The 251,219-nt window shown below is 48.1% G+C and overlaps 10 protein-coding genes and 2 long non-coding RNA genes across 22 annotated transcripts; 6 read left to right on the top strand and 6 right to left on the bottom strand.

Annotated features, from left to right (window-relative positions):
- Nucleotides 1–9,708: 9,708 nt before the first annotated feature.
- GSTK1 (glutathione S-transferase kappa 1) lies at nt 9,709–14,706 on the bottom strand. The gene is made up of 8 exons (XM_037514940.2): nt 14,599–14,706; nt 14,043–14,124; nt 13,721–13,849; nt 13,351–13,451; nt 13,145–13,180; nt 10,918–11,034; nt 10,503–10,596; nt 9,709–10,230 (listed from the first exon to the last, which is right to left on the bottom strand). The coding sequence occupies exons 1-8, from the start codon at nt 14,668–14,670 to the stop codon at nt 10,181–10,183; spliced, it is 681 nt and encodes a 226-aa protein (XP_037370837.1). The 5' UTR covers nt 14,671–14,706; the 3' UTR covers nt 9,709–10,180.
- Nucleotides 14,707–35,568: 20,862 nt separating this feature from the next.
- On the bottom strand, nt 35,569–36,567 carry LOC119248014 (taste receptor type 2 member 40-like). The gene has a single exon (XM_037514919.1). The coding sequence runs from the start codon at nt 36,565–36,567 to the stop codon at nt 35,569–35,571; it is 999 nt and encodes a 332-aa protein (XP_037370816.1).
- An 18,405-nt stretch (nt 36,568–54,972) lies between these two features.
- On the bottom strand, nt 54,973–55,932 carry LOC119251217 (taste receptor type 2 member 39-like). The gene has a single exon (XM_037518628.1). The coding sequence runs from the start codon at nt 55,930–55,932 to the stop codon at nt 54,973–54,975; it is 960 nt and encodes a 319-aa protein (XP_037374525.1).
- A 15,884-nt stretch (nt 55,933–71,816) lies between these two features.
- Nucleotides 71,817–78,196, bottom strand: PIP (prolactin induced protein). Its single transcript, XM_054691925.1, has 4 exons — nt 78,066–78,196; nt 76,126–76,231; nt 72,292–72,406; nt 71,817–72,040 (listed from the first exon to the last, which is right to left on the bottom strand). Exons 1-4 carry the CDS (start codon nt 78,158–78,160, stop codon nt 71,916–71,918), a joined length of 441 nt encoding a protein of 146 aa, XP_054547900.1. The 5' UTR covers nt 78,161–78,196; the 3' UTR covers nt 71,817–71,915.
- A 9,445-nt stretch (nt 78,197–87,641) lies between these two features.
- LOC129145368 (uncharacterized) lies at nt 87,642–151,314 on the top strand. The gene is made up of 3 exons (XR_008550894.1): nt 87,642–87,926; nt 147,811–147,953; nt 148,685–151,314. It is a non-coding gene; the product is annotated as an uncharacterized LOC129145368 (long non-coding RNA).
- LOC119248022 (olfactory receptor 9A2) lies at nt 110,225–111,145 on the top strand. Its single transcript, XM_037514928.2, is given in 5 exon segments — nt 110,225–110,518; nt 110,521–110,771; nt 110,773–110,984; nt 110,987–111,099; nt 111,101–111,145. Coding segments are annotated over 5 exon segments (915 nt in total).
- Nucleotides 151,315–154,761: 3,447 nt separating the features above from the next.
- Nucleotides 154,762–172,213, top strand: KEL (Kell metallo-endopeptidase (Kell blood group)). Its single transcript, XM_037518621.2, has 18 exons — nt 154,762–154,785; nt 155,038–155,185; nt 155,403–155,579; nt 156,946–157,070; nt 157,352–157,498; nt 160,029–160,091; nt 160,185–160,373; nt 160,582–160,730; nt 161,749–161,878; nt 167,763–167,873; nt 168,901–168,999; nt 169,227–169,304; nt 169,717–169,814; nt 169,940–170,050; nt 170,174–170,241; nt 170,454–170,623; nt 170,936–171,031; nt 171,831–172,213. The coding sequence occupies exons 1-18, from the start codon at nt 154,762–154,764 to the stop codon at nt 171,990–171,992; spliced, it is 2,145 nt and encodes a 714-aa protein (XP_037374518.1). The 3' UTR covers nt 171,993–172,213.
- Nucleotides 172,214–172,275: 62 nt separating this feature from the next.
- Nucleotides 172,276–174,180, bottom strand: LLCFC1 (LLLL and CFNLAS motif containing 1). Its single transcript, XM_054692743.1, has 2 exons — nt 173,928–174,180; nt 172,276–173,339 (listed from the first exon to the last, which is right to left on the bottom strand). The coding sequence occupies exons 1-2, from the start codon at nt 174,067–174,069 to the stop codon at nt 172,666–172,668; spliced, it is 816 nt and encodes a 271-aa protein (XP_054548718.1). The 5' UTR covers nt 174,070–174,180; the 3' UTR covers nt 172,276–172,665.
- A 3,249-nt stretch (nt 174,181–177,429) lies between these two features.
- TRPV5 (transient receptor potential cation channel subfamily V member 5) lies at nt 177,430–202,079 on the top strand. 3 transcript variants are annotated; one of them, XM_054692741.1, is made up of 16 exons: nt 177,430–177,696; nt 177,863–178,090; nt 180,089–180,186; nt 180,323–180,445; nt 180,862–180,999; nt 181,232–181,330; nt 181,455–181,630; nt 182,030–182,176; nt 183,955–184,167; nt 193,410–193,496; nt 193,582–193,658; nt 193,899–194,064; nt 194,227–194,293; nt 196,369–196,637; nt 200,171–200,277; nt 201,018–202,079. In XM_054692741.1, the coding sequence occupies exons 2-16, from the start codon at nt 177,963–177,965 to the stop codon at nt 201,316–201,318; spliced, it is 2,196 nt and encodes a 731-aa protein (XP_054548716.1). In that variant the 5' UTR covers nt 177,430–177,696; nt 177,863–177,962; the 3' UTR covers nt 201,319–202,079. The 3 variants fall into 3 exon arrangements, with proteins under 3 accessions (XP_054548716.1, XP_037370802.1, XP_054548717.1); XM_037514905.1 differs by having other exon boundaries at nt 177,836–178,090; XM_054692742.1 differs by lacking the exons at nt 200,171–200,277; nt 201,018–202,079 and adding an exon at nt 199,517–199,617 and having other exon boundaries at nt 177,836–178,090.
- Nucleotides 202,080–216,813: 14,734 nt separating this feature from the next.
- LOC119248002 (transient receptor potential cation channel subfamily V member 6) lies at nt 216,814–229,653 on the top strand. The gene is made up of 15 exons (XM_037514892.1): nt 216,814–217,019; nt 223,583–223,680; nt 223,764–223,886; nt 224,208–224,345; nt 224,581–224,679; nt 224,804–224,979; nt 225,367–225,513; nt 225,595–225,807; nt 226,086–226,172; nt 226,267–226,343; nt 226,595–226,760; nt 227,365–227,431; nt 227,767–228,035; nt 229,015–229,121; nt 229,374–229,653. The coding sequence occupies exons 1-15, from the start codon at nt 216,892–216,894 to the stop codon at nt 229,651–229,653; spliced, it is 2,175 nt and encodes a 724-aa protein (XP_037370789.1). The 5' UTR covers nt 216,814–216,891.
- On the bottom strand, nt 229,153–244,001 carry EPHB6 (EPH receptor B6). Of its 8 annotated transcripts, none has more exons than XM_037514821.2 (19): nt 243,902–244,001; nt 238,535–238,621; nt 237,130–237,198; nt 236,655–236,853; nt 236,395–236,459; nt 235,450–236,203; nt 234,612–234,767; nt 233,967–234,317; nt 233,715–233,839; nt 233,397–233,559; nt 233,109–233,223; nt 232,822–232,874; nt 232,551–232,670; nt 232,148–232,395; nt 231,771–231,944; nt 231,281–231,430; nt 230,800–230,993; nt 230,523–230,678; nt 229,153–230,416 (listed from the first exon to the last, which is right to left on the bottom strand). In XM_037514821.2, the coding sequence occupies exons 4-19, from the start codon at nt 236,752–236,754 to the stop codon at nt 230,308–230,310; spliced, it is 3,033 nt and encodes a 1,010-aa protein (XP_037370718.1). In that variant the 5' UTR covers nt 236,755–236,853; nt 237,130–237,198; nt 238,535–238,621; nt 243,902–244,001; the 3' UTR covers nt 229,153–230,307. The 8 variants fall into 8 exon arrangements, with proteins under 8 accessions (XP_037370718.1, XP_037370777.1, XP_037370747.1 ...); XM_037514880.2 differs by having other exon boundaries at nt 233,715–233,827; XM_037514850.2 differs by having other exon boundaries at nt 238,535–238,615.
- Nucleotides 244,002–244,535: 534 nt separating this feature from the next.
- On the top strand, nt 244,536–250,034 carry LOC119254803 (uncharacterized). Of its 2 annotated transcripts, XR_005127391.2 has the most exons (4): nt 244,536–244,644; nt 246,072–246,196; nt 247,853–248,036; nt 249,148–250,034. It is a non-coding gene; the product is annotated as an uncharacterized LOC119254803 (long non-coding RNA). The 2 variants fall into 2 exon arrangements; XR_005127374.2 differs by lacking the exon at nt 244,536–244,644 and having other exon boundaries at nt 245,277–246,196.
- The last annotated feature ends 1,185 nt before the right edge of the window (nt 250,035–251,219 follow it).

Here is a 251,219-nt window from a genome sequence, read left to right as displayed (position 1 = left end):
GGCAGGCAAGGCTCAGCTCTGTTCCTTTGGTGATACTGTTATAGAGCAACCCCGATATTAAACGGGTTCCTGGCTGTGGGTCCTCACCCGCGCGCTTTAAAGGGACTTATGAATACTCTACTACAGACACACGCAAAAGGGTTAATAAAAGGTTTATTTACAAGAGAAAAAGAAATAAGGAAAATGTACAACTCAGGGAGAAAATAGGGAAATAAAGTCTTTAATGCGTCCTACCCGATCCGACGACCTGGAAACCCAAAGTCACTCTCAGAGCTGGCCGGACGCTGCGAGCTGGCCGAGAGCCAAAAATGGGGGACCCTCCAAAGCCCACATGTCTGCCTTTTATATCCACCTGGCTGCTGAACCCCACCCTCAGGTCCCAGCCACCTTCCCTTGGGTGGTGATGGGATTGGGAGTTCCCAGTGTCTTTGGCTTTGGCCTGGGGTGGGGGTGGAGTCCACAAAGCCTGTATGGGATTTGCTTTGGGGCCGCCTTTTCCCCCTAACACTGGGGTGGGGGTGGAGTCCACAAAGCCTGTATGGAATTAGCTTTGGGACAGCCTTTTTCCCCTAACAATACCAGTGAGCAAGCCCAGGGAGTAGCAGAGAGTGGGGCACCGTTCAGATCCCTGGCACAGTCATGGGGCAGAGCTAAGGCTGCTTGGGCAGAGGATCTATATGGGGCGTGTGTGTGAGAGAGAGAGAGGGAGGAGGCAAGTGTGTCTGGAGGGGTCTGTGTGTGATGTGGAGGAATGGCCTGATGATGCTCTGGGACATGGGGATGGTGGAGGGAGCAGAACTGGCTGTTACTTTGTTTCCACCCTTTCCTTACTATTCAGCTCCTCTGGGGAAAGTCCAGCTGGGATCTGAAGGAATCCTAAGCACATTTGACTTATGCATGGAAGGAAATGGGCCAAGATGGTGGGCGGTTACGCTGAATAAGAGGGCTTTGTCTGGAGCCAGTGCAGGAGGGAGATGTCAGGTGAGAGACTGCCCACTGTGTCAAGGGGCAGCAGTCGGGGTGGGGGGTCGGGGGGACCGGTAGCTCAAGACACTTGGAAGTCAGAGGAAGACACCAGCTTGTAGAGATCAGAACTGGGTCTAGACAGAGAGGCTGGACCACTGGCTGCGCTCTTTAATATATTCCGTATTTTAATCACTTTAAGTAGATTTGCTAAAATTTCCATTTGTTAAACAATATAAACTGTTACAAAGATTTAAAAGCTGAAGGAAAATCATCACAGTCACATCCTAACCTACACATTTTCCAGTTTGTCCACACAAACCCAGAATATACTCTGGTTGAGATCAGAACATAGTCACCATTTTGTATCACTTAAGAAATTGTGAAGTTATGTCATGTGTTCTTTACTGCTTGCCACAACTTTCATTGTCATAATTTCTAACAGCCACGTAGTATTTTATTGAATGGCTATACCGTAATTTGATTAACATACCTTTATGTTATATTACTCAATAATGTGGAGTTTATATTATTCAATGCATTTTCTGGTCATCAAGCGGTTGCTAGAGGAGAGCGTATTAGGGAGTTACTGCTAATGATTTCTTTTTGAGGTGATGAAAATGTTTTAAAGTTGTGTAAAGGTGTTTGCACAACTCTGTGAATGTCCTTTAAAAAACATTGGATTGTAAATAGAAGGGCGATTTAGAACCTTATAAAACTTTTGAAAAATAATGGTACTGTTATAGGGCAGCCCCGATATTGAACGGGCTGCCTGGCTGTGGGTCCTCACCCAAGCGCTTACAAGGGACTTATGAATACTCCACTACAGGCACACAGAAAATGTTAATGAAAGGTTTATTTACAAGGGAAAAGGAAATAAGGAAAATGTACAACTCAGGGAGAAAATAGGGAAATAAAGTCTTTAATGCGTCCTACCCGATCCGACGACCTGGAAACCCAAAGTCACTCTCTGAGCTGGCCGGAAGCTGCGAGCTGGCGGAGAGCCAAAATGGGGGACCCCCCCCCCAAAGCCCACGTGTCTGCCTTTATACCAACCTGGCTGCTTAACCCCACCCTCAGGTCCCAGCCACCTTCCCTTGGGTGGGGATAGGATGTGGAGTTCCCCATGTCTTTGGCTTTGGCCTGGGGTGGGGGTGGCGTCCACAAAGCCTGTATGGGATTAGCTTTAGGACACCCTTTTCCCCCTAACACTACAATGAAGACCTTATGCATATTCTTTCCTTCTTTCTTGCTTATTTCCTCCACTTGAGTTCCAAGAGATGTCATGATTGAGACAAGCAACGGAAAAGTTTGTTTTTGCCCAGAATATATTTGGCCAAACCGCTTCCCTAAGGTTTTCTTTTTCTTTTTGTCTTCAAAGGCTTAGTTAGTATCCTTAGCAAAGGAGGAATGCTCCAGTTAATTCACTCGTCACGTGAAGGTACTTTCTACTTGCCTCTGCCAGGCCACCTTGCTAGAGGTTTCCCCTGTTGCACCTCCTTTGGGGAGGATGTTGGGGAAGTGGTTGACAGACACCCTGTAAGGTTACTGGATCTCTGCCTGCTTTCCGTTTCCCCAATTTTGTGTTTCTGAATCTGGATCGGCTTTATATTTGTAACTGACATGTGTGGAATGTTTTATGTGTCCTGCTCATTGTGCTTAATGTTCACACAAATTAAGTAGCTTAAAATATGATGTAATAAGAGGTAGTTACTGTTATTCTGTCCATTTCATAGATGAGGTCAGAAACATTTCATAGATGAGGTCAGAAACTTGAAAATGTGGAGCTAGTCAAGGGCGGGGTCAGGATTTGCACCCACAGTCCCAGTTCCGAACCCTGGCTCTTAACTACTATGTCATCCCAGGGTAAACACTCTTTTTGGCTGCCCTAATAATGATAATTTATGAAGACAACTGTGACATTCTGAGATCATCACCACTGTGGTCTTCCCTGGGGGACTGGTTACATGCCGTTTGACCCATACTTCGAAGTCTCAGAAAAAGGTTGATCTCTAGCAAAGGCAGCAGCAGCAGATGTCAGAGACAAAACAAGGTTGGCAAGATTGGGAAATTAAGATCATCCGCTCTGTATCAGGATGCTTATCTTTTACGAGCTAGTTGGGACTGAGTCTCAGAGGCGATGATGTTGAACTCAAATCCGGCTGCCCATCACTCATGAGTCAGACGTGAGACATGGTGCTCGAGTTGGGAGAAAGAAGGTTTATCCAGAGACTAGTGCCTTATAGAGGCGGCCAGATTCCTATCCAGGACGCCATTGCTCACATTAAGAAAAGAAGAGAAGTTGTGTATGCTTGGGCAGCGGGCTTGAGAACAAGGGAGTTCAATTTTATTGGCTGGAAGCAGGTCAGGGGCAGAGAGATGTGAACCCATGAGGCTCTTTGGCCAGTCATGGGGCACCTCATGCAGGAAGAAAGCAGAGACTCTCCTCAGATCACTGGTGTTTGGAGTCGTTGTTTGGGCACCCCTCTTCTGGGTTCTGAGCTCCCAGCTGCTCTAGAGCTCAGCTTGGGGTTGCTGTTAATCTCCACACTTGCTGTGCCACTGAAAGCAGGCCTCAGGAAAAGTGGAGATGGGTGCCTTTTCTTATGTGCTCTTCGGGTCTGAAAGCAATTTAACCCTTTAGACTCAGCCTCAGTACCATGTTTCACTGCATAACTACCAGCCCACTGTGCAGGTGACTCCTCAAGGATGGTGTTGGTGATTTGTGTGTGTGTGTGTGTGTGTGTGTGTGTGTGAACAGTTTGGTTCACATCCACAATCTCATTTGATCTTGGTATCAATCATATGGGTTAAGTCCTGTGATTATTTTCTAACAGAGGAAGAAAGCAGCCAGAGAAAGCCTGTGATTTGTTTATTAGACTCAACCTCAGAATGTTGACCTTTGAACTCAGTTGACAGTGTTTTCCTGGGTGTTAATAGTTTTCCCAAATGAGTAGGGAAGGTGAAAGAAATGATTTTGCATGAACTAGGTCAGCAACATTGGTGTTTCTGAGATGGAAATGCTTGCAGAGCATGATCTCCCTTCAGTAGGTAGTGATAAGTGTGTGAGGTCACCCTCCTCAACTACTTTTCATGTACAGAAGCTCACTAGGAATGAACAGAGTGAGTGATGGCGTTCAGGCCAACCCTCTAGCTCAAATAATTCAGCACTAAGCCACAAAAAGCCACTCTGGAATTTGAGAAATGGAGTGTGGTTGTTGACTTGTGACAAAACCAGCATTGTGTTGTTAGAAATGTCTACAGAGGATGGGAACAGGTCACACATGAATGTGTCCCTAAATATGGGAAAACGGGGAGGTAGTGTGGTCACACACGTATTTTTTAGAGGTGGCCAGACCAGGTTTCAAATATCAGTTCGTTCACTTACTCACTGTGTGACCCTGGGTAATTATTTAACCTTTCTGAACTTCAGAATTTAAAACTAAATTTACTTGTCACCACTTCCCCACTCTGCTCCTCCAGCTTGGTTGTGACCCGGGAGCTTCAGCCAAAGCCAAAACAGAGGTCAGATGGGGTGAGCACAGTCCTGGTGTGGGGACTTGATTTCATGATGGAGCATGTGCTTGTGACTTACATCATACATGCCCTGCATAGACAGATAGCCTCTAAGTGAATACTACCCAGGAAATATTTCCTGGAATACTACCCAGGAAATGCAACATCTCTGTCTCCAGGAGTTTTTGTTGAAGAGATTTAATGAGATAGGAGATTTTCTGGATTTTCAGCAATACAAAAATATAATGATTAAGGAAGGTATCTGAGAAAGTATCATGTGGCTATTAACAATTTTTTAGAAGAAAAAATAAGGGATATATATGACTCAAAGTAATTGTTAGAGTTAATGAAAAGTATAATTTATATTCATGGTATAAAATTCAATAGCCAATAGAATTATAGTAAAAAGTATGTCGCTTTAGACTTTAACACTTCAGTCTCTCAATCCTCTTTCTTAGAAACAACCAGCTCCCCAACTTTTTCTGGGTATCCTCCAGAGAGATCATGAATAAGCAAATGTAGGACAATCAAGTTCCTTTTCTTCATACATGTGGGATCTGACATACGTTGTTTTATATTTTGCTTTTTCTACTTAACCACACGTGGAATGTTTCTTATACATATAGGTGAGCATGGAAGCACCATCTTGTCATGAATTCTTGGAAACATGAAGAAAAAAATTTTACAGCCAACACATGTACACATTGCCTAATTCAGAACCAGTATTTCACTGTACTTGGCTTTATTATGTGTCGTTGATCAATCCATCCCTTTACTAATCCATCAGTATCTTTTATTTTCTTATTTTTTCTGTAGAGGACTCCTTCCTTTCATGCCAATAAAACAGTAACTCCCCATTTGCACACTTAACTACTTAAGTATGCATGAAAATGACTCGTTAAATATTTGTTTACAGTTAACTTTTTTTCTTTTGAAGTAAACTTTGCACACAATAAGATGCACACAATAAAATGAGTTTTGATGAAGACAGGTATTTGTGTTAGTAAAGTGCCAGTTAAGATATAGAACATTATTATCACCCAGAAAGTTCCCTCAGGCCCCATCCCAGTTAGCTCCATAGGCAATTGTTGGTGTGATTTCTTTGTTCTTTTCTTTTTTTAAGATTTATTTTATTTATGCATCCAAGAACTATTTATGCATCCAAGAACTGGGGTCCAGAGATGGAGGGGGGAGGGTGAGAGGATTCACCAGAGCGAGCAGAAAAGGCAGATTGACTGAAATACACTGCTGAGGGGAGCAGTGGGTGAGACGGAAGGTCTGCTGTGGGTTAGCTCCCTGGACAGGGATCGAACTCATGCCACAGTGGCTGTTGATAGCTTCATTGTTCTGAGACTTAATCCCTTGCACCACCAGGGAGGCCCTGTTTGTGTGATTTCTTTCCATCCTTTTATATTCTTTTTAAAAAATGGTTTCATTTTATGGAACAACCACTATTTTATTTTTCTTTTCCACTGATGACCATTTAGATGCTTTACAGGATTTTGCACTTAATATATTTGTGTGTGTGTGTTTTATCCACATGGATACTTCAGAAAGTCCTTTGGGTGAAGTTTTTGATCGATGGGGCTACAGTGTTCTTATAGAGAGTGGTAGACATTCCCACTCCCATTCCCATAGCAGGTGCGCCTAATTCCTCACTCCCTGACTCAGTGGATAGTTATTCTTCACTTGCTGTGTGGGGCACTCTTAGGTGTGTACATAGTAGACCCCATGGGAATCTCACTCATTAGTTAGAAAACTGACAAAAGAAATCAACAGATAATTCATTGAAGTGGATATGTGGGTGGCAAATAAGCACACAAAGAGATGTTCAACATCATTAGCCCGTAGGGAGATGCAAGTTAAAATCACAGTGAGATAACACTATATACTTATCAGAAAGGCTGAACTAAAAAATAGTGATAATACCAAATGCTTGTGAATACGTGGAGAAACTGGATCACTCAGGCATTGCTGGAAGGAAGATCAAATGGCATGATCACTCTGGAAAAGAATAAAGTAGTTTCCTGTTGGCACAATGTGTTAAGTCTCAGCACTATGAAACTATCAACAGCCACTGCAGCACGAGTTCGATCCCTGGCCAGGGAGCAAACCCACATGGCGCACAAACCCACAAACCTCTCCTGTCTTGCCCGCTGCTCCCCTCAGCAGTGTGTTTCAGTCAATCTGCCTGTTCTGCTCCCCTCTCTATCTCTGGTGAATCCACTCACCCCCTCCTTCCCACACCTATGGTCTAGACCCCAGCTCTTATGTGCATAAATAAATGAAATCTTTTTTAAAAAAGAATAAAGTAGTTTCTTAAAAACTAAATATGCATTTATATGACACAACAATTGTATTCCTGGGTATTTATCCCAGAGTATCAAAAACATATGCTAACAAAAACCTGTACGTCAATGTACATGGCACTTACTGCATTTACTTGTAATAACCCCAAACTGGAAACAACTTAAATGTCCTCAAACAGGATCAGATAAACCATGGCACATCCATAACGTGGAATGCTACTCAGGAATAAAAAGCATCTTGGGTAGATCTCAGGGAATTAGGCTGTGAAAACCAGCAAATCTAATTCCGTTTGTACAATGCTCTTGAAATGGCCTTTGGTGTGGCTGGGCATCATCCAGTCAGCTGAGGGCCTGAATAGAACAAAAGGGTAGAGAAAGGGTGAATTTGCTTTTTCTGCTTGAACTGAGACGTCCACATTCTCCACCCTCAAACAGGAACTCCTGATCCTCAGGACTTTGCACTTGGACTGGATCTACAGCACTGGCTCTCCAGGGACTCCAGCTTGCAGGGGGCAGAACATGGCACGCCTCAGCCTCCATAATCATGTGAGCCAATCCCTTGTGATACATTACCTTCTTTATGTGTATAAGGATACTTATACACTAGATTGTGTGTAATCTAGATTATGTGTGTAAGGATTAATCTAGAAATTTTCTTGTCCCTCTGGAGAAGTTTAAACTCTATTGGATTAGGAATATAGAATATTAGAGTCTTTGAAGGAAGACTGGGAAAATCTGAGAAATACACCTGTATTGTAAGAGATTATCCCACATTAGCCAGGGTGAGATTTAGGATTGAGTTCAATAACTGATACATTTAGAAAACAATGGAAAAGAAGCACAATTATATCCAAATGTGAATCTACAAATTCTTATTACATATATGTGTGTGTATTTGTTTATCAGAATAAATGATCATTTAGAAAATACACAAAAAATGAAGTGGATACATTTTGATGTCTTTTGTTCCAGGATTAATATATTAATGTCCTCTGTGATGTAATATATTTTTATACATCAAGATATCACGCTATCATTTCATTTCTCCCAATCAATATTATTTGCTAAGAATTTTCAATGTTCTTTAAAATGTTTCACAAATGCAATTTTTGATGACAATGAAATATTACATCTTAGATACGGCATAACGTATTCAAGCATCCTTCTACTGTTATTTTTTTTCTTTTTTTGCTGTCACAAATACTGCTGGGATAAGCATCTATCCATAAAACTGTATGTCCACTCACTAGGCTTTCAGCAAACATGGGAACTTGGATATATAGCTTGAATATATATAACTTCAGTGTATGAAACATCACATTTTGTTTTAATTTGCCCTCATGTTTCTTGAGACTGGACATTGCCTCCATATTTTGATTTTATATTTGCTGTACTTGTCATGAAATCTTCTTTGAGGAAGGAGTGGTTCTTTGGAGATGTACTTTTGGCTTTCTTCACAGGTAGTCAAGATAGAAGAGATCGTGGACAGGTGCGGGGTTTGAAATCCTGGGGTTTGCCAGAATAATGAAAAGGGGAGAGAGGCGGAAGACAGAAAGTGATGGGGTATAAAAAGGGGCAAATGGGCTGCGTTGAAGAAGCCAGAAGGAAGGGGCAAAAGGAAGATGGCACTTAGTCCTAAAGCTCCTTGTGCTGTCATAGGTGCTATTCCTGCTTCCGAACAAGGGTCCAAGTGTGGTTTCAGCTTCTGAATAGAGTATTCTCAAAGAAGTCCAAGAGCGATATTGTGGTTTATAAGAAAAATATGTATTTGATCATGCAGTGACTAAAATGTATTTTTTGTATATATTTGGCCTTCACTCAGTGCCTTGCTCACAGCTCCCCAACGCCTTGGAATTTCCTAAGCGTTAAGAGTGATCCAGGTGTCTTTCATATGTAACTACCTGGTATTTGGAGGGTCTCTGGTTGGGGGTGGGCTGCCTGGAGACTCAGCCATGTGGTTAGAGTGGAAGGGGAGAGGGCTAGAGACTGAGTTGCTGATGCCAATGAGTTCATCAGTCATGCTTAAGTAATGAAACCTCTGTAAAAATCCAAGAAGAGGTTGGGGTTCAGAGAATTTCTGGGTTGGCAAACGTGGAGATTTGGGGAGAATGGTCACCCCCTAAAGAGGGCATGGAAGTTCCATGTGCTTTCCCCCTCCCTTGCCCCATGCATTTCTTCCACCTGGCTGTTCTGAGTTCTAGCTTTTTGTAATAAATCAGTCACCTAGTGAGTAAATGAGTTTCCTGAGTTTTGTGAGCTGCTCTAGTGAATTAATAAACCTGAGGAGGGGGGTCACGGGAACCTCTGGTTTGGGCTTGCCACTGACACCTGAAGCCTAAAATGAGGCGTCCGAGACACCCAGTCTGGAGCCGGCTGGTCAGAAGCACAGGTAGCAGCCTGGGTTGGTGAGTGGCTTCCCAAGTGGAGGTGGTTCTGGGAGACGGAGTCCTTAACCTGTGGACTCTGATGTAGATTGTGTCAGAACTGATTGTGTCTTAGACACCCTCATGGTGCCCAAGAGCTGCTTGTGGGTGTGGGAAAACCTCCACACACACTCACCTGAAATTGGGTCCAGGAACCCTTTCAACACAGTATTCTGGTGCACTCTTTTGATAGAGCAGGGGCTTGGATTAATAAGTGGGGGATTGGGAAAGCCACAGGTCTGTGTGGGAGGGGACGGGGCTTATACAGGCCTGGGAGCAAGGCCTCTGGGTTTCGTCCAGCTTTGCACTGTGCGAGAGGGGAGGAGCTGCTGTCCCAGACCTGGCCAGTGGACTGCTCTCCCTGGACGCGTGCCCTGGCACAGAGAGTCAGTGCCGCTGAACCATCTGGGGGCAAACTCCGTCAGGCTCTGCTGCCCTCCAGCCTTCACTCCAGCGACCTTTAGTCCCTGCCTGTACCAGCAACAGGGCTGGTCAGAAGACGGTAAGGGCCAAACTTGTCAGTGGCAAATTCCATCCAGCCCAGTTTTCTGTCCCTGACAGAGAATTTCTGTAGAAGAGAAAAAGGAACTGCTCTCTGCTCCTTCCATGAGAGCTGCTGAGGTGGATAGGGGCTGGAGGACAGGGAGAGTGGGTCTTCTCAAGTACTCAGAGTGGACAGGATGTGACTCAGGAACAAGAACACAAACATCAGGGAAGACCCAGACCCGAGGGTTCATGCCCGAGGGCATAAACATTTATTGTGGGGAAGCATGTGTGAGGCATGTGTGAGGCCCAGAAGGTAGAGCAGCCTGAGTCACTGTCCATGATGTGCCCACAGCCTCCTCCCGGCATCCCCAGGAATAAAGGGGAACCTGTCAGATAGGGAAACTGGGGTTCCAGTGTCCCACCATGGAGGAGGGGGAAGCTGATGGTCTGCTTGCTTATTCCAGTAGTTTCTTCCTCTGGGTATCAAAGTCTGGCACTCGGGGCTGGAGGCACAGGGCCCAGCCACTTCTCTCCTGTGTGGAGAAAATCACTCATCAGAGGCTGGCCACAAGCCTCAGAGGCTTTCCAGGGGGCACTCTGCTTGTTTTCACGGTTAGAAGGCTACTTCTGTCATGTGGGGTGAAGGTGGCCCCATCCCCTTCAACCTCCAGCACCACTGTGCCCGTACTAGGCTTAGTTGTTAGAATGCCTAGAACATTCTTGGATCTGAATCTGTCCATATGGTCAACTGACACTATGGGGTTGGGCTGGGGTGAAGGGTCTTCAAGATGAACCTGCAGCTTACCCAGCATGTGTGCCAGTAGCTCCATCCTGTCACAGCCAAACAGCATGTGGGTTTGGCCATCCAGCTCGACCACAGTGATGGGCAGCCCAAAGGCCTGGAGGAAGCAGTCGGGTGTGGTGGGGTGGGGGTGGGAGGGGATGGAGAGGGGTGTGATCAGTCAGGTTGGGGTTGGAGGCTGCAGTGCAGCAATTCTGGTCTGAGGTCACAGAAGCAACGCAGCCAGAGTGTTCTGAGATGCTGTCTTTTCTCTCACCATCTTTCCCTCCCTCCCTTCCTTTCCGGGGGGTGCAGGGAAGGAGGGAGAGGATATGGGTTGTCCTGGAGAGCCAGGACTCATGTTGGGGACAGCTTTTGGACAGGCGCCTGGGGACCTGGCAGAGATTCATGCTGTCTTCACCACTGGAGCTGGGCTCACCCCGTATTTGCAGGCTGCGTCGGTGGTCTCCTTGAGCTGGTTTTTCACCTGTGGAGTTGAGATCTTTTCCAGAAGTCCTCGGGCTTGTTCCGTAGACATGCCAGCCTTCTGTGCTGCCTGAGGGCGTGTGGGATGTGGAAAGGACAACTGTATGCATTATGTGTTCATGTGTGCGCTTGGGGGCAGCGGGCGGGGCTCAGGAGCTACTCTGGTCTTTATTTTATTCCTCCAAATTTTTACTGGCAACGGCCTTTACCCACCCACCAGCAGAGGTCTCTCCTTGCCCTGAGGGTCAATGTTTTCTTTCAAAATCTTGACATTGGTGGAAAGAGCAAGTGGTACAGTCATAATTACTGAAGTTAAAGCCAGAGGGCATCTTAGAGGCGGCTGCCCCACCTTTTCATTACCAGCCAGGTGTTAGAGGGCTACTTAGGAGCAGAGTCGGTGCTAGAATTTGTGTTCCCTGACAAGTCACTGGCTGCTGCCTTCCTGCTTCTTAGAATTCCTGAATAGCTCATACATTTTATTTATTTATTTATTTATACAAGAGCTTGGTACAGGTCAGAGGTGTGGGGGGTGAGAGGATTCACCAGAGAAAGGGCGGGGAACAGAACAGGCAGACTGACTGAAATACACTGCTGAGGGGAGCAGCGGGTGAGACAGGAGGTCTGCTGCGCCATGTGGGCATCTCCCTGGCCAGGAATCGAACTCGTGCTGCAGTGGCTGCGGAGAGCTTTACAGGTTGTGTCTTAACCCTTGTGTCACCAAGGAGGCCCAAATAGCTCATACTTTTTTAAATCCAGGGCTGAATCCCATAGAATTTCCTGGGGACTCTGAGCAGGTTAAAGGGCTGCAGCCACCTGCCTGGTTTCTAGAGAATGATTAAAGCTTCAGCGTGGACTTTCTGGAAGAGTGTGGGATCCCAGGTTCTCAATTTCGGCTGCTCATTTGAATCTTCTGAAATCTTTAAAACACCCCTAATGCACAGGCCAGCCCTTAAACATTTATGGGGAAACTTTAGGAGGTGGCGCCCAGGTGCACCAGGGGATTCCAATACAGGTCCCCGGTTGACAACCACTGCTGCCTGAACTCGGCCTGGAGCTGGAGACACCACGCCATGCAGCACATTCTGCTGAGACTGGATCTTTGCCTTGACTAAATGAGGTGACATGTTTGACATGTGGGTGGTTAAGTAAGCAAAGATAGCCCTGCTGAATGGAACACTCTATAGAAACTAAGAATTGGGCCTTCCCGGTGGCGCAGCGGTTGAGCGCTGGGCTGCGAAGCTGCCCGCAGCCTCTGCAGTGCCGGTTCAATCCCCAGCCGCCGGTGAGGGTCCCACGTGGGGCGCAGACCTCTCCTGCCACCTGCTGCTCCCCTCAGCAGCACATTTTGTCCTTCTGCCTGCTCTGCTCCCCGCTCTGGCTCTGGTGAGTTCTCTCACCCTCCCTTGCTTCTGAGTGTACCCAGTGCTTGTATAAATAAATAAATAAATAAATAAATAAATAAATAAATAAATCTTAAAAAATAAAAAAGCTAAGAATTCTTTCTGAAAGTTTAAAAATTGCATGGAAAATGCTTATTAAATATTAAGTAACAAGGTAAGCGGATGTGTATACTTTGCAGGAAAACACTGGAGGTCACACCGGCCATTCTTTGTATAGCTGACATCTGTGGCTTGCCATTTTATATCTTGAACATATCTCCACAATCTTTTGTAAACCGCACAGCAAATATTGGTTTGAATTTCCTGATTTAATCCTGAGAAAAATGTGTTTTTGTACTGATAACTGTGCTGGGCACACATTTCACTGTTTTGAACTATTTTCATTTGTTCTCATGCAGGCTTCTCGAGAATTCTGGCTTGAGTCAATGATCTCTTTTTGTCTTTTTATCTCCTGCTTCCTGCATACATGCATGGGGGAGGTTTGTGTTGGGATCTTCCAGGCCAAGAATTACCTTACCTATCTCGCCCCCGCCCCCCAATCTGGGGGTGCTAACACTGTTAACACTGAGTTTTTCATCAAGTAACTTCTGCCACGGAGAATTCTGCACTTCTTTCAACTGTGAACTTTTTTGAATTCTCTAAGTTCTACACTTATAGTAATTCCCCTCCCAAATCACTGTGACCTCTTCTCCCTAATAAGAAAACTATGTCCTCTTGGCCCCCAAATACAACTGTTCCCAGACGCCTTCTGAGTGGAGTGGGGAAGAGCAGGACACTCACGGCCAGGATGCTCTGGGGCTCCGTGATGTCTTCATCCTGGGGAGAAGAGAGCTGTCAGCAGGGAAGGGGGCGGGTGACGGGGGGGGGGGGGGCAGGACGACAGAGGGTCTGTGGACTGTAGGGGTGGCAGGGCCAGGACTCTGGAGACAGGACTAGGGGACGGTCACCAAGTCATCCAGCATCCCTCCAGCGAGCCCTGCACTCACCCGTGACCAGACTCGCATCCAGAGTTCTCGGGACACTTTCTCCAGCATCTCTGGCTGCTCCAGGTTCACAGCAGTGAGGAAGCGCATGGCTGACAAGCTTCCTAGGAGTGCAGCACGCAGGAGGGCTCCTTGCATGAGTCCCCATGGAGGACAGCTCTGCTCTGCCTCTGGGGTCCCCCAGCTCCTCCCAAGCTCCCAACCCTTTCTCGTTGCCCATTTACCCTGCTCTTCCTCCCCCCGTGTCCCGCTGCCTCTGCTTGGTTTAAGCCAAGTTCACCCACAGCTTGTTCTACTTTCTGTCACCACCGGAGCTCCTTCTCAGACCCTACAATCTCCACCTGATGCCCTATCTGTATCTCACTCTCTTCACCTTTGTGAAGAATCACAGCGAAGAAATCCTTCGGCACCTGGAGGGGAACTTGCATTTGCTTGGCCAGTCGAGTGATATCATTTAGCAAGTATTTGCCTTTGCGTGGAAGCATGGCTGGGGGCTGGTTTCCTGCAAAGGGAAAGTCGGAGTCCCTGCTGAGTGACCATTAGGGTCCCCGCTGGAGGACCCCTGACCTGAGTATCGGGCAGACAGCAGATTACTTGCTGCGGGTGCCCGTGTAGAGTCCCCATCCAGGGCAGCTCCCAGAGGCCTTAGAGATCCGCTTTCCCTCAACTCCCTGCCTCTGACTTGCGCCTCATACCACTGTCCCTCATGATCCCTGCAATGAGGCTGGGGCGCAGCTGCAGGTTGACATTCCAGATGTTCTTATAGCGGCACAGGATCTACAGGAGCAGAGGAGCACAGAACCAGCATGTGAGATGGAAAAGGCGAGGAGGCAGGCAGAGGGCGGGCTGTTTCTGGCAGCGGGTCAGCCCGAGGCGCCACGCAGGGGGTCATGCTGGCTACACACAAAGCCGTTCGGTTTGGAATGGCCAAACTCTCCGCGGCTAGAGCTCCGCCCCAGGACCTTGCCTCTGCAGACAGCGTCCCTCCAGTCCTGTGCTCCACCCCCCAAAACTGACAGGACAGGGCGCAGGGGTGCCCAGCACAGCGCTGCTGTAGGACACAAGGGCCGGGCCTGGAGCCAGCGACCGCGTCCCGTTTGGAAACGCAAAGTGACCTTCAGCCCCGGCTCTCCAGCGGCTCGTCCCAAGCCCGCGGGGCAGCGCCAGGAATGGCACCGGCCCCTCGCCCTGCCCGGCCTTTCCGTCTGCCCTCGCCTCGCGCGCCCGGCCCCGGCGGCCCCCCGCCGTCACCTCGAAGCCCAGCCAGGAGTAGGGGGACAGCACGTCGTAGAAGAGCTCCAGGCGCCGCGGCAGGGACCCCATGTTGCCGCGCGGCGGGGCTCCGGAAGAGCGGCGGCGCGCGCTTCCTTTTTCTAGGTCGCCTGGACCCCGCCCCGGTTCCCGGCGGCCCCGGAGGCCCGCCCCCGCCGCGTCGCCTCCCGCCTCCCGCGAGCGGGCCCGGGCCGGCAGCCGGGGCGCCGAGGGCCGCGCGCACCCCCAGCCCCCCGCGGGCCTGCTCTCGGCCGGCGAGCGCGCGGCCCGGGCTCTCCCTGCAGCTCCAGCCGGCCGTGCGCGGTCGCGCGCCCTCCCCGAGTCCCAGCTTCCCGGGCGCGTAAAAATGGGGGCGCGTGTGATAACCCCGGCCTCGAATGCACTTGGGCGGGGCGGTTCGTTCTGCTGCTCGGCAGCCGCTGGGACTTCCCGGGAGAGGGACGGAGTGGGAAGTTCCCAAAGTCCACATTCTCTGTGTTTGCAGAGCAGGGCGCATGCCGGGGGCTATTTGACAAAACACTTTTGGTCAGGCGCGACGGGGACTCACTGCTGCGTAATGGTAGGGTAGGCCTAATGAGAAAAGGGCTGCCCCGCTTGTGTTTGGCGTTGTGGCCTGTTATGTTAGGATGATAATATACCACAAAGAAAAATAACTTTTAAAAAGCCCCTTTTAGTCTTATTAAAACTATTTTTTTGCTATTACTAACTTACGGTTTGAAAAACACAAGACACTAAAGGTTCCCATTTTTTTTCATCTTTACTCATTGTAAAAACAACCCCAGGGCGTCAGAATACAAAGCCACTATGTCAACCTTCAGGTAGAATAGAACATACAAAATGGAATCAGAAACCATGTTATTCTCACCTGCAAACGGAAGTAATTGCATGACCTCGGAACAGATACGCTTTATTTCCCCGAGTGGTGTTAATTTTAAAGTATCCAAGTGCCAATTAGTCCAGTAATAGAAGATTTTATTTTAAACGTAGATCATCACTTAATTTTATCCTTTCTATTTGGAAACAACTTTAATTTACAGGAGAATTGTCGAGATAGTGTGTGTTTCTGGGAGCTCCCGATGTGAACAGTGTGCATGGCTGTGGGACAATGATCAAAACTAGGAACTCAACGTGGAACATTACTATTAATTAAACTGCAGACTTCATTTGGGTTTCACCAGTTTTCCATTCATACCCATTTTCTCTTCTGCGATCCAGTTCAGGATACCGCAGAGCTTTTAGCTGTGAATGTCTCTTAATAGTGAAAGTTTCTCGTCTTCTGTGTATTACATGATTTTGACATTTTTGAAAAGTGTCAACGACGTATTTTGTAGGATGTGCTTAAATTTAGGTGTCTCTGATGTTTTCTCATGACTAAGCTAGAGCAATAGATTTTGGGAAGAATACCAGAGGCGAAGAGCCCTTCCCCATTGTGTGCGGGGCTGCCACCTATCAACATGACTTAACCACCTGTGATGTGGAGAACCTGTTAGGGGGAAAGGATGTCCTGAGATAATCTCATACAGGCTTTGTGGACTCCACCCCCACTCCAGACTAAAGCCATCAGGACATTGGGAAAGACAAATCCCATCACCACCAAGGGGAGGGTGGCTGGGACCTGAGGGTGGAGTTGGGCAGCCAGGTTGGATATAAAAACCAAACACGTGGGCCTTGCTCGCTCTCTTGCTCGCGATCGCTCGCCTCCTGGCTTCACCGCTCCTGGCTGGCGGCCAACTCTGAGAGCGCCATTTTGGGATTCCTGATCGGCGGATCGGGTAGGACGCATTTAAAACTTTGTCTCCCACTTTTCTCCCAGAGCTGTACATTTCCTCATTTCCCTTTCCGTTGTAAATAAACCTTTTATTAACCTTTCACGTGTGCCTGCAGTAAAGCATTGATAAGTCCTTTTAAGCGCGCGGGTGAAGACCCACAGTCAGGCACCCCGTTTTGTATCGGGGTTGCTCTACAACAGTTTGGCGCCCCACGTTGGGCGCCAAATCTGTTATAGGACAGGGAGAGGGGCAGCCCAAGCCCCGCAAACCTGCCTATTCTAAATGGGTTCTGCCATCCGCCGCATCAACACAAAACATATGACACTTTAATGGGAAGGAACTTTAATAAAAACTAGAAAACAATACAGGTAAGGCAAAGAGTCTAGTTTCTAAATGAAGCACCCAAAGTTACCCATCCCCTCGTGGGTAAAACTCCATCCATATGGGGTCGGCCCAGAGCAAGGCCCCAAAGCCTGCCACAAGTCTAAAACATCTTCCAGTGGGGACCCACAGAAAAGGGTCACAAACAACCGGACAAGCCCGGAAGGAAAAGAGCAAAATCAACATCAAGATAAAAGCTGCCATTGTCACCTCCCCACGGGTCTCACCCACATCTGTGTCACCTAGTCCACGACCAAAAGACAAGCGCAGTTTCTTCACGTGTCTCTAGGCTCCATGCGCCTCCTCCAGGTCTCCTGGCTCCATCCTGCTCCTTCCTTCCTCAGTCTCTTCTGTTTCTCCTCTTCCTGCTCAGCTCCACCCTTCCTTGGGTGGGGCAGGGAACCTGGAACCTCTTTCCTGGGGACCACCCTGTTACAATCCCCCCTTTTAATTTTTATTCCACCATATCTATGGTGGCACAGATCTCAGGGTGTAGTCTTAGGAGACAGTCTTTTTTCAGGGTTCCAATGTGTGTAAGAGAAGCAACAATTAGCAGCATTGTCCATGAATGTCCAGTATGACAGTTTCATTACTTAAAAATAGTCCATTATCCAAGCCAAAAGAAAAAAAGTTGGAGCATTGGCTAAAACAAGATAGCAAATATATCAAAATCACAGGGAAAAAATGTTAAAATGGTTTAACTTATGCAAAAACGAATTCTCTCAACCTTGATCCCAAACTTTAACAGCATAGCAAAAATTTGCAAATTAAATTTACTTTTAAACCATTTTTCCTATTTTTGCATAAAATCACAGGGCAGAAAATAACTAACAGCAATTTTTAGCTGGCTTTGTTGAAATACTCCACACAGGATCAGAGCGAACCGGTGGCATCCAGTCGATGTAGGCTTCAGGTATAAAGTTGGTCTCATCAGACTCCACCTGGGCTTTCCTCTTCTCGAGGGTACCAGGGCATTTTCGTTGGCCGGGTTGTCCAGTCCTGCCAATGGAAGCAAGCTTCCTCACCTTCTTTGGAGGTCTCTGGAACCCTACAAACAAGGTAAACAGGTTCTCCTTTTCTTGGTTCAGCTCTTTTTCAACTTACCGGAAGAATTCCATACAAAGCCACACAATCAAACTCACGTCCAATTTTTTTGTTAAAACAGGCAAAATCCCTATGTAAGTTATGCAAAAACAGACTCTAAGATAAGTAGCAAAATTACTACCACTATTTGTATGCTGTGTTGGTATCAAGGGGAGAGAAAATGTGACAAGTTAGCTTTGCTGGAAAATAATTGCAACCTTTCTGCAGATCCTGGTTACTCAAAACAAAACAAAACAAAACTTTGTGGATTCAGGACAAAATGCATAAAAAAAATTACCAGTATTATGTCAAAGAAAACTTGTAAATGTCAGGTGTATTTCCAGGTCTATTTAGTCCTTTGTAGGAAAGTTTTTTTACTCTCAACAGTTCCATCAATAGGAATCTGTTGAGATCTTTTTTCCCTATATTTCCAGAAACAATTTCTGTAGATGTGAAACAATTGAATTATACAATATTACAAGGTGACAATCACCATTGACAATTTACATACATACCAGATACCGAGAGGTTTTTTTTTTTGTTTTTTTTTTTTACACATTTAGAAAACTACTGTTAACATTTTGTACATACCAAAGTTTTACCATTTTCCCAAGTGACAATGCTTCCCTTCCAGTTTTACTTCATTAGGTAAAAGCCAAATAGAACAAATTCGTGTAATGCCTTCCCAGGAGGAAAGGGAGAAACTTCGTGGAGTGTCTCAGGAGCTCTACTGAGGTTCCACAAAATTTCCTTGCATCAGTCAAATGACAGGCTACAAATTTGTACTTGAATTTAGACTTCTGGAAGCTTTGCCATAAATATCAGAAAATTAACAGAAACAACAATATTCAATGTCTATGAAGGCACCGGCTTATTAAGTAGCACAATGTTGACAATCAAACCATAACCTTTTGTTTTTCTCATAACTGGAGACTCTTTTTTTTTTTTTAATGTCTATGGGCACCATGTATACCAATATGTCAATCACTGGAGGTCAAGACAGTTAGACACAAGGACATACAGACATACAACATATAGACAAAGACAGTTTTTTTTTTTAGTTATTTTCATCTGAGACTGTATCCCAGAATCCATATGTTTGATCTTCATCACCATGGAAATGGTGGCAAAAAGTGAAAGGGGGGAATTGTTAGGGGGAAAGGATGTCCTGAGATAATCTCATACAGGCTTTGTGGACTCCACCCCCACTCCAGACTAAAGCCATCAGGACATTGGGAAAGACAAATCCCATCACCACCAAGGGGAGGGTGGCTGGGACCTGAGGGTGGAGTTGGGCAGCCAGGTTGGATATAAAAACCAAACACGTGGGCCTTGCTCGCTCTCTTGCTCGCGATCGCTCGCCTCCTGGCTTCACCGCTCCTGGCTGGCGGCCAACTCTGAGAGCGCCATTTTGGGATTCCTGATCGGCGGATCGGGTAGGACGCATTTAAAACTTTGTCTCCCACTTTTCTCCCAGAGCTGTACATTTCCTCATTTCCCTTTCCGTTGTAAATAAACCTTTTATTAACCTTTCACGTGTGCCTGCAGTAAAGCATTGATAAGTCCTTTTAAGCGCGCGGGTGAAGACCCACAGTCAGGCACCCCGTTTTGTATCGGGGTTGCTCTACAACAAACCTATTTCCCCCCCTCCACAATCTGTTCTTTGACCAGTTGGGGGTGGAGTGGGATAGATTAAATCTCCCTCTTGGAGGGAAGAACATCAAAGAATTTGTGGACATGAGTTAAAAATCACCAGGGTGATTAACGCATATTTAAGGGGACATATTTGAGGTGATGCCTCCTCACACTGTCATCTATCAGTGGCTCTTACTGACAGCAATTTCGATTGTATGGTTTCTTCGAGTGGCTGCTTCTACAGTTCTGAAAATCTTGTCTTACTTCTTTATTCAATCATTTATATCAGTGTGGACTCACAGATATTTATTTTGGGAATCATAAATGGTAAAGCATTGATCTGAGTCTACATCCTCTGCATGCTATTGTTATTATTTTTCTGTTATATCCCCTCTTGTGGATAATGTAGAGTGGGAACGACAAACACGCACATGTTCATGATTCATCTACACATACTTATCTTCATGTTGCTGACAGGATTGCCTAGGTACTGATTCAAGTTTTTGGAGCAAGAAATAGGGGCATAAGTCAACCATTTAAAGATGCAAAAGTAGGGCCTCCCCTGGTGGTGCAGGCAGTTGAGCGCAGCACTGTGAAGCTGTCCTCAGCCTCTGCAGTGCCTGTTCGATCCCCACTAGCCTCGGAGCAACCCACATGGCACGGCAGACCTCTCCTGTCTCGCCCACTGCTCCCCCTCAGCAGTGTATTATGTCAGTCTGCCTCTTCTGTTCCCCGCTCTGTCTCTGGTGAATCCTCTCACCCTCCTGCGCATCTGGCCTGTACCCCAGTTCTTGTATAAATAAAATAAATCTTTTTTTTTTTTTTTAAAAAAAAAGCTAAAGTAGCCTATAGAGGAACTAAGCATGTTGTAATTATCAGACATTGGCGGAGGGAGAGAGGGGTGTTTATGGAAACCAAATTCTCACCTTTCATAGGCCAGTCAATGATGCTATCTATATTCAAAACATCATAAAATCAATTTAACCATGTAATTTGTACTTAATTAATATTTGAAACTGGAAATGCTTTAAGTAAGTTGCCTTTTCAGTACAAGGATCTTTAATCGATGGTATTGGGAAAACAAGGAAGGTTTACACAAAATATGGGTGAATCCCTACCTCACACTGTATACAAGGAATGTCTCCAGATGGACCAAATATTTAAACACTAAAGGAACGAATAAATTATCTGAAGAATTTATGGAAAAATTTGTATTTAATCTGGGAGTAGAGATAACTTTGCTAAGTATAATACTAAATGCAGAAACCTTGAAAGAAAAATTGATACAATTACATAACATTTAAAAAAATCATTTGGAAAAATTCATACCCCAAAAAATAACTGAAAAAAACACTGGGTTCATTTCACAGTCAAAAAGCTAATTATCCTGGGCCTCCCCGGTGGCGCAGCGGTTGAGCGCTGGGTTGCGAAGCTGCCCACAGCCTCTGCAGCGCTGGTTCAATCCCCGGCTGCTCCCCGGCCACGGGAGGAGGGTCCCACATGGTGCGCAGACCTCTCCTGCCGCCCGCTGCTCCCCTCAGCAGTGTACTTCGGTCCTACTGCCTGCTCTGCTCCCCGCTCTGGCTCTGGTGAATTCTCTCACCCCCTCACGCTTCTGACTGTACCCAGTGCTTGTATAAATAAATAAATAAAAATAAATAAATCTTAAAAAAAAAAAAAAAAAGCTAATTATCCTAATGCAGAAAGAGCTAAAAAAATCAATAAGATAAAAGAACATAAAGCCAATGGGAAAATGCGCAAGTGATAGGAACAGAACACTCACAGAAATGGATACATGGATTGCTCTCAAACATAAAAAACCTGCTTGTACATATTTATGAAAATCCTGAGTTAAAATAACACTACAGTATGTTTCCATTGACCACATTGGCAAAAATCAAACAGCTTGATGACTCAGGGTGTTGGCAGGGATTCTTGGGAGTCCTTGTCTTGTGTAACTGGTGGGAGTGTTAGCTGCTATAACCTTTGAGGAGGGCGGTTTAGCAATATCTTTCTGGTTTACAAATGCGAATACTCTTTGACCTAGAGAGCCCGTTTTTAAGAGTGTACACTAAACATGCTCGCCTCCTCGCAGTGTGATGTGCCATGAGGGTATTAAAATATGGTGTGTAATAGCAGAAGATTGGAAACCGCCCATATGTTCATGGAGGCTGGACTAGCTCTGTACACCAACATTTGTTTTCAACTATAGGAAAAATTGGGAAGCACTTTGCATATTTTTAGATGATAGCCTGTATGTTTGTAAGTGAAACAAGGTGTATAATACAGGCTGTCTTTTAAGGGAGAAATCCTCTCAAAGTGTACTGGTTATAAACATTTATGCTTGTTAACATTGCTGGATGGAGAGATGAAAAACTGACAAAAAAAATTGGTGGCTTTTGGGGAAGAAGCTCTGTGACGGGGGATAGAGTAGAAGGAAGAGCTTGTGTTGTGCATGACATTTAATCCTTTTTGATTTTTTGACTCATGTGAGTATATTATCTGCCCAGAAAGATAGACAGGAAGGAAGGCTGGAGGGAGAAGGGAAGAAGAAAAGAGGAAGGAAGAAGGAAGTTGCCTCTGGGAACTGGTATTGGCAGAAGGGGGAGGAAATTGCAAGGAGACTATGATTTATTACCATTTGTATATTTTACTTTGACTTAAGGAAAATGTCAATTATGAAGGCCACGTAGCAGCATGTGTGACACAGTTATACGATATAATATTTGCCAAGATACCGCTGAGTGTTCCTATCACCGGTTCTCACCGCCTGACATTTTCCAAAGGATTTATCAAGGGTCACGTGGAATTCTGTGCATTCGCTTCTGCACTTCAGAGACCAGGCCAAGATGCCAGACGGTGATGTTGACATTATTACGGTTCTGATCTTGGATATGCTGTGTTATATTAAAAGAGATAAACCTCGGTAAACTGGGGGTACTTTCAGATATGATCAAGAACAAGTTTGGTGGGTGACAACATCCCAGCTGACAACAGTGAATGGGGGCTGCCACTGTACCTTATAAAATATGCATGCACGGAACAAAAACAAAAGATGGACAAAATGAAAATAGCTGTATTAAGAATTATGCACTTATTTCCACAGAGTCTCCTTGAGGCTTTTTCCCTCTTTTTATACAACAGGTGTGATGAGGTGTAACTGACGTACAATATGTTGCACATGTTTGAAGAGTTCACTTTAGTGACTTTTGTCAAGTGCATGCCCCTTGGAAACCACAGTCAAGACAGTAAATGTATCCATCATTCCCAGACATTCCTTGGTGGCTCTCAGCACCCGCCACTTCTCCCTCCTTTGCACCCCTAAGCAACCACCCATCTGCTCTCTGTCACTAGAGATTAGTTTGCAGATTTTACATGTGTTTAAAGCCTTCCTGCTCCAGAGCAATTGTCTCCCACTGTGACCGCTGGGTACAGACTCTTGGAGGTGGAGAGCAGGGGCCTTGTTCCAGATTGATTCAAGGAGACACCTATGGGATGGGAAGGCCCAGAAGGGGAGGGGCAGGGAGAGGTTGACCTCAGCCACCCCACAAGGAGTTGAGGCTTGGAGGGCCTTCAGAATAGCCCTGAGTGAGGGTGAGGGGCACTCTTAAGCCAGGATGTGGAGGTGACTCCATCAGCCTCTGACTGGCTGCTGGCAGTGCCCCATGGCCTGAGGGTCCTGTCTGTGGGGGAATCTGTGCAGGGCATCACAGTGGCCTGTTTAGGGTAAATGATTTTCATTAGGATTAGGCTGCCTGATGATGAGCATGTGCATTTGTTACATTGTTATAGTTGTGTTGTTTACTTCTGTGGGCCATGACTCTAGCACTGAGATACTCACCTAGAGAAGCAGGGGCAGAAGAGAGGTAGGAGAAAGAAGGGGAGAAAAAATGCTGGAGAACCCCAGAGTGAGGACTTGCTGGGGGCTTAGAGGCCTGCAGGCCCCCTGGCACCCCTGCCTGCCATGTTGCTGCACTACATGTAAAAGCTCAGTAAAAGCCTGAGAAAGCCACGGGGGGCTCCAGGACTCTCCTTTACCCATCTGCTGGATCATAGAACCAGCTATGTGCCTTCCTGCCCCTACAATTGGCATAAGTCAGCAAGATGGATTCAGTGCAGAGGGGTGTGGAGCCCTCTGAAGACCTCAGGAGGGCCTGAGGAGTAGCAGACTGTGTTTGCCTGTTACAATGCTGGACATGCCATGACAGCACAGGAGGTGACCAGAGGCCAGGAGCTGCAGGAAGAGCTAGAGATGCTGCAGGAGCACAGGAGGTGGACAAGGTCGGGGAGCTGAGGGACGAGGGAGATAGCCCGTGAGGACCAGCCCATGACATCTGAGGCAGCAGAATCGTCGGGGAAGAAAGGACCATGATTCAGAGCTTGCCCAGTGCTGGCACAAGGAACAACGAATGAACTTGGACTGACACTCCTGCCATAAGGTGGAGGAACGTTGGCAGGGTAATGTTAAGTTTTGGGGACCCTGGGGGAGGATGGTATTGTTTGTACCAGGAGATGATAATCTCGGGGTGGCCAGTGGGCCTCAGTGTTTAAAAGCAGCCTGTATATTGCCCAGAAATCCTAGGGCCACAGCCCAGAGAGGCAAAGGCCAGAGTAGAGGAAGGGGCAGGCATGAGAAGAGCCCAAGAGGCTGAGGGAGGAAGCCCTCGCCAAGTTCTCTGCAGCCAGGCAGAGGAAAAGCCAACTTAGAAAGGCAAAAACTGGTGCTGAGATTGGGAAGCCCTGAGCAGCTGTTAAGCAGCCTAAGTGTGCTACAGAAGGCCAGTGAGTCTCTTAAAGTCACTCGTGGGTGATGTCCTGCTCATTGTTTAGTGAGGGTGAGTTGCTGAGGAACCCGTACTTGGGGGATGGGTGGGGAACGTGGCTTGTGGTGGTGTTAGGGGGAAAGGACGTCTTGAGCAAACTTCGTACAGGCTTTGTGGATGCCACCCCCACTTCATCAAGACACTGGGAACTACAAATCCCATGATCCCCAAAGTTGCAAGGACCTAAGGGCGGAGTTAAGCAGCCATTTTCTCCTGTTTGTGAATATAACCAGCCATGTTAGTGGGGTAACACTCACTTGGCTCATGCTCTTGGCCACGTGACTGGTAGGTTTTTGCCAGCTTGGCGGGTCATTGGGATTCCAGGTCAGCGGAATGGGTAGGACGCATTTACGAACTTATCTCCCCCTTATTCTCCCTGAGTTACTCGTTTCCCATTTCCCCTTCCCTTGCAAATAAGCCTTTTATCAACCGTTTGTGTGTGTCTGCAGTTTAGCATTAAGTCCCCTTTAAGCGCGCTGGTGAGGACCCACAGTCAGGCAACCCGTTTTATATTGGGGTTGCTCTGTAGCAGCAAAGCCCACAGCCAAAGAGGGGACCCAAGAGAAGCCACATGTGGAGCTTGTATCCACGGATCCCTGACCCATGCGCTTGTGCAATGAGTTGGCCTGAGTGCGGGGGTCTGCGTGTCGCATTGGTGGCTAAGAAAGCCGAGTCTTGGCGTGACCACAGACAGAAACACTAAGATTGGGTGATTACCCCCTAAGTACAGAATTGCCAATCCAAGAGTGAGTGCATCCTGGGGGTGGATGAGGGGTGTGGCTTGTGGCAAGACTACAGTCAGAGAAGGCCAGGAAGCCTGACAGCTCCTGGTGTGTGACGGCAGATGCCTGAGTAGTTCCCCTCTCGGATGAGCAGTGCCTTTGGTAGCAGAAGCAGTGGATCATCTGCTGATGCCAGTAATTGTTTTTTGCCACTAGGTTGGTGCCCTGCCTGGTCTTACTTGTGTTCTGTTGTATTGTGTCATTGCTGTTTTCTTTTGTGGGCCATGGCTGCAGTGTATATATTTGTTAAGGGAAAATTGTATATAACTTACATGTCAACTGTCTAGCAGAAAACCCCGAGGGGAGTGGATTGTAGGGTAAATGATTTTCAGGCTTTTCTGCTCTCCCACCATTAGGATTGCCCTGCCTGATGGTGGGCACCTGCATTTGTTGCATTATTGTAGGTGTGTTGTTTACTTCTGTGGGCCATGACTGCAGCATTGAGATATCCGCTAAGAGAAGCAGAGGCAGAAGAGAAGTAGGAGAAAGAAGGGGAGAAAGAATGCCAGAGAAGCCCAGAGTGAGGACTTGCCAGAGGCTTGGAGGCCGGCCCCCTGACACCCCTGCCTGCTGTGTACCTGGTTGCTGCACTACATGTAAAAGCTCAATAAAAGCCTGAGAAAGCCACCGAGGGCTCCAGGACTCTACCTGTCTGCAGGATCATAGAAACCTGCTGTGTGCCCATCCTGCCACTACACCCTGATAGAACAATTCTGATACTTCTCCCATCCTGGAGAGCTCTTTGAAAGCATATCAGCAGAGAAACAAAGTTCAAACTGTGGAAAAGGGAGAGATAATGAAATGTTTGTAGATACTTGCTTTGATTTTGAGAAGACCAGCAATCCTTCAATTCACGTCTAAAATGTGATTCATTTCTTCATTCATTCATTCCTTCCCTCCACAAGAGCAGGATTTCTCAGCCTCAGTTATGACTTACTGTCAGGATAATCCTTGTGCAGGCCCTTCTGCTCTCTGTATACTATCCCAATGGTCTCCACCCCCCAGCCAGGGGCACCTCCCACCCCGCTGTGACAATAGAGCTTTCTGTGAAGTGAAAGACAACAGATGCAAAGGACTACATTGTATGATTTCATTCAGATGAAATTCCAGAAAGGACAGCAAGTGGCTCCATGGTTTCTCCTGGCCTTGGGCTGGGGTGGGAGTGACTGGGAACAGGCTGGAGGGAGCTGTTGGTGGTGATGGAATGGCTGGCAGTCTCCTGGGGCTGCTGCTGGTGCAGACACCCCCTCCTACCCACCCACACACTAGTGTTCATCCAGTGCCCCGCCTCCCGTTCTCAGTGTTTGAGGACACAAAGTGAAAAATTGGTTGGTGATTCAATTGTGTGTGTGTGTGTGTGTGTGTGTTGGTGTGGCAATGAGCAAGAGTTGGGAAAAGCTTAAAGAGAAAGTGGCTCTCCAGGAGGCCGGTAGGGTAGGGTAGAGACAGTGGGGGGATTTGCCTCCCACAAGGAGCAGAGAGGTAGAGGGGGGAGTGCCACCTTCTTGGGTCTTTAGCTGGAAGGCTTAAAGAGTGCAAAGGCAAGAGTCCAGACAGGAGGGGTGGCAGGTAGAGGCCAGCCCCTGTGACAGGTGCCAAAGTCTCAACTTGAATGATTTTTCAAAGTTACTCATTTAAAATCAGTTAGTGTGATGTTTGAAAACCTTTTTACTGAAGAGGAAAGATCCCATTGCTTAAGTTCTCAGATGTGCCTCCTGTGATGAAGAAAAACATACAAGAACTGTTAGTAATTTACTCCCGTGATGGATCACACAGTATTTGTTCTTGTTCTTATGAAATAAACACAGAGCTCACTACCCTTGGGGGCTCTTCTAAGGTGCTTAATGCATATTAACTCATCCAGTCACCATAACCATCCCTTCAGTGCCATTTTACTCCAGCAGCTCTATTGAGGTATAATTTTCGCCTCCTAAAATCCCCTCAGCGAAGTGCACCAGCCAGTGATTTTTATTAAGGCCACAGCCCAGCCTAAGGACACTTCCTTCACCCCAACAAGTTCCCTGGGGGCTGGTCTACCATTGTCCTGGGAAGCTGCTGATCTGCTATCTCTATAGATTTGCATTTTCTGGAACTTTCCTACAGATGGCATCACTTACTGGTGGTTTGACTCCTTTCACTGACTGTGATGTTTTGGGGGCTCACCCATGCTGTCAGCAGTTTCTACTTCTGGGGCTGAGTGCCACTCCGCTGCTTGGCTGCACCACAGTTAGTGATGGCGTTTGAATGCTTCCTTTGTTGCCCATGGAGAACCATGCAGTGTGACTACCTGCGACGGAGTCTTGGTGGGGGCATCTGCTTTCCTTCTCTTGGGCAGACACCGGGGGGTGGGGTGGGGTGGGTGGGCATTCCTGGATCCAATGGTAAGTTTCTATTTCACTTTCAAAAGACTAATGAACTGTTCTTCATGGTGGCGGTTCAGGTGGGTTATGTTATCACCATGGACCTTGTTTTACTGCCAGGGAAACTTGCTCATGCTTACAAAGGCCCCGGTGATGCATGGTGAGAATTTCTGCACATGATCTGGAGCTGGCTTTTCAGCTGAACACTGCTCTGGGCCACTTCCTGGCTTGCAGATTGTTTCAAAGAACGAGCCTGACTGCTTTCCCTTCCCTGTGTTTCTGTCAGGAGAGCTGTAGTGCTGTTGCTCAGCCCCCTGCCCATGGAATGGTGCTTGAAGGGACTCCCGCCAGGCCCCTTCAACTTTACTCCCAAGATCATCCTCTGAGCAATGACCAGGCTGCTCCAGTATTTTTATTTCTGTGTTCCTTCATGAGCAAAATGAACAAAATGCTTTCTACCAAGTATTTTGCAACTAGGGTTTGTAAACTTGGCCAATGACCCAGTCCCCTTTCTTGGAACCAGAACCACCTTCTTAGGGCAAAATAACATTGTAGCTGCTGCTTCAGCCCCTGGTGGGTTTCTCTTTCCAGCAGCAACTGGTAGCCCCCTGACTCTGAGGCACTGGGTTCAGTCCTCCAAAGGCCCTTCTGCTTCTCGTTGGTCGCACCTTCCTCAGGAGTTTAAAGCCAGCCCAGACTTTTCTCCCTCTGCTTCCAAGATTTCCTCTCACTGCCTCCACCCCTGCTTTGCAGACTTACAAAGAGGCAGACCATATGCGCTAAACAAAGCAGTGAGGACACATTCTCAGGTCTTTAAGTTAACTTAATTGACAATATGCACTTTAGGGGGTTTTGAGATACGTTCCTCCTTGAGAGAGGCTTATCATAGTTCAGGTACTGGTGAGGGGTGCTCTTGGGGTGTCTGGTGGTGTCTATCCACTTTAGAGCTCTTGAGGATTATTTAATAAGCCATCGCCCACCCTTTGTTCAGTTATTCTGTATTTTTTCCTGTCAATTTAATTAGTTTACCTTCCAGACTTCAGTCTTTTACTTATTTTTATTTCCCTTTGTCTAATGTAAGAAGAAGGGCCCCAACTTTATCTTTCTCCAAATGAGGAGTCCCATTTCTAGTACAATTTAATAAATAAATAAAAGATAAAGCACCCACTTACATATCGTTCACTCTTACTGTATCTTAAGTTCCCACGGATGAAAGAAACTATTTTTCTGCTCATTTTCTTGTTTTGTTGTTTAACTACATGGGACTTGGTAGTCACATGCCTTCATAACGCAGGGAGATTAGTTGTTCAAGGACCTTTATTCTGTGTAAGTTTTAGAGTAAGTTGTTGGGTTCATCAAAAATAATCATTTTCCTCTTGAAAAGATCTAGTAGATTTGTTGATAGTTTCCTTGCTGCTCCGTGGCCATTATTTACCGTACTATCCTTACCCTCCTGCTCCCCCACAGAGTTTTAAATATATGGTAGCTAGAAAAATATGATGAAACTGAAATCTTAATGAACTGATTATGATCTTTCAGTGAAATGATGTGATGAAAGGGGCCCCTCTTGAAGTCAACCTCTTTTTTTTTTTTTACAAGAGAATCATAGATTTTTTTTTTTTTCTTTAAAGATCTATCTATTCATTTATACAAGCACTGGGCACAGTCAGAAGCGCGGGAGGGTGAGAGGATTCACCAGAGCCAGAGCGGGGAGCAGAGCAGGCAGAAGGACCGAAGTACACTGCTGAGGGGAGCAGCGGGCGGCAGGAGAGGTCTGTGCGCCATGGGGACCCTCCTCCGGTGGCCGGGGAGCAGCCGGGGATCGAACTGGTGCTGCAGAGGCTGCGGGCAGCTTCGCAATCCAGCACTCAACCACTGTCACCTTCTTTTGAGCCAGAGGAGAGATGAAGAGAGAGGAGACCAGGGAGCTCACCCTTCCACAGCAGGGACATCTGTGGCTTCGTATTTAGTTCTTCTAATTCCGAAGACTGGCAGTTCTTGAATGCTATTAGGTCTGCATGGAGGGTACAATAAGGATCAATAACTGGGTTCTTAACAAAATTTCAAGGGACTATCTGGAGCTTAAAGCAAAAGATGAGGGAGGGAGGAAATGCGGTCCCTTCACCAGCCCTCTGAGGGGTGAGCAGCACCTACCTCTGCAGAAAAGTTTGTGTGCAGAAAGGGGGAGGTGCCATCTTGTGGCCGCAAACCCAAACAACACCATTTTGCCCTTCAGTCCTAGGATGACTAGAAACACTTCCTAGTGCTTACAGCATATGCGGAGCGCTTGGATGAATTTCACACATTATGATAATGACCTCCTGAGACAGGTATTTACTGCCCCTGTTTTAAAGAAGAGGGAATTGGGGCTCAGAGGAGTTAGCAATTTGCCCAAAGTCACAGAGCTCATACTGTGTTGAACTCTAGATTGTGTGCTCTTGCATCATGATGTTCAAACTATTGTTGTGATTTTGTCTGGAAGATTGAGAGGGTGGCGTGCCTCTGCCCCCAGGCTCCTGTTAGTGACATCAGGTTGGTGGTTTGAATTCCATCCTGGGGTAGTCACCCAGTAGGAGCCAGAAAATTCCATCCAAGTGTTTCGTCCTTCCTTCCTTCCTTCCTTCCTTCCTTCCTTCCTTCCTTCCTTCCTTCCTTCCTTCCTTCCTTCCTTCCTTTCATTCATTCATTCTTTTTTTTTTTTTCCCCCAGAACACCTCTTTGCCAACATAACCTAGGGTGAGAAAAAATTCAGAGACCCAAGGGAGGACAGCATTCTTCTGGGAAACCTGAAAAGGTACTTGGAAAGTATTGAAACTTAATTTTTGAGAAAATATAGGATAATGAGATCTTAAGACTTTTCAAATTTTATTTTAGTTTTTATTTGAACAGAAACAGGTAGCTTATGATTAGTGTGAAACTCCTTACAGTGAAGATTTATGGAGGCCTAATATGAAACTGCTCAATCGCTTTATGCTGAAGGAAATCAAAACAGTGCAGTGTCCCCACTGCACAGCACATTCAGGTGCCAGAGACACGAGCCACGGCCAAGCAAGCAGAGCCCTATTTAGAGGAACTTCAGCTAAATAGAGCAGCGCCTGCTGAATATTTGCAGAAATGGGCAAAGTGGAGCTGGAAGAGCTAAAACGCAGAGAAAAAACACACGAATGCCAGCATGAAGGGGGTTGAATCATAGATGAGAATGAGCAGGGCAAGAAGTTGTCTCAGCTTTTAAAATGCTTTTGCATGTGCACGTGCACACACACGCACACACACACACATGCACACTCCCAATTGGGAGAAGACCTTCGTTTTCATTACCAATATTCAGAAAACAGGAGCTCAGAGGAATATTACTATTTTAAGCATTACCATTAACATACGTCTTAAGCTCACTCTCACACAAGGCAGAACAACTCTTCGTCAAAAACAAACATAAAACAAACACATAGCTCACTTAATGTACTTCCAGGGCTAGAGTCTCCCCCTGCTTGCTCATCTTGTCACCCTCATGCGTTGATTGACGGACCGATGCCACCTGCCATCTGCTCTGCCATCCTGTGCCTGAGGTCTGGGGCCACGGGTTTCGAGGACGGATGAGTTAGAGGCCTCCATGGTGATGATAGATGTTTTCCTTTTGTCAAAGGCTGTGTCAGGGAGCGTGCAGAGCAGACCCCCAGATTCTATTGGGTCTGCGGCTTGGATTTTGGGATTTATCCTCCAAGGTTTTCCGCGCAATGCCCATGTGCTCAGACACCTCAGCTAGGTCCCACAGAGTGACACCGCCTCTCCTTTCCTGCAGCTCTCCCACTTTATGGTTGACCTTACCCACGCCCCATGACTCTCGCCACCCACTCCCAGAGCACCTGGCCCCTAGGACCTGCTGATGCGGAGAGTGGAATCTGGGCGAGGCCTATGCTCAGGCAGGGAATGGGGGTGGGGTGGGGAGTGGAGGAGTGGAGGTAGGAGTTAAATCACGGTCCCTCTTACCTGTAATCCCAGCAAAGGGTACTTCTCTCGTAGGCTCCCCCAGACAGATACACCCTTGTTCCTTGGGGGCCTGGCCATGGCTGTAAGGATAGGTCAGTGGATGGCTGCAGGGCCTCACATAGACATGGCCTCCAGGTGCCTGGAAGTGTTTTCCCAGGCATTTTTTCTGGGCCTTTGAATCCAAAGGCAGGCATGCTGTCCTCGCGGATGACTATTGATGGGTAGAATGTGAATGTTGGTCCTCTCCCAAGGGCGATGACAGAGGAAGCCACACAGGGATCCCCTGGGGTCTCCAGACTTCCAGAGTCACTCGCCACCTCTCCTTGCTGAGCATTTCCACCGCTCAGCCCCAGCTGCTCTCAGGGCCTCCGGCCATCATTCATCACCCTACATCTGGTTTGAATAAACCGAGGACTTACTTGCAGTCCCGGAGGACTCTAGGCAAGAGATGCAAACAGCAGTTTTCCCTAGGGCAGTGGCATGTAATGGAAGCCTTTCTTTTTTGCATCCTTGGGCCCTGTGGGATCTAAGGATGTTCCATGGAACATTTCTTCTCTCGGCCCCCATCTTTTCTAACTGGCCCAGTGAGACAGAGAGGAGTCTGTCCCAAGTTTCCCTCTCGCGCTGCAGAAGGACAGCAAGAGCAGGATATACAGTATTTTTTGGAGGAGGGGTGACTTGTAGTTGTGAACATTTGAGTTTCGTGGTACATTCCTGACCTCCTAGTAAATGGCGCCCACATTGCTATTAGTACATTGTTCTGCCCCAGCCTTCGAGTGCATCTTGAAGTGGGGGGCTGTGTTGGGTGGATCTGTGTGTTCGATGCATAGTCTATATGCTCAGTGTGTGTTTGTTGAATGAATAATTACACTCATCTTTGTGTGGCGATTTGTAGTTTGAGGAGTTCTTACTCATTGTCATGGAGTGAATGGCTTTGGGGGTGGTATCCTCAAATCCATTTTGGTAGGCACATTTCCATCCCATGGCTGCCAAGGTAGGTATTGTGATTATTCCCACTTTGCAGACACAGAAACTGAGGTTCGGAGAGATATGATAACATGCGGCGTGTCACACACCAGTGAGGAGCAGAGCGGATCCAGGCTAACTGGGACTGCCTGGCGGGGGGGGGGGGGCATGGCCCACGAAGCCTGGAGTGGGGGAAAGTGGGGGTGGTGGCCTGAGGGGCCAGTGAGGATTTATCCATTGATCTTCCACCTGGGACCCTCTCACTGCTGCTGCCTCACCCAAATGCAGAGATTGTGGATTCCTTAATTTTCTCTTTGGACTGTCTTCAAAACCCACTTTTCTCCTGACAGAATGGAGAGGCTCCGTGGACACGTTAGTAAAACAGTCAGGGAAACTGAGAGTCAAGAAAACACATTGTAAACGATCTTTTTCTCCCCATGAGACTGGCGATTGGCTGACCCCACAGGGTGCACCACTGCACCCTGAACTATGCAGGGTCCCACCCAGAAATGTTCCTCTGCAGAGTTCTTGGGAGCCTTGCTCTGTGGCTTGGGTAATGCCCAAGCCCAGGCAGGAGCTGCGAGTGGGGAGCTTCTCCAAAATGAGACCAGCTGAGTCCGCCTCCAGCTCACCCCACCTTCACGCCTCCCTGCCCTCGGCTGGCTGCTCAGCTGCGGCTGTGTCTGTGCCACCCTCAGCCCACACCTGTTGTGCTGCCTGCGGCTGCTTTCTGCCCAGGCCTGCCCTTCCTGGGTCAGCCCCAGGCTCCATCCGTCTTCCTTTGCCATAGGGCTGCCTCTCCCCAGAGGACATTCCCTCCACTCTCCCTCTCCAGTGGGGCATCTTCATCCCCTCTGCCATAGCCAGAGGAGGGGTCCAGGGAGCTCTCCCAGGCCCCCAACATGGAGGAAGGCTCCTCAGCCTCTTCATCCTCCCTTCTCATCCCACAAATAAGTGTGAGTAAGAAATTCCCTTCTCCTCTAAGGATTCGCTTTGCAGAAGGGGGAACAGGAATCTGTGTCAGGCCCCTGCCCTCCCCCATCTCTTCTGCCAGGATTGCTTCTGATTTTTCTGCCCCTCCCACCCCAGCTTAAGACTGACTCTTGGAAAAGACCTTAGAGTTTCTTTTCCTTAGGATGCCTGGGAGAAAAAAGAGAATTCCTGCCTAGCAAGCTCAAGGAAAGCAGGGACCGCAGTGGAATCTAGCAGCCACCCAGGGGGTGGGGAGGGGGAGATTGTGTTGTACGGTGGGACCCTCTGGTGCCCCTCAAATCCCAGCCCTGAAACGCACCCTGGCTGCTTGCCTGCTCAGTCATCTCTGAGGACTGGACTAGGCCCGAACACCCCCTGCCTGTCCCTGGCTTTCTAGATTGGAGTCCTGTGGTGACCCCCTCCCCTTAGCTGCTCCACTTGGGGGGGGGCATGGGCCAGGGGGGTTGTCCAGAGTGACGTTGTGGGAAAGGAACCTTGGCTCTCCCAGGGGACAGGGCAGGCATGTTGAGTTTGCAGCATGGACTCCTTAGTACCTTAATACAGGAAAACCCCGGTTCTTTACTTTCTAGTTCCAAGGCAGCTGCCTAAAGCCAACCAGTTCAAAGACAGGGTGTTCTGGAAGCTTACATGGTTTTGCAGGAAGAAAAAGGAAGGAAAGAGGGAGCGGGTAGGAGGAGAGAGGGGCAGGCTGGGAAACTCCAGCCCGTTGAAGGCGGGCAGGAGATAGCACAGGGGAGGATGTGGTCGTCCTGTAAGCTCTTTACCTTGCTGCCCCTTTCGGTTCTTGGCAACAGGGACGCATGCTTTCCTCACAGTCAGCACGGACAGGGGGCCGCCTCGGCTGCCCCGGCGCTCGCATTGCTGACGGGGTCTTCACACCACTTTCCTGTCTGCCTTTGTCACCATCTGAGTCCTCGTAGCATATGCACGTGTGGTTTGGAAAAAGCGTGTTTCTCTAATCTTTAGGAATTAGGATAAAACCTCAAAATCTAAGTTGTCATATTTTATCAACCTTAAATAGTCCTATAAATAAATACCCCCCGGGGAAAACTGTTAAAATGCTGTGATATCACAAATAATGTCCTTCCTAGGTAAGTCAGTCCCAAGCTATTGCAACTATAAAGGGATGTAGGGGAGAGAGAGGCAGAGAGAGGGGGGAGGCGGGAGATGGGGGAGAGAGAGGGGTAGCCTTTCTGCCCTCAGCCCATCTCTTGTAGGTGCTCTTCTGTCCCTTCTGCTGCCTGGACTGTGCAGTTGTGGGTTGGGAGGTGCCTTTGTAGGGTGGTTCTATCCTCCCCCCCCCCCCAGGCTGATTGATCTGTGAGAACTGATGGGCGCTCCTGGCAAGGGGCCCCGAGCCAACCTTCCAAGGGGTGGCGGAGACTGGGGGAGGAGGAGGTGCAGGGAGCTGGAGGGCAGGGTGTGGGTGACAGATCAAGAAGTGCTCACACATCCATTGCAGTTGCCCATTAGCTGCTGCTTCTAAGAATCCCGAGTTATTTTCACTTTCTTATATTCATTTTCCTGGTCCCTTATTTAAGTTTTCTAGATTCCTGCTATGAGTGAGACCATCCGGTATTTTTCTTTTTCTTTTTGGCTTATTTCGCTGAGCATGATCCCTTCCAGCGCCATCCATGTTGCTGCAAATTGCATGTGTTTATCTGTTTTGAATGCTGAGTAATATTCCATGGTGGATATGTACCACATCTTCTTGATCCAGTCATCTACTTTTGGGCATTTGGGTTGTTTCCAAAGCTTAGCTATTGTAAACAGTGCTGCTATAAACATAGGGGTGCAGGTGCTCTTTGGAATTGATGTTTCTGTGTCCTTTGGGTAAATACCTAGGAGTGGAATTGCTGGATCATATGGAATCAAAATCAACAAAAAACTATGAACCAGAGACACATTTTGGGGGGTGGGGGGCGGGAGGGGAAGGATTGGGGTCAGAATGGGGCGTTTGCAATTGTATGGGGGAATATAAAAATAAAATTTAAGATTAAAAAAAAAAAAAAAAAGAATCCCGAGTTAAACATTTAATTTCAGTTTGACAGGGAGCCGGTTACTTGGGGAAGAGGGCTGGCGCAGGACGAGGGGAGGAGAGAATGGTGAGGAGCGAAATCTGGGCCAGGACAAACACAGCCGGCAGGAGCTGGCATCCCGGGGCGGGAGGTCACAGGGGCTGCCCTTTCAGCTGGAGATGAAGCTGGTGCCGAAGCTGCTTCCAGGCCCTCCGCAGCCCAGGGTTGCTCAGGATCAGCAGCACTGAGTGGCCAGCGGGGTAGGCAGCCACGACCACTTTGCACAAGGCGCTCCAGGGGCCGTTGGCGCCGAAGATGTTGGACATGGACAGAAAGAGCGCCGCGGCGTGGAGAATGTAGAGCGCGAGAAAGGAGCTGAGGGCCTTGATGGCCCCCACGTGGGCCTCTGCGCTGGGGTCCCCGGAGCCCGTGGCGCGGCTCTGCATGCGGAGTGCATGTCGCCTGAGGGAGGCGATCAGCAGGGCGGCCGAGAGGATGAACATGGCCAGAGGCACGGAGACCCCCAGGAGGAGCTGGAGGACCAGGTTGGCCACGTTGGTGTCAGAGAAGTACACGTGGGCCTCAGAGAGGTCGGGCTGCTCAGTGGTGTTGCTGCTCCCGGCGGGGATGGGAGTGGAAGTGTTGACGTACACGTAGAAGGTGTCGCTAGCGAAGGTGAAGCTGCAGCCCAGGGAGACGAGCAGGGACAGCCCCAGGAACCAGGGCATCAGCGCCCCGATTTTCCGCCTCATCACGGAGAACCAGGGTTGGGTGAAGTTGGCGATTCTCACACAGTAGAAGACGTTGAGCCAGGCGGCCAGCCAGAGGTTGAAGAAGTTCAGGAACATGAGAACGACCTTGAAGAGCACGTACACGGCGTTCCTGCTGTAAGTGACCCGGAGGAGGAGGCTGTAAACACTCTCCAGCATCATCCAGATCTGCAGCACGAGCCTGGAGCAGCTCAGCAGGAGCAGAATGTGGTCGCCGACCGGGGGGCGTTTGCCGCTTGCCCACTGGGCCCCGAGGAGGGCCGTGATGAGGCCGTTCCCCAGGACGCCGGTGATGCACTCGAGGCCGGACACCGTCAGGGTGAGGACGATCTCAGCCGTGGACGTGTCTTCATCCGTGGCCTCCGTGTGTGTCGTCGCCATGTCCTCTGGCCCGACGTTCAGGCTTCCAGGCCCGCGGCGGCGCCCGCCCTGCAGTCCTCTCGCCTGCAGCCAGTGCTGCGGTCATGCCCCCCCACCCCCCATTTCATGATTATTTCCAATTTTTCTTCATTTGCTTGTCATGAAATGCAAGTTACAGGCTCGGCATGCAAACCACGAGAGGATCCGGTTGCTTGTTGTCTCCATTTGTCAAAAAGACCCATTTGTCTTGGGCTCTCAGGAGCTCGTTGGAAAGAATTTGAGACTGGTTCCTGCCCAGCACCTTCCCTCCCCGGCTTGTTTACCCACCGGGCCAGAGTCCACGCTAGGAATGCAGTGTCCCCACGACCCTGGCCTTGTCTCACATCTTTGTCTTCTGCTAAATGACCTGTAAAGGTGCGGACAGCTTCTTTGACCGGCCTCCCTGGTTTCCTCATCGTCTCCCTAGTTTGGAGAGAGGCTTTTATTCCAGTGGTTGGCCCGTGTGTGAGTAAGAAATTCCTGTCAGCTCCCCTGTGAGCACCTGTGGCTGAGAGTGGAGTTGGTTCCAGAAGGGCCAGCTGTTATAATGTCGTCAGAGAGTACACAGAAAAGCCCCAGCGGGATGCCATTTGGGTTAATTAGAGACAAAGCTGACGCCGCCACGGACCCAGTTTTTGCTGTGTCCCGTCACCGGCCTTAGTTTGCTAATATCTACGTGTCCGGTCAAGCTCAGAATCAGCTAGACAGCCTGAGACGGCGCGAGAGTGGTTTCAACAGGTGTTGACATTGGGAAATGTGATGAAACTTGAAGTTTAATTTCCTGCTTCTTCACCCTGACTGTGAAACCCAAGGAAGCCAGGCATTTAAAAAATACATGCGGGCGCCTGGGACTCACTCCTGACCTAGTCCATCACAGTCCCAGACAGGGCGCAGCGTGCTGCGTTTTTTGAAAAGCTAAAAGGTCGTCTTGCTGGTAACCCAGATCGGACCAGCGGGCCTGGAGCCTGTCCTGGCCCGCACTCGTGTTTTATCTTGCTGCTCTGTCCGCTGTCGGACAGAGCAATCCAACCAGGGCTTCTGTGTTTTTTTTTTTTTTTTTAAATTGGCTGACCTTTAAATTTAGCAGATTTCATACATATAACCCCCCCAAATCTGTCTTCTCTTGGAAAATTGGAAGATTTGGCAAAATCAGGTGTGCATGGTGAACTGGCTGAAGGGGAATTGCAGCTGCCCCTTAGCAAGGCATGTATGTACCCCGCCTTTTTTTTGTTACAGCACCCACCCATTCCCAGCCTCTCTGACCCCAGGCCTCTGCCAGTTACCATTGGGTGGTATACTTGTGAATTATGTTTCTACTATGAGTGGAGGCATGCTAAAAATCATTTTCCTACCCCAAATTCATTTTATTTCCAATAGGGGAGTCAGGGATTTATTTTTATTATAAAATTGTTTTGCATTAAATCATGTTTATATAAAAACAGCACCAAAGCAATACATTGCAAAATTAAGGAAGCCGTGTTAAGAGAAATGAAATTCATGTCAACACAAAGACTTGTACAAGAATGTTCATAGCATTTTTATTCATAATAGAAATGGGAAACATGATTTGATGAGAAATTCTTTGTCATCTCTAAGAGTCGTTCACTTATGTCCCTTGTGCTAACAGGGGAGACTCGAATCTGTCAGCGGCTTTCATGGAGTCTGGACAGCAAACTCCCCTTCTTGTCTTGTCCCGAGTTAGGTGAGTTTGTAACCAACTGTTGATCCTCTGTTCTGGTGTCATCTTCTGTCCACTTTCCTCTGCCTTGAATGGAGAGCAGAAGGGCCTGGCAGGCCTGCAGCCCACCTACAGCCCACCGACAGCCTCTGAGCCTGGGGAAGGGGTCAGGGGTGGGGGTGGGCGTGAGGACGGCTGCTGAAGTCTGTAGACTGGCTGCAGTGTCACAGCTGCCAACTCTGGGCCCCTCCTAGCACCATGTTTGTAGGGATGTGGGGCCGGTTTTCTTATGTTATGGTGCTTTCTCATTTGGGGAGCTGGAATGGAGGCACCTTTACTTTAGGGAAGCTCTTATGGGGGACCCAAGCACCAAAGGGTTCACATTCTTGGCTATGAGGTCCAAAGCTTTGGTCCAGTTATAGGAAAGAACAGACTTGGACAAGTGTATGATGAGGGGACCCATTTTTCTTTCACTTCTTTTCTAATTGTGGAGGAATGGCAGCAGCAGCCGGGGAGGCTACAGAAGGGGAGCATCTGGGAGCCCGGTCCTACCTCTCGCTCACCACTCCTGGCTGTGTGGGCGTGTCAGAGGCAGAGAGGGGGCTGCAGGATTGCTCCTGAGTCTCCCACTGCCTGGGGCCTCCCTAGGGCCTGTGGAGGCCCCCCCAACAGCACCAGAGAACTCACTCCTGGCTCTGCAGACTCTTCCCTCTTGTTCTACACTCCCCCTACGCTCCCCACTCCCCGTCCTCAGGGGCCTCACTCTTGCACAGCCCACTGACATGTGGCAGAGCCACTAAGCCCTCCCTGGGTCTACGAAAAGGTCTGGTGTCCCGAGGGCTCCAGCGGTCATATCAAGGGGGATTTTCGAGCTTGGGTTCCGATGCAGCCAATGCATGGAGAGAAGGCCACAGAGGAGACTCCCTTCCCCGCCAGTTTCTCTCTCATCTCCAAGGAACATAAATGCCTCCTCAGGGAGAAGAGGAAGGAGAAATCTTGAGAAAATCTTGTCTGACAGTGTCTAAGCCTGGTGTGGTTAAACTTAAAAAACACCAGTACCCCCATGCCTATGTCCCACCCTCTAAGATTCTGAATATTCGGTCAGTAAAAAGCTAAGCTTAGGCATCCCCAAAGCTGTCTATTGAAATTCAGCTACGGAGCAGGGGAGGGCTGCAGACCGCTGCTCCTTAGGGCGCCTATATGGCATTGAGTGGACACCAGGAGCCACTCAGGCAGCGGGAACCAGGCCACATCCTTGTGGAAGCAACAGGGTGACTTCCTGGAGACTAAGTGACACATTCTCCCATCACATCGAGGGAGAGCAGATCCAGAGGGTCAGCTCTAGAAAGTGACTGTAGTCTCTTATAAAACTGAGTTTTTTGGCTTGTGAAACTTAGTATCCACAGTACAATACTAGAAAAACAAGGTCTTTTTTCCTATCTGAAAAGTAGGAAGAAGAAAATTGATCCAAAGGGTGAAATGTTCCACTTTGTAAACGGAAGACCATTTTCCCAAGTGCTTATTTGGCAAAACACACCACGAGAGAAAGCAGTTTAGATAGCGTTATGCAACAAAGCTGTGTGAGAACCGGACCAGGGCTGCAGGGAGGTGTGTGATCAAAACCTACTGAGCTGCAGAGCGGATGGAAAGGTCAAGAAGGTTTGTTTTGGTTGTTCTAAAGCGAGTAGTTGTGTATTTAGGTGAAAAATCTGCCCAGGACATGGAATTCTTCACAGATAGCAAGTTGTAAAAGAGCCTCTAATGAATGCAGCGGAAATTGTGTGTCCTGAAAAGAGAGAGACACGTGCAAATGTTAAGTGCAACCAGAAACACTCTGCTCAATGCACTGTAAATACAGCAAGGAAGTGGAAGGATAATGTGTGTGAAGAAAGTTTTAAATGTGGTGACATTTGCGATCGCAGCTGATGAGGGTCCATATTTAGTAATCTTGGACGTAATAATTAGCTCTATTTATTCGGTGTGGGTTTGAGCATTTTTATCTGATTGAAAATATTGGACAATGTGCCCACAACAGGCACACACCAGGAAGTAATTAAGAAATTCATCTTAGTGAGAGAGGCAGCTTCCCAACAACTTAATGTGGCCCCATTCCTGGGAGAGATGGGGCTAATATCGGACTTGCAGTAAAACTTCAGCTCCACATGGCAAGTTAGGTAAGGACACGTCTACCCACACACTAGGATTATTCAGTGGGAACTGCTTTCTGCTAGAAGATAAAAATGGAACTTGTCTTGGACGCGGAGCCAGCCACCTGTAAGCTGGGTCCCCTCCTGGGGCCAGGGCCACACGTTCTGCGTGGTTTGGTGAATCGGACACGTGAACCAGCAATGTGCTCGGCGCACACAGTTGGGAGGCTTGGTCATGGCCCAAGGCGAAGGAGAATTGTTGAATTCATTCACATCCTCTGAGGGAAGAAAATCTGTTTATGCTAAGCAGCAAAGATTGTTCTCATTAACTGGCCTTTGGGTTGAGAAGCACTTTGGACATTACCCCACAAAGGCAGCTGTGAAAACATCATGGAGAACAGGTGGTTCTGGCCTCCTGCTCTTGTCGGAGCTGGAATTAGTGTCTGGAGGTGTTAACTGGTGGCCTGAAGCGGCCAGGGAAATTGTGATACACCGAAAACTGACTACCCAGGGTGGCTTCTGGCTTTTAGATGCTGTGAAGAGACGCTCCCCCGCTTCAGAGGGCCTTTGTTAATTCTACCTAGAGTGTAAAAGATGATCCACAGCGTGACCTGTGAAGGAAAGCTTGGGACTGTGACTCTGCAGCGCCAGACTCCTGCAGACATCCCAGCGGTTGTGCAAAGATTTTCTGAAATCCTTGAGAATACCTGTTTTTAGACTTTTCATTAAAGCGAAACTAATATCATTCCTAGCACTAGCGAAGGCTGAATTCAGCTTTCACATGGAACTAGATACAAGATTTAACAATGAAGAGTCGGTGTGAGAGGAAAAGCTGCAGATTTCTGGTTCCAAAACAAAAGTTAACAGATTGTAAAAGAAAATGCTAAAAGGAAAGTGTTCTCTATTTTGTATGTTTTGTTTAAAACAATTTTAAATTTAAATACAGTCGTCAATATCACACACATATGTATTGTGCCGACAATCACAGTTCAGAAAAATTAAGTTTGGTTATTTTTCCTGGCACTTGTTTGTTTTTCTTACCTTGGATATGTTCACCCAGAGATGCTTATGTCCCTAAGGTTTGCAGAGAACCTCTTCAACGCCTGTCCCCGGGGCAATGAATTACGCCCGAGCTCTGAAGCGTGGCTAGCACTTTCCACCGCAAGGTGGCGCGTCTGCGTTCTTGGAAAACGGAGCCACTCCTGACTTGGTCCACAAGTGGGCGGACGTGCTCTTTCTAACCAGGCTCAAGGAAAACCTTTTCTATTTCAGGCAGTTGGCTGAGAGTCTCACCTGTGCACTTGTAGGGAAAGCTCTGAAACCTTATCCTCACAGTCAAGGTTATTTCAGACACTTCCCATAAGAAAGCTCTTTTTATCAGCAGACTTGTTAATATTAATTCTTGGAAGATAAATTGCTAGTAAAAAATTGCGTTCCTTAAATAAACCAACTGTAGCTACCCACACAGCCTGTTTCTGAAGACTAGACAACTTCAGAATACCAGGATACCCGTGCTGCACGTGGCCTGAGACCTGGTGGGGGTGAGTGAACTCAGGCGCAGGAAGTGAAGGGAATGTCACCTGTGGGGGTGGCATCATCATTAGACTATCAAGTAATGCATCACTGATGATTCCTTTATCCTGGCCTTTGGGTTTCTATTCAAGTTCACTGCGAATGTTCTCTTTACCAACAGGTACTTACTTGACTAATTAGGCTCTTCTCGTCCCACACAGGAAACTGCCATGAGATCTGGCATAGATATTGTTCAATGATCTTTTGTTTTTTTGGAGCAATAATAAATTAAATATTTGCTGCACTGAGGAGGGATAAAGGTACACAATGGCCTTTGTTTCTAAACGAAACTGAAGTCTTATATATTCATTCCTCCAGCAAATATTTATCAAGTGCCTGTTATGTCCCCGGCCTTGGAGATAACTAGTAAACAAGACAAGTTCTTATCTTCATGAAACTTAGTTTAGTTTCTGTTGGGGTGGGGAGGGAGTTTGGGGAGAGCAGATAATATATTCAACACATACATTTCAGATGATGATAACTGCCACCAAATGTATAGATTTTCAACAAGGGTGCCAAGACTATTCAATGGGGGGAGAGTAGTCTTTTCGAAAGTAGTGGCATAACTGAATATGCAAAAAAATAAAGTTAGATTTCTATCTCGAACCATATACAAAAATTAACTCAAAATATCAAAGACTTAAATGTAAGAGCTAAAACTGTTGAATTCTTAGAAGAAAATGTGCATAAATCTTTATGATCTTGAATTATGCAATGGTTTCCTAAATATGACAAAGTACAAGCAATGAAATAAAAATAGAAAAATTGGACTTCATCAAAATTAGATGAGTTCTGTGCATCAAAGTACACTATCAAGAAAGTGACTCTCACGCACATTAAGGGAGAAAATGTTTGTGAATCATACATCTGGTAGGGAGTGCCCAAACTGCAATGCTGGGTGCAGGGGAGGAGGGTCATGCTTCTCCCCCCGCCCCACCTCCTCATTCCTTGACACATGCTGGAGATGCCGATAAGGTTCAGGTTTTCCCCAGATGACCCTTTGAGGCCGAAGAGTTCTTTTCTTGCCTTGCATGAGGGTTTACAACTTTGGCCCTGCTGACATTCTGGGTAATTCTTTGTAGGAGCCTGTTCCAGTCATTGTCACTAGCTGCCCTTGGCGTCCCTCTAGTTGTGAAGATCTAAAATGTCTCTAGACATTTCCAAATGCCCCACCAGGGGGCAAAAGTTGCCCTAAGTTGAAGAGCACAGCTTTGGAGAAAGGTGCCATGTCAGGCCCCCGCTCTGTGCTCTGGATGCCCACACTGTGTCCCCTTGGCCATCACACAGGGCTCCGAGGCTCACCTCGGGGTGTTCACAGGTCTGTTCCTGTTGGCAGCTCCTGGGGGAAGCCTTCCTTTGCCTTTCCACGACAGGGCACAGCCCTCATTCCTTGGCTTGATGCTCCCGGCTAGCAATGGGTCACTCTGACCTCTGCTTCTGTCTCATCTCCCCTTCATCTCCCATTCTGTGACCCTCTTTTATCTAATGAAGGGTCACACATTGTGAGGGGCTTTTTAACTCCTTCATACAGCCCCTCCCTCCTTATAAAGACCCTTGCGAGGACGCTGAGCCCACCCTGATGATCCAGGATTATTCTGACAGTGCTAAGCTTCATCACATCCGCTAGGTCCCCTTCACCATGGAGGGCCGAGTGCTCAGGTCTCAGAGGTGAGGATGGGGTGTCTCTGGGGAGGGTGCTGTTCTGCTCACCCCAGTCTGTACTGGTATGTGACACCAGAAGGCACTGAGTAGCCAGTTGGCACTCCCTTTAGGGAGGGGATACCATGTGCTTTTCCGACTCCTCTCTGGACAAGGAGCTGCTGTCCTCCTGGAGAGAGGAGAGGCCATTAGGTGGGAGATAAGGGATTTATTTTTTGATGGAAAATGGTGCTGTCTTTACTTCTGATGCATGTGGACACTCAGACCTACCTGGAGGGTGGCTCGTGGCCAGGGAGCACTCTTAGATGGTGCAACGGAGGCCGTAGTGGAGAGACGGTCATTCCCTGTGGTCCGGGCTAGGATCCAGCTCATTGACAAGCCTGGTACAAGGTGATTGTTGGGGACAGCTTCAAAATCCCATTGATTCACCCCACAAACCGCAAAGGCCCTCTTCCCAGGCAGGGAGGGGAGAGTGCATTGAGTCTGTCTCCCTGTGCCGGAGGGCTGGAGTAGCCCACGGCTTCCCTGTCTTCCCAGGAACACTGGATGATATTTTTCTTACTGAGAAATTTGGAGGGAAAGAGGTAGAAGAAAGAGAGAAGAGGAAATAGTGGGGAAGGGTGGAAAGATCTGATGATATTCACAAGGGAAGAACCAGCAGCAATGTTTGGAATCCTTGCTGGCAGGAAGAGCTGGGGCATATGGCCTCGTGGGGAGACAGGACAGCGCCTGTCTCTGCGGCTCTGAATTAAACTTTAAAATGCTTCCCAATGTGTAAATGTCTGGCCTGCAGAAACCCTGCGGTGGTAACCAGAAAACTTTCGGGCTTCCTGAGGACACCAAGTAGCGATCTGCAGCTGATTCTCTGCTTGCAATGGGGGAACCTGCTGCCTTCATGCCCGGGCCTCAGAGCACTCACAAGGACGAAAGCTGCTGGTGGCAGGCAGTTGGCTAGAAGTAAAATTACCTGTGGTATTTTATTACATGATAAATTTGTGTGTCATTGGGCCATTTTAAGCATTCAAAAATGGTAAGTGTATTCTATGAACAGCTCTTCCACAAGGAGAAAGACAGGATTTGGGGTGAGGGAAAAAATTGGGGGGAAGCAGATTGTGGAGCACCAAAAATGGCTGTGTTCTGTGCAGGAACCAAGATGTTGGTGTGAGTGGGTGGAGTGGGGTAGTCCAGATAAAATGCAAGGGGTAATGAGAATAAAAATAAAACAGGTATCTGGTGCCATCTACATCAGCCTGGGGCCTGGGGCACACACCCAACAGAAAAAGGCCCCAATTCTCAACAGAGCCCCAAGGTCAGAGAGAAGAAGCAGGCTCCAGAAGGGTCTAGGAGAGGGGCTTGTTTGGCAGTATCCACCCTTTTCTCCCTCGGATACAGCAGAATCTTTGCGCCCTCTGTGCTGCAGATACTGGAAGTGGGGTGCCGTCTGTATGCTTGCTTTTGGGGAAGCATGATGTCTTCAGCCCAAAATCAGACCCAGAATTGTCCGGCAAAGAAAAAGTCTGATTTTTTTCTTTTTCTGCAGGTGGATGGGCAGAAGCATCCAGTGGAAGTGGGATTCTGTCTCTCCTTATATTTCTAGCTGTCTGCCTGGGAAAGGTACCTTTTACTTCTACATTGCTTATAATTTTTTTTTAAGATTATTTATTTACACAAGCACTGGGTACAGTCAGAAGCGCAGGAGGGTGAGAGAATCCACCAGAACCAGAGCGGGGAACAGAACAGGCAGACTGACGAAATACACTGCTGAGGGAAGCAGCGGGCGCGGCAGGAGAGGACTGTCGCACCATGTGGGACCCTCGCCGGCGGCCGGGGATCGAACTGGCGCCGCAGAGGCTGCTGGCAGCTTCGCAGCCCCGTGCTCAACCCCTGTGCCACCGGGGGAGGCCCGTTTGCTTATAAATTTTAAAGTCTTCTTTTCTAAATGATGGAGATTGAGCCTGACTACATGTTGGGGAGTCACTAAGTAATTTGTTGACGGAAGGAACGAGGGAGGGAAGGAGAAAATGTAAGATGGAGGGAGGAGGAAGGAAGGAGGCAGGAGAAGGTGGGAAGGAGGGAAGGAGGGAAGCGGTAGGGCACCTTCCTTCTGTGGGCTCCAGCACCTGGATTTGCGTGGAGAAGCGTCAGGGGAGATTACAAGGAGCTCAGCTCTGCAAAGGGAACTCTGAGCCTTTGAGTTGTGACCCAGAAAGTCTGGAGGGTCCTTTGGTGCCAGACCTTCAAGGTTTGTGGAGCCGGGGATGAAGCGTCCTCATTCTGTGAGGAGGGTAAGAATGTCACCTGGAAGAGCGAATGCTCACCGGGGAGCTCTTGGATCTGGTAACCCAGATTCTCTCCAAGAGCTGCCAGCTGCCTTTTCTGCTGCATCAACACAGTAAAATCCCCTCAGCCCCCCCTCGCCCTCTTATGACATCTGTTTGGCATTATTAGATTTGTGCTCTGCAGTTGTTTTGTTTTTTGGGGGGGCATCTCCATTCTGGGATCCCCAGAAGGGATAGCTGCTGCTCCCATGTCCTAATTGCATTTTGTGCTCTTCTGTGACTTTCAAATTGTCTGTTCCAAGGTGGTTGGAACTTGGGAGTATAAATTGGAGATTATAAATGGAAACAATTGAGTTTGAGAACGCTTAAATGCGCATGGTTTCTGTTTGCCTTGCTTTGCCCGCCATACTGTCCATATTCCACCCCAAGGCTGTGACACCCAGGTCAAGACAGCAGTATGCCCCTGCCTTTCTGAAGAGCAAGTCATAGCCTGGGTGTCCCTAAAGGGGAGATGCCACCTGCTCTATTGGGGAGGGGTCCAAGTTGACAGGAGTGTTGGAAAAATGTGGAAATAAAGGTGTATGCCTTTCTTCTCCTTTCCCTTCTCCTCATGCATCTTGAGAGAGTTTTTTGTTTAGCAGAAAAGGAGAATTCTAGGGGAGATGGGAGCAATGGAATGTTCTATGAATAGGGTGTGGGACTCACTGAGTCCCCATCCACCGCCCCCCCCCACTACCCTGCCCTCCATCTGGTCTCAGGTGGCCTGTGTGGTTAGCTCTGGTCAGCGGGTGGTGAGCCCAAGGGGATTGTGACACCTCCTGAGGTTCCCTGTGTTCTTTCTCCTGCCAAGGGGTCCCCTGGGGACTTCCTGGAGATGGTGCTTCATTGGCTCTCAGCAGTGAGGATCCCTGAGATTAGAATCTTAAGGGAACCAGATATTTAATCTTTAAATTGATATTTTATGGTATCATATAATATGATGAGATTTTTAGTGAGTCAGATAAGGGCTTGTGGGGAGGGAACTGCCTCATTCAGATGCATAGATAGAAGTGATTTCAGGAAAATCTGTTTCCTAGGCAAGAAAAAGCGGACTTGGTTCTGCTCCCACAATTGGCTCTTCTGTCACTGCGGGTGGCGCTCACCCAAGGCCCCCGGGAACTGCGACTTTAAGCAAAACCAAAGAATGAAACTGGGTCCTTGGGTGACGTGATCTTGTTCAGCGTTGACTGGGGGTTTCTTTTTTCTCATCAATATTATAACGAAATGCCGCTGTTGAACAAATGGTGCTATTCAAGGGCCTGCCGTATGTGGATGTGTGTTCTGTGAAATCGCTTCTTTCCTGTTCCAGGCCTGAAAACGTGTCACGGTGGTGATGACATTATTTAAATAGATGCAATGACTTAAAGTATTGGAAGGTGTCTTTGGGTGGGGTGGGACCTTGCTAACCGAAAGGGAAGGGAATGCTCCATTAAATTCAAGATCACCTGCGGGGCAGCCAGGTGGGGACCCTGCCACCTGCCTGTGGCTTTGACGGTGCCCTGGACTCAGTAGTCCCAGTTTCCAGAGCAGTGTCCTTTCTATTCCTCCTTCCAAATCCATCTCCAAGGCGCTTCAGTCTGTGCCAGGGTTCTGGTTTGAATGAGCCACTGACTGATTTGCAGCCCCTGGGATTCGGACAGCAGATGCAAATGCAGTGTTCCCCAGCCAGTGCCCATGGCAGCGGGATCATTTTCAGATTTGCATTCCCAAGGCCTGCAGGTTCTCAGGAAGCCACATCTTAGTGGCCTTCTGCTGGGGTTATTTTTAAACTCAGCTACAAAAGCCAGTCCATAATAGTTCTTAAAACTGAAGAACTTTCGCTGGCAAGGCAGAAGATCTTTAGACACAGTCACTGGCTTAGCAAAAATCTGGGATCAAAAAGGAGAAAAGGGGAGGGACTCCGGGGATAGAGAGGGCTTGGGGATCAGGAGTGAGATGTGGGACAGACACAGATTTGTAAGCCCTGGACTTGTATGGGGAGAGGAGGCTTGAGAAATGAGTTGGAGGCCTTTGCTCAGAGAGATCCTGGGAGGAGACGAAAGAGGGGTTCCCAGACCTGCCCAGGCCTCCGTGTTCTGCAGCTCTCTCTCACAGTCCACTCCCTGTTTCTGACACTAGCAGTGACTGCTGAGCAACTCTGTTTCAGTCACTTCCCAGCCTTCTCTCTCCCCGGGCCTGGGCCTTGCCTGGGGATTTTACTCAAAATCCTAGTATAAGATTTCAAATCAGTTTACATGCGCATGTATCCACCTGGAGTGTATTTCCAAATCCCAGGTGAGCTCCCATATCAAGTAGGGATGAATTAAAAAATTTGCAAACTGAGTGTTTGAAAAAGCAGCTTATATTTTAAAAGTACTTACACCATCCCCTGTCTCCACCCTGTCCTGCTGAGGAGGTGGGGGGGGGGGTGAAAACAATTGCGAGCCCACTTACTCATTTTGAGTTCACTCATCCCTCTCAACATTTTCTGGCCTGCTTTGAGTCTGCACCTGGTTAAAGGTGGGAGGGGCAGGGAGGGGTGGGGGCAGAGGGGAGAGGGGGTGATTTGGACAGGTCTGCAGACAGGTGTGCAGTCCTACCCTGACTTCCTCATCGGCAGGAGTACTGTTGTGACCTCCTTTCCCCTGTGATCCCCACGGTCAATCTGGCACCTTTCACCTCCCCTCCCCTCTGCCCCCCCAACCTAGGCTGCTCCTGCCCTTCCCCCTTCCTGGATTGATTCCCTGGTTCCTGGTGTTTGCAGCTCCCCCTTTGTGTTCAGTGGGGTGGGGAAATTCCTTGTGCAGAACCCCCTCATTCCCTCTGCAGGCCAATGTCTTGTGATGCACACCTGGTCTTCCCCAGAAGTCACCACTATGTCTTCCTAGCTGCTTGGCAGGCAAGTTAGGTGCAATGTGGGTGGCATAAGTTCTGTCCTTTGAAAAAATCCCCCATGTGATGGTGAAGGACTTGTAGGGAGCCAGCTGAGTGCTCTCATGCTGAGAGCCCCCACAGAGATGGTTTCCTTTATTTTAAAATATTCCGATCATTTAACTTGTTGATGCAAACCTCTCATGTCCAGCCCACTAATCAGCTTTAGTCAATTCAAGTTTTCTGAAACCTCTCTATGCAACCAGTAAGAAAAAGGAATGGGCAGCTACCATGGTTTTATCAATTTGAGGAATGATGAGCTTTCCCCAGGAGTCACAAAATGGAATTAGCAGTCAGTTAGCAAATGAGAGAAACTGACGCTAAACAAAAACCAGACTTCAGCAATGGTATAATAGTCCAGTTCAAAAGTTTCCTTAAGAAAGTCAGTTTGGGGGATTTTTATGATCCCAAATTAAGAGTTGGTCAATAGGAGATTGTCCATGTTTAAGTATTATGGGTACCAAAGATTAAACTTTTGAAATGGACCCTCCAGGGCCCTGGATAAAGAGTTCTTGGCTTTGTATAGAGAATGTGAGACAAAAGCAAAGGCATCACTAAAACTCAGTCTTCTGTGATCATTTCAACCTTCCCCCACAGCAGCACCTCCGAACCGTGGCAACCCCGTAATGACAGTTCTTTTCCGGAGACTTTGAACCCATTTCCAAGGAAGAACTAAGGCTTCTAAGAACTAGTACAAGTGTTTGCACATAGATAAAACTTTCTTTTTTTGTTTTATAGTTTTTTTTTTTAAGATTTATTTTATACAAGAACCCGGGTACAGGCCAGATGTGCGGGAGGGTGAGAGGATTCACCAGAGACAGAGCAGGAAACAGAACAGGCAGACTGACGAAATACACTGCTGAGGGGAGTAGAGGGCGCCACAGGAGAGGTCTGCCGTGCCGTGTGGGGTTCTCGCTGGCTGGCCGGGCCGGTATTGAACCAGTGCTGCAGAGGATGCAGACAGCTTCACAGTGCGGTGTTCAACTACCTGCGCCACCAGGGAGGCCCAGATTAAACTCTTTCTTATGACATTTTTGGCTCAGGTTGGAAAGCCGGTTATGAGAAGCCAATCCTGATGAATAGGACCATCCCATTACAAAACAACTAGCTCCCAGTCAGCCTTCCATTCAGGAGAATGTCCTACTGAGAAGCCATATTTTCTTAGCAAACTAGATTTTCCTTTTCCTTCGTGAATTAATAATCAGGGCTCATCAGAAATAGGAGCAAACTCCACAGTCGGAAAGAGAAAGACTAAGATAAACGCTCAGAATAAATGACCCTGAAGAAGGAAAGATCAAAGAACATTTAAAAAACTTAAACTTGTATCCTCAGAGAAGGCAAAGGTATTGTACCTATCAGATAAAAAAAGGATATTAAACTAAATAAAAAAAAGGTTTTAGGTATTAAAAATATAATTTAAAATTATATTCAATTAATATATAATTTCAGTAAAAATAAGATGAAGTTAAGGTGAGTTCTCTGAATGCAGAGCAAGAATCAATGATGAAAATGATAACTGAGATCACAGATACAATTGTTTAATCCAGGAGGTCTAAAAAATAGGAGGTCTAAAAATAGGACTGTGAGCAATTTCATAGAGTGACATTGGAGAAAATGGAGAGGATGGAAGGACTTAAAAATTGAAGAAAATTTTTCAAACCTGCTGAAAGACATGGTCTTTTGATGGCTAGGTCCTAAATTGGCTTTATATAGTTTTCCCAGGTGAAGCACTTGCTATTTGTTGCCTGAGCCAGAATTGCTCTCCCCTCTTCCTCACTGAAATTACTCTGATTTTGTTTAGAGTGAAAGTGTGAGCAATTAAAGATGAAAAGCAATTTCTTCTCTGGATCTCCCAGCAGGGATATCCATTTCCACAGCTTCACCTGGCATGTAGAGAGGGTGCCTCTGTGGGTGGCAGCCGTCCTGTGACCATGAACCAGAGGTTCAGCAAGGCCATGAGGAGAGTAAGGGAGGAAGTTAGGGAGATCCTACATCCTTAACCACTTCCTGGAGCATAGTCTCCAGGGTCAATATCATGTTACATTGAAAAAAAAGTAGATGTCATGTGTTCACTGTAGTCAGATTTCTGTTGCATGCACATGTAGTACCAGCCTCATAATTTACAAAGGATAAAAAGAAGCCCCTAAAAACTTCTAGCAAAAGAATATACAAAACCCCTCAGAGTAAAAAAGCACAGGTTGTTTTCAGACTTCCAAATAGTAGGCATAAATAAATCATGCTAAAATATAATGAAATTAGTTAAAAATGCTTAAGAGAAATGAGCTAGGCCTAGAATTGTGTACTCAAGCAAACTACTGATTGGGAGTAAGGGCAAAATAAAATACCTTCTCACGGTCACTTCTCTGAGGCAGGGATTTAGGATGTGCTCCAGTAAACACAGGAGGATGTAATAAAAGAAATGCCAAAATGTGGGCTCTAGGAAATAGTTGAGAGTTACAACTCATATATTCAGTGAGGGAATTCCCAGTAATGACAAATGTAAGTGAGGGTTAGGAGCCCAGTGTCAAGAAGAGAAGGTAAAGGACTTTGAGAAAGTTACGTCCAGAGCAAAGAAAAGTAACAGGAATACCACTTTCTTGTCTACTAAATCCTCATGCTTCTTGATGTTCTATTAGGCTTCATTGCTTATTCATCGCCCAGTACCACACTATTTTCAACATGGTGGCTTCATAACATGTTTATTTTTTGGGGTTAATTTTTTCCACATTCGTTTTTTTTGTTATCAGACTGTTTCTGGCTATGTTTGAGCTATTTATTTATTTATTTATTTATTTATTTAAAGGAGGCACGTATTTTATTTATTTATTTATTTGTTTGTTTGTTTGTTTATACATGCACTGGGTACAGTCAGAAGTGCGGGAGGGTGAGAGAATTCACCAGAGCCAGAGTGGGGACCAGAGCAGGCAGAAGGACCGAAGTACACTGCTTAGGGGAGCAGCGGGCGGCAAGAGAGGTCTGCGTGCCATGTGGGACCCTCCTCCGGTGGCCGGGGAGCAGCCAGGGATTGAACCGGTGCCGCAGAGGCCGTGGGGAGCTTCGCAACCCAGCGCTCAACCGCTGTGCCACTGGGGAGGCCCTGTTTGATTTATTTTTCTAAATAATATTTATGATCAGTTTGTTTAGAAAAATTTGGCATTTGTGTGAAAGTCATACTAAATGTTAGTTCATCTAATGACATTAACTCTTTCTACTTATTTAAATCTCCTGCTATTTAACTCTCACAAGAGAGTGATATGTTGGCTAATTAAGTCCTCTGGAGCATTTGAAGTAGTCTTCATATAGAAGACTTGTTTTTTATTAACGTTATTGCTAATCTTTTACTTTTTAAGATTTATTATTTATTCATACAAGAACTGGGGTACAGGCCAGAGTGTGGGGGGATGGGGTGAGAGGATTCACCAGAGACAGAGTGAGGAGCAGAACAGGCAGATTGAGTGAAATACACTGCTGAGGGGAGCAGCGGGCAAGTCAGGAGAGGTCTGCTGCGCCATGTGGGTAGCTCCCTGGCCGTCCGGGTATTGAGCTCGTGCTGCAGAGGCTGCAGATAGCTTCATAGGTTGCGTCTTAACTCCTTGCACTACTAGGGAGGCCCTATGGCTAATCTTTTGTCTTTTTTTGCTCTTAAGGATTTTTCTCCTTCCATATCCTTACATATTTAATGGATTGTGTTTTCCTTCTGATTTTCTTAGTTGTTTGTAATTATCCTTCCAAATTCCAAATTCTTGGGATTATAAATTTTAAAATTACTTGTTTTTTAAATCTTACTTACTTGCATAGACTTTTCCTTTCTGGCTAAGTTGGTCAAGTACCACAACTTGTTTATCCTGTGCTTCCCCACTATACTATGAAAGGAGCCCAGTTTATTTTGCTTAGTACTGTACACTGGCCACCTATAAAAATGCCTGTCATGTAGTTGATGTCCAGCCAATACTTGTCAAGTCAACTAATGAACAATCCTCTAGTTATATACATCACATAAAAGAAATGAAGGATTAACTGATTAATTGGTGTGTGTTGGGAGGGGGTGGGGGGAGAAAAAACAGGCCCATAGTTGGATCCCAGAATTGTACTTTGGAAAACATTATAGTACTATTTAATATTAATAAGTTGGAGAAAATTGAAGGAAATATGTGTTTTGAGAGAACAATTAAGAACCTAAGCTTTGAATGTGCTTCTTTATAGATGCCTCTCACATATGGATTTCAATATGGCTTTCATATGCTACAGAAATTTTATAAATTAATTAAAAATTTTTACAATCATCTTCTAAGTGTTGACATTCAAGGTTCACCAGATACTTTCCACTTTTGTCCTCTGCCGAATGATCTCAAAGCAAATCTCAGACATAATGTCACTTCATTTGTAAATACTTAAAGCAATTTTAAGCATGTGGGTATGATTAATCTGTAACTCAAACTGAACATGAAGGGAAGTGTAGAGAATTGACAGAGGAATAGAGAATATAGAAATGCCAGTGGGTTGGAAGCCCATGGCATTTCCATGGCAGCCTTTGAGCAAATAAAATGGAAAATAAGATGTAGTGACAAGAGAGTGAGATGTTTAATTCATGATTTTGAGGGTTTGCATTTTTTATAAAAACAGTGAGAGACTCAGTTGGCTAATTAAGTCCTTTTCCTCAAACCTTTCCTACTTACCTAATTCTCTTTGTAATAAAAAAATCAGTATAAACCTTTAAAAAATTTGAAATTCATGCATACATGTTCTAAGTTGTTCAAATAATGCAGGAAGAAATAAGATGAAGTGCAAATGTTTTATTTATCCCCAGACACCCAATGCTACTACTCAGAAGTCCTCTGCTAATCATTTTTGACACATCCTTCAAGAAACTTTATATACACATTTATATACACCAGAAACATGTACATTTCATTTAAAAATGAATCATAAAATATCTCCTTGCTTTTGAATTTAACAATACATTAGACGTCTTTCATTAAAGGACACATGTATCTGTCTCACTTTAAGAAATGTTTATACAATATTTAATTATGGATATACAAGTCCTTTCATTAATGAATAATGCTACAAAGAAGATCTTTGTGTGTGTGTGTGTGTGTATATATATATATACACCATATCTTATATATAGGAAAATTTCTTAAACAGTAATTTTTCAGGTTGAAAAGTGTTTTCCTTTTTTTAAAGATTTATTTATTTATTTATTTATTTATTTATTTATTTATTTATTTATTTATACAAGCACTGGGTACAGTCAGAAGTGCGGGAGGGTGAGAGAATTCACCAGAGCCAGAGCGGGGAACAGAACAGGCAGACTGGAGAAGCACACTACTGAGGGAGCAGTGGGCACGGCAGGAGAGGTCTGTGTGCCTTGTGGGACCCTCGCTGGCGGTCGGGCATCGAACCAGCACTGCAGAGGCTGTGGGCAGCTTCTCAGCCCAGCGCTCAACCACTGTGCCACCAGGGGAGGCCCAGGTTGAAGAGTGTTTTATGAAGTGTTAATTTTGTTAAATGTTTCCAGATTATTCAGGTTATGTCTTTGGAGGATAGAGAAAAAATGTATTTCTAGCTATTGCTCAGAAAGCTTCCTGAATAATCTGAATCACTTTAAAAGGCATGTATATGTGTATGGGGATGAGAGAAGTTGCCAGGAGCTCAAGTTTCAGAGCATTCATCTATTTCAGTGGCTTTTATCAACTCTCATTGCAATTTCACATCACCATAATTTTATTTTAAAAGTAGTCTAAGTTACAGCATCAGAAATTCTGACATAATTGATTTATGGTAGAACTAAGACATTGGTATTTTAACAATCTCCCCTAGAGATTTGAATGTGTAGCCAGTGTCTAGAATCCCTGCTTTATGTAGGACAAAGGGAGGTACAAATAGAAGGCTCACATAAAGAATATGTCAAAAATCATTAAGATTATGTCCAAGAAGTAAAAGAGAGAAATGAAAATCACCTCTTATATAAAAACACATCAGGTGAAAAGATCAGATCAGGCTTGGGAAGGAAAAGAGAAAGGAAAGAAAGGCTTAGGTGAGGAAAAGGCAGAGATGGTTAGGCTAAGTACTTGATACTTTTGGATTTTGGTGGCAGAGTCTACTCTTTTAGGTAAAAACGTAGTTGGTGCTGAAACTGGGTCCAGGCTCTTCTCAGGCCAGGGTTGTCCACAATCAGTAGCACTGAGTGGCCAGCAGGGTAGGCAGCCATGATGATTTTGCACAGAGTATTCCAGGAACTGTTGGCATCAAAGATGTTAGACATATGAAGAAATAGAGCAACTGCATTGAAAATGTAGAGAACTAGAAAGTAGCTGGTAGCTTTGATGGCCCCCAGGTGAGCTTCCATATTGGGATCCCTAGAGCCAGAGGCATTGCTCTTCATATGCAGGGTATGTCTCTTCAGAGAGATGATCATCAGAATGGCTGCAAGGATGAACATGATCAGAGGAACAAAGATCCCCAGGTTATAGAGAAGAAGCAGGCTGACCACATCCGTCTCAGTGAAGTATTTTCTCTTAGTGGAGTTGGAGGAGGGGATAGAAAAAGAAGTGTTACAATGTACAATGTAAATGTCATTGGAGAAGAGCGCACTGTAACCCAAGGAAGTAAATACTGATATCCAAAGAAGCCAGGGCATCAACCCCGAAATCCTCCACTTCAGCTTAAGGAAAAGGGGATAGGAGAAATCAGTAATCTTCACAAAGTAGAAGAAACTGAGCCAGGCAGCAAACCAGAGGCTACAATAATTTAAGAACACGAGACTTACTTTGAATATATTATATACCACATCGACATTATAAAAGTGTGGAGATACTGAGCTAAAGGTAATTTCTAGCATCATGAAACTTTGAAGAACCATTCTGGATACACTTAGGAAGAACAGGATCCTGCCACTTGTGGAAACTGCCTTATTCTGAATCCATTCAGCTGCATGGATAGCCATGATGAACCCATTTGCAATGATACCAATGATGCACTCAGTGCCTATAACTGTTAAAATCAAGATGGTGTGAAATGGTGATAATCCATTCTCTGGGGGATTGCAGGTTTCAGTCATCCTGAGTTGTTTCTCCTCTTGGTGTCTGGAGGATATTTGATGAGCAGATCCTTGAGAATCCCACTATTAATGTCACAGGAGGAAGTAGTTGATGCATCATTTCCAAATTCACTACATTTGTTTATCTCAGAATTCTTAGCTCTAATATAAATCTGGAGATGCAAATGACGGAAGGATTTGGTTCCTAATCCACCCCCATGTCCCTATGGACGTGTTGGTATTAGTTCAGTCATGGGATCTAGGGAAGAACTTAGGTAGATTCTGTTTTGTAAATCACTAACATGTTATCAAGAACTGTGTTCTTTACTGACTCCATTTATTCAATCTTGCTCACTAAGTCACCACCTAACTTAGTTTGACTTGCCTTTGAACTCAGGGAACTGGTTAAAAAATAATAATATGAAAAATATAGATGTAGTTCTTATTCTGTGGAGGCACATATCTATATGTCTATAGCTATAATTGATGTAGAAATAAATCATCAGCCTCACAACAACCTTGTGAAGAATATACTTTATCATCTCATTTTATAGATGATAAAACTGAAGTTAAATAACTTGTCCACAGTCATACAAATAGACCTGGCATTCAACGAACTCACTTGATTACAGAGTGAGTTCTTTCCCACTATGTCATACTGCCCATACTTGTGGATCCTTTTGTGCAGGCCAAAGACTAATTACAGGGTTGACTTGTCTGTAACATTTCCCTCCCTGATAGATTTTTATAATGTCTTCATCATTTAAAGAAGAATAATAAAGCAAGAACATTAGTTTTCAAAAGATAGATCTTCTTGGCAAAACAAATTATCTGAGAAATGATAAATTTTTAAAGTTATGTATTATACAAGATGTTTCTGTATCCTCTTTGAGAATCCTTGGTATACCAATGTCCTTAATCCATACTACTGCTTGGATTTAAAGAAATTTGTAACAGTTGACTGAGCTGATTTAGTGTAGAAGTGTACCCTTAGCTGACAGTAGATACTTGTGGAGGAGCTGAGGTGTTCCAGGTGGGCCAGGTCCCTAGTGAAGAGGACAGAGTGCAAAACAGTGCTCCACCTCTCCATCTCCCACTCCCTTAGGACTTGAGCTAATGCTGTAAAGCAAGACAGCACAATCCCACAGACAGCAGAGACATGGGCCCGGAAATCCAGGGAAGAGGACTTTCAGCACTACAAACACAAGCCACTGTTGCACACCACTTGCACCAATGACTGGATCCATCCAGGAATTTCCACCACCCACTAACTCAGCAGCTGCAGACCAGTTTTCCATGACATACAGCACCACCTTCTGGAAAAGTTGAAGTACTGAACCCTTATACACTTGAAAAAATAACCACCTAGAAAGCTACAAAATGGGAAGATGGAAAAATACAACGCATGGAACCTTGACTCTTTAAGGAAACGTTTCCTCACAGAGAGAGGACAAATCTCCAAGCTCCTCCCACAAAGATGTGGAAGATCTTTTCTTTCCATTAGATACAAAGTTCAAAATTGCCATGGTAAGAAAATCAAAGAAATGGAAGAAAATACAGAAAAACATATGAATATCCTGAGAGATAAAATCAATAAATGGAAGCTAGAATTGAAGTTTTAAATAAGGAAATAATGGGGGTGCAGGATGTAAAAAGAAAGAAGATATTAAAGAGATGCCATAGAAAGCCATGGAAGTAGAATAGACCAAATGGAAGATTAGATTAGTGACCTCAAAGATGGCAGTGAACAAAGAATCCCGGTGGAAGAAGAAAGAGAAATACAAAGAGTAGATGAGGAAACATGTTTGAGAATTACCCAACTCCAGGAGGAAAGGCAATATAAGAATAATAGGTATTCTAGAAAGGGGAAGAGACATGGAAGGGAACAGTGAACACTAGAAAAAAAAAAAAGATGAAAAATTCCCAAACCTGGAGAAGGAATTAAATATACAAGCCCATGATACCACCTGGTCACCTAAATGTAATGAAACCTATGCCAAGACATAGAGGTGAAACTTCAAGAGTTCAAGACAAAGAAAGAATATTGAAGTTGCCGTCAGACTTACACCAAACTTCTCTGAGGAAACAGTATGAGCAAATGATGTCTTGAAAATACTTAAAGATAAAAGCTGCTAGCTGAGAATTCTATATCCTGCAAGACTCCCTTAAGCTACAAGGGGGCAATAAAGGCCTTCTCAGACAAAGAGAAACTGAAGGAGTTTGCCAATACTCTACCTCCCCAACAGGAAATGTTGAAAGGAACTTATCTCTAAATTGAATAGTATCCACTTAAAAATTAAACGAGAAAGTAGAGCCAGAAAACAAAGGACAACATGGCAGTAGCAGGACCCTTATCATTAATCATTGTAAATGTAATTGGATTGAACTCACCCATCTAAAAGCACAGAGTAACTGGTAGGATTAGAAAATAAAAAACTAACTTTCTGTTGTCTCCAGGAAATACATCTGAACTCCAAAGAGAAACGTAGGCTCAGAGTAAAGGTTTGGAACAATCCTCTAAGCAAATGGGACCCAAAGAAAGGCAGGGACAGTCACACTTATTTCAAATAAAATAGACTTCCAGGTGAAAAAGGTAACAAGACACAGGGATGAACACTATATTATGATTAAAGAACAATACAACAGGTTGACATAACACTCATCAAATGAAAGAGTCGTAACACTCACCAAATGAAAGAGCATCCAAATACATAAGGCAATTATTATGGAATTTGAAAACAGACATTGGCAGCAACAAAATAGTGGTTGGGCTCATGGACACCTCAATTTCACCAATGAGAAGGTCAACCAGATAGAAAAACAACAACAACATGGAAACCATACCTTTAAACAAAGAATTAGACCACAGGTGCTTACTCAATATTTTAAGTCATTACACCCTCCAAAAATTGAATATACATTCTTCTCAAGTACACATGGGACATTCTCCAGGATAGATCCCATATTGTCACAAAAAAGCATCAGTAAATTCATCAATATTGAAAGTGTCTTCTTTCAAGTGTCTTCTCTCATCACGAAAGTATTACACTAAAAATCAACCACAAAAGAAAGCAAGAAAAATCTCTACTATGTGGAGGCTGAATAACATACTACCGAGTGACTATTGGGTTAGTGTGGAAATTAAGGAAGAAATTAAAAAATACCTGGAGGAAAATGAAAGGGAGGACATAACCTAACAGAACCTATGGCACACAGCAAAAGTAGTACCAATAGGGAATTATATAGCACATCAAGAAATAAGATCCACATCAAGAAACAAGCTCCATATCAAGATCCACATCAAGAAACAAGAAAAAACTTGAGTAAATAGCCTTATCTCACCTCAAGGAACTAGAAATGGAAGAACAAACAAAACCAAAAGCCAGTATAAGAAAGGAAATAGTAAAAATTAGAGCAGAAATAAAGGAAATAGAAATAGAAATTAAAAAGTTCCAAAGATTAATGAAACCAAAGCTGGTTATTTAAAAAACGAAACAGGCAAACCTCTAGCTAGGCTCACAAAGCAAAAAAAGGGGAAGAAAACTCAAATAGGAACAGAAATGAGAGTAGTATCTCAACAGTTATCTCAGAAATTTAGGGGATCATAAGATGTTACAATGAACATTTGTGTGCTAAAAGTTGAATAACCTAGAAGAGAGGGGAGAGTTCTTAGAAATATGTAACTTTCTGAGGTGGAATCAGGAAGAAATAGAAAATCTGAATAGACAAATCACAAGCAAGGAAATTGAAACAGCAACAAAATCTTCCAAAAACAAATGTCTAGGTCCAGATGGTTTCACTAGGCAGTTCTATCAAACCTTCACCAATAAGTTAATGCCTATCCTCAAATTTTTCCAAAAAATTGAGAGAGGGGATACTTCCAAACACATTTTATCCTGATGCCAAAAACAAAGACAGCACACAAAAAAGTTATAGACCATTTCCCTAATGAACATAAATGCAAACATCCTAAATGAAATCTAAGCCAACTTAATTCAACTATGCATTAAAAAAGGATAATACACCATAATCAAGTGGGATTTATTCCAGGAATGTGCAGATAGTCCAACATTCAGAAATCCATCAAAAGGATAAAAATCAAATGACAATATCAGTAAATGCTAAGAAAGTCCCCAATAAAATTCAACATCTATTTCTGGTAAAAGTAAACTCAAGAATGGGGGGAATGGAAGAAACTTTGGTGTAGTAAAGGCCATAGATGACAAACCTACAGCTAACATCATTATCAATGGTGAAAAACTGAAAGCTTTTCCATTAAGATCTAGTACAAGACAAGGATGTTCACTTTTACCACTGCTACTCAACATAGTTTTGGAAATCTTAGCTAGAGCAATTAGAAAACAGAATGGTATAAAATGAATACAGAAGGGGAAAGAAGGAGTAAAACTATCACTATTTGCAGATGAAATAATAATATACATAGAAAACCCTAAATATTCCACAAAAAATTAATTGAAACAGCAAAGTGGCATGTTACAGAATCAATTTACAAAACCAGCTGCATTTTTATATGCAAAGAAATCAAGAAAACAATCTTATTAAAAAAATTAAATGCCTTGGAGTAAACTTAACAAAGAAAGTGAAGGACCTATGCAATGAAAACTATAAGGCTTTGTTAAAAGAAAAAAGAAAGAAGTAGAAAGATATTTCCTGCTTATGGAGTGAAGTACTTAACATTGTTAAAATGGTCATGTTATCCAAAGCAATATGCAGATTCAATGAAATCCCGATCAAAGTTTCAATGGCATTCTTCAAACAAATAGAGCAAACATTACTAAAATTCATATGGAACCACAAAGACATCAGACAGCCAAAGAAATCCTGATTAAAAAGGGAAGTGTGGCGGTATCACATTGCTAGATTTCAAACTATACTGCAAAGATATAATAATCAAAATAGTGTGGTACTGGAACTAAAAACAGACATATGGACCAATGGACTAGTATTGAGAGCCCATAAATAAACCCACATTTATATGGAGAGTTAATCTACAATGAAGGAGCAAAGAGTATACATTGGAGAAAGCAAAATCTCTTCAATAAATGGTATTGGGAAAAGCAGACAGTCATGCAAAAAATGAAACTACACCACTCTCTTGCACTATACACAAGAAATAACTCAAAAACAGATTAAAGACTTGGGTATACGACTTGAAACCATAAAAAACACAGAAAAGTATAGGCATAACATTCCATGACATAGGCTTTAATGATGACTTTATAGATTTGTCTCAAACAGCAAAAGAAACAAAAACAAATATAAACAGTTGGTACTATTTCAAACTAAAAAGGTTTCTGCACAATGAAAGAAACTATCAGTAAAACAAAGACACCTACTGAATAGGAGGAAATATTTGCACAATACACAGCTGATATCCAAGATCTACAAAGAACTTATATAACTCAAGAAAAAGAAAACAAATAACCCAATTAAAAAAAATTGGGCAGAAGAGCTAACTAGGCACTTCTCCAAAGAAGACATGCAGATGACAAACAGGCACATGGAAAAATTCTCATAATCACTTGTATTCAGGGAAATGTAGATCAAAACCACAATGAGATACCATCTCACACTATGTGAATTACCCATGTCAGAAAGCCAGAATTAACTAGTATTGGTGAGGATGTTGAAAAAAGAAATTCTATTACATTGCTGGTATGAATGTAGACTAGGGAATGTAGACTGCCCCAGCCCCTGTGGAAAACAGTGTGGAGATTTATTAAAATATTTATTATAGTTATACCATGTGATCCAGTAATTCTATTCCTAAGTATCTTCCTGAAGAATGCAAAAACACTAATTTGAAGGGATATATATGCACTCCTATGTTCATTGTAGCATTATTTACAATAGCCAAGATATGGAAAACACATAATTGCCCAAGGACAGATGAGTAGATTAGGAAAATGTGGTATATATACAAAGTGAAATACTACTCATTCATAAAAAAGGTAAACTCTTGCCATTTGTATCATTATGGATGGAGCTGGATGGTATTATGCTAAGCAAATTAAGTCAGAGAAGAAAGATAAATACTGGTGTCACGTACAGGTGGAGTGTAGAGAAACAAAATAAAGTGTCACATAAAACCAACTCAATAACAAACCTTAGAAATTTGACTGACTGCAGACTTGAGGCTACTAGAGCGAAAGGGTGCATAATGAACTGTGGTGGAGGACTGTAGGTTTCTTGGTGCTGTGTGTGATATGGTCATGCACACTGAAGGGTGTGGTCTTGTACCTCTAAATCATATACAGAGTTGTAAACCAGGCTCTCCTCCCAATTAAAAAAATATATATATTAATAATTGCACATACACATATACATATGCATACTTGTTTCATTATTAACAAAACACTAGGAATATAAGTTGAAGGAAAAGTTGTCTCATTCCTTTAAAAGATAGGCTAACCAACATTAGGGTAAATATTCCACATGCCCAATCTGTCTTGGTAATTTAAAACCAAAAGAGATTCCCTTTTATCTTAGGGAAGTTGTTTCTGATTTTAAAATACAAGCATAGGACACACAATGATAAGTGGAATTCTCAATTTGGAGCAAATTAACTTTTATGAATGCACATGACTCTAAGATAGTGTTAGGCAAACATGGTAACTATTACAGTATGGAATCTGGGTAACTCTAAATAATGTTAATAAAGTAATTCTAATAATGAGAAGGTTCATGGTGAGATGTCTGAAAATCTTCATAACACTTGGTTCTCCTCATACGTAAGGCTTCTTTTAAGTAAGGCAAAACATGAAGTTTTTCTGTCCCAGGGACAGTTAAAAATTTTACCATTTCATCTTTATTCTCTATTCTTGAACTCCAATTATTTCCCTTGAACGCAGTGTAATAAACACGTGCTACTTTGCTTGTTTCCAACCACTATTGGTTGTAGCGTTTATTTTTCTTGTCATTGGCGCTTCCCCACTTCTGCTGACCCAGACTTCCAAGTGAGTGAGGAGAGATGGGACAAGGCCCTTTAGAGTCTAGTACCTGCTGGATCCTCTACATTCCTCTTTGTGTTTGATGCCTAGCCTCTTTGTTTCGCTCATCACCATATCCCATTCTCAACTCCTAGGATGGTACCTGACCTCTAGGTGGCAGTACAAGTACACTTGCTGATTAATGAATGACCATCTCAATGGCCCTCAATAAGGCATGAGAAGTGGCATGCCACCACCCCATAAATCCTGGAATTTTGCAGCTCTGATGCTCAAATCAAGTGAGGTTGAATGAGAACAACGGTTGTTTGCAGGAAACATCTGTGAGAGAGTGGGAGACAGAGGACAGAGGCAGGGGGTACATGACTGGATGATCTTACCAGAGGCTGGGCTTCACAGTGTTGGGAGCTGCAGAGAAGCAGTGGGCAGAAGCTGGGCCCATGGGCATCACCAAAGGCACTTCACAAGAGGCTTTGCTTGTCACAGCTAATGACAAAGTTGTTCCTACTATGGATGAAAGGGTATTGTTGATAGGAATTCCAAGGGGAAGTCTGAAGAATTGTCAAGTTGCTGAAATTGTTTTCTATCAAGATATGGCCAGAGAAGCAGGGACTTAAAACAAGAGAAAAGCTCAGGATTGAGGTGGCCTTGGAGAGAAAATGGAAGTGGGAAGGGCAGAGAGAGCAGGGGGACTCAAGGAGTGGAGAAAGCATCGGTGTGTCACTGCCAATATAAAAATCCTCTTTGAACTCACACCTGAGGGCCCTGTGTGTCCCAAGAGCACACAAAGGATGAAGTAACTGGAGGCCAATGGAAGAAGTCATATGCTTGGTTAACTAATGAGGGCAGGGAGAGCTGCTTTTCCCTCAACACAGATTGAGAGGTAGGGTGACTAGGACCCATGGATTTGCCCACCTAACATCCAAGTGGGACAATCATGGAAGAGTTAAGGATGCTTGTGGGGAAGTAAAGTCTAAGAGTGGGTGAGTTGGGACTGTTGAGATTGCTACTCTTACCTCTTACGGACTTCTAGAGAACTGGAGTGCTGGAGCTAAATAGGACCTTGAGAGAAAGACGAGGACCAAGTGAGAGCAAGATCAGGGGAGGTTGTTTTTAGCTATTTCTTTGTATTTTGCACAGTATCCATCTTTCTTTTCTCTATAATGCACTCTGAATTATAATTATAATCTGTTTTCAGTTTCACTAATTCTTTCCTTAACTGCATCCAAGTTGCTATTAAATCTGTGCATTGGGTTCTTAATTTCAGTGGTAATTTTCATTTACAGAATTTCTCTTTGATTCTTTTATAGGATAACGATTTTGACATAAATTCAAGGAACAGGTAAGTTTATTTTATTTTTAAATATGCTTTTATTTTATATATATTTTTACATCCGTCTTCATTTTTGTACAATGTATGCTTTCTCATCTTGGTTATAGTCACTGTGAAATTCCTACCACTAATTCACCGTGTACCATCACCATAGTCCCTTGTGCTCTTCCCACCCCTGTTTTGATCCTGCTCTCTTCTCCCTCCTGCATAATGTCTCTGGTTTATAGTTGCTTGTTGATTTTGATTTTCACTTTATTATAATTTCTTATTTTTCCCTGATCCCTTATTTGGATCCTCTGCATTCCAAGGAGCAGATAAGTTTAAAAATGACTTAATTCCTTCATCTTATAATCAACAGATAGTAAAAGTAATTATTTCTCACACATCCTTCCAGAAGTTTCCTATTTATTTCTCTAGTTCTTGACCCATTTATACTGGAACAAAAGTCATCAATAGCCATCTCTTCATATGAACCTGTTCTTATTCTATTAATTTTTATTCATTAATTCAATATTTCTGGATCCCTCCCCACCAGTTTTGTTCTCTTGGGTGAATGAAAAATTTCTTTCTCATAACAGTCTTCATATTTAAATTTTTATTTTCTTTTTCCTCTTATTTTGACATTGATCTTTGTTAATGCTAAGTCAGTAAGATGATTTTTTCCTCCAAGATTTTCTTTATCTAAATACTATTTCATGTTATCCCCAGTAAATGTAAATACATTTTATCAGAGGAGCAACTTTGTAGACCCCATTTCTCCCTTAGGACAGTTGTATCTTCTTGTATCCACTCAATAAATTTCTCCTAAAGTGGAAAGTCTCTGATTGGGAGATATGTGAAATAAGTAACCAGTGATTATCAGTTCTGCAGCAGAACTATAATGCTTAGAAAATTCAACGATGTTCCCACTGGTATCCACCTGCACATCTTTATTAACACAATTAAATAAAAACATTTATTGGGCATCCATTATGTTGTTGGGACATTTTAAGACATTGAATTTTATTCTAAAATGGTGAAGACCTATTGACCTGACAACCTAGGAAAGTAAATTACATTTTTTATTTTAGTAAAATGGAAGATACTTCAGTTTCTCCTTTGGCTTTCTTTTTAAGAGACAGACATAATATTTCATTTGGGACAAGGAAAAGCCAAAGTGCTAAAAATTTTTGAAGTTGTTTACATATTAAGGAACTGGTTGGAGGTAAAGTCAGTTACGCAAAACAATTTGGGAATTACCCAGGAAAATCCAAAGTTCTGCTGTGCTAGGAAATTTCACTCTGAAAGAAAAATCAGACTCATGGATTATCTCAATATAGATATCTTAAAAAAGACAAAGTTTCTAATAATTAGAACAAAAATAGAGTTTTCTATACAATGACTAAGACTAAGGACAAAGAGAGGTCTATGATAGCTCATGTAAATGTGCTAATCATCCCTTCACAGCTGGGGAAACAGTTGCTTCCAGGGTTATTTGCTTTGCTTGGGAACAGAAACTATAGAGACTGATAAACAGTAATAGGTAAACTGTCAAAACAATGGTAAGGATGTGGAACAACAGTACCTCAATAATACATAAATTAAAAAAAATAAACAAACAAAAAAAAAACAATACAGGGAATTCTTTGGAACAAGTCATATGGTCTGACTTTATACTCTTCTCTATCTGTCCATATGCAGTAGGCTGAATAATGCCCAGACCCTAGTCTTAAGAACATTACATGGAAAAAGGAACTTTGCAGATGTAATTAAGATTATGAAGCTGGAGTAGGGAGATGATTCAGGATTATCAGGACAGGTCAATTTTTTTAAATTATATTGTTATTTTTTTAAATTTTTATTTTATATAATTTTTATATCATTTTTCATTTTTGCACAATGTATGCATTTTCATCTTGGTTATAGTCCCCGTACAATTCCCCACCCCCCTTATTGTGACCCTGAACCCTCCTCCCCACCCTGTAGTGTGTCCCTGGTTCATAGTTGCTTGTTGATTTTGATTTTTACTTTATTATAATTAGTCTTTTCATAGTCCCTTATTTAGTTTTTCTAAATTCCTGCTATGAGTGAGACCATCCGGTATTTTTTTCTTTCTTTCTGGCTTATTTTGCTGAGCATGAGCCCTTCCAGCTCCATCCATGTTGCTGCAAATTGAATGAGTTTATCTTTTTTGATTGCTGAGTAATATTCCATTGTGCATATGGACCATGTCTTCTTGATTCAGTCATCTATTTTTGGGCATTTGGGTTATTTCCATAGCTTAGCTATTATAAATAGTGCTGCTATAAACAAAGGGGTGCAGGTGCCCAGGACAGGTCCAATTTTATCTCACGAGTCATTAAAAAGTGGAGAACCTTTTCTGGTTGTGGGGGAGGGAGAGAAAGTAAGGGAGAGACATGAGAAGGGTTCAAGTTCTAGTTCTCATATTTGTGGTTTGAAGGTATAGAGGGGCTGCATGAATTCTGCCAACAATGTTAATCAATGAGGAAATGGATCCTACCCTGGTTTCTTTAGGAAGGAACACAGTCCTTCTAATAACTTTATTTTAATCCAGTGAGATGTTTGTTACTTTTTAACCCACAAAATTAAGATAATAAGTGCTTTGGTGGTGGGCATACTATGATAACTTACATTTATAGAGGTATGAACCTGCACCCTTAAAACATTCAATGTTGTAAATGAATGTTACCTCAATAAACATCAAAAAAAATCCTAACATTGAATTCTTTTGAGCCATTGTGTTTGTGAGAATTTGTTTTGGTAACTTCATTGAACTATTCAGGCTGACATATAGATGTGCTCTAGACATGGAGTCACCTGAGCCGCGTTTCTGCTTTCAAGAGCATGCAATATGTAGCCTTACTTAGTGAGGATACTGAGTGCAGAATTAATTAATCCAGTTGATTAATGACATACAATCACAAATGTTTACAGCCTGGGCAATAAGACTGATGAGATGGCTCCATCTCTAAGTTTATATATAATTAAGTAAAATAACCCATAACTGAGCCAGAAACTTGTCATGGTTTCCATCAGTATTTGATTCAAGTAGTTGTAATACATCGGTTTACTTGAAGAGGTCAACCACAAAATTGCTTTTCCAATGACTGGTCTTACAGTCATTTAAAGACTCAATGAGAATCACCCAAGGATAATCATATAGGGCACAAATCAATTATATGTGTTGCTTTTCATAATCTACCCAATGCGTAAACCAAAGGAAGCCATGTTATGATAACTCCACTTCAATCCAAGAATTTCTCATTTGCTCTGGGTTCAAGATTCAGTCACTTCTTTGTTGTACCTCTTTCCATCCATCTTTTTTAGTGAGTAGTCAGGGCAAGATTGGTGTCTAGCCCAGGCTTATTTTCTGCTGGCGTTGCTTGTACTTGGCTTATTTCTTCTTGTTAGTAAGTGGGTCAGTACTCATTTTGATTCTGCTTGTCCTCACACATTGTCACAGTCACTGAAATCAAAATCAGTGGCTTTGACCAAATTCATGCTACTGTAACTCAACAATGATTCCAGTAGGTGTCACAGCTTGCCTCTATGATGCTGAGGCCTGGATGCCTATAGCAGTGTACTCAGCACGCACACGTATATAATTCAGAAGGATATGAGAGGTGATATGTGGAAGGGCCACTCTTGACCATTCCTTGGGCAAAAAAGCCAATGGATAAATGACTTTTTTCATCCTTTTGAGACATATTTCATCAGGCACCTCAGAAATTCTTTCCCAACTGATCAACTAGTTTCCTAAATAGTAGCCAGCTTGGTACTATTTGCTTGCTCAATTTTTTTCCATCTTTTCTTTTTCATCCTTCGAGTTCCTCACCCTTTTGACATCACATTGCAAAATAAGCTTCCTGTTTATTTGCCTGTGTCTCAGTTACTGCTTTTCTGGCACCCAAGCTGAGATGGCTTCTCTCCTGTGGCATCCACTTATCTGACATGACCCTACCTTCTTTTCCAAGTATGCAGGACCTTGCTGTCTGGTTTCCTCATCAGAGCTCTTAGAGGAACTTGGAGATTCTTGGTCTGCCTTGCTGTACTACACTTAAAGTAGTATTTCCTTATTCCTTCCACCCATTTAGACATCCTTCTTAGCCATTAGTACTCTTACCATATGCATGACATTGTGCAATTTTTTCTATCCAGAGAATAGCCCTGACAAAGGATACAAAGTTTCCCTCTGTCATGAAGGAAGATCAGGCAAGTGTCTTGTGATGGTTAATTTTATGTGTCAAATTTGATGGGGCTGTGGGATGCCCAAGTAACTGGTAAAATATCATTTCTGCATATGTCTTTGAGGGTGTCTGAAGAAGAGGTTAACATTTGAATGAGTAGACTGAGTAAAGAAGATGCCCTTCACCACTGCCAGTGGGCATCATTCAATCCCTTGAAGACCTGAGTAGAACAAAAAGGTGGAAGTGGGGTGAATCCCTCTTTGCTTGAGCTGAGATGTCCATTGTCTCCTGCCCTTGGACATTAGCACTCTTGGTTTGAGGGGATTTTTGATTATAGGATGGGACTTACACCATTGGTTTCCAATTCTCAGTCTTCAGGATTCAGGCTGAACTTTACTGATTGTTTTCCTGGTTCCCCAGCATGCAGGTGGCATATTGTGGGGTTTCTCAGCCTCCATATGCATGTGAGCCAATTTCCATAATAAGTCTCCTGTCCCTAATAGACTTCCAGGGAAGGTAAAAGGATGTTTCTACTAAGTATTAAGTGTAACATGCACCAATAAAATCAAGGGTGTGCTGAACAGATTAAGCAGCAATCTTAACTGTTATCGGTGAAGCAGTTAGCTAATTTCAACTGACTTTTCTCAAAGAGAGCAATCTATCATTCTTTCAGTGTATCAAGATAGTAGTGGTCATGTGATGGCAGTTGTAGGAGTTTGTGCATTGCATTATGATGAGGGCTGGCAGAAGACTTTGCTCTCTAAGGCTCTAGGTTTTTCTGACCATCAGCTCTGTTTGAGATAGTGGAAACATTTAATACCTGTACTGTCTAGTGTAGTCACTGACCACCAATGGCCATGGAGCCCTGGAAATAAGGCTAGACCAACTTAGGTGTGTTGTGAGTGTAAACTTCCCAGTGGATTTCAAAAACTTAGTATGGAAAAAAGAATGTAAGATAGCTCAGAAATGATTTTTTTATTAATGACATCTTGAAATAATGCTTATACATAATAGGCTAAATACAATAAATCATTGAATGAATTTCACCACTTGTTGCTTTTTTAAAACATGTGACTATCAGAAAAAATTTAAATTACATATGTAGCTTAAAATATATTTCTTTCTATATTTTTACTGGACAGAGCTACTCTAGACAATTAAGACTTCGTTGCATTGGTAGACAAAGGTACCACAAGAGGTAAAGGTTTTCACAGAACTAGTGCAGGAGGTAAATAAAATAAAGAATTTTGGAAATGCTGTTTGCAGAAGGTTTGAGGAGGCCCACTTAAGGCAGGAGGGGAGTGTGTGTGTGTCTGTGTGTATGTAGAAGTCAGCCTATGTGGTTGGTTCAAATCCTAGCTCTGCTAAATTACTGTCTTTTGCAAATTACTTTCTTTATCTCATCTCAATTTTCTCTTAAATGAAGATAAGAATAGTATTTACTTGCTTGTTGTCTAGCTCCCATAAACAATATAAATTTCAGAAGATCAGGATAAAAATTCCTGATTCACTTCTGTAAAGCCAAGTGCACTCAATAAATATTTATTGAATAAATAAATAATGAGTGTTTTTTTTAATACTTTATTTAAAGGGTTTCCAGTTTTATTGAGATAAGATTGACATGTAGCACATGCTTTTAATATTTTATTTTTATCATTTATTTATTTATTTATTCATTTGTGGGACCCTCCCCGGCGGCCGGGGAATGAACCGGCGCTGCAGAGGCTGCAGGCAGCCTCGCAGCCCAGCGCTCAACCGCTGCGCCACCAGGGGAGGCCCGTTTTTAATATTTTAATATGTTGATTTGATAAACTTATATATTGCAAAATGACTATCACCATAGGTTAAACTAATACCTCCATCACGTCACATACTACTTGTTTTATGTGGTCAGAATAATTAAGGTCTCTCTTAGCATACTTCAAGAATATAGTACAGTATTATTAAATGTAGTAACTATACTGTACATTAGATTTCCAGAGCCTTGTCATCTTCTAACAAGAAGTTTGTACCCTTATACCAGCATCTCTCCAGTCCCTCACCAACAAAGCACTGGTAACCATCACTCTGCTCTCTGCTTCTGAGTTCAGTCTTTTTAGATTCCACATATAAGCAATGTCCTACAGTATTTTTTTTTTTTTTGCTTTATTTCACTTAGCACAATTCCATCTTGTCCCAATAGCAGAAGTATCTTCTTTTTCATGACTGAATAATATTCCACTTATATCATATATGTTACTGAACATGAAAGTAAAACTATTCAGAACATTGCTGAATCAATCCAGACAATCAATGCTAGTAAACTCTAATGAACATATGAAGTGATCTCTTTCAGTGATCATGTTTCCCTGTCCTGGATTCTGGTGCCACGTAGAATCATTGGTCTAGGAGATATGGTCTTGCCCTCTTACCTAGACACATTGACTTTGCTCCTGTCCCCTCACCATGCTCTTCTCTAGCCTTTCTGACTTTGCCTTAATCCTACCCAGTATCAACGTGCCCACCTGCCCTACCTGTGCCACCCTTCATGCTTTGGGCTCTTGGTGCCTGCTGTTCTATCTGCTAGAAGCCCCCTGCCCTCTTGGTGCCCAGGATCCTAGCCAGATCTCCGTCTCTAAGAAAGCCCCAGTTCCTCTCTGGCAGAACCCCTCCAGGCCCGTTCTACTCATTAACCTAGTGTATCTCTGTGCAGCCTGATGTCCCCACATATTACTTAGTCTGTCATTTTTCCCAGTTGAAAATAAACCACAGAATACAAGGGAAAACTGGTGCTCCAAAGAGGACCAGCTTTGCTTCTGCCTCTGCTATATGCAGGGCAACTTCCATCTCCCGTGTCTGAGGGAGGGCCTGGTGGGGCAGTGGTATGTGGGAGAGTCAAGGAGTCAGGAGTCTTGGGTGCCTGTCCTGGTTGTGCCCCTCATTGACTTTGAATTTTAGAGCCCCTCCTCCCAAGAATGACCCCTCTCTTCTCTGTCTCTTTATCTTTCCCTCTTCATACCAATGGGCAGTGAGGACCCACGAACTCTCTTCAGTAAAGGGTCTTTGAAAGACCAAAGCTGGGTTTCCCTGGTGGCACAGCAGTTGAGCGCTGGGTTGCGAAGCTGCCCGCAGCCTCTGCAGCGCCCGTTCAATCCCCGGCCACCGGGCGAGGGTCCCACATGGCGCACAGACCTCTCCTGCTGTCAGCTGCTCCCCTCAGCAATGTGCTTCGGTCCTTTTGCCTGCTCTGCTCTCCGCTCTGGCTCTGGTAAATCCTCTCACCCTCCCGCACTTCTGACTGTACCCAGTGCTTGTATAAATAAATAAATAAATCTTTAAAAAAAAAGAAGACCAAAGCTATAGAAATTCTGGGTACTCTGGGGGTTTTCTGGGATAGATTTTTGTGGGAAGATACAACAGTACACAGAGAAGCTTATGAGAAGTTTATTTTATAGACCACGGCAGATCCTCCCACCAAGTTCCCTTGGAGGAAGGCACCTGGGAGAGAGATCAGAGAGACGAGGGCTTCCGCTCAGGTCAGTATACCGCTATCCTGCGATAGGTGACGAAACGGTTTGCAGTAATTGGACTCACTGCCCTATCGTAGGGGCAAATATCTGTATCCTTAACAATATCAACCACAAATGCTATCGTCATAGTGTCTGAAAGAGACAAGAACAAAGATCATTCCTGATAACACTCTAACCCCCAGTGTCTTATCTCGTCTATTAGTGTCAGGCATCTCTTGCTGGGATTCAGTTTCCTGAAATATTTTACAAAAGTATCTCCCTTGTTCTGGGCCTTCAGCTCTTCCCTTCTGCCCCAACTTCTGCTCTAGACCCAGAGCCACCGTTCTCGTGTGGTTTTCCCTCCATCGTGTGAAGTTCTTCCTTTGCAAGGCTCTGATACTTACTGTTGGTCCGAAGGTCCCAGAAGAAGGTTCTTGGATAATCATTACAGAGACAGGCAGTGTATTTATAGCTCAAAGGACCATCCAGTGTAACAGAACTTGCAAGGTAGGCTTTAATCTGGGGAGAAAGAACGAACCCAGTGTTAGTTTGAGGACGGGAAGAGAGAGAAAGACAAAGAGGGAGGAGGGATGTTCTTCGTAGACAAAGAGGGGCCAGGCGTGGGCCAGAGCCATGGCCGGGGGTCAGGGGGGCTTTCCTTTGGGAGCATCATTTCAGGAGTTGAAGTCCACTCGGCTTTCCTCAACTCTAATTTCTACTTCAGTCGTGTGGGCCTTGGGCCCGGGAGGGAAGAGCTGGGTGAATCCACAGGGCCCGGAGAACTCATCCTGGCACAGCTATTCACCTGGGGAGCAGGCTTGCCTAGTTACCTGGCCGGGCCTTCAGGCACTGGCCTGCAAGCACAGCCTGGCTGACTGGGTGCAGAAGGCAGAGCCAGGTCTGCCTGCCAGCTCGGTGACTGAAGCCTGGCCGGGCTCCCCCTTAACTCCCTGACCTTTGGTGTTAAAGTGATATCTGTCACTTTCTTCCCTTGTGAGATGAAAATACCTGCCCCATACTCTTGACTGTTAGATAAGCAAAAGAAATCTTGGAAGTACGTTTCCTTTTTCCTTCTTTCAGGAGAGAGTGCTTTCTAATAAAAATCCCAGTTCTGTGTAAGATTCAGTGGAGTTGGAAAGCTGTTGTCTAGTTCATGTGCAGCACAGGGGTTTCATCCTGGGGTTCACAGGCCCAGAGGGATTTGTGGGTAGAGTTCAGTGAGTGTGTGAACTCAGATGGGAAGAAAGTGCTTCTTTATCTCACTGACCTCCCCCAATCAAGCATCCCCGGTGCCAGGAATATGTCAGTGACCCACAGTGGCCTTGGCCATGTATGTGGCTTTCATCACAGGGAGAAACAGATATGTTCCTGCCACATGACAGATGTGGCTAGGTATTTCCTGCTGTCATTGCCACCTTGAATGCAGGGGAGCTATCGGAATGGCGGCCTGGTCATGGCTGGGGCTGTTTGCCCAGGTGACTGGCAACTGCACCCACTGACCCCTCAGACCCGGCAATGAATTCAAATGTTCACACCATTGGAATCTCACTCAGAGGACTTTGGAGTCCTGGCATTTCTGCAGAAAAGCCTACCCTTGCCTTATTGACCTTTATATCTGGAACAGTATGTCTTTGTGAGTTAGGATTTTCAAGAATTGTATCTTCAAAGCAAGAAATCAAAACCCAGGACATGTCCAGTTGTACATGTGATTTGTTGGTAAGGCCAGTACACAATTTAAGGTACCTATTTAAGTCATGCACCATCATCCATCACATATAATAAATGTTTATAAATGTTAAAGAATAACATTTAACTTATCTATATTTTAAACATACTGCCCTTGGCTAGTATGTGGATAAAGAAACATTACTATATCACAAATAAGTCTTAAATAATTTTATCACTGTTTTCAATATGGTGGTTTTCCTATGTCATTTAATACATTTTATTTATACATTTAAAATTATCATCTGATAAGCATTGCATAGACTTTATGAGACCAGCATTAATCATTGTAATTTACTTTAAGTTTTCTTCCACCTCAAAGGACTATATGCTCTGTATATTCAAATACATGATTGAGAGTATAATCTATCCTATTTAAATTTTATAGTCATCTATCCTATTTAAATTTCATATCATAATTGATAGAAAATGAGGATTAGGTGGTAGCAATTTCTCACATAAAAACAAATTCTACTTTCCTAAAATTTTAAAAATATAAAGGTGCTCTACAGTTTATATCCTTTTTTTTTAGGAACTAGCTACAAATAAAAACTGGTGGGCCAGAACCTAACAAAATTTCCTGGAATAGATTATTTCTGATTATTAATGTCAAGGTTTTTATGGACTTCCTGTCCTTTACTTATACTCAGGTAGGTTTTAAGAAGGACACTTTATTATATTATACTAACATTGACCTTTAAACAGAATCTTATTCATCACAGTAGCACAGAATTATCACATGTCATTTGGTGAAGAAACTAATTTTTCACTGCCTATCATTTTCTGAGGGAACAAAATAGACTTTTGTTACCTATTACCACCAGACTGCCATTATCACAAAACTTTTAAGTACACATTCTTACTCCGTTTCTTACCTGTGACTATAATAAACAATATACAGCATTAAACATTTATGACGCTGCCTACCTCTCACCTCAAATTAATATCCAGGGTTCATATTCTTGGACATTCTTAGGAAGTGATATATAGTATTGTACTTTTATCATTTTTTACTTTAATTTTTTGTGAATGGAAGGAAAGAAGATGTCCAAGTTGCTTTATTAAACAAAACTAAATCTGTACATAACGCCCAGCAAGCCCCAAATCTAAATTTCCCCGGGGACTCTGACACTTAGAAATTGTGACAAAGTAGCTGTGCTATTCTTTGCTCAGTGATCAGAAAACTTTCTCTTACCTGTGTGGGGCCATTTTTAGAATATATTTTAATGGATTGGAGTCTACCTGCTCCCAATTTTGGTTTCAATTTAAGCATTCTAGCACTAGTTCTTCCATTTAGTTGGGACGCACACCACTAGGTGACCTTCCTGAAGGAGGTGGAGGCGCACCTGTCCTAGCCCTGGGACACAGGTAGTTTACAAAAGGCAGGTGCACTCCTCTGACCTGTGAGAGGCCCCTTGGTGAGCTGGTGCAGGACATGCTTTTCCTGGGCAAGGGTCTCTCTGTGTGTTGCACCCACATAGGACCCTTTCGTTCCTGGCCTGCAGCAGTCAGACAAGAGGGATCACGTTATCCATTCTCATCTCTTGTTACTCAAAGTGTGGTCCTTGGAACCCCAGCTGGGGCATGGCCTGGGAGACTTAGGAATACAAGAGCTCTGGTCTCTCCCCAGAAATGCAGAAACTGCATTTTAACAAGATTTCAAGGAGTATCGCTGCATATTACTACTTGAGAACCTCTTCTCGAGTCCAAAAATTGGACCTTCCTTCTTACCTCAACCTGTGGAATGGGGTTGCAGTTTTCCCTTCTGAAAGCCCCTCCCCCCCCTCCCAGCTCACACAGTCATGCCCAGGACCCTGAAGCAGCTCTTATCAAGGCTTACCTGGCTCTGATACTTTCTTTCTCTCCTCTCCGTCTTTCTTTTGTTAAAGATTTTTAATTTTTATTTATTTATTTTTTTTGGCGGACCCTCGCCGGTGGCCGGGGAACGAACCGGTGCTGCAGAGGCTGCAGGCAGCCTCGCAGCCCAGTGCTCAACCGCTGCGCCACCAGGGGAGGCCCTAAAATTTATTTTTGTGTAGAAGAACTGGGGTGTAGGCAGTGAGAGGACTCACCAGAGACAGAGTGGGGAGCAGAACAGGCAGGTCTACTGAAACACTGCTGAGGGGAGCAGCGGGGAGACAGGAGAGGTCCGCTGCACCATATGTGGGTCAGCTCCCTGGCTGGGCATCCAACTGAGGCCGTCGTGGTGCAGTGCTGAGACTTAACCCGTTGGCCACTAGGGAGGCCTCCTCCTCTCCCTCTTAGTTATGTTGTTCCCACCTCTCCTTCTTTCTCCTAGTCTTCCTAGAGGTCTCTAGATCAGGTTTTCTTCATCTCTAAAGTGAGAAGAGTAGTTGGCTCCGAGCTCCCATGATTATCACTGAGACTCGAGTGGCATAACATGTATGAGAATGTTGATTCGCAATGATTAATGATGCTGTGCAATATTAAAGAGAGACTAATCTAATTGAATTTATAATTTAGGAGTCAGATTAGTTTAGGCATTTACTTACCACCATACATTCTCTCATATCTGTGTTCACCTTAAGAATCACCTCAGTTAGTTCATCTGCCCGTACGCTGCTGGGCATGGTCACGTTCATTCCTATTATCGTTGCACTGGTTTGGGGGAAGAGAGAAACATATCAGAGGTCAAAGATCAATCCACAAGACATGGGGCCTAATGTGCAAGGCAGAATGCGCAGGGGAGGTACAGGGACAGTGAAATGATGGGTGTTGGACTGATTTCTGAGCATCCGAATCTCCTGGGGACTCTAGATTTGGGGTTGATTGAGTACAGATTTTTAGTTTTGTTTAATAAAGCAATTTGGACACTGAAAGTTGTGCCTCTTTCCTTCCATTAACAAAAAATAAAGTAAAAAAGGACAAAAATACAATGCCATATATTATTTCCTAATAAGATCCTGCAGGTTCTGCTGACTATCCATTGACTGAGAAGACTCAAGTCCTCGTGAATAGAAAACTCCATATCAACAGGATCACGTGAAAGCACAACCTCTCAGAGCATTGGGGGAGTTTGGATGACCATTCTTGGAGCGCCTCCTTTGTTTCCTGGTGGGGTCTAGGAATCTGTATTTATTTAACTCTATAAGAGATTTGAACATATAACCTAACCGTATTTGGGAATCCTACATCCAGGCCACATGTCATCCTCAACAGGAAAAAGGAAATGGAGGCAGAGAGAATAGTCTGATGTTCTTCTGTCAGTGAGGGCTGGGTTCAGAACCACCAGAGTTACTCTTTCTTTCCCTGAAGCTCCTGGCTAGGCGCCTATGGGGTTGGTGGGACAGGAGTGCTTCCAGGCCTGTAGTGCTTCTTCACAGTCCCATATTCCTAGGGAAAAGCACGTCAGATCTCAGAGAGATTCCATTTCCCCATCCACTTGCTCCAGTGCTCAGTAGCCAGGAGAGGGGTGTGAGGATTTCAGTGTCTTCCTAGCCCTCCCTTTTGTGAGTGGATTTAGGATTGTTAGGATGAACAGCTTAGCTGGAGTGGCTACTCCCCCATTTTGCAAGGGGTATCCTAGGGTGAAGGACTTTTGGTGCCAAAACCAAGAATTCCTGGGCAAACTGGGGGGTGCTGAGCCTAGCTAGCATAGCTTATTTTAACCACTTGCTGTCCCTTATGGCTATGTGGAGTGACTTTTGTCTCTGAACCCGTCCCACTTAGGGTTTCGGAGGCTCCCTGCCTCCATTAGACTAACCTGTTAAAATCCTGAATGGTGTCCTTCAGGACAGGACATAGAGAGTACCACTGTAATCCTGCCAGAAACCCCGCATTCCAAACCCTGTTTCCTGGGAAGACCTCTTAGAAGTGCTCAGTGTTTCTGCATCTCCCCCGAAGCTTCATTTTTCTATTTCCTTTTACGTGACCCAACATGTACGCTGAATATGTTGACTTCCAAACCCATGCTCCTGTGTCCTGGTACGGGAGGGGTTAGTGGTGGGGATGAATGGTTTCCTCCAATCATCTCTGGGCTTCAGAATAGGAAGGATGTCTAAGGGACTGGGCTTACTCAACTTCTAATCATGGGGCCGAGGATCAATGGGCTCTGTTCCTTCAGAGAGTCCCGGCAAAGTTGCCCAAAGCTATTGCTGGAACTCACGGACCTGCTAAACTCTCAGCGGGTGAGGTGAGCACTTTCGGACCAAGAACAGGATGTGGATCAGAGCCACAGAGCAGAGCTACTTGTCAATTACAGTTCTCATGTGCAACCGGGAGCCTTATTTCCACGGGCAGACTAGAAGCACTCTGTGGAAATGCGAGGGGAATGCATGGGGCCTCCTGGGAGCAGTGGAACTTTGGCTGGGTCTTTCCTGAGACTAAAGCTCTGGGAAGGTGGAGAGTTTTTCAGAATGGCATATGTAGATTTCTAGGCTAGGTCAGGAGCACTCCCTGCAAAGTTTTCTGTGAGGAGACAGGGATGACTCACGTGTCTGTCTGAGCATTGTTGAGCCCAAGCTGCAGGCAGAAAACCAGGAGCAGGACGGCCCAGCTGGCCCTGAACTGGTGCTGGAGAGAGAACATTCTGAAAGAGACGGTGTGACGTCCTAAAGCAGTGAATCCCGGGTGCCCAGCTTACTTCTTATATGCCGAGTGAGGAAGTGGGTGAGCTGCCAAGCAGATCCATGCAGTCAATCACCCAGTTTAACCTTCCCACTTATGATCTTTCCTCATTGGGATGAAGTTTGTTTTCCTATGGAAAAAGTCAACATTTGGCTAGAGTGTCAGAGTCTGGGAGAGGAGTTGGATAATCCTTCCTCATTTTCTCAGTATCAGAGAAAATGCCCAGGACCTCAAGAGATGCCCTTACCCTTCCCTAACTTATAGAAATGGTTTCTTTTGCAGCCCACTGTATGCTTGTCTTTCCTGCTGTGTATAACTCTAGCTTCAGTCACTGCTCCCCTAGTCTTGTGAGAACCATCTTAGCAGGAGGTTTCAGACCACAGGTTTAAGACACATTTTCTTGATCCCTTATAATAAGTTCAAGAGAAGGGATTGAGGGCCTCCCCAGTGGCAGAGGGGTTTGAGCGCCGTACTGTGAGGCTGTCCGCAGCTTCTGCAGTGTGGGTTTGATCCCTGGCCAGCCAGGGAGAAACCCACATGGCGAGGCAGACCTCTCCTATCTCGCCCGCTGCTCCCCTCAACAGTGTCTTCAGTCCATCTGCCTGTTCTGCTCCTGCTCTGTCTCTGGTGGATTCTCTCACACTTCTGTGCCTCTGACTGTACCCCAATTCTTGTATAAATAAAGAAATCTTAAAAATTAAAAAAGGCTCTATTGCAAAATAGTTTATATTAAAAAAAGAGGAGGAATTGATCAGAAAATTTCTAGGGGTCGAGGGTGATGGGATCGTTTGAGGGGAGACCACCAGACCTGCAAGGGGAGAGCTGGGCATGGGCTGCTGTGGACGATGGAGAACTGAGGCCACAGCACTAGGAGACATGAAGACACTTGTGATTGTTGAGTTCTTAATTTCAAGGGTAACAGTTATGTTCTGCTGATGCCTAAGATCCCAAGCACCCCCAGATTCCCCAATGCCAGGCAATGTTTCAATTCTAGGCAACTCCTGTAAATAGCTGGCATTCCTAAACCAGATTTTTTTTTGGCATCAAAGACTATGTTTATTTCACTATTGACAAGACCACTTTCTTAGACTTGTGCAGCCTAAGGTGTGAGACAGACCTACAGGGAGAAGGATTCCCTCCAATGAATGGAACCCCAACTACACCCAGGAGATCATTATGGCCTGGAATCCCTCCATGGGATGAGAGGGAGAGAAACTCATTCTTGCTGATACTGGCGTTATGATCCTTCTCTTTCCTCAATTCAATCTATTCCTTAATCTGCGACATCTGACATTCTGGACTTGGTCCGTGTCCTTTGCACGGCAGGTTGCATCCCAGGAAATGTGAAAGAGTCAGAATTCTGAGAGTTATCCATGTATATTTCTTTTTTTAAAAGATTTATATATTGGGCCTCCCCGGTGGCGCAGCGGTTGAGCGCTGGGTTGTGAAGCTGCCCGCAGACTCTGCGGCGCCGGTTCGATCCCCGGCTGCTCCCCAGCCACTGGAGGAGGGTCCCACATGGCGCGCAGACCTCTCCTGCCGCCTGCTGCTCCCCTCAGCAGTGTACTTCGGTCCTTCTGCCTGCTCTGCTCCCCGCTCTGGCTCTGGTGAATTCTCTCACCCTCCCGTGCTTCTGACTGTACCCAGTGCTTGTATAAATAAATAAATAAATAAATAAATAAATATTAAAAAAAAAAAGAAAAATAGAAGATTTAAAAAAAAAATAAAAGATTTATATATTTATACATACAAGAACTGGGTACAGGCCAGAAGTGGGGGGGGGTGAGAGGATTCACCTGAGAGAGTGGGGAACAGAACAGGCAGACTGACTGAAATACACTGCTGAGGGGAGCAGTGGGCAAGTCAGGAGAGGTCCGCTGTGTCATGTGGGTAGCTCCCTGGCCGGGGATCGAATTCCTGCTACAGTGGCTGCAGATAGCTTCACAGGTTGCATCTTAACCCCTTGCGCCTCCAGGGAGGCCCCTATTCATGTATATTTCTATAAGTGGATTCAGAGTTAATGTCCAAATGTAAGCTTCAGATCTTCTAATGTGCCTTACTAAATCGCGCTGCCTTGCCTGTTCTGCTCCTGTACATCCCTCTTCGTTCTTTTAAACTTGACATCAATCTTGTCATTATTTACTTATAATTTCACCCGTTATTGTGATCACACGCTACCCTCTATTTTCCTTATATGTGCTCAAGACCAATGCTTCATTCCACTTTGCCCTGGCCACAGTGGCCCTCCTTTTTAAACATTCTCCCACTTTGTCATTTTCTTTACACCTGTTCTTACGCTTACTTGTTAATGATTTCCACCAGCAGCGCATGCTCACTGACATTAATAAAGAAGTAAGACAAAAGAATCTAGGAAAATGAAGAACTTTTTTTCTGGGGTTAAAGACAGCCCTGACTCTGAGGAATATTCCTCTCTAGCATATTCCCAACAAAGCAGAGCTCCAAAAGGGTCAGATGTGGCCTAGAGATTTCCATGGAGCTGTACCAGTGAGAACCTTCCGTGGACATGACAAATCTCATGCAGGTCATGACTAGTATGGTGATTAGTTTTTCTTATCAACTTTGCTAAACCATGTACCTGGTTTTTGGTTCAACACCTCTCTAGATGTCACCATGAGAGTATTTTTTATAAAATGAGATTAACATTTAAATCAATAGTTGTTGAGTGAAGCAGATTATGTCTTAAAATGTAGGGCAGCCTAATCTAATCTCTTGAAGGCATTAAGAGAAAGGACTCAGGTCCCCAAGGAAGAGGAAATTCTGCCCCTATACCACCTTCTGACCGGGTATCCAGTGTGCTGGCCTGCCCTGTGGATTCCAGACTTGCCAACCTACATAATTACAGTAATAAAATCAATCTCTGTCATATATCCGTGTGTGTGTGTGTGTGTGTGTGTGTGTATTATGCATGTTTGTCTATATCCTCTATTAGTTCTGTTTTCTTTTGAGAACTCTAATGCCCCCCAATACTACTGGTGTTTAGGAAGAGACAATAACCCTTGATCAGGTTAGAACTCGTATTGGTTAAAAGCATCTTGGAAAGTTTGAAGTGACCCAGGTACCAGCTCATGATAAAGCTGGCATTTCAGATGGGAAAGCAGGCAGGGAGATGCCAGGCCATGGTACTGGGTTCTCAGTGCCACTGAGGATGTTTCAGTGTCTCTTCATAGGTGGAGAAGTTCTAGGATAGAAGACAGATTATTGTAGACTGAACATAATTTTGAATGCATACGTTTTATTTAACCAATCCCTTATTTAAATGTTTAGTTTCTTACAATTTTAACTCTTTGGAAGAATATCGTAATAGGATCCTAACTCAAGTGTGAACATTGTGAGGGCAGATTTTTAAATCAACAGAGTCTCAGTGACTGGAACAGTACCTGGGATGAAGACATAAATGGTAGACGGGTGAAAGAATAAATCAGTCAATATTCCTGGACTCAGTAAGTAAAAAGTTCCAGCTCTACTGTTTGTTCCAAAATGATACCCCCTTTAGTGGCATGTGATCATCCAGTTTCCCCACATTCTAACCAACGCTGAATTACTAAAAACAAGTGACAGCTTCTTCCAGTTACATTTTGTTGTGTTGCTTTTATGCCATGAGTTGTGTTCTGACTTCTCTTATTTGTTTGACGACTGTGTCTGCCCTGCAGAGCCTCCTCGTGGTCTCCTTCACCTCTATATGCTGGAGACCCTTATTCACCAAGGTCATCCATCCTAATGTCCTCTATATGGTAATGCTATCCTCTGGCCAGTTGCTGAGAGGGTGACATACTGCTGTTGTGTCTTGAGTTGATTCTCTGAGTCTTAGCTGAAAAGTTTTCTGGGGGGGCTTTGAAGTTTGTGTGTGTGTGTGTGTGTGTGTGTGTGTGTGCCCGCACACATGTATGAGGATGGAGTGGGCACAACATTTCCAATGACAGAGTGTTGTTTCACATGTTTGGACCCAACACTTACAGGAGACTTACTCACTGACTTCCTACTGCGCCATCTTCCTCAGCGTTTCTCTACACCAGAGGAGGAGAAAAGTGAGAAGAAATGGAGGCCAAAGAGGGGGTGACAAGTGCCAACATGAAAGAGCAGGAAAACCTTAAGTTCCCACCTTCCATGTCAGCCCTGCCAGAAAAATGGGGCCTTCCTTTAACTTTGTTCAAGGGGCCAGCTGTGGTTGGTCCCTTATTTATTTCTTCCCCCACCCCCATCTCCCAACTTCCTTTCTCAAATTCAGCTCTTCCCAGGTGTCTGAGGTCAGCACCTGGAGTGGAGTTTAATTCTGCAGATGGTAGTGAAGAGCCGTGTGTCCTCTGACATGTCTCTGATGCCTTTGCCCACCCCCAACAACGAAGTGGCCCGACAATAGAAGCAGAAATAGCGTTCTCTAGTTCCAGATCCCCCTGCTTTGGAATACCTCCCCTTTCATAGATTTAGCAGGAAGCTTTTACTTCTATGGGTTTTTTCCTTCTTTTTTTAAAGATTTATTTTATTTATACAAGAACCAGGGTACAGGCCAGATGCATGGGAGGGTGAGAGGATTCACCAGAGACAGAGTGGAGAACAGAACAGGCAGATCAATGAAATACACTGCTGAAGGGAGCAGCGGGTGAGGCAGGAGAGGTCTGCTCACCATGTGGGTTGCTCCACGGCCGGCGGGGATCGAACCAGCGCTGTAGAGGCTGTGGACAGCTTCACAGTGCTGTGCTCAACCGCCTCCGCCACCAGGGAGGCCCTAATGGGGCCTTCCAGTTCCAGAAACATAATGTCCTCCACTGTGGAAGTCTTTCCCTGGGGGCTGCATGGTTCCTGATGAGTTCCGTGTGTAGGGAGCAAAGGGAAGTAGGGAGGGGGTTGTGGTTTGAGAGACGGAGCTGGGGTTGTTGTACGGGGTGGGGGCGACTTTGGCTCATCTAGAAACTGAGTATCTAGGATTGGGGCATGGGATCAGTTCTGACTCAATTTGCATACCAGACAGAGCAGGGTATCTCAGCGATAGTTAGCTTCATGTACTCTGGAATTGGGAACAAGCTCCTTTTACAGTGGGTGGAAGCCCCCAGTGGTTTTGAATGGGGAGCCTGTGGGAGATTGGAGAGCTGAGCCTGTCTGAATTTGGAGCCGGGGAGACATCACCCAGAGAAAATACTGCTGCTGAAGAGGGATGGGGAAGAAAGGGAACATTCTAGGCCAGAGGATCATCTGAACACACACACACACACACACACACACATCTATATACACACCTACACACATGCAGAGTCAGACACACAACCACACTGTACAATACACATAAAAGCATACACTACACACACACACAGATGCATAGTCACACCTACAGCTACACAATATAGTTACATCTACACACAAAGACACACAGCTATACCCCGTACAGTCACACGTGCAGCTACACACGCAGCGACATACACATCTATAGACGTACAGTCTCACACACAGAGTCACACACACATCCACACAGGGAGCTGAGGCATTCTGTGGGGCCAGGAAGGTTCCTTTCCTCAGGAATTGGCCTATAACTAGGTCTCTGTATGCCAGAACTCACTAAGAGACAGGGATTTTTAGACCTATATTGCCAGGTACTTTACCTAAGATGGAACGGGTGCTTACTGGCCAGATTGAGTCAGGGTCTAGGCCTCCCTAATTGCAAAAGTTATCTTCTCGTGACAGTTATCTTGCCCTCACGACTTAAAATCACAGTTGAACCCTTGTAGCAGCCCTCATGACTTAAAATCACAGTTGAACCCTTGTAGCTGCCCTCTGCTCTAGATTCCATGACGAATACCTACCCTGGCAGCTCGGCTAAGCACAGGAGGATGTGCAAACACTGCCTGTGGGACTTCTGCAGGGACGAAGAGGAGGAAGAAGTGGTTTGTGTGTCCCTTTAGGCCAATTGGCTGGGGTTTCCCAAACACCCTGTTAACCTTTCAAGTTGTCCTTTTGGCAAATTCTGCTTCTATAGGAAACGCCAACAGGATCTGCACAGTGGCATGTGGCATGCACGTGTCCCCGGGACAGGAGGCAGGCTGTTCTTCCTGGTGTATAGACCAACTGAACAGTGTCCTTGTGTCAGAGGTCGCTTTAACCCACTGGTTTCTGCCTGCTTGCCTTCTCAGCCACGTCACTCATGGGTGACTGTGTGGCTGCTGAGTTTCTGTCTGCCAGCCTGGCAGTGCCCTGGCCCAAGCCCCCTGCCCTCCTGCTCCAGCCCTGTCCTCCGCTTTGTGGTATCTACAGGGATGGGCCCCGGGACAAGTCCCTGGTTAGGTCCAGCGGCTCTAGTTCTACTAGTGAATAAAGATCCCCCTGGTGAACTCAGAGCTGTCCGCCCGAGTGACCCCAGCAGAACCCACCTTCCCCATGCATGCCTGCTTCCCAGCCCTGGGCACATTTTGAGAGAATTTAGAGAATAGTGGCTATGAGATCTCTGACGTATCTGCCTACTTCCTTCATTCCACCCCATTGTAGGTGTCCAAACCACCCTGGTTTGCCCAGAACTTCCTCAAGGTTAGCACTAAAAGTCTTATGTGCTGGGAAAGGCCTCAGTTCTGGGCCAACCAGCACGGTCGATGTCCTCTTAATCCCCCTCTTGTTCAGCTTCTAGCTCATGATGACTTTCAGCTTCTAGATCACCTCCAGGGGCTTCAAGTGGCAGGGAATGCAGTGTTGTCGGGGGCCTACTATAGTCCCCCACTTAGAATTGCGCTCTTCCTTGGGGATACAACTTTTAAATCTCTCTTAGAATCTTCACTATTATGGGCTTTCAGCTCAAGAGGGCAAAATGGGCCCACTTGTTTGCTTTCCTCCGCGCTATGAAATAAATGGATAGAACAGAAAATAAGCAAAACTATCACAACAAAAAGAGAGGGGCTACTTTATTATAAGTCTCCTCCTCCCTTCTCTTCTTTTTTTACCCAACCCACATGAAAATGACAAAACAAAGACTTAAAAATATTTTCATCGACGTAACATTGGTTGATACGTTTCAAGTATAAGCATTATTATTTGACTTCTTTATGTATTACTTTCTGATCACCACCCAAAGTCTTGTGTCCATCCTTCTTACAATTGATTCTTTACCTAATTTACTGCCCCCCCCCCCACTTTCCTGCTGGCAACCACCATTTTGTTCCTATTATCTATCTAAGAGCTGGTCTCTGTTTTGATAAGGACTTTTAAAGGCTATTACTTATGAACCTCTTCTCTGTCTACTTCTTTCTGCTCAGATAATCTGCTGCTGCTGAGATAGCTTGATCTCCAGCTCTGATTTCATCCCTGAGATCCTGTCCTTTCCTCAAATTGGATTGGATATTTGCACTTAAATATCCTTATGGTGTATTTAAAACATTCTACACAAATCATCTCATCTTTCTCTTTCTATCACCATCTCCGAGTTTGCCAGGTATGAAAACCGGAGCCTCTTCTTTGTACAAAACGAGATAGACAGAAAGATGGACCCATCAGCTCTCAAGTCACTTGGAGGTCTACTTCTAAGCTATTCCCACCCCATCTTTGTTGCCTTCTTGACCACATTAGCTCATACCCTCGAAAAATTTCTGCAAGGACTAGAATAGTTTCTAAGTGCTGTCTCTATTTTATGTTTCACCCAGTTCACATGCTCTTATTAACTACTGCTAAGTCATCATTGTAAAGGGAACCTTTGATTAGTCCACTTCCTTGCTCAAAAAACTCCAAGGCTCTCTTACTGACCAGGGTATATAAAATGTCTCAATCTGGCATTCAAGGTCTTCTCCCAAGTCACCAACTTGTGGTTACAGGTTCACCACCCCCCTGCCCCCATATTCTCTATATACTTGTCCCTCCTACCATGATGGGGTCCTCACTGATCCTGAGAGATGCCCGCTGGGAGGGCTTTGCTCATGCTTCCCACCTCCAAATGCCTTTGCATGGTTGCCATTCCCTGCTGCTAAAATTAAAAGCATTCTTTGAAGTAAGTTTTGCACACTCCCACCCGTATGAAACTTATTCTAATCTTTCTAAAAACTGATGCACTGTGACATGGGACTACTAGTGCATTGGCAGGTGCACTATGGTAGTAACACCTGAAGGGGGAAATCCTATAGTCCCAAACTACAAGCAATGATGTAAGCAAACATTGCCACAATAAAAAAAAATTTAAAAAAAGATACATTCTAATGATACAGAGGTCTTAGTGGACTAACCTCTGCAGCATGTGGCTGAGTGATGGGAGGTGAAATGCACCTGCTGGGTCTTGAAAGCTGGGCAGCATTCCAAAAGGTGGAGAGAACAGAAAGGATCTAGGTAGTGAGATGCTTAAAAAATGTGACCAAAGGTTGTGGGGCCAAAAAGAAAAGATAACTTACCTTGAAAATAGTGATCAGACCAGGGTAGCTAGGATTTCTGAATGAAAATATTGGGAAGTAAATGTTGCAAAGGTCAATGGATTTGGAGTGTAAAAGCCCAATTCTGGCTTATGCATTCCATGACAGTTTCTTCTATGGAATACGCCAAAACTGGCACATGTATTAATGGGCAATATATTAAATAAGCATCATTAAATAGGAGTAGGCAATCTTTGAATGCCATTATTTTACTGGGGACCATTGTTTTGTGCTCTATTGCTTGCATGATGGTATATAATTATGTGTCCTTCCCTTGACCTTGGATTCTATGGTCAGGAACCCATGATTGGCTATGTTGCCCCAGACCCATATGATTGCCCAGTGACTAAAGCTTATAAACACCCTGCACCCTAGTGCATGTCCATGGTTAAGCGCAGTGAAAATCTTCTGAAAAGTAAGATTAGAGAAATAATAATCAAGGTAAAACACATTTAAACAATCACAGCCCTAAAAGTCCTCTATTAAAAAACCACAGGTCACCACCCTCCCCAGTAAGATCTTGTCTTACTACACAAAGAAAACCACTTTTAACTCTTCTGGTAATTATTTCGACAGCTCTTAATGATAAGCTTTTCCCTGCTATTGATTAATTTATCAATTTAAATTATTTTCTTATCACTTTCTGTCATGATCAATGTGTATTTCAATCTTCTGGATTCTGCTTCTCACTCTCATTCTCCCCCCAGTTATTACTCTTTTAGTTAATATGACCACATGGTTATTATGAAAATGAGTAGAGTTTGTATTTAAAAAAACAAAACAATGTTTTTCCATCTGCAGGAACTCCCATGTACCTATTGTTAATTCTTTTCCCGTAAATTTGCATGTCAGGTATCACCTCATATATTCCATGGAACCATTTCTTCCAACTTCATTTGGATCTGGCAACTCTTCCTAAAAAGTAAATGTTGTCTACGGACAATTAACTGTGAGACCATTTTCAAGATGAGGGAATGGAAGCAACGTAGCTGACAAGGGCACATGAGTCAGTGCAGGACAATGAATACCTCTCCTGAAGAGGAGTCAGAGGATGATGAGCTCCGAGCTTCATGTTCGGCTTTGAATTGCTTGAGGTCAAGGTCTCTGCTATATTCCCCTTTTATCTCCACTTTCTGACGCAGAGAGGAGCTGGAGATTCTTTGCAGAATAGTTGAATACCAGCAGGAGAGCTGACAGAACAAAGGCAGCTCTAACTCTGAAAGTCAACTCTCACTTGGTGTCGTGGAAGGCGCAGCTCTCTAGTTGACCCGGCCAGGTCCCCTCTGTAGAACTGCGCTGAGCTCTGTGCTGATTCTCTCTCCATTGGCCTGGACCTCAAGGTAAGCCATGAGCGACCAGTTACAGAAGATACAAAGGGGGAGACACAGAGTGGTCCTGCCACAGGCACCCTGCCTTTACTACCCAGGCCTTGGGGGGACAAGAAGGGTTGCCCCAGGCTATCATGCAAGTCCATTTCCTGGGATTACTCTTGACCTGATGGCCGCAGACTGTGGGCATTGGCATGTGGCATATCCAACCAGGTGAACTTCCCTGAACTCTGGGAGACCTTGAAGTGTGGTGACAGGAGAGAACAGGACACCATACCTGCTGTCACTGTGGCCACACCAGCTTTGGGCAGCAGAGGTGAATGAGATGACCGAGGGCAAGTCCAGCCATATGAGGAGAGGGTCACATAAGGAGAGGGTGGCAAGTGGGGGTCCTCATGGTGGCCCTCCACAGAGGCAGGGGTGAGACCCAGTTATCGCCCTGCTGCCTACCTTTCTTGTGTGGATCCACCTTTGCTGTTTGTGCCAAGAGGGGAGCCCCTCCCCCCAATCAACCTTCTAGGCCAGGGACGAGCAGTGGGACTGGCCGGCTCATCTCCTCAAGCACCATGTCACTGGATGTGCAGGGTAGTTCCTAAGGGCGTGATCAGGGAGAAGTAGACACTTTCTGAACACATGAATATGTGTTGGTAATGAGTCATATGGTGTGAGGTTCAAGCACATGTGTGAGTGACCCGCGTGTCAGTCAGCTGTCTGAGGCGTGTGCCCTTTCCGTGCATTGGTGTTATGTCAGTCAGAGTTGTTCTTTGCCTCAGTTCGTGAGTTCCAACACAGGGGTGCTGAGCACACACATCCCCGGAGTGGTGTGTCCTTGCTGCATTTCTATGCAAAGTCCTTGGACGTGCAAGCCCAGGATAAACATCCGGCTGCGGATCCATGCCAGGAAATCTTGGGCTAAGTCATTGATGGCTTTGTGCTGGTCCCACAGTGTTGTTTTTGGAGGAAAAGGGAGATAAGCTTTGGGACAAACAATTAACCGTGTGGCAACTAGTCATGGAGTAACCTGCATGGGATGGTGTCCCTCACTCCTGAGGACATTACCATCCTAGTATTTTTCTAATCTTATGACCTTGTGAGGGGTTGGGACAGAATGACTTAAGAAGTTGCTCCCCACAGAGCATTGAAGGAACTGACTCTAAACCAAACAGGGAGAAATGCTTGTGGGCTGGGTGGTGGAGAGGACAGACGCTGTCGGGCCAGGCCAGCTGCCTGGAGCACTGCATAAGCCACAGAGCTAATGTCGCCACTGGTATATAGAATCCAGGAAAGCCCGTGAGAATATCTGTTGTCATACATCATCCTGGCTTCTCCATTAGCTCTTTCCCTTCTCTACAATCGGGAAGGTCTGCCTTTCTGGAGGAAGGGATATAGCTGAATAAGCTGCTTCCTTATTTTGAGGCTGTTTGGGGCTGTTTGATGGCTGAGGTATGAAGGATCATCTGGGTGCTGGTAGAGAGGATGGGCGATGTGGCTGATGTGGGGATCAAAACTGGCAGGGCTTCATTAGTCCCAGATTCAGGAAGGTGGTCACTTCTGCTCTGCAATGTGCTACGACGAGTCTCTGTGTGTGCACAGTACTTCACCCGGGGAGCCTCAGCCCAGACCAGCTAATCATATCAGAATTTTGAGGTATGGTCCAGAATGTTTAACTGAATCCTAGAAGTTGTCATAATACGTAGCTGGGACTGCAAGACACCAAAATTCGGGACTAGTGGCCTCTCTCCCCACAGCCTGGCAGCATGGACACGGGATGCTCAAGCAGCCATCTCGATGGTGAAAGAGGAGCAGCAAGATAGACTGTGTGTCCTTCATCACTTGCTCACCACTCTTAGCCATGTTCAGTTAACACTCTTAGCCATGTTCAGTTCATCTGGGAACCTGGGCCTGCCGATTCTATTTTCTCTCGCAGAGACTTGAAGGGAGACAAAATGGCAGCGGGGCTGCCTGGCCTGCAAGTTCAGGATAAGTTGGGTGGTGGTGGTCTTTCTGGGCTTATGACCATGCACGTTAATCAGGTAGGAGAAACGTGGAGGAAGCTGATTAGGAGGAGAAAGAGAATGAACTTGCAGCTGGAGGAGCAGAAGGGTGAAATGGGTACACTGGGGGTCTTTTCCTAGATGCACTGTAACCAGAAGAACACCACTGAGAAGTCTGACTTAGAAGCATACACGGGAAAGGGCAAAAGTCCTGAAGTCGCTGCCATGTGCAAGCCCATCATGCATCTGTCTTCCTGTCTCGAATGCACTTCCCTTTCCGCTGCCACTCAGACACCTACTCTTTTTCTTGCAGACCAGTTGGATGTCCTGCTTGGCTCCCCCAGACCAAGCTCCAACCACTCTTTGCTCACTGTTTATTTACATCGGATTCTGTTCATCTCTTAATTTCTTTCTTTCCATGTTATCTTGTAACTTTCTGTTTGCTTGTCTCCTCTGAGAGAGTTTGAGATCTTCAAGGTAGAGGTTATATTTGATTTGTATTTTTCACCCATATGTATTATAGTTCTTGGCATGAGTAGATTCTTATGGATGTTGAATACATTCTCAACGATCAAATGGGCCTGAGTTTGTCGAACTTTCTGTTTTCTCATATGCTCAGAAACGGGTTGATAAATATAAAATCTTCCCAGAATTAGACATGAAGCTGGCAAGTAATTTCCCTCCAGTAATTTATTTAAAATATATACTAAAGACCCTTAGTAGAGAATTCTCCTTTTCTGTTTTTAACCGTCATGCTTTCCTAGAAAATTTAAAACCAAGACATAAAAATAGTAAGATTTGTTTATTAAACTGAACCTGTCTTGTTATTAAAGGACAGTGCCTTTACAAATTAGTTATCCACAGAAATAAAATGAGTTAGCACAACTGCCCCAAACCTGGGTCCTTGAAATGCACACTCTCTGTTAATATAGAGACACAGTGGTTTTTCATGAGCTTTGACTTATGTAAATACAGGCCATCTGGCGCCGCAATGGAACTATAATTCACAGACCTACGCGAGCCAATGATGTGACGCCTGTGGCCACCGGAACTCCATGGGCATTATATTAACTTTGTGTTATGTGTGGATAGTTTTGGGGCTAACACCCCTGATTTATGACTTTGGATGTATACAAAAGGCAGTAATGAGTCCTGTGCTCATTCCATCACAGGCTAGTCAGCTATCCAGTAACAAGCCCAGTTGAACCAATTCGCAGCTATTTTTGACCCTTGTTGGTCACCATTACATTTTTCTAGAGTCGAAGCATTTTTGTTATGATTTGTTAGATCTTTAGCTTTGGTTATTTATATTGCACACATGAGAGAAATTGTCTTTATTTTCCATAATTGCCTTTGACTCAGTTTCACACAAAGCACCTCAAGTTCCATCGATGTTGTTGCAAAAAAGCAAGATTTTATTTTCTTAAATAACTGAGACATATTCCACTGAGTATGTATACTTTTTCTAAATGGCACACTCAAATTTATAGTTATTTATTTATTTATTTATTTATGATTGAGGTAACATTGGTTGACACTGTTTGTGTTCTGGAAGTATAGGATCTCCCCCTTCGGGTGTTGTTACCACACCACACCCCCACTAAAATCCCTATCGCCCTCCATCATAGTCCACTGTGTTCTCTCCCCACTGTGCTCTTGCCCTTCTTCCTCTCTCTATAGCCTCCATTCTGTAGTCAACTTTCAAGGGTTAGTTTTTGTAGCTTGGCTTTATGTGACCCTTTGTTTGGTTTCTCTCTATTCCACATATGAGTGACACCATCCAGTATTTGTCTTTCTCCTTCTGACTTATTTTACTCAGCATCATCCCTTCTAGCTGCATCCATGTTGCTGCAAATGGCAAGAGTTTATCTTTTTTGACAGCAGAGTAGTGTTGTGTCCTGTATGTAGACCACATCCTCCTGATCCGCTCATCTGTGTTTGGGCATCTGGGTTGTGTCTCTAACCTGGCTACTGTAAGTAGGGCTGCAATGAACACAGGAGTGCACATTTCCCTTCCAATTAGTGTTCTTGTATTCTGCTGGTAGACACATAGGCCTGGAGTGCTGAGTTATAGGGCAGATCCATTTTTGATGATTTTGGTGTAGATAGTGATATTTCCTGTTTCATCGTGAATATGGGTAATTTATATCTTTTCTCTAGGTGTCTGCTTTGTTAGAAATTTGGTGTTTTCAAAGACACAGATCATTTTTCCACTGATATTCTCTGTTGCTTTCTTGTTTCAAGTTTTGTTGATTTCTGCTCTTGGCGTATTATTTCCATCATTCTTTTGCTTTGGGCTTGTTTTCTTTTTCTTTTTCTAGATTCTTGAGGTAGAGACATAGATTATTGATTTGACGCTTTTCCTCTTTTCTAATGTTTGCATTCAGTGCTGTAAATTTTCCTCTTAGCACTGCTTTAACATTTTCACAGCTGTTCATTTTGTTCTTCATTATTATTCTGTCTTCTAACTCATTGCTTCTTTCCTCTGTCCCCTCCATTCTATGCATGAGCTTATTCACTAAGTTTTTTATTTTGAATTTTTAAAATTATTATTTTTTTAAGATTTATTTATTTATGCATACAAGAACTGGGGTATAAGCCAAAGGTGTGGGGTGGGTGAGAGGATTCACCAGAGACAGAGTGGAGAACAGAACAGTCAGATCTACTAAAATACACTGCTGAGGGGAGAGCAGTGGGGAGACAGGAGAGGTCAGCTGCACTGTGTGGGTAGCTCCCTGACCGGCTGGGGTTCGAACGTGTGCTGCAGTGGCTGTGGACAGCTTCATAGGTTGCATCTTAACCCCTTGTGCCACCAGGGAGGCCCAAGTCTTTTTTTTTATTTTGATTGCTTCATTTTTTCTTAAAAAAACCCTTTTGCTAAATAAAAATTATTAATTTGATTAAATGACTATTATATGTATATTATAAAATTATTTTTATTGATTAAACTTTTAAAGTTTCTTACACTGTTGTTCATTTTTGTACAGTATTTGATTTCCCCCTCAGGTGTAGTCCCCATAAGTCTCCTACCACTACATCACATGTGAACCATCACCCTAGTCCCTTGTGCTTACTAAATGATTTAAACAATATTATTTATTAAAATAATAAATAGAAATGTATAGCATTTTATTTAGAAATATAATAAATTAATTTTTATTAGTAAAGTGATACATTTATAAAACATCCATTAAATTCTTTTATAGTTTTCCAGGCTGTTTTTCTTTTCTTTGGCCAGGAAGCTAGCATCAGTTCTTATTTTTCTTTGCAGAAGGAAATTAAGTCAAGTTTATTCATAGAACAGTATGCCCGTAACACTGCCCCGTTTCTCTTAGCATCTCTGGAGGGTTTTGAAAAATTATATTTAAAGATACACTTGTAGCACCATAACTACCAGTGGAAGACTCTTCTGACTGCCATCCTGTAATATTCATGCTGAAGCAGTAACACAGACTTTGCTACCCTCCAGGATAGAGGTGTGTTCAGAGAAGGCAAAGATGGAAATTATATTAGATATACAGGCTAGGCAGTGGTACCATAACAAACACCATCTTACACCAGTGAGAATGGCACATATTAAAAAAACTAGCAACAACAAATGTTGGCGAGGGTGTGGAGAAAAAGGAACTCTCCTGCACTGTTGGTGGGAGTGCAAACTGGTCCAACCACTATGGAGAGCTGTGTGGAGATTTCTGGACCTACTAAACATAGAGCTTCCATATGATCCAGCAATTCCACTCCTAGGTATTTACCCAAAGGACACAGAAACATCAATTCCAAAGAGCACCTGCACCCCTATGTTTATAGCAGCACTGTTTACAATAGCTAAGCTTTGGAAACAACCCAAATGCCCAAAAATAGAAGACTGGATCAAGAAGATGTGGTACATATACACCATGGAATATTACTCAGCATTCAAAAAAGATAAACACATGCAATTTGCAGCAACATGGATGGCGCTGGAAGGGATCATGCTCCGTGAAATAAGCCAGAAAGAAAAAGAAAAATACCGGATGGTCTCACTCATAGCAGGAATCTAGAAAACTTAAATAAGGCACCAGGAAAATGAATAACTATAAGAAAGTGAAAATCAAAATCAACAAAAAACTATGAACCAGAGAAATGCGATGGGGGGTGGGGTGCGCCGAGGGGAGGGATTGGGGTCAAAATAAGGGGGTTGCAATTGTATGGGGAATATAAAAATAAAATTTATTTTAAAAAAGGAATAATAAAATCAAGAGAAAATTAAAAAAAAATAAGCTGATGAAAAGTGAGGGTTAGTACATCTAGACCCCTTCTTATGCATCTGCGTCCAATTACATGTGGCAGAGAAGTAGAAGAGTAGGTCACGGAGTCTCTTCAATGCTTCCACCGTGATTGACTCGTGACATTTCTATTCATATGTGAGAGGTCAAAGCAAGTTATGTAACCATGACCAAATCCAAGGGGGAGGAGTGGGGAGTGAGTGTGTGTGTGGGGGGGAAGTGAGGGAGGGTGAGAAACCTATGATATCGTCCAGTATATCATGTATTTTATTGGCAACTGTACGCATATTAAAGTACATATTTTCTCTAAGTTATACAACATCCTTGTATGGTGTTTATTATCTCCAGTTTCACAGGGGAGGACACGGAGTCTCAAAGGTTGTAAAGTCAAGGTTAAAACCCTCCCAAGGCTCTTAGTCTTCAACAGTCATGCTTTTATTTCAGCATGTATAGTGGTAAGTGGCCTGTAATGCTCAATCCATCAACCTCTCTGTTAATTCTGGCTTATTTGTGCATGCGGATTGGCTGAGGGGATGAGAAAATTATCAAGAAAAATCACAATGGATGGGGTGTAGAGCACAGAAGAAGACCTCAGTTTAACAGATTTTCAGTCTGCTCCTCCTTTGTACCAGGACCAGGAAAGTTGGCCCAAAAGAAATGTAAGTTAATAGACACCGGTTGGTATGTAGTAAGTAGAAATATGGACAGGGTGCCATGGAAACATTCATTAAGTACAACTGGTGGAGGCAGATCCTGAGTAGGCTTCTTGGGGAAAAAATGATGTCCAAGCTGAGTCTTTTCGATTTGGATTTTCCTTGGTATTTTTGGGCTGATTTCATTAGTTTATCTTCCCCTTCCACCCTTTCTTCCAATTAATCTCCTGAACAGTCCTCTACTCATCGAGGACTTCAGCATTTGACCGAGGATTCTCTTTCTCATCCCAGTCTCATTCCAGGTAACTTCTACGTCTCGATGGATAATCCACTCAACGTCTTAGGGTCTCTCGAGCATCTCAACTCCCTTGACTTCTATCTAAACTCCACTTACACATATTCAACTTGTAGAGTAAAATCTGTAGAATTTACCATTCTAGTTCCTGCAATCATATAGCTGGGCCATTCATATCAATCCTTGCTCCTCCTCTCTCCAGCACCACAATTCATTCTTTCTAACTAGACAACTGAAGGACAGAGAGACAGCAGGGGTCTGTGAGGAAGCCTTGAGAGTATGGCCCCTTAACAGTTTTATTAAGGGACAGGGAATTGAGAGATTTAGTGTAAACTGTAAGAAGTGTGGCAGAGTTTCAGTTCCGCTTCTTCATGGTAAAGACTTCCCGGTTGCATACCTTGTCTTGCCTTGAATAATTCTTGCCCTGGTTAGGTGAAATGGCAGTAAATAATCAAATAAATAGTCAAATGATGAGGAATGCGTAGGCAGTTGAAGTCTTATGAAAGGAAAAACTTTGATTTAAATTTTTTTGTTCTTATATTTTATATTTAATTTAGACTACAGCTTCTCAGAGAAGACTATAGAGTGAAGGTCCAAAAATATGCCTTAGGACTAACTAAACCTAAAACAGAACTGAAAACAGTCTTCTACTTTTTTTTGATACAACCCTTGTAATTAAAACTGAAGAACAAGAAATTGAAACTAGACAAAAACTGTTCCATGTTGGCAATTAATTCTTTGAAAAAACAGAGTAATAAAAGAATGAGCACAAAGGTGGGGAATATCTTGGTTCTCTTTAGAACCAAGAGGCTCTGGGTGGCTTCTTAGAGTCTTTGTCATTTCCAACATTATTCAAAACTACAATTTTCCAGAATGGCAACTGGCATTTTCTTTAGGTAGAAGGATAACAGGTGATCTCTAATTCTAAAAAATTCTAAAGGAATTTTCCAAAGGAAATAGATTTTCTTCCCTCTTGTGAGCCACTTTGCTCTCACAACTTGTCTTGATGTACATGGTTTGAGATGGGCTCACAGTTTGTGGCAAACAAATCCCTAGATGTGAGTGGAGCTGCAGTGAATGAAGACCACAAGATGGGAGAGAAGGTAGGAAGGTGGAAGGTAGTGGTTTGTGTGTGGGTTCTCTCTGGAGAGACAGAGTAGGTGGTTGGAAAGATCAGATGATTGTCTACTTCAACCCCTGCCTGAGGATAGAGATCAACAGGCCCTTTATGCTCATAACACATTTGTAAATTTGGTTCACACGGCTGTCTTCTTATAACCTGTACTTTTATTGTCTGAATCGAAATTTCCTGAACCAAAGCTGCTATTGCTTTAGATTCTTGAACTTTGTGTTTATTTCTAAGTGTATTTCCTAAATAATGTTCAATTATTTGCCAGGCAGCTATAGTCGGACATGTATAATTTTGCTATGATAAGTGTTTAGCATCCTTTGGGGAAAGCGCAGCTGCTCCACAGCAATTTCATCGCTTAGCCTTGTAATATATGGCAACAGTGATCCCGCATTCCCCTAGCAATAGTGCCATGGGCCATGACTAGGACTGAGTGAGGAGCTGCAGAGGCCTGCTCTTCAGGAGGGTCTGTGGATAGATGAAATAATTCTTAATGAGCAGTTTATTCTCATTATGGGGTAATTTAATTTTATGGAAAACGAAGAACAACAGTACACTTGCTCCTTTATTAATTCTCATCAATTTATAATTTTCTGCTAATTGCATTTTCTTCTTTCCTTCCAGACTCTTTACGATGTTAAAGTGGGTTTGTAGTCTCTGTCCCTAAGTGCTAAATGGAAGATTAAAATGAAATGACATTAGCAGTGGAATTTTATGATCATGGAAAGAGACTGGCACTTTTTTTTCAATGTGTGGTTAGATGTGGGGTGAGGGAGGGTGTGGTGATCAACATTTCTAGGAAAGGGAGATGACTAAGTAGCAATTCCAAGAAGGCAGAGAACATGTTGATAAAGAGAATAAATTGCTCTGCTTGAACAGGAACAGAGTTTCTATTGGTGATACCAAAGAAGGGTCAGGGGTACTGAGGATCGGTGGTTGAAAGGGGCATTTGCAACAGAGCTTCTGCCAGAGTGAGGTTTGTGAATTTGATGCATAATAAGGGGTCCAAATTATTTTGGCGGCTGGTGCTGCTGCTGTGTCCTTGAGGTTACCTTGGGGCCTGTGGGAGAAGCCTTGGGCTCAAACCAACAATTATGGGTGAAAGATCTAGGGCCCCCAGGAGAAGATGGAATATGGTGTGTGTGTGTGTGTGTGTGTGTGTGTGTCACATGTGACTGCATGAATGCATAAGGAAGGGTGGTTGTGTGAGAGGGGATTATTATTTCAGAAGGAGGAAACAAGCCAGTGTTGACTCTCTCAGAGGGAAGAGTTGTTTCCCCTTATTTCTTTAGATTCTAAGTCTATAGGAGGTAGGATCCTCCAGGGCACCCAGAGTATAGAAATTGTATCCATTCATATACCCATCTTCACTATCTCCCAGCTCTCGAAAGTTCCTGAGGTAACAACACGCAACCCATTCTCCCACCAGATGGGACATGAACCTGCTTAGCCTAGAATTCCCCTCCAAGCAGACCACTGATTTGCCAAATTATTCCTAAGCAGCCCTATGTCAAAGATTCTCTTCTAGGCGGATTTTTCACCAACATGGCTTTGGGACATTTTCTACTGCATGCCCAGTTGACAGGGAAGTCAGGGGCCATTCCCAGATTGCTCCATTTCTCTTCTCTACAGTTTGTCCAGCCGCCCACCGGCCCCAGGAAGTGCAACAAGCTCAGACTCTGCTCAGTGGCAGAACAGCATAAGGGGAATGTGGGCAGCGTTTCCACACAGTTGAGAAAATTACAGGCGCCTCATTCTTTACAAAGTATAATCTTGAAGAGGTAGACAGTGGACCCCCTGATTCCACTATCCCTTTAGCTTGGTTTGAGGTCATGATTTTTTCTAGGTGGTGCATCTCTCACTCTCTCATCCATCAAGAGCTCAATTTCCTGTTCACCTTCTCTCTCTACAGCTTTCAGTCTTTTTCTAGTCTTTTCCTCCTTTTCCAAAATCTATGAGGAAAATCTGTCCATGAGCTCTGCCTTCAGATTTCCTCTTCAGATTCTGGGCACTCGGAATGGTTACCTGGGTTCTTTTCGCCAAGGCTTCTTCCTCTGGCTGCAGACCTCAGAATGTCTCTGGTGTTTTTTTTACCATTTCTTCTGAAACCCAACCTTGGGTGTTTTTCTTGCAGATTATCACAACATCTCAACTTGATCTGGCTCCTTTTTGTGATTAGTTTCTAAATCCAGTTTCTTTCAACAATCTTCACCCCCACAATTTCTCCACGTCACCTCTCTATCTCCATTTCTTTATTCTCAAATGGGTCATTCACAGCTTCTAGAAACACTTAAAATAGGTTATAAAACTGCTTACAAATGATCTGGGCTCAAATGGGCTCAAAATCCCTCTCTATTTTTGTAACATCAGTCATTTGAACACCAACATGACAATGGTTAAGCCCACCCCCATATTGGACCTGAACTCAGGAAGGTATTTGCAGCTCCAGCAGGAAAGCATATTTCCCACACAGATTAAGGACAAAAGTTAATAATCCCAGAAAAAAAGTGGCAGCGCTCTCACAGAAGCATGAATGTGATATTTCCTTTGCATACCTTCAAATACTTCTCCAACGACTTACACATGTGCTCCTGGTACTCTGCCCTGGGACTGATATTTGAGCAGCACCTTGTTTTTGTTTTTTGGCTTTGTTTTTTTTTTTTTTTTTTTTTTGCCAAAGTGCCAGAGTTCATTTGCAAATTCAGCACGCAAATAGATATTCACCAAGCTTAGGATATTTGCTTCACAAATATATTTATGGAAAACTTACTCTATAAACTGGATTTTTGGGTGGGAAGAACTATTCCACAGCAGGTGATGTGGAGTTGAAACTGCAAAAAGAATGGGTGGGGACCAGGATAAAAGAAATCAAATGAGAAGCAGGAAAGTTTTGAGTAAAGGGAGAATAAAGAAAGAAAGGCAAGGAGAATGAGAAGCCTGGCAGTGACTTTTAATTATCCACAGTTGTACTCCAAAGTATGGTTCCCAGTGGGAAGCCAACAAATTCATTATCACAGACTACTCAAAGCCAACCCCTTGTATGTAGGATATAGCGAGGTGCACCCACACTGTGTCTTCTGGGTAAAGGTGAAATTGAATAGTGGAAAAACAGGATGTTTCTCTTTGACTCTACCAAGAAAATCCAAGGAGTCCTGGAGTAAGAGAAGAAGTCTATCGACAGAGATGCAATTGAGAGAAGCTGAAGAAAGAGAAAATGTGAAATTTCAATAGAATTTAAAGGGTACTAGTTCCCGCATGCATGAGTCTCTAACAAAGCCTTGCCTGGTTCAACCTCTGGAAAATTCTTTCCCTAGAGAGCAAATGACCCACTCGTTTGGGCAGGGGCCTGCAATAATTCTAGTGTCTGGTAGTAGCTATAGTTCTAGAAGGATTATAACCAGACTGAATCTGGACGGGACTGGGATTAGCAAAACAGGGCAGAGGAGATGCGAACTTCCCTTACCTCTGTTCCACAGCACAGTTTTCCTGACAAACTGGCCTGTCATCTCTTGTTACTCAAAATGTGGTCCCTTCCCTCTGAGACTAGCTCCGTTCACAGGATATCTGGAGGAGAGGCCTTGCTCTTAATTTTCAGTGTGGATGGTCACAGTATAGGACCTCTACTACACCCCCATAGGGCCAGGGCTGTGAAGAAAATGCCCCGGGGTGCAGTCCCTGGAGGAACAAGTCTCTTGTTATTACCAGGTAACTCCAGTGCCAGTGAAACTTCTTTTTAACTACCACAGGACAGGTTCCATGTGTCTCCAAAAGTGGGCAGACATTTTTAATTCTGCCATTAAGACAGCTGTGAAGAGTTTTCAATCCTGAGAACTTTCTCTCCTCCACTTCTCCAGGGACTAATTATTTACTCTCTTTGCAAACTTTGTGAGAAACTGAAGAATTAAAATGGGAAGCTATTATCTCCTTCTGATAGGCAAACTCTTTCAGCATCTCCTCTGAAAATAATCAGCCCACAAATCCACTCAGATTTTCCTCCTGAGAGACTCCCTCCTGCTGTTCTCTCAACTCTGCACATTCCCCTCTTAAAGATCTAAAGATGATCAACAGTGTTTCATGGTGCTGTCTTTGTGGTCTCTCTGGCCTGTCTGGGGGAGGAGTAGCTTGCCCTGGGTCTCTAGTCACCACCATCACCACCAACATCCCACAGCACAGTTTTCCTGACAAACTGGTCTTCATCTCTTGCTACTCAAAATGTGGTCCTTGGAACATCACTGGTATCTCCTGGCACTGGTTAGAAATGCACAATCTCAGGTCCCACCTCCAGCCCACTGAGTCAGAATCTACATTTTGACAGGGTGCCCAGGTGGCTCACATCACGTTGGTATTTGAGAAGCACTGATTGAGACAATGTGCTGGAACAAGTTCCAACCAGGAAATTGTCTTAGGAGCCCTTGTCCAGTCTCAGCAATGCACAGGGCATGGGAAGAGGAGGTTGGAGGACATGTTAGCTGTTATTGGAGCCATCTGTCCTTAGCTATTTTCACCCCAATTCCTGTCTCTGGAGACAGCAACTAGGATGGAGGCACCATTATTTTCACCCTGGTCTGACTTAAAACTTGTTGAGAGACTTTGGCCAAATTGTTCAGCCTCTGACTTAAGTTTTGGCTCCTCCCACTGGATGTGATGGGCCCTCCAGGAGCACAGTGTCAAGTGAGGCTCCAGGTAGACATGACTGAGAAAGTGATTTTAACACTTCCACCTTGCTGGAAGGGAGCTTGGGATTCCGGTTCCAAGACCCAGTGGCTGAATCAAGGTCTCCCCAGCTGTACAGGCATGGTATAACTAGTTTGAAACCAGACCCAAATTTGGCTTCTCATTGTCCCCGAGCCAGTCAGTATGAAAGACAAGTACTGAGGTCAGGAAATAGAGGTTTATTTCTGAAGAGATTTGGAACATGCAAGTGGAGGATTCTTACCACAGCACACTTTTCTCGTGTTATCTTTGTGCCACAGAGTCCCAGGTTTTTCTTAACTGCTGATAGCAGCCAGTTTAGGGTGTTCAGGCTCAGAACCTTCTCTTTGTGGGTGGCTGCTTTCCTGAGGCTTCTTTCCTCTGAGAGATAAAAGCAAGGAGGAAGTTACAAAATGCCTGCCTGAGGGAAGAAAGTGGGCTAGAAGTAATTTCATGAGTATCCCTGTAGCTAAAATTTTGCTATAGGATTTTAACTGCTTTCAAAATCATGGCCTCATGGAATTTCAAGGGAGTGTGTAGTCATCAAGGTGCACCTTCTCTGAGTGCAAGTGTCCCCACTGCCACACATGTGTGTGTACACCCTCCTCCCCTTCTCAGGCCCTGCTTGAACTACGTCTGGAGATGGAGCACCCACAGCTGAGGCAGTCACTTTCTTTGCTGCCCAGTTCTAAATTATAAAAGAAAACCCTACATCCACTTTGCTGTGACTCCCTCTAACTCACCCCCTATGCGACTTTGATGCATACAGGCCGGCTTCTTACAAGTAGGAAAAGTCTTTACCAGACTGTGTTAGAATCACTTGTACTTTTTCACCTCTTTGAGGTTAGATTCCACACTCTTCGTCTTTAGTGGCTGGTGCTGCAGAGTGTACGTTTGCTCAGAAGTGATCAGTGAATCTTTACTTAATTAAATTATTCTGATGGTAAAACCGAATGGAAAGCTTACGTAAGAGTGATTTGTGAAGTGTGAGTACATAGATACAAAGGTAAGGTATTATCAGTAGAATTACTTTTAATTTGTTCATCACCCTTTCATCTATTTTACAAATATTTTCCCTGCTGGGTGGTGAGTAGAGGATAATTAGAGCAAATAAATCAATTGGTTTAACAGCAACAGCAAACACCAGTCATTACTCTGATGTGTAATTAGAGAAGCCACAAGATTTTCAACAGAAGCAGAAACAAATGAGACCCTCTGAGGAGTCTTGGGTGAGGGGCAACTCAGAGAGGAAGAAATGAACTTTTCAGAAAAGCAGAGAAAGGAGCACCTCAGTTAGGAAGGGGTTTGCCAGGCTGATTACATAACGAGAACCTGTGACCTCTAGGGAGCCGGTCTCCAGGGCTAGATGCTCTGTATCCACAAATGAGCCCATAACTCTCTGTGTTCGTTCCTTCCACACTGTAGACTTATAGAAATCTCGAAATTTGTAGTAAGTTAGTAGTTTTTGTTGTCTTCAAGTAAGTGGGGCTAGGAGTACCCTCTTGATGGGTAAAGTCATTGTAGATTACTGGAAAATGTAGTTAGGAAATGAAAGTGTATTTATAGGAACAATTTGGCAGAGTATTTTAAAGCTTCTGAGATCAAAGTAACTGGAGGGGTTTTTAAAATACCACACACACGCGAACACACAATATCTCTTGAAAGGGGAGCATGTCCTTGAATGGAAAGCCCCTGCTCTTCCTTTACTGAAAGTCCCCCTCTGGGCTCTCTACACTCTAGACCACTTTCAGAGTCCTCTGGATTATAGGCACTAGAGTTACTCCTTGAAATAAAGAAACATCTTCTCTTCTGAGAAAGTAATGTTTGAGCAAAGATCTGAGTGAGGAAAGGATTTGAGACCTAGATTCACCTAAGCAGCTGACAATTTAGGATTGGCTGTGTGACAGTGCCTGCTTCCGGCCCTTTTCATCTTTCTAAGATTGTTGAAGAAAAAAGAGATCATGGAAAAAGTACAAAGGAATTTTCCCAGCTGGACTAAAATTACAGCAGACTGGGCACATAGCCAGGGTTAGAGCGAAGTGTCTTTGTAGATTCTGTCCTTCTCGCGGGACCAGGGTTTGGAGGTCAGGGAGGCAGGGAATGTAGGCCCTGGACCAGGGCGCCTCCCTCTGAAGGCTGCAGTGTCATTTCTACACACTGGGGAGTTGAAAGAGTAAGGTCAAGAGGAGCGAGTTTCCTCCCAGAGGTAGGGCCCCTGCGAGACACATCTTGGGGCCTGGTCAGATTGAAGGGTTTATCTCTGACTCTTCAGGAGGTACACACCATGGGGTTGAAGGTGAAAGCCATGTGGCAGAGGATCAAATTCCTCAGGAAACTCTGGGGCACAACCCTTCACCTTAGTTAAGACTTCGTGCATGCTGCCCAACTCGGCCTCACCTCCAACCACAGACAGTAAGAATGACAAAGAAGAATCAAGCAAAAGCTTTCCAGTGAAGACAGAGCCAGTGGTCCTGAGTGTAAGAACCACAGGGTGGAAGGGGTTGACCAGGCAGTCTTTCTGTTGGACCTGATTCAGGAACTGAGTTTTTGGGATAGAGCCATTAATAGCAAAGAAGATTTCAGGTCATGGGAGATAGAAATGGGGGGCGATGGCAGAAAGGTGCAGATTGCCACTGGGATGCTCAGGCAGGCAGGCAGGATGGCTGGGCAAAGCAGACTGGCAGTAGGATGTCTGCAGAACTGTGAGACAGGCATGCAGCCTGAGCTGTGTGGGCCTTCATGACTGTGTTAGTTTTCTGCTACTTCTGTAGCAGATTACCACAAATTGGGTGACTTGAGCATTACAAATTTATCACCTTACAAATACTATAGGTCAGAAGTCTGACATGGGCCTGAATGAGCTAAATCACGATGTTGTCAGGGCTGTGCTCCTCTCTGGTGACTCTGTGCTTTTTCTAGCTCCCAAAGGAGCTTGCCTACATCTCTTGGCTCATGGTTACCTACTCCATCTTCAGTGCAACACTAGATCTTCCTGGCCATTATCCCATTATCACATCTCCCTCCAATTCTCACCTTGGCTGCAGAAACTTTTCCATTTTTACAGATCCCTGGGATTTGATTCAGCCCATCTAGATCACCCAGGTTACTGTCCCCCTCTTAAGGTCCTTAATTTAATCACACCTGCAAAGTCTTTTGCCATGCAAGATAACATATTCACAGGGTCCAGTCCTGGGAGCTATAGGGGACTGTTCTTGTCTGTAACAATCACCATGGTGCAGTTTAGTCTGGCATCTGGTGATCCACCTCTCTGGCCAGATTAATGTATCTGTATAAGGTGGTGCTCTTTCCTCAATACACATGTAGCATCAATTCTGTTAAGTGATCAAAATGTGGAGCAGTCTCCATAATCTAGGAGCATAAACCCATTTCACATGAGACAAGGACATGCAGAACAATATGAATTCTTGTTTTTTCTCTGGCCTACTCAGTGAGAAAGAGTGAGGACTGGAAGGTGGAGAATTACTCTAGTGTCTAGAATTCTGTCTCTTTGTTCTCCCTGATTTTCAAGACCTCCCCATGTCCATTTTTGTCCTCCTCCTTTGCTTGAATAGATAAATGGGCAATACAGTCATTCTTTTGGCTGCCTGAATTAATAAATAAAGTCTTGCAGTATCCCATGGATTTCTTCCTTGGTCACTTTCCATCTTTTCTCACCGTCCTCCTGTTCTCAGTGGTCATTTTCAATTACAAGCACAGAAATTGAAACAGTAACCAAAAGTCTCCTAAAAAACAAAAGTTGAGTACCAGAAGGGTGAATTCTTCTACACTTTCAAAGAAGAACTCATACTTATCCTCAAACTCTTCCAAAAAAAAATTCATGAAGAATGAATGCTTCCAAACACATTTTATGAAGCCAACATTACTCTGATATTACAAGTAGACAAAGACATCACATCATCAAAGACATCTGTAGAGAGAAAACTACAGACCAGTGTCCTTGGAGAACATGGATGCATGTCAACATAATTCAACAACATTGAAAGGATTATACATCAGGGACCTCCCCGGTGGTGCAGCGGTTGAGCGCTGGGTTGCGAAGCTGCCCGCAGCCTCTGTGACGCCGGTTCGATCCCCGGCTGCTCCCCGGCCACCAGAGGAGGGTCCCACATGGTGCGCAGACCTCTCCTGCCACCCGCTGCGCCCCTCAGCAGTGTACTTCGGTCCTTCTGCCTGCTCTGCTCCCCGCTCTGGCTCTGGTGAATTCTCTCACCCTCCCGCGCTTCTGACTGTACCCAGTGCTTGTATAAACAAAAAACAAACAAACAAAACAAACAAACAAATAAAACATGCCTCTATTAAAAATAAAAAAAAAAAAAAAGAAAGGATTATACATCATAACCAAGTATTTATTCCAGGAGTGCAAGGATGGTTCAGCATCAGCAAACCGATCAATGTAATATATCACATCAACAAAAGGAAAGATAAAATTTAGATCATCAACCAACAAATGCAGAGAAAGCATTTCTCAGTATTCAATAGTCTTTTATCATAAGACTATTTTATCATAAATCTCTCAAAAAAATAGGGATACAAGTATCATACCTCAACATAATAAGGACTATATATGATAAACCCATAACTAAACTCCCATCACTACTATTTAACATAGTATCAGAAGTCCTAGGTAAAGCAATTAGGCAAGAAAAAGACATAAAAGGAATCTAAATTGCAAAAGAAGAAATGAAACTTTGCAGATGACAAGATCATATAAATAGAAAACCCTAAAGACTCCACTAAAAAATTATTAGAAACAATAAATCAGTACAGTGAAGTGACAGCTACAAAATTAATATACAAAAATCTGTTGCATTCCTTCCTAGAAGAGGAGGAAATCAAGAAAGCAATACCATTTACTATTGCCTTGAAAACAATTAAATACATAAGGATAAACTTAACAAAAAGGTCATTTTCACTGTTATTTTTTCTGTGATTGATTCCTATGTCAACATCACCTCAGTGTCCCTTAGCCTTTGAGTGGAGAAAGGCCTTCCAGTCACCTGTGTCCTGATCAGCTGCAGCAGTTGCTTATTCCTCTGTGTGAAGCCCAACAAATACAGGCAGCTGACAACAACAGGGTAGCTTCCCAACTGATTTTCATCTGATCCCTTTCCTGCACTTTTTCCCATCTTCACTTTCTGAACAAAATCCAACATACAAGAGGCCTGTGGTTTGAAAGGTCGCTGGGTGGTTTGAAATGGTTGGAAATGCTGCTGTTAACTAGTCCTGATCTAAATCACTTTTCGTTGAGACATTCCTCCTCATGGAGTCTAAAGTAGTCTGGAAAGTACTAATATCTAAGCTGTAACGTGTTTATTTTCATTGTCAAATAGTATACAATCCTTGGAAGTGGGTATGATGCACAAAAATAAAACACGCATGTTCATCATGCTTCTTACTTCACTTGTCTTATCATGAAATTGTTGCCAATTTTTGAAAACCTAAAGCAAGAAGATCTTAGAGTGGGGGAGGTGGGGTATATGCATTACCAGAGGGAGTTGAATTACACTATACCTATCATGGAATGTGCATTTGTTGGGGGTGGGGTAAAGGGAAGGAAGCATCCAGAGGTTGCAATAAAAACCCTGGCACCTCTGCTCAGATTCTGCCCTATCGTTTTCTGGGATATCTTGACTTGTGTTTTCACACAATCAGACCCAGGATCCTTATTTACACTGTGCCAGTCTATCCTTCTCCATGTTTTGGCTAAGATCAGGTGTGCACCATGCCAGCCATGCCATCAGATACAGATAATTCTCTTGTGCAATGTGTAACATTTAATCTTGGCCCTACTGCAGCTAGAAATCATTTCCATTTTTTTCTATGTTTTGCCATAAACCAGTTTTGGAGTGATGCAAGAACTGTATGGTTGGGGGGCTGCGGATGCGGGAGATGAAAATGGTGGTAGGGATAGAAATAACTGTGGTCAAATTTTAGGAAACTATTGAACTGAGGTTGGGGCTCAGTTCACACTAAGAAAAGACTCAAGGACTAGCTTCATTTGCAGTTTATAATGAATAAAACTATTGTCAGTATTTGCAAACATGTCTTCATGGGAACAGATGTTTTCATTTATCTTGGGAAACGAATAGTGGATTGCAGGTTTATATGGTAAGTACATGTTTAACTGGTTTGTTTTTGTACCATTGTATATTCTCACTAGCAATGTATGAGTTCTAGTTGTTCCAAATCATCAATAGCACTGAATTTGATTAAAATAAATTAACTGTATGTTTGGGTCTGTGTCTAAATTCTGTTCTATTTTATTGGTCTATCAATATATGACATTCATCATGATATTATGCCAATACCACACTGTTTTGATTACAGTACTTTTATAGTATGGTTTGAAATAAGGTATTGTGAGTTTCCTAACTTTGATCTATTGGAAAATTGTTTTGGCTAGTCTAGGTCCTTCACATTTTTTGTACGAATCCTAGACATAGCTCTTCAATGTAGTAAAAAATATTTCTTGGAATTTTGATTAAAATTGCATTGAATCTATAGATTTATTTGGAGAGAATTGATAGTCTAACAAAATTTGGCCTTCTGATTCATGAAAATGGAATATTTGTTCATCTATTTAAATATTCTTTTTTGAGCAATTTCTTTGAGCAATGTTCCATAGTTTTAAATGTATGGGTCTTGCATATAGTTTAAGTATATGTCATAGTTTTTCATGTTTTGGGGTGTTATTAATAAATTATATTTTTCATTTCAATTTCAGTATTCATTGTTAGTATATAACAATACCATATATTTTCATATATTGAGCTTTAATATTTTGGCCACAATAATCATTTATTTTCAAAAGTCAGATTTTTTTGTGTGGAATTTTTAGGATTTTCTACATATGTGTGTGTGTGTGTGTGTGTGTGTGTGTGTGGTGTGTATGTCATAGGCAAATAATTTTACTTCCTAATTTCCTCACTTTTTTTTGCTTTATTACATTGGGTGGACATATTGAATACAATGTTGTACAATGTTGAGTACAAGTGGTGAGAACAAACACTGTCTCCTTTCCTGTTTTACAGTGAAAGCATTGAATCTTTCATCATTAAATTTCATGTTATTACTAGGTTTTATGGTAAATTCAATTCATCAGGTTCAGGGTGATTTCTTGTTCCCAGTTTGTTCAAAGGTTTTTATCAATGGATTTTGATTTTTGTCAAATGCCTTTTTTGCCACTATTGAAATGATCATACAACTTTTTTCTTTAATTTTGTTAGCATGGTGAATTATATTAATTATTCTAATGTTGAATCAAACTTGCATTTCTGCAATAAGATCACCACTTCTTAAAATATATTATTCTTTTAAGGTATTGATAGATTTGATTTTCTAATCTTTTGTTAAAGATTTTTATATCTATATTCATGAGAAATACTGGTTTTTAGATTTATTTTCTAGTGAGTGTTTGGCATAAAGCTAATCCTGGCCTTTTGAGACAAATTGGACAGTGTTCCCTTCTTAATTTTTTTTAAAAGATTTATTTATTTATACAAGAACTGGGGTACAAGCCAGATGTCCAGGAGGGTGAGAGGAGTCACCAGAGACAGAGCAGGGAACAGAACAGACAGACTGACAAAATACACTGCTGAGGGGAGCAGCGGGCAAGACAGGAAGGTCTGCTGCGCATGTGGGATTCTTGCCTCCCCAGCCGGGATGGAACCCGCACTATAGAGGCTGCGGACAACTTCATAGTGCAGCACTCACCTGCCTGTGCCACCAGGGAGGCCCCCTTCTTTATTTTTTAGAAGATTTTATGTAGAACTGATATTTTTTGTCCTTAAGTATTTGATTGAATACACCAAGTAAAACCAAATTGACCTAGAGTTTTCTGTGTGGGAAGGTTTTTAATTATGAATTCAATTTAATTAACATACTTAAGATTCAGTTGCTTCATTTCTTTTTGAGTCAGTTTTGGTAATTGTTATCTTTCAAAAGATTTTGTATTTCATCTGATTTTTCAATTAACTTCTCTTTTAGGATTTTTTGTTTTAGTTCTTTTAACTTAAAATTAAATTTTGACTATATCTATGATTGATAGTAGATCAGAAAATCAAGAGATTTTTTTATAGTCTTTATGGTTGCACAAATCAATCCAAAATCTTTGAGTATAATTTGGTAACGGTAAAAAGCAGCAGCTTTAATATATTAACAACTTGACCTAGAAGTTCCAATGCTAGGGACTTATTTCAGAAATATAAATGTGTATGGACTTATAATTCTCTAAGAATATTCATAGCATCATTTTTCTAATTTAAGAAGGGAAGGAAATGATAACAGAGGACTAGCTAAAAAAGAACAGAATGGCCATACAATGGAATACTATGCAAAAAACAAAAAAGTATGAAACAGAGCATTATGTGTTGATGTAGAAAGGTATCTATTAGGTATTGTTAAATGGGAAAGGAAAGATTTTATACCATTTTATTTTAAAGAATATGCAGATAGATGCTTAGTTAATTTCTTTAAGATTATATGGCAATTTGGTTGGACTTGAAAAATCTGAAAACTGGAAGGAAGATTATTCCCAATTTATACCCTTCTGTACCAGCTGACATTCTTAGATTTAACTGGTATAGTTGAAATGAAATCCAGAATTTGGATAAATTCTCACTTGTTCTGTCTCACTCCAGCACCAAGCAGATTTCCAATTTCCATTTGTTAGTTGTTCCAGGTTACAAATATAACTTCCTACGTTAGGCTGTCCTTATGCTCTTCCCACTTTGAAGTGCCCAGATGGTAATCAGGCATGTGCCATGGAAATAAATGGCTGGAGGAGTCTTGCTTGAATGCATCCAGATACACATATCACCAAAAGATTGGAATCCCAGTGCAACCCCAGAGAGTGGAGTTGGATGTAGGATGGAACGCTTCACAGTGTTCTGGAGGCTCCACAGAATCAGGAGCTGGAGTCTGTGTGTAATGAATGAGGAGTCATCATCATTCATAGGGGATTTGGTGAGAGGTTAAAGTTTTGACTGAAACCAACATGCTGGTCATTGAGACCAACATGATGGACTTTTTTGGATATTGGTACATGCTTTAGAGAGGGTTTCTTCACCCATTCTTTGAGCTGCATTGAGCTGGGTTGGAGGAGACAACACTTTGTGCAGAGCATGGTAATTAAAGGCATCTCTCTGGTCATCAGATTGGCAATCATTCCTCGTCCTAATCTCCCTCTGTCTCAATAGCAGGACCATGTGGAGTAAAGCTGCCTTTCATTTTAACACTAGGTTTCACAGAAACAAGGACTAAATGATGAGCAGTCGATCTAGGGCCACTGAATTCTGCCTTCTAGGCTTCCCTGGGTTCTCAGAACTACACCAGTCTTTTTTCTACATTCTACTCAGTGATATTGATGGGAAGCAAATCGCCATCTTGATTGTCAGTGTTGATAAATGTCTGCAGACCCCCATGTATTTCTTCCTTGGTCCCCTCTCTTCCTTGGAGATCCTGATCACATCCATGATGTGAGCAGGGGGTTGCTGCTCCCTTGGATGCAGACAACCTCTCTGACTGCGTGTGTTGCTCAGCTCTTCCTGGACCTGGCTGTGGGGACCACAGAGTTTGCATTATTGGGTGCCATGATTGTGGACCATTACATAGCTGTCTGTAACCCCTTGAGGGACAACATCATCATGAGCAGCTGCACCTGCATCTGGGTGGTGGTTGTGTTTTGAGTGTTTGGCTTTCTGTTTCAATTCTGGCCAGACCATGACACGTTTCAGCTGACCTTCTGCAGAACAAATGTGTTAGACCATTTCTACTGTGACCAAGGACAGTTGCTGACACTCTCCTGTGATGACTCTTTTCACAGAATTCATTCTCTTCTTAATGGCTGTTTCCATCATCCTGGGTTCTCTGGCACCAACTATTGTCTCCTCTACCTGCATCATCTCCACCATTCTCAACATACCCACTGCCTCTGGGTGGGGAAAAGCCTTCTCCACCTGTGCATCCCACTTCACCTTCGTGGTGATTGGCTATGGCACCTACCTGTTCCTCTACATGAAGCCAGGCAAGTGTAGGCAGCTGGGCACAATAAGATAGCGAGCCTGTTGATTTCCATGTTAACTCCTTTCCTATGCCCTCTCGTCTTCACACTCTGGAATGACAAAGTCAAAGAGACCCCCTCAAAATGGTTTGAAATGCTGCTGCCAGCTCCTCAGAGATTAACTCTACTCTCAGTCAGTCTTAGGTGGTAGGTTCCTCTTTGTGAATTATTCAGTAACCTAGAAACCCCTCACTCCTCTCTCACCATTATTGTCAGGACACAGATCATAGTGTGCACAGCTCTGATCAGGCCACGGAAATAGCAGCGTAAGTGGAAGTGAAACCCACCCTGTGCCCACCGGAATCTCTTGGCTTCTGCTTGCTTCTGCTGTTGAACTCAGGCAAGCGTATCTCTGCAGAGTGGGAAAAGTAGAGGGAGGAAAGACATCCACTCTTGCAAGGGTTTTCCTAGCCCTGTTAATGTGCTTATGATCCATCTCTGACAAAGTCTGCTGGGGTGAGGTACATCATCTGGGTGGTGGTTGCATAGTCAGAGTACAAAGGGAGAGAAGCGCTTTTTGTTTCTTCACCAGTGGCTGCCAGGTCTTTTCCTGTATTTTTGTGCAATTTCTTGACAAGAAAGCTAAATGATTTTTACAGAGCTGATAGTGCTTTTTCTCTGGTTGTAAGTTATCCTGGCCCCACTGCTACTGCAAGGTAAATGTTGCATTCTATTCATTTGGCCACATCTAGAGAGATCCATTCTGGGTTTCTCATGTGGCAAATCTTGATGATATAAAGAAGATGAAAATGTTTGGAAATAAGAGAGGGAAATCATTCCTTTTGCTAAACTTCAGGGTATTGCTTTAACCTCTCCCTTGTGGCATGGATGGGGATAGAGAATAATAAAATGAAATGAGTAATTCTAGAGAGAGTGTCCTGTGTTTTATAGCTACTTAAAGCAACTCTTCCTGCTCAGACAGCTCCCAGACCAGTCTGCAGCCTTCAGAATGCCTTTGGATTCGTTGTCTTTCAAACCCACTTCCTCAGCACCTTTCCCAAGATCTTCTCTGTGGGCAGAGTTTGGAAAATGAGAGACTGCCCTCTCAATTCTCAGTTCAATTCCAGAGCATGCTCTTTGGCAATATAACTGTAGGAATGTTGCATGACAGAAAGGGAAGGGCTTTGCAGGAAGGAGTTTTACTTAAAGGTTAACACTTGGCACATCCTGCTGACCCTGAAGTGGGTCTAGAAATTGAACTTTCCAGTGGTGGGCTGGCGAGGTGTTTCAGGTTCCAAATAGTATGCTGTGAGGACGCCTCCCTATCTGGGGAAGGAAGGCAAGACCACCAGGCAGGCTGAGTTGTTCACACTCCATAGCGCCACTGGTGAGGCAATGAGTGGGGCCAAATCCATAGCATGTTGTGGTAGCCAACCAACCATGCAGACAGTCAGGTTCAGCACTGTTCCTAGCCACACCCCCCAACCCACAATGCTAACTTAAAGGAAGAATGAGTAACCTATCATAATTCTTACCCCTTTTTCTTGCCTCTTTTACAGTCTCGATCTCCGACCTCTTAAGACATATTTTCTCACTGTGGTCATTTCATCGTGGGGCAGTGAAATGCTGCCTCCCCTGTCTTTTTCTTCTCAACTCCCTGCTTGTACTTCTCCAGCCCAAGACAGACCAGACCAACAGAGATTCATGCTTTGGCCCAGGTATTTGCAAATGCTTATTGTATACATTTCAGCTCCCCAGGGAATAAGTGCAATTATTAACCAATTTCAGTGGTACTCCCGGCCATGCTGAATGTGAAATCAGGTAGGACCATTGAATCCTTCCGAAGTCAGGTGCTAAAGGATTTCTGAAGGAAAATCATCACTGGAGCTGGCAATGCTACTTGCCAATGCTTCCGATGTGGATACATATTTGCACTGAATGTAGAGAGGATCCCCTGATCCCCAAGTTCATTGCACGAGGTATGTTCTGCTAGAAGAATTGATTTCCCTAATTCACTAATCCAGCAACGGTGTGTTTTCCTAATTTGCACAAAGACGGTATTGCCTAGGCGGTCCCTAGGCAGAAGACAGAGGAGTCCTCCTACCCTCGTACAATTTCTTCATTCTTCTTGCTTGCTGCCTGGCTTACCCTCTGTTCATCTGCTAACTTTTCAGTTTCTTCTTTCTCTCTCCCTTGATTCTTGAGATCTCTTGTTCCTCTTTTCTCTTCTTCTCCTCCCCCCATTTTGCCTCAAGTCTAGGAATGTTAATACATTCCTATTCCTCCTCTCCTCCTCCTCCTCCACCATTTCCCTCTCCTGCACCTCAAGTGAAGCAATGTTCCAAGCCATCTTTCTGCAGGCACGGATCATTGTGCGAATTTTCTCAAATAGATATGTCTCAGAAGAGACGAGGAAATTCCTCTATGCTGAGTCTAGGGTAGGAGAGTTCCAGGTCAAGCCACAATAACTTCTCATTGTACAAATATTGTCCTCTGTTCTTTACAAATGAGTGCAATATAATCAATACAGATATTTAAAAAGAGATACTAGCTATAGAACTTTATTTGCACTCCCTATGCATATGTGATTACCACATTGCAAAATAATTATGTATACTTGGAGGAATGTCAAATGGAATGTGTTGCAATTTTTGTACTTAATTAACATTCGCCTCTGTTAACATATACTTTGTATTTTTACTTATATGCTCACAGTAAAAACCAAAACAAAACAAGAGAGAATCCTACTTCAAACCAGGAAAGTTTTTAATAGTTTCTGCTGGAAATTTTTTTGTGAAAGTAAATTGCTTCCAGATACATATCTCTGGCTATACATTCACATTTGGGTTTTATTTCTTACAAGTGTTCCTCTATATCCATGCTTCATGATGTATACACATTAGTACAAATGATACAAATTAAACTATTAAATTTTTTATTTTTTATGAATGTTCTTTATTAAATCTATTACGCCTATATAGTTATAAACCCAGTAATATATTGTTATAATGATTATATAATTTCTAAAGAAGCTGGGAGAAGAGATGTGAGCAAGTGTGTCCTTGTAGTACTCGTAATAATAACTATATTTAGCCTTTTTGATGCTCTCCGCTTGTCCCTGAGAATCAAGTTGTTATTGGGCATCATTTCCTTTCTCCAAAATAGCTTTGCTTTTACCTACCTCCTCTGTGCTATTATGGGAAAATATATTACATATTTATGTGTTGTCCACTCGACAGTGCAGTTGGATACAGATCATTTTATGCAGTTGCTCTTTAAATCTGTTAATGGAAGGAAGGAGAAGACATATACATTTATGCCATCTTTTATCATAGAATTACCTTTATCAGGTAATTCTTTTTTATCAGGTCCTTTTTTTTTTTTTTTTTTTTGGTGTGTGTGTTCTAGTAACTATGTGGAACCATTAGCTTTTAATGAAAAGAAGTTCTTTTTTTTTTTCTTCTTTTGTTACCTATTTTTTTTTACTTTATTTTTGATAACAAAGCCTTTCACAACTATTCAGTACACTAACAATAAAAATACTGATGCAAGATGCCCCATTGTTGAAGGTGTGCATAACTAGACTCTTACTCCAATTGCCAAAATTAGCAAAACTTAGTGTTATAAAATTCAACTTCCCACAGTTACTGTTAGCAAAAAATAAATAAATAAAATAAAATAAATGGAAATTGGTGGTTATGGTTACAAAATTGACACTTTTATTTCAAGGTTAAAACTTGGTGAACCACCTCACAAAAGAAGTTCTTTTAATGTTTCTTGTGAGTAAAATCTGCTAGCAAAAAATTCTGCTTTAGTTTATCTGAAAAATATCTTTCTTTTTCATTCATTTTTGAAAAATGCTTTTGTTGGATATAAGATGCTTGATTGACCATTTTTCCCCCTTGAATGCATCCTACTGCCTTCTGGTCCTAACTGTTTGGGTGAGAAGTCAGATCTTGATATTATTGGGGTCCCTTTTACATGAGAGGTCTTTTTCTCTTGCTGCTTTGAAGATGCTTTTGTATTTATTTAATTTATTATTATGTGTTTGTGTGTGGATCTCCTTGCATTTATCCCACTTGGAACTCACTGATCTTCTTAGATGCACAAATGCATGTCTTTCATCAAATTTGATTTCTTTGAATGTGTTTTTTGCTCCATTGTGTCTCTCCTTGCCTTCTATTAAGCCCATTACATGTGTGTTTGTGCCCTTATTAGAGGCCCAATATTTCTCTGATGCTCTGCTCACTTTTCTTCATTTTTTTTCTTTCCTTTCTTTGGATTGCATAATTCTTTTTGATCGATCGTCACATTTACTGATCCATTCTTCTGTCATTTGAAATTTACTACTCTGGCTGTCTATGGTATTTTTATTTTATTTATATTTTTGACTCTAGGATTGCCATTTGACATTTCACAATTTTGATCACTTTGTTGAGATTCTCTACATGGGAAACACTGTCATCACATCTTCCTTTACTTGGTTAAACATTGATTCCAATAGTTCTTTAAACCCATTTATATTATTCAACTACGAAACCTACAGAAGTCAAATGTAAAATCTTCCCTCAGTAAGCAATTTCTATTGTGTGCTTTTCCTCCTGTGTGTGGGCCTTCCTTTTCTATTTATTTGCATGACACTCTGGTATACACAGGGTGTACCCCACCTCTATTATTGTAGTTTGTTTGTTGATTGTTTAGTGTCTTGGTTGGACTATTTAGTGAAGTCCATCTCCCATCTCCCTGACACTGTGCACATGCTAGTGCTACCATCTACATGCACTTGAAGTGACCCTGGTTTTATTTTTATTTTTGTAAAGATTTATTTTATTTATACAAGAACTGGGGTACAGGCCAGATGTGTGGGAGGGTGAGAGGATTCACCAGAGACAGATCAGGGAACAGAGCAGGCATACTGACGAAATACACTGCTGAGGGGAGCAGTGGGCAAGACACCATGTGGGTTGCTTCAAGGCCAGCGGGGATTGAACCAGCACTGCAGAGGCTGCGGACAGCTTTACAGAGCTGCGCTCAACCACCTGCGTCACCTGGGAGGCCCAGACACTGGTTTAAACAAGAGTCTCTTTGACTGTCCCTGATCCTGATCACACCCAGCTGTTAGGGTCCATTGAGTGATGGCTAATTGTATTTTTTGTTTGTGACTATGCCCTGTGACATGAATTTCTCCATAGTCAGATCCCATTAGGTTTCGACTCCTTGAAGAGCTAGTTTTTGAGGTCAGAGTTTGAGGTTTATCCTGACCGTAGGAAGGCATGTCTTAGCTCTCTCCTTCTCTGGTTCCCTCCATCAAACTAACTGGCCTATAGTTTGCCATATATCTCTCATGAAGTCAGCAGTTCCCACCTTTGCTTGTCACCTAAACTTCCATTGTGGTTTTGGGCTTGAACTCCCCCACATTCTGTTTCAAATAAGGTCAGTCTCTTCACAGCTGACTCTGAGAAAGGACCAAGTTTTAAATGTTTTTTTCTTCTTCATTACCACTACAGAAAAACTTCTCTTTTCTAAAAGTAAGGGAGGAAAACTAAACTTAAAAAAATAAACTTTAATTTTTACCTCCTATTCATTTTTGGAGAGAGGATCTCAGCAGCTGTACTGAGGACAAGAACTGTTCTAATTTTATGAAGATTAATCAGGGCTCTAACTCTGCATACACAGGCAATTAAATAATTTATCTCTAGCTCCTTTGGAAATTGCTTCACGTTGAAACCTTCTGGTTATTTAAATCAACTACATTGGAATGAGAAATCTCACTAGATATCAGCAAAGTCTGTCATCTCTTAGGTGACTTTTTTTGGAAGCTGGAATAGGAGTGGTTGGTACCCCCTTTGCAGCAGCCCCTTGACCAGGTCACTGCCACCATCACTCAGCTATTCTGGGGGTCAGTTGCTGGGGGTTTAGAGCTTCCCCTTCTTCCAGGAATGGAATAGGAGCTGCCTTATTTAGGAAGCTGACAAAGACTGACAGAGAGACCCACAAGACACCAACTCCACGGAGCCATGGTGCTCTCAGAGGCCTCCTAGGACCAGGCTGAACTTGTGTCCCCAGAGACCACAAACTGATGAGCTTTCTTCCCTCACTCTGACCTGTTCTGCCTCCCTTACTCTCCCTTTCCAGAGCGTGCCCTCCAATAAACCACTTTCTAGGAATCCCCCATCTCTGGCTCTGCCTCTCAGGAACCCGTGCAATCAAAGCTGGTCTTGGAGGTGGTTCTGAAAGCAGACATAAGTGAAGGGAATCTGGACATACATTACTCACTGGACAAATATCAAAAAGATCCCCATCCATGGTGGTATAGATGGAACCAAGGATGATAGAGCAAGTGCAATTGTTAAGATTTCCTGCTCTGATACACTAAGGTGAGTGAGTCAGGGAAATGGGTCACTGTAAGGGTGGTGGAATTTGGTAGGTTTTGCTAAGTGCCATTGTAGAGGAGAGAAAACAACAGGCTCAACTGTACTTCAGGCCACTGTGAGAGTCAGAGGTCTTCTCTGGCCACATTTAAGGAGATGCTTTGTCATCAAAGGATAGTCACGGTGAAGAGTAAACATGGAGTTTAACATTGAAAGTCACAGGACTTGACAGAAGGTTCGTTCATCCTAACCAAGTCTCCTATACCCAAGAGTGAGCCCTGACAGGGGATGAGGGAGGCCCTCCATCTTGCTGTGATGATTTCTGGGTAGATGTGGTTGAGAACCGTCCACATGTAGAGATCCCTCTGAACTCTCTTGACCTGCAGAAATGGTGCACCCCTCCTAGTAGCAGATCACCCCCCTCCCCTTAGGAATTGCTGAGAGTGCAGGTGAGTCAGAGACCTGGTAAGACAATGCTTGCCAGTCTCAGGATCTTCCTCCATATCTTCTCCTTCCACCCGCTTCACATGAACTAGGGATGAGCTAAGGCTGGTGACAGAAGAGACTTTACTAAAAGCTGCTGTGAAACTGTCACCCTCAGCAGCCTCTGGGGAGGATGCCCAGGAGCGAACCTTGGGAGAAGTGGGCCAGGGCTGGCTGGACCACAGAGCTGAACAGAGGGGACTTTGTGGCTCGGGACCCAGACATGCCCATTCCATAGTGGGCCCACCGGATTGCTCTGTTTTAACCCCTTTTCTCTCCTACTCCTCTTTTCTTCTCCATGTTCCCTCTCCCCCCTTTGTCTCCTCTCCTTTCTTGCCCTTCTCTACCCCCTCAAGTGCCACCTCCCTCCCCCTCTTTAACACACACACCTGGGTATTAAACACTCACTCCGTCAGGTCTTGAGAACTCAGAGGTGAAACCCAGGGTCTTCCATCAAGGAGCTCTCATTTTAGGGAGGTCGAGGGGCCAGCAGGTAACAGCACCTTATCGGCAGCTCCCCCACTTTGCGATGCTGCTCTTGTGGCACAGCTGCAACCTCCCCCGCCCCTCCTTCACCCCTCCCCCCCGCACCCCGGGAACCTCCAACTCAGCCCACACAGGGTGAATGAAGGGCAAGTTTCTCAGTGTCGATTATGGTTGACTTCATGTTTGAAAGAGAAGCAAGTGTCATCAGGCAGAAAATGGGGACTCCCCCGGGTTTTCATGTTCCTTTTCAGCTGGGAGCTGCCTTCCTTCCAGGTGGATCTCTCAGCATGTATTTCTAGTCATGTTAAACAAATATTTCATGGAAGATGCAGCTGGTGTTAAGCCAGTCGGGGACATTCAGAAGCCTTCTCATAAGCAGAGAATGCCTTTAGGAAGTCTGCAACATAACTGGCTCCTGCCAGGTGATTTTATTTCTCTCTCAGATGAGCTGCCTTCCTGAAGCCTCCTGGGACACACCAGGATTTGAGCAGAAAAGCACTCTCGTTAGGGACCTGTAAGTGCACAAGATTAGCTTTCCCAGCAGCTCACACTCTTTCCCTGAATTCTCCCTGCATTTAGAGGGTGATTATGGGGTGATATATGATGCATCCTTGGCTTAGGCTTGAGTCTCTACTCTGTTTGGATTTGTGTGACCATGGGCCAGAAAGGCAGCCTCCCTGGGTATTATAGGGTTGACCTCTTAGGAAGTTGGAGAAGATTCAACATAAAGCTTTTAAAGTGTATATTGTCTCCCGAATATATGTCAAAATAGGACAGATGTCTAAGATCATCTTCACTTTCCTTTTACATAAACCATTGTGCAAATTCACATTGTTGGTTCCAGGCTAGAACTTGAACTTGGGTCAGCAGAACTCAAGGTGGACTGGGTAGCAATGGTGCAAGGGAGGAAAAATCTGTACTTAAAAGGCAAGTTCATGGTAACAAACACTGTGAATTGATTAGGTTGCTTAGGGAACCAGTGGAAATCAGGAAACATTCATGGTTAAATCCTGGACAAGTAGTAAAACATGAAAGAAAGAAGAGACAAGTAGATGGATGAAGTAAGAGGACCCATCTCAGAGTGTAGGCCAAATGTGATGGAAGCAGGATATGGGGTTGGGCAGAGGAAGAGTCCCTAGCCCTGAGTGACCAAGCCTGGGGACGGGCGTCTGCTCCTCCCCTAGTGCTAACATCTTGCTTCTTTATGAGTGGACACTCCAGGACAAACCGCATTAAGAAAGAGAACTGGACCAATAACATTACAGCAGTGATGTGGGGGTCTCTTAAGAGAAGAAGGTGGTGTGAATGGTGAGCAATGCTTCCAGAATGTTGTGTGAGTGAAGGAGCAGAGTCCAAGCTGTCTGAGTAGGCCTTGAATTACCGGATGAATTATTACTTTGACAGAGACCAGCACATGGGGGAAGGTGCTAGAAGTTTTAGAGAGAATTTTAAAAAAGAAATTAGTAAAAGGTTGACTGTGCCTAGTACTAGGCTAGGCTGACCAATATCTTACTTACATCTGGATTGTAATTTTTGCCCTTGAGTTACAATAAAAGTATAATGTGCTGGAATATATTTGAGTATGACACTATAGAGACAAGAAAGGTGGGGACGGAGCAACTAGAGGATGAACAGATGTCAGGATAGCTTAAGACCAGTAAAGGGAAGAGGCAGGTAAAGAGGGCTTGGTGAAAAGTAAAGATGGTACTTGGTATTAGAAAGGATGACTCCATTTAGAACAGAATGAGGGTGGACTTGAGAGGCGGGGACATTTACAGAGGCAGGGTTGGGGAGAGTGGAGCCTGGTGGAGTCTGCCGACAAAATCCAGGGGCCACTATTTCAAAAAATCTGGAGTCTGATAGGAAAGGGTAAAGAACGCCTTTAAGTATTGTAGATACAGCAAAACTGCTTAAGAGTGAGACTTAAGAATTATCAGCCAGTGAATTTATTTTCCAAGAATGGCATCCCCACACGTTAGTGCTTTAGGGACTGAATGAATGTCTCAACTCTTCAAATCAGACTGGATGTGTTGAATCCACATGTTAGTTTTGGGAAACATCAAAAGGCTGTTGAAATGTGTCTTTGTATATACAGCCCGTAACAATAGAATGGTCAGAACTGTTCTGGCCAGGGCACCTTTAGATTCACTGAATAGGGATGGTCTCTTTAACATAAGCGAAGCAACAATTTCAGTCACTTGTTTTGCTTTGAGGTTAATCTGACTAAACTCTGACACTTCTCTCATTTTCAATCAACTATTGATGCCAATAAAGTAAAGAGCAGGGGAAGAGAGTGATGGTTCACCTCAAAAAAAAAAAAAATAAGAGTGAGACTTAACCTTTCAACAATAAATACCCACATTGCTGAGGACGCACCTCCAGACCGCTTGCTGATGATGACACGGCACCATTATTTCCCGTCCTCACAGCGGCCTTGGTAGGAAAAGGTCATCATCTCCATTTTGCAGATGAGGAGCGGCGGGAGCCTCACGGAGGTTACAAAACACAGCTTGAAAGTGGCAGAAGTTGTATTTGAACCTGAGTCTTTCTGATGCCAAAGCACCACCTCAGTGCTTCCCCACCATCATTATTGCAAGGAGCTTGCAAATACATGAGCACGCCATGCACGCCAACACGCTGGGAAACAGTGTGCTTCGGGGTACGTGTGTGGCTGAGGCGCTGAGGGATGAAATGCACATCCCCTTGACAATCATGGCTGGCTTTGTAGTTCTGTTGTATAATTTTTCTCAATTAAGGATATTAAAAAATCATTCACTGTACAACTGTTAGTGTCAAGTGGGGGATTGTCATAATTCGTTACCATTTTCAGCTATAAAATAAGATGAACATGATGGAACTGGCGGGGATGCCGCTGAATGAAATAAGTCAGGAGGAGAAAGACAAATACCGATGGCGTCACACATATGTGGGCTATGAAGAAACCAAACAAAGGAACAGACCAAACTAAACCAAACCCTAGACATCTCACTGGAGACTTGAGGCTACTGGAGGGGAAAAAGGGCCCAGTGGTCTAGGGCAGAGGGCCCTGGGGGCTTTGGTGATGGGGGTGAGGTGGTGATGCAGGTCTGAGGCGGTGTGAACCTGTTCCCCTGAGTCATATACAATGTTGCAAATTGATATTATCTCAGTAAAGAAGAGGGCACCCTGCAAATGAAGGGGTGTGATGCCCAACTCACATGGCCTGTCCCCCAGCCAGCCATGTCCTGCGTCAGATTAGCCCAGGTTGTGTATAATCTGCAGACCACTAGCATGCACGAAGCAGGCACCCCCAGTCCTTCATGTATGCAAGACGGTATTGTGTCCTTTACACAGGTGTGTGAGTATGAGTGCACGGAGGAGCATGTTACAGATTGAATGAGGGAAGGGAAAGGCAAGTGTGCTAAGCTCCTAACTGGAATCGGAACGCTACTCACTATGAGGTGATGGGAGACGCCTTCTGTCTGAGACAACTTCTCCTTGACTAGAGGAACCGTCATTACATTTATCTCATTGTTCCAAATGAATCAATGTCAGTAAGCAATGATATCACTAGGGTTACCAGTTCCCCCCGCCAGTAGGAATCTGACTTCAGACACCACCTTACCTAGCAGTGGCGGGAGGTGTGTTACCTGCTCAGAAGTGTGAATCCATCCCCACCTAGCGGCCACTCTGAGAAGTGCAGCAGTGATACCTGAGTGCTCTCCCGCGGCGCTGCAACCTGCTCCAGGGATGCTGCCACCAGGGAAAGACAGGACTAGAGCATATGCTCGTTGTTCAAAGGGGAAGGGAGTAAGAAAACTAGAATATCTCGAAGACAATTTTTTAATTAAACAGAAAATTGCAGACATTTAGGAAGTAAATTGCATTTTCAAATATTCTTTGAGGGAGATCCTTCAGCAGAGAGAATCACTACCTGAGCATAACAGAGTTAATTTCCATGCATACGAAAACCCAATTTAGCCAACTTTCCAAAGCTTGACTGAAATATGATAGTGAGATAATTAAGGGGATTCAATACCACATGGATTCCATCCAGAAGAGCTGAGGAGTTGGGAGAAAATGTTGGTGATGTGGTCGGATATGCAGAACCCAAGTCACTGTCCAGGAAAACCAAGTGTCCGAGTACATTTTAGTTGGGTTCATTACAAACACGTTTCTTGTTTTGTTGGGGATTGTGGGTGATAGCGGTTAAACTCTTTAACAAAATACATTGAATACTATTAGCAATATAAACACAGTCTGTGAAATCCATGCCACTGTGTATCTGGAATTTGATTTTACTACTTACTTTCACCACAACCATGTAAATTAACTGTTCTGTCCCAGGTTAAGGATCAGGAAAAAGGACATACGGCAGTTCCCCTGATCTGAGGTTTCATCTTCTAAGTTACTGGCAGTCAACCTCAGTGTGAAAATATTGCAGACAATAAGATATTTTGAGAGAGAGGGGGGGCATCCTCATGACTTTTATTGCAGTATATTGTTATATTTGTTCTTTTTATTATTATCGTTTTAATATCTCATTCTGCATAATTTATAAATTAAACTATCAGACATTTGTGTAAAGGAAAAAGACAGTCTAGATAGAGCTTGGTACTATCCGAGGTGTCAGATATTCACTGGGGGTCTGGGAAAGCATCCCCTGAGGATAATGGGGGTGCAGAGAGGTTGAACAACCTACCTTAGCAGCCACAAATGCTCCATGACCGAGACGAGATTCAAATCCAGGCCTAGAATTCCAGGTCCTGTTTTTCTGCTACATCATGTTACTTTTCCCTTGGAACCACCTGCATTTCAAATTTAATTTCAGTTTTCATTTTAAATTGTATTTCTTTGTTAAGTTGTCAATATATTTACGTGGTATAAGCTTCAAAAGGCACAAAGTTTTAAGAGCAAGTGAAAAATCAAGCAAAACTAGAAAGAGCTAATGAAAAGCAATCTCTCTCCTGTCTCTGTCATCCAGTTCTTCCCCTTGAGCCTCCCCCTCTTATATCAGCATCTTGAGCATCTTCCCAGAGTATATTATCCACTCACATGATTAAGAGATGTTGATGTCAAAATGATTGAGGTTCCAACATTATAATAAATTTCATTTTTATGACTCATTCAGGAAGTCACAATAAGAGGTTAATTCATTTAACCATCAAAATCAAAACTACCTTGCTTGTACCAACATAATTTTAAATTCAATCAAAACCTAAGCATAGAGGTTTTTCAAACTAAAATATGTGTTAATTCACCATTCAGTCATTTGAGTAGTTTTGAGTAACTACTAATGAAAGGCTTTAGAATGATTGCTTAAATTTTCTCCAAAGCTTATATGAATTCCCAAACCCTCTTGAAACCCTTCCAAATTATGCAGAGTCTTTCTCCCTTCCCTTTCTTTTATTAAAAAATGTTGTTCTTATCCCCAGCTCCTATTCTTGGTTATTAAATTGACCCTTAACCAATCAAGTTAATATTGGCTAGAGACACTCACATCAAAAGACTCTGAGCCAACAAATGCCTGTCTAGATTTTATTTCTGGGCATATTATGGGCAAGCTAGCTGGTCATTTCTCTACCCAAATGCCTTAAAGTTTCCAAAATGCTCTAAAACTCTTTTCCCACATGTTGTTTTGTCAGTACGAGTCCAGTTTTCACATGCAAAGTGAATCAGCTCCACTGTGCTCGGTTTTGCAGTACATTTTTGCAAATGATCCCATTTTTAGCCAAGTCACAGCTGAGCTTTACTTTCAGCTAATTAGTACTTGTTCTCAAATTGGGCAGTTCTAACCCAAGCTAGGAGATGAGATGCAATTTACTTCCTCTTTACTCTCCTAAAATTAACTAAGCTGTAAAATGTGAGTGTTCTCTTATTTTTCCTTTTGTCTACCCCCAGGGTTTGGTTCCACCATAAAGAATTCAACAGAACTCAGAGTGTTGCAACAAATCTTGCTGTTCTGATTTGAACAGTAATGGAGTACTTCCTTTCAAAGCCTCAGTTCTTTGGTTGCCAAGCAACCATTAATTTATTGTAACTAGCTAATATTTAAAATTATACATGAGGAGTGAATAGAACAGTATGCTTTTCATACTTTTGAACGTACCCAGCATTGGCCAGATCAAAATGAATTTGGTGGTCTGGCAGGATCAAAAACAAGTCATGAGAAATGCTTCTTGAGGTTAAGAGGAGAGGGAGGGCATCACCTGTTCCCTGCATGCGCCCCGTAAGTGTGGTCTTGAAAGGGATGAACCCAGGGAACTGTGTTGACTAAGTTGGTGGATTCTCACCTGTGTGCTTGAGAACACAGGGCATGACCCCAAAGCAGGCACATAGTAAGCAACAACAGCAGAAGGATTTATTTACATAGGGAGTGTGGAAAGGGAAAACTGAGAGAGAAACCCACACACAGAGACAGAGAGTTTATTTTTATTTTTTTATTTTTTAAAGATTTATTTATTTATTTATACATACATATATACATACATACAAGCACTGGGTATAGTCAGAAGTGCTGAAGGGTGAGAGAATTCACCAGTGGACGCAGCAGGAGAGGTCTGTGCACCATGTAGGACCCTCACCCGGTGGCTGGGGATCGAACCAGCGCTGCAGAGGCTGCAGGCAGCTTCGCAGCCCAGCGCTCAACCACTGTGCCACCGGGGAGGCCCGAGAGTTTAAAGGCTAGTCCATGGCCAGATGCCTCTGTGCTATACCAGATAGCATCCACTGAGCAGAGACTGAGGTCCAAGATGAAGCCAGACAGGGCAAGCTGGGGACTTCTCGACAGACTCCTTTCCTCACTTGGCAGTTCAGCTGAAGCCCCAGCAGCTTAACTGCCAAGGGCCCCAGCTCAATCCCTGCTTCCCGTTAGCCCCTACCCAAAGGGTGGAGTGTGGAAAGTCTCACCTTCTACCATGGAGTTGGTTATAAGCACCATCCACTGGCTCAGGATGCTCCTCACTGCTCCTTACAGTTTGAGGAATACAGTGCCCTGTGGGGATTGTGGAATCTGATGTCTGCAAAATTGGGGGAGGCCCAGATACTGGAAGATCCTTGTCCTAGAAGGTGACATGAACCAGGAATAAGATATCGGGCTCCCCAATAGGACCTTGGCAGCACTTCTGTTAACTTGTTTGGGAGGAGCCTTTTAATTTATACTTTATAGAAGGCTATCAAAGTGTATGACTACCTGATTAACTAGTAAACTAATAATGTAGTGGGATAGAAATAGAAAATGATTCCATCTTTCCTTCAACCATGGCTTCCAACACCCTCCATTAGATCTCCCTTCTTCTATCAAATGACATTTAAAGCAGATCCTGGCATTTGCCGTCATTTTGGTTATAAAAACTGTTTCATATGTTTCACGAAGGCCCAGATCAGCTGATAGACCTGTATCCTTATCTATATTAGAACCTCAAGATGTATCTAGCGTAAAGAGCTGCATCACCCTGGCCTGGTAGGAGGAGCAAGGGAGGACTGTTCTCCGCTCCTCCTTGCTGGTCTCCAGTCCTCCATCTCCGCCCTGAGTCTTCTCAGGAAAGAGGAGGCTGGGGAGAAGGGGCTAAAGTCTTTTCACTTGCCTGGAGCTGTTTGTCCTTTCATGGGGGGCTGGTGTCCCTTGTGGGGGAAGGCTCCAACTGGAACCTCTATCATTGGGCACATCTGCACGTTCTCCAGAGATTCTGGCAGGACCCCTACATTTCACAGTGTTGGGGAGTCCTCCAGTTGCAGCACTGCTCGCTCACCATGCAGCTTCTCAGTGCCAGGTGCTCGTCCTGGAGGAGGTGGTCCTCTCAGAGTCGGGCCTTTCAAAGTGGCCCCTACCTTCTGTGTATGTTGGTGACCCCTTTGACGCATCTGCCATAGAGTGGTTGGTGTCTCATCACCACCCTGACAGGGCAGGAGCTTTCCCTGTGCACTCAAGCTCTGAGGATGGCTGTCCATTTCCTCTTTGGAAGGCCTCCATGTGGCCCCAGGTGGGTCTGTGGGTTTGCATCCAGCCTAAGAATGGGATTGATAACAGACAGCGCCCCCCCCCCCCGTGTCTAACCACTATGGGGTCCTGTCCTCTTTCTCAGCAGAAGCAAGACTTATAGTTAGTTGCCCTTGTTGGAGTTCTTTGATTCACTTGGGTTCAACGCTGGGTGGAGAGTTGAATGTTGGGACCAGGTCAGAGGTCATGACAGGAGAGGGATGGTATGGAAAGGAAAGCTGCGGGAGCAACATGATGTGTGGCAGACAGACTAAGCCTACAAAGCCTGGAAGAGAACCTGCAGGAGAGAAACTGGGAAGTAGAGGGCTCTTCCCGCACCCCTGCTCTCACACCTCACATGTCCTCAGGGCTTTTTCAGTCTGTGTCCAACTGAGCCTGCCACTAAGCGGACACCAAGCAGGGTCAGCAGCCCAGCTCATCTCTTAGGGAAAATGCCAATGAGGGGGTAAGTAGGGGACCCCAGAAGTCGGGAGGCAGAAGGAGCGGTCATGCTGGTGCCCCATGGAGAGGGCAGGGCAAACGTGATGCGGGTGAGAATTTGAGAGGGCAGGGCAGTCCTGACACATGCAGCAAGGCCGCCTGAGCTCCAGAATCTCCAGGGGACAGATGGAGAAGCAAGGCAGGGGGAGGATTCCAGAGCTGCAGGCAGTTACTCCCTGCCATTAGGGATGTGAGCGGCTCATTGCATGGCCCTGCACACCCTTTGCAATGAATCATGACCGTGAATGAATGAGTGAGCTAATGAGTGAACAAACAGGTCCTTGAATAACATCCTTGTGTTCAACATTGTTTTATTGTAAGTTTGGTGAGAAAAAAAAAAAGCCGTCTCCACCAGAGCCACTGCCTGTGGAGGTGGCACTTTCTCCCCAGGTCTGGAAGGTTTTCTCTGGGTGCCTGGTTTCCTTTCACTTCCCAAAGGTGTGCACTGGTATGTCTCAGTTGTCCCAGCCAGAGTGGGTGTGGATGTGGGTGTGGGTGTGTGAGTGCGCCCTGTGATGGAAGGTTGTCCAGTCCAGGGTCCCACCTTGGAGCGTGAGCTGCTAGGCGGGGCTCCAGACACCCGGGATCCTGAACTGAAATAAGTGGGTTGGAAAATGAATGAATAAATACTAATGATTGCTTCATACTAGAAGTGTTCAGGGCCTTTCCTGAGAAGCATGCTGTTGATTTGGTGGCCAGCAATATGCCACATGTCCTTGTAAGTTAATTCTTGTTTATATCAATTGTCCTTTGGTACAATCGATTTCCTCAGGCATGTTCCCCTTCAACTCGTGATTTCCAAGAACCTATTTATGACGTTCAGTGAGGAGTTGCTCACTTTCTTGGTTCTTGCTTAACTATTAAGTCACCGTTCAGTCTTATCTTTCCTTCCTTCTGTTTCCTGAAACAGAACTATTCACCTGCTGTTATTACATCTGTATTTTCATTCATTTTTTCCACACATAATGAGGTGATTTTTTCCTCCCCATTGTCCATGGAAACAATCATTGAGCCCCCAGTGGTCCTAGTCCAAGGGGGTGCGTGCGTTTGGAGCCCAGAAAGAGCCAGGGGTGACAGCTGTGGATGGAGGGATGTGGGACTAGCCTGTAAGGGCAGTAGAGGGATAGGGCTTTGGACGTTTTATAAGAGAGGGATGAAAAGAAGGCAGAGAGGTTGAAGGAAAGTATGGAATCTTTTTTTTAATTGAAGTCATATTGTGTGAATGTCAGGCGTGTGTCACTGGAAGTCACCAGGTGTATGTACCACACTAAGTTGATCACCGAAAGTCCCATTCTACCCTTTATCACACAGCTTTCCTCTTTTACCCAATCTACTCATCCCCATGCCCTCCCCTTCTGGTAACCACTAACTGGTCTGTAGTCTCAAAGTTTGATTTGGTTTTATTCAGTTTGTCTCTGTGTTTGTTTTCTCTGTATACTACATCTGAGTGAAATCATAAGGTGTTTGTCTTCCTCCATCTGACTTACTTTGCTAAGCATAATTCCCTCCAGGTCCACCCATGATGGACATCCCTCCTTCCCTTCTTTTTACAGCTGAGTACTGTTCCATTGAAAAAGCATGGAATTAAAAACAACTTTTGGGTTACCAAAAGTCCCTTTCAGATGTGTTACCAAGAAAATTCAAGGATTTGTTGGCCATGTGTAGATCAAAAGAGAAAAGTGATCAATCAAATTTGCCATTTTCTGGCTGATTCTAGATTTGCCAGAAGAGGTCAGCAAAGACACTACTATCAGTCTTTACTGGCCTTAGAGGCAAGGAGGTTGGTTTGGAAGGAATTTGTGCCTGATCTCTTAGAGTTTATCCAGGGCCTCCATTTCCCAGACTTTAGAGAGCTCAGGCCCTCTTCCCTGAGTTCAGCAGTTCCTTTTGCTCCTGGCTGTGGCTGGGTCACAGGCTATATGTCTTATGAGATGACAGGTCTCTAACAAATTTATGTACTTCCCTCCTAAATCTGAGTAAAAATGAAACTTCAGACATGTTAGCCAATGCAATTAGATAAGAGAAAAAAATGCAGGTATAAAAAAAGAAGACAAAATTAATCTTAATTTCAAAGAATTTGGTTGTATCTGGAAAACACAAGAAAATAAACTAACAACAGTAAACTAACTCAGTGATATGTTTGGGTACACACTTTATATTCAGAAATTAGAAGCCTTCACAGCCCACAAAAGATCCAGTTTGACTACATAATGGAGGGAAAGGTTCCTGCTTGCAAAAGCAGCAACAGCAAAGCTACATAACATTGCTGGAAATAAATTTAAGACGTAAATCTCAAGATGTACATAAAGGAAACTTCAAAAATGTTCTTGATAGGAAAACAACAAAAGAAGATGTGGGCAAGTGGACTGGTGGACTCAACAGTACACAAATATCAATTCTCCCCTGTTTATCCATAAAAAGTACATAGACCCAGTTAAAAACATCAAGTTTGTAGTTATATAAGCTGATTAAAAATTGTATGTGGAAATATAAGCAAGTAAAAATAGCCAAAAGTTTTATGAAAGAGAATGGTGATGAGGAACAACTAAACCTTTGAAACAGATTATATCACTATAATTCAAACAGTCAAGTGTAATGGCTGGAAAAGATGGTGTCATACATGGCAACCTATGGGAAAACATAAACTAAATCCACTACTGCTTCTACTACACCAGGAGAAATTTCAAGTGGGTCAAAGATTTAAATGTGAAAAATAAATAGTACATTTTTTAAAAATTTATACAAGAACAAGGGTACAGGCCAGATGCGTGGGAGGGTGGGAGGACTCACCAGAGACAGAGAGGGGACAGAACAGGCAGACTGATGAAATACACTGCTGCGGGGAGCAGCGGGCAAGACAGGAGAGGTCTGCTCACCATGTGGGTTGCTCCGAGGCCAGCGGGGATTGAACTGGCACTGCAGAGGCTGTGGACAGCTTCACAGCGCCTGCTCAACCACCTGTGCCACCAGGGAGGCCCAATAAATAGTACATTTAACAAAAGAAGTAAGAAATGAATTTAGGAGTATATAAGGCCTTTCTAAGTATGGCATATAAATAAAAAGGGAAAAGATGTTGAGAAAAGATTGACAAATCTGACTATTAAACATTTAACTGGTATGGTCAGATCCACCCAAAATAAATACACAAATAGCAAACTGAGGAACATATCTGTGATCTACAAATTGAGAAGAAAGAGCATAAAAATTCAGTAGGAGAAATATGCAAAAGGCAAGAACACTTGAGACTATTTCATTTCACTCACAGGTGATCAGTGTAAGTGAAAAGTACCTTAAGATACCATTTCCACTTGTTCAATTGGCAAATATCAAAATGTTTTATAATGCATTATAAGAAAATAGGTAGTAGAAAATGAAATAACCTACAGAAAGGGCAGTTTAGTTATATCTATCAGTGAGAAATATGTATGCCCTTTGACTAAACAAATTGTTTCCTAGGAATTGTCATTCAGGTATTTGGTACAAAGACAAAGTGGGTATTGGATTATTAAATGCATCATTGGTTGTAAAAGCAACAGGTCGAAAGAAACTTCAATGCTATCAGTGGGGAAGTAGTAAAGTTAGTCCGAGCACATCCATATGTTGGAATAATCTGGAACCATTGAAAAAAGGAGACAATAAAGATGGATCCCTTACGTATGGATATATATTTTGCCAGGTGTAAGATGTGTGTTTATTATACTGCCATTTGTACAGAAAAGGAAAATGTGTGTGCATTTGCTTATATGTGCTTAAAATAGCTCTCTGAACATACGCTAGAACGTTGGTAACAGTGGTTGACTGTGAAGGAGGGGAATCAGGTGTTGGCAGTAGATGGAAAAAAGAATGTTTAAAGCACTTTTAGAATATTGAGCCATATGACTAGATTATGCTTTGACTTCACTATTTGAGTATGGCTGTATTTACCTTTGTTAGCCTAGCACTTTAAAAAATTCTATATTTGGGATACTCAATAATCCTAATTTTCTAGGTATGTTAATTAATATCTCTAGATAGATAGATAGATCTTTCATCTAAAATCAGCTACAGAGCACCCTCCCTTCATACCTTTCTAGAACCTGGCTACATCAGGAAATAGCAAAGTATGCCATTAAGCATACAAAATAGATACTCCAAAGTTCACGTACAAAATGGAGTTTTAGCACTTCCCCTACAAGATGTCTATTGAACTAAATATAATCTACTTATTTAATTTATTTGAGACAATTATGTCAAACTGGGCAAAATTATTTAATCATAGAAATCAGATAGGAAGGGGTGGGGTCTACAGAAAACACTAAAAACAGTGTTAGCTCATGATCTGAGCGGCTTGGTAATAGAAAAACAACTCCACGATGTCCACCCAAACGTTTAAGTCTTCCACATAAGGTTCATTTACTGCAGGAGCTGATTGTCTGAGAGATCATGTAACATGACACAGAGATCACATGACATGACTCAGCTCAAATGACATGACTCAGAGATCACAGGATCGACTGTGACGTTTGATTACTGGTCTGTGGCACCAAAATCACATCTCGGGTGCTCTGTAGGAACAACCAAAGCTAGTTTTCTTCCCTAAAGTTTAAATAAAAATTAAAAAAAACTTCTGATGATTAAAAAGTATGAAATTTAGGCCCTGCGAAAAGTAGAATGACGTATTTCAGATAGCGATACTTTGGAATACACATTTTTTTTTTTTTTAAAGGTTTAAATATATAATTTATTGGCCCATAATTTTAATTTTATTTACTGCATTGGATTTTTTTTTTTTTTTTTAAATATTAAATTTTATTTTTATATTCCCCCATACAATTGCAAACGCCCCATTCTGACCCCAATCCTTCCCCTCCCGCCCCCCCACCCCCCAAAAAGTGTCTCTGGTTCATAGTTTTTTTGTTGATTTTGATTTTCACTTTCTTATATTCATTTTCCTGGTCCCTTATTTAAGTTTTCTAGATTCCTGCTATGAGTGAGACCATCCGGTATTTTTCTTTTTCTTTTTGGCTTATTTCGCTGAGCATGATCCCTGGAATACACATTTTTTAATGTTTAAATGGAGACATCATCAAAACTTGCAGGATAACTGGCCTGAGATTTCTTTTTCTAAGTAACACAATAAAATTTCAACATAATGCCACAATAAATAGCGCATCAATATCTAAAATTGACAGTAGAAATACATAATGAGACAGGAAAAATATTCTAGCATAATAAAACAATTTCGTAATGCATAAGAGCCCAGGAGAAATGTCTAACTACTCAGTAGAAGAACAGGTACAAAAACCATGATCCAAATGCAAAGAATGTAAGATATCTATTAGCAAAGAAATTAGAGAATTTATGGCAGTCATTAATCCGGGACAGATCTGAATAAAAGAGACAATAACATAATGATTAACTCTAATGGAGTAATTAAGGATATTGTTGGCATACTCTTTGACCTAGCTACCGATTTCTAAGGATCGTCCTTCTAGCTATGCTTACACAAGGGTACAGATGTATGTATAAGGATATGTATACCTTTGCTTTGAAATAATGAAACTAGAAGCAACTTAGGTGCTGATTAAAAAGTGGACTGATTGAACAAAGTATGTCATATCCATACGTGGCATACTATGTCAGTCAATAGATGGAGGGGATATTATATACATTGATTGTATAAAATCAAATACTTTAAATAAAAAAAGTTGGAGAATGTCATGTAAACATTGTATATTTTGTTCTAAAGTGCATTTGTATGTTAGGATAGGAATAGAAAAGGTGCTGGTGGGCGCCATACCAAATTCAATATACATCCCAGATACACCCCAAACATACATACCAATTGTTATAACAATTGCTTTGGGACTTAGGGGGATGGACAGCAGATCAGAGACTTTCACATTTTACTTTACACATACTACAAATAATACCATTTAATTTTTTTTTTAAAAAGAAGCTTGCTCTTTTTTTAAAGATTTATTTATTTATACAAAAGTGGGGTACAGGACAGAGGCACTGGAGGGTGAGAGGACTTACCACAGACAGAGTGAGGAGCAGACCAGGCAGACGAACCGAAAGCACTGCTGAGGGGAGCAGTGGGCGAGACAGGAGAGGTCTGCCACACCATGGGGGTATCTCCCTGGTGGGCCGGGAATCGAACAGTGCTGTGCTCAACCCGCTGCGCCACCACAAAAGCCCTACCATTTGATTTTTTAAATTAATTTTTTTAATGTTTAGAAAGAAGAATTTTGTTAACCCTGAAAAATCCAATTGAGAATATAGAGCAGGAAATCAAACACAAGCAATAACTGAATTAAGATAAAGTAATACCTTGAACTTGAGAATGGTGTATAATAATGTATTGGGTTTAAAAGGATTCCTGTAGGTGGTTTCAACTCACTAAAAACACTATAATGAATAGAAATTGTTTTGACTGCCTGAAACACCTCCCTCCATTCTTGGGGGCAGCACCCCTTCCTCTTGGGAGATGCTTTCTTTCCCTGTACAAACTTTGGCTTAAAGAAGGTGCCATTTTCTTCCAAGTCTATGCTCCTGATCACAAGTGATAAACCCACAGGCAAGCACCTAATCTCTACTGAGGCGTCCACACACACACCATCATTTCACCCCAATCATAGCATGGTGTATGCATCCACCTGACTTGGGCAACACCAGTCACAGCTCTTTTTTTTTGTACTTTTCAAATTGGGGAAGGAAATTCGTTCCTTCGTTGATGGTGGAAATTAAGGAATGTGCCGCTCTGGAGCGGCTACCACCATGTAGAGGAGGTCAAGTTGTAGAAATAATGGAGCTGATATTAGAAAGAAGCTGTGATGAAAAATGAGAACCAAATAAGCCAGCTGTTTCACTGCCCTGCTCCACTCCTTGCTGGGCAAGAAGCAATACATGAGGTAAAAAGTGAGAATGAATAAAATGCACATTTAGATATAGAACAATTCATGCAAAACTTCATGTCAGAGGAAAGAGTCCAAAGTTTCTACTTCCTGTGTTTACTATGGCAAAGATAAGAATATTTGTTAAAAAATGTTGGCGAGGGTGTGGAGAAAAAGGAACTCTCCTGCACTGCTGGTGGGAGTGCAGACTGGTCCAACCACTATGGAGAGCTGTGTGGAGATTTCTGGACCTACTAAACATAGAGCTTCCATAGGATCCAGCAATTCCACTCCTAGGTATTTACCCAAAGGACACAGAAACACCAATTCCAAAGAGCACCTGCACCCCTATGTTTATAGCAGCACTATTTACAATAGCTAAGCTTTGGAAACAACCCAAATGCCCAAAAATAGATGACTGGATCAAGAAGATGTGGTCCATATACACCATGGAATATTACTCAGCATTCAAAAAAGATAAACACATGCCATTTGCAGCAACATAGATGGCGCTGGAAGGGATCATGCTCAGTGAAATAAGCCAGAAAGAAAAAGAAAAATACCGGATGGTCTCACTCATAGCAGGAATCTAGAAAATTTAAATAAGGGACCAGGAAAATGAATAACTATAAGAAAGTGAAAATCAAAATCAACAAAAAACTATGAACCAGAGACACTTTTTGGGGGGGGGTGGAGGGGAGGGATTGGGTCAAAATGGGGGGTTGCAATTGTATGGGGAATATAAAAATAAAATTTATTATTTAAAAAAAAGAATATTTGTTAAACCTGTAGAATTGAGTTAAATGAAGCTACCTTCAATCCGTTTCAGGAGATAACAGTACATGTGAATGAAGTGTATGTGTATATAGACATAATTGATCAACCAAAACAACTACAACTGTAGGAGAGGGGAAAACAATTTAGGAGAGTAGATTTCAACCATAACACTGTGCTGGAAGGCTCTCCAGCCTTCTCTGTCTCCTCCATGTTCTCCCAGGGATTTCCCTAACACACAGTTGCATCGTTTATCTGATCTTGACCTCTGTTTCTCTGATGACCGAGACAGATCTGGAGAAGGTGACAACATAATGCACTTGTGGTGAGTTGCACCCTCCCTCTCCAAACAAGAGCCCCCTCAGCCAGTTCGGGTGGCTGGAGAACAACCCCCTCACAGTTTGGATGTGGCAGGAAAAGGACATCAGAATTAGACTTAACAATCTGATGATTTCCCAAGGTGGCAAATCTGGACTCCTTATTGAGAGAATCCAGCCTTTTGGGAAGATTCCAAGTAGCAGGGGCTCTCAAATGCAGAGTGCGTGAGCATCAGGCAGTGCCCAGGGTACACGACTGTGGCAGACTCATCACCACAGTGGTCTGGCACCAAGGGTTCAGGGAGCAGAGCCAAGGTCCTCAGGGGACAGATGGAGTTGAGGTCCAGTCCTAGAAGAAAGTTCTGATTTTCTGTCCGTGTGGCTGTCTTCCTAGCAGTTTCTCAGGAGGCTCAACAGGTCATCTCCAATAGTCTGTTAGGAGCAACAGGATGCCTCACAAACTCCCCAAGATCATGGTGCCAAGATCCTGACTGTGATTCTTGTTAGTTTGACTGATCTCCAAATGAGTGGTGATTCTTAGGGTGGGCAAGGCAGGGACTGATGTCATCAACATGATTAAACAAATAGTGAAACCGTCCAGTTATTCAGGCAATCTTAACAAATTATTGTGAAATTAGCTGAGAGAAATTGACAATATACCTGTCACCTGAAAAAAAAATCATACATAGGCCAGAATGCATTCACCAGCCTCCTAATAACAGATGTTCTGCCTGATGTAGTCTCCAACCTTAACACATTTGAAGAGTCATCAGTAATAAAAATATTAATGAATGTTTAACTTCTTGGGATAATAAGATTTTACAAGTAAAAAATTGGCTTAGGAAATTAAGAATGCAATAAAAATCTAGTTTAAAGTAATAATAAACACAATTCTGCATATCAAAATGTGTTGGGTGGTGGCCAACATACTGTTTAGAAGAAAATGTACTCATGGGAAGGGCTTTAATAAGAACTTTGAAAAGAGATATTAATAAGAAAAATTATTATTAAACTGTAAAGTTCTAGGCTCGAACAAAGTATTAATCTGAAGTAAAATAGAATAATATAAAGGCACATATTAATAACATGGAAAATAAGTGTTATAAATCATATGTAAAATTAAGAGCTGGTTATTCAAAGAGAAGGGAAAAATTGATCAACCTCTGATAGAGATATAATTAAAAAGGCATAGAATCATTCCAGTACATACAGATATCATTTTTTTTTAAAGATTTATTTGTACAAGAGCTGGGGTACAGGCCAGAGACATGGGAGGGTGAGAGGATTCACCAGAGACAGAGCTGGGAGCAGAACAGGCAGACAACCAAAATACACTGCTGAGGGGAGCAGTGAGCACGGCAGGAGAGGTCTGCCACACTATGTGGGAATCTCCCTGGCTGGCCGGGAATTGAACCGGTGCTGCAAAGGCTGCAGACAGCTTCACAGCGCTGCGCTCAACCTGCTGCGCCACTGGGGAGGCCCACATACACATACAAATATCTTTATGATACCCAAACATTTCCTATTATAGCTCTGTGACATCTACTAATTAAAAAAAAATCAAAATACCCACACAGATGAAAATTCCAGGATTCCCCCATTTAATTTCCTGGGCTGCCTTCTCTTCCTGATCATCAAAGGTTGGGGCAACCCAGGTTCTGTCCACTTAGATTCATCCCTAAGTGATTTCTTCTGCTTTCATGGCTTTATAGATAATCTGCTTAAATTAAAAATTCCAATTTGTTCTCTCTAGCCTTCACTTTTCCCTGGAGTTCCAGACATTTATATTTAATTTCCTACTCAACATCTCTGCTTCAATGTTTAATAAGCATCCTTTAAACACCTAAAACAGAGCTCTCCCCATGCACCCACTCACAGATCTTTCCTCCTTCAAATTTCTTTACCTTAGGAAATGGCACCACGATTCATCCAGCTCTTCCTGTATCCAACCCAGGCACCAGGTGCCTGCTGCACCCCTCTCTCATCTCATCTCAAGTGGAGCCCATCAGCTAGTGCAGTTGGCGCCATCTTTGGCTCTCTCTGGATTTCAGCTCTTCTCACCAGCTCCATTGCGCTCGCTTAAATCTGCATCTTCACCAGCTCATGTCTGGATATTACAGTAATTCCAGTGGCCTCCTAAGCAGCCTCCCTGCTCTTACTCCATACCAATTTCTCTAGCAGACTGGGAAACCCTTTAAAAATTGTCCTCTAACTCCCCACCACATGACCAAGGAAACTTTAGTCTTCCCTTAGAACAGGTGGCTAACTCCTTCACTCCTTGTGCTTGAAGGCTGAATCACATGATCAAAAACAATACTTCATTACCACCCCCCCCTTCTACACCCCCATCTTCACCTTCACCCCTTTTCCTGCTTTATTGTCCCTCACACCAGTTATCACTACCTAAAATTACAGTATTTATTTGTGCGCTTGTTTATTGTCGGTCCCCCTTCGCTCTCCGGGTGCCAGAATACCACGAGTACCCTAGCTCTGTCCACCCAGCTATTTTTTTAAAAAATCTACTCAGAAACAGCAATTCCCCAAAATACTGATACAAGAAAGCAAAGTGGAGGCCTGAGATGGTAGCGCATTGTCTGAAGTGGTAGGAGGCCCCATATGTCACGGTCAGTGGCAGGTGCTATGAGCACAGCAGTTTTCAAACGTGCTTAGGATTGGAGTTTTCGCACAAAACCGCGCAAGTGCGACCTCAATAGAGAAGAGCTGTCCTCGTGAACAGCTACTAGAAATAAAGATGAGGCCTTGAAGCCTACCTGTCATCTCAAAACACAAGGAGGGCGCTGCAGGTGACTCTTGCAGACTATTACCTAGCTCTGGAGCAAAACTAGAATGGCGTCTCTGTTTCTCTAAGTGACTCTCAAGGTAGCCACCAAGCACGCTGGCTTTAATCTACAGCTAGTCTCAGGGGAGAATCCTAAATCCAAAGATTCAAGAGCTATTTTATGGCTTCTCACTACTCCAGGTGCAGGGTGTGTGTGCATCTGTGGGGGGAGAAGAGGGTGTGCGCGGCCATCTGGGCAGTCTGAGACCCTTAAGGAAGCGGGCTGTACTCAGACTGCAGTGGATTTCGGTAACCAGGAACAGTAGCCTACGCCAGCACCCACGTCCTGTAGTTCCAGACTTCCACAGAGAGTCTCTGGACTGTCTCTCTTTTTGGAGCATCACACACTGTGGTTGTGACCCTCCTCAAGACTGTTAGGCGTTCCAGCCTCAAGTGCCCACCAGTCTTTTAAATATAGATGAGTACAAGCCCCACAACGCTCTTACATTTCAAACATAGCATTGGCACCAAGACTCAAAACTGCTGAACGAAAATCAAGTTACATCCGCCAGTTCTCTATTTATGGACCACAGGCTTTAGAAAATTGAGAGGACAATCTGGAAAGCAAAGTAGAAAATTTCATTTCAAAATAGGGTTTGCTTGGGAGACACCAGGTCCCCCTCAGGGAATTGTCCTGGAGACCCCTTTCCAAGACAGACACACCAAGACAGACATGCAGGGACAGAGACACAATACACGTTGTCTTGTTGTGATATGATAAATCTAGAAATCTTTTTGTTCAGCCTGGATATCTTTTTTTGTTCAGTTAAGAAGTGAGGGTAACCTGGGACTAGACGTATGAGAGTCTGCTGTTAGGAATTCGGGTGATGGGGTGAGGACATAGTCTCTCCCTGTTTTCAACTCTATCTCCTGAATATAAGCCCCATGTCCAGCAGTTCTGGAACTAAATGCTTTCTCCTTTAAACTAGTTAGTTCAGTTTTGGGGGAAGAGAGCTTCTCTTCCCCTAAGAAGCCGGAGTCTTAGGCTTCTTTAAAACTAGACCCACAGAGAATACGTGCCCAACCACATCCAGAGAACACTGAACCAACCACTATGCCCAGGAGGACACCAGGCACTGCTTGACTGTCCTTGAACTAATCTCATGGGCAGGACAGTGGTGGGGTAGGTATGAAATGCCTCTGAAGTCAAGTAGGCCCACCCCAAGTCTGCGTGGAGGTCCATCCACCTAAATTGCATTTACCATGGAATAGGAATGGAGTGGATATTGGGGAGTTCCTTTAGAGTTATTACTGGGTCCTGGATTTCAAATTATTTGGTTTTTTTTTTCTTTTGTGCTTTTCAAAATTTGCTGTAATGACCACATATTTTGTAATAAGAAATGAAATAAAACTAAAATAAAATTAGAAACAGAAATAATTAGCTACGGGGAAAATGTTAAAACTAATTTAAAAATGTAGGCACAGCTATTACAAGCAAAAGATACACGAAATATATGATTTTTACAGCAAATAAAATACTGGATGAAGAAATAGAGAATAGCAAGCACCGAAGGGCAAATGGGAAAGTTATCAAAGAGGCACAAGCTCTTCTTCTACCTATATTCTGTTCATTAGAATTTGAAAATTTTCTTTAAATTTTCAAAAAAAAGTAGTTTCCCCCATGGTTGGTTTTTTTTTTTTTTTCTCAAAACTTGGCATCATACCTGTGGTGGACATTTCTGATGATGGGTCTGATCAGCATCTTTTGAACACCTTCCTCTGTTTAGGACCTTCCCCACACTGTCAACCCCACCATAGAAGCCAGGCCTTGCACCCCTGGTCTCTCCAGTAGTTAGGGACAGACTGTGAGTCAGTTGCAAAATTAAAAGTAGGGGCAAGAGTATATGGAGTAGATGAGCTTTGGGCAATTGCAGTGTCAGAACTTCTGCTGTCTGTTCCCCAGCAGCCCCGATGGGGTGTTCTGGGTCTGGGTAGTAGTGGCGTGGGGTGAATCTGCTGCCCTTGCTGCCCAGACTCTGGTCCTGTCGCTCAGCCCATCCCCAAATAATGTGAAATTCCAAATATCTTTGAATGTACTCATTTTCTAAATAAGCTATTTAGAAAGAATTCTCTTTGCAAGAAAAGACTAAGAGCACATATAGTGTATCGATTCATTTTTTATAGTAAATCCACATTGTCATTTGGGAAAAAGATAATGAATTATCAAATTTGTATAAATTAGCCAAGAATATCTTTTAAAATAAGAAAATGTAGTTTTTTTTTAACAGATGTTAAACCAAGCCAGAAAGCTACTGAAGAGCTCACCTGGAAAGATAATACAAATGAAATGCTAGAATATGATAATGGAGTTGTTTCAAATCCATGTGGAAATAATGAGTTATTTAAGAAATCCTGGGGCAATTGGCTGCATGGTCTAGAGGACAAAGGAGCTTGGGTGACTAACCAATGATCATCATATTCTCATATGATTATCATACCCATATCATTTCAATGGGGCAATTATAGTATCTGTCTTGCAAATTGATGCTCATTTTTAAATTACATTTTTTATTTTGAGACATTCAAAGAGTTAGCAGGCAGTTCTGGGCCTCCCTTGGTGGCACAGCAGTTGAGCGCTGGGTTGCGAAGCTGCCTGTGGCCTCTGCAGCGCCGGTTCGATCCCTGGCTGCTGGCGAGGGTCCCACATGGCGCACAGACCTCTCCTGCCATGCCCACTGCTCCCCTCAGCAATGTATTTTGTCATTCTGCCTGTTCTGTTCCCCGCTCTGGCTCTGGTGAATTCTCTCACCCTCCTGCACTTCTGACTGTGCCCAGTGCTTGTATAAATAAAATAAATAAAAATCTTATTAAAAAAAAAAACAGGCAGTTCTAAGAAATAATTAGAAAAATTATTCAGTTTCCCCTAATGGTGACACCTTGCAGAAGTATAGCAGGATTTCACAACCAGGATATTGACATTGATATGACATTGGCACGGTTGACATGCCAAACATTTCGATCATCACAAGGATCCTTCTTGTTCCCCTTTTATAGTCACGCTCACTGCCAGCCTACCCCTAACCCACCTTACCTCCAGGCAGCCACTTATTTGTTTTTGATTTCTACAAGTTAGCTTATGCTATAATTGGAATCTATAGTACACAATCTTTTCAGATTGACTTTTATCACTCAGTATTTGGAGATTCCCATTCTTCAAAGATTCTTCCAGATTGTTGTATGTATTAATAGTTTCTTTTCATTGCTGAGTAATATTCCATGGCATGGATTACCATAGTTTATTTAACCATCTCCTCAGTGAGGGACATTCGAGTTGTCCCTAGTTTGTGTATTATGAATAAAACTAGTGCAAATATTTATGTACTTGTTTTGTGTGAACATAAATTTTTATCTCTTTGGGATAATTACCCAGGAATACAATTGCTGGGTCATATAATAGTTGCATACTTAGTTTTTTGAGACACTTCCAAACTGCTTTCTAGAGTGGCTATACCATTTGACATTCCCACCAGCAATGGATGAGCGATCCAGTTTCTCTGCATACTCTAGCATTTGGCTGTCGATGCTTAGCTATTCCGATAAGTTGGTATGGCCACTGTGGAAAACAAGATGGCTGTTCCTCAAAAAATTAAAAATTAGAAATACCACGTGATCCAGCAATTCCACTTCTAAGTATACATGTGAAATGAAATGAGATCTCAAAGAAATTTCTGCACACCAATGTTCACCGCACAGGATTACCTTTTCTCCACATCCTCACCAACACTCATCTCTTGTCTTTTTTATAATGGCCATTCTAACAGGTGTGAGTTGATAGCTCATTGTGGTTTTGATTTACATTTCTCTGAAGTTACTGATGTAAACCATCTTTTCATGTACCTATTGCCCTTTTGTATGTCTTTTTTTTTAATTTTTATTTTTTTTAAAAAATTAAATTTTATTTTTTTATTCCCCATACAATTGCAACCCACTTATTTTGACCCCAAGCCCTCCTTTCCCCGCCCCCCACCCCCATAGAGTGTCTCTGGTTCATAGTTGTTTGTTGATTTTGATTTTTACTTTCTTATAGTTATTCTTTTTCCTGGTCTCTTATTTAAGTTTTCTAGATTCCTGCTATGAGTGAGACCATCCGGTATTTTTCTTTTTCTTTCTGGCTTATTTCACTGAGCATGATCCCTTCCAGCGTATGTCTTTTGTGGGAGATATCTATTTAGTTTTTCTGCCCATTTAAAAATATTATTATTATTATTATTATTATTATTATTATTATTATATCGGTATTGGGTTGTGTAAGTTTGTTATATATTTTGGATATTAACCCTTTATGTGATATTGGTTTGCAAACATTTTCTCGTACTTTATAGGTTACCTTTTCATATTGATAATTTTTCTTTCATTGTGCAAAGACCTTTCAATTTGATGGAGTCCCACTTGTTTTGTATTTGTTGTCTGTACTTTCAGTGACATATTGAGGAGATCATCATAAAGACCAATGTTAGGAAGCTTATCTTTCTGTTTTCTTCTGGGAGTTTAACAATTTCAGATGTTACATTTAAGTTTTTAATCCACTTTGATTTTTGTGACAGACAGGGGTCCATCTTCATTATTTTGCATGTGAATATCCAGTTCCCCAGCACCATTTGTTGAACAGACTATCCTTTCCCCATTGTGTAGTCTTGGCTCCCTCTCTAGGATCAGTCCACTATATGAGTGTAGGTTTATTTCTGGACTTTCTATTCTGTTCCATTGGTTTATTCATCTGTGTTCCTGCCAGTGCCATTCTGTTCTTTTTTAAGGCTTAATTTTTAGAGCAGTTTTAGGTTCACAGCAAAATTAAGAAGGTACAGAGATTTCCCATATACTCCCTACTCTCACACATGCATATTCTCCCTCACTTTCAGCACTCCCCTCCCAAGAGTTGTACATTTGTTACTATTGATGAACATACATTGACGCGTTGAAATCACCCAAAGTCCATGGGTTACATGAGGACTCACTGTGGGTTTGGATAAATGTATCCATCATTATATGAAGAGTAGGTTCACTCATGAAATTCTTCTGTGTTCCATCTATTGATCCCCACCTCCTTCCCCCACAATCCCTAGCAATCTTTTTATTGTCTCCATAGTTTTCTCAGTGGAATCATATAAAATGATGCCTTTTCTGATTGGCTTCTTTCATTTAATTATATGCATTTAGAATTCCTCTATGTCTTTTCATGGTTTGATAGCTCATTTCCTTTTTGGCAGTCAGTAATATTCCATTGTCTGGACGTGCCACAGTCTATCCATTCTATTGAAGGACATCTTGATTGCTTCCATGTTTTGGAAATTATGAATAATCATTAGATGTGTCTTTTGCAAATATTCTTTCCCAGTCTGTGGCCTTTTTTCTCATTCTTGTGACATCTTTCACAGAGCAGAAGCTTCTAAGTTTAGTGAAATCCAACTTATCAATCATTTCTTTGATGGATCATACCTTTGGTGTTTTATCAAAACAGTCATTGCTGTACCAAAGTCTTAGGTTTATCTTATGTTGCTTGCGAGGAGTGTTACAGTTTTAAGTTTTTTTTTTTTTTTTTTGTAAAGATTTATTTATTTATTTATTTATACAAGCACTGGGTACAGTCAGAAGCGCAGGAGGGTGGGAGAATTCACCAGAGCCAGAGCGGGGAGCAGAGCAGGCAGAAGGACCGAAGGACACTGCTGAGGGGAGCAGCAGGCATGGCAAGAGAGGTCTGTGCGCCATGTGGGACCCTTGCTGGCAGCCGGGGATTGAACTGGTGCTGCAGAGCCTGCAGGCAGCTTCGCAGCCCAGCGCTCAACCGCTGCGCCACTAGGGGAGTCCCTATGGTTTTGAGTTTTATATTTTGTTACATGATCCATTTTGGGCTAATGTTTTTGAGAGTGTAGGTCAATATCTAGACACATTTTATTTATTTACTTACTTATTTGCATGTGGATGTCCAGTTGTTGTTGTATCATTTGTTGAAAAGGCTACATTTGTTTCCTTGTATTTCCTTTGTATCTTTATCAAAGATCAATTGACTGTATATTGATATTATATGGATCTACTCTGTTTCATTGTTCTATGTACCCAACTTTTTAAAAAAAGATTTATTTATTTATGATTACAACAACTGGAGTACAGACCAGAGGTGTGGGAGGTTAGAGGATCCACCAGAGACAGAGCAGGGAACAGAACAGGCAGATAGATCAAAGTACACTGCTGAGGGGAGCAGTGGGCAAGCCAGGAGAGGTCTGCTGTGTCATGTGGGCAGCTCCCTAGCTGGGGATTGAATTCACATTGCAGAGGCTGCAGATAGTTTCACAGTGCTGCATTCAACCCCTTGCGCCACCAGGGAGGCACCCCTTTTTTTGCCATTACCATACTGTCTTGATAACGGTGGCTTTGTAGTAAACCTTGAAGTTAGTACTATCAGTTCTCTAACTTTGTTTCTCTCCTTCAGTATTTTATTGGTTGTTCTGAGTCTTTTATACCTCTATATAAGCTTTAAAATCAGCTTGTCAATATCCAGAAAATGATTTGCTGGCATTGATTGAAGTTGCATTGAATCTATAGTCAATTGAAAAGAATCGACATCTAATGATACTGGGTTTTCCTATTCATGAACATGGAATATCTTTTTTAAAAGATTTATTTATCTATGCACAGAAGAACAGGTGTACAGACCAAAGGTGCAGGGGGTGAGAGGATTCACTAGAGACAGAGCAGGGAATAGAACAGGCAGAGTGACTGACATACACTGCCAAGGGGAGCAGCAAAAGAGACAGGAGAGGTCTGCTGTACCATGTGGGTAGCTCCCTGGTGGGCCAGGGATTGAACTCATGCTGTAGAGGCTGCTGACAGCTTCATAGTGCTGTGTTCAACCCCTTGTGCCACCAGGGAGGCCCTCCATTTATTTAATTCTTTGATTTTTTCTATCAGTTCTGCAGTTTTCCTCCAACAGATATTATATGTATTCTGTCAGATTTATGTCCGAGTACTTCCTTTTTTTGAGGTGCTAATGTAAGCATTATTATATTTTTAATTCCAGATTGCACTTGTTTATTGATGGAATGCCATAGTATTTTTATTACTGTAGCTTTATGATATATTTTGAAAGCAGGAAGTATGAAGCTTCTAGCCTAGTTCTTTGTCAAGATCGCTTTGAATAATCTGGGTCTTTTGTAATTCCATATGAACTGAGGCTTGTTTTTCTATTTCTGTAAAAAAATGACAATGAGATTTTAGAGATTGTATTAAATTTATAAATCATAGACTATGAAAATAGGGGTGTCCATTCCAAGGATGCTATTTCTAGATGATGAAGAATATCTAATTCTCAAGATATTGATGTATTCTGCACACAAAAGGATAGTTTTCCTCCCAACTTTGAGTCAACCTTAGTCATCAGATCTTGAAGCAGTTGTGCATGTTCCCAGAACCGTTCAAATGAACTAAATACTCTTAGTCATTTGTCTGTTTGCAGATCAATTACTAGACCTCTTCTGCCACACTATTTTACAAAGACCTAAGTTTTCCATGGTCCCTTTCCCTCTGACTTACAGGAAGATTTAGTCAAGGGAAAGAAGGTGAAAGTAGAAAATGAAGCCAGTGTGTTTTTTTCTCTCTCTCTGCTTCGGATTCACCTCCAGTGGCAGATGTTTCTTATCTGTGTTCCCAGCTCTCACAGGACAGCTTTTTCTCCTAAGATCCCAGTTTGCTAAACTGGCCCATTATGATTTCATTTTCTTGTGGGTGGCCCCAGCTTCACGGCTCTGGTAACATCTTCTTCCCCTTTGTTCCTCTAACCTTAAGGGGGGTTGTCTCCTCCCACCACCCCAATTTGGCTCACTTCTTCCATCATCTGTGTATTCAATTACATGCATTAAGTTTCCTCTGTGTGAAATACCTTGAGTAGTTTTTGTTTTCTTGGGCAGACTCCAACTGTTAAAGAATCTTACAGAAAGAGCTTCGAAGTTTATGTTTGAATGAGGACATCAGGTCTCTGGGTGAATCAGCAAGCATTATAGTAACAACATAGCAGTGTGAGATCTACTTCATTTCACATCATGCTAGCTATTAGGTATAGGGTGGCACAACCCTATAGAAAATCATTATCCTTGTAGTTGGCAATTCCTAGAGTTAGGCAGTTCACAACACAATAGTCTATGTTAACAACCCTGGGTGAGAGACATTGCCCAAACCTCATTTTTCTTGGATAGATAGCATCTGTTTATTAGTAAGACTAGAGTCATCCGTGAGAGAGAAAATGCCATAACAGCCTAAAGAAAACAGTCATTTTTCCAATATATAAAATACCTGAGGGATACAGTTTGGAGCTGGTATAAACACTTATCTCCACAAAGTACACAGACACCTAACCCAGGATTCCTTAAAACTCAATCAATCTTCCTTAGCTCAAGTGCAAAGCTTATTCTTATCATTCATGAAACATATGCCTTCCAGGTAGCAGAAGAGGTGGGGAGAGGGGAGAAGGACCTAAAAAAATAGATAGTAAATGGGAAAATGGCAAATGTCTCCTAAAGAAGATTCCAAATAGCTACCCCATGACACTTCTGCTTACGTCCCTTTGGCCAGAATTTCAGGAGTGGGGGTGGCGGGCTTGGTTGTTCCTTCTCTGGTCTCTGGTTATCTTTAGGTGGGAGAGAGAAGCAGTTCCATCAGTTGGTGTTGGTACCCTGGCCTTAAACTTATAGAGACTTGTGAGGTCCCCAGAGAAGAAAGAAGTAGAAACCACATCAGGAACCCAGAATCACAGACTGAACACTAGATTTTACAGATCTGGAAAATGAGGCCAAAATCACACATCTAGTTTAATGAGAACTGTAGGACTGAATGTCAGGTTTTCTGATTCCTAGTTCAGTGGTCTCTTTATGACATGTTACTTCACAGGGAAGGCTGCCTTTCTCTTTAGCTGCAGATTCTTTGCAATTCTTCTCCTCATGTGGCGGAGTTTATTTTTCTGTTCCTTGAATCTGGGCTGGCTTTGAGACTGTATTGACCAATACAATATAACAGAAGTGATGCACAAATTTGCAGCCAAGGTCTCCGGAGCATTGCAGATTATACTCTTGCTCTCTTCGAATCCAGTTGCCATGGGAACAAGTCTGAGCTAGCCTCTGGAAGGGTCCCATGGAAGAGCTGAGGCACCTTGGCCAACAGCCTCAGCCAACCACCACGCATGTCAGTGAGACCATTCTGGACTAGGCAGCCCTGAGCAGGCCTTCCATTTAAAACCGAACACATAAATGAACTTGGCTGGCATAATTCGCCTGTACTAATTTGCACTTAATATGCCAAGCCATAGACTGGAGAGCCAGTAAGTTGCTTTTTCAGATACCAAATGTGGGGGGTTTTATTAAGGAGCAATAATAACCGGTACATTTCCTAACAAATCAGTCATATTTCTGGTGTTTTCTGAACATCTTCTCAGAGGGAGACCACACAACTTGTCTCATTCTTTCATTTCCTATTGTCCCAATTAAGGTGCACTAATCCATGTGTACAGCATAGAATACTTACTGAACATTAAATCCAATCAGCCAATGCTGATGTTTTATGACATTTGGATTAACAGATAGCTTTCATTGAAATCATGCACAAGGCTAATTCTCTCATTTTTCACATGATGAAAGAAGTTCCTTGTCTGGGTCATGAAGTCAATGTGACTGCTTTACTAATAGGGCCGGACTCAGCAGGACACAAGCAGAATTGTCTTTGCACTTTCTCACAACCATCTCTGCAAGTCAGCTCTATAGGCTTGTTCATCACCTGTGGGTGAGATCTCAGGCAAGCCCGGAGGCTTTTCCAGGTATTTTAGGTAATAAGAGGCCCTCCAGTCATTTCCAGGTAATAAAGGGGCAGTCTAAACTCCGGACTGGAGTGTCGTCTTTCACAATTTCTCCCCTGCTCCATTTGGCGCGAGCGTAAGGCTGAAGGCTGCATGGGAGGAGAGGCCCGGGTCTGAGTCTTCTCTCCCCCTCCTACATGCCTCCTTTCTAGTTCACAACCCCGGTTTTGGTTCCTTTCAGATAGATGCTTGGAAAGGGAGGAGAAAGACGGAATGGAAAAGAATTTACTTCGAAGGTGGGATTGGAGTCGTCTGGACAATACGTGTGTCCAGAGTTGTTTCTCTCCAATGGGATTCATTTGTGGGCTCCTCGGTAATTCTCACTGGGGCCATCTGACTCAAGTCCTCTAATTAGGTATGTATCTGCCCACTTGTCATTTGTGATTTTGCTTTTGTTTTTTCTTCTAAGGGTATGTATCTAGCCTCTTCTTCCTGGGTAGCCTTTCTTCTGGCAGGAAGCCCTACAGCACGCTCTTTTCAAATCAGCTCCTGGCCAGCTCCTTCCCGGGGATCCACAGAACACAGAGCCCACAGCAACTGCACTCCATGGAGGTAAGCTGTGTCCAGTGTGGTGCTCGGTGCTGTGCCACCTTGGGGCAGGTGCTCACATCACCTTTTGTCTTTAGAGTTTTCATGTGCTGTCTTCTGGTATGCCAAGTTGTTTATTTTTAAATAGAAAAAGATGTATTAAGCTGTTTAATAAATGATGTGCACACAACTTTTAGAAAATGTAGCATTCCCTAATAAATATTTAAGTTGTTTTATTTTTAGGCTGACTTTTAAATTGTCATTTGTTTCCAGGAACTAGGGGTTTATAACTCTTACATATAGTAAACCAGAACATTTTTACTGACCTTCTGATTGTCAAGCAGCTAAAAGAAGAGGGAATTCAACATAGGTATATTTTGGGGAAAATACAAAACTCTCAACAAAGTAATGAAATACTTTTGAAACTTGATTCCCTAGTTAGTTCTTTTTATTTATTCTTTTGTTTTCTCAAAGGGGTGTCAGTAAATATTCTAAATGTCTTTGAAACTATTTCAATGCTTCACTTGTTAATATAATTCCAAAATCCTGACCTTCAGGCAATAGAGCATGTAACTGTTACCTCTTGAGGTGCAGTAGTTTAGAAAATAATAACAAAGTATCTAAATGCCACATGCATTCAAACTTCCAGCTTTAGTGAGGCACGGATTTCATCCCTTTTGATCTGTCTTTTCTTCAAGAACATCATTTTGCAGAGATTCAAGTTTCTCTGGTTCTTCCCTTTGTGTTTTTTCTAGTTCTTCTGAATTTCTGTGAAGTAGAAAGAGATCACACTGATATGTTCCTCCAGCAGATGAGGAGGAAAGGCTAGTTCCATGCGTGGAACCCTGACTGATGACTGAAAGCTAACAGGATTGATGGAAGCTGTTGGAGGTATGCTAGCAACCAAAGTGTAACTTCGAAATTCATTGATTTCTCTAGATGTCGTTTAATCTCATTTTTCATGTACATTCTTTAAATGGAACATTTTGTCAATTTAATGACTGATTTTCTATTTCCAGTTCATCTCTCTTTGCCTTCCAGACTTCTACTTCCTCCTGCAGTCACTTCAAATTGTTTTCATGGGGAAACTTCCTCTTTTTCTGGGTAATTGCAGCTCACAGTCATTTCTCTTTAGCTTGATGATACTTTTCTTCTCTGTCTGTGATGTGTTCCTAAACCATGTAGTTTTCTTCCTATGCCATGCTTTCTAGACTATTCTCTTGAACCTTCTCACTTAGTTCCAAATCAATGGTAGACATAATTCATGGTGAGAGAAAGGGAAACCACAGTCCCCCAGACTCTGTAAAGAACTCCTCATTCTCCAATGTCATCATCCTCTCAGCTAATTCTTAGCTTAATTTTATATTCCATTGAGATGTGAGAGAAATCAAAAGTGGTAAAACCAGGTTCACAGTCTCTTATCATTTTCTGCACAGATGGTCTGATACTATTTTTATTGCTCTTGGAAACTCAGAAACAACATAAATAAATACATCCAAGTGATGATAGCTATCATTTGTTGTTGGTCTATAATACAAGGCAACATACAACACATCCATGGCCCTGTTTAACCTTACACTAATCTGACAAAGAAGGTATAATTACTTTGTTTTACAGATGAAGAAATTGGGGGGTACAGGTTGATGAATAGACTTTCCCAAGATCATATGACTAGTAAGTGGTAAAACCCAGGTTCAGATCAACACCAGTCTGTCTAAAATTCCTTTAATATCATCAACTCAGAGTTGTAATTCTTTGGACACCAGACACCATACACTGCTGATAGCCATCTATGCAAATTTCACCCTGCTCCAATATTAGAAACCTCCTCCTAGAGCCTATTTTCCTTGTCAACCCACGACAGCTTCATTCCATCTTAAACTCAACACCCCTTGCCAATGACTTAGAATCTAAATTCAGCCTTGATTTTTTGAGTTTTCGCATTCATGGTACCCAAAGGATCTCCACCTCCTAAGATCCCCTTTGTGGTCCCCTGGCAGTGTGTGCTAGCTGATGGTGGAGATATGAGAATAAAGGTCTTCGGGTGTGGAGCTATTATAGGATCTGAACTGAGCCAGCTGGTTGTTTAACAATCCAGCATGAGTTCAACCCAAAATTCTCACGGCTCATCCAAGCCCAAATCCACATAACCAAGCTATGGCATTAACTCTGAAGGACAGAGCTAGACCTAAAAGGGTAGCTATCCGAAAGCCAGAGACAGAACCAGAAGGAAGTTAATTGGTTAAAGTCAACATAAAAATGATTAGAGTTTGGGAAATTTTGTCTGCAACAGCAGGGTGAGATGCCCATTTGAACGCTGGTTTAAAGGTTCACAGTGAGGGAACCACACTGCCCTCAGGCTGGAGGTACCCTTCAGAGCCATCTGGTTTTCCAGGCTTACCACCACATGTTATAAATAGCTGTGGCTGATCCTCACATGGAAGCCCACTCAGCTGAGTTCCTGCCATTTCTCTTCCATGCAGACTCCTGCTGGTCTCACACATAGCATTCTGATTCCAGTATTTCAGCTGCCACACAGGTTGACCCAGCCCCTCACCCTAGCAAAAGAGTAGGAGAGGTTTTCGATCAGTGGGTGTGATGGTCTGGATTTATTATTGAGCAAATAGTCACAACCCTTCCCCTCCCACTATGAGCAAAGTACACTTCTTCTGGTCCATTGATGTTGGGCTTGGTTGGCCATATGACTTAACTTGACCCATGGAAAATCAGTCAGCCTGATGAAAGCTGAATCTTGAAATAATATGCCTGGTTTGGCTGGAGTCTTCATTCTAGTGATCCTTTGTGGGAAAACATGACTTGCTCAGCCTCTGCCCCTTCAACTTGGGCCCCAGAACAGACAATCCTATAGTAGACCCGCATGAATCCACGTCCTAGATCCAAGCCTGTGCAGATGCAGCCTGAAGCATAAACAAACACAGCCTGCATCCACTGAGCAGCACTCAACACACAGACTTTGGAACATGAGAATAATTGCTTCTTTCAATAACCATTGATTTCCCAGCAGTTCGTTACAAAACTTTATGATGGCTGTAGTTGACTAAGACAGTGGACTTAGCAAGATCGTAGGCCAATTCTTCTTGAGGACACAGACATTGACTTAGCATGTGTCAGAGTCTCCTGGGTTGAGTGTATTTCCCTGGAGAGTTGTTGGATTTGGAAGAAGGGCATGGTGGCACAGAGAAAATATCAAGAAATGTAAAACACAGCATCCTTATTTTGAGACACGTCCACATCTGCACGTTTCAAATGTAGGTCTTTGGGTATTACCTTTAACTTTTTGCCACATTCGAGTACAAATTCAACTATTATCTCTTTAGTGTATTTTTTGAGGCTTAGTTGACATAATATTAATTAGTTTCATGAATCCAATGTGATGATTCGATATTTATATATATATATATATATTGTGAAATGATTGTTAACATCTATCACCTCACAGTTAACGGTTTTTTTTCTTGTGATGAGCACTTGTAAGATCTGCTCTTTTAGCAACTTTAAAACATAGAGTATTATAGCTATAGTCACCATGTTTACATGATATTCCCATGACCTTACTTATTTTATAACTGGAAATTTGTACCTTTTAGCCCCTTTCACCCATTTTACCCCACTCCCATAAACCCTCGGGCAACTCTAACTTGTTCTCTGTATCTATGAGCTCAGTTTTTGGGTTTAGCTATTTGTTTGATATAGTGTTGCTTGACTTACTGATTTAATGAAAGAGGGACTACGTAGTCTAGTTTTGTTCTAGTCTTACAACCACCAAGGAAAAAGCATATATGGAAATGAAAATACTAAAATCTGTGTACTTGTCACTTCAATCACTTAAAAAACCACTCTGTGGAACACTGAACTTATCTATTCTTCGTTCCCACAGGTGATCAGTGATCCCTAACTCTCAATTGATTTTCTTTGAAAAAGCTCTGAGAATGTTCCCAAACCTGTCCCAATAATCTGTTCCTTCCTCCTCTTGTCAAATTTCTCAGCAGTTCCCATGACATTGAGACTCACTCTGGTTTGTCCAGAACAGTATGTACTGCTCCTCAGGAGGCAGCTTTTTAGTTATCACTGCAATCTGGTCATCTTAGACATGAATTGCCATTGATGAGACATACCAGAGAGGGTTACAGCTTGTAGATAAATGTGCCAGCCTTGGCTTTGATACCTTAACTACTGTAGATAGGAGCTTATTTTGGAGAGACTACAAAGATCACAGTCTTCAAAGGGTAGAATTGAATTACTTGAGAGTTGAAGAAGAACAGCTCCCCAAACAGTGATGGAATAAGACAAAGCAGTGAAAAGCTTACAGTGTGTAGGTAGAGGAAGTTCTGACGAGGGAGAGACCTTCCAAAAACAACATCTTAGTGACCGAGACCCACAGTGGTTAAGGCTTCCGTTCAATCACAGCTCTGAGAACGCCTGACTTTCTGACTTTGGGCACGTGTACTTCATGTGTCTATTTTCTCATCTGTAAAGTGGGGAAATGGTAGCTCTCACCTCCCTTTTTGAATTACTGTGAAGACTGACTGGGAAAACATATATAAGCAAAGTTCTTACAGTATCTTCCCTGGCACAAAGGCAAGCGCTCTGTAAAAAGTACATAGTGTTTTTATGGGGATGATGATGATGATGGTGATGGTGATATTATGTTAGCAAACAAAAGATCCTGGAACTAGAATCACTGGGAAGACCCATTCAGGCAACCAGTGTCTGTGCAGATAAACGTGTGCCTGCCCGTGACGTGCAGCAGCTGCTAGTGCAGCTCTCTGCACAGCTCAGTGCTGACGACAGGCTGTAGGCAGGCATGACAGGGCATGGCAGCGGTGGTGACTCACTGCAGAGTAGGGCAGGGAGATAAGGCGAGGTGTGCTCCAAGGCAGCTCCCAGAACAGAGGTTACTCTGCCTTCAGGAGGCTACAGGCTAAGGAGGCGGACCTAGCAAACCCCTGTGGTTGGCTCAGCCTCTCAGCCTCTCTAGTTCGGTCACAACCGAAACCCCGGCCACAGGAGCTGCTCCCAGGACAAATGTCCAAAGTCAGACCGGAGCAAATGCACTCCAGCTGGCTTTTAGTTTTGCAGAATATTTTAGGCTTCTTAATCCATTCTAGTCGTAATTCCTATAAATTATCTCCTAAGATAAAATAGGAAAACCTCAGTAGGGAATCAACTTATCAATCAAGCCTGATCTCACTTGTCCATGTGGTCATTTTCCTAGAGTCATGCCAGCCCCAGGACTTGACTACTAGAAAAAGACTGGGAGGAAGAGGTGAGGGGAAGTTAGAAACTCACGGGTAGACTGTTGGCCTCTCTGGGACAGGGGAGATGATGGAGGAAAAAGATCCAAGCAGACCTGAAACTCCAAAATCCTGAAGCATCGTGCTGCTCCTAGCTGACCCCTCACCCAGCCCTTCACCCGAGCCCCACTTTCTATTGCTGGCATCACTAACCTCCGGGCAGTCCAGGGGTAAACCTGAAGCTCACGAGTGACTGTTACCCTTTCCCCCAGCACCCTCCATTTCATCCATTTCCATGACTTTATTTTCTTCCAGAAAATGTTTCTCTCCCTGTCTTTTGATGCACCAACGTGACATTCCTGGGACATTTTCGTCAATCTCCCACTGCTTGGAATGGGGAAACCCACTCACCGAGGCCCCAGGAGGGGTCAAGAGGGTGTGGGGAACGCTGTGCAATTCATGCCTACAAATATTTGTGAGGCATCTTTGGTGGTGTGATGGACAAAGGGACACAGTCCCTGCCGTCCCTGCCACTACCAGCCTGCCGTCAGTGGGGCTGACGATGCCACCTGTGGGGCAGGATCTAGAGGGGCCCGATGCTGCCTCTTTCCTTTGTAGGAGGGATGAGTCCTGAGTAGGCAAATGCAACTAGTGTCCTCATTTTCCAGCTGGCAAGCCTTACCCACCCAACTGAGAGTGTCCGTGGCTCATTTATTCTCACTGAACTAAATGACAACCAATCAGGGTCTCCTGGTCCGTTGGCCTTTTCCATGTTTGGCTCTGCCTGTACCCAGCCTGGGTGAGACCCGGAGCTGAGAGTCATCCTGGGTAAGGGAGCAATTGAGATTTCAGTCATTGAAGACAGGAGAGAAGAATGAATATTCCAGAAATAAAGAAACTCCATGAGAAAAGGCACAGAGCAGGGCCAGAGAGGAGCCACCCAAGGGCAGGATTGCTCAGGGAGCAAAGACTCCCTCCCTGTGGCTCCCTGAGGAGCTGAGATAAAGGAGAGGCCTGGGTGTCTTCTGACTGATAGACAGGCTCCACCCAGAGGCCGCGGTCTCTCTGGGGACTGGGGGTCCAGCGGCAGCAGTGCCCCTCCTCCAGGCCAAGGGAACTGGGGTGGGGGAAGGAGGGAGGCCATTTCCCGAACCCCAGTCCTCAGACTCAGCTCCTAGAGCAGAACCAGGAGCCAGAGAGAACAGCCTGACAGTCGGAGAGACGGCAAGTCCCCTGGAGGAAACCCTTTGGGGTGAGATGCCCAGGGCAGGGTAGCGTGGGGTGGGGTGGCTGCTGTGTGCAAATGCCATCCCCCACCAGAGAGGCGGGAGTAGGAGGCTGGGGAGTAGGAACAGGAGGGGGTGATTTCGGTAGGAGGGAAGGCAGGGAACAGGGAATTGGCTCATTCTGAAACCCGTCTGGGCAAACCTGACGGGGCTCGCGGGCAGCGAGAGGTGTCCAAGGGGCCCGACATGACTCTCTTTAACCTCCCCTTCCTGAAGCAGCTTCTCTCTCCCCCCTCCCTCTTTCTTGGGTCAGGAGGGTGGCTGTGAGTGGGGAAGAGCCTGGCCGGTGGAATGGGGGCTCTCTGGAGCCAGGAGGTAAGTGACCTCCTTGGCCTGCGCTGTGGCAAGTCATCCCTTCCAGCTCTCACCGACACCCGCCCCTCACCTCCTGCTTGGCCCTCACCCAAGACAGGCCGCAGCCGACTCACTCCCAGGGGTCCAAACAGGCCTGGGGCGAAGGGGAAGGAGGAGAATGGTCTCTGTGCAGGGGGGCCCTCAGGACTCCTTATTGATTCTCCCCCCTTCCCCCTCCCCATCCTTTGTTTCCATATCCTGACTCCCGAGCAGAGATCTCCAGAGGAGGGGCCGCCCCCTGGATGGCGAGGACGAGGATGGGGGTCGCTGGTCAGGCGGCTGCTCTTGGCCGCTCTGCTCTGTGGCCTGCTCTTCGGCTCCTCTGTGCTCTTGGTCTACCTCTTCCGCGGCTGTGGTCCTCGTAAGCAAGACCCTGGAAACTCCCCGCCCCGCCCGCCTCCCCCAGTCCTGGGCCGCCATCCTCGCTGACTTGCTGGCCACGCATCCCGGCCCTCCCAGCCTCTCCCTTCCCACTGAAGCCCGCTCCCTGCACCTCCACGGCCCGGGGGCCTCCAGCAGACCCCCGTAGGCCTTCCTCGCCCCGCCCCCGGGGGCGCCCTGTCTCTTGCTCCCCACAGGCCTTTGTGAGACGCCCGCCTGCTGGGATCTCCTGGCCGGGTATCTGGCCTCTGGGAACACCAGCGTGGCCCCCTGCTCCGACTTCTTCAGCTTCGCCTGTGGGAAGGCCAAAGGGGGCAGCAGTGCTTTGCAGGCTCTGACAGAGGACAACAAAAGGCGACTGCGGAGAATCCTGGGTAAGGGCCCTGGGAGCCGGGAACTGCCGCCCTGCCCCACACCTGGGGGGCGGGAAGCCCTCTGCGCTCCCCTCAGTGGCTCTTGGGGAACGCCTGGGCCGGTTCTCGACCCCTCTCCCCTTGACGCGCCCTCCACAGCCTTTGCCGGGCCCTGCTCCCTCTCTGTGTTGCCTGATTCCCACCCTCTCCTCCCATCTCTCGCCGTGGTCCTCTCCCTCCTCTCTTCTACCGAGTTCCATCGTCTCTGTTCTCTCCCCGGGGCTTCCTGCTTCTGTCAGATGACTGGTGTCTTCCCTGCCAGCCGCTGCCTTCTGCCCTTCGCTTCTCCCCACCACTCTCTTCAGCCTGCCAGCTGCGTCGTGCTGTCCTCGACTCCGTCAGGGCCCACACACCCGCACCTTCTCCCGTCCTCCCGGAGGCCCTGGGCCTCGCCCAACTGGAGGAGCAGGATAATGGGGCTGATGGCTGAGATGACCGTGGGACCCCAGATCGGGAGGTGGGCTGGGCAGCGAGGGCATGAGTGTGCGGGCAGAACAGGCGTGCTGGAAGAAGCCAGCCAGGGTCAGAGGCCTGCAGGTGAGGAAGAGTCCTGTCCCTGGCTGCTGTGGAGAAGAACCCCAGAGGGCCAGAAAGCTCTGGGAGAGGAGCTGAGGATGGTGGGAGCACCCAGAAATGAGACCGATAGTTCCACACTCCAGGGCCAGGGAACCGGGGGATGTTGTCCACGGCGGCCGGGACTCGGGAGACAGGCACGTCTCCCTCCCCTCCTGCGTTGGATGGGGGAGCGGGAGGGGCTGTGCTTTCAGTTATGGCCTAGAGAGGCAGAGCTTCTGTTAGCCATGATGGAATGAAGAGCTGCCGGGGAGGCCAGGGAGAGCTGGCGCGCGACTCACACGAGTGCGTCTGGGGGAGTGTCACGCGTGTGTTTGTTCCCGAATTCAAAGAGTGAGAGGCTGGGCTCGGGAGCCTCCTCTGGCTCACCTCTGGGCTAGCCTTCTCCTTACAGGTTTTCCTTCCTCCAGCCCTTCCAAGCCCGCAAGCACGTTCCCTGGCTTCCTGACCTTTTCTGTTTTCTTCAGTTCATCTCCCCCCACTGTCATTTCTTGCCACTGGCCTTTCTCCGCGTCCTGTAACCCCGGTCTTTCCTGCCTTCCCCTCTAGTGCCTTGGTCACATTGCTCGCCATGCTCCCCTCGCTGCTGTTATTCTTCTGTGGGTTGGTCCTGTTCTGCCCAGGCGGTGCCCCCCATCTTGCACACGTTCCTCGCCCCTTCCCTTCCCTCCCTCCATTTCCCCAGGAGTCTCCCCTTGTTAACCCACCTCTCCCTTCCCTGCTTGCGCTTCCATGCTCTGTGCTTCCTTTCCAGAGGCCCCGCGCTCCTGGCCCCCAGGCTCTGGGGAGGAGAAAGCCTTCCAGTTCTACAGCTCCTGCATGGACATGGCTGCTATCGAGGCTGCAGGGGCTGGTCCCCTCAGACAAGTTATTGAGGAGGTGAGACCCGGGGCCACAACCTTTCTGGATTCATAACCCACAGGGCCAGTGGAGGCTGCCATTTTGTTCCTAGAGGATGCCTCTCTTCCCCAGGCATCCCCGGTCTCTAGGAGGGAGATGGGAAGGGCAATGTCTTGGGCATGTGTCAGGACCTTGGGCGAGGCTGGAGACAGAGGGCTGGAGGTGGGGCCCTGCAGGACCAAGGGAAGTCAGGGAGCAGCAGCTGCCTGAGGAAGAGGCCGACTGCACAGCCGTCTCAGCCCTTGCCCTCTCCTTCCCAGCTGGGAGGCTGGCAGCTCTCCAGGAACTGGACCTCCTCAGACTTCAATCGAATTCTGAGTCTTCTGATGAGTCAGTATGATCACTTCCCATTCTTCAAGGCCTACCTGCAACCACATCCTGCTCCTCCACACACGCCTGTCATCCAGGTGAGGCATGCACCGGTGACAACATGGGGAGACCCACGCCTCCCTGGGCCTCCAGCCTGCCATCAGCTAGGGGAAGGCTGCGGGTTGGGAAGATAGGGCGAGTTTGGGAGGCCTGTCTTTGGGGCAAGGGACTGATGGGAGAGAGAGCCAGAGACACTAGATGAGATCAGGGAAGGGAGTGGCAGGGCCTTCCTCTCCTCTGGATTACTCCCGCCACTCTTCAGTAGCCCCTGATCTCCAGGATTGCCTCCTCTTGTTTACTTTTCATTTTTGCCGGAGGGCCCTTTTTAGACCAGAGCTAATCTCTATTGTCTCTGTTTAAAGGCCTCCAGGTGGATCACCAGGTCATCAGGACCTGGTTCCTCATCCTTAGCAAAGCATCGCATGAGGGCTGACCCCTGCACACTTCTTAGGCCTTGACCCCTGCCGAAACCCTCCTTCCTGCAAAGCCCCAGGCCAGGCTCCTGTACCTGTAACTCTAAGACCGTTTCTCAGTTCCTTGCAGACGCACTTCCTCTGCCTGCAACGCTACCATCCAGCCCCCGCACCCCCCCCACCCCGATAAACTCTTACCTCCTTTTCATTTGGGGTCGGATTATCTAATCCAAGACATCTTCGCTGACAACCTGTGAGTGAGGTGAACCCCTCCATCCACCCCTTTCATTTAACATGGCCAGAGGCCTTGAGCCTCTTCAGAACGGGACCACACCTCATTCAACTTTCTTACTCTGACGTAGCATGGGGCGAGGCCTGCAGAGGCCCACAAACACTGGGTGTTTGTGGAGTGAGTATGTTAAGCCTTGGGAGACCTCAGTGTTGTGGGAAGCAATGTGATGCATTCTCAAAGCCCCACCAAGTTATGAGAGGGTAGCTATACAAGAATGAGTCCCAGGAGTTCAGGAGTTGAACTGGTGTGGCCTTTGGGTGTTCATCAGGCCGAAAGTGGTTCAGGGGAGATCCAGGGAGGGGAGACGGTGAGCTGGGCCTGGATGCCTGGTTGATTCCTAAAGCTGAAAAATGTTAACGGGGCTGTGGGGAAACCCCGAGCTAAGGGGAGAGTCTGGAATGGCGTGACTCCTCCGTGGGTCAGGTAGGAGGTGGTTTGTTGAAGGGAGGATTTAGGGGTAGAGTGGGGAGCTCAGAAAGGTAAAAATAAAGTTGAAGTCATGAGATTGAGCCAGACAGTCCCTGCCTAAGAAACCAGGAAGAGGCTCTTGACTGAGCCATGGAGGTCTTTCAAATGTGTTGGCCACGCATGAAGCTTAGTGGCCAACCTGGAGGAGGTGAAGAGATTCTGAACTGAAATTATGGCAGAAATTGAAAGGCCAGGCTTGAATTGGGCGTTCCTAATGGAGGTGGCCCGTGGAGATTCCAGAGGGCCTGGTGGCTGGATAGAAATAAAGGGAATGGGGAGATGACACCATGGTTTTGGTTTGGTGTGAAGGGGAGGATCGTGGTCACCATCATCCTTGGACTGGAGACACTGAAGGGGAGACTAGGTGGAGGGGATGGCAGTCGAGGAGGCTGCACCCCAGTGGGGGCAAAGGTGGAGGGTGTGTCAGCCCCAAGAGGTGAGTCACCGACTGGCGGGTGGGGAGTCTCAGGAGCCAGGGGTCGTCACAAATCAGGAATGAGGAGACGCAGTTGGGGACCTAGAGCCACGGGAAGCTGGTGGGAATGACTCAGGTTGTACAGAGTCGAGGCGGGAGTTAGGGGAGTGGAAACGGGCATAAAAGACTCGGCTTTATAAAGTTCTTTGATGTTTGGACAAAAGTGACAGAGGAGTCGAGCAAAAGTCTTTTCGAGATGGTAGGTGAGGGTGTGAGTGCGACATCAAGGGCGAGAAAGGGAGAGGGAAGTGGAGGAGGAGATCTTCAGGGGTGAATCACGGCAGGACGAGGTGAGGGAATGAGAGACGCGCCCGGCGTCGAGACGGAATGCCCGAAGTCGGCCGTCACCAGCATCGTAACGGCTACTGCAAACAGAGGAAAAGTCAACGCAAAGCTCCATAGTGAACGAAATACCAAAGTTTTGTTTATTGTGGATTTTTGGGTGAAAAAAATTCCCACAAATAGGTCAAAACTCTAGACTTTCGGGAAAACATCTATCACTTTGTTTTTTTCAAAATGGATTCAAAGCACATTGTGGATTTTGGGTTTTAAAAGTATCGACATGTTGTTTATCTTGATAGCTGACTTTTTGGTTCCTCTTGAACTTTGCACCTGAGACCTGAGGTGGATGTCTCCCTCCCTGCCCCTGGCCCAGCGCAGGCAGTGGTCCCCTTCGGGACCAGGTTCTTGTGCTTCTCTGGCTGAGCACCCCCAAACTGGTTGATATACCCACACGCTCTTCATTTCCATGGTGGATGCCCCCCAAGGCCTTTCACCCCAGCCCCACCCCTTCTCTGCACTTCTTCATGCTCTCTCACGCCATGTCCTGAGGCACTGGCCACGACACAGTCTCCATCTCCCCCCACCATCCTCTCCTTCCTCCACGGTCCCCACGTCTCTCCAGTCTCTCTTGTGTCCAGATAGACCAGCCAGAGTTTGACATTCCCCGCAAGCAAGATCAGGAACAGAAGATCTATGCCCAGGTAAGATGGCGCTGTGGCCAAAGGCCCTGGCCTGTGAACAGGGAGAAAGGCAGGGGACGCTGGTGCCTGTGGCTGAGGCTGCCCTTCCTCTAGATCGTTCGGGAGTACCTGAACTACTTGACGCTTCTGGGCACCTTGCTGGGAGGAGACCAAGTCAAGGTACAAAATTATGCCTACTCGTCCGTCTCCATTACCTCACGGCTGTCCCAGTTTCTGAGGCCCCTGGAGCAGCGGCGGGCACAGGGGAAGCTCTTCCAGATGGTCACTGTGGACCAACTGCAGGTGCCTTGAACCGGGGACTGGCGGCGGTGGACATGAGGGTCTCCCAGCCTTTCTCGATCTCCTTGTCTGCTTTCTCCTCATGCCTTTCATTCCTTTCTATCCCTAGCTTTTCTGCCTCTGTCCCTCCTCCCAGTCACCCCCAAACCAGGAGGGAGGGAAGCCCATCCCCTCGCCTCCTCCCCCCTCAGTCTCTGTTCCCTCCTCTAAGGAAATGGCGCCTGCCATTGACTGGCTGTCCTGTTTGCAAGCAACATTTGCACCTATGCTCCTGCGCCCCTCCCAGCCCCTCATGGTCCACGACCTGGAGTATTTGAAGAACATGTCGCAGCTGGTGGAGGAACACATGTTGAACAACAGGTTTGCCCCAGGTGGGGTTGGGGAAAAGTGAGGGCAAAGGAATGAGGGTCTGAGGACCCAGAGGTGTCACAGACAAAGGAGACTGGAAGAGGAGCGCTGGTGAGGGCCTCCCAGGCAGAGGGACAGATCCAGGGACTTGTGGGGGCATGGGGGTCACCAAGAGGGGGTGGAGGGAGCCTGAGAGGAAGCCTGCGAGGCTGGGGAGCCACGATAGGGAGCCCACACATGAAATAAGGGAAATGGATGTCCCACAAGACACAGGGCTTGCTGGGAGGAGGAGACCCCACCTGCAAAGGGCTTCTGAAGTATAGAAAATGCTGGAAAGTCCATCACTGGGACAGCCAGTCATTTATGTCATGGTGGCAGTTGAGGGGTGTGGGTGGGAGGACCGGGGCAGGAGATGAGTGGACAGACGAGGTGATGCTGGGGATGCGGCCATTCCTCAGCCTCGGTGAGAGGATTCTGGGGTCCTTGTGAGAAGGAATTTCTAAGGATGTAGAGGAAGGGGCAGACTTGAGGAGGGGCCTGTGTGAGGCTGTCATCCCTGGACCCGCGTGGCTACCCCTGAAGACAGTGGCTTCCTCCAGGGGCATGAGCTGCAGGCCCTTCTTCACTGTAACAGGGCAGGACATTCAAGTTTTCCCGCGGTGAGAACAGGCTTACGTGAGGGTAGAAACCAGCTGGCGTGAGCTACCAGCAGGGCGGAGATGTCCCAGAGCCCAATTTTGTTGTGCTTGCAAGAGACATCTGAGACTTTTTGCTGGTGGATGTGGAAAATCCATGTTCTTTACTCTAAGTCTTGTCTTCATCTACCAGATCCTCTCTGCAACTTAAAAGTCTCCCTTTTCCTTCTAGTTCCTTCTTCAGTCATCTCCAGCCCACACCAGGAAAAGCTCTTCTTGAATGGTTCCCCTTATTTCCTCTAAATACAGAAAGTGAATTCTGTAAGGGGAGGCTTTTTTGGGGGGGGGTCCCCCCAGAGCCCTCGGTTCCATGTGTGCATCTCTTCTCTCCACAGGGACCTCCTGCAGAGCCACATGATCTTGGGGCTGGTGGGGACCCTTTCTCCAGCCCTGGACAGTCAATTTCAGGAGGCACGCAGATTGTTAAACAAGAAACTGCTGGAGCTGACAGAACGACCGCCTGTGGTGAGGAGGGGAAGGGAGGGATTGTCTCAGACTGTGGAACAGAAGAGCATCTGCCATTTTTGAGGGATAAATGTCGGCCTCTCCCCAGAAGTTATGGGGTGGATGCCCTGCAGTGTCTGGACCCACTGTGGGAGCAGGCAGGTCAGGCGTGGAAGGTATCCTTGGTAACCGAGACTCTGAGGCACACACCTCCTGGCTGCTTCATGGTCTTTTGCCAAGTACTAAAATTTAAATATGAAAGTTGAATTATCAAGAACTGCTTTTTCATTGTCACAACCCTCATAGGAGATGCTTAGTTGTCCTGAGCTCCGTGATTTGAGTGCCTGGACCTAAAGCTCAGGACTCACTGGGATGAGAGACAGACAAGGCAAGCTGTGACCTTCCCTCTGGTGATTTCAGTGCTTGATGTTCAAATGTGCATCGAAAGAGTTCATCTCTGACACCCAGAGGGACCTGTCGGGCCACAATGCGGGCTTCGTGGTACAAAGCCTGATATGGCTAAGGAGGGGGCTGTGTAGCTACCGCACACCCTCACCAGAGTCCCCTGTGTGACCTCAGATGAGGAGATACTCCTCTAACCAAGAGCTTTGAAAACGTAGGTCGGACACGTCCCCAAACGGAGAAGCTTCTAGAACATGAGACATGCCTCAACCTCAGGGGAGGTGTCAATTTTGTTTTCAGAAGCCCTATTTTTTTTGGCCCTCAGTAATTCATGGCCCATTTCTCTGCCTTGTGGTGTTTGGATAGCCTGAAATATGTGTGGAATTCAGCGAGGACAACATCTGTGCAAGAAAGGAACGTAGTTATTGCTTATCGGGAGCTTAGGATGTTCTAGACATTTTTCTGAGTCCTTTAGCTGCGTATACTGACTCAATCATCCCAGCAACTCCATGAGGCTGGTGCACCATTTTGGCCCTGCTTATCAGGAGGGAAATAGAGGCACAAACATCACGGAGCTTGCTGAAGGTGACGGAGCTAGTGAGCTGGTAGACCTAAGAGTCAGCTCTGGCTGGAGGGTCTGCGTGCGTCATCACTATGCTAAAAAACAACAACGAAAAAAAGAGCATGACCCTGCTGGGTTCTCACTTACATGGGCAACCCAAGGAGGGTTCTACCCAGCCTTCCGCTTGTCTCAGGTGAAGCAGACTGGAGCCTAACTCCTCTTGGTTGAGATTACTACAATATCCCTGGCAGCAAACATCTTCCTGTGAATCCCCGAAGCATGGGCTGGTGGCATTCCTAGGAGAGTCTGGGAGTGCCAGCGTGGGACTCACCCTTGCAGAACTTTCGGAGCCTTATCAATTGCTAAAGTTGCCATCCTTTATATACTTACATGTAGTCTTTGTAGAGAGATAAGTGATATGTCCACTAGGCTATAGAGTAGACTAAAAGTTGAGTCAAGTTCTACCAACAAATAGTTGTGTTTTGCTTGGTGTGGGGCAGGGGATGGTGGGCACCACCTCACCTCTCTGAAACTATAGTAGTACTAGGTATGACACAGGGTCATGAGAGCTGATCCACACCAAGTGGTGACCGCATGTCACCCTTAGATTGTATTTAATCCTGCCAGAACCAGTTTGAGGTCCTCAGAAAGGATCAGTCACTCTTGCAAGGCCACGCAACCCATAAGTGAAGAAACAGACTCCAAAGCAAATCTGTCTAGTTCATGAAGTCGTGTTTTGAACCACATTCTGTGCAGGATTGAGAAAGAAGTGGGTGGGACAGAAAATGATTGGCAAATTCTTTCTATAAAGGTCAAGATAGTAAATATTTTTGAGTTTGTGGTCCATTTGGTCTGTGTTGCAACTACTCAACTCTGCCCTTGTAGCTTAAAAACAGCTGCATACTAACGGGTATAGCTGTGTTCGCTCCAAAACTCTGGCTGAAACAACAGATGCTCTTGGAATTCCCAAGAGGGGAGGGTCAGGGAGGTTTTGCATGACTAGTGGGACCTCTTGTGCAGGTGATGCGATGGAGGTAGTTTAGAGAGAGGTGGTGCTTTGTGGCAAAAAAAAAGAAGTGGGGGAGGGCATTTCATTGGGAATAGGCTTGGAGGTGGTTGGCAAAAATGTGGTTCAATATGAAGGATCTTTGTGGGGGCTCTGGCTGAGAAAAGATTGCTAGGCTTACCTGCAAGGCTCTGCCAGCTGTTGCTGCTGGAGGAGCAACTGGAGCACGCCTACGTGTCTGACAGTCAGCAGGAAGGCCAGCGCAAGTCAACTGAGAGCTTGAGCAGAATACTCGGGGCTAAATCAGAGAGCGAAGGAGGGGCCTGCCAGGCTGGCGGGTGTCTAAGGTCTTTGACTTTTTCTGCATGACATGGTGGGTGGGAGGCGGGGAGAGTCCGTAGAAGGATGTGTCTGTTTGAAATGTTTTGAAAGAATGTATTTTGAAGATCAGCAACAGGAGTTCCTGAAAAATGTGTGGATTGAGAGGGAATGTGAAGTCACAGACACCCCCAAAGCTTTGACCTGATTTGACCAAAAATTTCTGGTCCTATCCAGTGGTCATTCATGACAGATTTCTAACCACATTTTTTCAGAATGAGTTCTAATTTAGAGTCTCCTAATTAGAAGAACGGCGAGGTCTCACTAGATGACCATATTTTGTTGATTTTTTTTGAATACACAGTCAATGAAAATGGCTGTTGAGCCAGCTCTTTCTCTGATACAATCTGAGCAGCTGAGATGTGAGAAGCAAAAGCAGGATTTCCCATTTCTGCCTGTTAAATGTGAACTATTTCTATGTAGCTCAGCATCTAAATTTGCTCAGGTAATCTTAGCCCTTGTTTCAGTCATCCATGATATTCCCCTTCCTTTTCTGCTTTGGGCCATTTGCTGCCCTGTTTCATGCATCTTCCTCTAGACACCGTTACCCTCCCTGGCAGGGAGGGAGAGCATCTGGTCAGGTGTGAAGACCTAGCTCCAGATGCTTCCATTTATTTATGCAACAAATTATTTATTGAGCGCTAACTAGATGCCAGACCTTTTCTTGGCACTTGGGGAATGGCAGTAAAGAAAACAGACAAAAATCCCTTATTTTCCAGTGGAGGAAGAAAGACAACAAATTAGCTAAATTAAGTAAGAAGGTGATAAGTGTTACGGAGAAATAAAACCAGAGAGGAAGGGAGGACGTGCTAGCTGGGGAGGGTGTTATGCTTTTTAGTAGGATAGTCAGGGGAAGCTCGTATTAACCTGGAGTCACTGGCTTTTATATTTCCTGTGGTTCTGTCAGCTGAGAATCCACTCCCGTGCACAACCATTCCGTAGAATTCTCCAGCTAATTCACAAGGGCTTAATTTGTGGTCTGACCAAATGCTGTCTTGAAATCAAGATGCTGCCCACAGAGTGGGCCTGTCCTTTAGCGTTAATTTCAAGGCATTATTTCCCCTGACCTGCCAAGGGACTCTGGACGAAGGAGAGCTGGTGTTCCTCTCACCTTGTCTCAGAGCTGGTGTAACTGAAGGACAGGGGTTGAAATTGATGATGCATATTTAGTAAAAGCTGAATTCCCTGTTCGAAGGTGGGTTGTGATGGGCCTTGAGGTAAATCTGGCCTGGAGTTGTGTTATGTTGGCCCTGAAGGCTTTGGTACAAATGTAATTGCCAACATTCAAAAACTAGGAGACGGCATGCTAGTAACAAATTCCTGGCCTTCTGGGGCGCCTGTCTGCAGCTCTGGCAGCTCTGGGCTGGTCTTCCCCAGGGCAGCAGCCGACTGGGGCCGAGCGATGCAGCCAGCTAGGCCATCACCTCTCATGTCCTGTGGCTCTGAACCAGGACCGCTTCTCTCAGCCATGTGACCTGTTGAACATGGGACTCCCGGGCTGTGGTGTATCCTGGTGTGGAGATAATTATATTGCAGTGGCCTTATTTGTGCAGTGATCCTAGGCTGGTCGTTAATGGTGACGCATTCTTTTCCAAGTATTCCAGAATGCTCAGTTTAATCATTGATTCTAGAACTTTCTTTAGAAATGAACATTAAGGATTCCTGGCAGGCCTTTTATCTCTAAAATCTACTCTACCTCTATAAAAATTGGGCAAATTTTTGCTTCCCTCCCTCTAGACTCTTGCAATTTTTCCTGATTCTATCATTTCTCAAATATTTTTATTCATGTTCTAAGGCTTTATCAGCAACATTTCTTTCTGTGCCCGCAAATGAATCAACCGAACCTCGTTATCTTGCACTTGATATTTCTTCCATCCTTTGTATTTTGGGAATGGTTGTTTTTCAGTTCTCTCTCATTCCATGTCTTGAAAGTCATCTCAGACACTCAGAACCCCCAGCAGGTGAATATACAACCTGCCGATCCACATCCCAGAATTGTACATTTATTTATAGATACTCAAATTGCTTTTCCTGCTCCTGGAATGTGTGACCCAGTACCAGGTGTCCCCAAGAACCCCAACACTGTGCACGGGTGTGCGATGAGCTGGGGCCTGTTGTGGCCCAGACTGTGGGTGAGGCCTGGAGCAGGTGAAGGCTGTCAGAGATCCGGGCAGGCACTGGCAGAAGGGGGCAGAAAATGACCAGCAGGCCGAGTGGACAGGGTGGGAGAGCCACACTCCCAAGGTCGTGGCTGCTGCTGTTTGCTGCTGCCAGGCTGTAGCCCCTCCAGCAGCCCCACCCCCAGTCTGATGAAAGGCAGTTCCCAGCCAAACTGCTCCTCAGGGCCTGGTGGGTCAGATGCTGAAAGTGGCCGCAGAGCCCTCACTGACCCCTCATGGCTCACAGGCCCAGGTTTCCTTCTAGTTCGCATTTGCATTTCCAGAACTCCAAAAACAGTGTGGTTTACACGGAGGCCTGGTCAGAGAACAAGAGCCCACAGATGTGAAGAACCAGGCCTGAAGCAAAATGACACCAGTGCTCATGGGTGGCTCCTCCCAGAGCCACACGTAACACAGGCCTTGGCTTCCATCAACCTCTCCCCTCTCAGGGCCAGTGAGTGTGCTGCGGCCCGCTGGCCAGCAAGGAAACCTGGGGGAGTAAATGAGTTACAGGAATGAAGTCTTGTGACTTCATCCCACTCAGCCCAAATTAGCATTTTAGTGGGTTTTTCTTAAATCCCAGCTTGACTTTCCCTTGGGCCAGCTCTCCTACTCCGGACCCCAGCCCCTCGGACACTTGTCTTGGTGGGTCCTGGGTCATCTCTGCACCTTGGTCAGCCTTCAAAGCCACCCAAGCCCACCTTTCAGCCCTGAAAGAGCCTGAGCTCCTCCCTCTTTACTTCCTGCTGACACAAACTCCCCAGGTGCCGGGGACCTCTTCACTGTCTATCTAGCCGTCTCTGCACCTCTGCGTTTGAAGACCTCCACCATCTTAACCTACTTTCTCATCTCTAATTTGACTAAAGTTTTTCAGCACTCTGAATTTGTATAGTGTAGTCTTTTCTTGTGTCCTCTTCTGCCGAAATATGGCTTCTCAAACTCCATTTCACTCTGATAACGCAAGAGCCTACAATATAATCTGCAATAGTCATTCAGAAATGACTCCCATTTCCATGTGAGCAAAGCTGGGAGAGTGGGACTCTTTAGTGGACTAGATGCAGGGGGTGGAGAGGGGCTAAGAGAGCTGGGAGGGCATGAGGACAGGTGACCAACACACCTGCTGAGGTGAGGTGTTCATCGCTAGCCCTCAAGGGCCTTGCAGTTCCCCACAGGCAGCTGTCCAGAGGCCTCACTTCCAATTCAAAGGCAGTAAACTTGGATGATTCGCCCAGGCCAGACTCACAAGGAAGAGAATGGACAGAGCACCTTCTGCCTCACCCACAAGGATAACAAAGTGAGATGCACCTCAGAGGCTCAGAAAAGGTCCAGACAATATTAGGCAGGAGAAAAGAGAGAAAGAACCCTGAGGGAGACACTGACTCCAGCCTTATCTTGTAGCCCACCCGCCCTCGATGGCTGGAGTGTGTGGAGAAGACTGGAACCTTCTTCAGGCCGACGCTGGCGGCCTTGTTTGTCCGTGAGGCCTTCAGCCCGAGCACCCAAAGTGCTGTATGTGAGATGCTCCCCACCCACTCCCTCCGCCCCTGCTCTTGGCTTTGTCTTTCTTGATGGTGTACGTGGTTAGGAAATAAGACAGAGAGAGAGAGAGAAGAGAGAAGAGAGAGCAAGGGGGAGACAGAGGGAGGGGGAGAGAAAATGAGGGAGGAGGGCAGGGAGAGGAGGTGGGGGGCGGAGGGAGGAGGGAGAGTGGCTTCAGGACACATCTTGTGCATAACATTAATATCGCGGCCAAGTCTCCCAACCCTCCTGGTCTTGTGTTTCTTCAACCATAAAATGAGAAAATTGAACTCGGGGACCTTCAAGGCTGCGCCCTGTTTATCTCTGATATTTTTAACAACACATGAAACGATGTGAGAATGGAGTGATACCATCTTAAAAAGTGCAAATAAATAACTACCGAATACTTTGTGAGTGCCTACCCTGCACCCGATGCTCCTGTGCGCGCTGCGCGTGAACTGCTTCGAGCACCGAGGCACAGGGAGGTTAAGGAACTGGCCCAAAGTCACACGGGTGCCACATGGCAGAGTCTGCATTCGAACTCAGCCTCTTCATAGGTTCCTGCATTGAACGCATTTAGACCAGAGGGTAGAGGCTGGGAGCACGGGCCCGCACAGTCAGGACAGAAAGCCCGGAAGACCTCAGCTCGTCGGAAGCTGAAGCTCCCACGAAGATGGAGAGACGTGCTTGCCTTGAGGCGTGAGCACAGGGCGCAGGAGAGCAGAGAAGGGAAGATGCTCCCTGCTCCCTCTGGCCGAGTGGCCTCCTGCCTCCCCCGCTGGCTGCGATCCCCCAGGGGGAGGAGCAGTGTCCCCATGGCGCCTCCTTTCTGTCTCCAAGCATCTTTGGACCTTCCGGAGGGTTTTGGTCACCTGGGAAATAGCGCTTTCCACTTTCTCTCTCTCTCTCTGAGATCTTTCCCGGTCTCTGGTCAAGACCCCTTCCCAGAAGCCCCCTGGACAGGGCCCAAGACGGAGGCTGATCCTGCTGCCCTCTGTCTGCACCCTCCCACCCACAGGCCATGGAATTATTTGCTGCCATCAAGGACGCTTTCATCACGCGCCTCAGAAGGCTCCCCTGGATGGATGAGCAGACCCGGGAAGATGCCCAGGACAGGGTGAGGCCAAGGGCCAGCCAGGGGGGAGGGGGAAGGAAGGGGGGGGACTGGGTGGAGAGATGGCCCGGCAGGGGGAGAGCCCAAGATGCTCAGGCGCGCAGAGAGAGGGTGCGCACCCCTTCCGCGCTCGCCCCTGGGGGCCACAGAAAGGCCTGGGACCGGGCGGTGAGCAGGAGAAACGCCCCAGACTCGGCTAGTCTCCTTCCACGGTTTGCCTCTCTCCCCAGGTGTCCCGCCTGCAGGTGGAGATGGGAGCCCCCAAATGGGCCCTGAAGCCAGAGCTGGCCAGACAGGAATATGCGGATGTGGGTCCCCTGGCCGCTCCTCCTCAGGGCTCCCCTTCTCCTCCCGCCACAGCCGCCTGCGCCCTGGGCTGCCCGCCACCCCTTCCTTGCCCTGGTGCTGGGGCTGCCCGGGAACATGTCCGCTCAGAGGGTCTTCCTGGCGGAAGACGGGAAGCTTTTTGGTCACACAGGCACTCCTGCCCCCTTGGGACTCGCCTGCGTGTGTGTGTGTGTGTGGGGGGGGGGGGGTGCGCGTGCGTGTGTATGTGTGTGTGCGTGTGTGTGTGTGCCTGCGCTGATGGGGAGGGTGGTGTCGGCGTGTGCTGGTGTCTGCGCCATGGCTTTCCTGGGTGGCTAGCAGCATGCCCCCCGGGGGGTTAGTGTGCATCCAGCTTTGTCTCTGTGTTCCCGAGTCACCCCTGCCTCCTCCCAGATCCAACTCGGACCCAGCTTCCTGCAGTCTGTCCTGAGCTGCGCCCGATCCCTCCGAGCTAGAAATGTCCGGCGCTTCCTGCAGCCTTCCCACCACAGGTATGAGCCAGGGGGATGGAACACGGGGTTCAGGAGTGGGGCGCGGTGACAGGACTTGGGAGGGGCTGCTGTGTCTGGTGTGGACCGGATGAGGGGCTGATGTGCCACCCGTGCTCTGCCCGCAGCTGGCAGGTGTCCCCCTGGGAGGCCAGCGCCTACTACTCCACCGCTGACCACGTGGTGGTGTTCCCAGCTGGACTCCTCCAGCCCCCGTTCTTCCACCCCAGCTACCCCAGGTATGGGGCTCTGGTCGGGGGGGGCAGCATCCCCGAGGGCGACGGACATTTTCTGGAAGGATGGGGACTTGCGGATGGGGAGTTGATGGAGCCCGGGGGTCAGACAAGCCCTTGTCTCTCTAGGGCTGTGAACTTCGGCACTGCCGGCAGCATTATGGCCCACGAGCTGTTGCACATCTTCACCCAGCTCTGTGGGTAACAGTGGGCGTCAGGAGAGGGGCCCTTGGGGACCTGGGTGGAGGCCCTGAAGCTAGATGGGGGATGGAGGTTATTTGAGGGCTCTGGGGCGCAGGTGGCCCTGGCACCTCTGCCACGCTTCTGGGAGCCAATGCAGAGGGGCACCCCCTGTCCTCACCCTGCACCAGGCATCACCTTCTGCTTCCCTGACCCCCGTTTTCCACAGTGCTGCCAGGGGGCTGCCCGGCCTGTGACTCCCAGGCCCTACGAGGGGCACAGCTGTGCCTGGAGCGTCTCTATGCAGCCTTCCCATCGCCAGGCGGAGCAGCCCTCGGCGGCTCCCGCACCTTCCTGGAGAACGCGGTGGATGTGGGGGCGCTGGCCATCGCGCAGCAGGTAGCTCACCCCAGGGCCAGGACCTGATTTTCCCAGCAGACCAGACTCCCTGTCCCTCATTTCTCCATCCCTCAGACATAGTTGCCAGGCTTCCTGGTCTTCATATCCTCCAGTGGAGTTTCCTTGCCACCCCCAGACCCCTCTTTCCTAGGACATCCTTAGATCCTCTGACAAGTACGTTTTCTCCTGGCTCGGTGTGTCCAGGCAGACGTTGGGAGAAAGGCCATGTCTGCTTTGCGGTGTCTGTCTGGGCTCAAACTCGCGATGGCCCCAATCTGGATCCTCAAGCTCCCTCTCCACTCCCCTCTTCAGGCCTACAGCAAGAGACTGCTTGGGCACCGTGGGGAGACCACCCTGCCGGACCTGGACCTCAGTCCCCAGCAACTCTTTTTCCACAGCTATGCCCAGGTAGGCAACCTCGCGCCACGGCTGCGTGTCAGATAAATACCCTCTGGTAATGCTCAAAGAATCTCTGCCCCCCGACATACCTTCCTCTGGACCCCCCAGCTCTCTGCACAGACATCCCCACTGCCCCCTCTCACCTCTGCCCCTAGGGACAGTCCTTTCATATGACTACAAATCCTTCTACCTTCAGCTCCTCTTTGGAAGAAACACTCTGTTCCCACAGGCCCCTAGAGAAGGATGAAAACCTCTTCCCAGGCAAGTGTGCCCACGTGCACAGAAGCCACCTGCAGCATCAGCCAGTCCATGACGCCCCCCCCCCCAACCAGTCTGTGACTGGCCCACTCTCATCTCTTTCCTGGGAATGCACACCCCTTCAAACAAGGCTTCACAGCCTGTCTATAGTCCACATTCCTGGTCAGAGGCCTCACACCCAGGTGTGGCCTCCACTTGACATAACCCCCCTAAGTACCATGTGCTCCCTCAACAGATACACCCCTAGTTTCTCCAAAGAGCCTCCTCACAGAGATCTTCCAGTGGGACCCTGCTCCTGAGTCACTTACAAATGGTGTGACTGCACTGCAGCCCCCCGCCCCCCGCCCCGCAGTGCCAGACATCCACTCCCTGATCAATGGTCTACACGAGGCAGATCCACTTCCCTCTGTGCACGGCCCTTGGAACATTCCTCCCCGCGCCCGTCTTTGTCTGCTGGCCCTCGGCACCACCCAGCCACCAGCCTGCCTCGCCCCTGGCCCCGGTCACTCTCAGGACGCTTCTCCTTACCCCGCTGCGCCTCTCCCCCCAGGTGATGTGCCGGGCGCCGGGCAGCCAGGCTGCCCAGGACACCCACAGCCCTCCCGCCCTTCGGGTCCACGGGCCCCTCAGCAACACCCCAGCCTTTGCCAGACATTTCCGCTGCCCACGGGGCACCCCCTTGAACCCCTCTGACCACTGCCAACTCTGGTGACGGCCGCCAGAGAGGACCGGACAGAGCATCAGCGCCCGCCTGCCTGTGTGGGAAGTGGGGTGATGTGGCCCTCCTTTCCCTCTCCGCTCTGAAAATAAAAGCTGGCACTTGGCTTCTGCCTGTGTCTCACTACACTTGGCTGCTGAGTTCAGTGCCTGGAAGTCAGAAAAGGAACAGCCAGAGTCCCCGGACGCCGGGAGAGGAAGGAGCCGGTGGGTCTAAAGGTCAGTGGGGCAAAGGTCTGGCGGTTAAACAGAGGAGCTAGCAAGGGCTCTTGCTGCGTCTCGGAAAGCTGCCCCCGATTGTCCTGAGATTTTATTGCTATTACTTTTATTGTTACTGTCTCCTCCCTCTAATCTGCTGTCCTGAACAAAGCCAGGAGAGACCAGGAGGGAGCAGGCCAAGGGGCTGGTCTCTCTGACCTGGGAGAGGACGCTCAGAGCAGGGGAGGCCACCAGGCGCAGGCGACTGGCCACTGCGTGACCGGACCAGGCCTTCTAGGAGGCTGTGGGCTGCAGGGAAGGGCCCAGGTGGGCGCAGGAAGCTAGGTCTGCGCTCCCCGGGAGGGGGAGGCCTGGAATCGTGGGAGAGGGTCAGTACGCGATCATGAAGCGGAGGTAGACATCCAGGTCCTCGTCCAGGAACCAGGCCACCACCTCAGCTTCCACGTCCCTCATAAAAAAACCATGATGCTGGCCAGATTAAAACAGAAGGCCAGGTCAAACAGGTGGTGGCGGACGGCTGCTGTCTCGGATGTCTCCTGCTGGGCCATGTCCACCTGCTCCCACTGCTCGCCCACAGAGGAGGCCACGAAGTTGTCTTCCAGTTGCTCCGGCTTCTGCTTCCGCTCCTGCTCCCGCTCCTGCGCCAGCTCCAGTACCTGCTCCTGCTCTGGCTCCTGCGCCGGCTCCTGCTCCTGATCCTGATCCTGCCCTTGCTCCTCCTCCCTCTCCTGCTCTGGCTCCTGATTCTTCTCCGGCTCCTGCTCTGGCTCCTGATTCTTCTCCGGCTCCTGCTCTGGCTCCTGATCCTTCTCCAGCTCCTGCTCTGGCTCCTGATCCTTCTCCAGCACCTGCTCCTGATTCTGCTCCGGCTCCAGCTCCTGGTTCTGCTCTGACTCCTGAATCTGCTCCAGCTCTGGCTCTGTCTCTGTCTCCGGCTCCATCTCTGTCTCCGGCTCCTGCTTCTGCTCCTCGTCCTGCTTCTGCTCCTGATCCTGCTCCTGATTCTGCTCCTGATCCTGCTTCTGGTCCTGATCCTGCTCCTGCTTCTGGTCCTGATCCTGCTCCTGCTTCTGCTCCTGATCCTGCTCCTGCTTCTGCTCCGGCTCCGGCTCCTGCTCCTGGTCTGGGACAGGGAGAGTGGAAGGGCAGAAGGCACAACCCTGACCATACCCACCCGCCCTTGGCCTGACCTGGAAAGGGGGGAAGAGAGAACTGGGGAAGTTCAGTTCCATGACCCCCACACTTGTCCTCGGCTGGAGGTGCTGGTGACAGAGGTGACGATCCATCTGAGGGCTCTTCTGATTTGCCGTTCATGGCCCCCACACAAGTGCACAACCCCCCATTTCCACTCAACTGCCTCCTCCACCATAGTACACCAAGTGGGGCGAGGAACCACTATAGAGAATGATAAAAACCGAAGACCCTCTTCCGGAGAAGTGCAGACTCTCTTCTGCTTCTCCCCATGAAAGCCCCCTGCAGTGTCAGCTTGGTGATGATAGGCCCCCCTCCCCAGTCTGCCCCTGGCTAGGAACCCCTGCCCCAGACCCCTCTCCATGGCACCTTCACACCACAGTCTCACACTACAGGGCCTGGGATCTCTCCCACGCCCCACACCCATGTCACATTTCACCCTGACCCAGTAAGTCACCCGGGGCCTGCCTCCAAAGAGGTCGATCCCGAGCCCCAACCCTGTCCCTGCTTCTCTACCTACCTATGGAGGGTATTTTTTCTTTCTGACTCCTCTCATCGGGGTCTGAGTCCCCCTTCTGAAGTTTCACCCCCTTCGTCCTCAGCAGTAGCAAGATGGCCGTCAGGAACGCTGCCCGGCAGAGCTGGGCACCCAGGGAAGTCATGGGCCTGCCCGTCCACTGCTTCTGGCCTCCCTGTGCCCCGTGCCCAGCAGGCTCCCACACCTCACCTCCTTCCCTGGGCCTCTCCCAGCCCTTCCCCCCACCCAGCACCGTTTTCTTCCCTTCCTCTGACTTCAGGAGCTCTATGACATCACAGCCATGGGCCAGGCCCTCATTCCAGCTCCCTGGAGAGCTCTATGGCCAAGCAAGAGGGCAGAGGGGGGCCAGCAAGGACAGAAGGGGCTCCTTGGAGCACCCGACAGGGTCATCTCTGGAGATCAGCGAAGTGGCTCAGGAACCTACGAAGGACTTGTGCTTCCAGCACATCAGTAGATCCACAGAGCTCCTAAGACGCGACGGCATCGTGTTAGCATGACCATTGCGTAGATGAGAAGCTGGGGTGCCCAAAGGAGAGGACGCCCCACTCAAGGTCACCCAGGAGTAAGGGACAGAGCAGGGCTCTAGATTAACTCCCCACCCAAATGCGCACATCTTCCTCCTGCCCCACGCAGCCTTTCTCGTGGGAAGGTGCCCTGGGCGGGACATGACATGCAGGCCCACCGTCACGCACAAGGGTGGCGGAGACAGGTGAAAGGTGAGCATAGGGTCCATGCTGTGTGGGACCCAGACAGGACAGACAGGGCAGGGTTTCCTGCACCCAAATAGAAACCACGTTTCCATCCTCATCCTCCCCCGACTCTCCGGTTCGCCAGGCTTTGGCCTCTGTACTGAGAGACTGATTGAAACTCTCTCTCATTTTATGTCCTTCTGGACTGTAAGACACAGAGACAAAATTATTCAAGGTTCGTTATCTGGACTCCCTGCTGGGGAGCCTGTGGAGAAGCACGCTTGGCACCGAGGTCAGGGTCCCAAAGAACCCTGCCTCTATGCCCAGAAGCCTGCCCTGCCTGCGAACCCAGTGAGCACAGACCTGTTGGCACTAATGGGCTGTGGCTAATTGCCATCCTTCCTGGAGCGGGCACAGGGGTTGGGGGCGGTGCAGGCCTGCCCTGGAAAACCAGGGGCAGACACCAGCCACGGGCGCAGCTCTGGTGCTGGGACAGGAGGAAAGCAGAGGTCTTGGAGCAGCTCCCCCACCCCTGCGCCCCTGCTTGGCACACCGGGATGGACCCCACCCTGCAGGGCACGGGCATGCGTCTTCCTGGAATCGAAGTGATGTGAGATGTGGAGATCCCCTCCCACAGACCTCACCCATGCTGGCAGACTGGGTGACCCAGAGGCCGTCTTGTAGGCAACAACCTGCCTCTCCTCTGCTTCCTGGGGCTCTAAGCCAGGTAACAAGGTGACTGGGGAGTAGCACAGAAGGTCAGTGGATGTGAGGGAGGAGGAAGGGGTCAGGCAGACAGGTGACCCCGCTCACCCCTCTCTTGTACTCGCTGACCTGCCGTTCCAAGACGATGCTTGGGGGAGGAAAAATCGCTCCTCTCCTCCAGGCTGATTTGGAGGAGGAGCTTGGGCTCCATCTCAGCCCTCCGAGTATGGAGGGGGCGGGGTGCTGGGAGGGAGTGTCTTCCAGGGGCAGGATGGAGTGGGGAGAACCGGGTCGTGCTGACCACCACCACATCCAGCCCCTCACCGCTCCCCTGCCCGACCCCCGTGCTGACAGGAGTCCTGGCGTGACACCGGGACGCCGCTGGGCATTCCTTCTCCTCGTTCCAGCATGTGGAATTCAGAAAAGCACAAAAAACGAAAGGGGCGATGAATTCCACCACCCAGCGGTCATCCCCCTTCGAGTTTAAAGTCTGTCTTCCAGTCCTTTCCCCAGACGGCTGGGGGCACGTGGCGGAGAGCCTCTTCGAAACATGGAAATGCAGGGACTGCCTGCTTCCTCCTTATCAGATCAGAGAGGCAGCTCCTGCCGAGGCGCCCAGGGCCTGGGGAACTGCCGGCGTCGGGCCGCGAGGGCACCCGGAGAGACGACCCGCAGGCCGGGCTCTCGTGGACGCTGCGCCCGGGGAGAGGCTGTTGGCGACCTGGACGCGGAGCGCGGACACTGGACTGAAGAGAAAGGCGTCATGGGGGATGGCGCCCAACATCGCCCAGGTGAAGGAGTGATGGGGCAGAGCCAGCGGCGAGGAGAAGGAAGGACTCACGGGAAGACCCCCGAGAAGGAGTTTCTAAGGGGACAAGGAGTTTCTAATGGGACAGGGGCACCACTCACCCCTCTCGGGCTCCTTGCCCTTGCGCCTTCCATCGTGAGGGCACCAAGGGCAGAGAAGGCAAGTGAGTGGCGCCCCAGAGACCTCCTCCCCGACCCAAGGCCCAGGCCCAGGCCCGGCTGGCCAGCCCCCCGCCACCTGCTGTGTGCGGCTCTGACCAGCCTCCTGCCGGCCCCTCCCGCCCCACCCCCTCCGGGATTTGCTTCATGGGCTGAGCATTTCCTCGCCAGGTGCTCCTTTCCTTGGCTGCTGCTTATCAGCCCATCTACAACCCCCACCTCACCCTTATCACGCCCTCCATCTCCTTGCACTGGAAGTCCCAAGCCTTCAGAGGCCATTACCACCCCACACTGGCCCCAACCTCCAGCAAAGCAGAACAATGTCCCCCAAGGTGACCCTCCCATGTCCCAGCCTGCATCTCCCCACGGCCCCGGGAGAGCAGGGCTCCTCCTGGTCTCAGAAGCTCTGTCCTCCAGAGGTTGTTTTGGCCATCTTCATCTCTCGAGAAGCTCCATCTTACAGCAAAAGAAGCGGGGGGGTCCCTGCTTCTAAAGAGCCCCCTCCCACTGGGCCAGATCTCAGTGTCTCTCCACCCAAGTCTTACATCTTTCTAGGCAGAAGGTTCCAAGAAGCCACAGTCTGTCATGCGGTTTGGAGCTAAGTTTCCACTCACCAGCCGGTTCCAGCCTGCCGCCCACCCTGGTCATCACCCGCTCTCCCTCCTGTCTCCTGCAGAAAGCAGATGCCCCTACCCTCTCCCTGTCTGCCCCATCTGTCTTAGAAGGGCTTCAGCTCAATGCTGTGTCTAGGCTTTTGGACAGTTGGGGAGATAAATGGAAGCTGTCAGAATAAAATAACTCCCGGCTGCCTTAATTTCCCGCTCATTCTTCTGCTGGCTCATTCCCAGGGGGGCTTCCAAGCATGGCTTTCCACATCCTGCACCTCTGCTAGGTCCCTAGCTTCCTACCTGGGGATCTCCTTTCTGGGGGGCTCCAAGGAGCTGCAGGGAAGAGAAATCAGTGCGGGGGTCCTGAGGAGAGAGGTTGAGGACAGCCTCTGAGATGGGGCTGCGGGGTTGAGGGCAGAGCTGATTATGACTCAGAGAAGCAGTGGGGTGGCGGGGGGTTGGAGCCCAGGAAGGAGACACAGCAGTTGTGAGCTTTTGGGGTCAGGCTCACGACAGTTACTCCCTGCATCACCTCCCTGATGTGTCAAGGCTGAGCGCCAGCATTCAACCCAGGAGGCCCTGACTGCAAAGCAGAGAGGGGTTCCCCTTCCTTCTCTCCTGCACCCCACTAACCCTTACCTTGTTTGTGGGACACCTTTCAAGCTCTACCCTCACTCCCCTCCCCAGCTTCCTCTGCCCCCGCCCCCAACTGCCTGCACAGTCCCCTCCCTTGGCAGGCTCCAGGTCGGGACTGAGACCCTGGAAAGAGCTCCTCCTCTGCAGGTAAGTGGCTGCCACTGTCCTGGCAGGGAGCAGCCCCTCGGGGCAAGTGCACGCTCCCCTCAGCATACACACAGATGCACACACAACCCGGTACCCACCCCCACACACCCCACAGCGACAAGCCGCACCCTGCACACAGGTCACAAGGAGATACTCTCACTCTCAGTCGGCCGCAAACAGACCCCGCCCCTCCGAGCTGCTTCTGAGTCCTGGACCTGCTCCTTTCACCACATTCCATAACCTGCCGGTGCCTGGAAGGAGACGACATGGGGGCTCCTCCGTGCAAGGCCAAGGGGCCCTGGCTGCAGCTCCAGAGACTGCTGACCGCCTGGCTGGCCCGAGAGCAAGACTGGGACCAGCGCCTGGATGAGGTCCACATGCTACAGCAGAAGAGGTAGGGCCCAGCCACGGCATCCCGCCTGGTCCCCGCATTCTTGGCACCCAGAATCCAGCACCTGGCACTGGAAGGGACTCTTCCCTCCTAACCCTCCAGTTACAAAACCCCAGGTGCCCCTCTTTGTGTGGAATGCATTGGACCCAGGGGGCCCTGACTGGAGATGGGCGCAGGCACAGAATGGTACCAAGTCTCTCGCCTGTCTGCTTGATAGAAGGGGGGATCAGGGGCCCCAAAAGGACCAGAGAGAAGAAGCCAGGGTGTGCGGGGGTGGAGACAGGAAGGTGGGGAGCAAGCTGCTGGGAAAGGAATGAAGTCTTGTGGGTTTTAGAAGCTGTTGGTGGGAGAAAGAAGAATCACCCTCAGCACAAAGGGAAGCTGACTGATAACGGGGAGCAGAGCTTGGTTTGGGGTGACACCTGAGGAGGGAAGCCCCGGGGATATTGGGGAATCCTCACTTCAGTTCCTCCATCTTCTGTTGAGTGTGTCCTGTGTATAGGGAGTGCGAGGAAGGAGGCTCCAGTTGGAGAAGGCCCAGGCCTGCCCGCGGGATACTTCTGCTCATGGGCAGTGGGCGCCCCCAGAGCATCACATCCTGGCTGACCCCCAAGTCCAGGCAGTGGAGAAGCAGCTGAGGCAGGGACTCCTCCTGAAGGCAGGCCTTTTCCTCGGACTGTTTTAGGGGACTTGTCTCCTATGTGAGAACTGCCTGGGCAGATCGGGGGTTCAGCTGGGGCTGGCTGCAAGGCAGGAGGCTGCCAGAGCCCCGGCTTCGGAGCAGTCCTGTGCTTGATTTCATGCGCCACTGCCATCATATGGAAAGTCTCAGTAGCTTTTGAGCAATAATTTTGAACGAGGGGCTCTGCATTTTCACTTTGCACTGGGCCTCCACAATTGTGCAGTTCACCCTGGGTGCAGTCTGAGTCTTCATTCTGGAAAGACTCTTGCTGGCTTGCCCACCCCCATCCCAGGCCCCTGCAGTGAGACCTGTGACCTCCCACATCCCTCCCAATTTTAGGATAGGACTAAGGCCAGGAGGTGGGGGTGAGAGAGGAGAGCCTGTCCTGGGCTGGGGGCCTGGTGTGCCAAGGTGCCCCCCTGCTGGTCTCGCCCGAGACCCCCTCCCTAAAGGGCTCTGCCTTCAGAGTGAAAGTGTCTTAATTTAAATAAAACTTGTCTCTCCTGCCCCCTCCCGTGAGGTCATTAGAAGAGAGGAGAAATAGGGGTGCCGGGGGGACATGACGGGAATGTCAGCCCTTCATCTCTCCCTCATGACCCTCAACCTGACGCGGCCCTGTGTTCGCCTGCGGAGCCACGCACCCTTGCCCAGGAGGGTCGGCTTTCTCTCCTTGGGGTCATCCAGCTTGGGGGCCCGTTAACCCCCAGAGGAACTGTAGGAAAGGTATTCTCCTGCTCTAAGGGCTCGGTTCCCAGAGAAAGCAGAGAAAAGAACCCCCCAGCACACGCACGCGCACACACATGCACGCACACACAGAACGCTGCATGTCTAAACAGCCCAGAGTCCTAAGTTAAAGCCCAGTCATGCCACAAGTCTCCCTCTGAACAGCTGTGGTCTTTCCCCAAATTCCCCTTGGCTAAGGAGCCGGTTCAGCCGGCCTGAGAGCAGGGATGAAAATCTCAGTAGAATTTTCCTCTGTTCACCTGCCCGACTCCTCAGGTTCCTGAACCTTTCACTCAGCAGAGGCTGGTTCAACCAGGCTTGATGGCCTCCTCTCGGGACCACCCATTGCACACCCCAGCCCACCTCCCTCGGTGTGCTGCAGGCTGTTGAGCCCCCACCCAGCTGAGCCACGCTCCCCGCCTTGCTAAGAGCTTGCTGGAAGCCTGAGGCAGACGGGACCTCAGCTGGATTCCAGGACACGGCGCTTCCCATGCACACGGGGCGTGACTCGCGTCTGTCCCGGCCAGGGGACGGCTCCCGTCTCTGCCCGCGGCCTCTCTGACACGCTGTCTCTACCTGCTCCTGTTCCCTCCCAGTATTCGAGAGTCTCCACTGCTCCGTGCGGCCAAGGACAATGACCTGTGTGTCCTGAAGAAGCTTCTGCTTGACCGAACCTGTGACTTTCGGCAGAGAGGTGGGCTGAGCATTTAACTGGGAGAGAGGGCAGGAGCGCCCGCCTCGGGCCCCAGGCCCCAGGGTGTCTGCACAGGGCCACGGGCGTCCCTGCAGGGACTCTGGGAGGAGCTGATGCCCCATCTCCTCCACTCCAGGGGCCCTGGGGGAGACGGCCCTGCACATCGCAGCGCTCTATGACAACCTGGAGGCCGCCCTGGTGCTGATGGAGGCGGCCCCGCAGCTCGTCAAGGAGCCCACCACGTGCGAGCCATTTGTAGGTGAGGCGCTGCACGGAAGGCAAGTTGGGACAGACGCGGGAGGGCGGATGGCCTCTCTCACGGCGTGTGCGGAGGCGGGATGGGGAAGGTCTCCCTTGAGATGCCCAAGTCTGGTCTTGGTGTTCAGCTCTCACGACTTCCACGAGTCATTTGTTATTTCCTTCCCAACCATCCCATGCTCGCCGAAGACACAAGTCGATTTCCTGCTCAGGGACCCTAGAGTGCCCACATATACACCCCCTGCCCCCCAGCCGAGAGGAAGCGGACAACCTGAGGGACCACCTGAGCCCATGCTGCTGGGCCCCGGGCAGAAATCAACTCACGGGTCACGCAGGGACCCCCTCCTGCAAGCCAGGGGGATGTTGTGTCCCTGAGAGAATGGGGGACGGAGCCCTGACGAGGGTCTCTCGGGCCAGGCCAGACCGCCCTGCACATAGCCATTGTGAACCAGAATGTGAACTTGGTGCGAGCCCTGCTCGCCCATGGGGCCAGCGTCTCCGCCAGAGCCACGGGCTTGGCCTTCCACTACAGCCCCCGCAACCTCATCTACTTCGGTGAGCGCCAGGCCCAGGGCTGGGGGCAGAGGGGGGCTCCACGCCTGGGAGGATGGGAAAGGCCTGGGGTCAGCCCACACAAGGGTGATGGCCAGAGGCCAGAGCCGCCCCCCACCAACCCCCGTCCCTGCCTCTGGCTGTGCCGACCCAGAGCTGAGGGGGGGGGGGGGAGGCCAGCCCTGGGGTCTGCCCTGGGGTCCTGGCTCTCAGGCCACGGCCCCTCGTCCCCCAGGGGAGCACCCTCTGTCCTTTGCTGCCTGCGTGGGCAACGAGGAGATTGTGCGGCTGCTCATCGAGCACGGAGCTGACATCCGCGCCCAGGACGCCCTGGGTGAGGCTGCGGTGGGGGAGGGCCGGGGGGCTAGGGAGGGTGGGGCCAGCAGCCTGGGCCTGGGGAGCCCCCTGTGGGTTTCAGGGACCTCAGGCCCATGGTCACGTGCCCCCGCGCCCCCCAGGAAACACGGTGCTGCACCTCCTCATCCTCCAACCCAACAAGACCTTCGCCTGCCAGATGTACAGCCTGTTGCTGTCCTACGACGGGCGCGGGGACCACCTGCAGTCCCTGGAGCTGGTGCCCAACCACCAGGGCCTCACCCCCTTCAAGCTGGCCGGGGTGGAGGGCAACACCGTGGTGAGTGGCCACCTCCCTCCTGGGCCTGCTGATGACCCTTCTCAAATTCACCCAAAGGGTGGGGGACCCTTACTTCCTGCTCCCCTAAGATTCTCAGCCTTGAGAATCACTGACTTAGGAGGATTTGGGAGCCCAGCTGTAGACTATCTGTTCTGGTAATCCAAAGTTCTTCTCCCTTTGCCCATTCCTTTCTTTCAGATCTTTATAGAGTCTGTGGAGGGAAAGATAATGATGTGTGTGTGTGGGGGTGGGGGAGGTGTAGGAGGAGGTTTATATAAATAGAGCTCGCTAATCACAGAATGTCCTTCAGCCCCAATGTGGGTAGCAACCCTCTTCAGGGGGGTGTCCCTGACCAGCCCCTCACATATGACCATCCCACTCAGCGCTGTGTTCTCCCAGATGTTCCAGCACCTGATGCAGAGGCGGAAGCACATCCAGTGGACTTACGGGCCACTGACCTCCACGCTCTACGACCTCACGGAGATCGACTCTTGGGGAGAGGAGGTGTCCTTTCTGGAACTCGTGGTCTCCTCCAAGAAGCGGGAGGTATGATGATGCAGAGAATCAGGGGCTGCTAGGGGTCTGGGCATAGCCTCCCCATCTACTGAGATCCTGGGTTTGTAATAGATGGAGATGAAGACAGACCCCGGGGGGCTTTGGGAGAAAAGCCCAATGTATACCCCTTTCCTCACTATGTTATCCCTCTGCTTAACCCTAGTCTCTTCGGCTGACCTCACTCATACTAACATTTTAGTGAGGAACTCTCCATATAGAAGTTTCTAGTAACCATCCAATCATCCACCCAGCCATCCACCCAGCCATCCATCCACCCATTTAACATACTGAGCACCTGCTAGACAAGGAACTCAGAATATGGAAATAAATAAAACACAGTTCCTGTCCATCAACTTCCCCCACTTCCAGTCCCTTTACACTGTGCTCTGCAGTGTCTGTGCTCTGCAGTGTCTGCCAACTTGAGGTTGAGTTGACCTGACTCGGATGGGTAGAAGAAGATGTCTCAGAGGAAGTGCTTGAGCTGGGTCTCCAAGGTGTAGCTGGGAATCACGGGGCAAGGAGGAGAAAGAGTTTGCCAGAGGGAAGAACCCACAGATCAGGCAGACAGCACTGAATTGAAGGGAAAGAAAACTTGCACAGACTGTGGGAGAGAGAAAAGTGCTCTCAGCTTTCAGGAACCTCCAAAGGAGCGGCAAGGTATCATGTCTGCCCTTTATCTGCCCACGACAATTTCCCAGAAGCTCTTAGAGAGCCATTAAACTCAGACTATAGGTAGTTTGACTGGAAGAAATTGATCCAGTGACTTCCTCAGAAAGTATGACTGGAAGTAGACAACGTTTGAGCAGGATTTCTTAGGAATGAGAGCAGACCATCTGTGTGGATATTGCTCCCAGCAAACCTTAGCTCTGATCCAGTTAGCTCCCAACATTCGCCTACAGACTTATTCTTTCTTGGTTCAAGTCCTTTTCTATTCCATCAGAATTCCTCTCTACCGCTGTCTCCCTCACTGCTCTTGTTCTTTGTTCCACCAGAAGACCAAGACTCCTATGTTATGGCAACAACAGACTCCCTGGCTGGAGCACTTTCAACTTCCTGCTCTCGCAAGCATCTGCCCACTGCCTGCTGTCCTTGGCCTTCCTTCTGGGGCCCGTGGAAAAGATACTCTTCTTGCTGATGGTTCATCCTTGCAGTGTGTTTTTGAATGTGTCCTTTTCTACTTTCTTAGATGCCTCATCCCACCCTCTCTCATTTGGATCTTTACCTCTCACCAACCCATCTGGCTTTGACTATGGCCACATCGAGCTACCTGTGGCCTCTGCTGCTCCTCTCTAGTGCACAGTTCTAGAAGAAAACTGGCTGCTTCCTTGCGTGTAACTCCCAGTTGCCTCCATGGCATTTGGAAAAGAAATTCAAACTTCCTACCCTAACATTCATGCCATAGAATGATCTAGCCCTCATCTGCTTTACCCAGTACACCTCCTGCCCACCATACCCCCGAAAGGTACCCCAAACCACACCCACCTGCAAATGACTGCAAGTGTCTCCCTGCCCTGGCAACTGCTGCTTTATCTCAAAATGAGCTTCCCTTACCCTCCCTCCACGCAGCTACCCCCTGCTTCTTGATGGTGCTCTAGTGTCTCGTGTTTACTTCTGTAATAGTTAGCCTGCAGCACCGGGGCTGGGCCATGGCAGAGATGTGCTAGTGGCCTGTAAGGACAAGGCTGACTGGATGAACGATGCTCGTGCAGCTTATGGCACCCCGCGCCCCCACTCTGCCAGTCACACCGAGCTTCTCTCCTCCATGGCAGGCACGCGAGATCCTGGAGCAGACCCCAGTGAAACAGCTGGTGAGCTTCAAGTGGAACAAATACGGGCGCCCGTACTTCTGCACCCTGGGGGCCCTGTATGTGCTCTATATGGTCTGCTTCACCATGTGCTGCGTCTACCGTCCCCTCAAGTTCCGGCACGACAACCACACTGATCCCAGAGATAACACCATCCTCCAGCAGAAGCTACTCCAGGTGACTTCTCTGGAGTGGGCAAAGAGGGGCGGAAGCATGGGTATCCGAGGGGAAGATTACAGCCATTCTGGAAAGATTCCACTTGCTGGACTCCTGTAGCTGCAGGCTCCTTACCACCCAGATAGCAAGTAGACATGAGATAAGGGGAAGAGGCTTGACCAGAGAGATGTGGCTTTTCTCATGAACTTTGGAAGAATGCTTGGCATGAGGGACACCATACATTTGTGAGATTCCTTGTAGTTTACCAAGCAGTCCAGTCCTTTATGGTGTGAACTTCTAAGGGAAACCCCGTGAGAGTAAAGGGAGGATAGTCAGGTTCCAAGTTCGTTTCTGGTGTGTGAGAGCAACACAGACAGCCCTTCCGGCCTGCCTTCTCTGCTGTGTACTGTCAACACCAGGGCAGTAGCGATGTTGTGGCAGCTGTCTGCCCACCTGTCCCACAGCCTGCGGAAGGGCGTCCGGGTTGGGTGGCAGGGTCAAGTAAATAATCTCTGAGGTCATTTTTCTTCTTTTGGTGGTGTCCTTTAAGGACCTGGACCACATTCGTGGTGTCCTTCAAGGACCTGGCTGGATCAAGTGGGTGGTTGAAGGCTGGCAGTAGAGTTAAGAGTCAGCTGTTGAGGGAGGAAACTTAGTTTCTGTTGTAGAATGAGTCCATTTGGACAAGTACTTCTGAGCATATATGGCAAATATAGCTACATTGTTTTGGCTGGTTGTCCAAGGTAACCAAAAGTTTTGTCCCAGTGACCTGAAAAATAACAGAAAATAGATGTGGGCATGTGTGCAGAAAGCCAGAGACAGAGTAAGAATTTTGCCAGGCAAGCAGGAGCGAGGCGACTGGAGATTTGTGCTCCATCTCTGCAGGATGGGGCAGCTACCAGGATAACTCAGTCTGGACTAGGAAGAGGGGTGATTTGATGAGCTGCCTGCCTTGTCAAAGAGCAAAAAGTCCGGGCCATGTAGACCAAAGACAGTGGTATGAGCAGAGAAGGAACAGGGCAAGGAGCCAGACTAAACCCCAAGGTAGGTCCAACGCACCATGCATCTCTGCTTCCCAGAGGACACACAATATGCTCATGTCTGCAGGGATCCATCAACCAAGTAGGGGTGGCTGGCAAGTCCGAGTCTGGGGACTGCCATGTCAGAGCTACAAGGGAGTCTGGGGGAGAGGATCCATGCAACCCAAACTGGACATGGTGGGGAAGCCAGGTTCTGGGGGTGACTTGAAATCCTGCCCAGTTTATATGGATAGGAAGGAATTGGGGTGCCAAGACTTTCACAGCCTTTCGGGCTACATTTCCTCAGATGTGTTCTCTCCTAACCTTTCTCTGTGTCCCACTTACTTGAGGATTTCCTGGATTTGTAATGTGGATAGTTCTGGCCAAAGAGTTGGTGGTACTGAGCCTTTGGTTACCAGTAAGTCTCCTTACGTGCCTCTTTCTCTCGGGGGCAGGACCAGCTCTGTCCAAACACTGTCCTCTGACCCAGAGAGTCTAAATTATCTTTAAAAGATCCCTTCCTCTTGCCTCAGGACTAAGTGAAGCATATGTATAGCCAAGTGTACCTACCCACCTTTTATTTCTCCCCTATTCCTTCATCCTACCAAGTCAGTATTTTTGCACCTTCACCTTCCACTTAGATAAAAGCCACTTTGACCCAGAGAAAACTCTTAACTTTCAAATATTCTTTTCCTTGTGGGGGAAGGTGGCGGGATGGTGGCTGCGAGGACTGGGTAGTGAAGAACCCTAGTGAAAAAGCCCTCTTCTTTGATGTTACCCCGAAAGCTCAGTCCTGAGTGTAAAGAGCTGTTCTGTGTACTCAGTAGAAGATCCATTTGATTAGATCATGAGCTCCCACACTCATCAGAGTGATTTGAAAGATTCTGCTTCCATGATGCACCAGATTCATTAAATACTAGTAAATGCTCTCTTTTTCCTAATTTTTTATTTTTATTTCTTTAAATATCATTTTATATAATTTTTACATCATTTTTCATTTTTTACACAATGTCTGCATTTTCATCTTGGTTATAGTCTCCATACAATTCCCACCCCCCTTATTTTGACCCTAATCCCTCCCTTCTTCTCTCCCCCCATAGTGTGTCTCTGGTTTATAGCTGCTTGTTGATTTTGATTTTTCCTTTATTGCAACTAGTCTTTTTCCTGGTCCCTTATTTAGGTTTCCTAAATTCCTGCTATGAGTGAGACCATCCAGTATTTTTCTTTTTCTTTCTGGCTTATTTCGCTGAGTGGTCACCCAGGGCCCTTGAGAACAGCACACAGCACTGATTCAGGACAGTTGACATGAAAGAAAATAAAAACATTTATTTATATGAGCTGATAACAAGTGCAGACAGAAGTGGGATGGAGGTCCTTTGCCTCTGTACAACTTTGGAGCTGTCCCGATGGACTTTTTCATGCTAAGATGCCCCACAATCAGCCATAAAAGTTAACCTTTTCCAGGGTTTCCCAAGAACTCTAATAATTAATGACAGTTAGTTCATATCTCTACTCTGTGTCTACCTGGTAGAGGCAGAGCAACAGGAAGGTAGCACTAGTTCTCATAGGTTTCCAGGGAAGCAGAAGGTTCAAAGTCTGGGAGTTCAGCATCTTGGATTTAGTTCTAACTCCCAAACCAAACAGCTGTCTGACCTTGGGTCGATCCTAGCTATTGCTCGAGCAGTGTTTTTTAACTGATACTACTCATTAGGGACATGGGGAGCTGGAAAAACACTGATTCCTGAGCTGTGCCACACCTAATAAGTCAGAATGTCAGAAAACATCTGGAGCTGAGGACTGGACACTGGCACTTTTAAGAAATCCTTGAAGTGAGTCCCAGAGATGTTCATCCAGGACAGAGAACAACTTGCTCTTCCCTCTAAGATGTAGTCAGTTCCAAGTTCCTAATTTAAGCCAATCACTCTGCTCATTCAGATTCCTCACTGTTCAGTAAGAAGGCATTGATTCCACATCATCAGTTTTTCTTTGTTTCTGGAAGAAATTTTTTTCAACCGTTCCTCTGTTCTTTCCCTAGAAGTATTTCACTAATCCCCTCATTAAATAAGTAATTGTGGAGAACCTAGGAGAGCCCAGACATTGTCTTAAATTGCTGGAAATTCAACAAGGTCTAAGCAAAGCACAGCTGATCTCTGCCCTTTGGGAGTTTACTGGCTAGTTTATATGAATTAAGTGACTGGATGTTTCATTGCAATCTGTGGTTGTTACAGTTTATGTGATTTTTTTCCTACAATAAGAAAAAGAACAGGGTGCTGAGAGAGCATGTAACAGGGGTGCAGGCACTATGAAAGGTGAGAGAGGGCTCCCCTGGGAATATACCTGAGCTAGGATCTGGGGATGACTGGAAGGTAAAAGATGAGTTATAGGCCGAAAGAATGCATGTACAAAGGTCCTGGGGCAGGACGGACCTCACCATTATCTAAGAATTAAAAGCAGTCTGGCTAGAGTACTGGGAGCTGGAACAGGGGCTTCCAGCTGAGGTTGTCCAGGCAGATCCTTCCCAGATCAGATAAGCCCTTGCAGGCCATCTGAGGCTTTTACTCTTTATCCTAAAGGTGATAAGAAATTCAAAAGGCCACAAACACAGGAGGGACTTGGCAAAGTCCCTTTTGTAAGATGGAGAACAGATTTGAGGGAACCAAGGAGGTTGTGGGAAGAGAAGTTAAGAGGCTATTACAGTGCAGCAAGCAAGAGTGAATAGTGGGTTGCCTAGGGGTGTGGTGGGGTGCAAGCATAGGGGTTAGCATCAGGAGACTTGCTGAAGGCAAAGTGTCATCACTTTGTAGTGGGTTGGATGCAGAGTGAGTGAGATACCTGTGGCAGGAAAGACTCAGAGATTCCTGTTCATTTTATTTTTTATTTTTTTAAAGATTTATTTATTTATACAAGAACCGGGATACAGGCCAGATGTGCAAGAGGGTGAGAGGATTCACCAGAGACAGAGCGGGGAACAGAACAGGCAGACTGACAAAATACACTGCTGAGGGGAGCAGCGGGCGAGACGGGAGAGGTCTGCCGCGCCATGTGGGATTCTTGCCGGCTGGCCAGGATCGAACCCGCGCTGCAGAGGCTGCGAACAGCCTCACAGTGCTGCGCTCAACCACCTGCGCCACCAGGGAGGCCCTCCCATTCATTTTATTTTATTTTATTTTATTTTTTTATAGAGGCATGTTTTATTTATTTGTTTGTTTTGTTTTGTTTTTTGTTTATACATGCACTGGGTACAGTCAGAGGCGTGGGAGGGTGAGAGAATTCACCAGGGCCAGAGCAGGGAGCAGAGCAGGCAGAAGGACCCAAGTACACTGCTGAGGGGAGCAGCGGGCGGCAGGAGAGGTCTGCGCGCCATGTGGGACCCTCCTCTGGTGGCCGGGGAGCAGCCGGGGATCGAACCGGCGCCGCTGAGGCCGCGGGCAGCTTCGCAACCCAGCGCTCAGCCGCTGCGCCACCGGGGAGGCCCCCTCCCATTCATTTTAAATGACACACTTTCCAGTTGATTCTGATGGGCAGCCTGGTGAGGAGGAACCTGTGTGGTTAGGGGATCGCTCTTCATTACCAGCTGGCAGGACTTTTCTTGGGAATGTCCTTCCTTTGTAAGCCTGAGATTTGGGGCCTCAAGAGGGTCTTTTCCAAGACATGTTCTTGGTGCCTCCCACTCCTCGCCCAAGGGCAGGGGGGTGTCTATGCCCCCTGTCCTCCCCAGCAGCAGTCCCCCAGCTCTGCTCTTCCCACCCTGTCTGGTCATTCCCTTCAAGGCAGGGAGCTCAGCCAGCTGGTAAGTGGCAGCAATCCCACCAGGTCAGCGAAGCATGAATGGCCAGTCTCCACAGGGATTTGGTTGCTGACAGCTCCTGAAATGCCCAGCCATGTGATGAGGTAAAGAATGACAGTCATCCCGGGAAGACATTTAGTTTGAAAGGGGTGGGCAGGAATAAGTATTTTCACAGCACTTTATTAGCCAGGCCTGCTTGGGTGACCTTGAACGTGGGGTCTGGAAACCCCCTTTCCTGTTTGCCAGTTCCCCCTCTTTCTCCTTTCTGCCACTCCCAGATCATACTCTGTCTACTCCTCCCTGCTCCCGCCCCACCCTTCCCCTTTCTTGCTTGTTAATGGAACACCTGCTATCTTCTTCACTGCGGGTGAAAAGCAGGAGGAAGACCCCCTGCTCGCGGGAGCGCTAGGGTTCCTGGCAACGCATGGTGTCCCGGGAGTTGTGCAGGGCAGGGGTTGTCAGCAGAAAGCAACACCCATTTCTACAGGACACCTAAGCTGGGCGTGGAGGTGCGGGAAAGGAGACCCAGAAGGAAGAAGGTGAAGTAGGGAAATGGGGTGGCGGCATTCGAAGGAAGAGAGGGGCCAAGTCCTGGAAAGCCTGGCTTAAGGGTGGTGCACCCTGGCCATTCCCTGTGGCCGGGTCTCAGAGAGAGTGGGGACCCGGGGGCAGGAACTCAACCAGCAAGCGCCACGTACATCACCTGCTGTGCATCTGGGTCTTATTTTTCCTTCTCTTCTAATGAAAAGAATTCATAAGCGTGATTCAAAAGTCAAATGGCAGGTGTAGTGAAGACAGCGAGGGCGTCTTATTCCCTGGAGGCAGCCAGTTTTGACCTCTCTTTTGTTGTTACCTCCATACTGCTGAAAATAAGCCTCTGTCTATCTTTGTCAATTAACTATTACCTACTGAATTCTGTGATAAGGATTTAAAGAACACTCCCCCTTCATTTTTAGTCTGAAGACTGGGAGCTGGGAAAGGTATTAAACAGAGAAGTCCCATGTGTTGGCATTAGCATTTTTGCATTTTAGACCAGTCCAGAGGCGTGGGGGCATGGGCTAAAAGAGGGGCATGGATGCAGGGGAACCTGGGTAATAGATGTGTGGGTGTGCATCAAGGCAGCCTTGCTGGAGACTGAGTGAAGGGGAGCATTGGAGAGAGAATTGGGAGACCGGAAGGACAGGCCCTCCAGAATGAAGTGTGTCTGCTAATTTACTTTGCCAAACATAAACTTGACCCCAAATCCTTTGCATAATGAGCACAACTCTAGAATGCAGTGGGTCAGCCTCTTAATAGAGACAGAAACTCTTGAGCATAATCCCCAGAGAACAAAATTCAGAAATATTCATTAGCAATTTGAGTTTAGGGTTAAGTTCCAGAGCTATGAGGGTGGTTACTTAGGGGGTGGTTCTTATGATCAGTCCAAGAGATGAGAAAAAGTCATTTGTTAAAATTGAGTGTCCCTGTCTGGTTTTAAAATACTAAAATCATTCTCAACTTTGAAAAGAATGGCTGTTCCAAAGCAAGAGCCACCAGCGAAACACTAGAATTCTCCTTAAAATTAAAAGAAAAGCGAAAGGTCACAAGAGCCCAATACTGCCATTATTTTTTCGATTTTATATAGGTACAGTTAGCAAATAACCTTGTAAGATATTTATACATCTCGGTGATTTGCTACCCTATGCATTGTGAGAGGATTCTCACCAGCTAGCTAATTAACACATGACCTCAATATTTATCTTTTTGTGTGTGTGTAAACAATTAAGGTCCACTATCTTAGCAAATTCTACTTATATAATATGGTGTTTCCAACTTTGATCACTATATTAATCAATAGATCCCAGACTTTATTTATCTTAAACTGAAAGTTTATACACTTCCTAGTTTACGCACATTTCTTCCCACACCCCAGCCCCTGGTAATTACTATTCTACTCTCTCTCTTCACTATTCTGTTCCTAAGACCGACTTATCTTTATAGATTCCAGACACGAGCGATACCATGCAGTATTTGTCTTTCGCTGTCTGGCTTATCTCACTTAGCATAATGCCCGCTACATCTGTCTATGCCGTCACGATTGGCAGAATTTCCTTCTTTTCTGACTGATTAATATTCTATCGTATATACACAGTTGGGGCTTTTGCTGTTAGTGGTGGGAACTACCATTATTTCTATTACAACACATAGAGCATCTTTTGTTTTCCAGAAAGAGCGAGAACAGTTAAAAGCAAACAAAATAAAGTAAAATAAAACAGATGTAAATTCTGCACAAAGGTTTTTGGCGGGGGCGGCGGCGGGGAGCAGCAAGGAAGGGGGCTCTGGGGAGACCATGTCCCCCTGAAGCCTAGGACAGAGTGGAGGAGGCTGCTACTGTAGGGCAGTCAAGGAACCCAGATGGAGTGGAAGCAAAAATTTGGGGTCGTTTACTCACTGGTGAAGCTATTCAGGGGAGCTCCCACTTGTAACAAAATCTGTAGGACAAGCCGAGGGGTGCGGTGAGAGGAAGCCCTCAAAGGGGGTCTGGTGACACAAACTGTCCCCAACATTCTCCACTAGGGAATTGTACCTTTTTATCCTTTCAGGGAGCAACTGGTGCCACTCTCCGCTTGTCCTCTAGGGGTGCTCTGATCCCCAAAACTCTCCTGTCCAAACCTGTGCCCACATCATTTTCTTTTTAATTGAGCCAGGGAAGTTGGTGGCAGATTTCCAGACATACTCAGCCAAAAAGCAAAGTTTTAAAAATAATTTTTAAGAAATTGTACAGGCCAGGCACATAGTTGCGTCTCTGTGCTCTCTACAGTCAATGTAATCTTATTTCTGTAGGTAACACATTTACTATTTATCCTATTACTGCCGCATTCTCAAGTGAAATTCGAATGACTTACGATGAGAGAGAGGTGGTATAGGAAGGGTAAGATAAAGGAAAAGAACAAGATCCATGAATTGAATTTCAGGATGGAGGAGCAGAGATTCAGCGAGAGTTGCTAGCATAGAGGACAAAAAGGAGCTCTGAGTTTCCTCGGGAGCAAGACAACAGGGAAGCTGTCCAAAAATGATAAAGGGAGAACTTCAATTTTTCAAGAAAGATCAGTGTCAGAGAAGTTGACAGAACTTGATTCTTGAAACAACAACAGCAGAAACATGACTGAAACTCATCCCAGATTGTTAAATCATATTGTTCACAGGCCCCAGCACTTTCCTGATCCCTTCCGATCCCATGTGATGACCTGAAACTTCCACCATCGTTGAGAAGTCTTGCCCCATTTCTCTTACTGGTCATATCCTTGACTTCTCTTGGGATGATTCAAGCTCTGAGCAGCCTTAGGTTCTTGGGGGTGCTCCTTTAGGCCATAGATCGCCACCCAACACATGGTATCTCTGTCTCTTTCAAAGACTCTTTTCTCACTGGACCCACCAGCACAGTCCTGTGTGGCCTGCGGAGGAACACTTGGGGTTCCAGTTTATTAGCAGAGCAGAGATGACTAGCGTTCTTCATGCCTAATGAGAGGTCACCTCCTCCCTGACTTACATCATCCACTTTCCCACTCTCCCCAGGGACTCTCAACTCTTGTCTTAGGCACATCTCTTCAGAAATAGAACCTTGAGTACAGAGTTCCCAAAGCCTAACAGATACTTGAATGTTTTGAAATTATGTTTGCAATTTCATGTGGGAATTGTGTACAGATGAACACAGTTGTCTGGGAAAAGGGTCCATAATCTTTGTGATATTCTCAGAGGATTCATAAATTCAAAAAAATTCAGGATTGTGATTCCTGAAATTTCTCACTACCTCTGGGTAGAGTTGCAGACCTTTCGCTCCCAAGTCATATTACAGAAGGAGGATGGTCTTATCTTCTTGACCGTGGGCCACACCTTCTCATTTATTGTTCAGAACTAAAACCCATCCAGGAGCTCTAGCCCTTTCTGCCCTTTTGTCTATTGCAAACTCATAATAAGCCACAAGGAATGTATCTATTGTGCTTCATAGCTCATAGAGTACATCCAAATCCACCATCTAATTTAACTTCCACAGGAACCTTAGGAGGTAGCCTTTCTAGTCTCCAATTTACAAATAAGAAATGTCAAGCTCAGGGAGGTTTAGTGACTGATTCAGGGTTTTGTCGAGCCTATAGGTGCTGTATATCCATACTGTGATATGCTGATGGTCTGTTCTACCTGCTGGGGACCACAATGAGATCAGCATGTATGTGCTGATGTGCTAGTTGAGAGCGCAAGTCATTGGCATATGTAACACATATTAAGCCTGGAATTCATAGACAAAGGTCCTGATCACAGAGTTAGCCACGTGCCAAATGCCATGGTGCTAGGGCGATGGTGATTGGGGAGATCTCTTCCAAGGTAGCTTTTAGTTGCTTTAGAGCATTGCCCCACTGGACTTGAATCTCAGCTCATCAGAAAGCTCTTCTCATCCTGAATTCCTCCCCCTCTCGCTGTAGGAAGCCTATGTGACTCAGCAGGATAAGTTCCGACTGGTGGGGGAGCTGGTGACAGTCATTGGGGCAGTGGTCATCTTGCTCCTAGAGGTAAGGTACAGGGTGGGGGGTCCATCCACCTGAATCCCCGGCTGAGCTGCTGTCTACATTGTCTTTTTGTTTTACCTCTTTCCAGATCCCTGACATCTTCAGGGTTGGGGCCTCTCGCTATTTCGGACAGACTGTCCTCGGGGGACCGTTCCACGTCATCATGTGAGTGTCCTTCCCTCTCCTCTGTCCTCCCTCACCAGAATTGTTCCAGGTCTCCATTCTGCATCTGTCTGAGACACAGAACTCAGGTAACCCTCCTCCAGAGAGTTCTCTCCAGTAGACATGTATGTGGGATTTAGAAGTAAAAATCAAGTGTGTGGTGCCACGCAAGGCATCACCATGCTGGGGGGAACCTAGAATATCTCCAGCCCTCCTCTCACTCCTTGCTCCTAATCCCCCCAGCATCACCTATGCCTTCCTGGTGCTGGTGACCATGGTGATGCGACTGGCCGACATGAACGGGGAGGTCATGCCCATATCCATCGCCCTGGTGCTGGGCTGGTGCAGTGTTATGTACTTTGCTCGAGGATTCCAGATGCTGGGTCCCTTCACCATCATGATCCAGAAGGTCGGTGCTAGCCCCCCATCTTCCTCTGGCTTCAGCCACATGACCTTCCCAGACAGAGGGAGGGAAAATGAACTAGTGGGACACTGGGCATCTCCCCAATTGCTGCTGAGATACTGGTGGAGAAAGGATCGTCCCAGCTCCCTCCCCTTCTGTCTCCTGTAGATGATTTTTGGAGACCTAATGCGTTTCTGCTGGCTGATGGCTGTGGTTATTCTGGGCTTTGCCTCAGGTAAGAGCACTATACCCTCCTCCACTAGATCATCAGATCCAGTTTTCCAGAATGTTCCCTCTCACTTTTGCTCTCAGTTTTCATTTCCACTCCCCTTTGCTTTTTTTTTTTTTAATCCCGTGGTAGAATGTGAGTCAAGAAGCACACCCACATCCATATATCAGAGCCACTCAGCCTGCCTAGAAGGCAGCCCCATGTGCTCGGAATTTCTGGGTCAAGAGCACTCGTGTTGACTAACTGCTGCAAGATCTTTAAAGCAGAGATTGAAAAAGAGCTTTGGAGAGAGAGACTTTAAACAGGAAAGACTGGCCAGTTGTGGAGCTCAGAAAACTAGGTAGGCAAACAGAGGTAGCATGGTAATTAACTCTTTTATGTCTACACTTCAGAAGGAGTAACATAGCGCACTCAGTAGCACGTATCATGCTATTTTTTCCTGCCATTTAAAATTGAGAGAAAAGGACATAATTTGAAAAAGGATGTACAGGAAATGCATTTGCAGAGTTTGAAGAAAAAGGGAGGACAAGAGAAGAAGTGCTGTGCAGAGCTGGGGAAAGAAGGGCAAATAGGGACTTGGTTAAGACCCAAGGGCTTCTGGCAGAGAGCCAGGAGGAGAGACAGGAACCTAGCAAGAAATAACAGGAAGAGCCAGAGGGAGGGATCAGGGGTGAATAAGTAGAAGAAAGTCCTGAGGGAAAGGTGGAAAGAGTAAGGAAGAGCAAAAAGCTGAAACTAGTCTCCCAGTCTTCCAGGGCTGCAGCTGCCCGTTCATGGCAAGGGGGTGTCCTAGGCAGTATTTGAAAACCCCCAACTCTAAAACACCATGGCTAGTACAAAGGATGCCACTCCAGGCCTTGGGGATGGATCCCTGTTTGTTGGGCATTCCCATCCAAGTGAACCCCAAAATGGGCACCAACACTTGAACTGGGTGAGGCTAAAACTGTGGCAGGCTGCCTGTTTTGCTCACTAAGCAGGTCCTCAGATAATGTCATTTTGTTGTAACATTGAGGAGAAAAAAAAAAAACAGTTGGGGATGATGTTGAATAACAGATGTTATTGGAAGACCTGGCTTCATTCAATGCTGTTTCACTTAAAGTCGCTGTTTCCAAAAATGACACTGGCTGAGGACTTAATTCTAGCCTCAGGTACCCATTTTTCCACCCTCTACCCCATCCGCATCTCTACATAGACAGCTTACAAATGGACCCTTGGTATTTACTTTTTTCTTTAGTACGTAAGAAGGCAGTGTTTTGGTATGGACCCCCTCTCTGCTCTTGAGATCATCTTGTTTACATTTCAGTTCCCCATACAGAGGGGTTCTAATGCTGTAACTAGTGCCCATTATCAACCAGTAGGCTGCACACTGAGGAGGGAAATCTTTTCCAGGATGGTCCAAGTTCACTCAGGGAATCTCAGAGTGATGGATGATTGTTTAGAGGCTGTCGGTATTTTTTAAAAGATGTTTTTCTTTTACCTTTTCACATGCACAGTTCTTTAAAATTGTTGGAAATTAAAGATTTCATGCATTCTTGTAACAACTTGTCTTAAATATTTGGTTTCATAAAATGCAAAATTCAGTTAGGTGATAGATGATAGGTAGGTAGATAGATAGATAGATAGATAGATAGATAGATAGATAGATAGGCAGATAGATTTGTTTTTTGCTAAATGACTGAGCTTTACCATTATCCAGAGTGATGAACTTGGTCAGAAGACAGACATCATAGAATTAGCCAGGTACGAGGTGAAATAATGTGTTTTTGATCTGTATTTTCCTAACAATAAGCAATGTAGAACATAGTCATATGTGTCTGTCTTCTTTGGTGAAATGTCTATTTAAATCCTCTGCCCATTTTTTAATTGGGTTGCATTTTTATTATTGTTGAGTTATTTATGTGTGTGTGTGGGGTGTGTATATGTGACTTCGATGTACATTCACACATCTACATTATGGGTAAGTGTATGTGTGGGTGTGTCAACGTACGAAGATCAACAGTGGAGCAGAATAAATGCTAACCAGGATGCTGATGATACCTCCCTGTTTTCCCATCTCCATGGCTTCGTGCTGGGCGGAGCAGCATTCTATATCATTTTCCAGACTGAGAATCCAGTCAATTTGGGCCATTTCTACGATTACCCCATGTCCCTGTTCAGCACCTTTGAGCTTTTCCTCACCATCATTGACGGACCTGCCAACTACGATGTGGACCTGCCCTTCATGTATGGCATTGTCTACTTTGCCTTCGCCATCATCGCCACACTGCTCATGCTCAACCTGTTCATTGCCATGATGGGCGACACCCACTGGCGGGTGGCCCACGAACAGGATGAGCTCTGGAGGGCTCAGGTGAGTTTATTACTGTGAGTCTGGCAAAGGGACAGAGGATGGAGAGAAAAATCAAAGTGGTATATGTCACAGTAATCAACTCTTAGGAGAGTCACAGAGCAGCTCAGTGAGGCCATCACCCGAGGGGCATTCAAATAGATGAAGGGAACAGAAGGAGGGAAAATGGTAGGCTGGGGTAGGATCAACACCCACAATCTGATCACCAGGGAATGTTGGTCTAGGAGTCATCCATGAATCCAGTGGGAACTAGACATCATCTTGTTCTCTTTTAATTGAAGTAACATTAGTTTACAATATTGTGTACATTACATTTTCTTAACACACCTACTGCCGAATGTCCAGTCACCCTCTGTCACTAACCAGTCCTCCCCTTTTACCATTCCCTCCTACTTTCTTTCTCCTCTGATAACCACCATTCTGTTGCAAGAGTCTGAAGGATTGTTTGGGTTTTCTTTATGTCCCACATGCATGGAATCATACAGTATTTGTGTTTCTCCTGATTTATTTCACTTACCCTAATCCCCTCATGTCCATCCACATTGTTGCAAATGGCAAGATTTAATCTTTTTATGGTTGAATAATATTCCTCTCTCTCTCTCTCTCTCTCTCTGTCTCTGTGTGTGTGTGTGTGTGTGTGTGTGTGTGTGTGTGTGTGTGTGTGATCCTCTTTGCTCACTCCTCCATCTTTGGGTACTTAGGCAGTTTCCATATCTTGGGTATTGTGAATAGTACTGCATTGAACAGAGGGGTGCCTATGTTTGTTTGAATTGTGTTTTCATATTCTTCAAGTAACTACCCAGAAGTGGGACCACTGGGTCATATGGTGGTTCTATTTTTAATTTCTTGAGGAACCTCCATGCTGTTTTCCATAATGGCTGCACCGACTCACTTTCCCACCAAGGGCAGACAAGGGCTCCTTTTTCTTTGCATTCTTGCCAATGTGAATTATTGCTTGACTTTTTGATAATAACCATTCTAGCATGCATGAGGTGAAATCACACTGTAGTTTTAACTTGCATTTTCCTAATATAAATAAAGTAGAATAATCTTTGTATGTGTCTACTGTCCATCTGCACATCTTTGGTGAGATGTCTTTTGAAATCCTCTGCCCATTTTCTAATTGGATTGCTTGTTTTTTTTTTGTTGTTGTTTATATATTTTTTGATATTAATACTTTTCTGATATATGGTTTATAAATATCTTTCCCCACTAAGTAGGATGCCTTTTGTTTTAATGATGGTTTGTTTTGCTGTGCAGAAGCTTTTTAGTTTGATGAAATCCCATTTGTCTATATTCTCCATGGTCTCTTTCTGTTGGAGGTTGACTCCTGACTGACAACACTAGAACCAATATCAAGGAGTTTTTCCTATTTTTTTATCTGTGTTTTATGGTTTCAGGTCTTATAATCAAATCTTTAATCCATTTTTAGTTGATTTTAGTGTATGATATAAGCTAGTGCCTCGTTTTATTCTTTTACCTGTGGCTGTCCGTGTTTCCCAACACCATTTATTGAAAAGGCTTTCTCTCCATTGCATGCTTTTGGCTCCTTTGTCATAAATTAGTTGCCCATGTATGTGTGGTTTTTTCCCTGGGCTTTCAATTTTATTTCATTGATCTGTGTGCTTGTTTTTATTCCAGCAACATACTATTTTGATTAGTTCAGTTTTGTAGCATAGTTTGAAGTCAGGGAGCATGGTACCTCCATTTTTGTTTTTTTTTCTCAGCATTGTTTTGGCTTTTTGAGGTCTTTTGTGGTTCCATAAAAGTCTTAGAATTTTTTGTTCTATTTCTGTAAAGAATCACAATAGGGATTGCATTGAATTTGTGTATTGCTTTAGGTAAAATGGGCATTTTAACACCATTGTTTCTTCAGTCCATGAGCAGAGTATTTTCCGTTTCTTTGTGTCTTCAGTTTCTTTCAGTACTGTTTTATAGTTTTCAGATCCTCGCTCCCTTGGTTAAATTTATTCCTAGGGCTTTTGTTTTTAATATTTCTGCTGAGATCATGAATGGATTATTATTTTCCTCATTTCTCTTTCTTTTAATTCATTGTTTGCATATAAAAATGCAGCAGATTCTTGTATATTGCTTTTGTAGACTGCAACTTTACTTCTTCATTTATTATTTCTAATATTTTTGGTAGCATCCTTAGGGCTTTCTAAGTATATTGCCATGTCATCTGTATATGGTGGAAATTGTGTTCTTCTTAAATGGTCTAGTTTTTAATTTGGAACTTATCTTCTAGTTGCTGCTACAATTCCATGTTTCTCCTTCATCTTTTCTTTGTATTATCATGGACTAATATAATTTTAGTTAGAAGTGCTTTTAGTGGTCTTCTAGTTGAACTCCTGATGAATATATAATCATTTATTGGTCGGAAGGCCACAAGTATCTTCTTTAATGCTGATTAGGACCTTATTCTGTGGACTAGGGTGGTGATTAATAGGAGGGGGCGTTTTTCATAGTTTGAAAGCTTTTACTATTAGGAAGGTCTGTGTTCCTTAAGGTAAAATTATTTTTCTATAATTCCATTCTTTGGCCTGTCTTTTCCTCCTAACCCAGCTCTTCCACGAGTACCATTCAAATATCAAGTATTGCCTCAAACTTTTCATTCATTTTATAATAATATTTAGCACCTGCTGTGTGGTAAAAACCGTCTAGGAGCAGGGGACACAAGTTAGACACAACAGATGCAGCCCTGGAGCCTACAGTCTGATTGGGTAGATAGACATTAAACTAATGACTTTGTAGCAAGTTGTACAAGGACAGTAGTACAAGTGTCACAGAGAAGTAGAAGATGCTAAGAAGAGGCACTTTAAGTACTTGATTCTTACACATAAATGTAGGATCTTATATTTATGTTTTCTTGAATTTCACAGTGTTGGCTTTTGACCAGCATTCCAGCCAGGTGACATCATTTTCTATTACTTCTGTTACCTCGCACATTACACATCCCTTCCTGTTTTGTGTTATGGGCATGTTTGATAAGCTTCTTTTCTATGTTTCATCTAAGTAATTAATGAGAGCTGGGCAAAGGACAGAGCAGATGACATGCCTCTAGCATATCCCCTGCCAAGTTTTCTGTCATTAACCCATCCATTTCTTAAGACATGAGTATCTAATTTGCTGCAAATTCCCTAACCTATAGTCTCATCATTCCATCCCCAAATCAGAGAGATTCTATTTAATTCCTTTATCACATCAAGATAATTGGTCTATGGCTTTATTCTGAAAAGGAAATGAGATTAGTTTAGAGTGACTCATTTTCGATGAGTCTGAATAGGAATTTAAAGATCACCGTTTTAATCAAAATACTCATAAAATATATTGTTTCCTTTTATGCGGAATGATGAGTTAAAGCAGAGGGTGTGGTGGCTTGCCCAGGCCAGGGGATGGACCAGGGGCTGTCATCTCCACTGACCTCTGGTGTCTTTGTCCCACAGGGTCTTTTCCGTTCCCTCTGTCGTGGTCTTGGTGTTCTCGGAACCTCGCGCATCTCTCAGAGCCCTTCTCTACCTCTCCTCTTCTTCCAGGTGGTGGCCACCACAGTGATGCTAGAAAGGAAGATGCCTCGCTTCCTGTGGCCTCGGTCAGGGATCTGTGGGTGCGAGTATGGCCTGGGGGACCGCTGGTTCCTGCGGTGAGTAGCAGTGAATGGGGGTGAGCTGTAAAAGCAAGTGCTGAGATCCTGGGAACAGGTGTGACCAGTTCCACAGTCAGGGTCTTGAGACCCCAAATTGTCCCTAAAGGAGACATCGTCTGTCTGTAAAGTGAGACTGCGTTCTCCTGTTGGGGAAGGAGAGTGGAGCCCAAGTGGGGAGGAAAAGCAGCGCTCATACCTGCTTGCCAGGCTGTGTAGACAGCAGGGCAGTAATGTGTGAAAAGTTATGTGTCTGAGTCCATGCTCAGATGTGGCCATGGGTTACCTAACGTGTTCAGGTCTTGTTCCCATCTGATCGCCATTTCTGTCTATTCATGCCTCGAAGCTCCTTCATCTATTACCCTCAAGTCCTGACCTTGCTCTCATCTCATTCATGTCCTGAACTGTATCTCCTCATCCTTGTGAAACATTTATCTTTTACTTGATTCTAATTTCTCTTTCATTCTCATTGATGTTCACCCCACCATCACACACACACACACACACACACACACACACACACACACACACACCTTACTGCCTTCTAAATACCTCTCTGGTGTGTGTCGCAGTTCACCCTCCATTCTACTCCACTCCGCTCACTTGATGCTAGACACTCTTCTTGCCTCAATTCTGGTCTCTTCCTCCCCAATTCCTCTTGATCCTGTGCCCAACCTGTGCCCCATTCACCTCTGCTCCTCCTCACCCAACTGAGTCCTTTCCCTTTCTTCCCTCTTCAGAGTTGAGAACCACCATGACCAGAATTCTTTCAAAGTGCTTCGCTACGTGGAAGCTTTCAAGAACTCAGATAAGGAGGATGGACAAGAGCATCTTTTTGAGAAACAACCTTCTTTGCTTGAAAGTGGGGTTCTAGCCAGAACCTACCCGGTCCTCCCGACCCCTTCTTTGTCCCGCACCACCTCCCACAGCAGCAACAGTCACCGGGGCTGGGAGATCATTCGTCGCAACACCCTGGGACACTTGAATACTGGATTAGACGTCGGTGAAGGAGACGGAGAAGAGAAGGTCTACCATATATAGTTAGGAGCGCTGCTGTTCTTGACGTGATTCCAGGTGGGCCTGGAGTGGTGGGGGAGCAGAGGGAGACACTTGCCTATGCAAGTAGGTAGCATTCATGCCTGTGACTCATGAGAGGGTGTGGACAGAGTAATTCTTAAAGGCCTGGATACATCAACATTTCTGAGATGGGAAGTGGCCGTCTGTTGTCTCATCAATCTTCTTGGTACTTAGAAGTCCCTCATCTTGGGAATAGAGGTGTCTCTTCAAGCCGAGTTGGACTTGAAAACTGAAGGCATGAAGTAGGGGTGCTAGAACATCTATTTCACCTCTTTTGCTGACCCGTGCGAGCACTAGAGATGAATGAGTAAGCTATGACACCTGCCTGACTCCGTGGCGCTTCTTGTGGAAAGAGCCAGACATAGCACTGAGGTTATGGCCCTACCCTTTTTCCTGCACTCCTGAAGTATTCTCTCCCCACCTAGTAACCACCCCCCAACCAGAAAGCTGCAAGAAGAAAGTTTCTTTATTCTTGCCCTATTTTACAAATTATTGTGGTAAGATGCACAGAAGTACAAAGTTACTATTGTAGGTGTGCCATTCCTTGGCATTAGCTACAGTCACATCACTACTAGACATCTACAAAATGTGTCATCTTCCCCAACTGAAACATACCTATTCCACACTGATTCCCTGCTGTGTCCTTGCCCTGGAAACCAGTGTTCTACTTACTGTCTATCTACGAGTTTGACTGCTCCAAGTACCTCAATAAATGGAATTATACATTAGCCCTATCACACTGGCTATTTATTTAGCATAACATTTTCAAGAGTCATTCATGTCGTTGCCTGTATCAGAATTTCATTCCCTTTAGAGGTCACAAAATATTTCATTCTCCTGATCGATCACATTTTACTTATCCATTTGTCTGTTGATGGTCACTACAAAGGCTGGTGCACAATTATCCCCTCAAATCTCTGCTTTCAGTTACTTTAGGTTTTATGGTAATTCTAAGTTTAATTTTTGACGCATGGCCTGACTGTCTTCCACAATGGCTGCACTATTTTTCATTACCTCCAGTAATGCACAAGGGTTCCAGTTTTCCAACATCCTCATCAACACTTGTTACACTGTTGTTGTTTTTTAATAGCCATCCTAATGGGTATGAAGATAGTGTCTCATTGTGGTTTTAATTTGCATTTCCTTAACAACTAATGACATCAAAGATCTTTTTATATGCTTATTGGCCACTTGCAAGGGCTTTTTTTTTTTTTTTTTAGAGAAATATCTATTTAGGAACCTCGACCACTTTCAAATTGTATTGGTTTTGTTATTTTGTTTGAGTGGTCTTATCTTTGCATTTTGGCCTGGAGTCTACAATGCTGTGTCTTATTTGCATTCTGGTGTATTTTTTAAGAATATGTGGTAAATTATGCCTTTTTATGCTGGAGTGGCCCATTTTTTAAAATGGGACCATCTCTGGTGTCTCTGGCTCATTTGTAGCTAATCATCCTTGTGCCTGGAGGTAGCAGGCACAAGGCTATGTCTCCTGCAACCGCCAACCATCCTCCACCCTCATCACCCCTTGCCCAGGCCTGGGTTGTGGGGTAGACTGCAATAATAGAGAATGAGTTGCCCCCTTCCCTGAAGGAAATTGGGAACTAGGCATCCAAGGCTTCCATCACAGGGTTTCACATACAGCCTTCATCTTGCCCTCAGCCCTTTGCTTCCCAGCTCTATCACCATCCTCACCAAAGACTCATACATCTTTTAAGAAAACTGTGGTCTTGAATAGCATTAAACTAAGGGAAGTTGTGAAACCATGGACAGTTCATGCAGAGCACAGAGAAGAGTGGAACAGGGAGGGATCAAACAAATTGCAAACACACACACTGACACTCAGAGTGCTCAGTCGCCGTGATCATATTCTTTCTTTCACAATGGGAGTGCTCCTCTCCTGCAGGAAGCTAGACTCCCAGCTCTGAGCCATGTCCAGTGTTCTTGCTGTGTCCTCAGAGAGTTGGAGCCATCACTCTCCAAACTCTTCTCACGTATCTTCACCCTCTCCCTCCTCACCAGCTCTAAACAGTCAGAGAACAGCGTGCTCTATTCTCTTCCAGCTTTAAAGAATTTGGAAACACTTTCCCTGAACACTTACCTCTTCTTTCAGTTGCTGCCCTAACTTTATTACTCCTTCTTCAAGGCCAGACCTGTTCAGAGAAGACCCATTGTCTACTGACCTCACATTGAGTACTCAGCCCATTGTGACTTGACCTTATCTAATCAATCACCTTGTCAAGGTGACCTACCTGCAGCTAAACACACTCAGTGGTCTTAAACCCACTCAATGGTCTTGGTGTTGCCTGAAGTCTGGGCATTCAGACTGCAGCAGACCCCCCCACACACACACCCCCACACACAATGCATAGAGTATCACCCAGTCCTATCACTCTGCTTCTCTTCCACCCAACCCCTTAACTTTGTGTCCACAAGGTGCTCTATTTTCCTCATCACCTGGGCAGACCCATTTGCTTCTGTAAAGAGGATTAATGCAAACAAGTTCTTGATTCCCAACACCTTATCTTCTGTTTGGATCTGTCTCCTGAGCTCCAGGCATGCACAGCTTCTGTGCTCAGCTATTGGACAGCTCTACCTGGATATTTTACAGACACCTCAAACTCAACATGTCCCAAACTGAACAGCTTTTCTTCCTCACCAAACCTGCTCCTCCACCAGTGCTCCCAACCAAATAAATGGTAACACAATAGGTTAAGTTGCCTAAACCAGTATCCTAGGCGTCATCATCAATCTTCTGTCTCAACCCTCATCTCAGTAAATCTTAAGTCTTGGTAGATTTCATCTCTAAAACATCTCCTTTGAAAAACAACTGATTTTAATTAAATAAGTCATCACAGGCGGCAAAATTCAAAGAGCTAAAGAAATAAAAAGGCCTAAAATGGAGTTAGCCTTGAGGTTCCACCAAGATGTAATACATAAGCTAGCTGAGTGTCAGTCTCCCCCAGAAGTGGAGATTTAAACTAACCAATCAGGGGACCCCTGGCCAGAGTCCCAGGTGTCCTCCTCAGGAACATCAGCTGATGAAGATTTGTTATGGACCCAATGCAGAGTGCTGTGCACACATCTGGGCATAGGTGTCTCTATTCCTCATAAAACCTGTAGAGGCGTGGGGTCTCCCTGATGGCCTAGGGGTTACGTCTCAGTGCTATCAAGCTGTCACCACCAAGGCCTGAGTTCCATCCCCAGCCAGGGAAGTAACCCACATAGGGTGCAGCAGACCCTCTCCTGTCTCAACCGCTGCTCCCCTCAGCAGTGTACTTTGGTTGCTCTGCCTGTTCTGCTCCCCACTCTGTCTCTGGTGAATCCTCTTACCTCCCGCACTTCTGGCCTACACTCCAGTTCTTCTATGCAAAAACCAAATATATCTTTTTTAAAAATCTATGTAGGGGTGCAGGATATTAGAAAAACGGTTCTTTTCTTTATTACACCTAACATATTTTGAAGACTGTTTCATACCAATATAATTAAAAAACATTTTTGTTGTGTCTGCCTCACCAAACTATTTGGCCATTCTATAGCGGCCCGCCGTCACCTCCTGCATGAGAGGAGCGGGTTCCCAGATGCTCCTTTTCATACAGGCCTGGTCTTCTTCAATCCATAGCCCACACTTCGCCAACATGATATCTGTAAGATGAAACTCCTGACTCAAAGGGTGTGGGCTTCTGGAAGTCCTCCTGGGAGCTGACGCCTGCCCACCTCCCAGTCTCCGCACGCCTCTCTCCACTTTACTTCACCAAGCTGAATTGTGATCACTTCCCGGACAGTGCTACATTCTCTTTCTTCATGACCATCATGATTTCTGGACGTTTCTACTTCTCCACACCCACTTACCCTTCCTTCTCTGTAACGTCTATGCATCCTATTAGCCTGTTTCGTGATCATACGTTGGTTAGGGTTGTGTGTGCATGTGCGTGTGGGAGGGAGGGGATTTCCTGACCCACAGGTTAGAATCCACCTGCTCTCCCCTCCCAGGACACTGACGTTGGCTTTTTTATTACACATCCTGCTCTTTATTGTACTTGTTTCAATGTCTGGCTTCTTTAGGAGATTGTGAGCTTCACAAAGGCAAAGATGGTGCCATCTTATTCATCATTGTGTTGCTGAGCCCGGCCTGGCGTCATTGCTGGTACAGTAAGGTGCCTAATGAATCGTCATTAACTGACTCTGCAAATGATTGACCTGTTTTTATTCTAAGTTCTCCTGCTGGCCAAACTTCAGGGGGTTCTTTGTACCCGTCAAAAGTGGTAAAAGTAAATAAATAAATAAACCTGCCTCGGAGCAGGGTTGTAACAAAAGTGAACACATCATGTGCATGGAAACACTGTGGAAAGAATCAACACCGTGCAAACCTGAGTGATGACTCGGATATTTCTTGGCTTAAATGTCTATACTGTGTGTGTGAGGAGAGAGATGGGGACGGAGCAGAAGAGGGGAGGGGGGAGAAGGAGGTGGAAGAGCAGAGAGAGGAAGAGGAGGTATGTGGGGAAGAGGAAAAGGAGGGAAGAATTCCTGCAGCAGGGCCTCTCTGGTGGTACAGCGGGTTGAGCGCAGTGCTGTGAAGCTGTCCGCAGCTTCTGCAGTGCGGGTTCGATTCCCAGCCGGCCAGGGAGATACCCACATGGTGCGGCAGACCTCTCCTGCCGCCCGCTGCTCCCCTCAGCAGTGTCTTGTATCCGTCTGCCTGTTCTGCTCCCCACTCTGTCTCTGGTGAATTCTCTCACCCTCCCGCGCCTCTGACTGTACCCCAGTGCTTGTATAAATAAATAAATCTTAAAAAAAAAAAGAATTTCGGTAGCAAACCCTGGGAACCACGCTTGCTGGTGCATCTTTCTGTGGTTCCCTCTGGAAGAAGCATTCAAGGCAGCTGCAAGATTCCACATTTTCCCTCAGGAGCCCGTGTGAGAAGGGGCAGCAACACCCCCCCTACCTGAGGGGGCACAATACCTGGTGGTGTTCAGGTCCTGACAGGAAGTTGCGGGGCTGGTTTCTGGGGGACTAGGGAATGTGATGGGGAAGAGAAGTGTCAAGGAATCCTTTGGGCACCCCCCCCAGGTGACCGTCCTCTCCTCCCCCTCCCTGGTTACCTCAGACACAGCAGTAGGAAAATCCTGTTTCCACCTCACAGGCATCGTTGGACTTTAAAAATGCCCCCTCCCAGCTGTGTATAAAGGACTTTATCGACCAGGCTCTGGGTTCTGGCAAGCATCGTATGTGGCCCTGAGGAGCAGCTGTGCTCCTGGCCTTGGGAGGGAAGGGCAGAGGTCAGCACCTGCCCATCCTGGCTGGGTGGTTTCCCGGGGTGAGGGGCCCAGGTGAAGTCAGGGCAGGGAAGTGGGGCTGGGGAGAGGCCCAGCCATGGCGTCAGGCAGCCCTTTCAAGCATAGGAGTCACTCAGTGAAAAGCTGAGAGAGGATTTTGACATGAGCTCAAGGATCACTGACTTCCTCAGGTCAGGCCCACCTATTCTTAAAGACTAGTGAGACTTGTGCAAGGGGAGAAATACTTTGTCTGGGTAGCACTGAGGAGGGTGTCACACCAGTGGGGAGAGGTCAGGGGGCGGCCCCCTCTCTGCCCTGGGCAGCAGCCACCTGGGGTAGGACTGGACACGCCTTCCCTTTGCTTCTACCACTTCTTTGTCATCCCTGGCACTGAGGAGGCGGCAATTACCACCCTGGGGCCCGAGGGAGCGGGGCTTGTGCAAGGCCAGGCTGCAGCTGGACCCGGGCGCGAGCTCGGCTCCCTCCCCACTGAGCGGGTTGGGCTCTGGAGAGAGGCTGTGCTCACACGGGCCATGGCTCCTTTTTCTTTATTTTTTTATTTATTTTTTTATTTTTTATTTTTTTTTTTTAAAGATTTATTTTTATTTATTTATGCAAGCACTGGGTACAGTCAGAAGCGCGGGAGGGTGAGAGAATTCACCAGAGCCAGAGCGGGGAGCAGAGCAGGCAGAAGGACCGAAGTACACTGCTGAGGGGAGCAGCGGGCGGCAGGAGAGGTCTGCGCGCCATGTGGGACCCTCCTCCGGTGGCCGGGAAGCAGCCGGGGATCGAACCGGCGCCGCAGAGGCTGCGGGCAGCTTCGCAACCCAGCACTCAACCTCTGCGCCACCGGGGAGGCCCCTTTTTCTTTATTTTTAAAAAAGCCACCTTGGGGCTTTAAAAATACTATTTTTTTTTTTTTTTTACTGTGCTCACTTTGGTTTCCATCATTGCCTGCGTCGAAGCCCAGGATCAGCAGGCATTAAGGGGCCGTGCTCTTAGCGGCACAGCTTGGGGCCTCTCTCCTCCCTTCCGCTGGGGGTGCCTCTCTAACCCCTTCCTGATCCACCTGCAGAGGGGCACAAGCTCCCCCCCCCAGACAACCTCACGGCCACCCTCCCCAGCCACCACCTTGGCCTTCCCGGGCCAGGCTCCGCCTGAGGTTCTGGGTCAAGCCAAGGGCCACGCGGGTCCATGCTGCCAACGTTCTTATCTCCGTGAGCAGAGAAAACCCCATTTCAGCCCCTGCCCTGCCAGGGTGCTGGCTGCGGGCTGCTGGCGCGTCTCCTTCTGACACTGTGAGGATGAAGCGGCAGCGTCCACCGGAAGGCGCGTGGGTTTCCAATGATTTGCTGATGAAGTCGCCACCACAAGACCTTCCCCTTCCCTCCTCCTCTCTCTGCTCTCACTGCCTCGGGGCCCCTCCGCTCCCTCTGGGCCCAGCTTTCCAATTCAGAGAGAAGAGGCCAGGCGGGGAGACCGGGGATGCCACGGTGACTCCACCATGGTGGCCTCTGACCCAGCCCACGGAGACTCTCCTGCTCCAGGTTGAAAGGAGAACCCCCACATGGAGCGGGACTCTTCTCGGACCCCGACCCCCCCTCTGCACATAAACCAGCTCCAGGGGCAGGACAGCTGCAGATTGTTCTCCCAGGAGAGAGGCCTCTGCCTCTGCATTTCTTCCTCCCTCTGCCCCGGGGAAGGATGGACAAGAAGACAACCCCCAGGGCCATGACCTCAGGTCCAGCCTGACAGCTGGGAGGGGCAGTGCTCAGGAAGGGGGGATGGAGGGCGTGGCTGCCGCCACAGGTGCCTTTACTGTACACACACACACACACACACACACACACACACACTCCACACCGCGCCTTCCTCCATCCCAGCTGCAGCTCACTTCCGGCCTCTGCAGGTCAATTAATCTTCTATTCATCTTTCAAGGGCAGAAGTCAGTTCCTCCCTGTGTGGGCCGGGGATTAGCAGGTGCCCTCCCCTCCCCAGGCGCACACACCACATTCTAACCTGCACCTGCCCCGCCGCCTTCCCTGGCTGCCCGCCGCCTCCTGGGCCCCGCTCTTGCCACGGTCCCGCCTTTGGGGCCTAGGAAAGGAAACGCAGCCTCCAAAGAGCTTACAGTTTCCTGACGTGGCTCCTCACCCCGCAGCGCACAGTGAACGCACGCTCTGCGCCACGTGCTCCCGGGGGGAGAAGCGGATGTGGTCAGCCTCTGCCCTGAGTCTCTGCAAAGAGGAGACAGTAAAGGTCACGAAGGACATGGAGAAGGAGGGGGGCCCCCCCGAGGAGGCTGGCACCAGCCGGCTGGGTGAGGAGGGAAAACAAGAGAACGTGGCCTCCGAGTTGAGCTTCAAGGGGTGAGCTGGAGTTTGCAAACCAGATAAATGACGTGAGCCCCCTCTGAGCTGGGGCAGGAGTGACGAAGGGGTGGGCAGGGAGAACCCCCGTCTAGGAGAAAAGCCCCAGGCCCTCTTCCTCCCTACTCAGGCCAAGGGCCAACAGGAGAGTTAGAGCTGACGGCTCCCGGGGAGGGTGGCCGTGAGGGCCCTGGGAGGGATGGCACAGAAGCTGACCCTCGTGGCTGACAGGCCTCTGCTCTGGCCCCAGGGTGGGGATGGGGGAGGGCTTGCATGAAGAGGCGACTGGGTCCCCAAACACAACAACAGCAGCGGAAGAAAGAAATGGGGGTGAGAGCAGAGGCTGCTGCGTGTGTTTTCCGAAGGCCTCACCCTCCGGTTGTTGAATTCTCCCAAGAAGCCCACGGGTTGTTCTGGGCCAAGACAGCCCCAAGAGGGCGTGAGCCTCCCCCAAGGTCAAGTGGTTATGACTGTACCCGCTTTGAAGGCAGGAAACTGAGGCTCAGAAAGGTGGAGACTGATTTGCCTAAGATAAGTCAGATGGTCATTAGCAGAGTCCGACTTTGAACCCCAGTTTATCTGCTCTGACATCTCCCCGAAGAGGGTTCCCTTTCAAGTATGTCCATAGCGGTCGTGGGGAGACAGCAAGTGATTGGCATTCCTCTGACACTCTTAGCATAGAGAGTCTTTTACGGCCATTATGTTGGTGAATCCTAACAACCCTGGAGAGTGAATAGGGCAAGATTACTACCCTCGTTTTTATAGAGCAGGAAGCTGATTCTCAGGGAGATTGTGTAAGTGAGGTCACGGATCTCAGCAGAGCAGAGCAGGTGAGACCCCAGGGCTCCCGGGCTCCTGGAGAGTCCTGTGCCCCGGTGGCTCCTGCGCCCACCTGTATGGACAGACCCAGATGGGCGGGGCGCTACCTGGAGCCTGCACAAGGGCTGCCAGGGGGTGGGACTCCCTGAGCCTCCTTAGGGCGCATGCAATGTGCCTCTGATAGTCAGCGCTTACCTGCAACCACCAGCCCCCAAGGGTGGGCACGGAGGCCATCCCATGGGAAGCACACACTGGCACCTGCAGGCAGACTCCCAGAAGCAGCCCAACGCTCTGCCAGTCTTCTTCCCTCTGGTCTGTGCACAAAGATTGGTGGGAAGTGGTGTCTGTAGCTTAGGTCACGTCCAAGTCAGGTCCTGGCGTGGGGTTCTGCCTGGCCAGTCGAAAGGGGACAGCTCAGGAAGGGGAGCTGGAGGCTCGAGAGCAGGCTGCTCTGGGATGGTAGCTGATTCTTCCTGTGGCAGAGCAGATCCCTATCAGCCATCACAGGTACACGCCATCCGCTGGCCCCATGCGTGTGCCAAGACGCACAGGCTGAAACAAATCCCACATCTACCCTCCCAGAGCCTGGGCCACGGCGCGGGGAGGTGGGGGAGGTGCTGCTGGATCGCTAAGATCTTTTTCTTCATTTCCTAGTTCCTGTTGTTGCAGTGGCTGACCACGGATCCACGGATCTGGCACTCTGGGTGCCTAAGTAGGTCCAGAACTGCCCAACAGCCAGCTGTCGAGAGAATGGACTGTCTGGCCCCGTCCTGTACACCGCTGGGACAACCCCTCCTGCCCCCCAGCCCCTCCTGCCTCTCCACCTACCTCCAGCCTCCTACCGCGCCCTGCTCTGGTATCTGCAGCTCTGCGGGCCCCTGCCCCAGCTGCTCCTGCCACCCAAGGGAAGGCCACCCTCCTGCAGGCTGCATCAGGGAGTGAGGGGTGCAGACTGGGCTGTGGGAGGAGGCATTTCCTCCTCCTCTGCTCCTCCATCCCTCCCCAACCCCCCACCCCCCACCCCCTGCCTCTGCTCCCAGCCTGAGGAGGGAGGCCCACTGGTCCCGGCCCCCTCCCTCAGCAGCGTGTGCCCATACGCCCTCTTGGAGCAAATCAGGCATTTGGCTTGGCTCTCATGGTGGAAGGTGGGGGGTTTGGGTGAGTGCTTGCGTGAGTGCTCGCGCTAAATAAATAGAATTGAGATGAGTCCCTCCCTCGAGCCTGGTGCCTTTTCACTGAGTGACTGGAGGAGAGAGAGAGAGAAGCACAGGTGGGACAAGCTGGGAGAAGGCCCCTCAAATGCTGCGGGGGAGGCCTGCTGCCCAGGCTGCACCCGCTTCTGAAAGAGGCTTTGGGTCTTCAATAGTGATGATGGATTTGGGGTCCTGGCTTGATCCTGGCTCCTGAGCCCCCCGCCCTGCTGTTTCCGTTCACTCTAGGCTCAGACTGCGGCCTCAGCAGCCCCACGGCTCCCTTCGCACACGCCATGAGCGGGTGTCAGGGGCCCTGGCTGGAGCGGCATGGACAGTCGTCCTCTGGGGTCCACACTCCTGGTCTCCGGCGTGCCTCGGGCAGGGAGAGCGCAGAGGATGACTGGATTTGGGGAGCTCTGCCCTCTCCCCACCCAGAACAACTGGGTGACTGGCTCCTGGCATTTAGGAGGCCAGCGGCCCCTCTGAGCGCTGGTTTTGCCTGTCTACCTCTGTCTCTGCTTGGGGAGCAGCTTACAAGGACAGCACGCTCTCCGTGGGGGAGAGAACAGAGTCCTTTCTGACAAGGAGTGGCTTCTGAGCTCCAGCCTAAGCACAGGCTGCCTGGGGCAGCCGAGAGCCTTGAAAGGAACAGGGAAACTTAAGAACCTACGAGTCCTTACTTTTGCAGATGAGGAAACTAAAAGGTGTCTTGGCCAAGGTGACTTTCCACCGTGCTCTCTGGTGGAAGTGGGGGTGCGGTGGCCTGTGGCACATTGGTTCCGGCTGTTCTGCCTCTCCCAGCGGCGGCTCCCAGGCCTAGGCATGCCTGCAACCTCTCCAGGGCTGGCCAGTCAGCACCTCTCTCCTGTCTGACTTGGATGGTTGCAGGAGAGGGTGCAGGGCCAGCTGAGATGAGTGAGAGGATGGGGCGCAGAGCAGAGGCGTCTGGCTTTGGCAGGGGGATGGCCTGGGGTCTGGAAGAAGGAGAAGGAAGGAATAAACAGGCCCCAGAAGCCAGGCCTGCGGGACGGGACTCCGCTGCGGGAGCCCGTGGACTTTGGCCTCTCCTGCAAGCTGCGCTCTGGGGGGTCGGGGGCCACCGCGCTGACCCATCGAGCCGGGGCGGCGGGTGGGGGAGAGGAGCAGGGCAGGTCGGGGGTCAGTGGGCTTCCCACCCCTCTCACACACCAGGAGTCGGCACCCACTTCTCCCCAGAACAGCCGGTCACTTCTGTCACCTTCTGGATGGGTGGGAACCCGGAGGCTTGGTGTCCACGCCGGGTGAGTGAGGGCCGCGGGGCCAGGGAGACCCCCTCAAGGCTGGGGGAGTGGTCTCCAGCAGAGGAGGGCGGAGGGGCGGGGGGGGGGGGCAGTGACAGCAGAGGGAAAGGCTGCAGCGGGGGTGGGGAGGAGGCCGCATCCGAGGGCCTGTCCACGCTTTGGGCTCCTCTGCAGAGGGCGAGGGCTTGTAACTGGAAAGTTCTAAATCGACAGCCTCTAGGGAAGAGGCCAGAAAGCAGACACGCACGTTCCGGAACAGTGCTGCGACGCGTCCACTCGTTTTCACATGAAGCTGCCAAGCGTGTGTTAAAAACCATAAAGGTGCCCGAGACGGCGGAGCAGGCTGTGTCGTGGGGTTGCCCTCCCCGCGCCATGCCCACCCCCTGCTGCCTCTTCCCGCATCTCGCTCAGCCTCTCCAGATCTTTCCGACGAAGGGGTCGTAGGAAAGAGGGCAAAGGCGTGGAGCAGCGTGAGCAACTGGGGTGAGCAGAGGGCCAGGGGCGAAAGCCACGTGTGGGGAAGTGTGCTGGGGGTCTGCGGGGGGGCTCAGCCCGGTGACCCGCGGAGGCTGGAGCCACACTGCGCGCTGGGCACGCGGGACCCAGCTTCTGGGACACGGGGCTGACAGGCGGGGACAGCAGCACGGACCCCCGCCCGGCGCCACAGAGCCAGCGTGGAGCCCCTGGTGGCCGAGCCGCTGGCCTGGCATGCACGCCACGTGCGTGCCGGGTGTGGGTGTGGGTGTGTGGGTGTGTGGGTGTGCGCACTCGCCCGCCCGCCGTCCTCTGCTCCTGCGCAGGCTTTATGGGCTGCACGGGCTGGTGAACCCGGTGACTGGAGCAAACTCCAAGCTGCCGGCTCCATCCTCGCCCCTCTGGTGCCAGGCTGCCTGCCCTGAGCGGGAGCTCGGGGCACAGGGGTGGCGGCTGGGTCAGCACGCGGCAGGGAGAGAGCACGAGAGAGCACGGGGGGCACAGCCACAGAAAGGGGGACACCACAAGCATCACGGACACACCCGCCACACACCCACAACCTCCACACATACACCCCACAACCACACAGAAAATACACCCCACAACCACACAGACAATACACCCCACAACCACACACACCCCAATTCATGCACCACAACCACACACACAGTACACCCCACAACCACACCCACCCACTTTATACCCTACGACCACACACATACACCCCACAACCACATGCACACACATCATATACCACAACCACACACACCACACGCTCATACACACACGCACATCCCCACAGGACCGAGCACAGAGGCTGAGACGGCGAGAGCAGAGCCAGCTGCAGAGCCAGCGAGCCAGAGAGGAGACTCAGGGGGCGGCAGGCGCAGCACAAGCAGAAAGAGTAAAAAAACACAAACGCATACACTTTTTTTGCCCTAATCAGTGGTGCTCAGTGGGAGAGAGTGATTCCTCCTGGGGACCTCAGACGATGTCTGGAGACGTCTGGGGGGAGTGTGAACGGCACTGTCACCCGGCCAGGGGCGGCTTAGCGGCCTCCATGGAGAGGGACGGCTCCCCGCCCCCCACCCCCCAGCACAGGGAGATCTGCTCCCAATTACCACAGCGCCCAGGTTGGGAAACCTCGTCTGAACACACAGAAATTAGCATCAAGTAACTCCTAGCCGCACTGAGCTGTGCCTCCGGCCTGCATAAACTGATTTGCACTTGCACACACAGTCACATGCATACTTGTGTGTAAACACAGGCATGTACACATAAGCACAATGCGCTGGCATGCACCCTGCACACACTCACAGTGCACACACAGTCACAATACATCTACGCATGTGCACGTACTTGCATGCACACACCCACACTCACAGTGCACACACATGTACATGTATGCACACAAGCATACACCCACTTGTGTGCGCAAGTGGGCACACACACTGTGCATACACTACTCACACATGCATGTGCAGGTACTTGCATACACATATACCTGCACACTCACATGTGCACACTCTGACATGTGCATACACCGACATGTGCACACACACATGCCGTATTTCCCACCACCTCCAGCCCTGCCTGTGTGGCCTCAGAGACCAGCCTTACTGTGGCTGACCGGCTGCCCGGCCCCTCGGTGAGCCTGGAGGACTTGGCAGTTGGAAGCCAGCCTGCAGCAGGAGGAACGGGCGAGAACCCCTGCGCACATTTCAGGCAGTTCCAGACCTGGTCCCCCTTCCCGCCCTGCCCCAATGGGTCCCGACCTCTTCCGCCCTCCCAAGTGTAGGAGGATCGTGCCTTTAGGATGAGGGGGCATTGGCCCTGGAGGCAGCACCCCTTGCCCTGCTGCGTGGCTCTTCCAGGAACCGTCCTGGACATGCCCTTGGGTCCAAGAACCCAGAGGACGCCGCCGGCCGCCGCCCGGCCCCGGCTCCTGTCCCCGGTCCTGTCCCACACCCATTCAGAGTCTGGGCCCCGGCCCCACCAAAGGCAACAGCTGGGGGAGGAAGCTGAGGAAGGAAAAAATAGTCGGACTGATGGGGCTGCCTGCGTCCCCCTGGACACCCCCCGAGCCATGACAAGTACCTCCTGGCCTACCCCCACCCCCGCCTTGGGCTCAGCTGGGGTCCTCGTGTGGAGCCCCACAGGATGAGGAGGGCGCGTCCACAGCACACGGGCAAACATGGCCTAATGAGCACAAAGGTCCTGGGTTCAAGGTATGGGCTCTGGCACCCTCCCCCCACCCAGCCCGAACCCACTGACCCGGGTGGGTGGGGACGGCAGCTGTTTGTTCAGGGCGCCAGGCCTGGCCTGGGGCCAGCGGGGAATAGTAGCTCTCCACCTGGCCGGCCCCTGAGATTTGAGGGCCGCCTTTCCACACCCTGCGCACTGAGATACCCCGCCTCTGCGCTGACACTCCCCCTGCCTTAAACACACACACACACACACACTCACACACACATGCACACTCCTTGCTGCGTGTCTCCTCCAGCTCTCTGAGAATGGTGGGAAACAACAGACTTGGAAGCCAGGAAGCGGGCCCTCTCCTGGGTGACTCTCAACGCCCACACAGCCTGCCTCAGCCTGCGGGCCCGGGGCTTGCCAGGGACTTTGCAGAATCCAGGACCCCCTTCCTGTCTCTCTGCCCTGGAAGAAGGCTGGGCTGATGGCCCCTGGCCCTGTCCTGCGCTGGGGGCCAGGCGGGCACTCCTGGTCATCTTCTCCGAGTGTGCCAGGCTCCTCTCTCTGGATGCTGCCAGCGGCACTCACAGGGGCAGGGCAGGACCATGTGGGCTTCGGCTCGGGGGTCGGCCCGACCTGGCCTCTGCCCTTGACAAGAGACATGACCTTGGGTGATTTGCTTTGCCCTTGGGGCTCCACTTACTCTTCTCATCAGTCAGTAACTCGCTGTGAGTTGACAGGGGACACGTGGTCTACTGCCAAGCGGGCAGCAACTGGTGAATTTATGCCGCCTCGGCCAGAAGTGGGCAGTTAAAATATTTGCACTATTGGGGGCTTATTTATAATAAAACTATTTTTTCTTGTTTATATGAAATTCAAATTGTACCGGGCACCCCGTATTTTATCGGCGTAAATGCTGTGTTGGGAGGACCTGGAGAACCGGGGTGGGGGAGGCTGCCAGCCCAGCCCCAGCCCGTCCTGCTCCCAACTCCAGCAGCTCCATCCTCTGCCCTGGCCTGTGAGCTCTGGATGGAATTTACATTTTTACATCTTTAAAGGACTGTGAGAAAAACACACACACAATGAGGAAAGTGTGTGGTCAGAGGCTATATGTAGTTTGCAAAACCTAAAATATTTACATTTATTATCTGGCACTTTACAGAAAAAGTTTGCTGACCCACAGTTGGTGAGGGGGACTAAGCTTCCAGTGTTTATACACCTATTCTGGGCCCGGCTAGAGATTAAACTGGGTGAGTCAAAAAAATCTAAGTCTCCAGGAGGGGAAGGCACCAAAGGGGGAGCAAAGGAGGCCTGTAGAAAAGGCCCCTGAGGAAGAGGGGTGCTCCCTGGCTCACTCCTGGGGCCCCTCACTCAATCCCCGAGGCCTGCATGGCTCCTCCCTCTGCCCCCATCTCCCCAGCTAGTCTGACCTGTCCTGTCCTTTCTATAAGAGGTCACCCGGTGTCCCAAAGTCCACAAGGAGGCCTCTACAGGCTCTTTGAAGGCCTCCCCTCCCGGACTGGCCTCTGGCCTGGGGCAGGGAGAGAGACCAGGTGGCTGGGTTTACGCAAGGCCCAGGCGGGCCAGCGCAGCGGGCGGGCCTGTTGTTCTGTCTCTTTAAATCTCAGGTAATTTGGGAGGAGGGTGGGAGTGTCTACCTGGCTCCTGCTGGCTGCTCACTCCCCAGAGGAGCTCCCAAGCCCGCCAGCGGAGGGAGGCCCAGCTCTGCCCAGTGGCTCCAACTCAGAGTCCTCTCCAGCCTGGTGGGGACGCCAGGCCCTCGGGGACTCCTGCGCGGGCCAGGCCGTAGGAGACGGGACCTCTCCAGGGAGAGGGCAGGCCGGCCCTCGGGGGAGCTGATGTGGCTCCGAGGCTGACTCCCATCTGGGTCTGGCCTTGGCCTCAGCCCCCCAAGGAGCCGGCCCTACACTCCATGGGGTTGGTGCTGCCTGAGGAGAAGGGGCTCATTCTCTGCCTGTGGAGAAAGTTGTGTAGATGGTTCTGGAGACAGGAGCCGTGGACACAGAGTCGAGATGAGCAGAACCTGCAGCAGCAGAAGAGGTGAGCCTCCGCGGCGCCCTGCACCCGGGGTGCGCCTCACTCCTGCCCTGCCGCTCCCCCTACCCTTGCTCTTGTTGGGTGCTCTGTCTGGGCGGACTGTCCTTGCATGTTGGCTTCTAGGGAGCATTTTGTCTCATGAGTTGGCGGCGGAGCTGGCGCCCCAGGATGCCAGGTGGGGAGAAGGCGCTGGCGTGGACACAGGTGTTTTCTGCCTGTAAGATGGCCTGTGAGCCTCTCCTGAGCACCGCCCGGGGCGAGCGCCTTGCGCCTGGGGAGAGGTGACAGCCAGCTGGATTCCCATCTCCCCTCCCGGCCCCAGCAGGCCCCTGGGGACACCTCGCCCACATCTGCGCACATGTGGGAGTGAATGAGCGAATGAATGAATGAGACAGCGAGGGGGGCTCAACCGGAGGCAGGAATGTGATCTGGCCATGACACCCCCTGCCTTTGCGGCGTCCGGCGGCGTCGGCCAGGCCAGGCGCTGGGGGGACATGAAGACGGACGAAGTGAGGGACCCTCCCTGGCGTTGTTGGCTGTGCTGGGGGAGAGGCGCAGGGGCGGCTGGCCGGACGGACACCAGAGGAGCCTCGGCCCCACGCTCGCCCCACTTCTCATCCCGGCCGAGGAGCCCGAGAGGGTCTAGCGCTGGAACTCTGCGCAAGTCTCACCTGTGGCTTCCAGGCCCTGGAGTCCCCCAGGCCTGTGGAGGCTCCTTCCCACCCCTAAGGAGGCCGGGGTGGAGCTAGAGAGGGGGAGGGAGGCGCCGGGGCGGCCTGTGGTCTATGACCCTGGTGGGTCTCCCCACCCAGGCCTGGCACGCCAGGAGGAAGTCCTCGCTCTGGGGCCTTCCCCGGGAAGACAGAGAATAAGCCCATTCACGGGGCAAGCCCCAAGCTCTGCGTCTGGGGTCTTCCTCCATGTCCGCAGGCAACGCCCTGCCGGGAGGTGGGGGCCGCCCGGTGCCCATGTTCTCTCTTCTTTTGGGCAAGGATGGTGGACGGCCCTGGGGGGTTCTCGGATTTGGGTTTAGCTTCCTGTCTCTCCCGCCAGCCACCCACCTCTCTCCCCCCGGGCCTGGGAGAGTGGGGGCCGAGCACATGGCTGGTGCATGACGTCTGGAGGCAACAGACCCGCATTGTTGTGGGAGAATAGGCCCTCTCTGGCGCCCCAGCCCACTCCCGGGCCTCCCTTCCCACTCTTGGACCCTGGGGCTGGGGGAGCCCCACAGTTCAGAAAGCCTGGGGGTGAGGAAGGGGCGTCATGCAAGAGTAAGACAGTGCAGGGCCTGGGTGCCCGCCTGCCCCACCCTGCCCCCTGCTGCAGGGGCCTGGAGGAGGGGCGGCTTGTCTGTGGGCTCCTGGTGTCCACATCGCTTGGTTCCGTGGCCTCTGCCTTCCTCTCCTCCTGGACAGCAGGAGCCTGGCGCACTGCGTTCCCAGCGGGGTCGGGCACACTCTAGAACTGTCTGTGTCAGCCAGGCTGAGTGGCAACGTGGCAGCGGGAGGGACATGAGAGGCCAGTGTCAGAGAGCAAATGGATTGTGGGTAAGGCGTCCGCTGACGGAAGGGGAGCACGGTGCAGTGGGAACCAGCACCCCCCGTGTTTCAGATCCCCCAAGTGCACCAGGAGCCTGGGCCTGTCAGCATCCCTGGAGGGAGCCAGCCAGGGGCTCTCGGTGGGCTTGGGGGTGCGGAGAAGGGATGGCTCCCTGATGACGGGGGCTTCCTCTCTGGGGTCTCAGTCACCCGCTCCCCGCGCTTCTGTCACATCATTGGGCTGTGTTCTCTCCTCTTGTTTCCTCTGCCTCGTTTCTCCCTGGGCCTGGAATTGTCTTCCTCCCTGAGGTCCCATGTCCCAGGCATTTCTGGAGCCTGAAGCGCTGCGCCAGAATGAAGTGTGCGGAATGAAGCTGTCCTGACCCTGCGCTCAGCTGGCTCAGGGGCCGCAGCTAAACGCAGGTGCATCTGCTTGGAGTAAAGTGGGCATGGCAGGAACCGCGGGGCGCGTGGGGCCAGTGTCCAGAGGCTGCTGCAGAGACCACCGCCCCTGCTGGCACCTTCTCCCTCCCCCTGGTGGGGGGACACTGAGGTCCCCTGCATTAGCTGGGCAGCTGGATAGGATGACTGCTCTGCGTGAGGCGCGCCCAGACTCCCTCCGCGGTAAATTCCTGGCCCCAAACCTGCCCGTGCAGGGCCGATGGGGCAGTGACAGGCGCCGGCCTGGGCTTCCCCTTCTGGCCGCCCAGAGACAGCTGGAGGGAGGTGGTCGGTGAGTGGCCGTGGCCGGTGCGGGCCTGCTCCCCACATGCCATTCCTTCCTCCACCTGAGGTCACCGCTCCCCCAGCTGGCGCCCCGCTCCCCAGAAAAGTCCGGGAGAGCCACAAAACGAGAAGAACCACATAATTTTGTGGCGAGAGCCTAAGGCCGAGTTCTTGGCCCGGTTTTCTGCCTTAACTCTGTGTGGTCTGGCCAGCACCGGACAGCTGCCTCGACTTCCTTGGATGCAAAGTGAGAGAAGGATTTAGTCCGTGGGACGGGGTTGTAAGGAGTCAGAGGGATCACCTGGGGATGCTGCTTCGGAAGCTGGAAAGCACATTTCACAAAGGGGGCCGTTATGATGGAAACCTGTGAGAAGACAGCGCCTGCTGGTCAGGCCGGCGCCGCAAATATCTCCTGGCAGAGCAGGAAGCGCCCGATGGTGCCCAGCTGCCTCTGGGCACCCTCCCCGGCCCCGGGCACACCCGTTGCTCGTGGCACTCATGGAGATACCAGGAGACCCCATGGGCCAGGTCCACCCAGGCCTGGGGCTGCCCAACCTGTCCCCGTCCCTGACTCACAGGGACAGGAGGGTGACACGCCATCGGTCCTGTCCCAGCTCTGCCTCCAGGGCCTGGGGACACGGCACTCCGGGCTCCACGCCGCCCTCTCCAGCCAGCACAGAAGGGGCTGCATTTCTAGGGGCTCTCCAGCCCCGAACGTTCTGACGTGGATTCTCCTCCAGACACTCTTGAGCCTGCCTGTTTCCCAGCAACCAAAGACAAACCTCCACTCGAGCACACGGCACACATGTGCGTGCACATGCAGGTGTGTCCTCAGCGCAGGGCACGCGGAGACAGCGGGCAGAGGCATCTGCCAGGGGCCGGAGAGAACCCTCAGGGGCCGCCCGTGACCTGATCACAAAAGCCAGGCTGGGTTCCGCGCCAGGAATCTTACACGGGGCTGCTGCGCGTGTGATATTGAGCTTGACCGTTTGATTGAATAATTGCCAAATAAAACAGTGTAAATCCTGACAACACCTCTCACGCTGCTAGAGCTGCCGGTTCACTCCCTGGATTCCTTTTGTGACTTGCTCAGTGGCTGCTCAGACAGCTTTCCTCGCGCTTTCCCTCTCAGTGGAACAGGAAAGTCTCTTGGATGCGCCGCGTCCTTGTTTAACACAATGGGTGCTGACTCATCACCCTCTCACCCCGGGTTTCTCTGTGGCCCTGATCCGCGTGGCAGGCAGGATGAGGCTGTCTGGGGGCTGCGCTGTGTGAGCTGCTGAGCGGCCCCTAACCCCCACCCCTGGCGGCACAGACGCGCTGTCCCCCAGCTCTGGTCCCTGCTGGACGCCTCTCCCGACTGGAAGCTGGGGCACCTGACTGTCTCCACACGGGGCGCCAGGTCCCCTGGGGGACAGATAGGGGCTCACCCCTGGGGAGAACCACGGCTCTCAGCCACCTGCTGTCCGTGAGGGGTCTCGGTAGTGGTGTCAGGTGTTCTGCCCAATAAGGTAAAATTTTCCCTTCGGAGGGAGAGTGCTTGTCGGGCTGGGGCTGTGTTCTCAGCCCCCCAGCTTCCTGTGAGGATGTGCAGACTTGCTCCAGCTCGAAGCTTCTGTGCTGGGCCGTGAGTGAAGAAACTGCAGGTGCCTCGGGCACAGGAATCCTCCACAGACCTGCTCTGGGGCTTTTTTATGGGGCCCAAGGGCAGGCAGGTGTGTGGCCAGGCGTGAGGGAGGGCCTCCTCGGCTGCCCCCTGGCGGCCGGTGCTGCTACTGCAGGCAGAGGCTCCATCTCCAAGGGTCGGCGGTCGACGGTCCTTAACCCTAACCCTAACCCCCTTTCTGAGGGATTTGGGGTTTGCCAACCAGATGAGGCCTGTTTTCCATTAACTTTGTATCTCAGATAAACCACAAAAGTGTTGCTAGCCTAGGACATCCCGAACACTGCAGGGGACATACTTAAATGGAAAAATAATTGGTTGTGCACTGAAATTTCAAATCTGACTGAACTTTGTATCACGGGTCAGTCTGTCCAGCTGAGGCTTGCGGGGAGCTCCTGCTTTCCCAGGCGCCCCAGTGTGGTCAGGCAAGCAGAGGCACACAGGGAGAATGAGGTTTGTGAGGAGCATTTGTGGGCCTCAGAGATATGTAGGGGCTTGAGGGGTCTCTATGGCCCAGCGCTGACTGGCCTGCCCGCTCCCAACTTAGGGAGCAGAACGCTGGACGTGAGTGAGGGGCCCCCAGGAGTCACCTCTAGTTTTCCCAGTAATCTTTCATACATTTCGTCAAAATGGGGTGCAAAACTAGAAGTGCGTGGAGGCTGGGCAGAGGGTACAAAGATGACACGTGTCTATCCTGTGCCCTCAAGCGCCTGGTGTAGGGAACACACGTGCTGATCACAGCACACAGCGAGAGGCGCACAATCAAGGGAAGGCAGAGCAGAGTGTGAGCTTTGTGCATGCACATGAGCTTGTGCCTATGCAGTTGTGTGCATGTGTGTGCACACTTGTGCACAGCGCACACATACATGTATGTGCAGTGCGTTATGCAGTGTGATGCGTGTGCGGTGCATGTGTGCACATGTGTGCAGGTGTGCACGTCTGTGTGGCGTGCACATGTGATTGTGTTCAGTGCACGTGTGCATGCGCGCTCTGTGTGTGTGGCCATAGTGCTGACCCTGGAAACCTAGAGCGGAAGGCTTCGGGCAAATGGCTGGAGTGGTGATGGCGGCGGGATGTGAGGAAGCCTCGACTCGCAGCTGTGTTTATACACCAAACATACTATTTTTTACTCAGATTATATGTTTGCCCGAGGTTGGCTGAGAGGGTGGCTGATGGAGATAAGGGGGGCCAGTGGAGCCGAGCCCCCTTTGGGCACCCCGCTCATTCACCCAATGTGCAGGGGGTGACAGTGAGCGTCTCCCACGTGTGGGGCGTCGCCGCGGGCACGGGGAGTGGAACAGTGGCCGGTGGCGGGACGGGAGCCGTGCCCAGGGGGAAGGGGCCGCGGTCGCGGGCGTCGGGAGGAGGCGGCCTGGCGAGGGCTGGCAGGGCGAGGCCCGGGTCTGAGGGGGAGAGGGAGGAGCGGAGCGCAAGGGCCGTGAAGGGCCTCGTTTCGCCTCCTCGGGCACGCGAGGACCCTTGAGTTTCCTCGGCGGTGACTGCCGCTGCCCTGGGCAGAGCATCTTGGCAGCAGGGAGGAGAAGGAGGGGCTCGGGGTAACTGGGGGGGGACCGAGTTAGAACGTCTTGCTGACCTTGGCTAGAGAACGAGGACGCGGTTTAACGAGAGGTCAGGGCCGAGCAGGGAGGGCCCATGAACAGGGTCGGGGCCGCCTCCGGGGTGAGGCAGGGGCTGGGGTCTGGTGCTCCTCCCTGCTCTGCTGACCCCTCACCCCAGCTGGAGTCCCCGTTTCTGCCAGCACATCGCCATGTGGGCTCCTCTGGCTCCCGCGCGCCCTGGCCGGGCGCCCTCGGATAAGCAGGACTGTTTGCGCCCACGGAGAGCCAAAGGCGCTGGGCGGAGGGAGGAGACTGACCCAGGGGCCCACGTCCTTGTAGGGTGAGGCTTGATTGTAAACGCTGGCTTCGGTTTATTGTAAGGAAACACCTCAAGAGCGGATTTGGGGAGTCACAGAAGAGGACGTTTGCCTGAGACATGGAACACGGAGGGAGTAGGAGAGCCCGTCTGCTCGAGGGCCCTGGGCAGGAGGGGTTCGCTGCTGTTTCTGACTTTCTGACTGAGCTCTGCGGAAGCTGCCGCGGGTGGGCGAGGGCAGCCAACCCCCCCCCACCACACACACACACACACACACACACTCGCTCTGGGCCCTGCTGAGCTGCTGGCCGGAGGGCATCGTGCACCAGGGCAAAGCCTGCTGTCTACCTGACTCCCTGCACGGCATGAGGGTGGAATTCCCGCACCCCTGGTCCTTGAAAACAAGGCTTATCTTGGAGGTGATCCCAGGGCACGTAGGGAGGCTAAGCCAGCTTGCTCCAGAGGTCAGGAAGTCAGGAGCTGAGCGAGGGCTCCGCCCCCCCGGCCTGACAGGCACAGCTGGGCCTGCCAGGTAGCAGCCCGGTGCTGCTCCCCCACACCAGCCGAGAGGGGGAAAGATGGTTTGGGGTAACTACCTGGTCAGGATGAAAGTGATCAGGCACCCCACGTACCCCAGCGGCCATACTTCCCCTGCTCAAGGACTGCAGGGCTCCTGGCTATTGAGGCGCCCAGTTTTGCGTTTGATGAAGCCAAGTCCACACGGGGCAGGCTCCGGAGGCCACTTCCGACCCATCCCGTTGCAGGATCTGGGAGTCTCCCCTCCTTCTAGCTGCCAAAGAGAATGACGTCCAGACTCTCAACAAGCTGCTCAAATATGGGACCTGCGAGGTGTGTCAGAGAGGTGAGGGCAGAGCCCCAGACGCCAGCGGAGCCCCAGATCTCCATGGTCCCCAATCCCCGACCCACACGGCTGTTTCCCTGCAGGGGCCCTGGGGGAGACGGCCCTGCACATCGCCGCGCTCTACGACAACCTGGAGGCCGCCCTGGTGCTGATGGAGGCGGCCCCGCAGCTGGTCTTTGAGCCCATGACCTCTGAGCTGTATGAGGGTGAGCGGCCAGCGGCCCGGGACGGACGGAAGGGGTGGCCTGCTGGGTAGATCAGTTGGGGAGATCAAGGAAAGAACTGGGTCCCCTGCTCATTTCACCCCTCTGCATCTCCCTTCTTGCTTCGCTGCTTATCACTGCACACCTGACGCGGAACCACCCGAGAGAAGGGGGTGCTGCTGGCTCCCCTGGGAACCCGACCAGCCCCAGTCTCCCCACCCTCACCTACTCCAGGCTGCCCTGGCAAGTGGATGGAGGGTAGATGTGGGAGGGCCCCCTGCAGGATCCTGGGGCCGGAGCCCTGACGAGGGTCTCTCGGGCCAGGCCAGACCGCCCTGCACATAGCCGCCGTGAACCAGAATGTGAACTTGGTGCGAGCCCTGCTCGCCCACGGGGCCAGCGTCTCCGCCAGAGCCACGGGCATGGCCTTCCGCCGCAGCCCCCAAAACCTCATCTACTTCGGTGAGCGCCAGGCCCAGGGCTGGGGGCAGAGGGGGGCTCCACGCCTGGGAGGATGGGAAAGGCCTGGGGTCAGCCCACACAAGGGTGAAGGCCAGAGGCCAGGACCTGGTCCCGCGTCCCTGCCTCTGGTTGTGCCGACCAGTGTCCCCGAGCGCAGAGCTGAGGCGTGGGGGAGGCCAGCCCTGGGGTCTGCCCTGGGGTCCTGGCTCTCAGGCCACGGCCCCTCGTCCCCCAGGGGAGCACCCTCTGTCCTTTGCTGCCTGCGTGGGCAACGAGGAGATTGTGCGGCTGCTCATCGAGCACGGAGCTGACATCCGCGCCCAGGACGCCCTGGGTGAGGCTGCGGTGGGGGAGGGCCGGGGGGCTAGGGAGGGTGGGGCCAGCAGCCTGGGCCTGGGGAGCCCCCTGTGGGTTTCAGGGACCTCAGGCCCATGGTCACGTGCCCCCGCGCCCCCCAGGAAACACGGTGCTGCACCTCCTCATCCTCCAACCCAACAAGACCTTCGCCTGCCAGATGTACAGCCTGTTGCTGTCCTACGACGGGCGCGGGGACCACCTGCAGTCCCTGGAGCTGGTGCCCAACCACCAGGGCCTCACCCCCTTCAAGCTGGCCGGGGTGGAGGGCAACACCGTGGTGAGTGCCCCCCACCCCCAGGCCTGCAGATGCCCTCGCCCGACACGCCTGGTCTCCGAGAAACAGACACACATGGTGTCCTGGTGTCCCGGAGCTTAGGGCCACCTCAGATGGCCCTTCCCTGTGGGCTGGCTGCCTCGTTGCCTTCTTGCCCATTTTCCCTCCGGGGTGCTGAGGCTCATGGAGTCCGGGCCCCACCCTGGGCGCTCTGTGACCCCCACGTGCACCTGCCCTTCCGGCCCACAGAGCAGCCCCAGGCTCTCGGCTCCTCTTCCCAGGCTGCGGAGGGACGTCCAGGGAGCGGAGGGGTCCTGGCGCCGGCGTGACCCCTCCTGCCCCGAGGCTGGGGGCAGAACGGAGCCGCCCCTGACTCGCCTGTGCCCCCAGATGTTCCAGCACCTGATGCAGAGGCGCAAGCACATCCAGTGGACGTACGGGCCGCTGACCTCCACGCTCTACGACCTCACGGAGATCGACTCCTCGGGGGACGAGCAATCCCTGCTGGAGCTGATCATCACCACCAAGAAGCGGGAGGTGGGGGTCTGCGGGGGCCGGGGCCCAGCGGGCGGGAGGCGGGGGTGGGGGGAGCGGCTGGCTCCATGCCCTCCCGTGCAGGCGCGGCAGATCCTGGACCAGACGCCCGTGAGGGAGCTGGTGAGCCTCAAGTGGCGGCGGTACGGGCGGCCGTACTTCTGCGTGCTGGGCGCCATATACCTGCTGTACATCGTCTGCTTCACCATGTGCTGCATCTACCGCCCGCTGAAGCCCAGGAGCAGCAACCGCACCAGCCCCAGGGACAACACCCTCCTGCAGCAGAAGCTTCTGCAGGTGACCTGGGGCGGCACCGCTCTGGGTGGGGGGCGGCTCCACGCCCTTTCTCTGGTCCTGTCTTGCACCCCACGTGCCCCCCAGCCCCTCCCTTGCCGGTCTAAAAGGCACAAACCCAACATGCATGCTCCCTGCAACACACACAATCGCCCCAAAGCAGCACAAGGTGGCCAAGCCCTTAACAGCAATCTGGGGGGCGGGAGCCTGGGCAAAGGACACTGACCCCTCCAGGCAGAGGCCCGGGGCCCCTGAGTGTGCTGACCACGTGTCCCCCTCAGGAGGCCTACATGACCCCCCAGGATGACATTCGGCTGGCGGGGGAGCTGGTGACGGTCATCGGAGCTGTGGTCATCCTGCTCGTAGAGGTGCGGCGTGGACGGGATTCCGGGGCGGTGTGGGCCCCCGCGCCCCGCGGGCTCCCTCTGCAAGCACCTTGCTGTGTCCCTGGCCTCCTTCCAGATCCCAGACATCTTCCGGGTCGGGGTCACACGCTTCTTCGGGCAGACCATCCTCGGAGGGCCGTTCCACGTCCTCATGTGAGTCTCCTTCCTCTCCCCGGCCCCCTTGCTAGAGCCGCGCTCTCCCTCCCTGGGCTCCTGAGCTCTGGAGAGCCCCAGCCCCAGGGCGCCAGGCAGCGTGCGGCCCTGTGCACGGAGCTGGCGGAGGGCAGATCTGAGTGTCCGAGTCACACTTGCCCTCGGCCCCTGCGATCCGAGTGTCCGAGTCACACTTGCCCTCAGCCCCTGCGCAGCCCCAGGCCCCTCTCACCCGCCCTCCGCTCCCCCAGCATCACCTACGCCTGCATGGTGCTGGTCACGCTGGTGATGCGGCTCACCAACGCCAACGGGGAGGTGGTGCCCATGTCCTTCGCCCTGGTGCTGGGCTGGTGCAACGTCATGTACTTCGCCCGCGGATTCCAGATGCTGGGCCCCTTCACCATCATGATCCAGAAGGTCCGTGTCTCCTGTAAGCCGCCTCGAGAGAGGGCTCCAGGGGCGCCAGCACTTCCGTGGAGGGCCAGGCAGTCGCGGGTCAGGCTTCCCAGGCCTGGGGGCCTCTGCTGCTGTTCTTGTTTCTCTCTGCCTTCGCCTCCTCTCTGCCTCCGACCTTCCTCTTTTTTTTTAAAGATTTATTTATTTATTTATACAAGCACTGGGTACAGTCAGAAGTGCGGGTTGGGAGGGTGAGAGAATCCACCAGAGCCAGAGGGGAGAGCAGAGCTGGCAGAGTGACAAAGTACACTGCTGAGGGGAGCAGCGGGCGGCAGGAGAGGTCTGCGCACCATGTGGGACCCTCGCCCAGTGGCCGGGGATCAAACCGACGCTGCAGAGCTTCGCAGCCCAGCGCTCAACGGGAGGCCCGCTTCCTCTTCTTTCAACTATGGAGAAACGGCTCTGTGGGCTGCAGCAAACAGGATCTGGAGCGTGGCCTGCAGGCCAGGGCGCACCTGTCCTGGGGCGGAGCCGCCAGCGGCTCAGTCAGGCCTGCAAGGGGCTGCAGGGGCAGTTGCACCAGGGACCAGTGTGGAGACGCCCTCCCTCCCCTGCCTCCCTCTAGATGATTTTTGGTGACCTGATGAGATTCTGCTGGCTGATGGCCGTGGTCATCCTGGGCTTTGCCTCAGGTAAGGCATCTGGCCAGGAGGGGAGGGGGGGCTGGAGGAGCGGCAGGAGCAGAGAGTAACTCTGGATAAACCTGGAGTGGGGGACGCAGAGGTCAGAGGCCCTCTGAGGATGGCACGTCCTTCAGAGTGAGGGAAAGCTGGGCGCATCGGGGAGAGACGGCTTGCGGGGCCAGGAGGATGGGGCCTCTGGAGATAAGGAAGCCAAAGTGTCGGGGATGGAGGGCTGGGCCGGGATACAGGAGATGAGGGACGTGGAGCTGAGATGGGCAACACAGAGCTGCCTGTGGTGGAGGATGCGGTTGCCATGGTAACTCTCACCCCCTGGGGTGGAGCAGCCTTCTATATCATCTTCCAGACGGAGGACCCCAACGAGCTGGGCCATTTCTTCGATTACCCTATGGCCCTGTTCAGCACCTTCGAGCTTTTCCTCACCATCATCGACGGACCCGCCAACTACGATGTGGACCTGCCCTTCATGTACAGCATCACCTACGCCGCCTTCGCCATCATCGCCACGCTGCTCATGCTCAACCTCCTCATCGCCATGATGGGCGACACCCATTGGCGGGTGGCCCATGAGCGGGACGAGCTCTGGAGGGCTCAGGTGAGGGCCCTGGTGGCGGGGAGGGCTAGTGCCCTTCACCCCCTCCCTGTCCAGCTGGGAGGGAGGCACGGAATTCTGCCCCCAGACGTGTAAGGACAGTCACTGCCCAGTCCAGAAGGCTGCAGAGCACAGAAGCTGTGGGCTTGCAGCCCGGCCGAGCCCCACTGTGACAGGTGGTTCTGGAAGAAAGCCTCAGTCCTTTCTAGAATAGTCAGCAAGGACAAGAGGGGCAGGAAGTGAAGTAAATGGTGATTGACACTAGATTGGGTAAATTCCGTTGCTGAGTGAACACTGAAGTGTCGCATCGCCTTGGTGATATTGAAGCCTGCAAAATCTGACCCAGAAAAATTGGGGCTGTTCAAAACAAGGCCACAAAGGCTTCTCGAGAAGCAGGCGCTGATTCCCTCGGTCACCACAACGGAGACAAAAGATCATCCAATGAATCACATTGTCATTTTCATATATACTTAGAAAGTCATTTATCTCCACAAAAATAATTTCATCCACATAAAAATGGAAGGCCCCCACACAAGGCGGCAGGGACCGGTGGGTGCTCTGTGCGACATGGAAGGCAAGACACCCGCACGCCCAGCGGGGCTTGCTGAGGGAAGCCCCCTTGTCGTGCCGATGGGCGGCCTGGACGTCTCAGGCCTGTCCATGTTTGTCAACAGCCTTCAGGGCTGCCGGGCCAAGCGGCCTCGCGCTCTCAGGAGCCCCTCCCTTGCTTAGCCAGGGGCTCAGCATCCGCCTGGACAGCAGATCCGGGGGGAAGAACTGGGGGCTCCAGTCCCATCGGCCCTCCCCTGTGGAAGTGGGCAGCATTGTAAGGGTGGCGTGACCTCTGGGAGACCTGGAGTGCCTGCGTTTCTTGTTGTTCTGCTGTCCTCCCTCTGCCCAGCCCCCTGCCGCCCCCCCACCCCTTCTCGGTCTGCGCCCAGCCCGGTGGCCTCACTGATTTCCCCCCTGCGCCCACACGCAGGTCGTGGCCACCACAGTGATGCTGGAGCGCAAGCTGCCTCGCTGCCTGTGGCCTCGCTCCGGGATCTGTGGGCGAGAATACGGGCTGGGGGACCGCTGGTTCCTGCGGTGAGTGCTGGGGCGGGGGGTGGGGTGAGGTGGGGGGGTTGGGGTCCTGCTGTCCAGAGAGCCTCCTGCTCCCTAGGCCTGTTCCAGAAGCTGCCACTGCGGGGAAGGCGCCCCTGAGAGCAGACCAGGGCAGCAGCTCCCCAAGGCCTAGCGCCCAGACCAGAGGAACCCAGAGGCCAGCCGCGCGGGGCTGGGGTGCAGAGGGGAGACCGGCCTGGGGTCTGCCGGCTCTCAAGCCTCTGGGTTCCGCAGGGTGGAAGACAGACAGGATCTCAACCGGCAGCGGATTCGGCGCTACGCACAGGCCTTCTACAACCCCGGCGCCGACGACTTGGACAAAGACTCGGAAAAGCAGCTGCCCAGCCGCACCTTCGGCCCCCACCTGTCCCTTCCCACCCCCTCCGTGTCCCGGAGCACCTCCCGCAGCAGCACCAACTGGGAGAGGCTTCGGCAGGGCACCCTGAGGAGGGAGCTGAGGGGCTTGGTGAACAGGGCCCTGGAGGATGGCGAGGGCTGGGAGTACCAGATCTGAGGGCACACCCCTGCCACGGCCACGCCACGCCCCAGGCCGGGCAGGAGAGGCCTGGATGGAAAGGACTGAGGAACGCAGCTGGCCTCTCCACCACGGAAACCCAGAGGACCTGGCCTGTCCCCTGTGGAGGACGCGCCCTGGCGGGTCTGACCCGAGTTCCCTGCACTGTCAGCAAAGCACTTTACCGAAGGGCTGGCCTCGGGCACCCAGCCCCGCCCCCGGGTCACAGTGGGAGGGACGGCCCTCCCCAGGGTGCTCAGACAGCTTCCGGAGCGGGTGGGGGGAGCGTGGGAGTCGGGGAAGGTACTGCTTTGGAGGGTGGTCGAAGCCTTCTAATAAAGTCGTTACCTGCTCTGCCCTGGCCTCCTGCTCCCTCCCGCAGCCCTGTCCTCCGCCCGTGCTCCCAAGTGCTCCCAAAGACCCCCGACCCCCCAACAGAGCTGTTCCCCAGACTCAGGCCTCGCCACACCTCGACTTGCAAACTCCCTTCTTTCCCTTTAATGTGGGGGAGGGCACGGAGGGCAGAGGGCTGGGGGCCAAGTGTCCGGAGGGTGGTAGGCCAGGAGGAAGCTGGCTCCCGTCTCCCCTGTCTCTTGTGGACCTGCGTCTAGGGCCAGGCACGGGCACGGGCAGTTCACGGGTCCAGCCGGGGCCTCAGACCTCCACTGAGCCCAGCGGCCTCAGGTGCTGCTGGAGGAGCTGGACGTTGTGCAGCAGCTTCTTCTGGTGGCCGGCCAGCGTGATGCCCAGCGCAGGCAGATCTCTGGTGGGGAAGGAGTGGGTCACCTCCGGGCCAGCTTCTCCAAGATGACAGGCCCGGCCCCTGGCCTAGGGCCTGGGGAACCCCCTGCCCGCCCGTCCCTGCTTACTCCAGGCTGAGCTGGGCCACATCACTGAAGGTATGAAGGCCAAACTTGGAGAAGTTTTCCCGGTAGCACTCCAGCCCGATGGCTGAAAGCCAGGCCTGGGGCGAGTCCAGAGAAGGGAAGTCCAGGGCCACCGGGTTCAGAAGGGCCTGGGAAGGTCTGCTGGGGGGGAGCAGGCAGATCAAAGTCCCCTCTTCATCTTGGCCCCCTCTCCTGGGTTTCCTTTTTGGTTAGTGTCTCCCTCCCTGGCTTTCCCAGGCTCCAGCCCCAAGCTCCAGACCTGTCCCCGGGGCCCCCGCCAGCCTGCAGAGTGTCGGGCTTGCGGATCATCTTGTCAAATGCAGCCACCAGCTGGTCAAAGTGGGGCCGCTGGGTGCGGTCCTTCTGCCAAGTGTCCAGCATCAGGAGATGTAATCCAGGAGGACAACCTGGAGGCGGGGGCAGCCGGAACTCCTGTTCTATTGCATTTAGTACCTGGGGGTCAGAAGAAGAATACTGGGGGGCAGCTATTGCGAGCGGAAGGAAGCATGTTGTCAGGCAAGGGGTGGCCTGGGATCAGGAGGAGTGTGAGGTTGGGGTGGAGAAGGAACTTAAAAATACGGGAAACAAGGGCCCATGACCTCGGACTGCGGGTGGGGAATTTGAGCGCTAGGTTAGAAGTAGAATGAGAACGTGTCTGGGAGGCTGCAGGCTAGCCAGCTGGGGGGCGGGGGGGCAGCCAAGGGGGGACGGTGAGCCAGCCACGTCTACCAAGGGCTCACCTCCTGGTCGCTCATGTCCCAGTAGGGCCGCTCTCCGTAACTCATCACCTCCCACATCACGATTCCGAAGCTCCAGACGTCGCTGGCGGTGGTGTGCTTCCCGTGCGTGATGACCTCCGGGGCTGCCCAGCGAAGCATGCAACTCGGGCCCTGGAGGAGGCGCGGGGAGCAGCATCCATAAGGCGGCCGTGGTCGCATTCGCCAGCCTGATCCTCCCAGTGCCCTCTCCAGATCTCAGCAGAGGGGCGGGGGGTGCTGGGCTCAGGAGTGGCACCCAGCTGCTCTGACGTGAGCCTCCGCAGCTCGTCCACACTAGTCGGGGCTCTAGGTGCCCCGGGTCCATGACTTCCATCCCTGAAACCCCTCAAGCCTCTCACCCCCCACCCACTTCCCCACTCAGGACTCCATCTCCCTACGCCCAGGTGAGCGCCATCCCTCGAGCACTGGCGTGTGTCACCTGAGCCCCTCCCCACCCCCAGCTGCATCTCACCTGCGGACTATGGCCAAGACGGGCCACCTTGCACACCAGGTGGCTGTTCACCAGCACGCTGTGAGCAGAGAGCGCGCGGTGGACGAAGGCGAAGCTGGACAGGTACTGCATGGCGGCGGCCACGCCCCGCTGCATGGCCACCAGCTGCAGGCTGCTGAACTGGCCCTCCCGCTGCTGAGGGGCCGGGGACAGAGGTCAGCTGGCACCAGCACGGGAGGGCACGGGGCTTGGGAATTGGAGAGCGGTCTGGGATGGAAGGATGAAGACGACAGGACAGGAGGTGGGGCGCAAGGAACCAAGGGAGGGGCTGTCTCCCGGGTCAGTTAAAAAAATGCATGCTCCCGGGCCCCCGCCACCCACCCCTCGGCCCCACTGACCCTCAGGAAGCTGTCCAGGGGGCCCAGCTCCATGAGCTCCGTCAGCACCATGAGGGGCCGGCTCTTGGTGACCACGCCCTCAAGCCGAAGGATGTTGGGGTGCTGGAACTGGCCCAGCACGGCCGCCTGGCCTAGAAAGGCCATCTGCAGGCTCTCTGCGCCCCCGGCCCACAGGGCCTGGATGGCCACCGCCTGCTCCCGCCGGCCGCGGGGCTGCAGCCGGCCCCGGCGCACTTCTCCGAAGGAGCCTGGGGCAACAGAAGTCGGCTGAGGGACGCGGGGACGCAGGAGTACCAGGCCGGGGTGACGCAGGGAGCCCCGCTTTCCCCGCCTCCCCCTGCCAGACCTTTCCCCCTCGCGTACCGCCAACCCCCACATCCCCGTCACCCCCATCCAGCAGTACCTGCCCCAATAACCTCCTCTATCTTGATGTACGCGGGGTCCACCTCCCTGGAGAACTCTCGAATGGCCTGGCCGGGGTCCTCATAGGTGGAGGGGTCGATGTAGTACTTCACCCCCAGCCCTGGGGTTTGAGGGGCGCTGGTTATGCAGCAAGGCTGGGCTCCTGACCCTCGGGGGTGCCCTCGTCCTCCTGAAGACGGTGCCCAGGAGCAGCCCTCCTCCCGGGGACCCAGCCTGGCCTGGCGCGCCCCCCACCCGCGGCCCCGGCCCACCTGGGCTGCTGTACTGCTGCAGCTGCTCCGTGTAGCCCGTGCCGCGCCGCTTCCTGCGGACACGCCAGCAGTGACCCTGCTGCCCCCCGCCCCTCCCGACGCCCACGCAGGCTGCCCCCCGCCCCGGGCACCTGTGGTGGCATCGCGCCCTCCTTCCCATCTCCGCGTGGCCCAGGGAAGGGGCTGGGGCGGGGGGCGTCGGCGGGGGCTTCTGCAGTGGGCCTTGGGGTCCCCAGGACTTGGGGGTGTGCTGCAGCATGAGGGGGACTGAGGCGGGGGGCGTTCACCTCTGGAAGACCACGGCCAGCACGGTGATGGCCGCCAGCAGCAGGAAGGCCAAGGCCCCCAGGATGGAGCCGATGACCAGGGAGAGCCTCTCCGGGAGCTGGGCGGGCTGCTCACCTGGGGGGCAGCGCGGGGTCACGCGTGGGCAGGCCTCCCGGCACCCCGGGCCGAAGGTCGGGGCAGCCAGCACGCCGGCACACACCCCCAGGGCCGGCCGGGGGCAGGGCTGTGGGCCTGTGCTCACCCCTCCTGCCCAGGCCCCCTCACCCCTCCCGCCCAGGCCCCCGCACCTTGAGGCAGCGTCTGGAAGTAGACCTTGCCCCCGTAGGGGCCGTGGCCGGCGGCCGTCCGCGCCCGCACCTGGAAGCCATAGATGTGGCCGGGGCTCAGCTGCGTCACGGTGGCCGTGTTGGTCTCGCTGGTCAGGGTGAGCGAGTGGGACTCGTCCTCCGCCTGCGGGTCACAGCCGCTCAGACCCTCGGCCCTGCCCGGCCCCTCCCGCCCCCAAGGGGCCCTGGGGGGGCCAACAGACTCAGACGCGCCCACCCGCGGCTGCCAGGCCCACCTGGGGCGAGTGAGCGCCCAGCTTGGCGCGCCCTCCTCCCCACCTGGTCGTAGTAGCGGAGCTGATAGTCCAGAATGTTCCCGTTGGTCTGCTCGGGCTGCGGCCAGGACACAGTGATGCTGTTGGAGGCCCTGCTCACTTGGTGCACCGCGGGGACTGCAGAGGGAACTGGAGGGGGGGTTAGAGGGGAGCAGGGCCACCCCTGGGCATGATGGGGGGCAGGCTGGATGGGGAGCAGGGGGCTGGAGAGCAGGAGGGGGTTCTGAGGAGGTGAGGTGGGTGCAGTGAGGCTCACCTTCGTGGCTGGTGCTGACGTTGATGGCTGCAGCCTGGGGAGGGTTGGGGCTGAGCTCTGACACCCCGTTGACAGCCTGCACCTCCAGGATGTAGGGTACATGTGCCCGGAGCCCCCCGACTAGCACGCGGCTCTCCGTCAGGCCCCTCTGGCGGGGGTCGAAGTGCACCTCATCCCTGCAGCGGCGACACGGGCCCCTGCCCCCGGGCTCCTGGCGGGCCCCACATTCCTTGCACACCACGTTGAAGAGCAGGTCACCTCGGCCCCCCAGCTCCTGGGGCAGGCGCCAGTGCAACATGAGCGCGGAGCCTTGCACCTCGAACCAAAGCTCCCGGGGAGCCGATGGTGGGCCTGGAGGGGGTGGGGCAATTGGAGGAGGCGGCAGTGAGGCCGGATGGTCGTGGGGCAGGGGAGACAGAAATCGTGGCGTGGGAGGGGGGACCAGGCCCAGGAGGCAGGTGGGAGGAGAGAGGCAGGAGGAGGGCCAGGTAGGAAGGGAGGAGGAGGTGCGGGGCAGGGAGAACAGCCCGGGCACAGGAGAAAAAGAAGTCACTGCAAATGCAAACCAGACCCCTGATTCTCCTGGCCCCACCCCCAGCCCTGTTTGCTTGTTTGCTTGCGCCCCTGGGGCAGGAGGGGACTCACCCGTGCAGGGGGCCTCAGGGGGGTCGGAACTAGCCCGGTAGAAGCCGTCCAGGCAGGGGCAAATGGGGGCTGCAGGGTCAGGAGCCTGGCTGCGAGCAGGGCAGGGGGTGCACGGGACATTCCCAGCCTTGGCCTTGTAGGACCCCCCAGGACAGGCTGAGGAGCGGAGGGGGTGCAGATGTCAGGCTCACCATGCCCACTGCCCCTTGAGCCCCGCAGACCTGCACACTGGCGCCCTCCCCAGGGCCTGGCCTCCTTCCCGGGGGACCTATCCCCACCCCTCTCTTCCTCCTGCAGGCAGGTTATTCTGCCTTTCGCTGGCGTGGAACAGCATTTCCCTGGATGCGAGGAGTGAGGTGCGGTGGGGGCCTGGGGGCCCAGCTCCAGCTGAAGGTGTCTGGCTTGATTGCATAACCTCCCCCTGCAGAGCCCTCCTGCAGCTGCCACTCAGCCGAGCACCACTCTCCTGAGCTGCAACCCCCCTCCCCGCCCACTCCCCGCGTCCTGGCCCCGACCCTGATCCCTAACCAAATGGAGACAAAAGAACCCAAGAGAACCCAGGAGTTTTACTCCTTCTAGCTGCATCCCTTCTCAGGACTACAGCCCCAGAATCCTCAGCAATTGCTGTGGAAGTCTCCAGAAGATTCTAGAAATTTCAGGTGAGCGGGTGAGAACAAGTGTGTGTGTTTTAGGGGAAAACAGGAGTCCTTTCCTCAAATAACTTATTCTTCCTGACCCTCTGGGTACAAAATGAAGTGTGGGGTATTCAGCAGCAGAGCCTGCAGGTGGGGAGGGGGCAGAGGGAGGCCATGGACGAACGCCGGGGGTGGGGTCTCACCTTGGCAGGCCTTGTCTCCACGCGCCGGCTGGTGCCCAGGCTGGCAGCGGCAGCCCCCCACGGACACCATCCACTTGCCCTCCCCGTTACAGTGCAACCTGGGGGGGCTGCCCCCAGCCTGGACACCCCCTCCATCCTCCTCGGGCTCCGCGTGCGTCACACAGGTGCCCACGGCCGCCACCAGGGACGCTCCTCCGGCGCCGCTGGCCTGCGTCTCGGGGAAGGCGGCGAAGGCACGGAGCACAGAGGGGCAGACATAGGAGAAGACCTTGATGGCCACCAGCGCCAGGCAGGCCCCCGTGTCCTGGAAGGCCACGTAGAAGCCCCGCTGCGTGAGGGGGCCGAAGCTCCTCTCCTTGACATTCAGCTGCAGCCCGGCCCGCTGCCCTGCCCCAGGGGGCCCCACGGCCCAGGCCGAGGCGGCGGGGAAGCTCTCATCCGCCGCGATCGTGTCCACCTTGGTCCAGCGTTTGAGGTGCCAGGCCGAGACGCTGCCAAGGCTGTCGGGCTCCTCGGCCTGGCGGTAGTAAAGGGTGAAGGTCTCCCGGCAGGTGCCGCCGGCCACCCCCAGGCTGGAGCAGGCCCGCACGGAGAAGTGGAGGCGGATGTGCGCCCTCTGCGCCCCGCCCCGCTCCACGAAGTGGGTCTGCAGCCAGTTGTCCTGCCCGGTGCCCGCAGGGGTCCCAGCCACGTGGCAGGCCTCGAAGGTCCGAGTCAGGCGGCGCTGGTCATCCAGGACGCTCACCTCATCCCACTGCAGGGTGGGAGACAGCGTTAGCTGCTGGGGGGCTCTGGGGTGGGGGGCACAGCTCTCCACTGAGACTTAAAAGTAGTGATGTGCAAAGCCCAGTTCCTTAGAGGCAGGGTCTCTGCCCAGGTTTCTGTCCTGAATGCTGCGCTCCCGGGGGTGGGGGGGTAATGGGTGCAGAATGAGGGGGCACTCACCCCACCAGGAGGGTAGGTGAGCCAGCCAATCTCAGAGGTCTCTCCAGTGGTGTCCAGCAGCACCTCTGCCCAGAGAGAAGACGAGGCACCCAATGGCTACACCTCCAGCCGGCACCCCACCCATGCCCATCTGCAACTTCCTCCGGGCGTACATTTCACTGGGACCCCTCATTCCATTCGCTTCCCGCTTCTGACGTCCTCACCAGTACCTTTGCTGAACCCCTCCCTCTCCCACCTATGCCAGGTCTCCTGCCTCTTACCTTCCAGGGCCAGACCTGAGGACACCAGCACCAGGACCCACAGACTGCACACCATGCCCGCCGCTCTGCTCCCTGCCTGGGCAGCCCCCTCAGTAGCCATGGGGCATCTTCAGGGACCCCACCATTGTCCCGGCCACCAGCCTGTGCCCAGGCAAGGCTGCTGCTTTGCAAGACTGGAGGTCAGCGGCCACACTTGCCCCTAGGGAGACAGAGAGGGCCTGAAGGGGCGGGTGGGAGGTACCTGCACTGCTTCTGGGTGGCCCAGGCTCCCAAACCTGACCATGCACCTCCTCCTCCAGCTTTTAACACTGACCCAGCCCAAGTAGGGGGTGAGGGCCAGCAGGGAGCACGCAGTCTGCCATCTCAGGGGGTTAAGAGCCACCCGCTCTGCCCTACGCCCCTCGGAGAGCCCTCTCCCACCTTTGGTTCTCATTTCCCTCCTTCCTCCAGCACTGGGGAGCTGTGCCCATCTTACCCTCTTCTGGAAGGAGTGATTCCAGTCCTTGCTCTTCATTTACTCTCCTGTCTCCCTCCTACAGCGTCCCTGCAGAGGACGTAGGGATAATCTGCTCACTCAGAGCAGATGGGTTTGAAGCTATTCCTTCCCTGGGGTCACATGATCCCCTTCCCCAACACCACCAGCCCCCATCAGACTTGGACCCTTTAGACATTTCAGAGAGGCAGTGAAGCGAAAAGGACTGCAGAAGGAGCACCTTGGGGTGTGATGGCAGACAGGGTATGAGAACAGATGCAAGAGAGCCTGGGCATAAAGATTCCGGCTGCTCAATGAGCCGGTGTGGAGGAGGGAAGAAGCTGTGCGGCTCTGGCACAGACGTTGTGGGAACAAAGGTCCTCGCTCCCCAAGGGGCATCTTTTCTATGGCTTCCAGGAAAAACAGCATCCACCTTGAGTACAGGAAAAGATGCTTGCCGTCTGCCCACAACGAAAGGAAGAAATATGGAAACAGCAGCGCCCTGTCCTCTAGATCAGTTACGCCCAGGGAGAAGGTGAGGCAAATAGGCTTTCTTGTATGCATCATGCTTGGGGGGACAAACTGGTAGATCCTCTTGGAAGGCCAAGTGGACTGTCCACCCAGCAGCTTTGCTGCTAAGAATCTGTCCTCCAGCTACTGTACACTTGGGTCTGTGCACAGATGTTAGAACCGGGCTATTTGCTGTAGAATTGTTTGTAAGGGAAAAAAAGGCCGTAAGCTAACTCTTCATCTTTAGGAAGATGGTTAAAAAATTAGGGCACAAGCTTAAAAAGGAGTAAGGATGACTGTTCGTGTCCTGAGATGAAAGTAATTTCTAAGTGCAAGCAGCACAGAGCAGAACGGTCCAGAGCACACTCCCCGATGAGAACTTAAGGATATGCATATACATATACAAATGCATGGAACACATACATGCAGGTCAGGCTCTTTGTGTTTATCTTCTCAGGACCTAGGATGGAGGCTGTTACAGGGAAGAACTACTCCCACTACATTCTCTCTAATTTTTGTATTTGAAAAAATCTTGTCTATGCAATTTTCTCAATTTAAACATTAATTAGAGTTTCCTTTAAATCTATACATAGTAACTTCTTAGTAAAATGGATCAAAATAGTGTTCAGACTTCAAAACGGTATCTCAGAACTATGAAACAAGCTCCCCTTTATACAGCCCCCCCCTCAACCCCTCAGCCTCTGGAAGCACATGACTTCAGTTCATACTTCAGTTCATGGCATGTGCACAGAGGCTGGCACCCTGTTGGGTCGCAGTGCAAAAGGGGCCCAGATCTTCCTCTGCTTGTTGGGCTAGAAATCTGTGGTGACCTTTCGCTCCTTATGACCAAGTCTCCAAAGTCAGCATTGCATGAACAAGATCAGTAGATCTCACTTACTTCTGTTGAGAAGGAAAAATGCAGGTTGTAGAATAAACAAAACAGCCCATAGGAAGCTGGTTCCTGTTTCCTCCTGGATATCTGTGGCTACCAAAAATGACACATTTCACAATGAAGCCGAAACCAACTATTAAAAGATATGTAACTTTAAGAAATATGAAAATCATTATTTGATATTTATCAATCTAGTTTTTTTCTGGTCTTGCCAGCAATAAAGCCTTCAGGGTTGTCTCTATGGGACACCCTCCCAATATACACGTATGGGCTGAGGGGTGGTGGGTATCTGGAAAGTTCCTTTCATGCCTCTAGCACTCTCTTTGTGAAACAGAGTGGACTTATGGCATGTGGAAGCAAGGAAGAAACATTTCCAAACCATCACCTTGTACACAAAGTTATAAGGTGCACAATGTTACATCTCCATAAACCATTTCCACACAACAAATTATTCCTAAGAAATAGAGGCTGTCCCAGATGCTTCTAGAATCATCCACTGATTAAATAAATGCTTCAAAGAACAGGGAGATCAAGAAGTAACAGCATGGCCCCATCACCGATGGCCATTTAATAAATATCCTGAAGTAATTCATATTGTAGGGACACTCCCACACAGTCTCTCAATGGTTTGACACACCAAAGCTGACCCGATTCTGTCCAAGGCATAGAATCTTTAGGAATGTGATTATCAAGAACTGAAAATGCCAGCAAAAAGTCTTCAAACAATGAAGGCTATTATATCATGTGCACAGCAGATATTTTTTAAAATAGCCTCTTTCAGTCAGAACACGGATGGACTCTGGAGTCTGTACAAAGAAGAAGCTATAAGTACTGTGTCTTCCTAAGCTTATAAGTAGATAAATAATCATGAAAGGGAATGTTCAACACTGGATACAGCTCAATGAATTTTTTCGAGGGACAGCAAACAAGAAAGAAAAGATGCTCTGCCGATAGTTTCAACTGTGCAGTGTGGAACATTCTAGAAGACGTGGAATGACAAAGAATCTGCAATGATGACCCACAATGCAGGGAACACAGTTGCTTGTGGCTGCAATAGGCTGTGTGTGCGTGGTCTCCACTCACATCTTGATAACAATATGAAGCTGGCGTCTCTCCAGAAGATCCAGAAAAGAGCAAAGGCAATTATGAAACATGTTAAAACCATTCTGCTTCTGTCATGAAGAGGGATTAGAAAGAAAAGAATAGGATGGAGACAATGATGTGGATTGCTACTTCAATCATCTTTTGAAATTTCACAAAGAACAAAGATATTCATTAAAATGAAACAGTTGGGGGCCTCCCTGGTGGCGCCGTGGATTGAGTGCCGAGCTGTGAAGCTGTCCGCAGCCTCTTCAGCACAGGTTCGATTCCTGGCCTCCAGGGAGAATCCCACATGGCACAGCAGGCCTCTCCTGTCTCGCCCGCTGCTCCCCTCAGCAGTGTGTTTCAGTCAGTCTGCCTGTTCTGCTCCCTGCTCTGTCTCTGGTGAATTCTCTTACGCTCCCTCACCTCGGACCTGTACCCCAGCTCTTGTATAAATAAAAATAAATCTTTTTTTTAAAAAAAGAAAGAGTTGGGGGTCTGGCAGGACTCAGTGTCCTTTTGCTGTTTGATGACACCACCTTTCAGACTGACAGGCAGAAGATTGAAGGTTATAAACAAGTTTCTTGGGGAAGTGGGGAGAGGAAGGTCAATTTCTGCTTATCCCATGAACCAGAGACATTCGTCTTCCATTTTTTCTTTTTTTTTAGTACATAAAAAAGAATCAGAGCGTGTATCTCTATGGCAAGCAAGGGGAAACTTTGTCAAAATATGGAATAAACTGCTGTCAGTGAATTCCTACCACTGCGGATTCCTTTCAAACAAGTTTCAAAAGCAGAGGCCTAAGAGACAAGAACGGGCTGCCCCAGCCCCAGGCCTGGAATACCGAACACACAGGACTCCAATGACCCTGAGTTTCAAAGATGCCTTTAGTGGCTGAGGACCAAGGACCAGACATCTCCCCCACTGAGCCTGGGAGTGCTTCCTGGGGACAGGCCAGCACATCCATCCCAAGGCCAAACAGAGAGGCAGTGGGCCCAAGGCCTTTGCACCTCCTCCCCGGTCTGCCGGGCATGCCTCTCTCTTTCCAGCTCATGGAAAGAAGTGGTCAGTACTTGGAAATCCTGCAGCCCGAGAGACAGCAGAAAGCTTACCTTATCAGGAAAATATTCAAATGTGAGCGTATAGGATTTTCAAGCCATAAACCACCAGAAGCAGCAGAAAGGTGGTACCTCAGCGGTAGCTCCAAAACTGAGACTGATTAGACAGTTCTGTGTGGCGAAATTGCACATTCCATGACTTCCCATTTTTTTCTCAGCCCCTTTTCTGGGTAGATCACTTTCTGTCTTTTCAATACAGAAGCAGCACTGCATCCACAAGCTGCTACATTTCTTTGGTTTACAAGAAATATGACAGTTTCTTCGGCACCAGGATTGTATTTTGTTTTCAGAAACTGGCAGAGATTAAAGATGTGTAGAATCCTAGCTCATAAATCCTAGCTTATCGGCTCTGTTATCTATAAAAATGGAAGTTTTAAAAATAAATTAACAGAGTGGAACTGTAAGAACTTAAAAAATGAACTGTGCTCAAATTAAAATGCTACATAGGATAATTTTATGAACAAGCCAAGATGACTTAATATAGTTGATGCACCTCAAGCCACAGTGAATTTTTTTTAAATTAAGGAATATAAGCCAAATAAGCTTGTAGGAAGCAATAGCAGAAGATAAATTGAGCCATTAAAATTGGTTACTGTAGGAGGTAGAAATAGAGGGTGGTAGGTGGGGAACTATTAACTTTGTCTTTGAACTGTTTTTCTTCTTACAAGCCTATCTTATTTTAATAATTAAAAGAATCGCATAATTAAGATCGCAACCAAAAAATAACTTTAAAACCTAGACAAGGAGAGCGTATTGCCCCCCCCACCCCCCGCTTTTGCCTCTAAGTTTCCAAAGATCTAGAAATTTTCATTTGTGAGAAGCAAGCAGAGATGGCGAGGCAGGAGGCAGAGGGAGCTGGAAATGTCTACAGTACAAGCAAGATAACTTTTATCCCTGGATTTCTTTAAAGCTTCTCTCCCAAGAAGTTCAAATGGTCCCATGGTTAGCATCATGCTTCTCTTACACGATGCCACGCAAAGGACTGTGACTTCAAAGAGGACCCCAGGGGGACACACTCCACAAGAGGCATCGATACAAAGTGAGCTCAGAAAGGACGGATTCGGGGAGCAGAGCTGGCTGCAGGGGCTGGAGGGGTCAGGCCAGGCCCCCCGGGGCAGAGGGGGTCAGTGGCTTTCTGTCTGGCCTGGCTGCTGAGCTGGTCCTCACACCTGTTCTGTGGGGTCAGCGTGGGAGGGGTCAGCGCCACCAGCCTGTCCTCCGCCCTGCACCGCAGCTGTTAAACGCCCAGGAAATTCCAGCCTAATCCTGGCTGGCTCCGTATGCAGCCTCTACCCTTTAATCCACCTTGGCTGTGGGCTCAGTGGCTCTCTCTTGAGGCTCTGGCCTCCCGCCTTGCACAGGAGCCCGGAGCAGACAGCGAGGAGGTGGCTGTCCTCCAGTGCCTCCAGCCTCTGCTGCCTGACTGGAGAAGCCACTGTGTGGATCACCCAGCAGAGGACAGCCCCGTGTCCCTCGAGGCCTCCAGCCCCCGGCACAGAGGCAGACGCCAGAGCCACCTGTTTCCGGCCACGGAGCCGGGGGAGGCTCTTAAGATGCAGGCGGTGTCTGGGTCTAGCCAGCCAGCCACTTAGAACGAGCCACTCCGCGCTGCGCTGACCGGGGACACGTGTGGCTGTGGAAAAGGGCAGAAGGGAGGTGTTGGGGCGGTTCTATAAGAGAGACGAGTAAGTGGGAGATGGTGGAAGAAAGCCAGGGATGCCAGGACCAGAGCCTGTGTAAGGGAGACGGGCGTGCTGGGAGGGCGTGTGTGCACACGCGTGTGTGTGTGTGTGTGTGTGGATGTGAGTGGGTCTGAGACTGCAGAACAGTGCAGCTCGGGGCGGCCCCCATGAGCCTCCCCCTCACCTGCACCTGTCTCTACTCCCCCCCACCCCCGGCCCTCTGCCCCAGGACTTGCTGCTGGGAGAAGAGGAAAGGCCAACCCGAGGCTGCCCAAACCCTCCAGGCCCCGCCATGGCAAGTCCCTTCCTCCTAGTGGGGACCCAGGGCCTGCACCCAGGTCAGGACATGGCGAGGGCCATGAGCGCCTGGCCCCGAGGAGGAGCCGTCCTGCCCCCACAGTCCAGCCCATCACTGCCTGTTGCTGCCCAGCGTTCTGGTGACACAGCAGTCTTGGCCAGCCATCTTCCTGTACCCCGAATGAGCCGATGGGCTCCCGAGGGCACTAGGCGCCCCCACCCTAACCCTCCTCAAGTCCACTGCCCTGAAAGAGCCCAGCGGGCCTGCTGACAGTGCCCGCGGCCTCCCTCTCACCCGCGCTCCATGCCTGGACAGCTCCCTGGACCGCACGGCTCTCAGCTGCTTCCCCAGCGCCAGCAGCTCCCCTCTGGAGCCTGAGCAAGATCCCCTGGCAGGTGGAGGGCCCGGGCTAACTGATTGGGAACAGGCCCAGCTGCTTCTCTCCATGGGCACTGCCAGGGACATTACAACATTGGCTATGCTGGGATCATGCCAGCTCCCCTAGGGATGGGAGGAGACAGGGTGCCAGACAGCCAGGACGGGTGGGTGGGGGTGTGGGGCAGGCAGGGCCAAGCACCTCAGATGCAAAGATGGGGTGGAGCTGGGGCAGTGGCCAGGGGCAGCCTGACAGCTCTGTGACTTGGGGGTTACCACCAGGGAGCGCGAACCAAGGCTCCCCTCCACTCCAAGGTTTAGGAGTGGTGATGGGGTGGTGGGGGGCAGGAAGGCCGTGGGGTGCGGGAGGGGGCGGGGAGGGGACAGGTACGGATCAGCCTCCTTGCTCCTCCCAGCCCCAGGAGTTGGAGAGATGCCACTGGAGTCCCCGGGGTGGGCAATTAATTTCCAAAGGCCAGGAGCCTGGCCTCCACTGCGGGGATCCCCATGTCAAGACCCCAAAGCCAGAGCCAGAGGAGCATCTCTGGAAACACTGTAGAGAGGTCCCAAAGCGAGGGCCAGGGGGGATCAATGCTGGCTGGTCAAACGTGGCCACTTTGCACCCCTCACGAAGTCGTTCTCACCTCGGGAAGGGGTGCCCAGCGTTCCCCCAGGACGCCCCCAGGGACGTGCAGAGGCCCTGCCCGGAGGGTTCCTCTACTTTTGCAAACCTTAGTCCCTCTGTCGCCAACACACCGCCCCCTCCAGCCCCAGAGCTGCCTGCGATCCCGCCCCGCGCCCCCGATCCGAGGCTCACCTTGCTGCCGGCTGCAGGCTCCCGGGTCTGCGCCCCCAGGGGCCCGGAGCTGGAGGCGCGGATCCCGGCGCTCGCGTGGCGCTGCCCGCGTCTCCACTCGGTCCGGGGACGCGCTCCCGCCGCCCGGGTGCGTGGGGCGCCGCGGGGCTCCGGCCCGCGCAGCGGGGGGCGGCGGCCGGCGGGCGGCAAGGGCTGCTCCGGGGGCGGGGCGCGGGGCGCGGGGGATCGCGCGGGGCCCGCGTCGCGCTCGCCGTCGCCACGCTCGGTTGCGGGGCCGGCCGCCCGCTGCTCGGCTCGGGAGCGGCGGCTGGAGCCAGCGCCGCCCGGCCCGCCCCTCCGCGTCCCTCCCCGCCCGGCCCGCCCCCTCCGGCCCGCTCCGCCGCCTCCCGCTCGGCTCTTCCGGGGGCCCCGGCGCGCCCCGCCGGCCTGGGCTGCGCGCGCGGGGGCGGGCGCGCGGGCTGGGCGCGGGGCTGGGCGCGGGGGCAGCGCTCGGGGCTGGGCGCGGGGCTGGGCGCGGGGCTGGCCCGGAAGCCCCGGGCGTCCCGGGGGCCGGGGCGGCGGGCCGGGGGTGGCGCGGCCGAGCGCCGGGGAGGCGCGCTCCAAGCCCCGGAGCTGCGGGGCGCGGGGCCCAGGGCGCGGAGCGCACCCGCGGGCGCTGGAGGCGCGCTCTCCCCTCCCAGCACTTCGCCTCCAACTCTAGGAACGAGCCCCCCGTTTCGCTTCCTGCCCAGGTTTGAACCGAGGTGGGCGTGAGCCGAGAAACAGCAGGGAAAGAAGGGGCGGGGGAGAGGCGCACGGAGACACCCCGAGGGGCCGGGGGCGGGCGGGGGCGGCTCGCCGCCGGGGAGGGGGCGTCTGGGCGGGGCTCCGGCGCGAAAGCGCCTCGGACCGCGCCTGAAAGTCTCCTCCCCGCGGGGCCCCCGCACCGCGGGCTGCGCCCGGGCTCCTGACGCCACCCCCGGCCCCTCCGCCCTCGCCGAGGGCCGGGAAGCCCGGGTGTGAAAGGGGCGGGCCCGGGTCGCAGCCAGGCTCTGACGACGCCCGGGCAAGTCGCTGCACCTTTGGGTGCCGCCTCCCCGCCCGCTCCCGGGGAGACCAGCCCTCCCGGAGGCGCGTCCGCGTTCCCCGCGGGTGCTGCGCGCGGCGCTGGCGGGGAGCGGGGCGCCGCGGCGGGGGGGGGGGGTCGCGCCCAGCCTCGCCTCTGCGCACCCCGGGCAGCGCGGGGTCTTTTGTTCGCCTCCCCCGGCGCGCGCGGCGCCTCCCCGCGAGGCGCGGCCACCACCTGCTGGCGCCCGGGCGCAGCGCAGCGAGGCGCGGCCACTGTCGGGGCCTCTGCGCCCCCCGCGCCCCCAGCCCCGCAGCACCCCGTCCCGGCGCAGCCTCCCGCGCCGTTGACTCAACACGCGCTTGTAAAGCACCAGCTGCGCCCGGGCCCTTCACCACTGGTAGTTGAGAAGCATCCAGAAACCGAGGAAAATTGTGGCAGGGATCAGGAGCCTAGAGCACCCTAAACAGAACAATGAACCCCTCAGCAGGCACCTGGGCGAAGGCGCAGGCCCTAATGAAGGGGCAGAGTGAGGGGTGCAAGGATCGGGCGTCGGAACCAGAGGGAGGGGTGATCACTTGCCATGTCTGGAGTCGGGGAATAAGCCTGATGATGCTGGGGAGGCCGCGCCCCCACACCATCCACGAGTCCAGGGCTGTGGCCAGGCCCCCCACGGTCCCCCACAGCCCCCCCACAGCGCCTTCCCTGTGCTCGGACGCGCTGCAGAGAGCTGCCTTCCTGGGCAGAGGAGCTGTCTCCAAGACCAGAAAGCTGAATTTACAAAATTGCGAATTTTGTAACCATGGCCCTACATAGATGTGCCAGGGGCTGGTGACCAGAAAGCTATGGGTGTATTGGAAACTTTAAAAAAGCATTTTAGATTTTATAACTCAATGAAACACAATTAAATGACAAGGAAATAGAAGTGTCAACAAAACCAAAACTTAGAGGCTCCTTGATAGATCCTGGCGGTCAGCAGCCACACAGTTTGTAGGTGCTGTTCCACCACTCTAGGCCTCGCTTTTGTGGCCACCCTGTGCCCTCAGATGCGAAAATACGAAATGAACTCTTTGTCGCTCACGTCTAATGTACTTAGTCCTTTTTCTTTTGTTCATAAAATTCAAGAGGCATCTAATCTTCAAGGAAAGTGCCACTGCCATCTCGAGGCAGGGGGATTTGAGTTTGTGATTTATCCTTGGCCCTGCGTCCCAATCTCCTCGGTGTTAGCAGCAGTTTCTAGAGCCGTAAAGGTAGGTGGGTAGCACCGAATGCATTAGCTCTGGCTGCCATCTGCAGCTATTAAAAAGCGAAGTAATGAACCCTTTTTAAAGTTGAACATAAATTGTTGCTATAATTTGTGGAGCGCCTGTCACTCACGAGGTGCTTAGAAGCATTGTAGAAGGAGTGAATGAAAAACACCAGTGTTTCAACCTGTTCTGTGCGGCGGGACAGCTCCAGATAAAGTCAGTGGCTCACAGAATTCATTATCTGGGAACACTGTCCTCTCTGTAGCCCCGAGGAGCTCCAGGGGAGAGAGCTCTGGAGGAAATGGGGGGCTCCTTATATTGTTTCTTTCTCTTTTTTTCTCTCTTGCCACCTTCTTGGGCTTTTCTGTCTTCGACATCTATCGCTCCCCAAGGAGGCGCAATTTTCTTCTTATTTCCCTTTAGGATGGCTCTGGCAAGCTGATGCTATTATACGCCGACAACTTTACTAGTCATTTCAGTGATAAGAATTCCAGTAAAAAAAAAAAAGAAGTAAAGCAATTTCCTGAGGTCCCGGATCCCCTATTTCTAGTTACAGCCCCAGCTACAAACCATGGGAGCTCAGGTCCTTCGTGCAGCCGTCTGAGACCCGTGGCCTCCTCATTCCTGCCTACTCCGGAACAGTCATTTGGTCTCCAAACATTCTGCTCAATAGAAGTGTCAAATGCTCATTTTTTATAAGTAAACACTCTCCGCCCCCCCAACACCCCCCACCCCCAGGCTTCAGTCCTCTGGAGTGTTTTGAAGGTTCGCTTCCAATACTGGCTTGTTTGAAAGACAAATCTAGTAGTTTGAAACAGATGTTAGACCAATGTGATTGGTATTGATTGCTCTCTGAAAGTGAGTCATCTCAAGTTTATCCACACATTGACATTGCTTTAACCAAGCAGTAATAAAAAAAGACTTTCCGAGGGTTGAGTACACAGAGGAGGCCTTGTCTCCCAAAATAGATGCTCAGTCTGATAGAGGTTGACTTCGGGTTCATGAAACAGAAAAGTTGTACAACAGCAGTTTAAACAAATTGACCAATCCAGAATGTTCTGGAAGCCCCAGTCCACAAGACTTACTTTCTGCTCTCCAACTTGAGGGTGAGACCTTATTCTCAGGTTCAACATGTCGGCCATGTTTCATTAGATCATAAAAGACTCAAGTCTTTTCATTTCAGTGAAGAAAAAGATGAACACAGAATAAAGAGGGCACAGTTTCAGCAGAGTCAGCACCTTTTAAAAAAACCTTTCTGGAAACTCCACCCAATAACTCCTTATATATTATTGGATGGACCATGTCCCGTGACTGCCTCTGGCTGCCAGGGACTGCAAATTTGCGCAGCATTTATTGAATAAATACTTAATAATTTCAATAAAATTAAATTGTGTTTATTTTTAAAATTTATCCAATGTATTAGATACATAGTATTTATTAAAGTTAAATTTCATTCAGCATTAATTTAGGTAAAGTGACAGAGGATGAAAGAAAGATTATTAGTCAACCACCAACCTCCACCACCAGGGAGCCCGGACAATGGTGATTAGCTACATGTGCTGCAATTGCAAAGATGGGGGCTTTCCACAGGCCACTGCATGTGATTTAGGGGAAGAGGTTCACCCCTGCTCAGTTTAATGCATATTTTTATGTTCACAGAGGAGCCCGAGGGAGTTAGTGGAGGGGATGCAAGTAGAGTCCGCTCACTAAAACAACAATGACACCACCTCAGAAGAAACGCAAAGACTCCTCCCCAGTTACTTGTATAAAACAAGTGAAATGAGTTGAAGACATTCTAGGTTTTAGTAAGAATCTGGGCTGTCTCCATGGGCGGACAGAGCTGGTAAGTGCTCCTCACTACCCTGCTTCTACTTTTCCCTTCAATCCAGACAGGAGATGGGCTGGTGGGTGATGTAGAACCACTGATGCCAAGGGCTGCCCTTCCAGTCCATGCAGCCTTGTCCTCTTCCTTGGGCTCAGATGCCCAAGGGCGGCCTGCTTGGCTCTGGATATGACAGGAGCACTTCCTGGTTCCCAGGCCTCTCCCCCTCCCTTGGGTTTTCCTCTCTTACTTGATATGGGATCCTGGGACCTCACCCATCACATCCTTAAGCACCAGTAACAAAGGGAACGAGTCACTATCCAGAATGAATAAAAAAAAACAAAACAAAACAAAGATCTTTTAAAAATCTGAGGCAAAGTGCAAAAGGAGTAAGGATGTAAGACTATAAAGAAAAAAGTCTTCACTTTATAATCTCAGTGACTTAAAAGCAGATACGGAAACTATTTTAAAAGGTTGAGATAAAAAGGGAGCGAAGAAAAGGCAAAGTACAATAGCCAAAATAAAACTTCAGTCATGCAGAAAGAGGAAAAAAAATGATTGAAAGCTCCAGGAAGAAACAAACAAGTAACATCTAACATGAACGTGGGCAGGCATTCAAGATGTGAGACATAAATAGGTTATTTTTTAAATAACAGAGAAGGTAAAAGTTCTGGAAAGCACAATAGAGAATTCTAACCTTAATGTCACTGTAATTTAGAATGTGACAAACCAAGTCACCAGAGAAAAGAAAAACAAAAACAAAATTAAGGAAATTTATTTTAGCATCTGACACTTATTAAGTAGTTAACAAATGTTTATTAAATAGTGAGATTAACTAAAAGAGTCATGAGAATGAAAATTTAAGAGACTTTGCCACCTTATGAGCAAAACTGATCAGCAGAAATCATTGCCAGGATGTATTCTGGTAGAAGTTTTCCACTTAATATCTTAGCCATTTATACACACACAAAGAATTTACTTTTGAAGATCAAACAACAGAATGTTCAGATTCTTCTCCGGGCTTTGGTGAATGAGAAAGTAGTGGGGCAATGTCTTAAGTGTTTTCAGAAGGAAAAGATAAAACACTATTGATCAGCTTGTGAAAAGCCATGTCAACTCTCGTCCCTTGCAGATACGGAAATTGTTGAGTCCAGGAACGAAATAATCATTATCCTAGCCTTGCTTATAGCTTGGAGTGGATACGAGGTCTAATTCTGGATCACAAGAAGAAAAGAAAGTTCTGTTGGGCTGCTTCTCAGAAAGCTTTGGATTTCTATAAAAAGACACAGATTTGGCTGATACTGCCCTGCCTCCTTTGTCTTGCTTTGAAATCACCCCTTGGACATTGTTTCCATCAAAGTCACAAAGTACTTTGTAATTGAAAACAACACAAATGTTATTCCTTTAATGTTCTGGAGGTCAGAAATCATAAATAGGCATAAGTGGGCTAAGAAAGCATCCAGGTAAAGGTAGGACAGTGCTCCTTTTGGATACTCTAGAGAGACTGTCTTCTTACCTTTTCTAGCATGACTGCTGGAGGCCAAGCCATTCCTGAACTCACGGCCCTCTCTGTTCTCAAAGCCAGCAGTGCTGCCTGAATCTTTCTATGCTGACTCTTTTCTGTCTCCATCTTCTGTTTATAAGGATCCTTGGGATTATACCGGGCCCACCCAGACAATCCAAAATAGTCTCTCCATCTCAAGATCGGTTGATGAGAGGCCTTAATTTTATCTGCACCCTTAATCCCATTTCACCGTGTAAACGAACATAAAATATTCCAAGGAATAGAACTTGGATCTCATTGGGGAGAAATTATTCTCCCAATCACAGACATGAAACCAGGAGCTGTAGCAGCCATATTGGCAGTAAAACAAAAGCCAGCAACCATGTACGCTTCTTGTTACATGAGAAAAATACACACCTGTACTTGTGATTTCTGTTGCTTGCAGCTTCATACATCTCTAATAGATACAGACTCTGTTCAAAAATAAAATTAACAATTAAAGAGGTTAAATGCTCAAAGATTCATTAATTAGGCAGCATCCTGCCTGCCTAGATCCTGGAAGGGCTCACACAAAGTGGAGGGTGTTTATAAGCAGAAAGGGTGAGGCAAAGTTAGTAGCAAATGAAATTATTTCAGGAAAACCATTTTCCTTCAGGGAAAGGTCTTATGCAGATGACCTCATGGTGCTGATTAGGAAAGTCCAGATTGACTGGTGTGGGATGGTCCTTGGGGGAGAGATTGAAACAGCAATACTTTTTTTTTTTAAGATTTATTTATGCATACAAAAGCTGGGGTACAGGCCAGAAGCGCGGGGGTGAGAGGATTCACCAGAGACAGAGTGGGGAGCAGATCAGGCAGACTGATGAAATACACTGCTGAGGGGAGCAGCGGGCGAGTCAGGAGAGGTCTGCTGCGCCATGTGGGTTGCTCCCTGGCTGGCCGGTAATTGAACTCATGCTGCAATGGCTGCAGACAGCTTCATAGGTTGCATCTTAACACTTGCGCCACCAGGGAGGCCCAGCAATAGGTATTAAGTGTGGGTGGAGGCCCAGCATGAAAGCCCTTATTTCCATTTTTATCAACTCAAATATTATATCCCCAGCCAATGCCTTATTCTTTCAAAAGCAACTTCAGAACTGCAACTTCTTAGAACATTTACCACTCAAATCTGTTTTCCAGTGAGACGCATTACAAATGTACTCTGAACAATTAAGAGATGAATAAGCAATTGCATTCTTCATTAGGGAAGCTGTGATTGAGAAAAAGGGGCTATAATCACTGAAAGGATCTGGAATTGTAGGATAAATAAAATACAAAAACAAATCGTAAACCTGCAAATCACTAACCTAAGAGGAAAATTAAGTAATTGAAGGTAATTATGCAACAAAAGGAAAATATTCAATGTAAATATGATAAGAAAGTATTTTTTAAAGATTTTTTTAACTCTAGATTTTATATCAAAATATAAGAGGAAAAAAGCAAAGATGGGGTTGTCATCTGTAGTAACGTCCTTGACATTCATCAAAGGAAGTCAATAGTACTGTTGGCATAATTAGGTAAAAAAGAATTTTAATGTTTTATGATAATCATTTAAGATTATCTTTTAAATAGGATATTAACCTTAAAAGTCATAGATAAAAGATAAAAGTAAACACTATAATTCATTCATCCAGAGGCAAAATAGATCAAAGATAATGACG

The sequence above is a fragment of the Talpa occidentalis genome, unplaced genomic scaffold (assembly GCF_014898055.3).
Source record: "Talpa occidentalis isolate TD23 unplaced genomic scaffold, MPIMG_talOcc4v2.1, whole genome shotgun sequence".
Taxonomy (NCBI): Eukaryota; Metazoa; Chordata; class Mammalia; order Eulipotyphla; family Talpidae; genus Talpa; species Talpa occidentalis.
The sequence above is the reverse complement of the archived record's forward strand: the minus strand, read 5'-3'. Positions and strand labels throughout refer to the sequence as shown.

What these genes read in the sequence shown, in the direction of transcription:
- KEL (XM_037518621.2), top strand. Translation starts at nt 154,762, where the DNA reads ATGGGGGCTCTCTGGAGCCAGGAG. An exon ending in GGGCTCTCTGGAGCCAGGAG is followed by an intron (nt 154,786 to 155,037) that starts GTAAGTGACCTC and finishes ACTCCCGAGCAG; the next exon opens with AGATCTCCAGAGGAGGGGCC. An exon ending in CCAGACAGGAATATGCGGAT is followed by an intron (nt 169,305 to 169,716) that starts GTGGGTCCCCTG and finishes GCCTCCTCCCAG; the next exon opens with ATCCAACTCGGACCCAGCTT.
- PIP (XM_054691925.1), bottom strand. Translation starts at nt 78,160, where the DNA reads ATGTTCTCTCTCCAGCACCAGTTCAGGGCCAGCTGGGCCGTCCTGCTC. An exon ending in AACAATGCTCAGACAGACAC is followed by an intron (nt 76,232 to 78,065) that starts GTGAGTCATCCC and finishes CCCCCAAACCAG; the next exon opens with TGCAACGATAATAGGAATGA. An exon ending in CTGGGACCTTCGGACCAACA is followed by an intron (nt 72,041 to 72,291) that starts GTAAGTATCAGA and finishes TGTCTCTTTCAG; the next exon opens with ACACTATGACGATAGCATTT.
- LOC119248014 (XM_037514919.1), bottom strand. Translation starts at nt 36,567, where the DNA reads ATGGCGACGACACACACGGAGGCCACGGATGAAGACACGTCCACGGCT.
- GSTK1 (XM_037514940.2), bottom strand. Translation starts at nt 14,670, where the DNA reads ATGGGGTCCCTGCCGCGGCGCCTGGAGCTCTTCTACGACGTGCTGTCC. An exon ending in AGGGATCATGAGGGACAGTG is followed by an intron (nt 13,850 to 14,042) that starts GTATGAGGCGCA and finishes TTCCCTTTGCAG; the next exon opens with GAAACCAGCCCCCAGCCATG. An exon ending in GGATGCGAGTCTGGTCACGG is followed by an intron (nt 13,181 to 13,350) that starts GTGAGTGCAGGG and finishes TCTTCTCCCCAG; the next exon opens with GATGAAGACATCACGGAGCC.
- LOC119248002 (XM_037514892.1), top strand. Translation starts at nt 216,892, where the DNA reads ATGGGGTTGGTGCTGCCTGAGGAGAAGGGGCTCATTCTCTGCCTGTGG. An exon ending in CTGCGAGGTGTGTCAGAGAG is followed by an intron (nt 223,681 to 223,763) that starts GTGAGGGCAGAG and finishes GTTTCCCTGCAG; the next exon opens with GGGCCCTGGGGGAGACGGCC. An exon ending in CATCCTGGGCTTTGCCTCAG is followed by an intron (nt 227,432 to 227,766) that starts GTAAGGCATCTG and finishes GGGGTGGAGCAG; the next exon opens with CCTTCTATATCATCTTCCAG.
- LLCFC1 (XM_054692743.1), bottom strand. Translation starts at nt 174,069, where the DNA reads ATGACTTCCCTGGGTGCCCAGCTCTGCCGGGCAGCGTTCCTGACGGCC. An exon ending in AGAAAAAATACCCTCCATAG is followed by an intron (nt 173,340 to 173,927) that starts GTAGGTAGAGAA and finishes TCCCTGTCCCAG; the next exon opens with ACCAGGAGCAGGAGCCGGAG.
- LOC119251217 (XM_037518628.1), bottom strand. Translation starts at nt 55,932, where the DNA reads ATGACTGAAACCTGCAATCCCCCAGAGAATGGATTATCACCATTTCAC.
- TRPV5 (XM_054692741.1), top strand. Translation starts at nt 177,963, where the DNA reads ATGGGGGCTCCTCCGTGCAAGGCCAAGGGGCCCTGGCTGCAGCTCCAG. An exon ending in TCACCATCATGATCCAGAAG is followed by an intron (nt 194,065 to 194,226) that starts GTCGGTGCTAGC and finishes TGTCTCCTGTAG; the next exon opens with ATGATTTTTGGAGACCTAAT. An exon ending in ATGAGCTCTGGAGGGCTCAG is followed by an intron (nt 196,638 to 200,170) that starts GTGAGTTTATTA and finishes CTCTTCTTCCAG; the next exon opens with GTGGTGGCCACCACAGTGAT.
- EPHB6 (XM_037514821.2), bottom strand. Translation starts at nt 236,754, where the DNA reads ATGGCTACTGAGGGGGCTGCCCAGGCAGGGAGCAGAGCGGCGGGCATG. An exon ending in AGAGGAGGTTATTGGGGCAG is followed by an intron (nt 232,396 to 232,550) that starts GTACTGCTGGAT and finishes CTGTTGCCCCAG; the next exon opens with GCTCCTTCGGAGAAGTGCGC. An exon ending in GGGACATGAGCGACCAGGAG is followed by an intron (nt 230,994 to 231,280) that starts GTGAGCCCTTGG and finishes TCTGACCCCCAG; the next exon opens with GTACTAAATGCAATAGAACA.